Here is a 230,770-nt window from a genome sequence, read left to right as displayed (position 1 = left end):
GACTCCTATGGGGCGATGAAGGGGTAACTTTGTAGGTTGTCTTTGTCCTAGGCTTGGTTGAGTCTCCATTAGAGTCTCCATTAGTCTCCATTAGTCTCCATTAGAGTCGATGGCCTAGTACAGGGGTGTCCAAACTTGGGAACTTTAAGACTTGTGGACTTCAACTCCCAGAATTCCCCAGCCAGCATGGCTGGCTGGGGAATTCTGGGAGTTGAAGTCCACAAGTCTTAAAGTTCCCAAGTTTGGACACCCCTGGCCTAGTAAAAGAGAATCTTTTGGGAAGCCCCAAATCCTGATTCTCATCTCTCAGGATTAAAGTGACAGGGATCACTTATATGAAAAGTATAACGGGGGGGGGGGGGCATTGTTGATGTTATTAGCTAATGAGTTTGTAAGCTGCAAGGATGTCTGCCATTATTACCATCTGCTAGGAAAGAGAGTAAACCAAACCCATGAATTATATTACACTGATCAGCAGGCGCTGAGATTTTCTCTCATAACAATCAGAACAGAGCTGGAAGGGATCTTGGAGGCCTTCTAGTCCAACCCCCTGCTCAAGCAGGAGGCCCTATACAATTTGAGATGAATGGCTGTTCAGTTTCTTCTTAAAAACCTCCAGCAATGGAGCAATCACAACTTCTGGTCCACTAGTTAATTGTTCTCACTTTTGGGAAGTTTCTCCTTAATTCCATGTTGCTTCTCTCCTTAATTAGTTTCTGTCCATTGCTGCTTCTTGATCTAACCTAAGCTTCCCCAGCAGCACGAAGGCGTGTGATCGTCTCGATAAACCCCTTTTATTTCATATACAGTGAATTCCTCCCCAGCAACGTCCCGGCCCACAGTCCTTCAAGATAGTTCACAATTATTGACTTTTATCAGGCTTGGAGAGTGGCCAGGCCGATATCTTTCGTACGTCGCAATATTTGGCAAGAATGCAGGAATGAACTAATTGTCTCCTGCAAACTCCACTCCCCTGTCGCTCCTCTTTTATTCCCTATGGGAGGGGCCATTCACCGTACACCTGTGGCTTTACTCCCAAGCCTCCTCTTGTTCCTTAGCTGTTCCCTTCGTCTGGCAACTCTGAGCATGCACACACTGGGAACAGGCTCCAGCTGTTCGTCTGCCTCACTGATGTCTGACTCTGAAGGCAGCTGGTAACTGCCAGATGGTCCTGGCCCCCTCTCTGCCTCCGACACAGAGCCCTCATCAGAGCCTTCCCCAGACTCCAGGACTGGCCCAGGTTCCTCCCCAACCACCTCACTGTCCGAATGTGCTGTCAGCTCTGCTGGTCACTGGTGAGCCACAACACTTCCCTTGTAGGACCCCAATGTCCCTCTTACAGTTACTGTTTTTCATCCAGGTTTCGCCTAAAACCCGTACATCAGAGGGGGTACCACATAATATGCAAAGGGCAGCCATTTTCAATTACAACCTTGCTTTGCTACTCAAGGAATTGGGCAGGCAAAATTGGTTGAGGGCAAGGAGTTTGGTCCTTGTCTAGAAACTAGAAGACTAGGAGGTCTCCTTTAGCCATGAAAGGTGGCTGGGTGATTGGGCCAATCATAAGAGACCATGAGTTCCTTTTTTTAATTTTTTTATAAATATATCGAATCAATGCGTGAACAGTGTGGCACCTGGGTGTCGTACATTCTAATACAAATAAAACTAGTAAAGTTAAATAATTTATTGCATTCATTCAACGTATGTATTTCTAATAATAATACACATTTATATTAGATTACAATCTATCGTTGTCCAATTATTCCATGTTTTCTCTTGTTATTATTTTAATTTTAATATATAAAAGTGTATTCACTAGTATTCCCCCTTTTCTTGTTTCTATCGCTTATTCCAGCTTTCAATCATGTCATCTTTTGTTAAAAGACATTTTCTTTCTATCCTATCTAACTTCTAATCACGTCAGCTACCTAAAAAAGAAAAGAACAGAGAGAGAGAGAAAAGGAAAAGCAAATCAGAACAACAACAAGAAACAAGAGGTCATCCATCTAATGAAGAGACCATGAGTTCTAATCCCGTTTTAGGCCTGCAGGATGACTTTGGTCCAATTTTATGTACAACTACTATTATCAGATTGATATGACAAAGTTTCTCTAAATGTCCTGCTACACTGTCTGTAAAATTAGGCAGACCTTGATCAGCTACTGATGATATCACAATTAATTTAAATATATTTCCATGTTCTGTTCTGTTTGATTCTATTCAATCCTATTTTAGTTTAGTCTGTTGACTGCAAAAAAGAGTGATTAAATTCTAGCTGCATAACTTTAGTCCAATCAGCAGGAGACAGTGAGTTCTAGTCCTACCTTAGGCATGAAAGCCTTTGGCTGGGTGACTTTGGGCCAATCACCGGGAGACAGTGAGTTCTAATCCTGCCTTAGGCAAGAAGGCATCTGGGTGACTTTGGGCCAATCACCGGGAGAAAGTGAGTTCTAGTCCTGTCTTAGGCTAGAAAGCCATCTGGGTGACTTTGGGCCAATCACTGGGAGACAGTAAATTCTAGTCCCGCCTTAGACAAGAAAGCCATGTGGGTCACTTTGGGCCAACCACCAGAAGACAGTGAGTTCTAGTCTTGCCAAGTTTCTACCCTGGTGCCTTAACCACTAGGCCAAACTCTCATGCTGGAAAATTCATCCAACGTTTTATCCATGTCCTGATTCAAATACCAAGTTGAAATGCTTAGGGGTATACTTTTGAATACATCTGTTTCCAAAGTAATATTGAGCAGAGAAATTGTATTACATTTCCTTCCCAACGCTTTTCGTCCAGGGAAAAGAAAGTTTGCTTCTGAAATTCCGCCAAAAGGAGAAAAGAAGATGGGAAATGAATCGTAGATGGAGTTGACGTGGCCTTGCATTGATTTAATCTGGTGTTAATAAGGACACGGATAAGAATATCCGGCTTTTTTTTGCCTCGTCTCTTTTCCAAAGATCTTCAGGTTTTCTGATTTTGATACAAGTAGTCCTTGACTTATGACCACAATTGAACCCAAAGTTTAGGTGGCAAAGCAAGACAGTTGTTAAGTGACTTCACCCATTTTACTACATGTCTTGCCATGGTTGTTAAGTGGATCACAGCAGTTGTTGTTAGCAACTTCTCCATTTAGTCCGCTTACTGCAGGGGTGTCTGTTAAATCTGGGCAACGAGAGACAGACTGCGGACACGAAGTGACTTAACAGCTCTTTATTAGTAGTAGTAGTGATCCAGCTTGCTCTGTGGTCGGAGGGTTCCCCTTTTATAGGGATCGGGTACGCCCCTCGACCAATCAGAACGATACCTGTTTCCCGCTGTAGCAGCGGACCAGAGGGGAGACTTGCCACAATATATGCTAATATCTAACAGTGTCCAAACTTGGGAACTTTAAGACTTGTGGACTTCAACTCCCAGAATTCCCCAGCCAGCCATGCTGGGGAATTCTGGGAGTTGAAGTCCACAAGTCTTAAAGTTCCCAAGTTTGGACACCCCTGGCTTACTGGAAGCTTGCAAAACGGAAACGAACACCTGACACCAGGTTCTCTGCAACCGTCATAAATATGAGTCAGTTGCCAATGTTTGAATTTTGATCACCTGATTATGAGGATGCTGTAATGCTCCCAAGTTTGAAAAATGATCATGTCATTTTTTTCAGTGCTGCTGTAATTTCAAACGGTCATTAAATGAACTGTGGAAATAATAGGAAATCATTTCGTTCCTCTGGAAAAAAGAAAATTTTAAAAGTATTAACCAACTGGGATTACATTCATTTATTTAAAAGCTACAATGGCACTGAATGAAGTGACTTATGACCGTGTCTCAAACTTACAACCGTTGCAGCATCCCCATGGTCACATGATCCAAATTCACTTGCTTGGCAACTGACTCATACTAATGACGGTCGTAGTGTCCCAGGGTCACGTGATCCTCTTTTGCGACCTTCTAACAAGCAAAGTCAAAGGGGAAGCCAGATTCACTTAACAACCATGTGACTAATTTAACATCGGCAGTGATTCACTTAACCACTGTGGCAAGTAAGGTCTTAAAATGGGACAGAATGCACTTAACAAATGTTTCACTTAGCGGCATAAATTTTGGGCTCAATTGTGGTTGTAAATTGAGGACCACCTGTAATCTAGCAAAAATGGCCATAAAATTGGGGGCAATTCATTAATAATCTCTTTTCTTAGTATCTAAGAAAAGTATCTAAGTATCGTTCAAGTACTGTGTTATCCAATATTCCAATATTTGAGGGGCTGCCACATAGAGGAAGGGGTCAAGCTATTTCCCAAAGCACCTGAAGTCCAGACAAGGAATAATGGATGGAAACTGACCAAAGAGAGATTCAACCTGGAAATAAGGAGAAATCTTTTGACAGTGAGAGCAATCAACCCATGGAACAGATGTTGCCTTCGGAAGTTGTGGGAGCTTCATCACTGGAGGCTTTCAAGAAGAGACTGGACTGCCATCTGTCAGAAATGGTGGTGGGTCTCCTGCTTGAGCAGGGGGTTGGACTAGATGACCTACAAGGTCCCTTCCAACTCTCTTAATCTATTAATGTTCTTTCTACAATGCCTTCATTTGCTTTCAGTGAACTTAATTCAGAACCAAATTTTATCAATGTCTGAGAACATCCAGACATGCATCCAGGGATGAGATTCAGCCGGTTTGCACCGGTTTGGGTGAACCGGATGTTAATTTTGCATCGGGTTCACCAAACCGGTTGTTACAAGGACCGGCTGGCCCAGCCCACCCCTCCCCGCCCTCCCAGGAGTCTTCACGCAGCCTGTTCATCATGCTAGGTAAAAGCAGGGCCCACGCGGAGTCTCAGGTGGGGTGGGGTGGGGTGGGCAAAAAACAGGATTCCCGGAAGTTCAGGAACAAGCCAGTTTCCAGCCTACGGAGGACCTACGGAGCCCAAGGGAGGCTGTTTTCGCCTTCGCAGAGGCTCAAAGGAAGCCTCCAGAGCCTGGGGAGGGCAAAAACACCCCCTCCCTGCCATGATGCAGGAGGCTAAGTAGGCGACACCCACCATGGCCACACCCACCCATTAACTGGGCAGAGAACTGGTTGCTAACATTTTTTTTCAATCCCACCCCTGCATACAATGCTTTGTGATTCCTGATTGACAGAAGGATAGATATTCCGAACAACAGCAGTATTAATAATTCGCGAGCAAGGTCAACTGAGGCAAAACTTTTCTTAAACAACTATCTCACTTAGCAATAGAAATGTTGGGCTCAGTTTTGCTCGTAAGTCAAGGACTATGTGTAGGTTAGATAGATGCAGATGGTGCTTAGCTGACGACTTACAATCGAGCTCCAAATTTCTGTTGCTAAGCGAGACATTGGTTAAGTGAATTTTGCCTCGGTTTACAACCTTTCTTACCCCTGTTGTTAAGTGAACCACTGCAATTGTTAAGCTGGACGTTGTTTGTCAGAAGGTTGTAAAAGGGGATCACGTAACCATCATAAACATGACCCCGTCATCTGCTGTCTTAACTTTGATCACATGGCCATGGGGATGCTGCAATGATATGAAGCAGGGATCCCCAAACTTGGCAACTTTAAGACTTGTGGACTTCATCTCCCAGAATTCTGCTGACTGGAGAATTCTGGGAGTTGAAGTCCACAAGTCTTAAAGTTGCCAAGTTTGAAGACCTCTAATCTTAAGTGTGAAAAACAGTCCTAAGTCACTTTTTTCAGTGCCACTGTGACTTTGAACGGTCACTAATGGACTGTTGTAACCCGAGGACTGGCTGTGTCTCAAAACAAACAGCAAAAGACAAAAGAGGGGAGATGATGTTGAGCAAAATTTTAACAACAACAAGGAAAAAAAACATTGGTGCCCCTTTGTACAAATTCCTATATTCCTTTACAAGCAACCATACTTCTCCCTTTCTATTCTCAAAGTAGTCCGTGCAAAAGGGAAAAAAGTAATATAGTAATTGCCTTTTTAATAAGACTAAGACTACCTTTTTAATAAGTCATAAGGACGCCTCTGATCTTGTGCCGTGATTTTGCATGTAGCTTTCCTTGTTTTTTTTTTATGCTGGAGTCATATGCACGGCTAATTCTAGCAAAAACACAGTTTCCCCTCACCTAATTTAAAGCGGGCTGAAAGAAAATGAAAATATAATTCACGTCTTATTGTTGTGGGTCGACAGAGGGCAAGGCCTGTAAGGCGAGAAATCTTGAAATTTCGGAAACACAATTCTAATGAAAATCACATGAAGTATTAGTACCGCTTTATAAATCCTGCTGCATCCAGTCACCACATTAAAAAAAAAGAAAGAAGATATTGACTTTGGAAAGGATGCTGGTTCTGCTACGCAGCCGCAGATTTTCATTTCTGTGCATATGCAGAATCATTTTCTTTGCACAAATTTAATTTTTTTAACATTTTGCACGCACTGAACTGGCAGTAAGGCCAGCAGTAACCCACCTCTGACTGGGGTGACATGATATCGGAAGACTGCTATCATGTCACCCCTAGTCCTTCATTTCATTAAACTAGACAATTCCAGCAACCATTCTTCACATGTTTTAGCCTACAGTTGCTAAAATAGATTAACCCACCAAAAAGGGAAAGCCTCTCTACTCGATAGGGAGTATCATAAATAATTCAGCCATTTCTTTTGACTCAGCTGAGAAATATGTAGAGTTTATTTAGTGCTTGGCCTGTTGATCATCCATCTTTTGTGTTATCAAACTGTTCGAAGCTCAACCCTGGAGAGAGAGAGAAATTGATGGAGTTGGCTGCATGTTGAAGGACCCCAACGGGAAAACTTTCAGAATAAACAAAAATGGGAGGAATGTAGATGGCTCAGCTCCAGAGTTGGAAAGAGGAGGAGGAGAGGGGAAGAAAAGGAAGAGGAAGGAGGAGGAGGAGGTGAAGAAGAACAATGAGGAGGACGAGGAGGTGGTGAAAGGGAAGAAGAGGAAGAAGAGAAAGAAGGAGAAGAAGAAGAGGAAGGAGGGGGAGGAGGAGAACAAGGAGGTGGGGAAGGGGAAGGGGAAGAAGAGGAAAAGAAAGAGAAAGAAGGAGGAGAGGAAGAAGAAGTAGTAGTAGTACTAGTAGGTGGAGAAGGGGAAGAAGAGGAAGGGGAAGAAGGAGGAGGAGAAGAGGAGGAATAAAAGAAGAAGAAATAATAATATTATTTTCTTTTTTACTAGTTTTCTATCTGATTGTATGTTTCAAGCTATCAGTTCTTGATTTATTACCGGTGGTTTAAGAAGCATTTGAAGTTGCCATGGACTCCCCCAGGGCTGTTTGCAACCCAATATGGAAGCTATTGCGGTTCAGTTGTGTCACACGTGATCACACATGATCACACTTTGGGTGATTGGATACCAGCTCACCATTGTGAATGTTTGCAGCATTCTCGGTCACACGGTCACAATTTTTAAATATATTTTGTTGCTTTAAAGCATTTACTTCTTCTTGCCAGCATAAAACATTGGGATTGGAAAAAACGGATTTGCTTAATGACCACACTGAAAAAAATGCTTTAAAATCCAGTACAGTCACATTTGAGTTCAACAACTTAGGATCATTATTCTGGGCTCCGTTATGGTCGTAAATCAAGAACTGCCTGCAACAACCAGCGTACAGGTAGTCATTTTGCAATCTTTCATGCCATGGTTGTTAAATAAATCATTGCAGTTGTTAAGTCAGTAACACAGTTGTTAAGTGAATCTGGCTTCCCTGTTGACTTTGCTTGTCAGAAGATGATCACATGACCCCGGGACATTGCAACCATCATAGATACATGCCAGTTGCCAAGCGTTTGAATTTGGAATCATGTGACCGTGGGGATGTACAACAACAACCCTGTGAGGTAGATCAGGTTGAAACAGAATTCTGGCCCAGACGAATACAATTGTCCTTGATGTCAACTCCTAACGATGCCAGAGTAAGAGAAGGAGGGAGAGTCCATTCCATTCATACTCTTGGCTGAAGTCGGATCTCAGATTACCGCAGCTGGCATGGGAGAGGTGCACCTCATTGGGGAATGTGATTTATGACACAGACAGAGGGGAGGGAAGGAACAGGGGTAAAGTTCAGCTATAAATCAAACAAAAGATCTTGCCTATGATGCTCCTAATAAATGACTAGTGTTGTATTGAAACTTGGCTCGAGACTCATGAATCAATTAGGGCATTTTTAGGAAACCTGACACTTGACTTATAACCATTCATTTAATTATTGTTCAAAGTTACAGTGGCACTGAAAAAAAACTGATTTATGACTGTTTTTCATTGTTATGACATTGTAACTTCCCCATGGTCATGTGATCAAAAATTTGGATGCTTGGCAACTGACTTGTATTTATGCAGTGTCCCAGGATCATGTGATCCCCTTTTGCAATCTTTAGATATGCAAAATAAGTGGGGAAGCTTAACATCGGTGTTACTAACTTCACAACTGCAGTGATTCACTGTAGCAAGAAATATCTTAAAGTGGGGCAAAACTCACTTTACAAGTCTCTCATTTAGCAACAGAAATTTTGGGCACAATTGTGGTTGTAAGTCAAAGACTTCCTATACTCTTCTCTAACGTCTATGGAGATTCTCAGCCTTCCAGGTCATGGTTGTCCCAAAGGTGCTTTTTTCAAGCAGCAACTGGGTTGTCTTTGTTTTTCCTTGAATATGTTTTGCTTCTCATCCAGGAATCTTTTTCAGTTCTATGAAGTTCCACTTCTTCAGTTTCACCAAAACTGAAGAAGCTTCTTGGATGAGAAGCAAAATGTTTTCAATCAAAAACAAAAAAAGTCCGGATAACTTTTGGAAAAGCAAAATAAAATGGAATGGAGTGGAGTGGAGTAGAATAGAATAGAATCTGGAAGGAACCTTGGAGGTCTTCTAGTCCACCCCCCTCCTTAAGCAGGAGAACCTATACCATTTCAGATGAGTGTTTGTCCAGTCTCCTCTTAAAAACCTCCAGTGATGGATCGCCCACGATTTCTGGTGGCAAGCTGTTCCACTGGTTAATTGTCCTCATTGCTAGGAAGTTTCTCCTTAATTCCAGGTTGCTTCTCTCTGTGGTTAGTTTCCAACCGTTGTTTCTTGTCTGGCCTTTGGGTGCTTTGGAGAATAGGTTGACCCCCTTCTCTTCTTTGGGGCAGCCCCCAAATACTGGAATCCTGTTCTCATGTCCCTCCCAGTTCTTCTTTTCTGTAGACTAGCCAAACTCAAATCCTGCAACCGTTCTTCATAGGTCTCAGTCTCCAGGCCTTTGATCTGCTTAGTTGTTCTTCTCTGCAATTTTTTCCCCAAAGTCTCAACATCTTTTTCGGGGACTCCTTTGGGACTCCTTCCCATTACACTAAATAAGCATATTAAGGCATTTTTTTAAAATTAAGAAAACTCACGTTGGGACTACCTAGCCCAGAATCCCCAGTGAACAACTCTCCATCGGTTAAGAATTATGTGGGTCATACATAGGCCACGTAAATGATGCATTCTGGTGGGTGTAACCCAGCATATCAGGGGAAAAACATGCGGTTGAACTGGGATAAATTTGGTGACAGCTGATCCAACCCATAATTGAGAATTTAAATTAAAAAAATGCAGTGGCTCTGACAATGTGGTTGGTATTTTTATTTCTGGGAGCAACTCCATCAAGGACCTATTCATTTTGCCCCCACCCCAAAAAAGGATGTTTTTCATGCATTATGTCAATGTCAGATCTTTTGCAGACATGCAAACTATTTCATTTTTGCTTTAAAAAAATACATCTCCTTTTTCTCCTGAGCTGATATAGTTGACAGATCTATTCCACAATACTGACGGAAAGTTTTCACTTTGCATTGAACATGCATAGTTATAATAAATCAAAGGAAGACGAGAAGCAACAATATGGAATCATTATATTTGGATAGGTCCCTTAACACTTCTCAATATGCTAAGAAGCAGTTGGAATTTATAGAAGGCTGTTCTAAAGCAACAGAAGTATTTGTACTCTTAAAAATTGACTGTTTGGAATATAATTATCTTTGTTACCATGCAGAAGGAAAGACAGGTAGTCCTCCACTTACAATGGTTTTGTTGTGACCCGCCAACGCATCTGGTAGCAGATTCAGACAGTGAGGAGATTGGGGAGGGAGATGGGCCAGTCCTGGAGTCTGGGGAAGGCTCTGATGAGGGCTCTGTGTTGGAGGCAGAGCAAGGGCCAGAGTCTTATGCCAGTTATCAGCTGCCTTCAGAGTTGGACATCAGTGGGGCAGAAGAACAGCTGGAGCCTGTTCCCAGGGTGTGCATGCGCAGAGTGACCAAATGAAAGGAGCAGCTAAAGAACAGGGGTCGACTCGGGAGTAAAGCCACATCTGGACGGTGAATGGCCCCTCCCAGAGGGAATAAAGAGGAGCAAAAAGAAAATGAGTTTGCAGGAGACAATTACTTCAGTTCATTAGGGTGAAGATCTGCTCCTGAATTCTTGCAAAGTCCTGTATTTTTCAGAGTATAAGACACAGCCTTTTCCTTCAAAAAAGAGGGTGAAAATCTGGGTGCATCTTATATACTGAATACAGCATTTTTGGCCTCCCAAAACCCCGCCCCTTTGCAAAAATGGCCATGCATAGCCTTCAGGAGGCTTCCAGAATGCTGCTGGGGGATGATGAGGGCAAAAATGAGCAAGAAAATGGGCCGTTTTTTGCTCGTTGTTGCCCACCCAGCCCTCAGGAGCACACTATAAGCCTTCTGAAGGCTATTCATGCCCTTTTTTTTGGGACATAAAAATGGGCCCGTTTTTGCAAAAAAACAGGTGGGTTTTGGGAGGTCTGTAGAGTGCAAAAACTTATTTTTTAAATTTGCCTCTTCAAAAATCTCGGTGCATCTTATACTCCGGTGCGTCTTATACTCCGAAAAATATGGTAATTGCTGCTATGACGTGTCATTTGGAAGATATAGGCCTGGCAACTCTCCAAGCCTGATAAAGGTCTGTAGTTGTGAAATCTCTTGTAAGACTATTGGCTGGGACTTTGCTAGAGAGGAATTCACTTTAAAACTAAATAAAAGGGGTTTTATTGGGACGAGGAGTCGGCTTCATGATCTTGGGAAGCCTAGATGGATGAAAATACTTTGCAAAGGCTGACTGACAAACAAATTGGATATTGTTCAGCCTTGCCTTCCACTAAACAATCCTGAGGTGGATAAAATCCAAATTTTGATGGAAATCGTTCAAGGAACAGTTTGAATGGATGACACCGACCGGCTGGAATGATAAACTGCTCCTTGGTTTTGGGGAATCCAATTAAAGGCTTGGTAAAAATGTTTTGGGAAATAGAATTGGACAGTTCGGCAGAGAATGAAAGCTCAAAAAAAAAAAACCCATATGTGAAGATACGCTTCCTTCCTTCCTTCCGCAATTCCATCTTTTTTCCCTGTCCCTTTTCATTCATGCTGGCAATTCATCAGCCAGAAGGGGTTGTTGACTGAATAAATTCAATGTTTGGCTCCAAACATGACATAGAGAATTTTGGAACGATGGCTCAGGTTGCTGAAAATAAGATTAGGAAACAAAAGCCTTGTTTGTGTGTCTGTTTTATGGAAGTTTTGGGGAATAACAAGCCAGAAATTGCTGTTCCTATAAACCTATTTTTGATAGGGTTAGAGCTAGAAGCCTGGCTAGATACAAGTACCCAGGATCAGCAGTCACCAAGTGGCAACTCGACAAAATTTTGGTGGTCCACAGAAAAATTATCTGCATTTTTTATTTGCACTAAATCAGGGCTCCTCAAACTACGGCCCCTGGGACGGATACGTGCAATGAACGCTTGTGTTGCTGCAGAGAGTCTCCCCCTTTGGGGTCTTTTTGGGGGGGTAGAGGGGGCAGAAATTCCGACTTGGGGTCTGCTTCAGCCTCCTGCTGGGGGGCTTTGGGCGAAGGCTGGAGGGAAGAAGTGCCGCTGGTGGTGAAGAGCTGGAGGGCCTCATTCCAGTGGGACTGCACCATGGCCTGGAACTGGCTGACCATCTCAGCCCGCTGAGCCTCCAGTCGCTGGAACCTGGCCTTGCACTCCTGCAGGTCTTCCCTCTGCTTGGAAAGCCTATGCTGCTAGTCCTCAGTGAGGTGCTTCTGCTGCAAAAAATGCAAAAAGTAGGCACTGCATTCCTTTTTTTAAAATCTTTGCCAATCTGGTGCTGTAAAAAGAAAATTGAGTGTCCGACTCACATCATTCGATCAAGCTTTTTTATGGCTCTTTTTAAAATCATTATATTGATCAGTAGAGCCCTGGGAAATAGAAACCATAGCCCTTAAAGATTTTGTTGTAATATTGAATTAGGCTCTAATAATAGAGAATGTGACTTTGAAGGAAAAACTGGCTTTATTGACTTGGGATAGATAAGATTCCGTGGTAAGTTTAATAACAGTTTGTTAACAGAGAGATTTGGAATTTTAATTTTGTTTTGTTTTACTATTATTGTTCACTACTTTGTCATTAATATAACATGATCCAATGGGGCGTGAATTGTCTAGTTAGTAGGTATGAGTATGTGTTTGAACATGTGTGTAAAATTATATAATAATAAATTACTATCTAAATACATCTTATTTACTTATTATAGGGAACTTTTTCTCTTCAAATGTTGGCTTGTTTTAATCACCATAAATGATATAATTTTTCTCTCTGACATTATTACCGTTTATATATATTTCTGCCTTTGTTAAATTTCACGATACAGGCCATCCTCAAATTACAACCACAATTGAGCCCAAAATTTCTGTTGTTAGTGAGAAATTTGTTAAAATAAATTTTGCCTCATTTTACAATCTCACTTGCCACAATTGTTAAGAATCATGGCAGTTGATAAATAGGTAATATGGTTTTTAAGCGAATCTGGCTTCCCCATTACCAGTCAGAAGGTCATAAAAGGGGATAACATGGACCAGGGACACTGCAACTATCATAAATATGAGCCAATTGCCAAGTATCTAAATTTTGATCACATGACTATGCTACAAAGCTTGTGTGAAAAATAGCCTTAAATCAGTGGTGCTTTTGGGCCTGCAGCCATATTCCTGCTGGATCTCAGACCTGCCACACTTTCTATTATTCTACTATGCATTTTCTATTGTGGGAAAATGGGAAGGGGATTGTAGGGAGTTAGATGATACGTAGCCATAACAATATTCTTTCTTTAAAGCCAAGGTCATCCTTTGTTTCTGCACCTCTGCACCTGACCGGAACTGGATGGGTGGAATTGCCAGCATGGCAGAGGGAGACTGGACCATGGGATGGGCTTGTGGGTGTGGGTGTGGGTGGGCAAGATCTTGAACTTTCAACTGGGTGGGGAAAACCAGGAAACTTTCAGATTTGGGTTTTCCCAGAAGTGCCAACATGGCTCTCTTCATCCATTGGAACGTTGAGCGGTATGTTGCCTTGAACTCTATCAAGTTTGGGCAAACCGAAGAGGTGGTGTTGGGAGGCTCCACCCACCCACCCGGACATCATCACGTCACATTTTTGATGCTCTGCGCATGCGCGGGAGGTCCTGAGCATGCGTGCACGCTCACATTTGCAAACCGGTAGCGAAGGTATGTAGATTTCACCCCTGCCTTAAGTCAGTTTTTTTCAGTGCCGTTGCAACTTTGAACGGTCACTAAACCAACTGTTGTAAACCAAGGACTACTTTTGCTAATGAATGCGAAGTCATCCCCTAAAATGGGCTGAGTCATCTGAACATTGTACTGCAAAGTCGTCGTTTTTAATCTCCCTTTTAATGAAATGTGCCGGAGAATATCCCTTTTACGATCGAGGCCAGAACAAATAGGGAAATAAATGACTAATTTGCTGTGCGGAAACTTCATCCGAAGTCAAAGTCAAGTTGAGCAAAACACAAGCATTGTCTTGGCAGCTTATAAAAGTTATGCAAAGCTCTGAAAAGAGATCCCAGCAAAGAATGAAGAATAACATTTATTACAGGGGTGTCCAAACTTGGGAACTTTAAGACTTGTGGACTTCAACTCCCAGAATTCCCCAAGTCTTAAAGTTCCCAAGTTTGGACACCCCTGATTTATTAGGAACCCACGGGTGTCCACCCATTTGCAATTCTCTTCTAGGAGGGATAAATGAAACTGACTCGCTCTGAGAACTGCAGCTAAATGAAGCCACTCTGAAGTTCATGTGCCTATTGTTTGATCTGCTTGTTTGAGCTGCTATTATCAGTTGAGACATTTGGTTTATTGCAGTGTTCTTCTAATTTGGCAACTTGGATGACGTGTGGACGTCAACTCCCAGAATTCTCCAGCCAGCAATGCTGAAGATATATGGACTTCAACTCCCGGATTTCCCCAACTATCCTGACTAAGGGAATTCTGGGATTCAAAGTCCACGTCTTCAAGTTGCAAGGTGGAAAACAATGGTTTACAGCTTTACCAGGAACCGATGTGCGGTAAGAAAACTTTGGATTAATGTCCAGATCTAAGAATATTTCTTAGGCCTGCGCAATATATTAGTTAGGGCCAAGGGTGGGTTTCAATTTTTTTCGCTACTGTTTCAGTGGGCGTGGCCAACGTGACATCACTCACGCACACTCAGTCACATGACTCCCTCACCAAGCCATGCCCACCAAAACGGTGCCGAAAAGATTTGATGGTGGGGGGGGGGGAGATCATCAGAACTAAGGGAGTGCCTGCAAATTACCTGTTTAAAAAAAACGGTCCATCTCTGGGACTTCTCTGGGACTGGCATGCTCACACCGTTAAAAAAGGGGGGGAAATTACATTTTTTCAATGAAGATTGTTCTGCCAAAAATAAAGATGGCGACACCCAAGATAGAACTGGTAGGGTCACGTGTCTGGCCGAGTTACTACCTATTCGGCTGAACCGGTCCGAGCCGGTAGGAACCCACCTCTGGTTAGGGCCTGCGAGTATTACAATATGGTTCCTTTTGTTTCCATGTTTAGAATTCCCTTTTTACCTCAAAACTCGCAGAATATATCGTTGCATTGTTTTCATTTTTCTAATCCAGGCGCCAGTACCTGGCCTTGCACTCCCGCAGGTCTCCCCTCTGCTTGGAAAGCCTATGCTGCTAGTCCTCAGTGAGGTCCTTCTGCTGAGCCTCCTTCTCGGCCAGATCCAATTTGAACTGAGCTGTTTTGCCAACTCTTTCTCCTGGTGGCTGCTTAGCTCCAACAACTCCTTCCTGTTGGGGCCCTAAGGAGCCCAGGCGGGCAGGCAAGGAGTGGCTGGGAAGGGAGGGGCGAGTAGAGGCCGGCAAGGCGCCCCTGGATGTGAGTGACATTGTTGGCCACCCCTACCCAGTCACATGACCAACTAGCCACGCCCACACAGCCAGTCATTAGGCAGATCATATTATTGGTCCGTGGGATATAAAATTATGAATTTAGTGGCCCCTGAGGTCCGAAAGGTTGGTGACCCCTGCATAGATAGTCCTTGACTTACGACCGGCTGTTAAAAGATATGACGGGCATCCCTTATTATAACCAGAATTTGAACTTCTAATGATGGCCTCTCCACAGTTATCTGACTGTCTCCAGCAACTGGGTGCATTTACTGGCATCTGCAGTGTCCTTTGATCACATGATTACATTTTATGATGGGTTTTTTAAATTACAAACCAGCATTTACATCCAGTTTACTTTTCAGTGAAAGCAATTCATAGCACTGATTTTCTTAATGACTATGGTATTTGCTTAATGACCAGAGTGGTTACTTTATGACTGCAGTATTTGCTTAATGACTGCTGCAAAAAAAAGATCATAAAATTTTGGCAGTGATGTAGGTGGTCTGATTTATGACCGTTATGGTCATATCTATTATAGCTTTTTAAGGACAGGTTTTGTTGTGATTGTAATTTGGGGACTGTATCTATTCCATGTGACCCTCTCTGGAAGGGAAAGTTGGACTTAATTCAGTTAAGCTCAGTTAGTAACAAGATTGTTAGATGAATCTGCTTCTCCATTGACATCGACAGAAGGTTGCAAAAGGGGATCACGTCAGTGGTGGGATTCAATTTTTTTAAATTACCGGTTCTGTGGGTGTGGCTTGGTGGGCATGGTGTGGTTTGATGGGCATGACTTGGTCGGCATGGCAGGAGAAGGTTGCTGCAAAATCCCCATTCCCTCCTGATCAGCTGGGACTCGGGAGGCAGAGAATAGATGGGGGCAGGGCCAGCCAGAGGTGGTATTTACTGGTTCTCCGAACTACTCCAACTTTCCGCTACCTGTTCTCCAGAACTGGTCAGAACCTGCTGAATAACATCTCTGGATCACGTGACCCAGAACACTGCAACCGTCATAAATATGAGTCAGTTCCCAAGTTCCCAAATTTTGATCATGTGAACTTGGAGATGCTACAATAGTTGTGTTAAAAACAGTCATAAGTCAACTTTTTCAATGCCATTGTTAAGTTTAAAGAGTCACTAAATGAATGACCAGAGGCCATTTTATGAGTATCACCTTGCCTAACGAGCAGATTTGCAACCATCATGACTTAAGACGGTCAGGCTCAGTGGTGAAATTCAAATTCTTTTACTACCGGTTCTGTGGGCGTGGCTTGGTGGGCATGGTGTGGCTTGGTGGGCGTGGCTTGGTGGGCGTGGCAGGGGAAGGATACTGCAAAATCTCCATTCCCACCCAACTCTGGGGCCAGCCAGAGATGACATTTGTCGGTTCTCTGAACTATTCAAAATTTCAGCTACTGGTTTTCCAGAACCTGTCAGAACCTGCTGGATTTCACCCCTGGTCAGGCTCCATTATGGTTGTAAGTCGAGGACTACCTGCCCTAAACCATTCCCAACTGGGAAAACGAATCATTGGGATCCCTGTACTGAATTCTGGAGGGATGACAATCAGAAGTGATTCCTTTTCCTTCCCCCAAATTAATCACACAGACCTCGAAAGCCAGAAACGTAAAAGTGTTTATTTTTGAAAATATTTACACCGTATTTCAACATCACATAAAAATTCCTGGAGAGCTTAACTAGATCATTCCAGGGTAACATAACTTTTGGAACCAAGTTCATCGTTTCCTTCATTTTGAATAATTTTTAGTACAAAGTTTCCCTTTATAAAACGAAACTGTAATTTTTGAGGCTGGGGCTCAAAAACAAAGCAATGACCGTTAAAAGGCCATTCACTCCCATTTTAAATCTCACCTCAAACTAGTCGAGTGTTTTCAAACGAGGCAACTTAAAGATGTGTGGACTTCATTTCCCAGAATTCCCCAGCCAGACTCCAACTCCCAGAATTCCCCACTCTGCACGTATGGACTTCCTCTTCCCCAATCAGCCATGGGAAGGGCAAATGAATTCTGGGAATTGAAGTTCATTCATCTTAAAGTGCCCAAGTTTGAGAAATATCAACAACTATGCATCTGATGAAAGCTTCTACTTTTGAATAAATCTTTAGTTGAAAAGGGGGCAATCAGATTCCTTTTGAATTTTGGCTATTATACACGAACATAGTTTATTCAAATTTGCAGTCTAGCCTAAAAAAACTGTTTCAAAGGTGGAAATGGATGTCCCTATAAGTCACACAGACTGAAGCTCAACTATGTTTTTGTCCACACAGAGTCAAGAAATATTGAAAAAGCAGATGCTTTTAGAAATCTACCTTTCTATTACGACTGCTAATATTTCCTAAAAATAGGGTCACCTGTATAGGAATGGAGGGGGTCATAAAAGTCAAAATGGCTGACAGCTAAAGCTTTATACTAAGCAGCTCTAAACATGGCAACTTTAAGTCTTGTGGACTTCAATTCCCAGAATTCCTCAGCCAGCCATGCTAGCTGAGAATTCTGGGAGTTGACGTTCACAAGCCTTAAAGTTGCCAAGTTTAGAGATCTCTGGCTTATACCATGTTGACTTTCTTTTTGGCACCTACAGAAAATGCTTCTTAAGCCACCTGACCAGGGATGGGATTCAGCTGGTTTGGACCAGTTCAGGTGAACTGGTAGTTATGGTGAACAGTTGGCCCCACTCCCCAATTTCCTGTCTTATATTTCCCTGCTTTATAGCTCAGCTGATTCGCATGGCACAGATTGTTGCGCGTCAGTTGTTTTACTCAGTGGCACTGACACAGAAGGTAAGTTTTTAAGCTTAAAGTGGGCAGTTTTTGAATATTAGGCACATGCGTGTGGAAAGCACTCAAGTACATGCAAAGCATGTGCTCACTGAACCGGTTGTTAAAACGGTTGCATCCCACCGGTGCACCTGACCCAATTTTTTTCTTTGGCTGGTCTCAAATAATGTCACTACCCCTACAAAAAAACAAAAAACAAAAAACAAAAAAACCACATTTTTTTACACAAGCGTCTCAGCAAAACACTCTAACATTTAATTCCCCATTTACAGAGAATTGCAAACTGATGCATGAACTTTCAAAATAGGTCTATCTGACCAAAACAAGGCGTTCTTAAGGGCTAATCATGTCCGCTACAGTAACTCAAAAACACTGTATTATACAAAAAAGGTGGCAGGAGTGTTAACTCTAAGCAACAACAAAACAAACCAATAATCACAGCAATCTCAGCAGCATTCATGTGTGTTTGCAAGGTGTTTTTTTTTTTTTGCAAGCACTTGAAGGCAGGGCAAGAAGCAATGGGTGGAAACTAATCAAGGAGAGAAGCAACCTAGAACTAAGGAGAAATGACCTGACAGTGAGAACAATTAACCAGTGGAACAGTTTGCCTCCAGAAGTTGTGGGTGCTCCATCAGTGGAGGCTTTCAAGAAGGGACTGGACAACCACTTATCTAAAATTGTATAGGATCTTCTGCTTGAACAAGGGGTTGGACTAGAAGATCTCCAAGTTCCCTTCCAATTCTCTTCTTCTGTTATTCTGCATCCCATTAGAAGTTAAAACTGGATTCAGCATAGATTTAACTAAACTTAACCAATTATAGAAACCAAGCCAGAGAGAGTTCAGTTAGTATTTCAGTAACACATCACCAGGGAAATCAAGAGGTACAGGTAGTCCTTAACTTATGATCAAAATTGGGGCTGAAACCTGTCGCTGGTTGTTAAGTGAATCATGTCCAATTTTACAATCCCCCCCCTGCGGTTATTAAGTAAATGTGATGGTTGTAAGTGTAAAAACTGATTGTAAATAACATTTTGTAACTTCAAATAGTCACTAAACAAGTGATCGTAAGTTGAGGATTACCTGTAGAGTGGAAAACCATAGCAAGCTACTTCAATTGTATTGCCAAGAATATTGCAAAAACTCCTCTCTAGAATATATATATATATATGTGTATATTTAATTCAACATTATGCAAAGCCATCGTGTATAGTCTTTCTCGCTTTTCTATTAGCAGGCTGTTATGAACCACCCAACACAAACCACAGTTTAGCAAACTCTATATATCTAATCTCTGGTGCTCACTAAAAAAAAAAAAAACTGTTCTTTTATCATCCTAAAAATGGCAAGTTTAATTCCCTGTCATCTTTTTCTTCTTCTTTTACTTTTGAGTAAACATGTATTGGAGCCTTCTGAAGAATAGATTCCCCAACTCCGTGAAACTAGAGACACGGATTCTTTATTCATTAAAAAACAGAATAAAATATATGTATTTATCTGTTCCTTTGGGCCCAAGATTGGCAGATTCTGCATGCTAAATCTGCATTTAGTCCAGGCGGATAAAAGCTCAAAGCAGCCAAGATAGGCTGTGTCAAATCCAGGAGGAGGAAAAAAAAAATTCCTGAAAAATATGGGAGGGAAGTCACAAATTGGAGCGCCAGTTTGATGGACTGGTTAAAGGCAAGAAACTAGAAGACAGTGAGTTCTAGTTTTGCTTTATGCAGAGAGCCATCTGGGTGAGCTTGAGCCAGTCACTCTCTCAGCCCTAGGAAGGAGACAATGGAAAACCACTTCTGTAAAGTTTTGCTGAGAAAACTGCAGGGCAGTCTCTGCAAATCACCTTATGTGTATGAGTCTTTGTGTGTGTGTGTGTGTGTGTGGTTAAAATGGACTCAACAAAACGATTAAACAGAAGGGAGAAAATCTATATCATAAATACAATATAAATAAATATTTTTTATTAGTTCCTTTTGAAAGGTTAGAGTACTGGGAGGAAAAGGGGAAAGTTGAGGTGAGATTTGGTGAAGTGGTTACAGCTGGCCTAGAAATTGGAAGGGTGCGAATTCCAGTTCTACCCTAGGCACAAAACCAGCCAGGTGACTTTGGACCAATCAGCAGGAGACATTTGAGTTCTAGTCCTGCCTTAGGCTCAAAAGCTGGCTGGGTGACTTTGTGCCATGCCCCCCCCCCTCTCTCAGCTCAGCCCACCTCACAGGGTTGTTGTCATAGGGAAAATCAGAGGAAGATTAGTTAGGGTGTCTTGAGATGCACAACAAAGACAGGATATAAATTGAAAATAAATGGTGGTTTTTTAAAAAGAGGCAGGGCTTCACGATTGCATTTTTCTAGCTGCCATCTTGACTTTTTGATACCAGCTACACATTTTCTCCATGCAGTGTCTCACTTGGTCATTCTTTCCAGCCGAAGAATTAGGATTTTGGACAACAAGGGAAGATTTCTCACGGATATTCCTGTCTAAAATTCTGCGTCTGCCCACTGCCCCCATTAAAAAACAAGCAAACTGCAGTTCCTCTGAAAAGAAGAGCATCATATCAAAGCAAAAGTGTTTTTTTTCCCCTGGAGAAATAAACCCAAGTGTCTTTTTTGAGAATTAAAAGTGGGACGGAAATATAGGTTCAAAAGGGAGGGGAGGAAACCACAAGGGAAAATAGCTCTCACCAGAGCAGTGATTCTCAACCTTGGAAACTTTTAAGACATGTAGACTTCAATTCCCAGAATTCCCCAACAAGTGAGTAAAGTTCCATTCCCAGAATTCCCCAGCCAGCTTGGGTGGACTTCAGCTCCCAGAATTCCCCAGCCAGCTTGGGTGGACTTCAGCTCCCAGAATTCCCCAGCCAGCTTGGGTGGACTTCAGCTCCCAGAATTCTCCAGCCAGCTTGAGTGGACTTCAGCTCCCAGAGTTCCCCAACAGGAATTGGTAGACTTCAAATCCCAGAATACCCCAGCTAGCTTGAGTGAACTTCCTCTCCTACGCTGGCTGGGGAATTCTGGGAGTTGAAGTCCACTTGTCTTAAAGCAGTCAAGGTTGGGAAATAACTGTTCCAGGTAGATCAAGGAACTTTGGGCTTGTTCACACAGCTGCAGTTTGCTTTATACTGTGAAAGCTAATCCTGGTTGGAGAGGTGGGCATGGACATGGCACGGGCCACGCGTACCCGGAGAGAGTGGTGGTCCTGCCAGCGATGCCATCTTTTTCGAACTGCAGAACGCACCTGGAAAAGAAAATAAGAGAGTAATCTGGTTAGTAGTCCTATTATGTGGTAGATCCAGAGATGCTTCTCTAAGTGAAAATAAATCATCTTTTATTACCTTAATAAAAAAAAGGGTGAATACTCCAATATCTATTCCCCTCAGTTTCCCCTTTTCATATGTCAATTCAGGTTTGCCAGGCCTGCTAAGATTTCTATATTTTCAGGTATCCTGGCATTATTTACGACCCAAAATTTCTATTGCTAACTAAGCAAGACAGAAATTGTGTGAAGTGAGTTGTGCCCCATTTTACGACCTTCCTCGCCACAGTTGTTGAGTGAATCGCTGCCGTTGTTAAGTCAGTAACACGGTTGTTAAATGAATCTGGCTTCCCCATTGGCCTTTGCTGGTTAGAAGGTCAAAAAAGGGGATCACGTGATCCCGGGACGCTGCGACCGTCATAAATATGAATCAGTTGCCAAGTGTCTGAATGTTGATCGTGTAACCACGGGGATGTTGCAATGGTCATAAGTGTGAAAAACGGTCACAAGCCACTTTTCTCAGTGCTGCTGAAACTTTAAACGGCCCCTAAACGAAGGGTTATAAGTTGAGGACTATCAAGTATGCATCTTGTACTGAATTTTCCTCCAAATCTTGAGGGATCTGAGGAGATTCCAAGATGGGATCCTGCTGCGTCCCATTTCAAGAGGAATCCCCCTCCCTCAATGGGCCATCATCCTCAAATTTATGACATTCACACCAAACCTGGGTCACGTTTTGAAACAGGATTGTCAAACTTGATTTCATTGAGGGCCTTATCAGGGTTGTTGTGTTTGACCTTGGGGGCTGGGTGCGCGTGGCCAGTGAGGTGACCCTCATGTCAGGGGTGCCTGTAGCAGCCCAAGTGCTCCGCCAGTAAAAGCTAACCCATTTTTGCTGGCAGACGGTTGCAGGAGGCCATCACAGCCAAAAACGGGAGGACCACACACAGTCTGCCCGAGCTCCGTTTGTGCTGGCAGAGGCACCACGGGCCAGTCCTTCGCTGTTTCCAGGATGGCCCCCACGGGTCAGATCTAGGCACCCCGTGGGACGGATGAGACCTGTGAGCCTTGCGTTTGACACCCCTGTTTTAAAGCAAGTGTGAACAATGGATCTGGAATTTATCCTTGTTGGTCAGATACTCCACATTACTGACTGCCTCCTGAAGCTGATAGGACTGCTAGTAGAAAATATCATATTTTTCAGAATATAAGACACTCCGGAGTGTAAGATGCACATTAGTTTTGGGGGAAGAAAACAAGGAAAAGAAATTCTGCCTCTGCCTACCAGCATCCATCCGTATTCATCTGGCTAGCATCCTTGCAGCAGATAGCAAACAGCCTGGTCAGCTTCAGCACCTTATCGCAGCCTGATTCAGCACAAGCAGCAGATTGACTGTTGGATTGGCCTCCCAAATACTGCTAATCAGTTGTTCCAGGCTGCGGGGATCGACAAAGCCCATCACTGCCTCTGCACGTCGCATTTTCGGCCTCTGCGCGTCACGTGTTTGGCCTCTTCCAGGCTGCTGGGATTACCACAGCACATTGCCGGCTCCGTGCATCACAATTTTGGCTACTGTGTGTTGCATTTTCAGCCTCTGCATGCCCCGTTTTTGGCCTCTGCGTGTCAGGTTTTCAGCTCGTTCCAGGCAGTGAGGATTCCCGTGGCCACAGATCTCCGCTGCCTGGAACTGGCTGAAAACATGACGTGGAGACGCCAAAAATGTGGCATGCAGAAGCCAAAAACGCAATGCGTGGAGGTGACGATTGACAGCGATCTGCTGTGGCGATCCCCGCAGCCTGGAACAGGTCAAAACATGATGCACGGAGGCTGAAAACGCAATGTGCGGAGGCGGTAATCGGCGGCAATGTGCTGTGGTGATCCCTGCAGCCTGGAATGTGCGGAGGCCTAAAATGCGACATACGGAGGCCAAAAATGTGGTGCGCTGAGTTCAAAAAGAGATGGCGGGTGGGGCCCGGTGAATGGGCGGAGCTTCAAGAACATTTGCTGTATAAGATGCATAGACATTTTCACCCACTTTTTAGGGAGGAGGAGAGTGCGTCTTATACTCTGAAAAATATGGTAATTAATCCCCCCAAAATGATGGAGCTACCAAAGAATTACTGGTAGTCCTTGTCTTACAACCGTTCATTTCGACACCATTCATTCTATTACGGAACTGGAAAAAGTATGATTCACACAACCATTGCAGCATCCCCATGGTCATGTGATCAAAATTAGAATGCTTGGCAACTGGCATGTACTTATGACAGTTGCCGTGTTCTGGGAAGACGTGATCCCCTTTTGCGACCTTCTGACAAGCAAAGTGAATGGGGAAGCCTTAACAACCGTGTTACCAACAACAATTGCAGTGAGTCATTTAACAACCGTGGCAAGAAAGGTTATAAAATGTGGCAAAACCTATTAACAATTACCTTGCTTAGCAGCAGAAATTTGGGCTCAATATTGGTCAAGGACTACCTGCAATTCTTTTAATCAGAGAAAATAATATATCTAATTTTGTTTCTAGAAACCACTTCTAGATTTTATGCTGAAGGTAGAAAAAAAATGAAATCTCAACATTAGGTTTGCTGATTTTACTTTGTTGTTATAGCAATATTTACTGGTACATACTAGTATTTACTAAGTATGAAAAAGTAAAAAAACTTGAGCCTGTAATTTTATTTTGCATTTTACTGCATTGAAAAATGTTAAAAGTCAATGCTTTTTTTTCCTTGTTCATTTTCCCCTTCATCCCACAGTTTTTCCCCTTTCTTGTTTCATTTGTATTTTATATAATGATAACCTTAATAAAAGGTACTTATATTATATTAAATATAATATAAATATACTTTTATTAAAAGTGCCATTTTCTGTTTTAATATAAAGATAGATTAAAAATAATACAAATGATATATTACAATACTTATATTATATTTAATATATATTTATATTAAAAAGAGAAAATGAATAATCCCACAAATGTGGTTTTGAGGGCAGATATCGGAATCAGCCAAATTTACCACTTCCTATAGCAGATGATAACTCATTTTCCACTTATCTTTCATTTCAGTCTCTGCTATACAAAATTAACAGTGCTCTTTTTGGGGCGATTGAAGAATAAATATATCTAATAATTCACATGTTGTTTGTTGCAATTTGGAACAGTTCTCATTTCACCACAAACAATTACCCTTAGTTTAATAAAAACAGAGATAATGCAACTTACCTCACTATTTAAGAAGCAGTAAAACACAGACACAAAAAAACCCTAGGAAAGAAGGAGAAATATTTAGAAGTAGATTTCCCCTCCTCAAGATTAAAAAAAAAAAGAAAACATTTATATGAACAGAGCAGTTGTGTGCAATTTAGATGCAAGCTTTTACATATTAAGATGTAGCCCATAATAAGTATAATAGTTATGTCTCCCAACCGGGCAGTTTCAGAGAAGTTTAAAATTCTCACAAGCTTGTTTAAATTTAAATCTAGTGATGGTTCACAGCGGTGTTTCTCAGCTTCGACACATTGAAGATACGCCAACTTCAATTCCCAGAATTCCCCAGGCCAGCTATGAAGTCCACACATCTTTAACTTTTTAAGATTGAAAAACTCTGATCTATAGATATGAGGAAGCTCAGTGTGTGAATTTGCCTGCATTATTTTAATTACAATTTTACTCTCTATTATCCGGGCTGGATTTTAGATGCAAGAATCTAGTCCAAGTGATACATTTCAAATACTGATGATAGGGACAGAAATTATAAACTAGATCTTTGTATACAGAGGTCCAGTTTTTGGAATGAATGCTCAACAACATTTTGGAGATCCACTCCTTCAGACATAAAAGAGTTGGAAGGGACCTTGGAGGTCTTCTAGTCCAACCCCCTGTTCAAGCAGGAGATCCTATACCATTTCAGACAAAATGACTGTCTGATCTCGTCATGAAAACCTCCAGTGATGGAGGACTCCTAACTTGTGGAGACGAGTCATTCCATTGATTAATTATTCTCATTGTTAGGCAATTTCTACTTAGTTTTAGGTTGGATTCTCCTTGATTAGCTCCCATCCATTGCTTCTTGTCCTGCCTCCAGGTGTTTTGGGGAATAGGTTGATCCAATGGTGAAATTCAAATTTTTTTTTCTACCGGATCTATAGGTGTGGCTTGGTGGGCATGGGAGGGGAAGGATACTGCAAAATCTCCATTCCCACCCCATTCTGAGGCCAGCCATAGGTGGCATTTGCCGGTTCTCCAAACTACTCAAAATTTCCATTACCGGTTCTACAAACGACTCAATATTTCTACTACTGGTTCTCCAAACTACTCAAAATTTCCATTACCGGTTCCCCAAACTACTCAACATTTCCACTACCGGTTCTCCAAACTACTCAACATTTCCACTACCGGTTCTCCAAACTACTCAACATTTCCACTACCGGTTTTCCAAACTACTCAAAATTTCCACTACCGGTTCTCCAAACTACTCAACATTTCCACTACCGGTTCTCCAAACTACTCAACATTTCCACTACCGGTGTTCCAAACTACTCAAAATTTCCACTACCGGTTCTCCAAACTACTTAAAATTTCCACTACCGGTTCTCCAAACTACTCAAAATTTCCACTACCGGTTTTCCAAACTACTCAAAATTTCTACTACCAGTTCTCCAAACTACTCAACATTTCCACTACCGGTTCTCCAAACTACTCAAAATTTCCACTACCGGTTTTCCAAACTACTCAACATTTCCACTACTGGTTTTCCAAACTACTCAAAATTTCCACTACCGGTTCTCCAAACTACTCAAAATTTCCACTACCGGTTCTCCAAACTACTCAACATTTCCACTACCGGTTCTCCAAACTACTCAACATTTCCACTACCGGTTTTCCAAACTACTCAAAATTTCCACTACCGGTTCTCCAAACTACTCAACATTTCCACTACCGGTTCTCCAAACTACTCAACATTTCCACTACCGGTTTTCCAAATTACTCAAAATTTCCACTACCGGTTCTCCAAACTACTCAACATTTCCACTACCGGTTCTCCAAACTACTCAAAATTTCCACTACCGGTTCTCCAAACTACTCAACATTTCCACTACCGGTTTTCCAAACTACTCAAAATTTCCACTACCGGTTCTCCAAACTACTCAACATTTCCACTACCGGTTCTCCAAACTACTCAAAATTTCCACTACCAGTTCTCCATAAATGGTAAGAAGCTGCTAGATTTCACCCCTGGTTTCACCCCTTTATGGCAGCTCCCCAGATATTGGAAATACTGCTATCATGCTACCCTTGGTCCTTCTTTTCACTAAACTAGACCTACCCAATTCCTGCAACGTTCTTCATATGTTTTAGCTTCCAGTCCCCTAATTATTTTTGTTGCTCTTCTCTGCATTCTTTCTAGAGTCTCAACATCTTTTTCATATCACGGCGACCAAAATTGGATGCAATATTCCAGCTGTGGTCTTACCGGGGCTTTATAAAGCGGTACTAACTTGACATGATCTTGATACTCACTCCCTGATTTCGCACACCTACCTGAAAGGATTGCAAGAAGGAATTGAAGTAGATGAAAAAGATCTGGGATATGTCATCTTCTCCTGGATTGACAAAAAACAGCATGTAGGTAATCCCCAGAAGCGGCAGGAGGACCAATGTTGCTTTCACCGCCTTCCTGTTAAGGAGAAGTCAGAGATCAAGTATTGCTCCAGCATGACTGTCATTGACAAAAATCCAGACATAAAATTCTTCCAACCCCCATCCCTTGCTTCTTGTCCTGCATTCGGGTACTTTGAAGAGCCGTGGTGGCGCAGTGGTTAGAATGCAGTATTGCAGGCTAACTCTGCCAGCAGTTCGATCCTTACTATCCTCAAGGTTGACTCGGCCTTCCATCCTTCCGAGGTGGGTAAAATGAGATTGTTGGGGGCAATAGGTTGACTCTGCAAACCGCTTAGAGAAGGCTGCCAAGCATTATGAAATGGATATAAGTCTAAGTGCTTTTGCTACTCCTTCGTCTTTGTAGGATCGCCGCAAATACTGGAAGACTGCTCCCATGTCTCCCTGAGTCCTTCTTTTTATTAAACTACTAGACCAGTGTTGAGTTCCGGATCCCGGTGCAACAGGGCCTGGCATCCCCCACATGCACGTGCGCAGCACATGAGCACATGTGCTCTTACCTCCTGCGACGTCTCCACGATGCTCCAGCTGCTTGGCGGAGTGTCGCCCAGGGGCTGTATGCTCCGTGCGTGGAAGTGCAGAAGAGCTCAAATACAAGTAAGGAGCTCGGGCGGGCGGGCGGGCCCTCTGGAGCACCGTATTAGAACATTCCAGCTACTCGGCAGAGGTCGCGCAGGTGTTGTACACTGCTCGTGCATGTGCAAATGGCCAGGTTGGCTTAAAAACAGGTAAGGTATGTGGGCGGGCGGGTGGGCCCACCAAAACACCACTGCAGTATGGTGGCCGCTGCTTCCAGCTGCCCCCAGACGCCCATACCAGGACATACCGGCTGGAACCCACCACTGACACACATGCTCAGATTCCAAGAAGAATTCTGATAATTTCCAGACAGGATTGGGAAGTGCAGGCTATCAGTGGCTGACCGGCAGGGAGATGAATAGTTGTCTGCCATACCTATTCATCTCTGCCCCCTGCCTTTTATCCCCAGAGCTAGGGTGGGGCTGCGCTAGCAGTGGTGGCTCTTCCATCCCAAGGACCGGCCTATAGATTTCCACTGCTCTCCTCTCCTCTGTGTTCTGCACATCTATGTGTCATGCACCGGACTCACTGTTCCTCCTCTTCCTCATCAACCACCTCCAGACCTGGGGGCTGTTGACTCTCCATCTGAGGGCTGATGGACAGCCAAGCCTCCGTCTCCATCTCTGTCTCTGCCAGCTCCATTCCCTCTTCCCCCTCAGAGCTCCCAGGCCGCCTCCTTATCTGATTCGACTGCCAGAGGTGCTGGCAGCCAACAGATCACAACAGAAATTTGGCACAACACACTTAACCACCACCTCCCTTAGCAACATAATTTCTGATCTCAAAAGCTGAGGTCCACTTTTAATAGTGTACTTACCTGTATTGTATGGTTTCCGAGGTGGTTGAAGCTCTCAGTTTCGTCATTAGAATCCTAACTATGTTAAACAGGAACACAAAATTTATCTGTGAAAAGGGAAAAAAGAGAGAAAACCAAATCAACAACTTTTAGTAGGGAATAAACGCAGTTAGGTGATCTTTCTGCGCCTCTGTCCACACAAGAGAGGGACTGAAGCAGCACTTTTCCCGAGCAAGCCGAAATTAAACTATTATAGTATAGTATTGCCTTTATTGTTGTTGTACATCATATATACAACGAAATTGGTTTTAGCCGCACTGGTGCAATCCATGACAAAAGTAAAAACAACATAAATAGTATAAAGAACAATCCCTATGCAAGTAATTAGGGGAAAAATAATAATGACAACTAATATGTTTCTGAGTGTGCATGGATTGTGATTGTGGTTGTGTTTAAGAGTCTGACAGCCCCAAGGATAGAAACTATTTTTATTTTCCGCCTTGAGGTCAATGCATAGCTCAAGATTTCGTAGCTGAGAAAATTGAGGCCTGTTCCTTCTGATTTTTGAGGCAGGGATGCATCAGCAGTTTGAATGGATATTGCAAGGAATGATAATCATACATCATTACTGTTTTTTTTTTCAGACTATAAGATGCACCGAAGATAAGACACACCAAGATTTTGAAGAGGTAAATTTAAAGAAAAAGGTTTTTGCCCTCCTCGGCCTCCAGAAGCACTCTGCAAGCCCCCCAAACCCTCTACACGGGGAGGGCAAAAATGCGATGCATGGGGGGTTTGGGGCACAAAAATGGGGTGTGCAGAGGGTGTGGGAGGAGTGCCTCTGGGGGCTGGGGAGGGCAACAAATGGCCTGTTTTTCGAAAAAAATGGGCCCGTTTTTTGCAAAAAAAAAGGGGGCATGAGTGAGTCTGGGGAGGGCAAAAAATGAGCAAACAACGGCCTGTTTTTCGTGAAAAAAGGGCATGTAGAGAGTTTGGGATGCCTGCAGAGTGCTCCTGGGGGCTTGGGAGGGCAAAAACACCCCCGTTTTTGTGAATAACGGGCCCATATTTCGCTTGTTTTTGTCCTTCCCAGCCTCCAGGACCACTTTGCAGGCCTCCCAAACCTCTGCGCATCCGTTTTTGCAAAAAATGGGATGCATGGGGTGGGGTTTCAGGAGGCCAAAAATGCTGTATTCAGTGTATAAGACACACCCAGATTTTCACCCGCTTTTTTGGGGGAAAAGGTGCCTCTTATATTCTGAAAAATACGGTAAGCGGGTCATGTGACTGTGTCCGATTTTATAACTCTTTTTTGTGGCAGTTGTTAATCGAAGGCAGAATTCATTAAGCAAATCAATTGTCCATAATTGGCATTTATTGCTGGAAACTGGAAATAAATGCTGATTTCTGTAAAAAAAAAGCATTATAAATCATGAACATGTGACCACACAGGACACTAAAATATTGTCGAATGTGATCACATGACTGTGGGAATATGGCCAGCTGTCACAACTGGGTCATAAATAGCCCTGGGGAAGGTGAGTGGTAATTTTGACGAGTCACTAGGTAACCTATCTTAAATTGAGGACTAACTCTATTTATTTATTTTACTTATTTTATTTATTTGGGAAGCTTATATGCCACCCATCTCACCTGCAGTCAACTCTAGGAAGCTTACAATCGACAAAAATAACTGTATGTAACATTTAAAACATTTTTCGCACTTATGACCATTATAACCATGATCACGTGATCAAAATTCAGACACTTGGCAACTGACTCATATTTAGGATGATTGCAATGCCCTGGGGTCATGTGATCCCTTTTGTGACTGTCTGCGACCCAAAGTCACCCAGCCGGCTTTCATGGTTGAGTCAGGACTAGAATTCACTGTCTCCTGGTGTTTGACCCAAAGTCACCCATCTGGCTTTTATGCCTGAGGCGGGACTAGAACTCACAGTCTCCTGGTGACTAGCTCAAAGTCAATAACCTGACTTTCATAACTAAAGTAGTATTAGATATGCTCATGATTACGTAATCTGAAAAAGGGAAAATATATTGAATGTTGATTCAGTCAACTACAACACTATTCTTACTGCATTTTGGTCAAATTCTGCTACTTTTTTGGATAGCTACAAAGCACTGAACCTCTTGGGCTATCTATTTTTTATGTAATTGGGAAGATCTACTCTGAGTATAAGAGAAGGCCATTTCTGGATGACACACAATTTATCAACATAATACAATTCAGTCTCTATCAGCTGCAGATGTCCAGAAGCAGTCCTTGTATCGTCTGATCCTACCCTAATAAATGTACACTTGGTTTGAGAGACGAGATATGACTGTCGATCAGGGGCAGGGAGGTATGGCCCTTTTGAGACCTGGGGACTTCAACTCCCAGAATTCCAGAGTCAAAATTGTTGGAAGTATCAACAAGCAATAGGCTCCTACTATCATATATGGGGGACATGTGGCGAAGTAAGAGAATATTGGACTAAGATAAGAGTATGCTTAAAGAAAATGTTACAACAAGAAATAGAATTTAGACCAGAGATATTCTTATTAGATATTATCCCAGAGAAATTCACAAAAGAGGATACCTATTTGATTATATACATAACTATAGCAGCAAGAATTGTATTGCCCAAAATTGGAAATCAAATAAGCTACCAACAGATGAAGAGATAATAAAAAAGATATTATATTGTGCAGAGATGAATAGGTTGACTATGAAAATAAAGGATAAAGAGGAACTGGAGCACTTCAAGACATGGGGAAGATTCTATGATTGGCTAGAGAAAGGAAACTAGAAAAGAAAATAGGGAGAAGAGATAGAACCCAGACGAGGCACTGTTAAATGGAAAAAGGGGGGGGGAGAAGGGGAAAACAGAAAAGAAAATAGTAAATATATAAGTATACAGCCAAAAGCGAGACATAAAGGGGAGGAAAATATAGCTAGGATAGATTAGCAAACGTAAGGGAATAAGAAATGATATCAAATTATATTTGGGTCTGCGGAAATACCATCCCAAGGAAATATAAACTGAGGCTGGAAAGAGACACCTACAATAATAGAAAAGAAAGAAGAAAGCAGGAGAACATGAAAGGAAGATGGGGGAAAGAAGAAAGAGGCAAGGAGAGGAGGATGGGAGGGAGAGGAAGAGAAGAAGAGAGGATAGGAAGGGGAAGAGGAAGAGCAGGACGGGAGAAAGGTAAGGGAAGAAGGGATGAGAGGGAGAGGAGGAAGGAAAAAAGTAGAGAAGGGAGGGAGGGAGAAAAGAAATAGAAAATGAGGTGGTGTTACAATAGGAAGAAGGGATGGTAAACAAAGCAACCCAAATTGTATAAGAATGATAAATGTATAGAAGAATAATTATGTGAATGTATGCTTATAATGCTATGTAAGAGAATAAAAATAAAAAAAATTCTGAAAAAAAAACAATTAATCAATGGAACAGCTTGCCTCCAGAAGCTGTGAATGCTCCAAAACAGGATGTTTTTAAGAAGATGCTGGTTAACCATTTGTCTGAAGTGGTGCAGGGTTTCCTGCCTAAGCAGGGGGTTGGACTAGAAGACCTCCAAGGTCCCTTCCAACGCTGTTATTATATATTCTATATTCCTCCACCCTGGTCCGTGGACCTTTCCTGGTCTGCGGCCTGATACGAACTGGGCCACACAAGTAACAGGTGAGCGAGCAAAGCTTCATTTGCACACGCACAGGATGTAGGTTGCGTGCAAAACCATTCCCCCACTCTGGTCCATGGAAAAACTGTCTTCCATCCATGAAATTGGTTCCGGGTGCCAGAAAACTTGAGGACCGCTGATTTATGGGCAGAATATGTTGTGGCTTGCCAGTGGCCAGCGAAGCTGGCAGCAGATTCAGAGAGTGAGGAGGTTGGGGAGGAAGATGGGCCAGTCCTGGAGTCTGGGGAAGGCTCTGATGTCAGAGGCAGAGAGGGGGCCAGGGCCAACTGACAGTTATCAGCTGTCTTCAGAGTCAGACATCAGTGAGGCAGATGAACAGCTGGAGCCTGTTCGCAGTGTGCGCATGCGTAGAGTGGCCAGATGAAGGGAAGAGCTAAAGAACAGGGGTCGACTTGGGAGTAAGGCCACAGGTGGATGATGAATGGCCCATCCCAGAGGGAATAAAAGAGGAGCGAAAGGGGAGTGGAGTTTGCAGGAGACAATTAGTTCATTTAATTGGTTCGGGACTCTCCGAGACTCCTTGCCAAGTTTTGCAGATATCAGCCTGTCAGCTCTCCAAGCCAGATAAGGTCTGTGACTGTAAATCCTCCCTTGCAAGTCTTTGCTGGATGTGAAGGAGCAGAATTCACAATCAATTAATAAAAGGGGTTTTTGTCAGGACAAGGAGTTTGTTTCATGCTCTCGGGAAGCCTTGGTCAGAACAGAATAACTGGAAAGAGTAAAAGCTTGTTTCCTGATGCCCTTGCAGTCTCCTTCAGCCCAAGAGGAGAGTCGATGGGGAAATCAAGACCGCAAAGATATATGAGCTCATTCTTTGCAATCAAGGAGCTATTTTAGAAATCCTTTTTAGAAAGATGCCTTTAGGGCTTCCTAGACAGAGGCACCTGGCAGCTACAGAAGTCTCTTTTGTGAGCAGACAGAGCTGAAATACCGTTATTAACCCCCGTCTTTTCAGAGCCAGTGAGGGAATCGCTAGAGTGAAAGGGAGAGCAGTAAACAGAAAAATATTATTTAGCACGGACCATAAAGTAGGTCTGATTCTCCACTTGGAGTAAAGTTCAACAATGCTCTTTGGGTTAGTCTCTCTTTCAAACCGGCAAACTTCACTGAATCACATTAAAAAGGATGAGAAGGATTTTTTGGGGGGCGGGGGATTTTTATAAGTACTATGGCCAGGAGAGATAAATTGCTGCCTTATAGGAAAGCTATGGCAAATCTAGACAGCATACTAAAAAGCAAACATCACCCTGCCAACAAAAGTGCGTATAGTCACGGCTCTGGTTTTCCCAGTTGCAATGGATGGCTGTGAAGGTTGGACCATACGGAAGGCTGAGCGCCAAAGAATGGAGGCCTTTGGACTCTGGTGCTGGAAAAGACTCCTGAGAGTCCCTTGGGCTGCAAGGCGATCCAATTGGTCAGTCCTAGAGGAGATCCACCCTGACTGCTCTTAAGAAGGCCAGATCCTGAAGAAGGGGAGCTCAAAGACTTTGGCCACCTAATGAGAAGGAAGAAGGACTCCCTGGAGAAGAGCCTCATGCTGGGAAAGATGGAGGGCAAAAGACGACAGAGAACGAGGTGGCTGGATGGAGTCACCGAAGCAGTAGGCGTGAGCTTAAATGGACTCTAGAGGATGGTAGAGGACAGGAAGGCCTGGAGGAATGTGGTCCAGGAGGGCATGATGGGTTGGACACGACTTCACAACTAACAACAACAATAACAATCTCTCTCAATCTCTGCCACTGTCTCTGGATTATGGAAGTTACAGTTGCTGTTATAAATCAATATATTCCTAAGGGCTTGTTTTGGTAGAAACTGGCTGTATAAAGGCCAGGTTTTTTGGGGGGGATGGCATAAGTTATGCCACATGACTAGGGAATGCTGCAAAGAAATGAGATCATGTGACCTTGGGGGGGGGGGGTGTCTATGCGCTGCAGTCATAACTTTGAATAGCCGTTGAGCAACCAGTCATTAAGCAAGGACCAACAGGTTGTTCTTGACTTGCGGTCACAATTGAGCCCAGGATTTATGTTGCCAAGCGAGACGCCTGTTAAGTGAAGTTTTTGCCATAGTTTTTGCCATTTTCTTGCCACAGTTGCTAACTGAATCGCTTCACTTGTTAAGTTGGTAACTCAGTTGTTAAGTGAATGTGGCTTCCCCACAGAATCCGTGTGTCAGAAAGTTGCAAAAAAATGATTACACGGCTCTGGGACATTGGAACCGTCATAAATATGAACTAGTAACCAAGTGCCTGAAGTTTAACCATGTGACCGTGGGGATGCCGCAACGGTCGTAAGTGTGAAAAAAGAGACTTTTTTCAATGCTGTTGTAACTTCAAATGGTCATTAAATGAATGGCTGTAAGTTGAGGGCTACCTGTAAATGGTGATAAGGTAAGTTCTCTTTTTTCATAGCAGAGAGCTGCTTGGAAAACCTCTATATAGTTCTGCCACCTTCTATATAGCGAAGGGGGAGATGGGATGGATACCTTTTGCACTCCCCGATAGTGGTTCCTATTTTTCTACTTGCATTTTTTACATGCTTTCGAACCGTTAGGTTGGCAGATACATGGCCCTAATAAAGAATATTGTTCAAATCTCACCATCAGCAGAATGAAGGGTGGTATTTAGACACTCCAGGTGTGAGAATGGAGTATTTGGTTTCCTCAGGATAGATACACAAGCAGAGGTGTAAGTCATTAGCTCTATTCATTTCCTTATCAAGATCTCAAGATTATTATCCAAAAAAACCTCTTGGATGAGAAGTGCAACATTTTCAAAGAAAGTCCAGTTGCTTATTAGAAAATGCATCTTGAGACAAATACGACCTTTGTAGGACCTCCACAGACATCAAGATCTCAAGCTCTTTGGTAGATGCCATACTCTGTCTAAGTCAGGGATATCAAACTCAATTTCATTGAGGGACGCATGAAGGTTGTGTTTGATTTTGGAGGGCTAGGGTGTGTGTGTGTGTGTGTGTGTGTGTGTGTGTGTGTATGTGTGTGGTGCTGGTGCTAGGGGCGTGGCCGAGATGGGCATCACCATCTTCATTCATCAAGGCTCCGTTTTTGGTTGCGACGGCCTCCTGCAGCCCTCTGCCAATGAAAACGGAGCTTGGAGAGGCCAGGCTTCATTTTTGCTGGGAGAAGGCTGAAGGAGGCTGTTGCGGCTAAAAATGGATCCTGGGCAAGTCGCGTGCAGTCTCTCTGAGCTTCATTTCCATTGACAGAAGGCTGCAGGAGGACGTCACGGCTGAAAACAGAGCTTGGCCAGGCTGCATGTGGCCCTCCCGAGCTACATTTTTCCTGGCAGAAGCACTGTGGGGCCAGTCTTTTGCTGGTTGCGGGGCGGATCTAAAGGTTCCGTGGGCCACATCCAGCCCTTGGGCCTTGAGTTTGACACCCCTGGTCTAAGCCTACTATGTAGATTGGGGTGTAAATCTACACTGAGCCAAATCAAACATGATTAGATTCTTCCAGAGTAACTGGGTCCATCAGTACTAACTAGGTCCGTGATGTGAAACTATGGAATGCATGCCACAGGTGGCACACAGAGCCTTCTCTGCAGCCGTCAATCCAGCCCAGCTTCACTCTGCATATGTGGCGCACTTCTTGCCGGCCAGCTGGTCTTTGGGTCTCTGCCGCGCATGTGTGCGTGTGAACTTGCTATTGCATTTTGGGGCCTTGTGCAGTACCCCTGCACCTCATTTTGGCTTCCAGGTGGGTGCAGGAGGCCTTCCAGGCCAAAACAGAATGTGGGGGTGTCACGCAAGGCCCCCCGTGCCCCATTTTGGACCTGGAAAGCCTCCTGTACCAACCTGGAAGCCAAAAATGGATGAGGGGGGGCACATGCATGGGGAAGGTGTATGGAAGTGTGGAGGGGTTGTGTTGCATTATGGGTGTGGGCATCCATACTTTCAACACGTGAGGACAAAAAAGTTAACCATCACTGAATCAGGTCAAAAGTTCACTCCCCCGTATTTCCTTAAGCCAGTAGATCCCAGTCTTAAATGGGTCTCAAGAGATCCACCTGAGTTCTAACCAAAGGAACATATTTGCAGTTGAGTGAGAAACTAGTAGCAAAGATTTGAGAAAATTAAACTGATTCCTTTTAGTGCAGAGCAATCCTTGTGTGAGCAGTTTTGTGCACTAGCCAGTAGAAGATTTGATTCTGTGGCTTTGAATAATTTACGTGCTGTTGGAAGGAAGTTATTCCCCTTACAGCTACCATATCTGGCTATTCCATTAGCAACTTTCCGTGCCATTGTTTTGAGACTTCCAATTTCATTGTTTTGAAATATCCAAAGGTACTGGACGGAAAATATATCCCTAGATAAATGAAGGCCTTCTTTTCTTCTGTTTGTTTAAATATTCTTAATTTTCCAAGTTCCATGTCTACAAAGATCAGAACAGTACTCCTCAACTTACAACCACAAGTGAGTCCAAAATTTCTGTTATTAAATGAGACAGTTCTTAAGTAAGTCCCCCCCCCCAATTTTACAATCTTTCTTGGTGCAGTTGTTAAATAAAATCACTGCAGTTAAGTTATGGTTGTTAATGAGAATCCAGCTTCCCAATTGACTTTGCGTGCTGGAAGGTTGCAAAAATTGATCACATGGTACCAGCACCAAATATGAGTCAGTTGTCCAAGAATATGAATTTTCATCACGTGTCCATGGAGATGCTGAAATGTTCCTAAGTATGGAAAATGGTCCTAAGTAATTTTCCCCCCAATACCATTCTACTTTTGAACAGTCACTAAAGGAATTGTTGTTAGGTTTGGGGCTACTTGTCCCAAAGGTGCTTTTTTCTCAGGAGGCAACTGGAGTTTCTTGTTTTCAATACAATACAATACAATACAATACAATACAATACAATACAATAATACAATACAATAGTAGAGTTGGAAGGGACCTTGGAGGTCTTCTAGTCCAACCCCCTGCCTAGGCAGGAAACCCTATACCGTTTCAGACAAATAGCTATCCAGCATCTTCGTAAAGACTTTCAGTGTTGGGGCATTCACAACTTCTGGAGGCAAATTCTGTTCCACTGATGAATTGTTCTCACTGTCAGGAAATTTCCCCTTAGTTCTAAGTTGCTTCTCTCCTTGATTAGTTCTCCACCCATTGCTTCTTTTTCTACCCTCAGGTGCCTTGGAGAATAGCTTGACTCCCTCTTCTTTGTGGCAACCCCTGAGATATTGGAACACTGCTATCATGTCTCCCCTGGTCCTTCTTTTCATTAAACTAGACATATCCAGTTCCTGCAACCGTTCTTCATATGTTTTAGCCTCCAGTCCCCTAATCATCTTTGTTGCTCTTCTCTGCACTCTTTCTAGAGTCTCCACATCTTTTTTACATCGTGGCGACCAGAACTGAATGCAGTATTCCAAGTGTGGCCTTACCAAGGCATTATAAAGTGGTATTAACACTTCACGTGATCTTGATTCTATCCCTCTGTTGATGCAGCCTAGAACTGTGTTGGCTTTTTTGGCAGCTGCTGCACACTGCTGGCTCATATTTAAATGGTTGTCCACTAGGACTACAAGATCCCTTTCACAGTTACTACTACTGAGCAAGGTATCACCTATACTGTACCTGTGCATTCCATTTTTGTTGCCTAAATGTAGAACCTTACTCTTTTCACCATTGAATTTCATTTTATTAGATAGTGCCCAATGTTCAAGTTTGTCAAGATCATTCTGTATCTTAAGCCTATCTTCTGGAGTGTTGGCTATTCCTGCCAGCTTGGTGTCATCTGCAAATTATTCCCTCATCCAAATCATTGATGAAGATGTTGAAGAGTACTGGGCCTAAAACAGAGCCTTGGGGTACTCCACTGCATACTTCCCTCCATGTAGATGCAGTTCCATTGAGGACTACACGTTGAGTGCGGTTGGTCAGCCAGTTACGAATCCATCTGGTGGTGATGCTGTCTAACCCACATTCTTCTACTTTATCTAGTAGTAGGTTATGGTCTACCTTATCAAAAGCCTTACTGAAGTCCAAGTAAACTATATCGACGGCATTCCTCTGGTCCACTAATTTTGTCACATTATCAAAGAATGCAATAAGATTAGTCGGGAATGAGCATCCTTTAAAGACATTTTGCTTCTCATCCAAGAAGATTCTTCAGCTCTGACAGGATAGTGGGAATGGAACAGTTTATATTCCTTGCAGACAGCTGGTCTATTTGCATTCTTTTAGAGAGTCATTGAGGCCACTTGGAGACAATAAACCTCTAAGTGCTTCAATGACCCGCCCAAAGGATGTAAATGTCCAGCTGTCTGCAAGAAATATAAATTCTTCCATTTCCCACTATCCTGTCTGAGCTGAAGAAGCTTCTTGGATGAGAAGCAAAACATCTTCAAAAGAAAAAAGCAAGAAAGTCCTGTTGCCTCCTGAAAAAGCATCTTTGGGACAACCATGACCTGGATGACTGAGACCTTCAGGCTACCTGTAAAACAAGTCATGTTTAAAACAAGTTTTTTCTCTCATACTCAATTTAAGTGAAAGATGGACTTTGAGGAAGTAGATTGATTCTTTTGAATTTTGATGCTGAAGACAGCTGAGCTGTGCTTCTCAATCTCTATAACTTTACGTTGTGTGGACTTCAACTCCCAGGATTCCCCAGGCAGCTCTGCACACCACCATCGCAACATCCCCATGGTCGTTCCATCAAAAGTTGGACACTTGGCATCTGGCACATATTTAAGATGATGGTCGTCTCCCAGGTTGTGATTTCCCAACCAACCTCTGACAAACAAAGTCAATGGGGAAATCCACATGTGCTTAACAACTGCACGGTTCACTGAACAATATGGCAAAAAAAAAAGGTTGCAAAATTGGATGCAGCTCATTTAACAACTCCCTTGTTTACCAATGGTAATCCGGGACCTAATTGTGTTTCTAAGTCAAGGATTCTCTGTAACTTTTTTTGCATTTAATTAATAATATGATAAAATGGAGTAATTAAACGGAGTGGGTGAAATTAAGAAGAACAAGAAAGACAAATCAATGCAATCCTCACATCACATAACAGTAGAGTTTGGGAGCGACAGCAGGTCACGGATTTCAATTCAATTCAGAATAGAGCTGGAAGAGACCTTGGAGGTCTTCTAGTCCAACCCGCTGCTCAAGCAGTTGATCCATACCATTTCAGACAAGTCCAGTCTCTTCTTAAAAGCCTCCAGTGATGGAGCATCCACAACTTCTAAAAGCAAGCTGTTCCACCGATTAATTGATCTCACTGTTGGGACGTTTCTCCTTCATTTCAGGTTGCTTCTCTCCTTGATCGGTTTCCCTCTGTTGCTTCTTCTCTTGGCTTCTGGTGCTTTGGAAAATAAGTTGACCCTCTCCTCTCCTTTGTGGCAGCCCCTCAAAATACTGGAATACTGTAGCTTGGGTGTAGGATGAGAGTGGAGGCTTGTTCTCCAAGCTTGTGGATTGGTTTCATGCGGGCATCGTGTGGTCAGTAGGTCTTGTGATGGGAGGGGCAGGGCAGGGCAGGTGAGGGGTGGGTCACATCGGACCTTTACCTGACGTGACCTGACCCATCACAAGACCTAATGACCACATGGAGCCCTTATAAGCAGAAGAACACCAACACTGGCATCTCCTAAACTCAGGGGTGGGATTCAGCCGGTTCATACCTGTTTGGGCATATGGGATGCTAATTTTACATCTGATTTGCCGAACCTGTACTTGCAAGGACTGGCTGGCCCCGCCCCACCCACCCCTCCCTTTCCAGGAGTCTCCATGAAGCCTATTTTGGATGCAGGTAAGTACAGCGCCTGTACGGAGGCTCTAGGAGGGCGAAAAATGGGCCTCCCAGAAGTTCCGGAAGTGGGACCATTTCTGGCCTCTGGTGGGCCTCCGTAGCCGAGGGGAGGAATTTTTGCTCTCCCGGAGGCTCGGGTAAAACCTCCGGAGCCTGGGGAGGGGTGAACAATGGGCCTCCCAGAAGTTCCGGAAGTCTGGAAATGGGCCTTTTCCTGGCTTCCGGAGGCTTGATAAAGTCTCTGGAGCCTGGGGAAGGTGAAAATCCCCCCCCCCCCCATGGTGCAGGAGGCCGAGTAGGCCACGCCCATCATGGCCACACCTCCCAGCAACCGGGCAGAGAACCAATTTTTCAATCCCACCTCTGCCTGAACCCCACTGAAGATGAACTGTGTGGAAACCAACCCACAAGCTCTGAGAACGAACCTCCATCTTCACACTGGATTACTGCTATCACTTCACCCCTTATTCCTTCTTTTCAACTATCATCCTTCTTCTGCTCTGCCTTTCTCACTCTTCATCTGCTAGCTGAGCATTCTGGGATTTATCAGGGGAAAACTCTTTCCCATATTTTCAAAGCAGTCACCTCATCCAGCTGTGAAGCCTCACAAACCTCTGGGCCAGGCAGACGCGACCTCATTTGCAAACAGCTTTCTCTAATATTTTTGTCTGCAGGCTGATTTTTGCAAAGGATTCTTGCAAGGAAAAGAGACAAAAAGGAATTGGACCTGTTCTTTCATTCCAAGGGGATTATTTTCTTTCTGTGCTTTGCGTTTCCTTTCTTATTCCCCCTCTTAACTAGGCCTGCCAAATTTAACTAACATGCCAATTAAATATTGTCACTCCATGGAAGCAGTGACCTATGCTCACAGCCAATCTCCCAGACAGCCAGTTTTAATGTACAGCGAAATTAAAAAAAAGAAAAAAAAAGAAAGCACAGGAAAACAGTGCAAAGACAGATGGGTTGCTTTACACCTTTTAACAGGGTTATTTGGGATCAGCTAAAAGACAGGACAGGCATATTCTGCTCAACTATTCACCCTTGAGAAAAATATCTCTCAGGATCGATTTGAAAAGTCATCTAATTTTCCTCTTGCTTGTTTGCTGGCCCTTGGTTTAAGCACGGGCATCTCTTGATCTCAATCAACCATGCTAATTAAAGACCCATGATCCAGACCTGGATATGTCACAAGGAAATGCAAATCTTCTTTCAAAGGCTGACGGAAAAAAAAGGCTTTGTGATTTGATTTAGCTTAGAAAACCCAGACTATAAAAATGTGGCATGATAACAGAGCGTTTGCAATAAAAATAAAGTATAAGCAAGGAAAAATTTGCAAATTTGCAGATGACACCAAGCTGGCAGGAATAGCCAACACTCCAGAAGATAGGCTTAAGATACAGAAGGATCTTGACAAACTTGAACATTGGGCACCATCTAATAAAATGAAATTCAATGGTGAAAAGAGTAAGGTTCTACATTTAGGCAACAAAAACGGAATGCACAGGTACAATATAGGTGGTACCTTCCTCAATAGTAGTAACTGTGAAAGGGATCTTGGAGTCCTAGTGGACAACCATTTAAATAGGAGCCAGCCGTGTGCAGCAGCTGCCAAAAAAGCCAACACAGTCCTAGGCTGCATCAACAGAGGGATAGAATCAAGATCATGTGAAGGGTTAATACCACTTTATAATGCCTTGGTAAAGCCACACTTGGAATGCTGCATTCAGTTCTGGTTGCCATAATGTAAAAAAGATGTGGAGACTCTAGAAAGAGTGCAGAGAAGAGCAACAAAGATGATTAGAGGACTGGAGACTAAAACATATGAAGAACGGTTGCAGGAACTGGGTATGTCTAGTTTAATAGAAAGAAGGACTAGGGGAGACATGATAGCAGTATTCCAATATCTCAGGGGTTGCCACAAAGAAGAGGGAGTCAAAGTATTCTCCAAGGCACCTGAGGGTAGAACAAGAAGCAATGGGTGGAAACTAATCAAGGAGAGAAGCAACTTAGAACTGAGGAGAAACTTCCTGACAGTTAAAAACAATTAATCAGTGGAACATCTTGCCTCCAGAAGTTGTGGAATACCCCAACATTGGAAGTCTTTAAGAAGATGTTGGATATATAGTGCTCGCTTCGGCAGCACATATACTAAAATTGGAAACGATACAGAGAAGATTAGCATGGCCCCTGCGCAAGGATGACACGCAAATTCGTGAAGCGTTCCATATTTTTTAGGGCTTCCGGTTTGTTCCCGGTGCCGATGGCAGGCTTTTTTTTAGCCTGTCAGATCAAGAGACAGTTAGAGGTGTTTTTTTTTACGATCTTTAACACCTCGGACACTCGTAAATTCTTGGAATTTATGAGGGAGAGATTCAGCTGCTGGGTTGAGCCCTTGTGTACCCTCCGGAGTCCGGAGTCTGACGAGGTTTGCCCCCCTTCGCAGTTGTTGTATTCTCCTGCCTTTTTGATAACCTCTGCTAAAAAAGCAGAACCAGTCGCCGGGAACAGCCTTAACATCTTAACATCTTAACATCCCAAGAAGGAAGCAAGACTTTTGCAAGTATTTTAAGTTTTAATTGGGGGAAGAAAAAAAAAAAAAAAAGAAATCTCTTTAAAAAGAACACTACTGCTGAGTTCGAGAGGCGTGGGCTTAGAACAAAGGATTCAAAATGGCGTTGATTTATAGCTGAAAACCTACAGAAAACGAAAGCTAATTACCTGCTGATAGCCGGGGCAATAAAGGCGGAACGGCTGAAACAACCCTAACTATTAACAATCTTTAAGCCAGTTTACATAACCTGAACTACTTAAATGTCAAAGTTTTAATTTCGAGCAACTTAGAAAGAAACATTTGCAAGTATTAATTTACAGCTGAATACCTAAGGAAAACGAAAGTTAATTGAATGGTGACAGCTAGAGGCGGCTGTAAGAATTATTAATTATGGCAACGGAAAAAAAAGCTTCACCAGGTGCCACAATAAATTATCAGGATTTCAAGGACTTTATAAGGGAAGAAAATGCTTTTTTACGCAAAGAAATTAAGGAGGTTAAAGAAATGGTTCAGGATACCATTAAAAAACATGATCAACTTGATAAAAAATTACACACTTTAGCTACAGGTCTGTCAGAAGTTGTTCTTAAGGTGGACAGCAAAGTTAATCATCTGGCTTTGGATTTGGAAACTAAAACGAAGGAAACAGATTTGAAATTTGTTGAAATGGAGGGGAATATGCAGAGGATGGATAAGGAGATTATCATGATGCAATTCAGATCTATGGAGTACGCTGTTAGACTGAGGGGTATCAGAGAAAACCCTAGAGAGGACTTAAGAAAAGTTTGTGCTGATGCTCTGGCCACGTTATTGAAGATCCAGAATTCTTCTGAGATTTTTGCAAGGATTGACAAAATTTACAGAGTTAACTCACGTATTGCATCACAAAGGCAACTACCAAGGGATGTTGTGATATACTTTACTGAGAGAAATCTTAGAAATGATATTCTGCAAAATTCTTATTATTCATCTTTACAATTAGATGGGAAAACGATCGGAGTCTTTAAAGAATTACCCCCAGCGATGCTAAAGCTTAGAAGGGATTTTGGATTTTTGGTAGTGGAATTGAAGAAGAGGGAGATACAGTATAGATGGGATGTTCCAATTGGTGTTATATTTAGTTACGAAGGGGTGAGGTACCGTCTGAATACAATAGATAAAGCCAGAGACTTTTATCATGGAATACTCAAGAAAAATGCAACCCCCCCACGTACATCTACACCAACACCAGTAGATTTGGATGTCTTAGAGCAGAGGATGTTTGAGAAAGAGACAGAAGAGCAAAGAATGCAGACACAAAAAGAGGAGGAGGGGCAGGGTGCTGTAGGTGGAGTCGACCCCTCTGGATCTCTGTTGTGCTCCTTCTTGGAAGAAGGACCTTCTAAGTCTCTCACTGAAATGCCGATATTTAAACCTGTCGAACAACGTATTACCAGATCCACGACTAGACAAATGTTAGAATCTCATAAGCGCGTCGACCCTCAAATACAATGTGCTAAGAAAGAAGCTAAGAAGCAAACCGGAGCCATGGGAGGAGCAGGGCTGGAGATTGGTTTTGTGGAGAGAGATCTTCAGCAAATGCTTTCAGCGCTTCAGACCAGATCTAAAGATGCTTAAGCTATTATCTTGGAACGTGAATGGAATGAACTCTCCACAAAAAAGGAAAAAAATATTTTATTATTTGAAGCAATTTAATAATGATGTTGTTTGCCTTCAAGAGACTCATATTAGGCTGCAAGACCAGAAGTACTTAGTGAATTCAAAACTGGGAACATTTTATGCTGCCTCTGATTTGGTAAAGAAAAATGGTGTGGTGATATATATAAATAAAAGATTTTCAACTAAAGTTATAGAGGCAGATGACGCTGGTAGATATATAGCAATTCAATTTGATACAGACTTCGGTTCCATTTTGGTGCTAGGAATATATGCTCCTAACCAATGCCAAGAAAGTTTTTATAAGATGCTCCATTTAAAAATTTTAGACTGGAACTTTAAGAGTATTCTAATAATGGGAGACTGGAATGGAGTGATTTCTCCAAAGATAGACAAGAGTACAAAGACGAAATTCACTACCAAATTACCAAAGGCTTTTTTTGATTTACAAGACGATTTGAAATTAAAAGATGTTTGGAGGACACAACATCTAAATGAGATGGATTTTTCTTTCTACTCAGATAGACATAAATCCTTTTCAAGGATTGATTTCTTTTTGTTAACACCGGATCTACTTCCTAAAGCCAAGAAATCCAAGATTTTCGCCAGGTCACTTAGCGATCATAGTCCGGTGTGGTTACAAATTGAATTAGGGATGAGGCCAAGAAGGTCTTGGAGAGTAAATGAAAATTTATTTAGATATGAAAAAAATGTTGATGAACTTAAAAAACACATGAAGGAATTTTTCAGTTTTAATATGAATAAGGGCACTCCCATTGAAATAGTTTGGGATGCAAGTAAAGCTTATATGCGTGGGGTCCTGATACATATGAACTTTAAACACAAACAAATTAGACAGAAAAGGAGAATGGAATTGGAAGATGAAATAAAACGTAAAGAACAGCTGCTTATAATAAACCCGAATGACCAGGCGCTCCAGATGGCGCTAAAGCTGTTGAAAGATCAATTTCAGATGCTTATAGCAGAACAAACAGCAACCAATTTGCAATTTGCTAAACATAACACCTTTGCCAACGCTAATAAACCTGGTAGATGGTTAGCATATACTTTGAGAAGGAATATGAATGATAGAATTATTGATAAAATTGAGTTTCGAGGGAAGATGGTATATCAACAAGAGTTGATTAAAAAATCATTTGTGGACTATTATACTAAGCTATATGTACAGGATAATATACAGAACAAGTTAATAGATGATTTTTTGGAAGGAAAAAGGGTTGCAAAAATTTCTGTGCTTCAAAAGGCAAATTTGGAACGTCTTATAACCGCTGATGAGATCACTTTAGTTATAAATCAACTTAAATTAGCTAAGGCTCCAGGGACTGATGGTTTGACTGCAATGTATTATAAAACTTTACAACTGGAAATGATTGAATATCTTACACAACTATTTTGTAATATACAACAAGGAGGTAAAATACCTCTCTCATGGAAAGCGGCTTTTATCTCATTGATACCTAAAGATAAAGAGGGCCCTAAGAAACCAGAGGATTACAGGCCGATATCTCTTCTGAACACAGATTATAAAATATTTGCTAAAGTATTAGCCAACAGATTGATGCCGGTTATTCAAGAGATTATTCATCATGATCAAGCAGGATTTATTGAAGGCAGACATATGAAGGAGAATGTAAGGCAACTCATAGATTTAATTGACTATCTTGATAAGAATAAGCAGATCTCTGCAGTGCTGGTTTTCTTGGATGCAGAGAAGGCCTTCGATCGAGTGAATTGGAACTTTCTAACCAAGACTTTGGAAAAGATGGATATGGGACCACGATTGCGGCAGGCGATTGGAGCAATTTATCAGCAACAAAATGCACAACTTATTATTAATGGAAATTTGTCAACAACTTTCGAGATACAAAAAGGCACAAGACAAGGTTGCCCATTATCCCCATTGTTATTTATTTTAACTTTGGAAGTCTTGTTGAACGCAATTCGCGACTCAAAATCCTTAGATGGCATAGCTATCAGGCAAAAGGAATACAGAACTAGAGCATTCGCCGATGATCTGGTTGTTACCCTTTCACATCCTTTGAAATCAATAATCCAGATGAAAAATATCATAATAGAATTTGGCATGGTGTCTGGGTTTAGACTAAATCAAAACAAAACGAAAATGATGGTTAAAAACATGACAGAGACTCAAAGAAAGAGACTTGTAAGTTTAGCAGGTTTTGAAATAGTTTCTAAAGTTAAATATTTAGGAATACAAATTTCAGAATCAAACACAAAACTTTTCTCAAATAACTATGAAGTGTTGTGGCAAAAGATACAGAAAGATCTTGAAGCGTGGAAAAAGTTACAATTGTCTTTGCTTGGAAGGATCTCAGCAATTAAAATGAACATTCTACCTAGATTTATCTTTCTATTCCAGATGATTCCGGTGCTCAAGTCAGATAAAACCTTGTTAAATTGGCAAACAACATTAAATAAATTTGTTTGGAAGGAGAAAAAACCGAGAGTAAAGATGAAGATTATGCAAGATACACGTGAAAGAGGTGGCCTCAGACTCCCAAACCTTCGATTGTATTATGAAGCTGCGGTATTAACGCATGTAGCAGATTGGTTTGGGAAAACAAAAATGGAATTGCTCAATATAGAAGGCCATGATCTTGTTCTGGGATGGCATGCATATCTTTTTTATGAAGACAGGGTGGATAAAGTGTTCAACAACCATGTTCTCCGTAGTGCCTTGATGAGAATATGGAAGAAGCACCGGCCCAATTGGGATTATAAAATACCGCTTTGGTTGGATCTTGCAGACACCATGGGGATTATGAATATTAAGTCACTCGGGGGTTGTTTATATAAAGATGTGCTTATTGCTGATGGGGGCGAATGGAAGTTAAAAACTTTGGAACAGCTGTTGGAAGAAGGAATTACTTTAAATTGGTTACATTACATACAGCTTCAGAAGAGATGGGAAGAAGATCGCAGGGTCGGCTTTATGGATAAAGAAGTGGAACTGATTAAGCAGATAAAAGAGACTGGTCCAAAACAAGTTAAAAGAATATATAATGTACTGTTAGAAAGAGACTCAGAAAGTGAATTGGTTAAGGATTGTATGATTAAATGGGCTCAGAATTTTGGGGAAGTGGTTATGTTGGAAACGTGGGAAAAAATATGGGTTCAGAATGTTAAATTTACACAGTCACAGAATTTAAGGGAGAATTTTTATAAAATGTTTTACAGATGGTATTTAGATCCTAAAAAATTATCATGCATGTACCCAAATGTTCAACCAAAATGTTGGAGATGCGGGTGTCTAGATGCTACCTTTTTTCATGTATGGTGGACTTGCAACAAGGTTAAAGCTTTTTGGATAAAAATATGGTGGGTTATGCAGAATGTATTTAAGAAAAGAATACAATTCACTCCACAAATGTTTTTATTGGGTATAGTTAAGGATTTTACCAAAGGGGAAACAAAATTGGCCTTGTATATGGTTACAGCAGCTAGGTTGTTGATTGCGCAACATTGGAAAAAAGATTTTTTGCCAACAATTGATCAATGGATTCAGAAGGTGGCGGGGTTCGCTGAAATGGCAAAAATTTCAGCTTTCTTAAAAGCTCAGAAACAGGAGGATTACACACAGGAATGGGCAAAATGGATTGATTATATACAGAATAAATACCAGACTAGGAGTTATTATCTAGCCTTTAGGTAAGAATGTTTAGACCGTAGATGATCAGAGTAAATAGTATATGGGATGTTTGGAATTATTAGAGTGGTATACAGCGGAAGTCAGGGGGGTGGGTTTGTGCGGGAGGTGGGGGAGGGTTAGGGTGGAGGGTGGGGCAATATATATGTATGAATAAATTAGAAGATGGGACTAATGAAACATTGTTAGGCTAGGAGAAATTTATATTAAGAGTTATAGATGTTAAATTAGCTTAGAAAATGATCAATGTGTTATTATTAATTTAAGACTAATCTCTATAGTTTTTGTTGGGAGGAGAGGGGTTATGAGTAATCTATTTTAAGATGGGGGGTGGGGAGGGGGTAAAGTGTTTGGTATAATATTTGAATGTGAATTTTTGCGGGGGGGTATAGCACTTGTATGAGATTTATATTGTATGGAGGGGGGGGGGTGAAAAGGGGGAAAATTTGTTTGTACAAAACTCTTTTAATAAAAAAAAAAAAAAAAAAAAAAAGAAGATGTTGGATAGCCATTTGTCTGGAACTGTACAGGGTTTCCTGCCTAGGCAGGGGGTTGGACTAGAAGACCTCCAAGGTCCCTTCCAACTCTACTATTGTATTATTGTATTATTATTATAAAAGATATGAGGGGGAGGAGGGGGATGAACCTCAATTGCATAAAGAAGGAAACTTGAAGAAACTTTGGGAGACAGAGACACTGGAATTTTCCAGGATAATTTTTTGGGCCAGGAGAGGAAAAGCAAAACAAAAAACGCCAATGCAAACCTGAGCTGCATTAACAGACAGATATAATCAAGATGATGTGAGGTATTAATCCCATTTCAATGCCTTGGTAAGACCACACTTGGAATATTACACCCAGTTTTGGTTGCCATGTTATAAAAAAAAAGATGTAGATTCTAGAAAGAGTACAGAGAAGAGCAACAAAGATGATCAGGGGACTGGAGGCTAAAATACACAAAGAATAATTGCAGTAATTGGTTATGTCGAGTTGAGGGGTCGGCAACCTTAAACACTCAAAGAACCACAAAGTTCCTAACTGGAAGCTGCCTCCCGTTCGATTCTGAAGCCAACTGGAAGTCGGGTTTCCTCACCATAGAGTCTCCTCCTAGCGCAGTGTCCTTTTTCCTCTACCTGTCCTAACTGAAAGCCCTATTAAAGGAAAACCTGCCTCTTGCCATAGAGTCTCCTCCTTGCGTGCCGTGCTTTCCCCCCAAACCTTGAAGTTCCTCTCAAAATTGTGGTGCCTGACACTGAGAACAATTAACCAGTGGAATTGCTTTCAGACGTTGTGGGACCTCCATCACTGAAGATTTTTAAGAAGAAATTAGACAGCCATCTGTCTGGAATGGTATAGGTTTTCCTGCTTGAGCAGGGGGTTGGACTAGAAGGCCTCCAAGGTCCCTTCCAACTTTGTTATTCTGTTAAAATTATTTCTATATATTTATTTAATCCATATGCCACCGATCTCCCCGATAAGGTGACTCTGAGAGGCTCACAAACTGTAAAAAGGCAAATAGAAAACAATTAAAATGTATTTCTGTGTTTCCCGTTTCCAAAGGACAGGAAAATTTGCTCCTTAAATTTGGGTGTCAAACCAACAGATGGAAGCTTTTATTTCCTGTTTACTCACTGGCTTGAGGGAAAGATGGCTGCTTTAAGGATGAAGCCCGAGATCAGTTGATTAGGTCTCAGTGATTACCAAAACTTCTGTAGAAAATGGACTTCAACTCCCAGAATTCCCCAGCTAACCTATGTGGACTTCAACTCCCAGAACTCTGCTGGTATGCTGCCTGCGGAATTCAATACAATACAATACAATAGTAGAGTTGGAAGGGACCTTGGAGGTCTTCTAGTCCAACCCCCTGCCTAGGCAGGAAACCCTATACCGTTTCAGACAAATAGCTATCCAACATCTTCTTAAAGACTTCCAGTGTTGGGGCATTCACAACTTCTGGAGGCAAGCTGTTCCACTGATTAATTGTTCTCACTGTCAGGAAATTCCTCCTCAGTTCTAAATTGCTTCTCTCCTTGATTAGTTTCCACCCATTGCTTCTTGTTCTACCCTCAGGTGCTTTGGAGAATAGTTTGACTCCCTCTTCTTTGTGGCAACCTCTGAGATATTGGAATAATGCTATCATGTCTCCCCTAGTCCTTCTTTCTCTTAAGCTAAACATACCCAGTTCCTGCAACCGTTCTTCATATGTTTTAGTCTCCAGTCCCCTAATCATCTTTGTTGCTCTTCTCTGCACTCTTTCTAGAGTCTCCACATCTTTTTTACATCATGGCAACCAAAACTGGATGGAGTATTCCAAGTGTGGCCTTACCAAGGCATTATAAAGTGGTATTAACACTTCACGTGATCTTGATTCTATCCCTCTGTTGATGCAGCCTAGAACTGTGTTGGCTTTTTTGGCAGCTGCTGCACACTGCTGGCTCATATTTAAATGGTTGTCCACTAGGACTCCAAGATCCCTTTCACAGTTACTACTACTGAGTATGGTATCACCTATACTGTACCTGTGCATTCCGTTTTTGTTGCCTAAATGTAGAACCTTACTCTTTTCACCATTGAATTTCATTTTATTAGATAGTGCCCAATGTTCAAGTTTGTCAAGATCCTTCTGTATCTTAAGCCTATCTTCTGGAGAGTTGAAGTCCACCCATCTTCAAATGGCGAAGGTTGAGAAAAACTGCATTCCCTGCCGCTCAGTAAACCAAATCATCTTACTTTCAAGTAAAAATTTGAGATGGGGTAAATTCTGCACAGCTGCATAAAAAACTCCAGAGTAAAGTTCTTACCAGCAGAACAAGAATCACTGGTCCTTGATAGATGTAATCTATGTATTTCCCCGGTTCTTTTCCAAACCAGCACCTGAAAATAGATATCATGTATTAAGGAAATATAAGGAGAATGAAAAACAGTGAAGGGGAAAAAACAAATTGACGAAAGAAGAGTGGAAGAGACGAGATGGAGGGGAAGCTTGAGAGAGAGGGCTGTGTTTGGATGGAGCTGATGAAATGATGAAAAAGAGAAAAATATAGGAAGCAGAGAATAAGCATAGCGATAGCAAGGATGTTTGGTGAGGACAGAAAGGAGCACAGGGGAAACATATTGAATGCTGTAATTTAAATTCTACTAGCTGATAAACCGACGTTACCCTGTTATTTATTTATTCTAATCCATACATTTGTCCTCAAAAATAGTCCTGGACCAAATGTAATTTCTAATGTTGGATTTTCCACATTAACAGAGGGAACCCCCTTATGGAGCTCTGTGAAGCTGTTACCATGGCAACTCCATTGCCCTGTACAGTAGACGCCATTTTTACGGCAGTACAGTAGAAGCCATTTTGAGGCATAACAGGCTGTATCTTAACAGAACAGTCACCCGGAGGGTCTTTTATCCCTGTTATTTCCTGCTTTATATATATGGGTAGTCCTTAACTTATGACTGTAATTGAATGTGGAATTATGATGTAAGTCAAGTTGGCTATTAAATGGGTCATCCTGTGACCGACCCAATTTTACAACATTTTTTGTGTTGGTCGTCAAACTAAAGCCAGGATTGTTAAGTGAAGCCAAATGACTACAAATGGCTTTTCTGGCAAAATCCTATACCGTTTATGTGGCCGCAGGATTCTGTAAATGGCAGTAAATGTGGGCTAGTTCCTGAGTGCCCAAAACGTCGAGGATTAGCTGTATGGATGTATGAGCTAGTACAGCCAGCCCACAACTTACAACTGTTCATTTAGTGACCATTCAAAGTTACAGCGGCACTGCAAAAAGTGATTTAGGACCATTTTTCACACTTATGACTTCATGGTCACATGATCAAAATTCAGATGCTTGGAAACTGACTCGTATTTACAACGGTTACAGCGTCCTGGGATCATGTGACCTCCTGACAAGCGACGTCAATGGGGAAGCCAGATTCATTTCACAGCAGTTTGACTAAGTTAACAGCTGCAGTGATTCACTTGACAACAGTGGTGAGAAAGGGCATAAAATGGGACAAACTTAACAAATCTTAAGGACTACCTGTACGGATTTAGCAACAGGAATGTTGGGCCATAAGTTGAGGACTACTACCTGTATAAACCCCATAGAGATAAAGGTTCCCCTCGCACATATATGATAGTTGTTCCCAACTCTAGGGGGGCGGTGCTCATCTCCGTTCCAAAGCCGAAGAGCCAGTGCTTTCTGAAGACGTCTCCGTAGTCATGTGGCCGGCATGACTCAACACTGAAGATGCACGGAACGCTGTTACCTTCCCACCAAAGGTGGTGCCAATTTTTCTACTTGCATTTTTACATGCTTTGGAACTGCTAGGTTGGCAGAAGCTGGGACATATAACGGGAGCTCACTCTGTTATGTGGCGCTAGGGATTCGAACTGCCAAACTGCTGACCTTCCTCAGCGTCGACAACCTCAGCGTCTTAACCACCGCGTCCCTTCATAAACCCCATATACATCAAATAAAAGATATGAAAAGTTGTGGTGTTCCTATAGGAATGATTCTCAGTTATGCCTTTGGAATGCTGGGATTTGTTTTGCTTTTCAGCTTAATTATGCAAATGACGATGATGGATGCCCTCTTTTAGCAGATCCAGTCGCCTTATACTTCACTTCTGTTCCAACCTCCACTGTTGCTTTATATGCACCTCGCAGAATCCAAGGCACCTGTCAATTATTTCCCACCCCCCCCTCTGATCCTCAGCAAACTCTGAAGAGGCAGGATGGAGGGTTGATGTACCACATTCGGCTTCCTACCTGCCTTCTGTCCATCAAGCTCAGAGCATCGTCAAGTAACTATGGCATGCCGTACGACAGAGACTTTCATTGTAGCTTATGTGGAAGAAGCCTTATTTTGATCCTACTGTATTTTTCAAAGTATAAGGCGCACCTTTTTTCCTCAAAAAAGAGGCTGAAAAACTGGGTGCGTCTTATACACCGAATACATCATTTTTCGCCTCCCGAAGCTCCGCCCCCTTCACCAAAATGGCCGTGCATAGCCTTATGGAGGCTTTCAGAGAGCTCCTGGGGGCTGGGGAGGGCAGAAATGAGCAAAAATCGGGCTGTTTTTTGCCCCCCCTAGCAAGCTCCATAAAGCTATGCATGCATTTTTTTTTGACAAAAAACAGGCCCTTTTCGCTAAAAACAGGCTGCTTTTGCTCATTTTGGGCCCCCCACTTGCCCAGGAGCACTCTGCAAGCCCCCCCCCAAGGCTATTCATACCTTTTTTTTAAAAACAAAAAACCGGGCCCGCTTTTGCGAAAAACGGGCCATTTTTGGGAGGTTTGCAGAGTGCAAAAACTTCCTGCCACGCCTTTTGGAAAGCTCTTTAACTGATTGATGAGTATTACACTGATCAAGTGCTGTACCAGCAGAAATACCTACCTATCTACTGTATTTCTCTCTCTCTCTATCCCTCTACCTCCCTACCTACACACTCACTGTCTCTCTCTCCCTACCTGTATTTCTCTCTCTCTCTCTCTCTCTATTTGTCTCTCTCTATCCCTTTATCTACCTACCTACCTAACTACTCTCTCTCTCTCCCCCTACCTACCTACTGTATTTCTCTCTTTCTCTCCCTCTCTATCCCTCTATCTACCTACCTACTTTTTTTAAAAAAATAATCCTCTTCAAAACCTTTGTGCGTCTTATACTTCGGTGTGTCTTATACTCCGAAAAATACGGTAATTGTGAAGGTTGTTTCTATCCTTCTTTTTCTTTTCTTCTTTTCCTTTCTCTTCCCCCCTCCTTTTCTACCTCTTCTCCTTCTCCTCCATATCTTTTCCATCTTATTCTTCTCATCTTTTCTCTTCATCCCTATCTTCTGCATATTATCTTCTTTCTCCTCCCCTTCCTTCTCCTCCCTATCTCCTCCATCTTCTTAACTCCCCCTCCTCCCTATCTTCTCTTATCTTCTTTTTCTCCTCCTCCTCCTTTTCTCCCTTTCCTCTTCCTCCTTTTCCTCTTCCTCCCTACCTTCTCCATCTTATCTTCTTTCTCCCCCCTTTCTTCTCCTATCTTCTCCATCTTCTTTTTCTCCTCCTCTGTCTTTTCTCTTCCTCCCCCTCCTTCTTATCTTCCCCATCTTCTCTTCCTCCTCCTCTTCTCTTCTTCCTCCTTTTTCTCTTCCTCCCTACCTTCTCCATCTTATCTTCTTTCTCCTCCTCCTCCTTTCCCTCCTCCTCTGTATCTTCCTCCTATCTTCCTCCTCCCTCCCTCCCTGAAAAAACTGATTTACAATTGTTCCTTGCACTTAATGATTCTTTTTGTACTCCGTGATCAAAATTCAAGTATTGGCAATTGCCATGTATTTGTTATAACCGTTGCATATTCCCAGGTCACTTGAGCTCCACTTATGACCTTCCCAGCTGGCTTTTGACAGGCAAAGTGAATTTATTTATCGACTGTATGATTCACTTAACAATTTTGGTGATTTGCTTAACAACCGTAGCAAAAAAAGAAAAAAAAAAGGTCAGAGTATAAGTGTTATTCTTTAACAACGCCTTGCTTAGCAATGAAAACCCTGGTCATAAGTAAAGGACATGAAGGATTCTTGGGTCAATTTGAACTCATTGTATGTTTTTTTTATCCCACCTTTCTCCCAGGATCCTGAAGCAAACATGAAGCCCTCTGAGACCACAAGAGTCTTCCCCCCACCCCCAAAAATAGTAATTTCGGTAGTAATTTGTGCAGCGGAGCTGGCCTGGGCTGATGGCTCGCATGCCCGTAGAGAGGGCATGCCATAGGTTTGCCATCACGGGCCTGATACATTATCCTGATGCAAACCTCATTTTTGCTGATCTGTTGCTTGCAGAAAATCAGGGAGTGAGTTGAATCATTTTTATACTTACTGCTCATTTTCATAATAAAGCTTGCAGACAGCCCAGGCAATGATAATGGGGCAAGGAATACCTACAAGAAAAAAACAGGGGGAAAAAACAGAATGGAAGTTCTAAGAGGCTCCTTCAAAGCTTGGAAGAAAAGGAGCAAGAATTGTCACAAATTCACCACTATAATGGAACCTTTTCAGAAGTCTGAAGGAGCAGAGATGAGCTACATCAAAGATTTGTTTTCCCGAAAATACTAGAATAATGTTAGTTTTATGGACCCTTTTAGACATTTGCTTCAATCTATCCATCCATTTAGAAAAACTTTGCTGTACATCTTCCTATCCATCCATCCATCTACTCATGAAAACATTCCATTTTCCTTACTTGCTCGCTCCCAACCTGCCTCTCTCCCACTTCCTTCCTTCCTTCCTTCCTTCCTTCCTTCCTTCCTTCCTTCCTTCCTTCCTTCCTTCCTTCCTTCCTGTAAGGAAATATCTCTGAAATAATGGTCTAACAAGGGCATAGTTTGTCTAATATGTCATAGTTTCATTTCCTTCCTTCCTTCCTTCCTTCCTTCCTTCCTTCCTTCCTTCCTTCCTTCCTTCCTTCCTTCCTTCCTTCCAGGAAATATCTGTTAAACAATGATCTAACAAGGGCATAGTTTGTCTAATATGTCATAGTTTCATTTCCTTCCTTCCTTTCTTCCATCCATCCTTCCTGTAAGGAAATATCTCTGAAGTAATGATCTAACAAGGGCATAGTGTGTCTAATATGTAATAGTTTCCTTCCTTCCTTCCTTCCTTCCTTCCTTCCTTCCTTCCTTCCTTCCTTCCTTCCTTCCTTCCTTCCTTCCTTCCTTCCTGTAAGGAAATATTTCTGAAACAACAACCTAACAAGGGCATAGTTTGTTTAATATGTAATAGTTTCCTTCCTTCCTTCCTTCCTTCCTTCCTTCCTTCCTTCCTTCCTTCCTTCCTTCCTTCCTTCCTTCCTTCCTTCCAGGAAATATCTGTTAAACAATGACCTAACAAGGGCATAGTTTGTCTAATATGTAATCGTTTCCTTCCTTCCTTCTTCCTGTAAGGAAATATCTCTGAAACAAGGGCATAGTTTGTTTAATATGTAATAGTTTCCTTCCTTCCTTCCTTTTCCTCCTTCCCCCCTCTCCCTCCCACAAGTGATATTGCTAGACCACAACAAATTTTTGAGATACCCCCTCTGACCTCAGTAAAGGTAGAAGCTCAGATGCATAACTAGCCCCTCTCTTTCTGCCTTGTTGCTACCCTGATCATCAAACAGGATCTCCTGCTTGAGCAGGGGCTGGACTAGAGGATCTCCAAGATCCCTCCCGGGTCTGTTGTTCCTTAATTTCGTACATTACTGAGGAAACGCCTGGCTAACAATGAAACTCCCAAACGCCACACGGGAAGTACGTTGCGTGCTCTCAGGTGGCTTACACCAGCCGATGAAGAGAAAAATCCATTTCCTCAGCTTGTCTGTGGAGTAGGTCATCACAATGGCCGTGTGGAGGTAACAACCTTCCACAAACATCCAGAAGAAATTGGTCACCACAAAGTAGTTGAAGATGGCTGTGATACACCGGCACCAAAGCTGTTGGAAGATAGGTACATATTTTAGTTCATTTGTACCCTATGGTGTTCATATGTTTGTTCAGGAAGTCCTTGACTTATGACCACAACCGAGCCCAAAATTTCTGTCGCTAAGTGAGCCTTGCCCCATTTTATGGCCTTTTTTTTTGACAGAGTTGTGAAGTGAATGCAGCTGTTAAATTAGTCGCACAGTTGTTAAGGGAATCTGGCTTCCCCGTTGATTTTGCTTATCAGGTGGTCGCAAAAGGGGATCGCATGATCCCGGGGCATTGCAACCGTCATAAGTACGTGCCAGTTGAGTGTTTTTTCTACCAGGGCAACCTAATCTACCCAAATATGGGGAGGAGCATGCTGTTTCCCTTTATTTCTTTGGCAGTAAAATATGAATTTAACACATGCCAGTTGCCAAGAGTCTGAATTTTGATCATGTGACCATGGGGATACTATAATGGTCGCAAATATGAAAAGCGGTCATAAGTCACTTCTTTTAGTGTTTGAACAGTCACTAAACGAACTGTTGTAAATTGAGGACTGCTTGCACCCAATGCTCTGCAGTTTTCTTTTACCCTTTGATTGTGACTGATTTAACAACATGCAACATAAGGCAACTACAGGCAATCCTTGTTTTATGACCAGAATTTGACCAGAATTTTCATCGGCAAACAAGTTAAAGGAGTTCCACCCCATTTTACAACCTTTCCTGCCACAGTTGTCAAGCAAATGACTGCAGTTGCTAAATGACTCATGCGGTCATTAAGCGAACCCAGCTTCCCCCACCCCCAATGACGGCAAGAATGACAACCACATGAACAAATCACAGGATGCGGAAACCATGATGGACATATGCAGGTTGCTAAGCAACCCAATTTTGATGGGGAGGCTCCGATGGTTGTAAGTGCGAGGAGCAGCTGCACATCACTTTTTGTCAGTGCTGCTGTAATTTTGAACAGTCGCTAAATGGATGGTTGCAAGTCAAGGACTACCTGTACTCGAATTTCTGCCATATCTCTTGAGGAGGAAGTACCTCATTGCTCTCATGGATATTGTGGTCAATTGTTTGCAGAACGAACCACATCATGTTCCTCAGGATGAAAGTTGTGATCAGGTTCCAGTGGATAATGTTGCGGAGGCATCGGATACTCCTAAAACGGCAAATATATAGATATAGATATATATTTAGATTGGTTTTATTCATCTGAGTACGCTCTGTGGAATCCTGAAGCATTCAGCCAAGAAAATGGCTGCCACAGGGAGAAGGCTCTGCTCTACAACTCCAGCAAAATTACCTTTCCTTCACTCCAGAGGGCATGGATTGTCACTCTGAAGTAGATAAATATTTCACAGAGGATGTTTTGACATTTTCACAGAATAACAGAGTTGGAAGGGACCAGTCCCACCTTCTGCTTAAGCAGGAAACCCTAAACCTGTAATGGAAAACCTATGGCACGTGGAGCCCTCTTGGCGGGCACGCGCGCTGTTACCCCAGCTCAGCTCCGCCGTGCGTGCGTGCGTGCCTCCCGTCGGCCAGCTGATTTTCGGGTCTGCGCCACGCATTCGCCAGGGAGTGCCAAAGAAGCATGAGTGAGGTGCAGCAGACCCCCCCTGTGCCCCATTTGTGGTCCCAGGAGGCTTCAGGGAGGCCTGCTAGGCCCAAAATGGGGCATGGGGATGTCACACACACATTCACAGGGCTACAGTGTCACATGAGGGGGGGGGGTGTTGTGCGTGTATTGCATTTTGGGCGTGGGCACACTTTCGGCACTTGGTGACAAAAAGGTTAGCCACCACTGCGCTGAACCATTTCAGACCAATGGTTGTTCAATCTCTTTTTAAAATTTTCCAGGATTGGAGCATTTACAACTTCTGGAGGCAAGTCCTTCTACTGATTAATTGTTCTCGCTGCCAGGAAGTTTCTCCTTAATTCTAAAATGGTTTCTCTCCTTGATTAAGTTTCCGCGCGTTGTCAAGAAGTTGGCCTCCTCTTCTTTGTGGCAATCCCTCAAATATTGGAAGAGTCCTATATCGTCACCCTTAGTCCTGCTTTTCATTAAACGAGCATTGCTCAATTCCTGCAACCGTTTCTCATATGGTCTCATAATAATTTTTCTTGATTTTCTTTGTACTCTTTCAAGAGCAGGGGTGTCAAACTGAAGGCCTGAGGGCCACATCCGGCCCACGGGGTCCTTAAACCTCGTCCACATGCTGCCCTGGAAATAACAAAGGACCAGCCTGCGGTGCCTCTGCCAGCAAAAATGGAGCTTGGGAGGATCGCACAGGGGGCTCCCGAGCTCTGTTTTCGGCTGCGATGGCTCCTGCAACCCTCTGCCGGTGAAAAAGAGCTCGGGAGAGCGGCCCTTCCGATCTCCGTTTTCTCTGGCAGAGCACTTGGGTCACCATAGGTGCTCCTAACACAAGTGATGTCAAGCTGGCCACGCCCTCCCCAGCCACACACACACATACTCAGGTCAAACTCAACCCTGATGTGTCCCTCAATGAAATCAAGTTTGACACCCCTGTTCTAGAATCTCAATATCTTTTTTATTTTATTTTTGTTCAATCTTTTTTCCAACAAAGGAGGGGAACGTCTCTTCTATTCACAGGGCTCGATATTTAGAACAGCTCCAGCAGTGACAAGAGTATTTTAGAACAAAAATTTATGTTGCAATGAAACTAAAATGGCAAACGCTCAGCTTGTGTGTATCATCACAGCGAGCGGCATATTATGACTGATATGATCACGGGGACTCCAAAATTGTATTCTAATGATGTTTTTAACGTTTCTCCGGTGATACAAACCGTGGATAAATTGTTCTGAATACTGCTGGTGGATTGGGAAGCACATTTTAAAGCAGGTTTATAAATGCAACGGCACTCTTAAGGTTCAAAGCCGCATAGCTGAAGTGAAATCAGCTATCTTTATTGATCTTGGCAGAGAATAAATGATACATGGGCAATCTAGAAGGATGAGAAAGACACAAATAAGCGCTAATTGTTAATGAAAGTTAAAGAAGAATAAGTGAAACATGCAACATCAGAAGGAATGAGAAGGAGAAAGAAAAAAATTAGAATAAACTCTAGGTATTAATTCATTTTGGAAACAGTACTGTTAGATATTCACTCTAGCTACCAGAGTTTCCTCTCTGGTCCTCTGTTCCGGCGGGAACAGAGGTTTAATCCTATTGGCTAAGAGGTCTGACAGCTCCCTATAAAAGGGCTGCTGTCAGACCTAGCTGCTGGTGGATTGTACATACTTGTCTTGTTATAATAAAGAGCTGTTGTTACGTTAAGCCTGTGTCTGCCTTCTCATTACCCGATCTAACACTGGCGATGAAGTTGGGATTGAGAGGCAGATAGGCGAATAACTGAACAATGAGACATCCAGCAAGTAGATCCAGCCCGGGGTTTTGGCGCAGCATCGAGCTACCATTTTGAGTGGCAAAATCGAATTGCCTCAGCCAAGAATGGCCATGCACAGCCCACTAACTCTGTATGATCCGGTGGTCGAACACTGGGAATCGTACATGTTACAGTTCGAATGCTTCCTTGAGGCAAACGACCTCATGGGCGTCCTAGACACCCAAAAAAAGAACCTCTTCCTGCGGTACTGTGGCAGAGAGGTCTTCGAAACCGCAAAGGACTTATCGGAGCCAACTCCACTCCAAGCGGTTCCTTGGGCGGCGTTCCAGCAGACCCTGAAGACCCACTATGTCCCCAAGCCACCGAGGCACGTTCGCCGCCACAAATTCAACATGAGAAATCAGAAGGAAGGCGAATCCATCAATCAATATGTGGCGGCATTGCGAAAGGCGGCGACTTATTGCGAGTTCCGTGACCTGGACGACTTAATATTAGACTGCATCATCTGCGGCGTGTGGGACATTAATCTGCAGACACATTTGCTTGCCAAATCAAACATGTCTCTGCAGATCGCACTTGATGAGGTCAGAGTGCCGAATCCGCAGACAAGTCTACAGAAGCCTTGCAGCGTCAACATAAGGTGCCACAAGCCGCACAGAAGCAAACACGCATCCATCACGAGGCTGCAGAACAAGAACCCTCTGTCAGCGAAGAAGATGACAGCTACTGCATGTGCAGTAGCCGCACGAAGCCAGCGCAGAAATTCAACTCGCGTTTGCCGCCTTGCACTAGCTGCGGAGGAGACCATGCCCGGTCTACCTGTCGTTTCCGAGATGCAACCTACCAGCGTTGCGATAAGAAGGGGCACATTGCCACAGTGTGCCGGAGCTAATTCCCTGCCATCGCTTGGCAGCCAAAAACCACTCCAAACTGCCAACAGAGGCCCAGCCCAGGGGCCTGGCAAAAACCACAAGGGCGCCCAGAGAGAGAACCAAAGGTTACCTGTCAAACCACGAAAGGGCAAGGCCGCACTAGGTGGCCAAAATAGCTGAAGGTCACGGACTTCATTGAGGACGCTCCCTGCGAGCTTGAAATTGACACAGGATCGTCTTTAACGATCATCTCATGGTCGACCCTGAAGCAAGCCATCCCAAGCCAGAAAAAACATCACCTTCGCACCCCAGACATCAGCCTGCGCGACTACCAGGGGAACCAAGTCCCCATCATGGGCCAAGGCACTTTCCGGGTATGCTTCAAAGGGTTCTGCACCAAGCTCGCTGTGACCATGGCCAAAGCACCCCTGCAGAGCCTCCTGGGGCTCGATTGGTTTGAAGCTCTAGGCTTGGAGGTGACCGGAGTCAACTCCGTGAAAGACAACAGCGTTGAGGCCATCTTTAAGGAGTTCGAGGACATCTTCGGTCCCGGCCTTGGTAAGTATGTGGGGACGCCAATCTCTTTTAGCTTGGGCCCAACATAGCGCCTATCAGGCTTAAGCCCAGGAGAGTACCTTTCGCTCTCCGCCCTAAAATCGATAGGGAAATTGACAAGCTCGTGAGCCAGGTAATCCTAGAGCCAGTCGATCATGCACGCTGGGAGACCCCTATTGTGACCCTGGTCAAGCCCAATGGGTCAGTCCGCATCTGCGCAGACTATAAATGCACAATTAACAACGCACTACAACAAAGCGCATACCCTGTACCCATTGTACAGCACTTACTACATTCGCTAGGCCCAGGAAAATATTTTGCCAAATTGGACATGGCGCAGGCATACCAGCAGTTGCCTGTAGATGGCGCCACAGCGGAGGCTCAAACCATTGTGACGCACAGGGGTGCATTCAAATGCCACCGCCTGCAATTTGGAGTTAGTATCGCCCCTGAACTGTTCCAAAGCGTCATGGAATGGCTTTTGCAGGGGATACCAGGAGTCATCCCCTATTTCAACGACATCTTGGTATCGACTGGAAACGAGGCGTAACTTTTAAAACGGGTAAGAATGGTTTTGACCAGAATTCGTGAAAAAGGCCTCCGGCTCAAAAAAAGAAAAATGTAAAATTAATGTACCAAGGGTTGAATTCCTTACATGATAGATGGCTCTGGGATTCACCCGACATCGCAAAAAATAAAAGCCATTCAGGAAGCCCCCACACCCCGCACTTAAGCCGAGCTGCAGACGTTCCTCGGGCTCCTTAATTTCTACAGCGTCTTTCTCAAACAGAAAGCCACCGTTGCTGAACCATTGCATCACCTCCTGGCCAAGAACGCCAAGTGGTCCTGGGGCTGAGCCGAGGCCGCTTCATCCACTGCGGTCAAGCGCCTTCTGACTGCTGACTCCCTGCTGCTCCAGTACAGCCAGACCCTGCCGTTGGTGTTAACCTGCGATGCATCCCCTTTCGGTGTTGGCGCTGTTCTTAGCCACTGCATGCCAAACAGCACAGAAGCCCCCATTGCTTTCTACTCGAGAACCTTGTCTTCTGTGGAAAGAAACTACAGCCAAATGGACTGAGAGGCTTTGGCTGCAGTAGCGGGAGTTAAAAGGTTCCACGAATACCTTTACGGCCAGGATTTCGAACTTGTGATGGACCACAAGCCATTGTTGGGGCTACTGGCTGGGGACCATCCTACCCCGGTGTCGCTGTCACCTCGCATGACCAGGTGGACTGTTTTCCTGGCTGCTTACTCCTACAAACTGATCCACTGCCCTGGTTCCACATTGGGACACACAGACGCTTTAAGTCACTGTCCCCTATCTGAACTGTTTGCTGACCCTACTCCCGAGACACCGGTCCTACTTATTGACTGCCTGGACACTGGACCTGTCTTGTCCAACGACGTTGCCCGTTATTCTGTGAAGGACTCCACCATCAAGCAAATCTTGAACTGGGTGTGGAGGGGGTGGCCCAAGGGGCCTGTTGGGACTGATTTTAAAATGTTTTAATGAAATGTGATGAGTTGTCGGTAATCAAAGGCTGTTTACTGTGGGGACAGGGTGGTTGTTTCAAACAAACTGCGCAAGGCAGTATTGGAAGCGTTACATGTGGGGCATCCTGGAATTGTCAGGATGAAGTCTTTGGCGAGGAGCTATGTATGGTGGCCTAACATGGGCAGGGAGATAGAAGAATGGGTGGCTACCTGCACTCCATGCCAGGAATCCAGACCAGTTCCCCCAGAGGCGCCTGCTAAGGAGTGAGAGCACTCTCAAGCACCCTAGTCTAGGGTGCACATTGACTTTGCTGGCCCCGTTCATGGCCAAATGTTCCTTGTAGTTGTGGACACATACTCAAAGTGGTTAGAAGTAGCCCTGATGACCTCCACCACGGCAGAGGCGGTCATCAAGGTGCTACAGAGACTTTTCTCCACGCATGGCCTGTCCGACATCTTGGTCTCAGACAATGGGCCCCAATTCATGGCCATGCAATTCGAGACCTACTTAGCAAGTCAGGGAATCAGGTATGCCCTGGTCGCGCCATTCCATCCGGCCTCAAATGGACGGGCAGAACGAATGGTGCGATCAGCAAAAGAGGCCCTCACTACGATGGGCCCGGGTGATTGGCAAACGGGTTGATCACCACTTGTTAATCCAACATATCACGCCAAGTGCCACCACCGGGAGAAGCCCCTGTGAGCTTTTCATGGGTCGCCGGCTAAGGTCCCACTTAGACTGGCTACACCCAAACTAGTATGCCACATCGCCCCCTGACTCCACAAGCAAAATTCAAAACTTTAGCGTAGGAGACTCAGAATACGCCCACAACTACGCCGAGGGCACTCTGTGGATCCCTGCCACGGTGATAGGCATCACCAGGCCTCGCTCTTATCTGTTAGAGCTGGAGGATGGTAGAAATTGGAGGAGGCTTGTTGACCAACTCCATGGTCGCCTCTCCCACTCCAATCTTAGGACACCAGACGAAACTCCTGAACAAATCAACCAAAGCCCTACGCAAAAGGAGCAAACGCTCACTCCTTCTACAGCCCAGCTCAAATCCGAGGGTACCGGGAAACTTATCTGAATTTGTTGCAGGCCCACAGCGAGCTCCAAGCGAGCAAATCCCAGAAGCTCCAGCCGCGGCCTGGGAAAAGTTCCAGCAGGTTCCACAGAGCAGAGCTGAAGAGCAGACAGGTCTGTCCGACCTGCCGGAAGAACCGGTTCCAAATGAACTGCACAGGTCTGGTAGAGTAAGACAAAGACCTGCCTACCTACGGGATTTTGTAACCAATAGGAACATCCCAACCAAGAGGGGAGGGGTGTTAGATATTCACTCTAGCTACCAGAGTTTCAGTCTGGTCCTCTGTTCCGGCAGGAACAGAGGTTTAATCCTATTGGCTAAGAGGTCTGACAGCTCCCTATAAAAGGGCTGCTGTCAGACCTAGCTGCTGCTGGATTGTACTTGTCTTGTTACAATAAAGAGCTGTTGTTACGTTAAGCCTGTGTCTGCCTTCTCATTACCCGATCTAGAGAAGGATGATTAAAGGCCTGTAGAGTAAAACATATGAAGAACAGTTGGAGGAATTGGGTAGGGCTCAGTCTTGAGAAAAGAAGGACTAGAGGGGACATGATAGCAATATTCCATTATTTGAGGGGCTGCCACAAAGTATTCTCCAAAACACCTGAAGGTAGGAGAAGAAACAATGGATGGAAACTAAGCAAGGAGAGAAGCAACCTGGAATTGAGGAGAAATGTCCTAACAGTGAGAACAATTAACTAGTGGAACAGCTTGCCACCAGAAGTTGTTGGTGCTCCATCACTAGAGGTTTTTAAAGAAGAGACTCGACCTATCTGAAAGGGTACAGGTCCGTGATGGCAAACCTATGGCACAGGTGGCACATGCAGCCATATCTGAGGGCACATGAGGCATTGCCCTATGTCCGGGATGGCGAACTTATGGCACAAGTGGCATGCAGAGCCATTTGTCAGGGCACGCAAGGCGTTGCCGTGTCAGTTGGCACTTATGGCACAAGTGGCATGCAGGTGCATGCTGGCCAGCTGAGTTCAGCCTTTTTAAAAGCCATTTTCACCCTCCCCAGTCTCCAGAGGCTTTGTAGGAGCCTGGAGAGGGCAAAAAGAGCCTCCCCTGCCCTCCCCCCCCTCCCAGGTGGAGGCTTCAGGAGCTTCCCTGTAGCCTCTGGAGCACAAAAAAACCCAGCCCTATGGGCAAACCGGAAGTTCAGGAACGGACTTCCGGTTTGCTCGTAGGGCCACTTTAAGCTCTCCGGAGGCTTCAGGGAAGCCTCCTGAAGGTCCCTGAAGCCTCCGGAGGGCCTCTTGGGGGTGGGTGGAAGAGACTGTTTTTGCCCTCCCCAGGCTCCTAATAAAGCCTCTGGAGCCTGGGGAGGGTGAAAAAATCATGCAAAAAATGGGGGGGGGAGGTGTTGTGCATTGCATTATGGGTGCAGCACGCCCGTACACGACCCTCCTGCGCTCCCCCCACTTATGGCACGCGAGCCAAAAAAGGTTTGTCATTGCTGCCCTACGTCAACTAATTTTCAGCCTTCTGGAGGGGAGGGAGGTCGTTTTTCGTCCTCCCCAGGTTCCAGAAAAGTATCCGGAGCCTGTGGATGGGGAAATATGGGCCCAACGGCCTACTGGAAGTTAGGAAGTGAACTTCTGGTAGGCCTGTTGGACCATTTTTGCCCTCCCCAAGCTTCAGGAGGCTACCAGAAGTCCAGAGGCTTCAGTGAGGTCTGCGTGCATGCACCGGGGTGGGGGGGGGGGTGTTGTGTGCACATGCATTGTATTATGGGTGTGGGCAAGCTATTGCGCACACATGTGCCCTTTTGGCACCCAAGCATAGGTATAGGTTCTCCTTCTTGAGCAGGGGATTGGACTAGAAGACCTCTAAGGTCCCTTCCAATTCTATTCTGATTGATTGAAATTACGTTTCCCAAGATTCAGGGATAAACTCCTTCAATCTATTGTATTTTAGATTTCTGCAATTTCTACATTTTGTAACCTACTGGCTTATATTGAATGTTTCTCTGCCTTAGCAACTTCAAGATGTGTAGACTTTAATTCTGAGAATTCCCCAGTCAGGTTGATATTAAAAGAAGCTGTTTGGAGCGGAATGAAAAACTAAATGAATATCATGGCATTATGGAATGCCAGAGAAGGCTTGTAATTATCCTAACAGGGAGAAAAAATGCTCAGTGGAATGAGTTCACACATTCAACCACTCAAATCAAAATACAAGAAATCCTTGGCTTTTAAGTTTGCTTAGTCACTGTTCAAAAGCGACTTATGACCATTTTTCACACTCAACGACTATTGAAGCATCCCCATGCTCACATGATCAAAATTTGGATGCCAGGCAACTGATTCACATTTATGACGGTTGCAGTGTCCTGGGGTCATGTGATCAACTTTTACGACCTTCTGACAAGCAAAGTCAACGGGGAAAGCCAGATTCACTTAACAACCAGGTTACTAATTTAACAACTGCAATGATTCGTTTAACAACTGTAGCCAGAAAAGTCGTAAAATGGGGCAAATGTCTCACTTAGCAACATAAACTTTGGGCTCAATTGTGGTCATAAGTCAAGGACTACCCATAACCAAGCTTAACAGTAAGCTAGTGTTGCGGGAACTCAACAGCTAGATCTTTAATTAACATACGAAAATATATGTTGGTGATAAAATATATAGAGTCCCTTGATTGTGAGATGAGTCCTTGATTTACAACCATTCCTTTAGTGACTGTCCGAAGTTTCAATGGTACTGAAAAAAATTAACGTTGGGATCATTTTTCACACTTACGACCATTGCAACATCCCTACGGTCATGTGAATAAAATTCAGATGCTTGGCAACTGATTCAAATTTATGACGGCTGCAGTGTCCCTCCCTGGTCAAAGGATCCCCTTTTGTGGCCTTCTGCAAATTCAAAGGGGAAGCCAGATTCACTTAAAAACTGTGTCACTAACTGAATGCATTGACTCACTGAAAAAAGGTGGCAAAATAAGTCATAAAACGAGGCAAAACTCACTACCGTATTGCTTAGCAACAGAAACTGGCAGCTCAAATGTGGTCTACCTGTACAGTTTGAATCAATTTAATAAGTGAATAAAAATAAAATAAATACTGAAGAGGAATTTTGGAAGGAAAAATCTAAGCTAGACATTTTTCAGAAAATCCTATTTTCTTCCCTACGGGAGATGTGAAACATAAAAATAGCATCCAGCATTTGCTAATTAATGTACCTAAGTTCGGGCAAATTTTATGCATTCTCTTTTTTGGCAGTGAAGAATTAGGTAACTGAGTTTCACATATGTTCCACATATGGTGAGGAAAGGGGGGGAGGGAAGTGCATTCCACGCATACTTTCGGTTACAGCCAGAACTCAGATTACTGCAGCAGGTTTGGGAGGGTTGCACCTCATTGGGGAATGTGATTTATGACACAGTCTGAGGGGAGGGAAGGAAGGGGGGGAGGGGTAAAGTTCAGCTATAATTCAAATGAGGCTCAGAACTGACTGCAATAAGGTCTTGCCAAATTGTGCTCTTAATAAGTGACTAGTTTTCTTTTGAAACTTGGCTCGAGACACATGAATTAATTAGGGCATCTTTTAGAAAACTGACAGAATCTGGCAAATTCTTAATTTTGAGATTCAACCCCCCGAATTCCCTAGAAGTGGGGATCACCTTGGCTGAAGTATTCTTGGAGTTGAAGTCCCAACATAGCAAGGTATGAGGAAGGCTGGTACAGGAAGTCCTTGACCTACAATTGTCCACTTAATGGCTGTCTGAAGTTACAACAGCCCTGAAAAAAAATGACTTACAACTGTTTTTCACACTTACTATTGTACTCTCCCCATGGTTACAGGGTCCCTGAGATATGTGTTCACTTTTTGCGACCTTCTGACCAGCAAAGTCAATAGGGAAGTTTGATTCACTTAACAACCATGCTACTAATTTGATTCACTTAAAAATAAAATAAATACTGAAGAGGAATTTTGGAAGGAAAAATCTAAGCTAGAAATGTGGCAAGAAAGGTCATAAAATGGGGCAAAACTCACTTAACAACTGTCCTGCTTAGCAACAGAATCTTTGGTCACAACTGTAGTTGTAAGTCAAGGATCACCTGTATAAATTTCAGAAGTTTGGCTACTGGAAATCAATCCCACAAGAAATTATTCTTGTAATGTAGAACAGATGTTGTCTATGCTATTATTAAAAGTGGGATTATAATGAGAAAAAAAAAATCAACTGAAATTTAGATCTTCCTGAGTTTCTCCAAAGAAACATGCAATCTATATAAAAGGCAAATAGCACTCACTCATCACAAAATCTCCACAACCATAAAGCCTACAAACTTGAAATATGGCACGTATGTTTCTCTTGGCTTCTTCTCAGATCATTAGTATTTCTTATACAGTAATTAACACACTCTGATGCTAAGGAGTTAGACATACTACTCTCCCTCCCCACCTGAAAAGAACTCTGTTCCAACTGACAGTTGCCTCACATTCCGTTACCTCAGTTCAAACTGGCAGATGTTCCACTCCTTCACTCAGGGGCTCCTTAGTACTAAACGTTGGTACATCACCCATATGTCTACGCCTTCCACCTATGGAACTGCTTCCAGATTCAAGGCGGCCGGAGAGATTTTCCCTTTTGTGTTTCAATCACCGACCACCACTGAGTCAATGGATTGAGAACTTAATTTTTCCTGCATAGCCCGATCACATAGTTTGTCGCAAAGCCTGGGTATCCAGCTAATTCCTTATAATCTCAGCATCATAAGTATAACAAGGAAAAGATAACATTACATTTCATGCCGCTTTATAGCTGAAAACCAGCTGTGCCAAGTTACTCTGAGATTTGACACATATGTGCACAACCAATGTATGATATTAAAGGAAAAAAAGCTGATGTGATGATACAGTTAGTTCTCAACTTACAACCGTCTAGTTGAAGTTACGATGACACTGAAAAAAACCTGTGACCATTTATCACACCTACGACCATCACAACATCCCTATGGTCGTGTGATCAAAATCTGACCGCTTGGTTAAGTGAACAATTTCTGTTTCTAAGCAAGTTGTTAAATGAGTCCCTTGTCCCATTTTGCAACCTTTCTTAGCAAAGTTGTTAAGTGAATCACTGCGGCTGTTAAGTTAGCATGGGGATGCTGCAATGGTCGTAAGTGTGCAAAACAGCCATAACTCACCTTTTCCAGTGCCTTGTATCTTGAAACAATCACGAAACGAATGGTTGTAAGTTGTAGACTGCACATAAAGCTACTTTTTGCAATTGACTGATCTGAGTTTTCAATGACCATAGAGATTGAATGGTGCTCTAGTTATTTTGGGATTGTAACAGTCTATTAATAATTACTAGTTTATTTCCCTCTATTTCCTATTTTTGGAAGACAAAGGCCTTATGATGGAGAATTCAATTTCAATTTTCAATTTATTTGATTTCTAGACTGCCCCCTCTCCCCAAAGGGGGAGAGTATAGCGAGTATTCCCAAAAATGTGAGCCAGAGTGGTTAAATTGGGTGGAAACAAAAATGAACTTGCAGCTAAGGGAAATTCTAATGTTCATGCAATTTTATCCATCATTCCACCCACTCCGTATCAGTCAGGGATTAAAAACAAAAGCCCATACCTTTTCAAAACCCTTCCTAAAACATACAGGCACTCCTCGACTTACGACCACAATTGAGCCCAACATTTCTGTTGCTAAGTGAGACATTTGTTAAGTGAGCTCTGCCCCACTATGCGACCTTTCTTACCAAAGATGTTAAGTGAATCCCTCCAGTTGTTAACTTACCGTAGTAACACGGTTGTTAAGTGAATTCCCCATTGACTTTGCTTTGTCAGAAGGTCGCAAAAGGGGGTCACATGACCCCTGCAACCGTCATAACTATGAGTCAGTTGCCCAGTGTTAAAATTTTGAACATGTGACCTGTGGGGGATGCTGCAACAGTCGTAAGTGTGAAAAATGGTCATAAGTCACTCTTTGAAAAATAGTCATGTCACTTTTTGAAAAACGGTCATGTCACTTTTTTCAGTGTCGTAACTTTGAATGGTCACTAAATGAACTGTTATAAGTCAAAGACTAGCTGTATTTTTTAATTTACAACTGTTCATAAAAATTCGTGAGACATACATACTTACGTCTTCTCACTCAAAATGCAGATAGTTTTCAACTTATGACCATAATCGAAAGCAGAATTTCCGTTGCTAAGTTAGGTGGTTGTTAGTAGGTCACGCTTGATTTTATCTTTTCTGCTACGGTTGTTAAGTGAACCACTGCTGTTGTTAAGTGAATCAGTCATTAAGTAGTTCCTCCACTGACTTAGTTTGTGGGAAGCAAGCAAATGGCGATCATATAACGCCAACATGTTGCAACCTTTCTAAATACATGCCGTTTGTCAATCATCCAAATTTTGATTATGTGTTTGTGGGCATGTTGTGGTTATAAGCTACTTTTCTCTTTTTATTATAATATTGTATGATTGCTAAATAAATGGTTGTAAATTGAGGACTATTTTATTACAAACAATGGCAAATTGACCTCAGTCCATGGATATGAAGCTCAATTAAAACTGACTTTTTCCTGACCTCAAATATAAACACTTTGACCTTCTTCCTGTTTATAAGCCTCAAGACTTTTGTTAAGTGCCTAGATCTCATTAAGAACCATGAATCATTTGTTCTCGCGTTCCTCTTAATTATGGTTAATAGCTCTACCTCTTGACCGCTGAATTTCCTCCTACGTTGTTTCTGTAATTTCCTTTGTTCATATTGCCTTACTTATTTAAAATGTACCCATAGCATAAGAACAGCACAATACTGGATCACAATACTGTAAGGAAGAAGGTACAGCAAAATGACAACAACAACAACAACACCAGCAGAGCTGCAAAAAACTATGCTACTATGAACATATTATATTTTAAGAAAGTACTTGGTTGATACCTAGGAAGCTGATAGCAACCTGTATAAACCATTAGCACCAGACACTGGTATTTGTAATGCATTTTTTAATGTTCAGTTGGCTGAGTTTCATGTTTAATGAATAAGGTATATAACAACAACAACAACCTTAACAATTCCTAGGTCCTTGGTTAGGACTCGAGCTGTTGAGCTACCAACCAGTCCCAAGGGCTGTGAATCTCACCAAAGATTAACATAATAATAATATTAATAATAATAATAATAATAATAATAATAATAATAATAATAATAATAATAATAATAATAATAATAATAATAATACTTAGAAATAACTGGCATTAGCAAAAATATTACATCCTTCACTGAAAAGGCGATGAAACAATGGAGAACTGAGTTGGCAGTAGGGAATGAGAACTACGGAATGGTTAATATCAAGCGAGGAATTTTCCAGGGTGATTCACTTTCACCTCTTCTCTTCATCATCACGATGATGCCGCTATCAGTAATCTTAAAAAAAATGAAATTAGGCTACCAAACAGCCAAAGAAACAGAAAAAATTTCGCATTTATTATATATGGATTATTTGAAACTCTATGGCAAGTCAGAAATAGAAATCCAATCACTGACAAACACAGTCCGAGTATTCAGCACCGATATTTCAATGCAGTTTGGTATGGAAAAATGCGCCACTGTATCCATAAAAAGGGGCAAAATCAATGCGTGTGAGGGAATTGAAATGCCCAATGGCCAACTAATTAAATGCAACGAAAATGAAGCCTACAAATACTTAGGCATTTTGCGGATGGATAACATCAAACATGGAGAAGTAAAAACTATTGTCAGGAGAAAGTACACCAACAGAGTTAGGAAAATTTTTGAAATCTAAATTAAATGGTGGAAATACAATCAAGGCCATAAATACCTGGGCAATACCAGTTATAAGATACACAGCTGGTATAGTTAACTGGACACAAGCTGATTTGGACATGTTGGACCGAAAAACCAGGAAACTAATGACAATGCACTACAGTTTACATCCACGCGGTGACACTGATAGACTATACCTGCCCCGAAAATCAGGTGGCAGAGAATTATTATAAGTGAAGCAAATAGTTGAAGAAGAAAAACATGCACTGGCTGATTATCTAAAAGAAAGTCAAGAACATCTATTAATCGAAGTAAATAACAAAAATCTACTGAAGGCCCAACAGACGAAACAAGAATACAGAAAGCATGTGATAAAATCAAGAATGGAGAGTTGGCAGAACAAAGCATTGCATGGTCAATTTCTGGAAAAAATAAAAGATAAAGTGGACAGTGAAAAAACTTGGTTATGGTTAACAACAGGTACATTAAAGAAAGAAACAGAGTCACTAATCCTGGCTGCGCAAGAACAAGCTATCCGAACAAATGCCATTAAGGCCAAAATCGAAAAATCCTCTGATGATGCCAAATGCAGACTCTGCAAAGAAGTTGATGAAACTGTTGACCACATACTCAGCTGCTGTAAAAAAATCGCGCAGACTGATTATAAATTGCGGCACAATTCAGTAGCACAAATGATCCACTGGAATTTGTGCAAAAATTATAATATTAAAACAACAACAAACTGGTGGGAACATAGGCCTGAAAAAGTCACCAAAAATCAGATGGTCAAGATCCTATTGGATTTTCGTATATAAACGGACAAAATACTGGCGCATAACACGCCAGACATCACACTGGTTGAGAAAAATAAGGTTACAATCATAGACATCGCAATACCAGGTGATAGCAGGGTCGACGAAAAGGAACATGAAAAAATCGCGAAATACCAGGACTTAAAAATTGAAATTCAACAATTATGGCACAAACCAGCAGTGGTAATTCCAGTGGTAATCGGCACACTGGGTGCTATTCCAAAAGCACTGGAATTACATTTAAAACAGTTAAAACTTGACAAAATCACCATCAGTCAAATGCAAAAAGCTGCACTGCTTGGATCTGCACGTATATTACGAAAATACGTTACGACGTCCTAGGCCCCTGGGTGGGGCCCGACTAGTAATCAATGCCAAATCTGGCGAAACAACTGGCCGCTGTGATACAATCGTATAATAATAATAATAATAATAATAATAATAATAATAATAATAATAATAATAATAATAATAATAATAATAATAATAATAATAATAATAATAATAATAATAATAATAATAATAATAGAAAAAGTGCACCACTTCTTCCAAATGCAGAATTTAAAATAAAGGCTTATTGTCTTTCTTTGTTTGCAAGAAATGTTTAGTTTCTTAACAGCCCAAGGGCTCAACTCTGCTCTTGGATGAGAAGAATTATGCATCCTTGATACAAATCATCTCTGAAAGAAACCTTGACTGTGTTGATGCTTATTTAGTTATTATGCCCCACCTGATAAATATTCATTGATCTCACAACTGTGAAGCATCTGCTTTTAAGCTTACAGCTATGAAGCTCATGACTGATACAATCATATTAACTCCAGAATAACACAGGGCATAAAAGAAAATGATCAGGTTTTGATTTTGGAAATGCACACCTATTTTTTTTTTCTTTTTAAAGAGTGGAAAAATGAAACTGCCAAGCTGGAAAATGAATGATGCATTTTTAAAAAGGCATTCTAGTTCTCCCCCCCCCCACTAAAAAGGTAGAGAAGGTAGGATTAAAGTGCATGCTCTTTTATAAACAGGAATTGTTTGGTCTGCTGGTGGAAGGCACCAGGCTAGAAACCAGGAGACTGGGAGTTCTAGTCCTGTCCTAACTATGAAAGGTGGCTGGGTGACTTTTGACCAATACCAGGAGATGGTGAGTTCTAGCTCTGCCTTAGGCATGAAAGCTATCGATGATTTTGGACCAGTCACCAGGAGATGTGAGTTCTAATCCTTCTTTAGACATGAAAACCAGCTGGGTGACCTTGGGCCAATCACCAGGAGATGGTGAGATCTAGTCCTGCTTTAGGATGAAAGCCGGCTGAATCAGTCATTCTCTCTTTTTCTATCTCTCTCATTGGACCAGTCCAGCCTATCTTGCAGGGTTGTTGTGAAACTAGGAGAAGAAACGAGTATTATATTTGTTCATAATTTTTAGCACTGTTTTGAGCTATTGTATTAAAGCAATAAAAAAGGGACAAAATATATTTAAAAATCATTAATAAAAGCAGAAAATAATCCCACGTTTCTTCCCAAGATTTAACTTTTGGTTTTTTTTTATTAGTTCTGCTTTAGATATGTAGGATATCTCTCTCTCTCACACCTGAGAGATCTTGCCTGAGAAATATTTTTCTCTGCTCTTCAAATACATTTTAGCCACTAAAATTCCCTGGATTTTTTTTTGCTTTAGAGAAGTTGCTAATGTTATTATTGGATTCTGCTCCTGGTCACATTAAACAGCCCAGCACATTTCTGATTCAACATTAACCTTAATTACGGAAATGACCATTAACTAATTTTGCTTTTATTCACTCAGGGCTGACAATTGTTTAACTATGGTCAACATGGCTATGGTCAACAATATCCCATATGTGATTTGGGTCACTCTAAAGCGATTTCCAGGCAAACTCAGTAGCAAAAATAGCAAGTAGGGCCCAAATTCTTGTTTCATTTTTTCCCCCTTTTCTAAAATAAACCTCTCCAAACAGGCTCAGGTTATTATTGTAATTCTGTTTTCTGTCTTGGCTACATGAAAGTGCTTGGTTGCATGGTTGAACTGCTCACTCACAGGGAAAAAAATGTGACTTTAAGGGCAGGAATATGTTTAACTGACTTGCTCCAATTTCACCATCTGGTTCTTCGGTGGCCAAAGGTGGGAAAAAAAAAACAGTACTTCAAATCAGTTTCACCCACAAAAACAGGAAAAAGAAAATCATACATCACCATTTGCAGTGGCTGCAAATCTTTAAAAATATCCGAACAATCAAAATAGAAAGTGAGAAATGCCCAGATGTCAAAAACTTCCTCTCCCTGAGAATGGGAATGGAGCCAAAGCTATGGTGGGTTACCCTGCAAGGTTGTTGTTCCATTTTTGTGGTTTTCCACAAGAGGACAGGTAACGGATGGCTGCTTCTGTCATTGCTACCTTAACTAATGCTTTCTTTGGAAGATATTGGATGATCAAGTTTCATTCTCCCGGTGTCTAAAATAAGATTTTTCTCTGAATTTTGGCACAGGGTGTTCCTTCCAGGGAAGGGAGGGAGGAAAGGAAGGGAAGGGAGGGAGGGAGGGAGGGAGGGAGGAAAGGAAGGGAGGAAAGAAGAGAAGGGAGGGAGGGAGGAAAGGAAGGGAGGGAGGGAGGAAAGGAGGGAAGGGAGGGAGGGAGGGAAGGAGGAAAGGAAGGGAAGGAGGGAGGAAAGGAGGGAGGGAGGAAATGAAGGGAGGAAATGAAGGGAGGGAGAGATGGAGGAAAGGAAGGAAGAGAGAGGAAGAGAGAGGAAGAAAGGGAAGGAAGGAAGGCGGGATGGAGGGAGGGAGGAAAGGAAGGAAGGAAGGAAGGAAGATTAAGGCACCAGGCAAAAACTGTAAGAATGTGAGTTCTAGTTCCATTTTAGGCATGAAAGCCAGCTGAATGACTTTGGGCCAATCACTAGGAGTCAGCGAGTTCTAGTTCTGCCTTGGGCATGGAAGCCAATCAAGTTATTAACCTGAGGATAATTGTTTATTTGTTTGATGTATTCATTTAAACAATCGATAAAACCACTGATCTCATAAAGCAGTGATTCTGAAGGGTGCATGAAAATAAAAATACAATTTACAAAATAATGCAATGTATGTTTTGGGTCTAAAACATTTTTAATTAAAATTCATTTTCAATCCACGTATACCAAAAACCACCAACAGGACTAACCCAACCTCTCTACCCAACTGTTTGCAGGAGAATCCAATCCCTTAATGCCTTTCAGGACCCAGGTACCCTCTCTCTGTCTGCCCATTCATCCCTCCCTCCTAACCTCTATTCATCCCATCCTTCTACTAATTCATCCATCCCTCCATTCCCGTTTGTCCATCCATCCCTCCATCCATCTATCTATCTATCTATCTATCTATCTATCTATCTATCTATCTATCTATCTATCTATCTATCTATCTATCTATCATCTATCTATCTATCTATCATCTATCTATCTATCTATCTATCTATCATCTATCTACCTATCATCTATCTATCATCTATCTATCTATGTATCTATGTATCTATGTATCTATGTATCTATCTATCTATCTATCTATCATCTATCTATCATCTATCTATCTATCTATCTATCATCTATCTATCTATCTATCTATCTATCTATCTATCTATCTATCTATCTATCTATCATCTATCTATCCATTCCTTCATTACTGTCTGTCCATTTATCCAATCCCTCTATCCACCCCTCCATCCTTGTCTGTCCATCCTTCTGCCTGCCCATCCATCCATCCATCCATCCATCCATTCATCTCTCTATTCATTCCTTCACTCCTGTATATCCATCTATCCAATCCCTCTATCCATCCATCCGTGTCTGTCCATCCTTCTGCCCACCCATCTATCCATCCATCCATCCATCCATCCATCCCTCTATCCATCCATCCTTGTCTGTCCATCCTTCTGCCCACCCATCCACGCTTTCATCCCTCTATCCATCCATCCTTGTCCATATATCTTTCTACCCATCTATCTCTATCTCTGGGGAGAGGAACATTCTTCCTCTGCTATCTGCAACCCTCATTTCATTTGGCTGTTTTCCATCACCTCCAATGATTCCTGCTCAGTCGTCCTTAACAAAGCTGGATGAAAAAGAGATTACTCACCGCAAGCAGAGGAACAATAAGAAGGCCACGATGAGAGCTCCAATAGAGATGCAGTGCCCCAGGTAGTTGATAATCATGGCCACTTTGTAATGAAGAGCAGGCTTGGTCTGGGGCAGGAAAGAAAGGGAAAGATGAGACCTCCCTTAAAATGAAAAGTTGGTCAACGGCAATTATTCTTACTGGGGACATGAGATGGGCAGAACTAGGAGCCAAGAAGAAGTGTGAAGCTCATGAGGAGGTTGGCCTACATGTGTGAGGTGGAGGGATGGAGACCATTGGCAGGTTGGATCAAGAAGAACCTGGAGACTAAGACCTGGATCCTGCTTGATCTCAAGAAGCTCCTTCACATGTAGAAGAAGAAGACCAGGAGATGTATCACCAACAGTCACATCAGGCTTCTGTATCTATAGCCAGGATCCAACAAGGAATAAGAGAATCCTGACCTAGATCAGAACCTTCCTTAACCATTGAGTGTGTCATTTCTTGAATGATGGAAGCCATAAGGTGAAATGACACAGGAATGCTCAGCTCGGCTAAGAGGCAAGTGATAATGGCAAGGCTACTCAGGGGTAACTTACCAAAGGAAGCCAGAGCTGATCAGGGCCAGATACACTCAAGTGGGACATAACCTCCAGATACACTATATTGCCAAAAGTATTCGTTCACCCATCCACATAATCAGACTCAGTTGTGAGCGAATACTTTTGGCAATATAGTGTATTTGAGGAGGAATCTGGTCCATTAGGATCCCTGTTATGACACTGGTTTGGAAAAAAAGTCTTTTTTTTAATTGTCTCCAGAAGTTGTGGGTACTCAAACCAGTGTTTTGGAGATTTTTAAAGAAGAGATTGGACAACTGTTGTTCAACTGTCCGTCTACCTCCTATCTACCTATCTCTATTCATCCATTCGTCCTCCTTCTCTCATCTATTTCTCTCATGCATACATTTTTCATCTGCCTGCCCCCTCTCTCTCATCCATTCGTCCCTTCTCTCATCTATTTCTCTCATCCATATTTTTCATCTGCCTGCCCGCCTGCCTGCCTGCCTCTTTCTCTCTCTCATCCATTCATCCCCCTTCTCTTATCTATTTCTCTCATGCATACATTTTTCATCTGCCTGCCCCCTCTCTCTCATCCATTCGTCCCTTCTCTCATCTATTTCTCTCATCCATATTTTTCATCTGCCTGCCTGCCTGCCTGCCTGCCTGCCTCTCTCTCTCTCTCATCCATTCATCCCCCTTCTCTCATCTATTTCTCTCATCCATACATGTTTCATCTGCCTGCCTGCCTGCCTGCCTCTCTCTCTCTCTCATCCATTCATCCCCCTTCTCTCATCTATTTCTCTCATCCATACATGTTTCATCTGCCTGCCTGCCTGCCTGCCTCTCTCTCTCTCTCATCCATTCATCCCCCTTCTCTCATCTATTTCTCTCATCCATACATTTTTCATCTGCCTGCCCCCCCCTCTCTCATCCATTCGTCCCTTCTCTCATCTATTTCTCTCATCCATACATTTTTCATCTGCCTGCCTGCCTAACCATCCAGTCAGTGGACAATTAACCAGTGGTGGAAGAGCTTGCCTTCAGAAGTTGTGGATGCAGGAGGTTTTTAAGAAGAGACTGGACTGTCAAATTGTATAGGGTTTCCTGTTTGGGCAGAGGTTGGACTAGAAGACCTTGAAGGTTCCTTCCAGCTCTATTCTGATTGAATGTTTTTTTCCCCCAAACTTGAAAGCGCTAAGATATTTGGATTTCAACTCCCAGAATTCCCCAGCCAGCATTAACTGGAACTTCGTAATATTCCTACTTCCTCTGAGTGCCTGTTACTTCTCAGTCCCCTGAACTGCTTCTGAAGCTTTCGAGGCTATGAATCATTTAGGAGTGCAAATGCAGCCCACTCAGCAAGATTCTATCTTGGGATAACGCAGATATCTATGTAACATTAAAATAAGTGTAAGATAAAATAAGATAACAGCAGCTATCCACAGAGACGGTAATGTAATATTTATGGAACAAGTCGACACAGAACTGCAGATCAAGATGCAACGACAGGCGAGAAAGATTTTGGAAATAGAAACACCCCCAGAGGAACAGTGTGATAAAAGACAGCATAATCCACAACTGCGCAATGGGTAGGGATGAGGCTCAGGAAAAAACTCAGAGAGGCTAAAGGGGGATGATGGAATTGTACTTCCAGACTTGCAAGATTCTGATAATGTTGTTTTACAATAAAGTAGAACTAGTTCATCTGTCTGGGTCTATCTTGTAGAGCTGACTTTAATCCTGCAAGACTGAAAGTATAATTCTCTCCCTCCTCACTATCTCCCTCCGAAGAAATTAGGGAGGGTGTCTTGCAAGCCTTTTATCCCTCCCACTTGGATTATGCTTTCTCCTCCCTTGTTAGTGCATAAGAGTTCATGACCTGGAAGGTCAGCCAATGAATAAGCATAGCAACTAGGTAAGCCATTGGGGGCTGTTTGGAAGCTGAAACAGTATTTGCCGTGTGAGCAACAACGAGACAGCAAGGAGCCTGGGCGTGGCTTAGCTCAACTATTCTGTACTAAAGCTCTGAGTCTGCTGAGCTCTAAACTGGTCTGCTGCTTTGAACTGAAACTTAAACTGTTCTCTCCACTGCCTGTATTTGCTTGTACTCTCTAACACGTTGGAAGAAACATCTTTTGGTATTGTATAATTACTTCATGTGTCATATTATAAAGAGAAGTTAATGAATCCTGCTGAATTAGTTACCTGTGTGTGCTTTCTGGATGTGATTGCTGCAACAAACTCTGACATATCTGGCCATTCCCTTGGCTGTGTCTCTTTGCCCAGTTTCCCAAGCCGTGGTATGTCTTACACACATACCATGAAACAAAGGAACAGAACAGAATGACAGAGTTGTATGGGACTTTGGAGGTCTTCTAGTTCAACCCTCTGCTGAAGCAGGAAACCCTATACCATTTCTGTCCATCTCTTCTTTAAAACGCTCCATTGATGGAGCATTCACAACTTCTGGAGGCAAGTCGTTCCACTGATTAACTGTTCTGTCAGGAAAGTTCTTTTTAGTTCTAGGTTGTTTCTCTTCTTTTCTCCTTGATTAATTTCTTGTTCTGCCTTCAAGTAGAATAAGCAGTGCCTTGGAGAATAGCTTGACTCTTTCTTCTTTGTGGCAGCCCCTGAGATATTGGAAGACTGCTATCATGTCACATCTAGTCCTTCTTTTCATTAAACTAGAGATACCCAGTTCCTGCAAACATTCTTCATGGATTTTAACTCAGTTTGCCCTGATCCTGAGTAACATTCTGATGATCTGTCTGGAAGCGATGGGGAGAAAGCAGGACTCTCCAACAAGGAAGATTCCTGTTGGCTGCTATTCAGCCTTTCTCCTTCTTGACAATTCCAAAGTTTTTCTTCTGGGCATTCCTAGTTTTCCTTCTGGAATGTAAAAAATGACCCAATGGAGTTGGGAGCCATTATAGATGGGGGGCTGACAAGTCACCCATATTCATAACTAGCTGGATACCCATGCTTCGCGATGAAACTATGTGATTGGGCAATGCAGGGGAAATCTGGTTCACTCTGGTTCAATCCGTTGGCTCAGTGGTGGTCGGTGATTGAAACACCTAAGAGAATATTGCACCCGCCGCCTTGAGGCTGGAAGCAGTTCCATAGATGGAAGGCATAGACATGTTGGTGAGGTATCAACATTTATTACTGTAAGGAGCCCCAGGCTGCTCCTGAGTGAAGGAGCGGAACATCTGCCAGTTTGAACTGAAGTAACAGAACGTGAAACAACTGGCAGTTGGAACAGAGTTCTTTTCAGGTGGGAAGGGGGAGTAGAATGTCTAAGTCCTTAGAATCAGAGCATGTTAATTACTGTATAAGAATGATGGTTATTTTGAAAAATCATTTCTTAGTGAACACCTAGAAACCAAGAGGAACATATGTGCCAAATTTCAAATTTGTAGTCTTGGCAAAGTTTCGGCAAGATCTCACTTGCCATCTTCAGGCTGCTGTCGGCTATGCTTAAAATGTGAACGGAGCTGCCGTCTTTCTGTAAATCTTGGTGGGAGGGGATGGGGTGCTGGCTTTGTCTCAGTAAGTGGAATGATTGGTTGTGTGGTTGTATCATGATTGGTAGATTGGTGCTGATTGGTGCTGGCTGTGTGTGCATTGTTGTTTTGTATTGTAACGGCCTGGGTGGTGGGTGGTGTTCATTTGTTGACTAGGGCTGGTTTCCAGATGTTTGGTAGGCAGGAGGTATCATCATGTTTATTCATGTTGTGGGGGTGTTTCTCTATTTCGATGGCTTCCATAATTATTCTCTTGGTGAGGTGTTCTGTTTTGGAGATTAACCTGGCTGCTTCAAAATTGATTTCATGTCCTGTAGCTTTAAGGTGCTGGAAAAGGGAGGAAGTTTTTTCTTTTTTTCTTACTGCGTTCTTGTGTTCTGTGATGCGTGCATTTATTCTCCTGTTTGTTTGTCCTATATATGTTGCCGGGCAGATTTTGCATGGTATTTCGTAGACTCCTTGGTTTTCTAGCTGGATTTTGTCTTTGGGGTTTCTTAAGATGTTGGCTATTTTTTGGTCAGTGGTGAAGGCTGTCTTGATATTGTGCTTGTGGAGAATTTTGCTGATTTTATCTGTGGTGCCTTTAATGTAAGGGAGGAGGGCGATGCCATTGTCCTGTTCTGTGTCTTGTTTTTTGGGGGCAGTCTCCTTTTGGATTAGGTTGGTGATTGTTTTTCTTTGGAATCCATTGGAGATTAATACATTTGTGAGTTTGTGTAATTCAGTTTTCAGGTGGTCTTTGTCGGCTAGGCGTTTGGTTCTGGAAATGAGGGTCTTGGCTACAGAGTTGATCTGTGCAGGGTGGTGATGGGATTGTGCATTTAAGTAGTGGTTGGTGTGTGTTTTTTTCCGGTAGATGGTGTGTCCTAGGGAGCCATTGGGTTTTTTGTAGATTAGGACATCCAGAAAGGGAAGTTGGTTGTTTGCTTCTATTTCACCTAAATACAAATCCCCCTAAACACATCCTGGACCTGACCAACCACTGCCTAACCAACACATACTTCATCCATAATGGACAACGATACAAACAGATAGGAGCACCCATGGGATCACTCCTCTCACCTGTCATTGCAAACTTATACATGGAATATTTTGAAACCAACGCTTTAGACAAATCTGAACAAAAACCCAAACTCTGGCTTAGATACGTTGATGACACTTAATCTTACACGGGAAAAGACCCGAATACAACAAAACCAGCACACCTACATCTGTGAAAATCTACGAAAACAAATATGTATGTATGTATGTATGTATGTATGTATGTATGTATGTATGTATGTTACTAACCCTGGTATGCCCAAATATGGGAGGGAGCTCACTACTCCCCCTTTCTGTCCTTCCGCTCATTACAGAAGACCATCCAGGCAGAAAACCATATTTTTATTTTTAATGTTGCCCTTTTATATTTGTGTTGTATTTGTGCTGATAAATAAATAAAGCGAGACTAGTGTAGATCTATTTCAAGCTATTTAGCTCTCATCAGCTAGCCATTTATTTATCAGCACAAATACAACACAAATATAAAAAGGCAACATTAAAAATAAAAATATGGTTTTCTGCCTGGATGGTCTTCTGTAATGAGCCGAAGGACAGAAAGAGGGAGTAGTGAGCTCCCTCCCATATTTGGGCATACCAGGGGTTGTAACACAAATACATACCTATTTCCCTGGCTCAGCTGATAAGGAGGAGAGCCTGAGGCTTCGTGGCTAATACAACTGCCTAATATGTAATACAGCCCTGGTTCGAATCCCAGTAAGGGTATGGCTAGCTGATGAGAGCTAAATAGCTTGAAATAGATCTATACTAGTGTCCCTTTATTTATTTATCAACACAAATATATATGTATGTATGTATGTATGTGTTTGTGTGTATATGTATGTATGTATGTATGTATGTATGTATGTATGTATGTATGTATAGTATATATCTCCCATATATCCATTACACCCCACCCCTTTATCTCCAATCATGGCTTAGAGAAGCCTGTTTTTGTGGGGCTGCTCTGGACACTTGTTTCTATGTCCAAGAACTCTCTTTCTTCCACCTTCTGACATTTCTATCTGGAAAGGAGCAGGCTGACACCGCTCCTTCTCCCCCCAAATCCCCAAGCCATTTGGAACTAGCACTGTGATGGCAAACGTGTGCCACCTGTGGCACGCAGAACCCGTTCTGTGGGCACATGAGCCGGCACCCTAGTTCAGCTCTACTGTGCATGTGCTTGCACTTCCTGTCAGCCAGCTGGTCATCGGATCTCTGCTGTGCATGCACGGGGGGCGGAGCATATGTGGGTGTGTGTGCGCACATGCGTGGGGGTGTGTGCATTCAGGGAGCCACACGTACATGTGGGGGGTGGTAGGGCATGTGCGTGGGCTGCATATGCATGCCCATGGGGTGGGGTGCAAGGTTGGGGTGTGTGCATGCGCAGTGGACAGGGCGAATGTGGACCGTGCACGCATTGCATTTTGGGGGTTCGGGCATGCTTTGGGCACTTGCTCAGGAAGTGGTTAGCCATCACTACACTAGCAGTAGCCCCTCCACTCCCATTGCTGAATGGGGTTTTCATCTCTGCACCAGATGCTAATCCTGCCCATGAGCGATTTAAGTGGGACATGTGATTCCGGTTCCATTAATGCTTATTGTGAAACAAGCCATCTGCGTGGAAGCTTCTTCCCCCCCACCTGGTTTTAACGGTGACTCTGGTGCCTTCAAACCCAGTCAACAAGCAGATGTTCAGCTGATGAATTATTATCCCATTACTGGATTAGCGCTGGGTAACATTTCAGTTCAAAGGGCGAAAAGGTACTTTGGAATATTTGAGGCAAGCCCGTAGCCATTCTCTGCTCTTCCCACACCAAGTGTGCCTTTTCTTAGGATTTTGCTGCAGCTACACAACAGGTGGCCTACAATCACAACTGAAACCAGAATTCCCATCGCAAGGGCAGTTGTTGAGTGAATCATCCCCAATTTTGATTTTTTTTTGCCACAGTCGTTAAGTGAACCACTGCCGTTGTTAAGTGAATTGTGCAATCTGACTCCCCCTGTAATTGGATGCCGTTTGGGATGCTGTTGCACATGGCAATCCTGCCATTCTGGGATGCTGCAGCATTTGCCGAATTCTGATCATGTGCGAAAGCGTTGACCATCGTAAGTGTGAGGATCTGTTCCAAGTCACTTTGTCCAATGCCGTGGTAACTTCAAACAGTGGTTAAATAAATGGTTGTCGGTAAAGGGTCATCCGTGCAAGGTCACCATGATGATATGCTATCGAATTGTTTTTTGACTCTTCGAGACTTCATAGATAAGATTTTCTCCATAATGATCTGTCTCCAGACTGGTCCTTCAGCTCTTCCGAATATGTCCCCATCACCATGTAAGTGAGTCCATCTTGCTTCTTCTTGTCCAGGGTTCAGCAACCTTAAGCATACAAAGAACCACACAGATCCTAACCGGAAGCACCCAGTTCAATTCTGGATCTGACTGGAAGTCCAGTTCCCTCACCATAGAGTCTCCTCCTAGCGTGGCGGCCTTTTTCCTCTGCCGACTAGAAGTCCAGTTTCCCCACCATAGAGTCTCCTCCTAGCGTGGCGTCCTTTTTCCTCTGCCGACTAGAAGTCCGGTTTCCCCACCATAGAGTCTCCTCCTAGCGTGGCGTCCTTTTTCCTCTGCCAACTAGAAGTCCGGTTTCCCCACCATAGAGTCTCCTCCTAGCGTGGTGTCCTTTTTCCTCTGCCAACTAGAAGTCCGGTTTCCCCACCATAGAGTCTCTTCCTAGTGTGGCGTCCTTTTTCCTCTGCCGACTAGAAGTCCAGTTTCCCCACCATAGAGTCTCCTCCTAGCGTGGCATCCTTTTTCCTCTGCTGAAAACTCCTGTCAAAATTGTGGTGCCAACCAGCGACAGGGAGCTGCAGCAGAGGGATGAAAGAGTGACATGCGGCTCCAGAGGCACAAGTTGCCAACCCCTGTTCTAGTCCATATTTCCAAGTATACAGGTAGTCCTTGACTTACAATAGTTCGTTTAGCAAATGTTTGAAGTTACAACTGCAGTAAAAAAAGTGATAGGATCATTTTTCACAGTTACGACCATTATAGCGTCCCCGTGGTCATGTGATCAAAATTCGGACGCTCAGCAACTGATTCATATTTATGATGGCTGCAGTGTCCTGCGGTCACGTGATCCCCTTTTGTGACCTCCCGACAAGCAAAGTCAATGGGGAAGACAGCTTCACTTAACAACCATGTGACTTACTTAACACCTTTGGTGATTCACTTAACAACTGCGGCAAGAAAGGTTGTAAAACAGAGCAAAACTCGCTTAAACAAATGCCTCCCTTAATTGTGGTTGCAAGTCAAAGACTACCTGTAATGATTTTTTCAAGGAACCTGGTTCTTTCCATTGGTTGACTAATTATATTCTGTGAAGTCAATGTTTGTTTGTTTGTCAAACATGTACAAGATAGCAGGTATAGGTATCAACATGATATGAACAAAGGAAATGAATACAAATAAATGGGGACGGAAGGCACCCTGGTGCGCTTATGCACGCCCCCTTTACGGACCTCTTAGGAATGAGGTGAGGTCCACGGTAAGACAGTTTGAGGCTGAAGCTGTGGGGGTTTGAGGAAGTAATAATGCAGTCAGGTAGAGCATTCCAGGCATTGACCGCTCTTGCTCAAATCGTATTTTCTCCAACCGACTTTGGAGTGGTTTACTTTGAGTTTGTATCTATTGTCTGCCCATGTATTATTGCGGTTGAAGCTGAAGTATTCACTGACAGGTAGGATGTTGTAGCAGACAATTTTGTGTACAGACCACAGGAGGCGCAGTTCCAGATTGTCCAAACCCAAAATTTCGAGCCTAGTGGCATAAGGGATTCTGTTGGGAGCAGAGGAATGGAGTATTCTGTTGACCCTTGCCAACCACCTAGGCAGAATTTCTCCATGATGATCTGTGCCTAATTCCATCTTTCAGTTCTTCTGACAGTGTGCCCATTGCCACTGTATCTGAGTCCATCCATCTTGCTACTAGTCATTCGTTGCTTTGCTTCCTTCCTTCTTTCCCAGCATCATAGCTCTGTCCAGAGCTGGATCATGTGTCCAAATGGGTTTAGTCATTTGTGTCTTGAGTGAAAGAAAGAGATGATTACATTCATTTTTGACTGGGCTTTTATTTTCATCCTTTTGAGCCTGTGTTCAAACCAAGAGTTTTTCATTCAGAATTTGCAATTCCTGAGTTTTGGAAGCAAACTTTCTCCAAGACGATTGATGTACCTAATTGAGTCTTTCACTCTTCCCACACTGTCTCTATCACCACGGCAACTGAGTCACTCCATCTTGTTCCTGGTTGTCTTCTTCTCTTTCCTTCCAGCATCACGATCCTCTTCAGATAGTTAAGTCTTCATGCTGAATGACTATGTGCCATCAAGTTGGTGATGACTCTCAGCAGCCACATGGGTAGACCTTCTCTCGAACGATCTGTCCCCAACTTGATCCTTCAGGTTTTCCAATGGTCCACCCAGCACCTTCATAACTGAGTCCATCCACTTTGCTGTTGGTTGTCCTCTTCTCTTTCCTCCCACCTTTCTCACGCTGTGCACTTCTCAAAGGAGCAGCTTTGCGCTTCTATTGATTGATTATCTGCCATCAATTTGGTGTCAAATCTTTGTGTTCAGATAGATAGACCTTCTCCAGAAAGATCTTTCCCTAACCTGGCCCTTCCGGTCTTCCATTGGTGTCCTCCTCACACTATAGCTGAGGCCATCTTCCTTGATGCTAGGTCCTTCCTTCCAGGTTTTCCACAATTATGGATTTTTTTAAGGGAATTGGGCAATTGAGTGATTGAGTGATCTGGTCAATGTTGACTTTTAGTGACCACGTGGATAGATCTTCTCCAGGATAATTTTTCCTAGCTAGTCCTTCAGCTTTTCCAGTGGTCCTTCCATCACTTCCATAACAGAGTTCATCAAGATTATGGTGATGAACCATGAATGATTAAAGTGTCCACATTAATGACCAGATACACCAATCTTCTACCGGATCACCTGTCCCCAACCTGATCATTCAGGTGTTCTAGTGGAGCCCCCAATATCCACTGTAACCTATGAAAGACAAACTACTTTCTACTGGTTATCTCTTCTTTTTCCTTTCATCTTTTTCACCATTTTAATCTTCCTCAGCGTGCTAAGTCTTTACGTTGAATGAATATTAGCCATAAAGTTGACTCTAGTGACCACATAGGTAGACCTTGGCTATAACATGTGGCCTACTATTGCTCTTCTGATCTTCCAAGAATGCCACCATCATCATAACCATTGTTATTGTTAGTTGCGAAGTCAGACCCATCACGACTCCGTGGACAATGTACGTCCAGGCCTTCCTGTCCTCTACCATCCTCTGGAGTCCATTTAAGCTTACGCCTACTGCTTCGGTGACTCCATCCAGCCACCTCATTCTCTGCCGTCCCATTCTTCTTTTGCCCTCAGTCTTTCCCAGCATTAGGGTCTAATCCAGTGAGTCCTTTTCCTTCTCATTAGGTGGCCAAAGTATTTGAGTTTCATCTTCTGGATCTGGCTGTCTAAAGAGCAGTCAGGGTTGATCTCCTCTAGGACTGACCAGTTGGATGGCCTTGCAGTCCAAGGTACTCAATGCAGGAGTCTTCTTCAGCACCATTGTTCAAAGGCCTCTGTTCTTTAGCACTCACAATCATAATTGAGTCCATCTACTCTGCTACTGGTTGCCCCCTTCTTCTCTTTCTTTCCATCTATCCTAGCATCAAGATCTTCTCCAGAGAGTTGGCTCTTCACACATCATGTGTCCAAAGTAGGATAATTTGAGTCTGGTCATTTGTGCCTCAAGGGAGGGCCCATGGGTTGATCCCTTTAATGATTCATTGGACACATCAACCAGAATTGTTCCTCAAGAGTAACAATATACTCATTGAATTTTGCGTGGCTATTTTAAAATTGCAGTACACCGAAGCTGCATCTGTGCCACTGTATCTTTTATTTTACTTTTGTTTTTATTTTATTTTCTTTTATTTGTTTTAACATCTATAACTCTTAATATAAATTTCTCCTAGCCTAACAATGTTTCATTAGTCCCATCTTCTAATTTATTCATACATATATATTGCCCCACCCTCCACCCTAACCCTCCCCCACCTCCCACACAAACCCACCCCCCTGACTTCCGCTGTATACCACTCTAACAATTCCAAACATCCCATATACTATTTACTCTGATCATCTATCGGTCTAAACATTCTTACCTAAAGGCTAGATAATAACTCCTAGTCTGGTATTTATTCTGTATATAATCAATCCATTTTGCCCATTCCTGTGTGTAATCCTCCTGTTTCTGAGCTTTTAAGAAAGCTGAAATTTTTGCCATTTCAGCGAACCCCGCCACCTTCTGAATCCATTGATCAATTGTCGGCAAAAAATCTTTGCCACTGTATCTTTTGAAGCCTCTTCCTGCTTTTGATCCTAATATGCTACAAAAGCACAATTTACACCAGGAAAATGAGTATCTGCCAGCAGTTGGATAATAATAGTAACTATCTATTTGCATAATCATATCTCTGGATGTTTTTGATACAGAGAGTTAGAATGTTAACAGAGAATATTCCTCCCATCAAAACAATCCAGAAATGATTTATTTCTGTCTTCAGTCATTCAATTTTATTTACCCAAATTCAATAAATGGATGGGAATAAATGCTGCTTTTAAAAATTCAGGGAAAAAAAAAAAAGGCAGCTCATGCGATGTATGCCACCTCTTAAGATTAACAACTAATAAACCGAAATAAAAGGTCATTCTAAAGACAGAAAAACCTGAGCTTTAATCAAAGATAAGATTTCCGACAAATGTTTGGTTATAAATGCATCTGTTTCCCAAGACCTGAACTCTAAAACACTCAGGGAATATTCCACGTCTGATATTTATCAAGCTCTTTTAGCAAACTCAAAGAGGAAAAAAAAACACCCCCCTGAACAAATGAAATTGTGAGTACCTTTCAAACCGAGAACTTTTGGAAACATTTCCAGTATTTTAAGGATTTTGTAGCCAAAGAGAACATTCAACACTTCATGGTTGAGGGGTTTTAAAAAGGATCCAAATTTGACGACACTCACAATGTAATCAAAGCCGTTTAAGAATTGGTTCAACCTCATGTGTGCTTGAAAAACCACACAATTCGCCCCCCCCCCTTGGAAATCTGCCTTCCAGGTTCACATTTATTCAGGTTGTTGATTTATCAGACAGATCTTCAACACCAGAGGTGTTGTGGCCCATCAGAGGCCAGTAGAGTTGGCAGCAGATTTGGACAGTGAGGAGGTTGGGGAGGAAGATGGGCCGGTCCTGGAGTCTGGGGGGAGGCTCTGATGAGGGCTTTGTGTTGGAGGCAGAGAGGGGGCCAGGGCCATATGCCAGTTATCAGCTGCCTTCAGCGTCGGACATAAGTGAGGCAGAGGAACAGCTGGAGCCTGTTCCCAGTGTGCACATGCACAGAGCTGCCAGGAGAAGGGAACAGCTAAGGAACAAGGGTCGACTTGGGAGTAAAGGCACAGGTGGATGGTGAATGGCCCCCTCCCATAGGAAATAAAGAGGAGCGAAAGGGGAGGGGAGTTTGCAGGAGACAATTAGTTCAATTCATTAAAGTGAAGATCTGTTCCTGACTTCTTGCCAAGTAATTGCTGCTACAGCGTGGCATTTGGAAGATATCGGCCTGGCAGCTCTCCAAGCCTGATAAAGGTCTATAGTTGTGAAATCTCTCAAAAGACTGTTGGCGGGGACTTTGCTGGAGAGGAATTCCCTTTAACCTAAATAAAAGAGGTTTTATTGGGACGAGGAGTCGGCTTCGTGCTTTTGGGAAGCCTAGATCAGAACAGTAGGTGTCAAATTCAAGGCCCTGCAGCCTGCCCATGGGGTCCTTAGATCTGGACCAAAGGGCCACCCTGAAAACAGTGAAGGACTGGTCTGCAGTGCCTCTGACAGCGAAAATGGAGCTCATGAGGACCGGAGTGACACTCCCAATTCCATTTTCGCTGGCAGAGGGTTGCAGGAGGCCGTTGAAGCCAAAAGTGGAGCGCAGGAGCCCGTTTTTGCCACCACAGGTGCCCCCGACACAAGTGACACGCCCATCCCGGCCACACCCACCTGGGCCACGCCCACCCCAGTCCCCTGAGGTTGAACACAACCCTGATGTGGTCCTCAATGAAATCAAGTTTGACAACTCCTGTTCAACCAAGTGTCTTACTGCATACAGCTTCAACTTCAACTGAATTATTTACCTACTAAAAAAATTTTTATCCTGCCTTTCTTAGCTTATAAGTGCAGGTAGTCCTCAATTGACAGCAGTTCGTTTAGTAACTGTTCAAAGTTACGACGGCACTGGAAAAAAAATGACATGGCTCTTTTCACACTTAGGGCTGTTGCAACATTCCCACGGTCACATGATCAACGAACGGATGTTTGGCAAAGTGGTTCATATTTATAACCATTGCTGTGTCCCAAGGTCATGTGACCTGTGGCCTTTTCACAAACCATGGGGAAGACGGATTCAGTTTACAACCTTGTTACTAAATCAACAACTGCAGTGATTCATATGACACACACACACACAGCTGGAACACAGCTACGGTCATAAATGCGAGTCAGTTGCCAAGTGCCTGAATTTTGATCACGTGGACCAAGGGGATGGTGCAAGGGTTGTTCGGGTGAAAAACATTCATAAGTCGCTTTTTCAGTGCCATGGTAACTTTGTAAGTCGAAGACCATCCGTAGTTTGTGGAGATGGGTGAATTTTACCTCCACTTTTTCAGGTTCAGTTTGTTCCTACTGACCTTCAGTCATTTACTGATCTCTTCGATACACCGATCAACTCATAGGGGTTGATACCTGACCACTATGAGGAACTTGGATTGGGAGGATCATCAAATGTGTGTGTGTAAGCGTGTGTGTGTGTGTGTGTGTGAATGTATGTATGTATGTGTATATATGTATTGTGTCATGTATGGTCAGCCCAGGTTCAATTCCCAGTAAGGGCATGGCTAGCTGATGAGAGCTAAATAGCTTGAAATACATCTATACTAGTCTCCCTTTATTCATTTATCAGCACAAAAGCAACATACATACATAGTACATACGTACGTAAGCACATACATACGTACGTACGTACGTATGTACATGTGTGTGTGTGTATGTTTTCATAGATTTTCACAGGTATAGGTATGCTAGTCTTGTTGTATTTGGGTCCTTTCCCGTGTAAGATTGAGATTGTCTTGGCAACGTTTCGGCGAGGTCTCACTCACCATCTTCAGGCTGGGTTTTGGCCTTAAAGCGTGATCGGAACTGCCGTCTTTCTATAAATCTTGTTATCTGTGTGTGGAGTGCCGGCTTTGTTTCAGTAAGTGGAATGATTGGTCGTGTGGTTGTATCATGATTAGCACCTACCAATCATGATATAACCACACGACCAATCATTCCACTTACTGACCCAAAGCCAGCACTCCACACACACAGACACCAAGATTTATAGAAATACGGCAGCTCTGGCCACACTTTAAGCCAAAAACACCAGCCTGAGGATCGGGAGTGAGACCTCGCCAAAACGTTGCCAAGACAATCTCAATCTTACATGGGAAAAGACACTGCAACCATCATAAGTATGAGTCAGTTCCTTCCAATCCTGATATCCTATTCCATCCCACCCCACAATATTATATCAATCAGAATAGAGCTGGAAGGGACCTTGGGGGCCTTCTAGTCCAACTCCGTGCTCAAGCAGACCTTATACCTGTGATGGCAAACCTACGGCATGTCATCACCCAGCTCAGCTCCACCGCACATGCATGCACGCCTTCTGCCAGACAGCTGATTTTCGGGTCTCTGCTGCACATGCGGGAGACATGCACGCATGCATGGGGAGGTCATGGGGGTTGTGCGTGCAAGCACAGGTGGTCATGCACATATGTGCGGGGGGTGGAATGCATGGGGTGAGGCACCCCCCCATACCCCATTTTTGATTTCAGGAGAGTTCAGGGAGGCCTGCTACGTCCAAAAAGGGGCGTGGGGGGGGTTACATGCATGCGTGGAGTCACATGCATGCAGGGGAGAGCCAGGGGGTCATGCATGCATGCATGCATGCAGGGATAGGGGTGCACTGCATTATGGGTATGGGCGATTTCGGCATGCAAGGAGAAAAAGGTTAGCCATCACTGCCCCTCTACCATTTTAGGCAGATGGCTGTCTAGTCCCTTCTTAAAAACCTCCACTGATGAAGCTCCCACAACTTCTGGTGGCAAGCTGTTCCACCGGTTTATTGTTCCCTCTGTTAGGGAATATTCTCCTTAATTCCAGGTCGCTTCTCTCCTTGGTTACTTTCCATCCATTGTTTCTTGTATTGCTCTGTGGCACTTTTGAAAATAAGTTGACCTCCTCTTCTTTGTGGCAGCTCCTCAAATAATGGAATACCGCTATCATGTCTCCCCTAGTCCTTCTTTTCTTCAGACTAAGCCATAGATAATTCCTGCAATCTTACTAGTTGCTCTTCTCGGCATGTTTTCCAAAGTGACATCTTTTTTTTTTAATGTGATGACTAATTAAAGATCCAGCAATCAGTTAAATATTAATTTAATTCACTCAATTAATGATCCAGCAGGCTGTTCCAAGTAAGAGCGGTGGTTATTTTTAGGGAAGGTCAGATCCCAATGAATGTCAAAGTATTCTCTAAAGACTGTAGGATTTGTACTCTTAAGACTGAATACCAAGGAGGAAGTTTATATTTATTTTTGGCCTTCAGAAAGTGGGATGGGGAGCAATTCTTAAAATGGGCATGTTGTGCAATTGTTCAGTTTACTTTTCATCCTTCCTTCCTACGTGGTGCGGACAGCATGTGTGATGAGCTTGTTGCAGCTACATGCTCACATGTTTACCTGTGTGATGCATGCAAATGATTTTGACTCTGCAACTAACAGACTTTGACTCTCTTTCTAAATGCACTAACAGGGATGCTTTGGCTCAGTGGCTAAGACGCTGAGCTTGTCGATCAGAAAGATCAGCAGTTCGGCGGTTCAAAACCCTAGTGACGCATAATGGAGTGAGCTCCTGTTACTTGTTCCAGTAACAGGTTGTCTGCCAACCTAACAGTTCGAAAGCAGGTAAAAAATGCAAGTAGAAAAATAGGGACCACCTTTGGTGGGAAGGTAACAGCGCTCTGTGCGCCTTTGTCATTTAGTCATGCCGACCACATGACCATGGAGACGTCTTCAGACAGTGCTGGCTCTTCAGCTTTGAAAGGGAGATGAGCCTCCTAGAGTCAGGAATGACTAGCACATATGTGCGAGGGGAACCTTTACCTTTATTTATGCCCCTGTTAGATTTACCTTTTACTAGATACACCTACTTAGAAATTGTAGAAAAACATGAAGATGGATAAGTGCAACCACATAATCAAAAGAGGTGAGGCTTCGATCCACCTTGACATTTTTTAACCCACCTGTCCACCACCCTTAATCTAATTGCTCCACCCAGGAAAACCAACCACAGATCAACGTACCTCTTCGTCGAGAATCGGTTCACACTGCGTGTAATTAACTTTGAAAGCCCATGTCCCATTTTCCATGCATTCTCGATATGCATTTCCTAAGGGGAGGAAAGAGACACCAACAAAAACATTGAGCCAAACTTCCAAACAAAAGCATTAACACAACTCTGTCTTTAAAAAAAGGATAAAATATGGAAACCAGCCCTGACTTCACAGGGAAACTTTGCTAAGCAGCTGCAAATATGATAAAAATTATAATTTTCTGCCCTCGCGACGTTGATCACATATGCACTGGGACAAAGGGATCTGAACAGCAGCAAAAGTCCTTGAGCCAATATTTCAGCAATCCGAAACACAGGGGAAATGAGCCATGTTGTCATATTTGAATAGTTTCTCAAATTTGTAAAGATACTCTTTGACTTACAACCAGAAATTTGGATCTGAATTGAACCATGATTCAATAGGATGCTAAGTGAACCATGAATTATTTTATTACCTTTTTTTAACCACTGTTGTTAAGTGGATCAGACCGTCATTAAGTGAATGCAGTTTCCCATTGTCATTCCCATTCCCATGAATGCAAGTGGCATTCATGGGCAGCCCAAGGATGCTGAAACTGTCAAAAACACAGGAGAGTTTCCAAGTGCCCAAATTTTGATCATGTGACTGTAGGGATATTGTGATGGTCATAAGTAGAAGGGCGGTTGCAAGTCACTTTTTTTTTGTGCCATTGTAACTTCAAATAGTTGGTAAATGAGTGATTGTAAGCGCAAGGAACGGTTGTAAGTCACTTTTTTTTCAGTTCTGCTGCAATTTTGAATGGTCATTAACTGGTTGTAAGTCAAGAACTACCTATATTACAATAAAGGGACTAGGGGAGACTTGACAACAGTCTTCCAATATCTCAGGGGCTGCCCCAAAGAAGAGGCAGTCAAGCTATTCTCCAAAGCACCAGAAGGCAGGAAAAAGAAGCAATGGGTGGAAACTAATCAAGGAGAGAAGCAACTTGGAACTAAGGATAGATTTCCTGACAGGACAATTAACCAGTGGAATAACTTTTCTCCAGAAGTTGTGAATGTTCCAACACTGGACGTTTATAAGAAGATGTTGGACAAGCAATTGTCTGAAATGGTGTAGGGTTTGCCGCCTAGACAGGGGGTTGGACTAGAAGACCTCCAAGGTCCCTTCCAACTCTGTTATTCTATTGCTAACATAATGAGACTCCAAAATCACACGGTTATTCAACCATTCATTTATTTTGTTGTGTTTCTATTGATGTCACCCTGTTTGTTCTAATCAAAGGCAATCACACCCAAACATAATCTCACTTGCCACGAATTACAAGAAGCAAGGAATATGATATAGATCGGTGAAATTCAGAATTTAGGACAAACCGTTCATAGGTATACAGGCAGTCCTTGACTTACAACCACAATTGAGCCCAAAATTTATGTTGTTAAGCTGTTAGGTGAGTTTTGCCCCATTTTAATGACCTTTCTTGCCACAATTATTAAGAGAATCATTGCAGTTGTTAAGTGAGTAACGTGGTTGTTAAATGAATCTGGCTTTGTCAGGTGGCTGCAAAAGGGGATCACGTGACCCTGGGACACTGTGACCGTCATAAATATGGCTGAATTTTGATCACGTGACCGAGGGATGCAGCAACGGTTGTCAGTATGAAAAACGAACACACGTCAGTTTTTTTCCAGTGATGTTGTTGTATGGTCACTAAACAAATGGTTGTAAGTCGAGGATTACACTTTCTTTTAAAGGAGAATGACCCAGTAGCAGCTCCCTTGATTAGGTTTTGTTTCTGACGCCATTTTGTTTCTGACGCCATTTTGCTTTTTTTTTTAAAAAAAAGTTTTTTATTAGATAAACACTAAAAACATTGGACATAGTGCGACATTTCTGGCATAAACGTTTCCACAGAGTGTTTGGATCTTACAACAATTACATTTATATCCATTACATTAAGGTGACCAACCGTCCTCCTTTAGGGAGGACAGTCCTTCTTTTGTAAGTTCTGTCCTCCCTCGAAAAGTGTCCTCCTACATGTCCTCCTTTTCGATATTTGAAGACTAATCTGTTGCGCGTTATGTGACGTATTTGTATTTGACATGACAATTCGTCAAGACTCGGTATAGTGCGGTATAAGACACGATATTTTTATGACAAAAAATATTAATTCAATGGAAAAGTACTCATTTAAATAATAATTAACAGGCATGTAAGCATAATTACAATATAAAATGTTGCAAATGTTTTTATTATGCATATATCATATTTTAGTGTATTATTGTTGCAATGAATAAAATATTTCTTTTATTTACGATATATTTTTTCCAATTTATTTGTCCTCCTTTTCATTGCAAAAAAGTTGGTCACCTTAATTACATAGGTGTGTGTAGTCAGTCAGATTACCTCTACATTAAATAGCAATTATAAGAATGTAGTATCTATGAATGAATTTGAAAGGGAAAAATAAAAAAACGTTACAAAAAAAAAAAGATTACCTCTCCATTGATCCTTTCTTTTATATAATTACTAACCATACAAATACATATCCAATTCCCACCTATCATATGTTCTTAATACCAAATTATCCAATTCTTACCTTATCCGTGTTTTTCCGTCCCAGCCTTTTCCCCTCATTTCTAACCATCGGTATCATTTATAATACAATATAATAGCTGAGTTGGAAGGGACCTTGGAGGTCTTCTAGTCCAACTCCCTGCCTAGGGAGGAAACCCTATACCGTTTCAGACAAATGGCTATCCAACATCTTCTTAAAGACTTCCAGTGTTGGGGCATTCACAACTTCTGGAGGCAACTTCTGTTCCACTGATGAATTGTTCTCACTGTCAGGAAATTTCTCCTCAGTTCTAGGTTGTTTCTCTCTTTGATTAGTTTCCACCCATTGCTTCTTGTTCTACCCTCAGATGCCTTGGAGAATAGTTTGACTCCCTCTTCTTTGTGGCAACCCCTGAGATATTGGAAGGCTGCTATCATGTCTCCCCTAGTCCTTCTTTCTCTTAAGCTAAACATACCCAGTTCCTGCAACCGTTCTTCATATGTTTTAGCCTCCAGTCCCCAAATCCTCTTTGTTGCTCTTCTCTGCACTCTTTCTAATTTGTCCCAGATTTCGTGATATTCCGTCTCACCCTTGTCTTTGAGCTCTAGAGTCAGTCTGTCCATCTTTTGCACGTCAGTATCTTCTTAATTACTTCTTGTTCCGAGGGAGCCTCTTTATTTTTCCATTTTCATCCAAAAACAATTCTTGCCGCCATTAAAATATGTAGCATTAAATATAGTCCACCTTTGTTTTTCTTTTGTGATCCCTAGTAAAAAGGATTCTGGCCTCAACTCCATCCTTTGATTTAGCATCTCTTCCATTTTGCCTTTTTTGACTTCCCTCCCATGAAATATTGACCATTGTGCAGTCCGCTTTCTATAGAATCTAGTTTTCTAACCATTTTCATTCTTTCCAGACACGGAAAACCACGAGGAAGCGCAGCAAAACTGCTTACTTGAATATTAGATTCATTGTAAAAGGTTCGCATTTTCTTGAATCGTCTGGAATTAGAAACCAGTGTGGAAAGGTAATACAGGGAGATCAGCACAGAAACAGAGAAATACAGAATACACACACACACACACACCAGGCAAGCATAAAATTATGATAATCACAACATTTTTAAAAAATTGCATCATATCAATTGTTGCAATTGTTTAACCCATTTCTAAGTGACAGGGCTTTTCTTCCGATCTAAGGAATTGATTTTTTAAGCATCCAGCCCCCTCACACTATTTTGCCAGCAAATTTTTTTTGAAAAGCCATAAATTTATTTCCTCAGTGATGAATATATTCATGTTGAAGGCAGACTATCCACAATCTAATTTTTATGATGATTCAACCAGATTCAGACAAGAAGGAGGTGGATTTTTTTCTTGAGAACAGAAAACAAATGATTTCTTTTCTCCACAGAGGATGGAATGGGGGTGGGGGGTGGGGGTTGATGCAGAAATCAATGCTTATATCTAGGTAGTTTCTTTTTTCCACCCTTTTTAAAAGTGCCTTCTTTCTTTAGAAAAAATCCACCTATGAAAAAGACTTTAACGGAATCGCAGAGTTGGAAGGGACCTTGGAGGTCTTCTAGTCTAACCCCCTGCCTAGGTAGGAAACCCTATACTGTTCCAGACAAATGGCTATCCAACATCTTCTTAAAGACTTCCAGTGTTGGGACATTCACAACTTCTGGAGGCAAGCTGTTCCGCTGATTAATTGTTCTAACTGTCAGGAAATTTCTCCTTAATTCTAAGTTGCTTCTCTTCTTCATTAGTTTCCACTCATTACTTCTTGTCCTGCCCTCAGGTGCTTTGGAGAACAGCTTGACTCCCTCTTCTTTGTGGCAACCCCTGAGATATTGGAAGACTGCTATCATGTCTCCCCTAGTCCTTCTTTTCATTAAACTAGACCTTCCCAATTCCAGCAATCGTTCTTCGTATGTTTCAGCCTCCAGTCCCCTAAACATCTTCGTTGCCCTTCTCTGCACTCTTTCTAGAACAGGGGTGTCCAAAACTGGGAATTTTAAGACTTGTGGATTTTGGGATTCTGGGAGTTGAAGTCCACAAGTCTTAAGGTTCCCAAGTTTGGACACCCCTGTTCTAAAGTCTCAACATCTTTTTCACATTGTGGTAACCACGATGGGAACGGTCTGTTTTTCTCTTCTGCTATCCCAGACAAAGCAAATTCAGGTAGTCCTCAACTTATGACCAAGGAGAGAATTAACCTAGAAGTAAAGGTGCTTTTTCAGGAGGCAACTGGACTTTCCTGTTTTTTTCTTTGAAGTTGTTTCGCTTCTCATCCAAGAAGATTCTTCAGTTCTGACTGGATAGTGGGGAATGGAAGGTTTTATATTCCTTGCAGACAGCTGGTCCATTTGCATCCTTTTAGAGGGTCATTGAAGCACTTGGAGGTTTATTTGTGTCCTTGGGGTCACCTGAGTTAGTGCTCCTACTTCCTGTAGTCTACAATTTTTCCTCTAGAAATCCATTCCTACTCCCACACCATTCACAAGGTGCTCTTTTGTATAGCTAAAAGTCTGTAGAATTTCCAAGCGCTTCAAATGACACTGTAAAAGGATGCAGATCAGCAATGGTATTCTATTTTCTATTTTCTCCACTACTGCTTCGGTAATGGGAGTGCATGTGTCTGGGCATGCACAGAACCTTATGCTCATGCACAGAAGGTCCTTGAGGATGTCTGGAGGTGGGGGTGGGCGGAACCTCACACCACTGACACTACTGGTTCAACCGAACTGTTGCAAACCAGCAGCATACCACCTTTGATGCAAATGACCTGCTTTCTGCAAGGAATATAAATCCTTCCATTCCCCCGCAACCTGCCAGAACTGAAGAAGCTTCTTGGATGAGAAGTGAAACGTCTTAAAAAGAAGAAGATAGAAGGGAAGGGAAGAGAAGATGGAAGGGAAGAGAAGAAAAGATGGAAGGGAACGGAAAAACATACTGGCCAAGTGTGATTGGACACACAAGGAATTTTTCTCCAGTGCATAAGCTCTCATTATACATACAAGCAACAAAGGGATAAATCATAAACCGTAAGATACACCAGCAACTTTTTTCACATAACTCTATTTCCAGTCACGTTCGCTTCCACACAAACAAGACTCTCATAACTCCATTCCTCTGTTTATGCATGACTCCATAATACTCTCTTAAAATCCACGCAAAAAATGTCGTATTTCTATCTACCTCCATGCAGTCCTTTTTGAAAGGGCACATAATATACAGGAAGGAGATTCTTTTGAAATGCAAAATTACAATATTATTTCCAGCTCCAAAACATTCATTTTTGAGTGAAAGGAAAAGCATGTTTATGCAATTTGAAGTCATCTTGTTGCAACATGTGGAAAATCTGAAGATCTATGCATAATTAGAGCTAGTTCTCTATTTGTGGCTTAGCGACTATTTGAAGTTACAATGGACCTCTCCAGAATTAATGACTTGGTTGCAATATTATGGTGACTGTCCCCCACCTCATGATCATGTGATTTAATTTGGCAACTACCCTACATTTATGGCTGTTTGCACTATCCCACGGTTACAACTGTGATATACAACTTTTTTTTTTTTTTTGCTAACAAAGGAAAATATTTCTTGCTCAGGATTGAAATGAGGGGTGTCCTTAGTGCTCTCTGAGCTTCATTATCTAATTTGGGTAATGAAACATCTGCAAGAAAACAAAAAAGCTCATACAGCACCAAGAATCTCTCAATTTTTTTTCTGGAAATGCGCTTTAGTTTTGGTTTCTGGCAAAAAAAATTGCCCATTGGCTAAAATGGGTTGGCTTAATGGCTGCAGCATTTGATTCATGACACAAGGTTCGCTTAACAATTTCAGCATCCACTTAACAAACTCCACATAAAAGGTAGTAATATCAGGCATGGCCACACAGTGACTGCTTAACAAACCAGCACAACTTACAATCATAATTCCAGGCTCAATTATGGTCATACATTAAGGACTTCTGGTAGCTGCTTTGCATAATAGTTAAGGAGCTGAAGACCAGGTAATTTGCAGGTAGTCCTCAATTAATAACCACAACTGAGCCAAAATTTTCTGTAGCTAGATTAGATAGATGGATAGATGGATGGATGGATGGATGGATATGTACAGCCGGACAGGCAGACAGACGATAGACAGACAAACGGATGGACAGATGGACAGACAGATGATATAGATAGATGGAAGGACAGAGGGAAAGAAGGGGGATAGGACAGGATTGATGGGGCCAGCCTGATTGATTGATGGGGCCCACCCTACGCACGGTCACTCATGCGCTGGTGACGTCCCGCCTGGATTACTGCAACGCTCTCTACATGGGGCTGCCCTTGGGACGCGCCCGGAGACTGCAGTTGGTTCAGAACGCAGCCGTGCGGGCTGTGATGGGGAGTACGAGGTACTCCCACGTAACACCTCTCCTGCGTGAGCTGCACTGGCTACCTGTGGTTTTTCGGGTGCGTTTCAAGGTGCTGATTACCATCTTTAAAGCGCTCCATGGCACGGGACCTAGTTACTTGCGGGATCGCATCCTCCCACATACATCCCTGCGGCCAATTCGCTCACACAGGGAGGGACTTCTCCTGGTGCCGTCCACTAGGCAATGCCAACGGGCGACACCAAGGAGTAGGGCCTTCTCTGTGATGGGCCCAACCCTCTGGAATGACCTCCCCCCCGACATTAGAACCACTTCTGACCTCCGCTCCTTCCGGCAAAAATTGAAGACTCACCTGTTCCGATTAGCAGGCCTGGCATAATTACAACTGTCCCTCCTGGCAAATGTATTATTATCTGGTTATTTTAGGGTTTTTTAATCTGTTGTGTCTGTTTTAGGGATTTTAAAAAATTATATTTATTCAGCTTTGTACAGTTCTTTTAATTGCATTTTAACCTCCTCCAAACTGTACATATTTAATTTTTTATTGTATTTTTGTGATATTCTCTATGGACTGTACACCGCCCCGAGTCCCTTCTGGGAGAGGGGGCGGTCTAGAAGCACAAATAAATTGAAATTGAATTGAGAGAGAGAAGGGAGATAGGAGAGGATCGACGGGGTCAGCCTGAGGGAGAGAAAGGGGATAGGAGAGGATCAACGGGGCCAGCCTGAGGGAAAGAAGGGGGATAGGAAGGGATCAACGGGGCCAGCCTGAGGGAGAGAAAGGGGATAGGAGAGGATCAACGGGGCCAGCCTGAGGGAAAGAAGGGGGATAGGAGGGGATCGACGGGGCCAGCCTGAGAGAGAGAAGGGAGATAGGAGAGGATCGACGGGGTCAGCCTGAGGGAGAGAAAGGGGATAGGAGAGGATCAACGGGGCCAGCCTGAGGGAAAGAAGGGGGATAGGAGGGGATCAACGGGGCCAGCCTGAGGGAAAGAAGGGGGATAGGAGGGGATCAACGGGGCCAGCCTGAGGGAGAGAAGGGGGATAGGAGGGGATCGACGGGGCCAGCCTGAGGGAAAGAAGGGGGATAGGAGAGGATCGACGGGGCCAGCCTGAGGGAAAGAAGGGGGATAGGAGGGGATCGACGGGGCCAGCCAGAGGGAGTGACGGGAGATAGGAGAGGATCGATGGGGCCAGCCTGAGAGAGAGAAGGGAGATAGGAGAGGATCGACGGGGTCAGCCTGAGGGAGAGAAAGGGGATAGGAGAGGATCAACGGGGCCAGCCTGAGGGAAAGAAGGGGGATAGGAGGGGATCGACGGGGCCAGCCTGAGGGAGAGAAGGGGGATAGGAGGGGATCGACGGGGCCAGCCTGAGAGAGAGAAGGGAGATAGGAGAGGATCGACGGGGTCAGCCTGAGGGAGAGAAAGGGGATAGGAGAGGATCAACAGGGCCAGCCTGAGGGAAAGAAGGGGGATAGGAGGGGATCGACGGGGCCAGCCAGAGGGAGTGACGGGAGATAGGAGAGGATCGATGGGGCCAGCCTGAGAGAGAGAAGGGAGATAGGAGAGGATCGACGGGGTCAGCCTGAGGGAGAGAAAGGGGATAGGAGAGGATCAACGGGGCCAGCCTGAGGGAAAGAAGGGGGATAGGAGGGGATCGACGGGGCCAGCCTGAGGGAGAGAAGGGGGATAGGAGGGGATCGACGGGGCCAGCCTGAGAGAGAGAAGGGAGATAGGAGAGGATCAACGGGGTCAGCCTGAGGGAGAGAAAGGGGATAGGAGAGGATCAACAGGGCCAGCCTGAGGGAAAGAAGGGGGATAGGAGGGGATCAACGGGGCCAGCCTGAGGGAGAGAAAGGGGATAGGAGAGGATCAACGGGGCCAGCCTGAGGGAAAGAAGGGGGATAGGAGGGGATCGACGGGGCCAGCCTGAGAGAGAGAAGGGAGATAGGAGAGGATCGACGGGGTCAGCCTGAGGGAGAGAAAGGGGATAGGAGAGGATCAACGAGGCCAGCCTGAGGGAAAAAAGGGGGATAGGAGGGGATCAACGGGGCCAGCCTGAGGGAGAGAAAGGGGATAGGAGAGGATCAACGGGGCCAGCCTGAGGGAAAGAAGGGGGATAGGAGGGGATCAACGGGGCCAGCCTGAGGGAGAGAAGGGGGATAGGAGGGGATCGACGGGGCCAGCCAGAGGGAGTGACGGGGGATAGAAGAGGATCGACGGGGCCAGCCTGAGGGTGAGATGTGGGATAAGAGAGGATTAATGGGGCCAGCCTGAGGGGAGAAGGGGGATAGGAGAGGTGAGGCTTCTGTGGAGCCAGCCTGAGGGAGAGGAGGGGAGAGAAGAGGCCCATCACAACTACTCACTAATGTTCAAGCTTTAACTGTCAATTTATCAAGCCCAATCACTTAGTTCCGTAGCGAAGCACAGGTATCCAACTGACTAATTGTGACATATTTTGCATTGTAGCAGCTTAGGACAAATCAAATTATGATTGAGAGATGTAGAAGCGGAGAGCAGCAGGACCCGAGGGCCATGCGCCAATTATTTTCTGACCAGAGTTCATAGCTGGTCACCATAATTAAAGTCAGATATGTTCTCAACTTTAGTTATGCATAGCTGTGAAAACAAGGCAGTAAACCTTGTTTACTAGGGTATGAAGCCACAATGTGTCTTGCAGGCTAACATCGCCCATTAAGAGAGTAATTTCCATTTTAGGGGCATTGAGGGTTGTTGACACCCCCCTCCCGAAAGCAAAACGGTTTGAAGGCCGCTGGATGTGATCTAGCTGGGCTTCCTCTGCCTTGAGCAAAATAAAAACTATTTTATCACAAAAACATAATTTTAATAGCACAATCACCAGTACAAGATGTGGCAATAAGCCAGCACTTAGAGACAAGTATAATTTCTACCATGTATAATCACAATATGCTTCCCTTCTTTGCATAGATAAAACTATTTTAATCTGTCTGTCTGTCTGTCTCTCTCTCTCTTCTGCCATGTCTGTCTATCTTTAACTTCTATCATCTCTCTCTCTCTTCTCTATCTTCTTTTATGTCTGTCTCTCTGTCTCTCTATCTATCTCTTCTGCCATGTCTATCATGTCTCTCTCTCTCTTCTCTATCTTCTATTATGTCTGTCTCTCTGTCTCTCTATCTATCTCTTCTGCCATGTCTGTCTATCTTTAACTTCCATCATGTCTCTCTCTCTTTTCTCTCTCTTCTATTATGTCTGTCTCTCTATCTATCTCTTCTGCCATGTCTATCTTTAACTTCTATCATGTCTCTCTCTCTCTTCTCTATCTTCTATTATATCTGTCTCTCTGTCTATCTATCTCTTCTGCCATGTCTGCCTGTCTTTAACTTCTATCATGTCTCTCTCTCTCTTCTCTCTTCTATTATGTCTGTCTCTCTGTCTCTCTATCTATCTCTTCTGCCATGTCTATCTTTAACTTCTATCATGTCTCTCTCTCTCTTCTCTATCTTCTATTATGTCTGTCTCTCTGTCTCTCCATCTATCTCTTCTGCATGTCTGTCTATCTTTAACTTCTATCATGTCTCTCTCTCTCTTCTCTATCTTCTATTATGACTGTCTCTCTGTCTCTCTATCTATCTCTTCTGCCATGTCTGTCTATCTTTAACTTCTATCATATCTGTCTGTGTATCCATTCATCCACCCATCCCTTATCTCTATCATTCTCTCTCTCTCTCTCGTTCTCTTTCTATCTGCAAGCATCATAAATACCTGCTGCTTGCCAAGCACCCAAATTTTGATCACATGACTGTGAGGATGCTGCCATGGTCATAAGAGTGAGGACTGCTCAAAAGTCTTTTTTTTTCAGTGCCATCATACCTTCGAATAATCTCTAAATGAATAATTTTAAGTTGAGGACTAGATGAAGTTATTTTTTATCTATTTTCAGCAAAAAGTCCATAAAGGATTTCCAGGCTTTTGTCGAGGTATTACGATTTGAGAAAAGTATTAAGGTTTATTAGCAGTCCTCACACGCACAATGGTTACAGCAGGGGATCAAAATTTGAACCCTTGGCAACCAATAGGCATTTACAATGACTGCAGAAATCCAGAATTATTTGAACGCTATCTGTGATTTTCGTTTCCAGCTTCCGATAAGCAAAGTCAATGGGGGAAACCGGATTAATTTAACAACTGTGGTGAAAAAGGTTCTAAAATTGGATGCAACTCTCTTAACAACCACTTTGCTCATCAACAGAAATTCTGGCCCCAATTCCGGTCATAAATTGAGGACTACCTGTAGTCTTCCATCTCATTTAATATTCTTGCTGCAGTTACCATAGTTGAAACCTATGTTATACAGGCAGTCCTCGACTTGTAACAGTTCATTTAGTGAACATTCGTAGTTGAGACAGCACTGAAAAGAGTGACTTATGACCCTTTTTCAAACTTACAACAGTTGCAGTATCCTGATGGCAATGTGATAAAAAAAATCAAACGCTTGGCAACTGGTTCATGTTTATGACGGTCGTAGTGTCCCGGGGTCACGTGATCCCCTTTTGCAACCTTCTGACAAAGTCAGTGGGGGAAGCCAGATTCACTTAACAACCACGTTACTAACAACTGCAGTGATTTACTTAACTGTTCCCAGTTACTCAACTGTTGTTTAGCAACAAAAGAAGACCCAGCCAATCAGGAGGCAGCGAATAGATGGGGCGGGGCCAGCCAGAGGTGGTATTTGCCAGTTCTCCCAACTACTCAAAATTTCCGCTACCGGTTCTCCAGAACTGGTCAGAACCTGCTGAATATCCACCTCTGATCCAACCCTTGTAAAATTTAGCAGGTGAAAAAATTCCTGTTTTATTTTTATATAAGTCCTGCAATTGTGCCTGTCTTTCAAGTGGGAAGACCATAACAGGACTTGCCTTCTTTCCTCTCAGAAAACTAACGAGTAATAAATTCCCGGGAAATGATTGTCCTAGTATTTGCATGAAATTATTATAAAACGCAGAATCGGCAAATTAATGACAACTCGGACCACCCAATGCCCACTGATAAATTCCTTAGAGTACTTTTTCCAGCCTTTGCTTTCTTACAGAGAGTATTTTTTTTAATATATCTATCATTGCTCGCTGTCAATTCCTCTGTTGACTTTTCAAAAGGAGAAACTACTTCATATCTCTAAGTTTTCAAGTTCTTTGCTACCAAGGTCACCTCCCACGTCTCTCCGGTGTTCAAGTCTGTATTTTTAGAAATCTTGACATCCTCAAAACCATTCTGTCTACATTTATTAGAGCTACCCTTGCAACCCCAAAACTCATTAAGAATGCTGAACTGTCAAGAGTTTGTTGCAGCAATCACATCCAGAAAGCACATACAGGTAACTGATTCAGCAGGATTCATTAACTTCTCTTTATAGATAATGTAACACATGAAGTAAATATACAATACCAAAAACAGGTACTTCCAACGTGGTAGAGAGATTGTAAGTAGGTACAAATATAGGCAGAGGAGAACAGTTTCAGTTTAGAGCACCAGACTAGTTTTGAGCTCAGCATAGACTCAGAGCTTCAGTACAGAACAGTTGAGCTAAGCCACGCCCAGGCTCCTTGCTGTCTCCTTGTTGCTGACACAGCAAATACTGTTTAGGTTTCCAAACAGTCCCCATTGGCTGACCTGTTGCCAAGTCAATTTCAGTCTATGAATATCCATACTCTGACGCGAATCATGTTTCAAGATGCGTTTGATCTCCCCATGGAGGTGAGACCTTGGCACTGCCTTGAAGCCTTTAGCTAAATTTGTCTAGAATCACTTGTGCCCAAGTCAGCTCCAGATTGGACTGAAGGTAGTCCTTGATTTATAACCATTCAGTTACTGACCATTTAAAATTACAAGGGCACTGAAAAAAGTAATTTATGCCCAGTGAACCAGTTGTTAAGACTGGTTGAATCACACCACTGCTTTTCCAACTCTGGTATTCTGTTATTTTATGTTTCTTGATCTGAAAAGTCCAAATCCTTTTTGTGTGCAGAAAACCCTTAACCAAGTAATCCAAAGCTTTGATCTCTTCTTAAGATATTCTCCTTCTGTAATGACTCCTTAGAGGATTCTGTTCTTTCTCTCCAACCAAACATCCTCAGCGACAAAAGAAGATGGGAGAAGTAATTCAATCAGCCCCCTTATTTGGCTGCTGTTTTGTAATATGCAATTTATTCAACAGCAAGAACCAATTTGGGAACTTAATCTGTCTCCCGGAAGACAACCTATTTCTAAATCAAGTCCAGGTTTCCAACATTACAGCAATAAAATCAGCTTGCATGCCTTCCCTTTTCTACAAGGACTATCAGAACGGTTCCTCTCAATGGGCCAAACTCTGCAGAAATTGCATGCGGGGATGAAAAAAGTGGGGGCTTTGGATAGTTGGGAGTGCTTTATGCATCTCTTCGTGAAAAAAACACCATTTAAATCAGGGGTCACCAACCTTTCGGACCTCAGGGACCACTAAATTCATAATTTTAAATCCCGCGGACCACTAATATGATCTGCCTAATGACCGGTTAGGTGGGCGTGGCTAGGGGGCATGTGACTGGATAGGTGTGGCCAACTCGATGTCACTCACATTAAGGAGCGCCTTGCAGGACTCTACTTGCCCCTCCCCTTCCAGCCACTCCTCATCTGCCTGCCCCGGCTCCTTAGGACCCCAACAGCAATCAGTTGCTGGAGCTAAGCAGCCACCAGGAGAAAGAGTTGGCAAAACAGCTCAGTTCACATTGGATTTGACCGAGAAGGAGGCTCAGCAGAAGCACCTCACTGAGGACTACGAGCATAGGCTTTCCAAGCAGAGGGAAGACCTGCAGGAGTGCCAGGCCAGGTTCCAGCGCCTGGAGGCTCAGTGGGCTGAGATGGTCAGCCAGTTCCAGGCCATGATGCAGTCCCACTGGAACGAGGCCCTCCGGCTCTTTGCCACCAACGGCGCTTCCCTCCAGCCTTAGCCCAAAGTCCCCCACCAGGAGGCTGAAGTAGATCCCAAGTTGAAATTTTTGACTCCCTCCGACCCACACAGAAAGACCCCGAAGGGGGACACTCTCTGCAGCAACACAAGCGTTCATTGTATTTGGCATAGGAGCCGTAGTTTGAGGATCCCTGATTTAATGCAATATAAAACATGCAAATAATTTTTGTGAGGACCACCAAAGTTTTCTCACAGACCACCAGTTGGTGACTGCTGATTTAAATCAGGGTTTCTCAAACTTGGCAAATGAAGAATTATGGACTTCAATTGTCAGAATTCCCTGGCCAGCCATGCTGGCTGGTGGAATTCTGGGAGTTGAAGTCCACAGGCCATCCAGTTGCCAAATTTCTGATCACTGGTTTCAATCATGCACAACCCAATGAAGGGGCTTATTTTGCATTAAAGGGAAAATCCCTCTCCAAGAAGAGAGATATTCTCAGCACAGAATTGGGGCAGAGAAAGCAAGAATTCGTGATTTTTGTAATCATTTTCTCAGCGGGCAATTGACAGCTCGTGGTGTGTGCACAAAATCTTTATTTAGTAGCAGCATATAATATTTGCATGATCAAATACAGTGTCTCTTTCCCCTTCTTTAATAAAAAGTAGAGGACTAGAACAGCGATGGCGAACCTTTTTTGGCTCGCGTGCCACAAGTGGGGGGAGCGCAGGGGGGTCGTGTGCGGGCATGCCGCACCCATAATGCAACGCGTGACCCCCCAGTGCGCATGCGTGCACAATGCCACCCCATTTTTACATGCTTTTTTCGCCCTCCCCAGGCTCCAGAGGCTTTATAAGAGCCTGGGGAGGGCAAAAAGAGCCTCCCCGCCCCCCCAGAGGCCCTCCGGAGGCTTCAGGGACCGTCCGTAGGCTTCCCTGAAGCCTTTGGAACGCTTAAAACCACCCTCCGAGCAAACCGGAAAGGTTTGCTCGGAGGGTCGTTTTAAGCATTCCAAAGGCTTCAGGGACCGTCCGGACGGTCCCTGAAGCCTTCGGAGCGCTCAAAAGGATCCTCTGAGCAAACCGGAAGTGACTCCCGGTTTGCTCAGAGGGTCGTTTTAAGCGCTCCGAAGGCGTCAGGGAAGCCGCTGGATGGTCCCTGAAGCCTCCGGAGGGCCTCTGGGGGGGGCGGGGGGGGCTCTTTTTGCCCTCCCCAGGCTCCTATAAAGCCTCTGGAGCCTGGGGAAAGCGAAAAATGGCTTTTAAAAAGGTGAACTCAGCCTGGCCAGCGCGCACATGCGCGCTGGCCAGCTGACAGGGCAGCGCTTTGCGTGCCCTGACAAATGGCTCCATGTGCCATTTGTGGCACGCGTGCCATAAGTTCGCCATCACTGGACTAGAAGATCTCCAAGGTCCCTTCCAACTTTATTATTCTGTATTCCTTTATTTGGGGGTTATATTTGCAAAAGTCCTTCCTCAATCGCCTGTATTTTAAGGCAACTTTCCTCCAAAGGAGCAACATTCCTAAAAACATAGCTTTTTAAGACAAACTGCCTTTTAAGTCACATATCATTTTTTTCCCTGTAGCTAGAAAATATCATACTGAACAATAAATCAGTGAGAAGTAAATACATCCTGAAATGCCTTACGTAGCTCTCAGTAGTTTTATTTGAAAAGCAGAACGGATTCTGTTTCACCATAAAAGAGACTTATTCCAAAAAGGAGTCACGTTTGCAGACAGCGAATGAGGAGGCACCAATCTTAAAAAGTAGTTATTCATCTTTGAATAGGAGCTCAAAATGGAGTGGCCTAGAATGGCGGAGATGCCAAACAAGCTCTCCTTTTGAGCCAGTAACTTTCCTGACCATATTAATTACTGTATTTTTTGGAGTATAAGACACACCTTCCCCCCCCCCTAAAAGAACGTGGAAATGTTGGTGCGTCTTAAAACTCTGAATACAGCCATTTTTGGCCTCCCGAAGCCCCGCCCTCACATCCTATTTTTGCAAAAAATGGAGGCCTTTTTGCCTTCCCTCAGCCTCCAGCAGCTCTCTACGGGCTTCAGGCAGGGCTGTGGTAAGGCAAAAATGCCCCCGTTTTTGCAAAAAAAACCCACAAAAAACGGTGAAAAATGGGCCGTTTTTCACAAAAACGGGGGCGTTTTGCCTCGCTGAAGCCTGCAGAGGGCTGCTGGGGGCTGAGGGAAGGCAAAAACTTTTTTTCCTTACTTATCTCTTAGAAATCTTGTTGCTTCTTATACACTGATGTGTCTTATAGTCTGAAAAATACGGTAATCGGTGTATTTTCTCCAGCTAGCCATGAGGAATTCTGGGAGTTGAAGTCCATGCTTCTTCAAGTTGCCAAGGTTGAGAAGCACTTGATCTAGATCAGGGGTGTCCAAACTTGGGAACTTTAAGACTTGTGGACTTCAACTCCCAGAATTCCCCAGCCAGCATGGCTGGCTGGGGAATTCTGGGAGTTGAAGTCCACAAGTCTTAAAGATCCCAAGTTTGGACACCCCTGATCTAGAGTGAAGCCTTTCAGCATGGCAACCCCAACCCTAACCCTTCACACCAATTCCAGTTTTTATTATGGCTGGGGAATTCTGGGAGTTGAAGTTCAAGTTGCCAATGCAGAGAAACAATACTTTCCACAGGTTTAAAAAGTAAGGTTATGAATTATTTTTCTTACGTGGGTCCTGAGCTTTGCATTTTAATTGGACTTTTGCCTTTCGTTGGCTAGGAATTGGTGATGGACAAATTGTACAATTTAATTTTTTGTTATGCCTCTCTCCTCCTTCAATTTTGCCCACCCCTTTTCAGCAGCTGGATAACCAAAAGAGGGTACAGGGTGGCAAAAATGAAGGAACCTGAAAGTTGCAAAAAAACAAGAAGGCCCCTCCCTCCTCACCAAAAATCTTTGACTTACGATAGTTTGTTTAGTGACCGTTCAAAGAGGAAAAGTGTGACTTACGACTGTTTTTCACAGTTATGACCTTTGCAGCATCAAGCATGATCCTGTGATTAAAATTCAGGCGCTTGGCAACTGGTTCATATTGATGACGGTGACTCTGTGTCACATCTTCCCCCCTTTTGACCTTCTGACAAGCAAAGACAACGGAGAATCCAGATTCACTTAACCAATGTGTTATTAACTTAACAACCGCAATGATTCGCTTAACAATTGTGGCAGGAAAGATCGTAACATGCGGCAAAACTCACTGGACAAATGTCTCGTTTAGCAACAGAAATTTTGGGCTCAATTGTGGTCGTAAGATGAGGATTACCTCTATTCCTCTGAGCCAGGGGTGGTATTCTCTTACTTTCCCGACTGGTTCGCAAATGTCAGTATGCATGTCTCCACGCATGCGCTCGCCGTTCCGCGCATGCACTTTGATCGCACATGCGGCTTGCACGCATGCACATGGTTTGAAAAAATGCCTAAATAGGACGGCATAGAGCCGGGGCGGGTGAACAGGCCCATCTGCGATTTCCACTACTGGTTCAGACGAACCTGTTATGGCCCGCCAGTGGAGTGGCAGCAGATTTGGACAGTGAGGAGGTTGGGGAGGAACATGGGACAGTCCTGGAGTCTGGGGAAGGCTCTGATGAGGGCTCTGTGTTGGAGGCAGAGAGGGGGCCAGGACCGTCTGACAGTTATCAGCTGCCTTCAGAGTCAGACATCAGTGAGGCAGAAGAACAGCTGGAGCCTGTTCGCAGTGTGAGCATGCGCAGAGCGGCCAGACGAAGGGAACAGTTAAAGAACAGGGGCCAACTTGGGAGTAAGACTATAGGTGGAGGGTGAATGGCCCCTCCCAGAGGAAATAAAAGAGGAGCAAAAGCGGAGTGGAGTTTGCAAGAGACAATTAGTTTGCTTAATTGGTTCGAGTCTTTCCGAGACTCCTTGCTAAGGTTTGAAGATATCGGCCTGTCAGCTCTCCAAGCCAGAGAAGGTCTGTGACTGTAAATCCTCCCTTGAAAGAGTTTGCTGGATGTGAAGGAGCAGAATTCACAGTAAATGAATCAAAGGGTTTTTTGACGAGACAAGGAGTTTGCTTCATGCTATCGGGAAGCCTCGGTCAGAACAGAATAACTGGACCGAACTGGCTGAATGCAACCTCTGTTCTGAGCAGAATTGGAAGGTTGCAATTCAAGAGCTCTTTCCTACTTCGGACCAATAGTTCTTCGTCTTAAAAGATTTAAGGGCTTGGACCGTATGTCTGGGTACTACGACTGTTATTACCCAGCATTTAATTCCAACAGGGTTTAATTCCAGCCACGGTTTCATGGTTCTGTCTCCTCTTGGCTCATCACGAAAGGAAAATAGAAAAGGATTTTTTTTTTCACCTTCTTTCCTTTCCCAAAGACCTGAGATATGGTGTAGGTTTCCATAGCGATTCTATTTATTGCATTTCTTTGGCTATGTTATTATTTTCCACCTTATGATAAAAGGCAACCCCGTGTGTCTGTGTGTGTGTGTGTGTGTGAAAAAGGTGGTAGGTGGGTTGATAAAATAAAAGTGATAATGATCCCTTTAATAAGGCTGCTGATAATGCTCTCAAAAGCCATTAGCTGCAGAGTTCTCTCTTATTCACTCGGGTGGCTTTTGAGAGGGTTTTTAACCACATGCTTTGATTTAACTTTTATGGCTCAGAACTCTGTAATTCCAGCTGGATATTGCAGCTGAACCAAAATTACATGCCTGATAAATTGAATTTGTTCTGGGTTTTAAAACCTAGGCCATAGAAGCGACATTTATATACTTCTGGAACGTCTCACCTAATTTCACGGGAATGCGGAACATATTTTTTTTTAAAAAAAATATGACTAAAAATGCAACACAAGTTCTCCTTTCTTAAAATATTGCTGATGCGACCCTGTGACTGCTTATTAAGTAGAATTTACTTCCAGCTAAACAGATAGGGTAGGGGTGGAATAGCTTGCATTTAATTCAAAGGAAAGTAATTGGAAAGAAGATTGCATTTTCAGTCATGGATCGAACGATGGATACCTGTGGATGGATTAAACTTTTTTTTTGTGGCAGTCGTTAAGCGAACACTGCAGTTACTAAGCAAATGCTACAGTCATTAAACGAATGCTGAGGTCATTTTAAACAAATGTGTTGTCTTAAAGAGGATTTTTTTTGGCAAAGTATATGTTAGAAACTAGCTAGAAACACATCAAAAATTGGAATCTCGTGACTCCAGGATGTTGCAAGCAGCATAAATGTGAGCTATTTACCAAGTGCCCAAAATGTCTCTGTCTCTCTCTCTCTGTGTATCCATTAGAACTCTGGAACTGGATTATAAGTAGATTTGTAACTTGGAACAGTAATTAAACAAAGACTACAAAATACAGGTAGTCTCAACTTACAACAGTTCATTTAGCAACCGTTCAAATTTACAATGACACTGAAAAAAGTGAGTTTTTCACATTTACAACCACTGCAGCATCCCCATGGTCACGTGATTGAAAATTCAGGCACTTGGAAACTGGCTTCATGATGGGTCCAAAGAAGTTACAGCCTGGTAGGGCCTCATCGGCCCCGACATCTTCCACGTCCAGCCCGATTGCTCACCAGTCACAACTGGAGTCTTTCGTACAACCTGAGGCCCCTGAAGAGAGTGCAAGGGATTTGTCTGTTCACCAGATGCTTCAATCTGTCTTGAAGGGACGGGACGAAATGAAAAAACAACTGCAGGACTTAAATGATCAGCTCAGAGAGACGAAACAACAAACCATACGGAATGAACAGAGGATAGGTGTACTGGGGGAGGGTGCGGTTGGGATGAGAGACGAGGTGAAGACAATCCAAAGAGGGAATGTAGAATTTGAAAATCACATAATAAAAATGGAATTTGAAAGGATGTCTTTTTTCCTTAGGTTCCAAAACTTGCCAGAAGTTGAGAATGAAGATCTTAAGGAGATTATGACCACAATACTAGCAGAATACATTAATAGAGATAAACAACAGCTTTGGTGGGATATTGACCTGATCTATAGGATTAATTCAGCCTATGCAAGAACACACAATGTTCCAAGGGAAGTTCATGTTAAATTTCTTAGAAAGACCACAAGAGATGAGATTCTAGGAGCTCAAAGGGGAGGACCACTAAAATATAAGGATAAAGAAATAACCATTCTTAAACAGATCCCAAAGAAAGTAAGAGATAAGAGGAGGAAATATTCCTTCTTAGCAAAAAAAATTATATAAAAATGGGGTCTGGTTTAGGTGGCTGTTACCAGAAGGCATGTTGATTTTCTGGGAGGGCAGTAGAATTAGAATCAACACAGTTGTGGAAGTGGAGGCTTTCACTAAAAAGCACAGTGCTCTCTTAGGCGAAATGGGGGATGTTACACAAGAAACAAGGGAGGGAGGGGCTGAGGCTCTGCCAATGGACAGGGGGGGGGACGCGACAATTAGAAGACTCAGGTCACAAAAGTGATTTGAAACATTATTGCAATTGTTGTTACAATGTACCTTTATGGAAGTGATACAAAACAAAATGATTGAAACATAGTGATGATTTAGTGTTAAACTCAAAACTGCTAATACTTATGTAAATGTTGATATTTTTCTATTCCTGTTTGTAAAAGTTGTGAGACTTGGGGGGGGCTGCTCCCCCCCACACGATGTAGCTGTCAAAATGTTATATAACTTTTTAACCCTTTTTCCCTGTAAAATGTGTAAAACCAATAAAATTTGGAAAATGAAAAGCTTGTAAAATGGGGCAAAACTCAACACATTTCCCTTACCAACAGAAATTTCAGGGTCAATTATGGTTGTAAGTCGAGGGCTACCTGTAATGTCTATGATCCCTGTTTATTTGCTCCTTCACGGCAGACAAATTTCAATGCATCTTCGTTTTATTCATTCTGTTTCAAATAACTTTTGGGCAGGGTTAGATAATGAATCATAGACGGAGGGAGAGTTCGAAGTGGGAATGGTGGATGTCAGACCTTTGCAGCCAATTCTTCTGCTCGATTACTTTGTGAATTTTGCATTTCCTTCGGCTCTTAATGAAATTCTCCCTCTTTTAATAATTTCATCAAGCTTTGCAATGCTTCCCAAGGGGATTGCAAAACGCGTGAAATGAATACTTTTACGGAAGCAAAAAGCTACACCAAACACGAGCACAGATGATGAAATAATTTTATCCTTGGAACAGATTCACCTTGCAGGAAAAAAGGCCAGAAGGTCAGAAGTAACTGCTGTCTGCCTTCATTTTTGTAATAGCAAGCTGGGATCTCTAATCTAAAACGCATTTCTGGGAATCACATTTAATATAGGAGCGGTAAGCAAGGCCATATCTGAATTTACAGTTGGAGTGTCCTCCACATTTGATTATTATTTAAACCCATGTTCAGGTTTTCTGTTTTTCTATAATATCACATCAAAAACCTTGGGCTTGTTCTGACCTAGGCTTCACAAAATCACGAAGCACACTCCTTGTCCCGTCAAAACCCCTTTTTATTAAACTAATGCAAATTCCTCTCATTCACATCCAGCAAAGTCCCAGCAAAAAGTCCTTCAAGGTGAATTTACAACCACAGACCTTATCAGGCTTGGAGAGCTGCCAGGCCAATATCTTCCAAGTGCAACGGCTGTACAAGAAAATACTTGGCAAGGAGTCTCGGAGAGTCACGAACCAATGAAGCGAACTAATTGTCTCCTGCAAACTCCACTCCCCTTTCGCTTCTCTTTTAGTTCCTCTGGGAGGGGCCATTCATCGTCCAGCTGTAACCTTACTCCCAGGTCGACCCCTGTTCTTTAGCTGTCCCCTTCGTCTGGCAACTCTGTGCATGCGCACACTGGGAACAGGCTCCAGCTGTTCTTCTGCCCCACTGATCTCTGACTCCGAAGGCAGCTGATAACTGTCGGACGGCTCTGGCCCCCTCTCTGCCTCCGACGCAGAGCCCTCCTCAGAGCCTTCCCCAGACTCCACGACTGGCCCATCTTCCTCCCCAACCTCCTCACTGTCCGAATCTGCTGCCAACTCTACTGGCCTCTGAATGGCCACAACAAGGCCAGTTTTTTTTCTTGACCCAAAAATACAGGTAGTCCTCAACCTATGACCACAATTGAGCCTATCATTTCCATTGTCAAGTGTGACATTTGTTAAATGAGTTTTGTCCCATTTTACGACCTTTCTCACCACAATTGCTAAGTGAATCACTACAGTAGATAAGCTAGTAACAGAGTTGTTAAGCGAATATGGCATTCCCATTGACTTTGGTCATTAAAAAGGTGATCCACCTTGGGACACAGCAATGGTCGTAAGTATGAGTCCGTTGGCCAGCCTCTGAATTTTGGTCTTGTGATCAATGGGGATGTTACAAAGGTGTGGAAAATGGCCATGAATCACTTTTTTCAATGCCTTTGTAATTTTGAATGGTCACTAAATGAACTGTTGTAAGTCGAGGACTACTTGTACCTGAATTAAAAAGATCATAAAAACAAGTTTGCTATATCTCTCAATGAATGATTTTAAGGGTCAGGCAAACATTACGCAGTATGGCGAAGATGGCGGAAGAAGGCAGTTGGGCACTTTGGTTAGAATTGGAATGTGGTTAAAACTCAATATTTTGAAAACCGCTATGTGGGTGAAGGTTATATTACACTTTTAGGCGATGATAATATTATTTGGGAGGAACTTCAGCTCTTTGTGATGTATCGATTTTACAATTCATACTAATGTTTTACAACTGTGGGAACTTTGAGATGAGTGCACTTCCGAGAACTTCCCCAGCCAATCAATCAATCGATCAGAATAGAGATGGAAGGGACGTTAGAGGTCTTCTAGTCCAGCCCCCTGCTCAACCAGGAGAACCTATACTATTTCAGATGAGTGACTGTCTAGACTCTTCTTAAAAACCTCCAGTCATGGAGCACCCACAAATTCTGGAGACTGCTTTATTGTCCTCATTCTTAGGAAGTTTCTCCTTAATTCCAGCTTGCTTCTCTCCTTGATTAGTTTCCATCCGTTGCTTTTTGTCTGCTTTCTGGTGCTTTGGGGAATAGCTTGAAACCTCCCCCACTTTCTTTGTGGTAGCTCCTTAAATACTGAAATACTGCTATCCGCCCCCCCCACAGTCCTTCTTTTCTCCCAGAATCCCCCAGCCAATGTTGTGTAGGCCTCAACATCCAGAATTCCCTAGCCAGCATGAACAGACTTCACTTCCCAGAATCCCCTAGCCAGCACGAACAGACTTCACTTCCCAGAATCCCCTAGCCAGCATGAATAGACTTCACTTCCCAGAATCCCCCAGCTGCCATGAATGGACTTCACTTCTCAAAATTCGCCAGCCAGCATGAGTGGACTTTGTCCCCAGAATCCTTCAACCAGCATTGTGTACACCTCAACACTCAGTATCCCCTAGACAGCACGAATGAACTTCACTTCCCAGAATCCCCTGGCCAACATGCTGGCTGCAAAATTTTGGGAGTTGAAGTCAACACTTCTTAAAGTGGCCAAAACTGAAAAGCTCAAACTTAAATGGCCCAACAGGATTAATCGTTATACATCTACCATGTTGTGTAGCCTATTAGGGAGAGAAGATAGGATGCTAGCAACTCTAAACACAACCAACTGGGCTGCCAGATGTGATTTGCAATTTGTCTTCCTGATGAACACCAATTGACACACGCACGTGGCACTCGCTGAGAGACGTCTGCACATGTGCAGAGAGCCGTAATCAAACAGAGGCTCATGAAAATTCAGGACTTAGCTGGAGCTCAATTTTTGCCACTTGTGTAATGCAAGTTTTCAGCTAATCAGTGCCCCTGAAGTGTCTCTTGTCAACAGCCAGGGAGATATATTGCTTCAGTCAAGTAAGACAAGATCTGCTTGATTGAAGGTGTAATTTTAGAGTGTTACTAAATGCCCAGATCTGTTATCAGTCAGGGGATACTTCTAGAAACAATGGGAGAAGGATTGCTGCATATTATTCTGGAAATCGAACAAGGAAAGAGAGAGACGCTTTTCCATAGAAAAAGGAACATTTTAAAGAAATAAAATGTTAATAAAAGTAAATGAAAAGAATTGGTCAGGTTGTGTTTCCTTTAAAGCAGTGTTTATTGATCGCAACCATTTTAGGTGTGGACTTCAACTCCCAGAATTCTCCAGATAGCCATGCTAGCTAGGGAATTCTGGGAGTTGAAGTCCATAACTTAAAAAAGTTTCTGTGATTGAGAAATTCTGGGAGTTAAAGTCTGTAGCTTAAAAAAGGTTCTGTGATTGAGAAATTCTGGGGAATTCTGGGAATTGAAGTCCCTAACTTAAAAAAGGTTCTGTGGTTGAGTTTTACAGCTCCCAAATTTTATCAAATTGATGTTTTCACTGTCCAAAAGAACAAATCTAAAAAGGCAGTTTAAGTGATGAAAATACATTTATATACTAGACCAGATCACTTCAAAAATAGCATTCTAGAAAATCCCTAATCAATATCATTGGAAGTAATTCTTATTTATTTTCTGCCACACGCACACATATATATAAGAAAATGAAAAGAATTCTTCTACTTTTGCTGTATTCTCAGCTAAATGCCATAAAAAAAATTCAAAGGCGGGACATTAATCCTGAAACTCCTCTGTGTTATCACAGGTGACAATTCTTATTAAGATTTATTCCCCAATAAATCTATGATCAACTCATTCTACCCAACCTCATGCGATCTTAGTTATTTATTTAAAGGATTTCCAGAGCACCCAGCTTCATAGCAAAGACCCTGGACAAACTATAAATATCAAAACCGTCGTAACAATATTCAGTGAGTCCTCAATATACGAACACAATTGCGTCCAACATTTCTGTTGCTAAGCAAGACAGTTGCTAATGTGTTTTTTGCAACACTTTATGAACATTCTTGGCACAGTTGTTAAGTGAGTGACACGGTTGTTAAGTGAACCTGGCTTGCCCATTGTCAGAAGGTTGCAAAAGGGGATCACATGACCCTTGGAACACTGCAACCGTTGCAAATGCGAGGCAGTTGCCAAGCAGCATAATTTTGATTACGGGAATGCTGCAATGGTTGTGCAGGTGACAAATGGCCAAGTCACTTATTTTCAGTGCCTTTGTAACATTGATTGGTCACTAAATGACTGGTTTTAAGTCAAGGACTACATGATGCTTTGGTTAAAAAATACCCCCAAACAGAAGTCATGTTGCCAACATAACTCACCAAATTTTGGGGCCACAAAGCCTGGAGGAATACCCAGATATTCAGGTCTTATGAAAGGCTTAAAGGATTAGGGGCATCTAGCTCTCTTGGGGGATGGGAAAGCACAACAACAGAGAAGATTTATTGTTAAGGTTGGCCAACAAGCACCAACAGGATAAGGATTCAGAAAGTTGAGGAGCTTCTTCCTCTGACAATTCTGCCTTCCTAATTCTCTGCAACAAAGATTTTGAGGTATAATGAAGTCAACTGGACAAATATGAGATGACCAAACTGCATCCCATTTTGGTCGCCATGATATAAAAAAGATGTGGAGACTCTAGAAAGAGTGCAGAGAAGAGCAAGGAAGATGATTAGGGGACTGGAGACTAAAACATCTGAAAAACGGTTGCAGGAACTGGGTATGTCTAGCTTAAGAGAAAGAAGGACTAGGGGAGACATGATAGCAGTCTTCCGATATCTCAGGGGTTGCCACTAAGAAGAGGGAGTCAAACTATTATCCAAGGCACCCGAGAGCAGGACAAGAAGCAATGGGTGGAAACTAATCAAGGAGAGAAGCAACTTAGAACTGAGGAGAAACTTCCTGACAGTTAGAACAATTAATCAGTTGAACAGAAGTTGCCTCCGGAAGTTGTGAATGCCCCAACACTGGAAGTCTTTAAGAAGATGTTGGATAGCCATTTGTCTGAAGTGGTGTAGTGTTCCCCGCCTAAGCAGGGGGTTGGACTAGAAGACCTCCAAGGTCCCTTCCACCTCTGTTATTCTATTCTAAACCATCTGCAGTCCATCAGGCTGAGGAACCAGAATTAATGGAGAACAAGGTATTCTGTTAATGCACATGGAGACTTTCCTGGTCAATGTAGGCTAGTGTTTCTCAATCTTGTGGACTTCAGCTTCCAGAATTTCCCCAGCCAGAAAGTTCTCAAGGTTGAGAACATTGCTCTAGTCTCAGAAGTAATAAGGAAGTTGTTTTATGCTCCTTATGGTCAAGAGGTAATGGAGAAGATACAAGTAGAATGGATGGAGTTAAGCTAATTCCTAGGATGCTTTAACTTGTAGTTCACCACATTAAGAGCTGTGGCTCTTAACCAATCCAATGTAGTACAATCTGGCCTTACTTTTATGAAAGTAGCCTAGACTAGGGTTCCCTAATCCCTGTTCCCTGGCCCAGTACTTGGGAACTTGAAGGCCCATAGACTTCAATTCCAAGAATTGCCCAGCCAGTTGAAGTACACTGAAGTTCAAGCTGCCAATGATTGATGAATACCATCTAGAACAGGGGTCTTGGCAACTTTAAGACTTGTGGACAACTCCCAGAGTTCCTCAGCCAGATCTTGCTTAATGCCAGGCACGCCTCCATCAATAGCCAAGAAAGGAAACTCCCAACTCCTTTGCTTGTGGAATTAAATATACTTTTACTGGTTATGAAAAGATAGCAGCGAAAGAAAAGCAAGATCTGAGCCAAAAAGGCACGAACGTGTACATATCAAACATTTGCCCAGCACCCTCCCCCAATCACCCCAACCCAATGACCAATCTGCAACTCCCAAAGGTGTCATGTGGGGTGCATCTTCAAAATCCTCATTCAGTTGGTATGCAAAGATGGTTGACCTTGACCAAGTCCAAACACCAGACCATCAGCATGCGCAGAAGATGGTGAGAACCAAATTCCCTCCTGATAACTCCTCCAGCACCATAAATTCCCCATCCCAAATACCTCAAGCCCCCTCCCTCTCCGTTTCTATGGCAGCCGATAGCAAGCAAGCAAAGTAGAGGCTGAAATTCTGGGAGTTGAAGTCCACAAGTCTTAAAGTTGCCAAGGTTAGATCAAGGGTACTGAAATTCCATCCTTCATAATTGTAAGTCATTCCATCATTGCAGGATTCTGCATTCTGGGCCATTTGTGGTTTTGGAATTCCAGCAATGATAAACACCACCAAGGGAATTCTGTGAACTGAAGTCCCCCTGTCTGGTGGTTGCCTTGAACTCCCAGAATTCTCAGCAACGGCCAAAGGTCTTGGAGAATTCTGGGAGCTGAAGTCCCCACATCAAAGTGCCCAGATTAGTAAAGATATGTAGGCCTCAACTTATGACCTCAATTGATTTCAAGGTTTCTGTTGTTAAGCAAAACATTAAAGTGGGAACAATTGTTATGTGAATCACTGCTAAGTAACATGATTATTAAGTGAATCCGGTTTCCCCTGGACTTCGCTTGACAGAAGATCACAAAAGGTGATCACATATCTCAGGGACATTGCAACCGTCATAAATATGAATCAGTTTCCAAGTGTCTGAATTCTGATCATGTAACCATGAAGATGATGCAAAAGTCATATGAAAAACAGTGTTAAGTCACTTTTTTCCAGTGCCTTTATAACTTCAAATGGTCACTAAATGAACTATTGTATGTCTGCCTATACTGCATTAGCGGTTATATTTTTTCCCATAAATAAAACCTTTGCAGTCATGACATCTGGGTTAAATAAAATTGCACATTTCCCCCTCCAGAACTGCAGTTTAAATTTCAAAACCCTAATTCAACAGGGGAGAAGTGCTGTATAATTCAACCAACGAATAATCTTTCACTTTCTTATAAAGTGGAATAATTTGAGCTTTTCCCAAGATTCAAGGATGTGTTTTAGCCGCAAGGTTGCAATCGATTAAAGGCATTCATTAACACATTTCAGATTGTATTCCCCTGTATTTCTACTTCTCATTCTCTCTTCTTAAAAAAACAACACCCTGAAATTTCCCCATGAAGAAATGAGCTAGGATCGACACAGATCATAATTAAACATTTGAGGAACTACTTACTGGCTCTGCAGTGAGTCACCAAAACACTTCACTGTAATATCAATCAGGAGAAATAAAAGGAGATTTAGAACAAGTGAGCACTTCAGCTTTTTGCTTCCCTGTGGCCATTTATCACAACCAAAATGGGAAATATTTTAATGGGAAAGAATCTATGAAGTATATTTATAATGCCTAGGTAAGGTCACGCTTGGAATACTGAATCCAGTTTTGGTCGCCACGGTGTTAAAAAAGATGTTGAGACTCTAGAAAGAGAAAGAGGATTAGAGGACTGGAGGCTGAAACATAAAGAACGGTTGCTGGAATTTGGGTAAGTCTAGTTTAATAAAAAGAAGGACCAGGGGAGACATGATAGCAGTCTTCCAATATCTCAGGGGTTGCCACAAAGAAGAGGGAGTCAAACTATTCTCCAAAGCACCTGAAGGTAGAACAAGAAGCAATGGGTGGAAACTCATCAAGGAGAGAAGCAACTTAGAACTGAGGAGAAACTTCCTGACGGTTAAAACGATTAACCAGAGGAACGACTTGCCTCCAGAAGTTGTGGGTGGTTTTTAAGAAGAGATTGGACAGCCATTTGACTGCAATGGTATAGGGTTTCCTGCCTGAGTAGGGGATTGGACTAGAAGACCTCCAAATCCAACCCCCTGCTGAAGCAGGAGGCCCTGTACATGGCTAATCTCTTCTAATGACTATTCTTACAAACCTCAACCATTGAAGCATTCACAACTTCTGGAGGCAAGCTGTTCCACTGATTAATTATTCTAACTGTGAGGAAGTTTCTCCTCAGTTCTAAGTTGCTTCTCTCCTGGATTAGTTTCCACCCATTGCTTCTTGTTCTACCCTCAGGTGCCTTGGAGAATAGTTTGACTCCCTCTTCTTTGTGGCAACCCCTGAGATATTGGAACACTGCTATCCTGTCTCCCCTGGTCCTTCTTTTTATTAAACTTGAGAAGAGAGACAAGGAAAGGATGAAAATAACGCAGGTGAATAGGTTTGCAGGGTGAAGATTTTTTTTTAAAAAATCAAGGCGACCACGACTGTAGAAAATTCCACCCACTTTCATATGCCAAATGGATGAGGCTTCAATCACAGGATCATTCTTGACTTTTGGGAAATGTTTTTCATGGTCACTGCCTGCTCTCAATATCGGTTGTCACCATGAGGATACATTGGTGTCCTGCCTTCAATTCCTCCATAAATGGACTTCCCCAGCAGCAGTGCATTGTCTAATATCTCTGGATTCTTGATCTTGATCCTCTGATCTTGCCCGAGGTCTTGTCCATCTTCATTTTTATCCCCACTAGATTAGCCAGTAACCAACCTTTATTTCCCACTTCTCAACCACTTTCTCACCAGAAGCAAAACTGTCTCAACCTCCTTGGTGATGGACCACCAAATTCATATCAACTCTTGGTGACTTCATAGTTCATTTCTCCCCCACATTGCTTTGATCCCAGCCTGCTGGTTGTCTTCTTCTTCTCTTTCCATCCATCTTTATCGGTATCATGGACAACAAAGAAGATATTTGCATTCATTCATTCATTGATTATGTATCATCCAACTGGTATCAATTCTTAGTGATCTCTTCAGATGGGTCTGTCTCCAAGTTGTTCTTCTAATAGTGCACTCATCAATACTGTGAGTCCATCTACTTTCTTGCTGGTTGTCCTCTTCTACACTTTCCTTCCACCTATATTAGCTTTATGATCTTCTCAAAGGAACTGAGTCTTTGCACTGATTGATTGATTGATTGACTTGATTGTCAGCCTCCACTCTAGCAATCAGGATGACAGGCTACAGAGAAGTTCCTTGAAGGTGGGCTCCAGCACGAATCCAAAAGTTCAGAAGACAAAACCTCTGGACCCGGTGACAGACTCAGATTGGATCCTGCAGCATTATCCTGGGACACATATTGTATATGCGCCTTCATTTGTGATGACAGATCTTTAGTTTAGTTTACTTTATTGTCACTGCACCCTGTACAACGGAATTAAATGCGATCTTCAGTGTACAATGACAGTTCGGGTTGTGGTTGTTAAGGAATCCTGTGGAGTCCTTAAGCACAACATCGGGTGGTGGCTGGTTTCCTCCTTGACTTGAATTATTGGAAGCTGGCAGTGAAGATCAGAAGTGAGAGTGATGTGACTGTGGGAAGCTGTGACCATTGGAACTGTGTGCCAGTTGCCATGATCCCGTGACTGTGGGGGACACTGCAACAGCCACAACCTCAAGGACCGGCCATAAGTCTTCTTGTGGAACACTGTTGTAACTTTGAATGGTTGCTGAACAAGAAGTCACTAAGTGAGGACTACCTGTATAGTCAAAAACCTTTCCCTGTCTTTCATAGTTGACAAAGCATAATGATACCCAGTGACGTGCGGTGAGGTTTATGGTTGGTGAGGCTGGTGATGTCATCAGGAAGACGGGGAAAGGGACCACGTGTGCAGGAGGCTGAGGCAGCCTCAGCCTCCTGCACACGTGGTCCCATTCCCCTTTCTGAGTCAACATGAAGGGGACTGCGCCGTGCGAGCCAGCAGAGTGTGCTCCGCGGTCCCCTTCATGTTGACTCAGGAAGGCAGGGAATTGGACCACGTGTGCCTTTTCCCTTTTCCCTTTTTTTTCTTTTCATGATGAGAGCGGTGAGGCTCTGCCTCCCCTGCCTCCCCTGACCGCACCTCCCTGATGATACCTCTGATGACAACAATCGGACCAACCACTTGGTGGGCTCCATAGTATTCTAGTGCCAAATCTTCTCCAGAATGGTCTGTCCTCAATCTGGCCGTTCAGGACTTCTTACAGTGCACTCATCACAGCTGTGTAACGTCTTAACTGCTATTTTAATAACGACAACAACACAAAAAGAAAAAGAGAAAGCATTTCAATCGCGTTCTCTCTAAGATCTCCTGATTGTTGAGAAATTCTCATTCTTTGGTCTTATCCTTTGCTGTTTCGAATTAAGCCCTTTCCTCTCACCCCAAACCAAGAAAATGAGCAATTAGAAAAGAACAACAACCAAAAGGTGACCCTTAACTTGCAGCTTTCGACGCCTCTCTAATGAACCAATTCATACAAAGAATGCAGTGACGTGCAGTCAGGTGAGGCAAGTGAGGCACAGCCTCACCACTCTCATCATGAAAAAAAAAAGTAAAAGGAAAAAGCTGAGCTAGTTGCTGCCTCACCGTGGATGACTCTGCTTAATCTTAACCTCACTGGTGCTCTCCCTCCCCAAGTGTAGTGACTTCCTCCCCAGGCCCCCATTCATTTCTCTCTCACACACACAGCTGGCTAAAACTATATAAAAATCTAGCCCAGCTTCACTGATTACAAGTTTGAAAAGGCAACGTGGCTCCACCTGCAATCAAACTACACTTGGGGAGGGAGAGCACAAGTGAGCACTGAGGAGACCACAGGAGGAGGCATGAAGCCAGGCAAAGAGCCATGCTGTAGTACACACACTTCCCCCCAGCCTCTTTCTTTTGGAAGGCTCGGCTCAGCTCCCCTCCGGCTTCTCTGCCTCTCCTCTCACCCCAGCCTGCCAGCAGGAGGTGGTGGGTGGGCTTTATTGTGTTCCAGGCTTTTCCCACCCAGACAGCAGGCTGCATTTGCAATTGTGGAGGTGTTTGGGAAAGGCAGCAGGGGAATGGGGGGGGGGATGGCAGAGGAGCTGCTTTCAAGCCACTGGAAAAGATATCCAATCCAACTTTTGTCTGTGGGGGGGTTTGTTTGAGAGTGAGTGAGAGAGGGAAGGGGTAGGAGAGATAGTCCAATCCAATTTCTGTGTGTGTGTGTGTGTTTGAGAGAGGGGGAGGAAGGGAGAGAGGGAGGAAGGAGGGGAAGGAGAAGAAAAAGAAAAAGAAAGAAGGAGCAAAGGAGAAAAACAAATGCTGTCGCCCTTAAATTGGAACTGAGCATGCCTGGCTGTGGAATTCTGGGAGTTGAAGTCCACAAGTCTAAAAATATTTGAAACCCAGCACTGTGTCAGTGCCTCACCAGTCATAAACCTCACTGCACGTCACTGAAAGAATGCATCAGAGAATAATTGTTAACATATTGGTTCTTTGCTCGTGCCTGTTGCATAGTTCCTGAAAAGCAATTAAATCAAAATACGAATGCGGTCAACAAAAAGGTAATGAAGTAGCATGAGTTACAAAATTCGACAGGAGAGTCACCACAAACTGAATAATGTTGGATCCTGACCTGTGGAGGGTCTGAAGACCAGAGCTGCAAGATCAAATCATATGTGGCTAGATCTAAGTACAAGATTTAACAGATTAAGAGAGTTGGAAGGGACTTTGTAGGTCTTCTAGTCCAACCCCCCCCCCACCCTACACCATTTCTGACAAATGGCAGTCCAGTCTCTTCTTGAAAGCTTCCAGGGATGAAGTTTCCACAACTTCTGAAGGCAACTTCTGTTCCATGGGTTGATTGTTCTCATTGTCAGAAAGTTCCTACTTATTTCCAGGTTGAATCTCTCCTTGATCAGTTTCCATCCATTATTCCTTGTCTGGCCTTCAAGTGCTTTGGAAAATAGCTTGATCTCCTCCTCTTTGTGGCAACCCCTCAAATATTGGATCACTGCTGTCACATGTCTCCCCTGGTCCTTCTTTTCACTTGACTAGCCATGCCCACTTGCAAATAGTTCTTGATTTATAATCATTCATGTAGCAACCGTTCAAAGTTACAACAGCAGTGAAAAAATGCTTAGTGGTCCTCGCGCTTACAACTGTCTTAACATCATCCCACACAGTCGCATGATCAAACTTGACTGCTTGCAGCTGACACGCTTTTACGATAGTTGCAACTTACTGAGCATCATGTGATTGCTATTGGTGGCCTTACTCTCCAGTGAAGTCAATGGGGAACGCTGGATTTACTTAATGACCACACGGTTCACCTTTAACAATTGCAGCAATTCACTTGATGGCACAAAAGGTGATAAAATCAGGCACAACCGCCTTGCTTAGCTATGAGAATTCTGGCCCTAGCTGTAGTCAGAAATTGAGGACTACCTCAGGCTGCTGGTTTTACTACCGGTTTGCAACCCATGCGTGCCAGACACTTGCTGCGCATATATGTGTTGTTCAATGTAAATTGTTCTTCATACTTACGCAGAACAATTTACAGTGAACTATGCACACGGTCACTAAAAAACAAAATAGTGGCGGTCCATTGGAACATGCAGAGAGTTTGAGAGGCCTGCAAAGTGCTCCTGAGGGGCAAAAACGAGCAAAAAATTTTTTGCCAAAAAAGGGGGCATGCATAGCCTTTAGGAGGCTTGTAGAGTGCTCCCGGGGGTGGGGTGGGGGGCAAACCAGAGCAAAAACAGCCCATCTTTTGCTCATTTTTCCCCTCCCCTCCTCTCCCCCTAGGAGCACTTTGCAGGCCTCCCAAACCCTCTGCACATCCATTTTTGTGAAGGGGTTGGGGTTTTTGGAAGCCAAAAATTTTGTATTCAGTGTATTAGACGCACCCAGATTTTCACCCTCTTTTTGGGGGGAAAAGGTGTGTCTTATATTCTGAAAAATACGGTATTTAGTGTATATCCTCCTTTTATTAGGTAATCCTCGACTTACAACTGTCATTTAGTGACCATTCAAAGTTACAACGGCACCGTAATGTAAACGTGATGTAGTGCAGAGACATATTAACAGCATCCTCTGTCGATCTATTTGCTCGGCAGGCAAATTGCAAGGGATCTAACAGTAGATTTTCATAGCTTCTTCCTCAACTGACGAAGCTGAACGTTTCTGAGGAAAAACACATTTTCCCCTGCCTGTAGATGGTTCCTTCCTTCACCCTGGAAAACTATTAAGGCAGCCAGACAGCTGAGACATAAGCCTCACTGTGTTTTAGGCAGGAGGTTTGAATCCACTTTCATTTTAGTGAAGTGTAAAAAACAGCATCTGTGTTTCCTGTGTCGGATGAGGAGAGCACATCTTTCCTCTTTCTGTCCTGGCCACTTTCTACAGAGGAATGACTGGGGATGTTTTAATAAATGGCCTCCCTGTTTGGTTCGGTGGCAGCAGAACCTCAGATAGAAAGCACATACAGAGAGTGGTGAGGACAGCTGAGAAGATTATAGGAAGCTGACTTCCCGCTATCCAGGATGCGGCTTATAAGTACTATGTGCTTAGAGCTCCAAGCATTGTGAGAGACCCCACACACCCACTTCACGGTCTCTGCTTCTGTTGCTCCCCTCTGAGAGGGGTTTTCAAAGTATTTCTAGCAGGGCTACCAGATTCTCTAAGAGCTTTGTTCCCTATGCCGTCTATCTGAAAAACTCGATTTGTTTCTCTCGCCATGTACATATATACATCTGAACTACCGTGTTTCCCCGAAAATACGACATGTCCTGAAACTAAAGCCATGCCACATTTTTCAGGTGGGCAAAAATATACCCCCCCCCAAAAAAATAAGCCCCCTGGACAACCCTCCCCTCCATTTCATGGGGCAAAAGAAAATAAAACCCTGTCTTATTTTGGGGAAAACACGATAGACTGTGTTGTTTCTCTGTGTCATGTAACATATTTCATGTTTATGTAGTGTATATTAGAGGTGGAGGCCCTTTGAGAGCTGTATGCAATGAAATTTCATTTTAATGTATGCTGATTAGTGTACATTTAAAGTGACAATAAAGTTTTTATTCTATTCTATTCTCTATTCTATTCTATTTCGATTCTATTCTACTCGATATTCTATTCTCTATTCTATTATTCTATTCTCTATTCTATTCTGTTCAGTGGTGGGCCACAACTGGTTTAACCACCAGTTTGGTGATCGCGTGCCTTGCGCATGCCTAATGCACTTATGCGCATCATTCAAAATATAGCAATTTGAAGCTCAGCTGCTTACCTTCTAATGCAGCCCTGTTAAGTAAAACAGTGGAGCTGCAGAAATCAGCTGTGCCACGCGAATCAGCTGAGTCAGAAAGAAGGAAATATTGAACAAGATAGGGCAAGATGGGCGGGGCCAGCTGATCGTCAGAACTACCGGTTCGCCTGAATCAGTCCAAACCGGTAGCAACCTACCACTGATTGTTCTACATTCTGTGTTCTATTCTATTCTATTCTATTCTATTCTATTCTATTGTCCTTCTACAAGGCCAAAATATTCTATAACAACAATTCTGCAATCTAGGATCCATCTGCTTCTCTCTGTTTCACTTGCTGCTTTCCGCAGGAATTTAGGAAATTACCATTAGCTCTTCCCCTCCTCCCTTTTTTTTACACCAGCTTGAATTTGTTGCACTCAGAACAGATTGTGTACATAATGTAAATGCTAAAATAAGCACCGTAAAACAAAAAGTAAACAGAAGCTTAACCTTGTGAGTGAGGGAAGCAAATGGCACTTACCGCAACACACACCAGAGCTTCAAAGCTTGAGATAGCCAGTGTAGCTTTTGATGCGTGCAAAAAAAGACATAAAATTTGCACCATGCAGAGCCCAAATCAGTGGGTTTTAAACTTTCTCAAGCTACAGAACTTGCTAATTTTCTAAAAAATAATAATTGCAGAAACCCTGATTAAGAAGGAAATGATAAGCAACTAACAGTTCAGGGTTGTTTTCTCTCTATCCCATTCCTCTTTAATTGGTCATGGAACCCTTATTCAAACTCTAGTTGGTAGAATTTGAACTCATGTCCTCTTGCTTCTCTTAACCAACTACAGCTAGTTATGGGGATTCTGAGAATTGAAGTCCACATATCTTAAAATTGCTGAGGTTGAGAAACACTGCTTTGGAGAACGGCCTCCTCAAACCTGGGTAAATAACTGAAAATTTGGTAAAAAATGGTTTTTCTCTGGATAATGACAGTCGAACCCATTTTTCAATTGCAACAATTGATTTTAAAATTCCCACCTGTACAAAAATACATTTGAAAATGGTCATTGGTTGAAATAGCATCAATATTAATTCCATATTGTTTTTACAGTACAGTCCTCGGGTTATTTTTTACTACCGGTTCTGTGGGCGTAGCTTGGGGCATGGTGTGGCTTGGTGGGCGTGGCAGGGGAAGGATACTGCAAAATCCCCATTACCTCCCGACTCCTGAACAGTCAAATAGGCTGGCCGCGCCCCTGTGGCCTCCCAGCTGATCTTCTTTTGTTGCCCTGAACAGGAGAACGGAGCTGGAAAGGAAATTAGTGGGGTGGGGAGGGAATGGGGATTTTGTAGTAACCTTTCCCCAGGAGTGGGGAGGGAATGGGAATTTTGCAGTATCCTTCCCCTGCCACACCCACAAAGCCACGCCCACAAAGCCACACCCATGCCCCACAAAGCCATGCCCACAGAACCGGTAGTAAAATTTTTTGAATCCCACCACTGGATAAGAGGTTTTGATAATGGAAGAAAAAGTTTGAGAAGGGAATTGGGAGTAGTTTCTAGGATGCCCATTAGATAAAGTAAGCACAGGTAGTCCTCACCTTATGACTAAAATAGGGACAGGTGTCAGCAGCAATTTGTATATCCAGAAGTTTTCAAAACTCACCCTAAGCAAGGCAGTGATTAAATGAGAGCTTCCTGATTTAATGATCTTTTTTTCCAATGGTTCTTAAGTGAATCACTGCAGATGAATGTTATGTGAATCCAGGTTCTCTGGCTTGTTTTTAAGTTGTTTGGCTTGCTGGAAGTTGGCTGGGAAGATCACAAATGGTGACCACGTGACCCTGGGTCAGGACAACTGTCATAAGTACATGCCAGTTGTCAAGTGCCCGAATTTTGATCACATGACCATGGGGATGCTGCAATGGTCATAAGTATGAAAACAGGTCATAAGTCAGTTTGTAAGTTCAAATGGTTGCTAATGAATGGTTGTAAGTTGTTGACTACCCAAGGTAGGTAAAAATCAATGTTTTTTTTTAAATTAAAAACCAGATGTTTAAAAAATGTAAATCAGATTTTTAAATTTTAATAAAATGCTTTTGGAATAAAAATCTATCTCAAGATAGTTTTCTATTTAAGATACATTAATAATTTAGTTTATTCAGCATGAAAGGGAGCTTAGTTATATAGCATGAGGCTGTGCATTCTGCAATATTTTTACATTTTTGGTGAACCCATTCAATGACTTCAAACTCTGCAAGCTGTGATAACATGCCCTGCATTGACTCATTGACACAATTTCACAGTGACCATGAGATAAATCATAAAACAAAGTTCAGGAATATTCCTTCATCCCATTGCTTTGCAAATCTATGCACACTACAAACTCTGTCATTGTTTGAAGAGAAATGCATCTGTACCACCACCAGAGGCGCTAAGCGTGAGGAGGAAGGGCAAGCAGTGAAAATGAAAGTGAAACCACCTAAGCAGCTTATAAATATAAATATCAAAGAGCGCCTGTCATTTCAGATCCATCATGGGCAGCGCCTGTTAGTGGACATCCAGTCACCTGCTGCCTGCCTCATCCCTCACCGGGTTGTGTCACTGCCGAATCACCAGCCGTCCCATTGAAGTGAATGGGACTGTCGCTGAGTCAACAGCGGGTCAGAGGAGCTGCTGCGGGACAGAGACGACAGTAGCTCTTTAAAAAAGTATGATTTAAGTCAAGCCTCTCTACTCGTGATTTAAATTGACTTGATTTAAATCAAATCTACCCTGGGACTACCTCTAGCTGGCAGGCAGCAAGTAACTTCCATTAAGTAGAAATTTGCTCCTTGTAGATATAAATATTGTAGGTTGAATTGAAAATAAGAAGCCAAAGAGTTCCTTTTCTGGCTAATACAGAGAATTCTTAACTTACAACCACAAATTCTTGAATAGAATGTCTATTCCAGCTTTTAAGCCAGGCAGTTGTTAACCGAGTCACATCCAATTTCGCAACCTCTTTCCAATGGTTGTTCATGAAATCACTGTAGTTGTTAAATTAATCATATGGTGGTTGTTAGCGAAGTCGATCTCACATGGGGTGTGAGATAATCTTAAGATTATGTGAAAGTAAACTGCTTTGAGTCACCTTGAAGAGAAGGGTGGCTAAAATAATAAAAGCCAACGAAGTAATAAAATAATATAATAGAGTGGAATATAGTATGGTATAGAATAGAATGAATAGAAAATAAAATAGAATATAGAATATAGAGTACAATAGATTAGAACAGAAGAGAACACAGAATGGAATAGGAAATAGAATAAAAAATAGAGTAAATAGAGTAGAGTAGAATAGAATAGAATAAAATAGGAGTAGAATAGCATAGAATAGAACAGAAAATGGAATAGAACAGAATGCAGAATAGAATAGAAAATAGAATAGAATAGAACTGAAAATAAAATAGAACAGATCAGAATGCAGAATAGAACAGAATAGAAAATAGAATAGGAAATAAAAAAATTAGAATAGAAAATAGAATAGAATAGAATAGAATAGAATACTCTAGTGATCACTAGAGGGCAGCTGAGAGGTACAGGAAACTCTTTAGCTGCCATCTAGTGGTCATCAAGAGTTTTTCAATCCAATCCAGGTGCTCAATTTTAACAGAATTTATATTTCCAGGTTATATATTTTTATATTAAGAGATATAGGCTTAGTAGGCATAAAATACCTCCTGGGGTTTGATTTCAGTTTAGCTGCTTTGTAACCCTAGATTGTCTTCTCTGCTTAACATTTGAATCTAGTTTGATTGTGGTTGAGTCAATAAACCAAGATTAAACTACAGTTAAATGATACATGAACCCAGCCAGTAAACTACTAGCTAAGCTCTAAATGTTGATCACATTCCTGTAGGGAACGCTGCAACGTTGTAAGTTGTAACCCCCTTTTTTCAGTGCTGTGAATCCTACACTAAACAGATAGTTGTAAGTTGATCTGTAAATTTTATTAAAAGACAGATGATTTTGGTGAACTGAAAAACCAGCTTCTAGTTTTAATTTGTGTGTCATTTGTGCTGCATTTCAATAAAACCTCTCCCTTTTAATCATAGTTAGGAGTGGGGAAAAAAGGCTTCCGGTATCTTTCTGCTTTGCAGATGTGAACCTGAGAGTCCAACACAACCCAGTAGAAGCCACGCACAATTTGAAGTGTGAAAACCACAGTCAAGGAGTGAAAAAATCTTGAGAAGAGATTCAGCTAGTGTCACTGAACCCTCTTCTTGGGGAAAAGCTCTATTTTTAGCAATTTCCTAAAAGCTACCCTGCTTCCCCGAAAATAAGACATTCCCGAAAATATTGCAACACAGCAGCAGCTGTGAGGTGATCATGCTCGCCGCCTCCTGCACCTCAAAAATAATAAGCCCTCCCCGAAAATAAGGCCAAGTGCTTATTTTGGGGGTCAAAAGAGAATAAGACCCTGTTTTATTTTGGGGAAAACAGGGGTATCTGGGAGTTTTTGCACTGTTACAGATGGGGGGGGGGGAGAAAGAAAAACACTATCCTTTTTAGGCTGGCTGGGGAATTCTGGGAGTTGAAGTCCACAAGTCTTAAAGTTCCCAAGTTTGGACACCCCTGTTTTTAGGCAACAATTTGACTTGAAGTTCATTAAGGATTGTGCAAGCCAAAACATGAAATAAGATGAAATGTGAAATCCTCTTTTACTGGTTGATAATCTGGAAAAAAACACCCTCATCAAATGTGAAGAAAAACCTAGCAACGTACTTAACAATTTCACCTTTTCAAGGCCAGGAAACAAGGACTGTGACACAAGGCTGACTTTGAAAATATTTCTGAATCTCACCTACGTAGAGAACACAGCTTTCTGATCTAGCAAAATGCTGGCACGTTTTTCAAGATGTCATGGAAAGTGGAGATATTAATCATAAAAAACCCTGAATTGTTAAGTTAGACCTCGAGTTATGACCGCAATGGAGCCTGCCCATTATCGTCGTAAGACACAAAAGTCATAAAAAGGATTGGTCATGTGACCAACCTGATTTTATGTTTTCACAGCAGTCTTTAAGTGAATGTGGTGGCTGTCTGAACAGAGTGGTTGTTAAGCAAATGCCATAGTTAAGCATATGGTCATTAAGCGAGTCCATTGTTCGCTATATGTGCTTTTTCCCGAAACCAGAAGTTAAGTGCGGTTTTCGACAAAACCTTCATGTGATCATGTAAGCAGGGGTGCAAATAGCTGTCATATTGTTGGAAATGTGGATCCAGGCCGTACGTTCCTATAGATCAGGAGTGTCAAACTTGATTTCATTGAGGGCCGCATCAGAGTTATGTATGACCTCAGGGGGCCGGGGTGGCCATGGCCAGCTAGACATCACTTGTGTCTGGTGTTAAGTCCTCGAGGCTACGACGCCATTGACTATCATTGCCGGCCCCTGATTGGTTAAGACGTGAGCACCCAGCTGGCGGGAGAATGCAGCCATTCTATTGGTTCAGCGTCTGACAGCTCTGGTATAAAAAGGGCTGTCAGCTATCAAACGTTGCTGTTTGCCGGTTCAAGGTTTGCCTCGCATTTTGCCGTGTTAAACTGTTAATAAAGGGTGTGTTAGCTTCAACCTGCCTTGCCTCAGTTCCTGCCTGCCTCGTTCTCCCTATAGAACATCGGGGGTGCATGTGGTGCAGCGGTGGGATTCACTTATCTTCCCTACCAATTCGCAGATGTGAGCATGCGCGCTAGTTTGCACCTGCACACTGCCTTTTGTGCAGAGCTCGCGCATTATATTGGGGGGGTGGGCGGAGCCTCCTGCAGCCGCTGCTACTGGTTCACAGAGGTAAATACCACCTCTGATGTGGTGGCCCAAGTGCTCTGCCAGCAAAAAACGGGATTCCGAGCTCCATTTTTGGCTGCGACAGCCCTCCGAGCTCTGTTTTCGCTGGCAGAGGCACCGCAAGCTAGTCCGTCATTGTTTCCAGGGCAACTCTGCAGGCCAGATCTAAGCACCATGCAGGCCAGATCCAGCCCGAGCCTTGAGTTTGACACCCCTACTATAGATTGTATCTTTGAATGTTTATTAAGCAACTGATCATAAGAACTACTGGTACATGTGATCCTGGTTGATTTTAGACAGGGTGAAAACAGCTTTCCAGGGTCATCCTGAAATTTCATAAATAAATAAGTACATACAGGCAGTCCTTGACTTACAACCACTCATTTAGTGACCGCTCAAAGTTACAACAGTTTTGAAAAAAGTGACTTTTTCACACTTGTGATCATTGCAGCATCCCCACGGTCACATGATTAAAATTGAGGCGCTTGGCAAGCGGTTTCTATTTCTGACGGTCGCAGAGTAACCTGGGGTCACGTGATCCCCTTTGGTGACCTTCTGACAAGTCAAGTCAATGGGGAAGCCAGATTGACTTAGGAATCATGTTACCTTCTTAATAATGGCAGAGATTCGCTTAACAACTTTGGCAAGGACATGTTGTAAAATGGGGCAAAACTCACTTAATAGCTGTCTCACTTAGCAACAGAAATGTTGTGCTCAAACATGGTCATAAGTCGAGGACTAGACCTGCATTATACCCATAAACACTGATCTTGTATGATCATTTCTTAGGAAGTTTTCAACCCAATTCATGATTAAAGTGGCCTCTTCAAACATATAAGAAGGGAAGGAGGAGCCAACGTCGCGACGATACAATGTGTGGCCTCAAAGCGCCGTTGATACTTTTGCCGCTGGATGGTCCATTTGGACCTAAACTGTCCCGCAGAGATGGTGATCAGGAAGACGAAGCCTTGCTGGTCTCAGGGACACTGCAAAGTCCCTGATTGACCCAAGGGAAGCTCTTCAAGCCGGCGGTAAACAGGCAGCCCCAGGCTGATGAAGTTGGGATGGCTCCAGAAGGAAGGAAGTGAAAAAAGAAAGTGAGTCCATCTGAGGAGGTATTTTTTCTGTTCTGAGAAAGACTGCCCAAAGAAACTTTTTTAAAGCCAAATTAAATCCTTAAGCAAAAGAATTAAGCGGCGAAATTAATCTATATTGGATTGCTCTGGAAAGCTTTTTTTTTTCTTTGTAACTATACTTTGTGGATTGAAGTGCTTGCAACATTTTTTATTTCTCCTCTTAAAGTGAACGGATTAATTTTTCTTCTTCTGTTTTTGTGAATTTAGTTTTTGACTTTTGGATTAAAACCTTTCCTTTTATTTTAACTATTTTTCCTATTACTTATTAAATTTCAATAAAGAACTTTGTTTCCTATAAGCCAAAGTAGGAATTTAGTAATTTTTAGATTGTTTTAGATTGTTATTAAATGTTTATTTGTTAACAAATAATTAATTATAATAACAATAATGAAATGATAATGGATACAGCTTAATGATATATACATGTACTGGCAAACTAGTAAAAGAAATTTGGATATAAATTGCAAATTGCGATCTGGGAAAAAGACCTATAAATTTTATTAACCAATTTTTATTCAGATCTTGTCATAAAGGTGTAATGTTTTTTGGGTTTGACGAGAGGAGGTTGGATATAAATAGTAAGGGATTTTTAGCCAACTATAATAACAACAAGGAAATGTCAAAGGATATTGTTTAATAATAATATATATGCTCTGGTTTTGGCAAAAGAAACTTGGATACAAACTCTAAATAGCGAGTTGAAAAAAAGAAAAAAAAGGTTTAGAAACTTTAGAAACGATCTAATTTCGGAGGGGGAGCCGGACCTCGCAGGAATAACCGAGACCTGGTTGGGCCACGAGGGAGGTCTACCCCTCGTGGAAATGTGCCCGCCAGGTTATCGAGCATTTCACCAGCCTCGGGCCCAGGGAAGGGGCGGTGGGGTAGCAGTGATTATCCGGGAAGACTTGGAGCCGAGAGAGTTCACTGTGCCACAGACATCCGGGTGTGAGTCCCTCGTCGTGAGATGGGGCCCAGGGAGGCAGTTGGGCTTGCTGATAGTATACCTGGCTCCTCGCTATACATCAGCGGCCCTGCCTGAACTCCTCGAGCTGATCTCATCGGTGGCGGTTGAGACCCCCAAACTTGTAGTGATGGGGGATTTTAATCTGCCGTCGATGGGAGAAGCATCTGAGGGGGTTCGGGAGTTCATGGCTTCCATGACAGCCATGGACCTGACCCAGTTAATTCAGGGCCCTACTCACGAGGGAGGCCACACGTTGGACCTTGTCTTTGTCTCTGGCCAGTGGACGAGTGATCTGGGAATAGGGGACCCAACTATTGTTCCCCTGTCATGGTCAGATCACTCACTTCTCCGGCTTAACTTCCCTGGTGCTACACCCCGCTGCGGGGAGGCGGAGCCGGAAGGTATTAGATGGTTCCGCCCCAAGCGCCTGATGGAACCAGATAGGTTCCAGACGGAGCTTGGGCCACCTCCTGTGGACCTGACCCGCCCCCGAGTAGAGGACCTGGTAGACGCATGGAATAGTGCGACTACCGGGGCCCTAGACTGGGTGGCGCCTTTGCGGCCTCTCCTGCGGCGACGAACCACCCTGGCCCCTTGGTTTACCGAGGAGCTAAGGGTGATGAAACGCCACAAGAGACGCCTAGAGAGTCGTTGGAGATCCTCCCGTTCCGAATTCGACCGAGCACAGGCACGAGCCTATTTGAGGACGTACCTTGTGGCATTAAGAGCGGCCAAACGTCAATATTGCGCCGCTCTTATTGCGTCCGCAGATAACCGCCCTGCCGCCCTGTTTCGGGTGACTCGCTCCCTCTTGTTTGAGAGACCGCGGGAAGCCCCTTTACAGGGCAGAGCAGAGGAGTTTGGGAAATATCTACAGGACAAAGTCGCTCAAATCCGGATGGGATGGGCCCCTTTCAGTAGTCCATCTGAGACGCCCGCGGCGAGTCTTGAGGGATCGCTTTGGGAGGAGTTTGACTCGGTTGCCATCGAGGATTTGGACAGGTTGCGTGGACGTCTGCGACCTACCACATGTTTATTGGACCCGTGTCCCTCCTGGCTTGTACTGGCATCCTGGGAGGTTACACGCGACTGGCTCCTGGGCCTAGTGAACGCTTCGTTGGGTGAGGGGCTCCTACCGACCGCCTTGAAAGAGGCGGTGGTGAGGCCCCTGCTCAAGAAGCCTTCCCTGGACCCAATGGACCTAGTCAATTATCGTCCAGTCTCCAACCTTCCTTTTTTAGCGAAGGTTGTAGAGAGTGTGGTAGCACAACAGTTCCCACGTCACCTGGAGGAGAATGATTATCTAGACTCGCGCCAGTCCGGCTTCCGACCCGGACACAGCACGGAGACGGCCTTGGTCGCATTGGATGATGATCTCTGGAGGGCCAGAGATAGGGGCTGTTCCTCTATCCTGGTCCTATTAGATCTCTCGGCGGCGTTCGATACCATCGACCATGGTATCCTGTTGCACCGGCTGGAGGGGCTGGGAGTCAGGGGCACCGTTTTACGGTGGTTCGGGTCTGGATGGATGACAACCGACTAAAACTCAACCCTTCCAAGACGGAGTGGCTGTGGCTTCCGGCCTCCCGGTTCAACCAGTTGCTTCCATCTCTGGCCATCGGGGGCGTGCAACTGGCCCCCATGGAACAGGTGCGCAATTTGGGCGTCCTCCTAGATGCCCGCCTGTCCATGGATGACCATGTAACAGCCGTGGCAAGGGGGGCATTCCATCAGGTTCGCCTGATGCGCCAATTGCGCCCCTTATTGGACCGGGATGCCCTACGCACAGTCACCCATGCGCTAGTGACGTCTCGCCTGGACTACTGCAATGCTCTCTACATGGGGCTTCCCTTGAGATGCACTCGGAGACTGCAGTTGGTCCAGAACGCGGCCGCGCGGGTGATTATGGGGAGGACTAGATACTCCCCTGTAACACCTCTCCTGCGCGAGCTGCACTGGCTTCCTGTAGTCTACCGAGTGCGTTTCAAGGTTTTGATTATGATCTTTAAAGCGCTTCATGGCACAGGGCCTAGTTACATGCAGGATCGCATCCTGCCCCATACATCCCTACGACCAATCCGCTCACACAGAGAGGGACTTCTTCGGGTGCCGTCCGCCAAACAGTGCCGGGGGGCGACACCCAGGAGCAGAGCCTTCTCTGTGACGGGCCCAGCCCTGTGGAATGACCTCCCCCGTGACATCAGGACTACTTCCGATCTCCGCTCCTTCCGTGTACAGCTGAAGACCCACCTCTTTCAATTATCTGGCCTGGCTCAACCGTAAACTTTTCTTACTCCTCCTGACAGTTCTTTTAAATTTTAAAAACCTTAAATTTTAAATTGTGTTTTACAATTGGGGTATTTTTAATGGTGACTTTTAATTGTCCAATGTGATGAAATTTGTTACCTCCTCCGTGTATGTATGTCCTGTATATATGTATGTTTATGTGTTGTATATGTTTTATATGCTCCACTGTACGCCGCCCCGAGTCCTGTCTGGAAAGGGAGCGGCTAATAAATTTAAATTTATTATTATTATTATTATTATTTATTAATTGACTTTTACTTAGAATATGTCATAAAGGTGTAATGTTATTGGAGGATTTTTGAAATAGTTAATGAATGCCATTATGTGGTTGTGTCTTTAAGTATGAATTGAGGTAAAAGCACGTTCAAATAATTGTAGTCAAATGAGAACTGTGGCACATTGATAGTAAGATATATAAAGATCTTTGATTTAAAGTGTATAATCTAATATGAATTATAAGTAATGACTGTGGAAGAAATGTACAAAAGTTATCTGTAACCAATCAATACGCTTTCTACAAGATGTAATGAAGGATGATTCTTTTTTTGTGTTTTTGTTTAATTAAAATAAAAAAAAACTTTAAAAAAGAACCATATAAGAAGATTGCAGAGAAGATATCTATATATAAATGGCTGTGTGTGTGTATCTGTGTGTTTACCTGCATAACTCTGGAACACCGTGAACAATGTCAACCAAACTTGGTACATAGATGACTTACTCACTGGAGAAAAATACTGTGGGGATAAGACACCTCTAACATCCTTCGGGGGGGGGGGGGGTGTTCTGTTAAGATACAGCCTGTTGTGCCGTACTGGATTCTACTGTACAGTGCTGTGGAGTTGCCATGGTGACGGCTTCACACTACTCCACAAGGTGGCTCCCTCTTGTTAAGGGTGGAAAATCCAACATTAGAAATTACGTTTGGACCAGATATTTTCCCCCTATAAATAAATATCTGGGCAACGCCAGGTTATCGGCTAGTAGAATTTTTTTAAAAAAAAAATGAAATGCATTTATAAGATATGCCTTCCGATATCCCTCTTGGCAGTTATAGATACAATTCTAATAAATTGACTTTGTCCAATTTCATCATAATTCCTTTCGTTCTGCAATCATCAAAACCATAAATCACAAAAGTTATTTTCTTTCTTCCACAAAAAGTCCATATGAGATTTCAATTCACTGATGAATGTCAATAATAACCTTTCTCTAATCAAAGTCTATTTGTTCAGCTCAGCGAGTTCAGTCAATTTCACCAACCATCTCTGCTTGACAGGTAATGCTGAATCTTTCCATCTTTGTACATACAAATAATCTCACCACAGAAATCATATATTGAAATAATTTTCCATACATTTATCCAGCGTTCCTAAAAAGAAAAAGTGTGGGATTCGGTTGAATATTAATCTTTTGAACCCTCCACATCAACGTCAGTATTTTAATCAATTTTTAAAGTTTTTTTTAATATGTACATCAAGCATGATTAAATGCCTCTGTTCAAATTTCCCTAGAGCAGTGTTTCTCAACTGTGGTTACTTTAAGATGTGTGGACTTCAAGTCCCAGAATTCCCCCAGAAGCATGCTAACTAGGAGTTGGGAGTTGAAATCTGGGAGTTGAAATCCACTCATGATTGCCTGGAGGATTCTGGGAATTGAAGTCCACATGTCTTATAGTTGCCATGGTTGAAAAAAAACTCCCGGTGGATAGATTTGCTCCTCCATCTAAGTTTGACTTTCTGCCATTCTGTCTTTCTCATTCAATTCTGTTAAAGACCTTCTAGTTTTCCCCTGTAATCTATGCCTTGAATCTGGATATCTTCTACAACATTTTTACTACTTGCTAGTATGACTTATTTACATGGGGTTGGTTTTTGTTTTTGTTTTGCTCTGCACTAAATAATGGTGTTTGTTGTGGTTTGTTTTTTTAATCACTGTAAATTCCCTTGTTTGCTTTTTCACCTTTGATCAACAGGATAGCTACTTGCTAAATAAAAATAAAAATAGCTAACGCATAGCTTAGCAGGCAACAGCTGGACCCATCTGAACTGCATCCTCTCTAGCTGCATTTCAACATACAAACAAATTTTTAATTTAAACAGCTTGGACAACAATGTCCCCTTTTCAACTTTTCATACATGACCACTTTTAACGATTGATATGATCTCCTCGTATGCCTCTATTTCTTTACATTGCGATACAGATAGTCCTCAACCTATGACCACAATTGAGCTCCAAATTTCTGTTGCTAAGCAAGACAGTTGTTAAAGAGAACTTTGCCCAATTTTATGACCTTTCTTGTCACAGTGGTTAAGGGAATCACCGCTGTTGTTAAGTTAGCAACTCGGTTGCTAAGTGAATCTGGCTTCCCCATTGACTCGGCTTGACAGAAGGTCGCAAAAGGGGATCAGTGACCCCAGGACACTGTTACAGTCATAAATATGAGTCAGTTGGCAAACTTCTGAATTTTGATCGTGTAACCGTGAGAATGCTGCCATGTTTATTAAGGGTCAAAAAGTCATGCCACTTTTTTCAGGGCTGTTGTAACTTTGACCCTTAACTGAATAGTTGCAGTTTACAACCCTTAACAGAAATTTCCTCTAGGTTTGAAGGATGAGTCAGTGGAACAGCTTGCCTCCAGAGGTTGTGGTGCTCCATTTGCCTGAAAAGTATAGTCTCCTATTTGAACAGTGGATTGGACTGGAATAGGGTCTCCAACCTCTAAATTCATAATTTTAAATCCTGCGGACCACTAATATGATCTGCCTAATGACTGCCTGGATGGGTGTGGCTGGGGGGGTTCATGTGACTGGGTGGGCGTGGTCAACTCAATGTCACTCACATCGAGGGGCACCTCGCCGACCTCTACTTGCCCTTCCCCTCCTAGCCACTCCTTGCCTGCCCTCCTGGGCTCCTTAGGGCCCCAACAGGAAGGAGTTGTTGGAGCTAAGCAGCTAATGAGAAAGAGTTGGCAAAACAGCTCAGTTCAAATTGGATCTGACCGAGAAGGAGGCTCAGCAGAAGCACCTCACTGAGGACTAGGAGCATAGGCTTTCCAAGCAGAGGGGAGACCTGCGGGAGTGCAAGGCCAGGTTCCAGCGCTTGGAGGCTCAGTGGGCTGGGATGGTCAGCCAGTTCCAGGCCATGATGCAGTCCCACTGGAACAAGGCCCTCCGGCTCTTGCTTCCCTCCAGCCTTCGGCCAAAGCCCCACACCAGGAGGCTGAAGCAGACCCCAAGTCGGAATTTCTGACCCTTACAAAAAGCCCCCGAAGGGGGAGAATTTCTGCAGCAACACAAGCGTTCATTGCACGTATCCATCCCAGGGACCGTAGTTTGAGGACGCCTGATTTAGTGCAATATAAAAAATGCATATAATTTTTGTGAGGACCACCAGTTGGTGACCACTGTTCTAAGATAAGCCAGACATTGCCACCTGCTGGGATCATAAATCCCAATAGCTGCATTCTCATTACATGCTTTCTCACAAACAAACCAAACCATAAACAAATCAAACCACTTTATAGGTTCATAAGAGAGTCGGGCGCTGCAGCACACCAACTCACAATCTTTTTCCCTGGGAGGGGGGGGGGATTCCCTTCTGGAGGTTTTTTTTTTTTGTTCAAAAAAAAATCTGGATTTAGTGCACTCTTACAAACAAGCAGATTTATGGAAGCATTCCACAGTTGCAACCACAATATAATCATTTTCTTTTGTGGCCTCTTTCCCACTTCATTCCAGCTAAGATACTGGATACCCACAGAACTTTACTCAACCAAATCACGTAATATTCCTTCTTTTCCTGCTTCTGATTTAGGATTAGCGATTGTCTTTACTTTTTAAAAATGGGCTGGAGATGAAACTTCATAGATTGCAGGTACAGTTAGGCTGCATATTGACTATTTCAATTATAGTTATTGGACTAAAGTGACGTTGAAACATTGCTTCTTATCTTGGCTTAGGCCAAAATTTCATTATTTCAACCAGCCCCTGTCTCCAGCTAAGATGCAGCGCAAGGGTGAAATGCTCTGAAATCTACTACAGGTTCACTTCGCGCATGCATGCACACGGCAGCGCTGAAAAAGGAGGATTAAGAATCCTTTTCTGAGTCTGCAAAGGTAAGTAGAATAGTGAGGAAAGGGGAGCAGCTGTGCTGCAAGAATTAGATTAACTAGAAAGTAGGATTTCCTGCTTTCTAGCGAATATAAATCATGCAGCACAGCTGATCGTTGCACAGTTGATCATCTGAACCGGTAGCATTTCACCCCTGATGCAGCACAATATAAAAGAAGAAGCTGAGAGTCCGGAAAGAGTGCAGAGAAGAGCAACAAAGATGATTAGTGGACTGGGGGCTAAAACATATGAAGAACGGCTGCAGGAACTGGGTAGGTCTAGTTTAATAGAAAGAAGGATCAGGGGAGACATGATAGCAGTGTTCCAATATCTCAGGGGTTGCCACAAAGAAGAGGGAGTCAAATTATTCTCCAAGGCACCTGAGGGCAGGACAAGAAGCAATGGGTGGAAACTAATCAAGGAGAGAAGCAACCTAGAACTAAAAAGAAATTCTGTAACCGTTATAAGAATTAACAACTTGTGGGTGCTCCAACACTGGAGGTTTTATAAGAGGAGATTGGACAACCATTTGTCTGAAATGGTGTAGGATCTCCTGCTTGATCAGGGGGTTGGACTAGAAGATCTCCCAAGTCCCTTCCAATTCTCTTATTCTGTTCAGTTGGCTTTGAGAATCTAAGGGAGGCAGTGAAAATTTTAAAAAATAACCACAGTGGAAGCAGTGCCACAACATAATATATGCCCAATTATTACACATCCATTGATGTCTGTTTGCAAAGTTGATTTTAAATTATGCATTTAGAGAGGTCTTAGGGTGAGCATATGGTAACGTAATTCATATTTCTGACTTAAGTCCAGATCACTTGGAATAATTTCTCCTTAATAATTGTTCCTTCGCATCCTTAAGCACATATACCACTCTCTGTTTTCATTCTTAGGAAGATTCTAAAGGGGACATTTTCCTCTGGAGAATTAGCACACATATGTGAGCCTGGTGTGGGTTTCAAATTCACAATAGGGATCATTCAGGTTTAAATGAAAATTTTGAAATTTCTCAGATTTTTTTTGTGAATGTGGAATTAGGTAAATAAAGAGTTAAAGAGAAAAAAAAGGCTAACAGGATATATATATATATATATAGTAGATTTTCACAGGTGTAGGTATGTTGGTCTTGTCCTGATTCCGTTTCATTAGGCTGCCTTTGATCATAATATTTCTGGGAAAAAGAAAATCGTGTCTCCCTTTCCACTTTATTCATAAGATGCATAATTTTGGGCACTTAAAACATGTTCCCCTCTGGCCTGCCTTCTTTCCAGACTAAAAAGCCCAAATGTCACAGCTTTTCTTCCTGGAGAAACTGTTCCAACCTCTGGACCATCTTTAGCTCCACTTTTAATTCTTTGCAGTGCGGTTGCAGTGACCGGAAGGGCCTCGCTTAACGACTTCTCACTTAGCAAACGTTTGAAATTATGACACCCTCAATAGTGTGAGCTGGTTCTGGAGCTCTCTCTCTCTCTCTCTCTCTCTCTCTCTCTCTCTCTCTCTCTCTCTCTCTCTCTCTCTCTCTCTCTCTCTCCCTCCCTCCCTCCCTCCCTCCCTCTCGCTCTCTCTCTCTCTCTCTCTCTCTCATACACACACACACAGTCACCCTTTTCCTGGCAAAACACAAACAGGAATGCATCAATTTGTTTCACAATTCCGACCTGCTTTACAACCAGGGTGTTTGCTTAATGACCACTGAAAAAAGAAGGCCATGACACTGGATTAGTCACATAGGTGCCCCTACTTAATAACCATCATGACTTACAACATCAATTTCAGTCTCCCTTAATGTTTTAAGTGAAGGACTTACCTGTATTCCAAATGTAGGCACTCAATTTAATTTCTATAAAAGCAATTATTTTAACTTATTAAATTCCTGTGCCGGCCATCTGACTGATAAGATGACTCTGGGCAATTACGTGATTATTGGTATTTGTGATTATTCTAATATGTATCCTAATATGCGGAAGACTCACTCGCCATCTTCAGGTTGGGTTTTGGGCTTAACCCAGCCCCAAACCCAGCCTGGAGATGGCGAGTGAGACCTCGCCAAAATGTTGCCAAGACAATCTCAATCTTACACGGGAAAAGACCAGAATGCAACAAGACCAGCATACCTACACCCGTGAGAATCTACAAAAACAATACACACACATACACACACACACACACACACACACAATTTAAAAAAACTTCTTGGAATTCACTATCACGAGCTGCGGGCAGTCCTCGACTTACGACAACAACTGAGCCCAACATTTCTGTTGCCAAGCAAGGCAAAAATCAGTCTTGCCCCATTCTATGACCTTCATTGCCGCAGTTATTAAATGAATCACTGCCGTTGTTAAGCCAGTAACATGGATGTTAAGTGAATGTGGCTTCCCCATTGACTTCTGCTGGTTGCAAAATGGGATCACATGACCCATTTTGCGTCCATCGTAAATACGAGCCATTTGCCAAGCATTTGTATTTTGGTCGTATGACCACGGGGAGGCTGCAACGATCGTGTGAGAAACAGTCATTTTTTTTCAGTGCCATCATAACTTTGAATGGTCACTAAATTAATTATTTAAGGGATGAGAGTCGTAAAAGGGGACTTTCCCAGAAGGACAAGCCGTTTAACTCTCTTTTTTTCCTCACTTGTTTTGAAACGAGAGAAAAGGATTCCGGAACTGATCGGCATTTGATTTTTAAAAACTGAGCGTGGAAGGTCCAGAGGGACAATTATTATGTGGCTTGGTTTATTTTATCCCATGGGGAAAAAACTGCCATAATTCACGTAAATCTTCCTTCCTGGAGGGATAACTTATTCTGTCTTATTCTGTCCAACTTCACCCTCAGCCCAAAGAGTCCAGCGTGATAAATATTGAATTTCACACCTGAATACCATATCCCATGGAAATTCTGTACGGATAGTTGAATTATAATCGTAACTGAGCTGGCAATTTCAGTTGTAAATTGTGACACCTATGAAAGTAGGTCATCACATAACTGCACCTGAATTTGCGATCTTTATTTTGTGTGTGTGTGTGTGTGTGTGGCAGCTGTTGGCGTTAAGCAGATCCCGTCCTCACTATGGGAACTAGAAAAAAACGTTGTAAATTGTATTCATGTGGCCTTTAAGACTGGGTCATAAATCTCTTTTCTTAAGGTTCATGGTAAGTTTGAACAGTTGCTAAGTGGCCAATCATAAGTTGAGGACCATCTGTATTCAGCCACAAATACTTCTCCCACATGTACAGGTAGTCCTCGACTTACAACAGTTTGTTTAGTAACAAAGTTACAACGGCACTGAAAAAAGTTGACATACAACCATTTTTCACAATTACAACCTTTGCATATAATCATGGGATCAAAACTCAGATGCTTAGCAACTGGTTCATATTTATGACGGTCGCAGTATCCCGGGGAGAGGGGGGGGGTCATGTGATCAACTTTTATGACCGTCTGACAAGCGAAGTCCATGGGGAAGTCAGATTCACTTTACAACCGGGTTCCTAAATTATCAGATGCGGTGATTCACTTAACAACGGAGGCAAGAAAGGTTGTAAGGAGGGGCAAAACCCAATTAACAAACGTCTCACTTAACAACAGAAATGTTGGGCTCAATTGTGATCATAAGTCGAGGGCTACCTGTACAACTAAACACCCACTCTGTTCGGGGATGACCCTTTTATACAAATTCAATGCCAGCTTCCTAAAACTAATTTTTAGATTTGTGTGATACAAAATAGAAATGACAATTGAGGCACTTGGAAATGAACAGCGGCATCTGCAAAGCTGAAATTCAAGAAAGCCTTCAGCTGGTCCAGAAAAAGAGACTGTGGCCTCTCTTTTTTAAAATCAAAGCTCTGCAAGACAGCACCAGAACAAAGGAAGATTAACCACACCAGACAAACAATATTGCAAAAAGAGGAACCCTCTTAGCTAATTTGTCTGTCTGGACTGGCGAAAGGAATGGTAGGATTATCCTGGCTCACAAACGCACCGAGAAATTTCTACACATGACAGAAGTTGGGGACTGACACGCTGCTTACTAATAAACACCTAATACACTCATTTACACACAGGCGAAGAGAGAATTCGGGATGACGCATGTTCCTAATTTGTTAACAGCAGCCTGATCTTAATTCCCCCACCTCCAAAGTTAAATCCAGCCCATCAACTTGCAAGAAAACCAACTCATTATAAGCCACATCTGGATGGGGGGGGGGGGGAGATTGATATAGGAAACATAACTTGGCTGGAGGTTGGGGTTCAACTCCCCCCCCCAAGATTCAACCCAGAGATGCAGTGAAGTCTCCAAATGAGGAAGACCATTTGGGGAGGGTCTCGAGTCTACTCACGCGTGGTGTTGTACTTGACTCCGTTGACAAATTCGGGGCAAGGTCTCTCCACCAGATCCCCGGCGCTGCTTCGTGGCCAGCAGGTCCCAATCTGGTCCATGGTGGCCCGACAGGAAGGACCTTAACGCCCCGCAAGGAGGAGGAGGAGGAGAAGCGAAGGAAGGAGAAGAAATAAAGAGAAAAGAAATAAAGAAATAAATTCATCCCAGCTCCGGTGCAAAGCTGTGCAAAGTGAGATCGTCCACCCCGCCGGCTCCCCGCCTCTGTCCCGTGCCCCCCTCTCCTTCTTCCACCCTACCGTCAAAGCTCTCCTGTAGGGCACCCAAGAGGCTGCAGTTGGCATCCCAATCCTCTATGAAAAAGTGGAGAATGGTGGTTTTATTCATGGTGAATATCTTGGCAAGGATGCTGACTTTCCGCAGGTGTGGATCCGCTTCTGTCCTGCCGCCTTTCGAGGTTCGGAATTAAAGCCAAGCTGCTTGTCCAGGTTTCTGGGGGTGCATCTCTCCCTCCCTCCCTCTCTTTCCCCCACCCCGCACCCCCCTCCCCACTGCTCAGCGCTTCTGAGTCTTAGAGGGTGGGCAGGCGGTTAGATGGCGAGGAAGCTTTCTTGCTCCTTCTTAAGCCAGCAGGAGGGGAACCAATAACACGGCAGGAACTCCCAGCAAGGGGCTTTCGGCCCCACCCGCAGAGCCTCGCCCCCCTCCTCTTCAGCAGCCCCACAAGCTGGCAATTGGCTGAGAGGGCTAATCTACTTCTCCCCCTTTGGTGGGGAAGAAGGGCGGGGGGAGTCCCGTGTGTGTGTGTGCGTGCGCCGTACACTCAGTGTTCTCACTTGCTTTGACGACTCCTTTTTTCCAGCAGGGAGTCCTCAAGGCAACGGGGCGGCGGGGGAATCTGGCTGAGAGGGAGACGGAAGGGAAAGAGGGTCTTCCTTTTCTAGGCAATTGGGCCATTTGGGGGGGGGGGAGGAATTTGGAGGAAGGAAGGTTTTCTGCACATACTCCATCATGCTCTACTACAAAAAGGACAAATTCTTTCTGTGTCCAGTCCTACTTGGCCAATAAAGAATTCTATTCTATTCTCTATTCTATTCTCTATTCTATTCTCTATTCTATTCTCTATTCTATTCTTTTCTATTCTATTCTCTATTCTATTCTATTCTCTATTCTATTCTCTATTCTATTCTCTATTCTATTTCTACATTCTATTCTCTATTCTGTTCTATTCTATTCATTTCTATATTCTATTCATTTCTATATTCTATTCTATATTCTGTTCTATTTTCTATTCCAGTCTAATCTATATTCTATTCTCTATTCTATTCTATTCTATTCTATTCTATTCCCCACTCTATTCATTTCTATATTCTATTCTATTATTCTATTCTATTTTATTGCATTCTATTTTCCATTTATTCTCTATTCTGTTCTATTTCTATTCTATTTTCTATCTGTTCTATTTCTATTCTTTCTATTCTGTTCTATATTCTATTCTCTATTCTATTCTGTTCTACTCTATTTTCTATGCTATTCTATTTTCTATTCTGTTATATTCTATTTTCTATTCTGTTCTACTTTGGAGGCACTGAGGTTGAAGAGCCACAGTGGTGGAAGAGACAACCCTTTGCCTCTGAAGCTCAACCTAGCCTACTTCACAGGGTTGTTGTTGGGAGAAGAGAAGGAGTGCTGTTTTGTTGTACTAAGCATTGAGAGGGAAAGAAGCACAGAAATCCGGCTAACAGATAACACACAAGGAGAATAAATCTAGCTCAGTATTTCTCAGCCTGAACAACTTTGAATTCTGGGAGTTGAAGTCCACACGTTTCCTAGGGAATTCTGGGAGTTCGTGTCTATGCATGCTGGTTGGGAAATTCTGGAAAGCTGAAAATTAGGTATGTTGCCAGGAAAATTCTGGGAGTTGACGATCAGGTGAGGTGGCTGAGAAATTTTGGGAATTGAAGTTCATGCAAGCTGGCTGGGGAATTCTGGGAGTTGAAGTCCACACATCTTAAAGTTGCTAAGACACTTATCTATGGTAGCTGCCCCAAGAATGGACATCTTAGTCTGGTGGACAGCCTGAGATTCAAGGCCACGGGTGTCCGCTTACATTTCTCCAACAATTTACTTTTTATTAAATGTGTTTGCCCCCCCCACTGTCTCATCTTTAAAATTCTCCCTCTAACCTAAAGCACTGGGATCTCTTTGTGGCCTCCCATCCAGTCTTATCCTTGCTCAGTTTTGATCTCAGAAAAAAACATTGGCCTTTAACATGATACAGATTGTGTTTAACTTAATTACATTTAATTGAAAAGCAATAGCAGGCATTTTAATAGTTTGATTTGGATCCACCGACTTTTCGGAGGGAGGCCTGGGTATGTTTCCAGGCCAAGTGGACCTGGGTGTGAAGTGCCCACCTTGCCTTAAGGAGTGAACACAATTTCCCCAGCGCTGAGTTTGTTCCCTTTTCTTTTTATTATGACACTTAAATATAAGCAACTTTTATTTGCCAGAATATAAAGAGGACGTTGCACTAGGTAGAAAGAGTGCAGAGAAGAGCACCAAAGATGTTGAGAGGGCTGGAAGCTAAAGCATATGAAGAATAGTGGCAGTAATTGGGTAAGGTGAAGGTAAAGACTCCCCTCACACATCTGTGCTAGTCGTTCCCGACTCTAGGGGGCGGTGCGCATCTCCGTTTCAAAGTCGAAGAGCCAGTGCTGTCCGAAGACGTCTCCATGGTCATGTGGCTGGCATGGCTAAACTTCGAAGGCTCACGGAACGCTGTTACCTTCCCACCAAAGGTGGTTCCTATTTTTCTTCTTGCATTTTTTACGTGCTTTCGAACTGCTAGGATGGCAGAAGCTGCGACAGGTAACAGGAGCTCACTCCGTCGCTTCAAACCACCAAACTGCCGACCTTTCTGATCGACAAGCTCAGTGTCTTAGCCACTGAGCCACCATGTCCCTAGTAATTGGGTATGTTTATCTTAAAGAAATGGAAGACTAGGGGTGGCATGATAGCACTCTTCCAATATTTGAGGGGCTGCCCCAAAGAAGAGGGAGTTAAGCTATTCTCCAAAGTACCCGAAGGCAGAACAAGAAGCAACGGATGGAAACTAATCAAGGGGAGAAGCAACCTGGAACTAAGGAGAAAGTTCCTGTCGGTAAGAAAAATTAATCAGTGGACCAACTTGCCTCCAGAAGTTGTAAATGCTCTAACACTGGAGGGTTTTAAGGTTAGCCATTTGAACTGGGGTAGTATAGAGCAGGGGTCTCCAACTTTGGCAACTTTTAAGACTTGTGGACTTCAACTCCCAGAATTCTTCAGCCAGGCTGAGGAATTCTGGGAGTTGAAGTCCACAAGCCTTAAAGATGCCAAAGCTGGATAACTCTGGTGTAGAGTACTATAGGGGAATGGCCAAGGAGGCAAGGTCCTTTCTAAGTCCGTTTTTCTGTTAAATTCTCTTGGATCCAAGGCTCAAATTGGAAGTGGAATTTTTAAAAACTGAAAATTTCTGCCCTCTGGTTTTTTTGCAGTGCAACTGCAGCAAGAGAGCAGAAAAGCAGGGAAGAAGGGGCCAGGAGATGGGGTTTTAGCTCTTGGTCATAGATTTTCTACGAATATTCTTCTCAATAAAATCCTCGCATTATTTTTCGCTACCTGGTTGCACACTCAACAAGGCAGGGCAGTAAAGGAAGCATCAGCATATTGTGGGGAAAGCGTTGGAAGGGAAAAAAGGATTCTCCAACAAGAACAAAACCAACAGAAGCTTTCTGATTCCAATCCACATAGTCCTCGACTTACGACCAATCCTTTAATGACTGTTCGGAATTACTATGGCTTCAGAAGGGGGCTTTACGGCTCACAAAACATTTTTTTTACTGTCGTCATTTCCTCCCCCCACCCCCCAATTCAGTTACAAGACCACATTTCCCCATTTATGATTAATTGCAACATCCTGTAGTCACACAGTCATGGTTTGTGATGTTTTCTCCCAGTTTCTGTGGGGGAAATGCCCATTCAGGAGAATGGATTCAAACCTATGTCTGCATGGCTCACTTAATGACCACCATAAAAATGATCATAAAATTGGATCCGGTTAGCTGGGTGCCTTGACTTATGTCTCTCGTGACTTAAGACCAAAACTCCAGTCCCAACTGCGGTTGTAACTTGAGGACTATCTACACACAGTAAATAAATTCTCCTTGTCATCAGTTATTTTGCACTGCTTACATCTGCAACCAAATTTCCTATATTCTAGTAAAATGGGTTTTTCAACCCAGTGCTGGTTGGGTGATGGCAATTTTCTTAATGTTTTCTTAATGTTCTTATGCAGAACAAGGGTTCCACCGGTTTGATGGGTGGTTCCCCACACCTCCCCTTCAGCTTCACAACGTAGTCTCGGGGTTCTCCAACCAAGTAACAATTAGGCGGAATCTCACAATTGCAGGGGAAATCTGAGTCAGCTTAATTGCCACCATTACCTGCCATTTCTCCTCTGAAATTGCTCAAATATTGGATTTCTGTGCAAGGGGGAAAGAGGCTGCGACTGGAGGACAGAATGAATTGCAAGCAAAATGGGAGGACAGGATGAACTGCAGAGGGGGTGCAATGGGCACTTGAGAAGTAAGACTACAAGTACCAGAGGTCAGGAAGACATTGCTGCTCTAATGAGGCTCAGCTGGAGAAACACATGTTTGTTACTGCTTGGTAGAGAATATTCAGGCTGAGCGGAGAGGACGTACTGGATCAGTGTGTCATTATCAGACTTATTGTGGAGGAAAGAGTTAGAATCAGTGGTGGGATTCAAATTTTTTTACTACTGGTTCTGTGGTGGGCTTGGTGGGAATGGGCTTGGTGGGAATGGCAGGGGAAGGATACTGTAAAATCCCCATTTCCTTTCCACTCCTGGGGAAGGCTACAGGAAAATCCCCATTTCCTTTCCACTCCTGGGGAAGGCTACTGTAAAATCCCCATTTCCTCCCCACTCATGGGGAAGGATACTGTAAAATCCCCATTTCCTCCCCACTCATGGGGAAGGATACTGTAAAATCCCTATTTCCTTTCCACTCCTGGGAAAGGATACTGTAAAATCCCCATTTCCTCCCCACTCATGGGAAAGGATACTGTAAAATCCCTATTTCCTTTCCACTCCTGGGAAAGGCTACTGTAAAATCCCCATTTCCTCCCCACTCATGGGGAAGGATACTGTAAAATCCCCATTTCCTTTCCACTCATGGGAAAGGATACTGTAAAATCCCCATTTCCTTTCCACTCCTGGGAAAGGATACTGTAAAATCCCCATTTCCTCCCCACTCATGGGGAAGGATACTGTAAAATCCCCATTTCCTTTCCACTCCTGGGGAAGGATACTGTAAAATCCCCATTTCCTTTCCACTCCTGGGGAAGGATACTGTAAAATCCCCATTTCCTTTCCACTCCTGGGGAAGGATACTGTAAAATCCCCATTTCCTTTCCACTCCTGGGGAAGGCTACTATAAAATCCCCATTTCCTTTCCACTCCTGGGGAAGGATACTGTAAAATCCCCATTTCCTCCCCACTCATGGGGAAGGATACTGTAAAATCCCCATTTCCTCCCCACTCATGGGGAAGGATACTGTAAAATCCCCATTTCCTTTCCACTCATGGGGAAGGATACTGTAAAATCCCCATTTCCTCCCCACTCATGGGGAAGGATACTGTAAAATCCCCATTTCCTTTCCACTCATGGGGAAGGATACTGTAAAATCCCCATTTCCTCCCCACTCATGGGGAAGGATACTGTAAAATCCCTATTTCCTTTCCACTCCTGGGAAAGGATACTGTAAAATCCCCATTTCCTTTCCACTCCTGGGAAAGGATACTGTAAAATCCCTATTTCCTTTCCACTCCTGGGAAAGGATACTGTAAAATCCCCATTTCTTTTCCACTCCTGGGAAAGGATACTGCAAAATCCCTATTCCCTCCCCACCCCAATAACCTGCTTTCCAGCTCTGTTCTCCTGTGCAGGGCAACAAAAGAAGACCCAGCCGAGAGACCTGCCCCCCCTCTCTATTCTTCTTCTCATCCTTCCTAGTACCTATCTCCTCCCACTTATGGCTATAACCATGTTGCTTGTATCTCTATGATTTATATCGTTTTACTTGTTTCTTAGTATGATTTGATTGCTTATTACTAACCTATATCACTAAGTGTTGTATCTTATGATTCTCGATGAATGTATTCTATTTTAGTTTTCTTTATGTACACTGAGAGCATATGCACCAAAGACAAATTTCTTGTGTGTCCAATCACACTTGGCCAATAAAGAATTATGTTCTGTTCTGTTCTATTCTATTTCTTCCAACAAAAGAAAGGAAAGAAAAGGGAGGAAGGGAAGGGATAGGATGGAGGGAAGGAGGGAGGTAGATTCAAAGCTTCAAAAGAAAGTAAAGAAATATGGCAGTCATATTTACAACGGTTGTAAATATAAATGTATCATTTATCTAAAGGTGCAACACAACCCTCTTCTATAAACTATCCCGTCCAGTCATCAAAACCACAAAATGTAAGGTTTATATTTTCTTTTCATGCAAAAAGCCCATAAGAGGTTTCCACATAGATACTGTCTTTTCTCTAATGAAAGAAGTCAATTTTGACATGTTCCAAAACCTTTCCTCTCTTGTGGAAGGATCCTTTCATTTTATAATCCTTTTTACTTTTTACTTCATGCCCACATTAGAGACATGAGTGTGTTCTAGGGAAAAACATCCAGCTGTGTGTGAAGCTTGCACCCACCCCACCCCCAGGCAAAAGCCACATTGGTTAAACCTCTATTCACACCTGCCAGGATCCCCCTCTGTGGCCTTTTGATTAAACTCTTGATCTACCGATCTCTGTAATCACTGGTTTGCTTGCCAGTCTTTATATCCAGCAGAAGCACATAAAGCAAGACCGTAATAAAACATAAACCCTGAAGATCATCCATCCAGGCCCTTTTAGAACTAGGCGCAATGTCTTCGCCTGTATTTCCTTCTGTCGGAAGAAATGTCCTTCTGGGTTCAATTCCAAGTGGGGAAAAAGACACTGGAAACATGGTGGCTGTTTGGAGGGATGGTTTAAGGCAGAGATGGGTTTCCTACTAGTTCGGACCGGTTCGGACAAGTAGGTAGTAACTCAGCCGGCCACGCCCCAGAACCGGTTCTATCGGCGGCACTGTAGGCGGAGCCGTCTTGTTTTTTTTTTTGCTTCTGCACATGCACAGAAGCAATTTTTTTACTACTGCGCTAGCGCACTTCAAGTGCACGCGTGCACAAAGCACGTCCCTGAGTGAACCGGCAGTAGAAGAAGCCGGAACCCAACCCTGGTTTAATGGTGAACAGGATCACATGCGTTTGAAGTCCTGGGTAGCTGACTACATGGAGTGGAGAGCAGTGACGTGCGGTGAGGTTTATGGCTGGTGAGGCTGGTGACGACATCAAACCGCGTGGTTGCTCCGATCGCATGGGCGCAGCCCAACCGGAGAAGTTTCTCTTCTCAGAAATGTCAGAAAGGGACAGGCAGGCTGCCACAGCTCCACTGAGAAGACATTTTTGAGAAGAGAAACTTCTCCTTTCTCCTCCTTCCCCCACTCCCTTCTAGCACTGATGATGTTACCTAGGCATATTTTGCACCGGGCAAGCCCTGAATCCTTGCAAGGGGAGCGCAGCCGCGGTCCCCTTCATGTTGGCTCAGGAAGGAGGGGAATGGGACCACGTGTGCAGCGGAAGGGGACCGCGGCTCATGCTGATCTGAGGCTGGCAGTGAGGAGCCTCCTGCACACATGGTCCCATTCCTCTTGCAAGGATCCAGGGCTCGCCCGGTGCAAAAAATGGGGAGATTGGCGCACTTGGGGCTGCTGCTGCGATGTCCAGGGAGGCTAAATCAAGCCGCGCATCTCTCCCAGCCACTTTCACGGTTTCCCAGAGTAATTTTTTTTTCATGATGAGAGCAGTGAGGCTCTGCCTCCCCTGCCTCCCCTGCCTACACGTCACTGGTGGAGAGTGAGATATATTTATACCCTCTCTGGGCTTTGAACTTGAGCTTCCTGTTCCTGTGGCAAGAGCATGTATCCTATTGGCTGCAGTCAGACTCCCATGAGGTTATGCAGTCAGAGCTGAGGTTGAATCTTGCTGGGTGAAGTCATTTCCCCAGGTGCCATGTGGTGAGATGGGTAGAAGGCTAATCCTATTATGCCCTGAGGATGAAGGTCTTTTGTGTTGTAGATAAGCTGGCCCAGTCTTTCTGGGCCTATTAGCAAAGGTGGGGGCTGCTTTTCAAGAGCATGTTTCTCCTTTTCTCATCCAGGGAGGTATAGTATTCTGCCTTTTTAATATTTCCTAGGGTATTTCATTCTTCTAAGAGAGGGGCGGGTGCTAACTTTCTACACTTCAAATGAGATTAGAAGTAAGATTAGAAGTAAGATTAGAGCAATAGTTTTCAACTTTGGTAACTTTTGAGATGTTTGAACTTCAACTCCCAGAATTCCCCAGCTAGCCTTGCTTGCAAGGAATTCTGGGAGTTGAAGTCCACACACCTAAAAGCTGTCAAGATTGAGAAAGATTGGAGTAATATACATTCATTAATGACTGGAAACCGTGTATTTGCATTAAAAAAAAACCAACGGCACTTTATGGTTTTGATGATTGACAGGCTAGAGAGTAGAAAGAAGAGAGTTGTGATGTAACTTTAGAGAGAGGAATCAAAATATAATTGTGTTTATAAGTCCTGTGAAGGATATCTGAGAGCAGTTCTTTTTATCTTTAAGCTTTTTAATATATTTTTTCTAGTGTCTTCTACTTTTTTTCTCATTGCATTTTTAGCTTTTCCCTTTATATCTCTCCTCCTTGTTTTCCCTGTTCTATTTTAGTTCATGGTAGTTCTTATTATTGCTAATAATATGTGTGTGTTTAAAAAAAAATCTTCAAAGTTCAGCCAGGAAGCTGGATTTTCCACGCCAGCATTTGCAGCATTTGGAAGCTGGCAATGTGCAGAAGGGGTATCTTAAGATCATCTATACTACCCTCCCCACATTCTGAACTTAGGGGCTAAAAAAAGAGGGAGGGGGAGGATTTTGGCTGAAGCATCCATTCTAGACAATTAAGTTTCCCTTCCTGAGGACTAGTCCTGGAGTTTTTTGTGTCATCAATTCAAGCATTAATACCACTTTACAGATAGTCCTCAACTTATAACAGTTCATTTAGTGACTATTCCAAGTTTCAATGCCACTGAAAAAAGCAGCTTATGACTGTTTTTCACACTTTTATAAACCTTGAAGCATCCCCATGGCCACGTGATCAAAATTTGGACGCTTGGAAACTGATTCATATTTATGACCGTTACCGTGTCCAGGAGTGACATGTGATCCTCTTTTGCGACCTTCTGAAAGCAAAGTCAATGGGGAAGTCAGATTCACTTATCAATTGTGTTGCTAACTTAACAACTGCAGTGATTCACTTAACAATGGTGGCAAGAAAGGTCGTAAAATGGGACAAAATTCACTTAACTAATGTTTTGCATACCAACAAAAATGTGGGGGCTCAATTGTGGCCGTAAGTCAAGCACTACCTGTATTTGGAATGTCTCAAGGGGTTTAAATCTGAGTTATAGAGTTTAAGCCAAAATTATTTTTGCTAGGCATTATATCAGATGGTTATGATAAAGGGACAATATATCTAATATTACGCATCTTGACCGCAGCAAGAATTGTGCATGGGCAGCAGTGGAAGAGCTAAAACACTAATTCAGAGGAGGAGACGATAAGGAAGATACTAGTCTGTGTGGAAATGGACAGACTAAGACCAAAAATAAAAGATAAAGGAGATACAGAATACTATGCTACATGGAATACTGTATTTTTCAGAGTATAAGACGCACCGGAGTATAACACGCACCTAGGTTTTGAAGAGGCAAATGTACCTCCCAAAAATGGCCCATTTTTCGCAAAAACAGGCTCGTTTTTGTTTTTTAAATAAGGGCATGAATAGCCTTTAGGAGGCTTGGAGAGTGCTCCTGAGGGGGTGGCCCCTCCAAAATGAGTGAAAAACGGCCCATTTTCTGTCAAAAAAAGGTCATGCATGGTCTTTAGGAGGCTCTTGGGGGATGGAGAGGCAAACGTGAGCAAAAAATAGGCCCATTTGTTTGCTCAGTTCTGCCCTCCCCAGCCCCCAGGAGCACTCTGCAAGACTCCTAAAGGCTATGCCAGTGGTGGGCAACCCGCGGCTCGGGAGCCACATGCGGCTCTTTACACCCTTTAATGTGGCTCTTCTGTGTGCCGGGTGCCTGCTCCCCTCCCTCCTCTCGGGCTTCGGAGGGAAGCTTCTGCAAAAGCCCGGGCGAGTGACAACCAATTTTGGTCCTATGGCTGCAGAATGCTGCAAAAAACCATAAATGCAGGCCAGTTGTTGAGTGTTTCAAATGTGATTGGAACACTCAACAAGGTGACCACAGTGTGTGTGTGTGTGTGTGTGTGAGTGAGTGAGAAAGACAGACAGAGAGAGGAACAGAGAGAGGGAGTGAGGGAGGGAATCAGAGAGAGACTGACAGACAGACAGACAGACAGACACACACACACACACACACACACAGAGACAGAGAGGGGGAGGGAGGGAGAGAAAGATAGACAGACAGAGAGACACACACAGAGTGAGTGATTAAGTGAATGAGTGAGAGACAGACACACCCACATACACAGAGTGACAGAGAGAGAGGAAGGGAGGGGAGAGAGACAGAGGGAGAGACAGAGACAGACACACACACACACAGAGTGAGTGAGAGACAGACAGACAGACACACACACAGAGTGACAGAGATGGGGGAGGGAGGGAGAGAGAGACAAAGAGCCAGAGAGAGAGAGAAAAAGAAAAAGAAAAAAAGAAAGAAAGTGGGAGAGAGAGATGAAATTAAAAACAACAACATACAAACCTGACTTACTCAAACTATCCAAGGAAATGCAAGGCCAATGTTCACATTAGTGGTTGTGACTTTGTCAGTCAATGTCAGGATGTAATTTTCTCTACATTGTAAGGCAAATTTTACGGAATTTAACGTTATCGATAAATAATATCGTTCTAAAGTTTTTGTTTTATTAGCTGTGTTATTTGTATCCTCCCGACCTATGTGGATACTTGCATGCAGAATATTCTCAATAAAAACTTATTGAAACTAAAAACAGTGTACCATCCTATGTATTTTCGGTTTTAAAAATGTGGCTCTCAAAGTAAATTTCAATCGTGGTTTTGGCGAGATTTGGCTCAGTTGAAAAAAAAGGTTGCCCACCACTGGGCTATGCACAGCCAGGGGGGGGGGGGGTTCAGGAGGTAAAAAATGCTGTATTCAGTCTATAAAACGCACCCAGATTTTCTTTTTTGAGGGGAAAAAGGTGCGTCTTATACTCCGAAAAACACGGTAGATTCTATCAATGGTTATAAACAGGAGGTAGAAATGGGAATGTGAAAGAATCAGGTTAGGTGGACATGGAAAGAGATGTTATGTATGTATTCAAATGTAGGTATTAGAATGATAGATGCATTAGATATGATGGTCAGAAATTACAGTATCACTAGCGCTGTTTAAAATTGTATATATGTTATTTTTTTGTTTTACTTTTGTCTCGTGGCAAGTGGAATGCTAGGACAATTACACTGTGTTCAATATATTTATGTGTAAACAATAAAATATATATTTTTAAAAAATAAATCTGTAACTTCTCGGTCTGTTGAAAAGCGAGTCATAGTGGCATTTGGTGTTATCTGTTCAAAGGCTTTTATGTTTAATGTTGGGGGTTTCTTTGTAAGAAAAGGCTTTTTTTTCTCAACAATCAAAAAACACTTGGGTTTCAAGAGATAATGTGTCTTCCAGGTTGAAGGCCACCCTGTACTGTATGGCTAAATAGGCCTGTAGTTTTCATGGTATCAACAATGGAAGTGTTTGTTTGCTGTCTTCTGGGGAATTCTTCACCTCCCCCAGTCTACCCTAAGCTCTGGCTGGCATTTCCTGGTGGTCTCTTTTTCACGAATTGATTTCATCCCTGCTTTTGTTCCCAAGTCACGGCAGATCCTCTTGACCAAGAATTAATCAGATCTACCTGTTCGGCTACATGTAGTTTGGCTACATGGCATTTCCTAGTGGTCTCCTATCCACAGATTATCCACATAATTTCGAAGCCAGGGCATTCCAAGAAATAAATCAGACCTATCCCTGCTCTGCTTCCAAGCCTAGTCAAAAGCAGTCAACTGCTAATATGCGCAGAAACTTTCTTGATTTTAATGAATCTAAATTTGATGCCTTCCCGCCTTCAAAGAGATATGGGGTCAGACTTTTCAGATAGAGCAACACAGAATAACAGATGGGAGGGACTTTGGAGGTCCTCTAATCCAACCCCCTCCTCAGGCAGGAAACCCTATTTCATTTCAGACAAATGATTATCCAGTCTCTCCTTAAAAACTTCCAGTTTTGGAGCCTCCCCAACTTCTGGAGGCAAGTTGTTCCACTGGTTAATTGTCATCACCGCTAGGAAATTTCTCCTTAATTCTTAATTGGTTCTGTCTGGATTAGTTTCCCTCCATTGCTTCTTGTCTTGCCTTAGGGTGCTTTGGAAAGCTGAAAAGACTGGGGCGAAAGTGCCCCAAATAAGAGGGGGCTCAACTTATTCTCCAAAGCACCTGAAGGCAGGATAGGAAGCAACAGATGGAAAACTAATCCAGGAGAGAATTAGTATCCTAGAACTGAGGATAAATTTCCTGACATTGAGAACAATTAACCAGTGGAATGACTTGCCTCCAGAAGTTGTGGTGTTTCATCACTGGAGGTTTTTAAGAAGAGACTGCACAGCCATTTGCCTAAAATGGTAGAGGGTTTCCTACTCAAGCAGGAGATTGGACTAGAACAGGGGTCTCCAACCTTGGCAAAGACTTCAGCTCCCAGAATTCCTCAGCCAGTTTTTTGCAACTTTTAAGACTTGTGGACTTCAGCTCCCAGAATTCCTCAGCCAGCTTTGCTGAGGAATTCTGGGAGCTGAAGTCCACAAGTCTTAAAGCCAGATTAGAAGATCTTCAAGGTCCCTTCCAACTCTGTTATTCTGCTCCAGTCAGTTTCTCAACCTATAGTTGTCTGAGAACCACGCAGCCCAAGGAAGACAGGAGGGATGCTGACTTTGCAAAAATGCGGGGATCTTTCAGACGATCTACTAGCTCTTCAAGCTCCGCCATCTGGAAGGAAGGAGCCAAAATTCCCCTCCGAAGCCCTCAGCCTCGCGCACAGCTCTACCAGGCTCCTGATGGAGGGTTGCTAGGCAACAGGTCCCGCCCCTCCCATCACTCAGCTTTGAAGTGGCAACCAGATGCCTTCTAGCGCAGACCTCTCGGCGGTCCCCAGGGCGCATGCGCCCTCCGTTTTCAACGCGCTGTTAGTCAACTAGACCCAAGAAGCACATTTGAGGCAGAAGAGAAGGGATCAGGTTTTTACGTGAACTCGTTGCTCCTGGCTGGCTTCCTGATTTTAAGGACTAGTTGAAAGATTTGGAGCTAAATTAAAGATTTAAATGCCTATGGAGGTTCTCAGTCATGCAGGTCACTGTTGTCCCAAAGGTACTTTTTCAAGAGGCAACTGGACTTTCTTTGTTTTTCCTTGAAGACGTTTTACTTCTCATTCAGGAATAGAATAGAATAGAAAATATGGGATGGAATGTAAAGGAATGGAATAGAATATAAAATATGGAATGGAATCTAAAGGAATGGAATGGAATAGAATAGAAAATATGGAATGGAATGGAACGGAAAGGAATAGAATAGAAAATATGGAATGGAATAGAAAGGAATGGAATAGAAAATATGAATGGAAATGAATGGAATGGAATGGAATAGAATAGAATAGAATTCTGTGATTGGACACACCAGGAATTTGTCTTTGGTGCATATGCTCTCAATGTACATACAAATACAAGATTCATTGGTCAAGAATCATAAGGTACAGCACTTAATGATAGTCATAGCATACAAATAAGCAATCAGGAAACAATCATTACCAATATAAGTCCTAAGGATACAAGCAACTAAGTTACAGTCCTGCAGTCATAGGTGGGAAGAGATGGGTGATAGGAATGATGAAAAAACTAATAGTAGTTATGCAGCCTTAGTATCTAGTTCGGGTGTGGGTTTCGGCTGCCATTACTAGCAGTTCGGTAGTAAAAAAAAAAAAATTGCCACTAGCAGCAGAGACATACAGATAATCCTCAACATATGGCCACAGAGGGAACTGGGAAAGTTGCCGATGGTGATCATGTGACCCTGGGAAACTTACATCCATTGTAAACACATGCCACCTAATTTTTGATCACATGACTGCAGGGATATTGTGATGGTTGTAAGTGCAAGGACAGGTTATATGCCCCAAAAATGGTTTTATGCCACTTTTTTCAGCAAACCTATTTAGGAATATTACACAGCCGCCTATTCGTTCAAAGGTAAAGGTTCCCCTTGCACATATGTGCTACTCATTCCCGACTCTAGGGGGCGGTGCTCATCTCTGTTTCAAAACCGAAGAGCCAGTGCTGTCCGAAGATGCCTCCGTGGTCATGTGGTCGGCATGATTCAACGCCGAAGGCGCACGGAGTGCTGTTCCTTTCCCACCAAAGGTGGTTCCTATTTTTCTACTTGCATTTTTTACCTGCTTTTGAACTGCTAGGATGGCAGAAGCTGGGACAAGTCACGGGAGCCCACTCCGTTACGCGGCACTAGGGATTCGAACCGCCGAACTGCCGACCTTTCTGACCAACAAGCTCAGCGTCTTAGCCACTGAGGCACTGCGTCCCCATTTGCTCAAAGCGACACTTCAAATGGTTATTAAAGACATGGATGCAAATTGAGGATTTCCTGTATCGGAAATGAAGTTTTAGATTTGCTACAGAGGAAGATGTGTTGATGGACTTAGGCGCTTTTCATTTCGCAATTCTTTTTGCTTCATGCTCCCATTAAAAACAGGAGCAAGTTCTAGTGAAAAAAATCCAGCTGTGTGAGGCTGGGTCTGGAAGCCACATGCCATATTGTTAAAACTCCATTCACACCATCCAGTACTCCCCATGGTCTTTTGATTTAACTCCTGATCTATTGATCTCTGTAACAGCTGGTTTTCCTGCCAGTCCTTCCTTTGTGGGAAGACTTAAAGGGCCACTTAAAGATCACCCATCTGTTCCCTTCTGGAGGTAGGCACAATGCCTTGACCCACACGGGTAATCCTCAACTTAGGATCAGAATTTGGGACCATAATTTCTGTTACTAAGCGAGGTGGTTGCTAAGTGAGCTTTGGCCAAATTTATGATCTTTCCTACCACGGTTCTTAAGTGAATCACAGCAGTTGTTAAATAAAACATGCAGTCATTAAGCAAATCCGGCTTCCCCTATTGGCTTTGCTTGTTGGAAGCTAGCCGGGAATATCTCAAATGGTTATCACGTGACTGCGGGACGCTGCAACTGTTCTAAATATAGGCCAGTGGCTAAGCACCCAAATCGCAATAGACATATACCACTTCATAATGCTTTGCAGCACTCTCTAAACAGGTTAGAGTCAGCCTTCCCCCCCCTCCCCCAACAATCCGAGTCTCGCTTTCACCATCTTGGAAGGATGGAAGGCTGAATCAACCTTGAGCCGGTTAATCTCCCCCCTGGTACAACCAACAAAGTGAAGAGAGCCCATGGTCTAGAGGTTAATACATCTGCCTAATATGCAAGCAGCCTGGGGTTTGAATCCCAGAAGGGTATGACTAGCTGATGAGAGATAAACAGCTTGGAATAGCTATAATATTCTCCTTTTAAATTGTTGCCAGTAATTTTTTTAAAAAACAACAACATTAAAATATTTTGTCACAAAATGACCATCTGCAAAGGCTCCTGGATTGGGGGTAAAAAGCAAAAGCAGAAGCAGTATGCTCTGTCCCATATTTGGGTAGACCAGGTTGCCCTGATAGACTGGTCTCACCGGAAGAACACTTCAGCTGGTTAGGATCGAACTGCTGGCAGTGGGCAGAGTCATCCTGCAATACCGCATTCTAATCACTGTGTGCCCCCACAGCTCACATGATGGTGGGGATGATGGGTTTGTCGTGAATGTGAGCACCTTTCTCAATGACCTTGTAACCTCAAACAGTCGCTAAATGAATGGTTGTAAGTCAAAGACACCTGTATGTTCTGCTGATGAGATTACACAAGTCAAAGGAATGATTTACGGTCTCTGCAACTTTAAATTTTGTGGAATTTAAGTCCCAGAATTCCATAGCCAGTATGGGCGGGAAATCTTATCGTAATCTTATCCAATTTTCTCCTTAGCAAACTTTTTTTTTTTTTTTAGGTGAGCAACTGGCCTCTAGTGCAAACTGGTTCAAAAGAAAAACAACCTAAAAATTGGGGAATTTGTAAAGAAAATGCCACGATGTAGATGGCTGACAATGAATCCCTAAGCTGCAAGAAAAATGGAAAAGAAAAGTTTTTACAGCTTGCAGTGCAGGAAGAAGGAAGCGACTAAATAAAATATGTTTTCTACCTGCACTGTGGCAATATTTTATTGGAGAATGAGCACGGTTTTGTGCTCCCCAGCCCAATATAAACTAAGCACAAATCCGATTACACCCGAAAAATGATAAACGAGTGCTGCAAAGTTGTAAAAACACAAGAGTGTGCGGCGGGACTACTAAAAGAGTATATGGACACAAGAACACAATTTTTTGGAGACTGACTATTAAAAGCTGCTTAAAACGGGTGTATAAAATTTTGGTACTGTAGATTAAACCGGCACCAAGCTCATTTGTCTATCCATTGCTTTGCATTTTAAGTACCTCTGCAGTTTTTGAGAAAGTTTTGCAGTGGCGTTTTGCTTTTGATGCAGTAAACATTAAAATTAGGAAGGGACATTGCCCACAGCACAGGCTCCTCTCTCTCTCTGTGTGTGTGTATGTGTATGTATGTATGTATATGCAGGTCTTGGCATATTCAGGTCTTTTCCCATGTACGATTGAGAGTATCTTGGCGACGTTTCGACGTACTCTCAATCTTACACGGGAAAAGACCCGAATACGCCAAGACCTGCACACCTGTAGCCGTGAAAGTCTATGAAAACATGTATGTATGTGTATATATGCATGTATACATGCATGCATATAAACATACATACATACATACCGAATTTTTCGGAGTATAAGACCCACCTTTCCCCCTCAAAATCTGGGTGCGTCTTATACACTGAATACAGCATTTTTGGCCTCCCGAAACACTGCCTCCTTTGCAAAAACGGCCTTGCATAGCCTTTAGGAGGCTTCCAGAGTTCTCCTTGGGACTGCGGAGGGCAGAAATGAGCGAAAAACGGGCTGTTTTTTGCTCGTTTTTGTTCCTTTTCAAGCTCCCTAAGCCTCCTGAAGGCTATGCATGCCTCTTTTTTTGGACAAAAAATGGGCTGTTTTGGGGAGGTCTGCAGAGTGCAAAAACTTTTTTTTTAAAATTTACCTCTTCAAAATCTTGGTGCATCTTATATTCTGGTGCGTATTATGCTCTGAAAAATACGGTATACATATATACCGGTATGCACATACAAATACATACCGAATAATTTAATCTTGAGCATTTGGGAACTGAAGCTGGCTTGTTGAGGGATGTGAAACTGGTTTCAGTCATTCCATTAAACTCTGGCTTGTCCCAGCCATGATTTTAATATGCTAAGAATCCTGGGTTTGCAAGTTGAGCTAGGACACAAAGAACAACTTACTAGACATAAGTGGCTGACTTTACAATTACAGGTAATCCTTGGTTTGCGACCACAATTGAGTCCAACATTTCTGTTCCTACGTGAGACGTTTGTTAAGAGAGTTTTGCCATACTTCTTTACCTTGTTAAGTTAGCGACATGGTTGTTAAATGAATCTGGCTTCCCCATTGGTGTTGCTTGACAGAAGATCACAAGAGGGGCTCATGTGACCCTGGGATGCCTCAACATCATAAATGTGAATCAGAATTCTGATCATGTGACCATGGGGATGCTGGTTGCTAAGTGTGAAAAATGGTCACAAGTCATTTTTTTCAATGCTGTTCTAATTACAGTCACTATAAACAAACAGTTGTGAGTTGAGGACTACCTGTAGTAAGTCCTAAGTTCTTAGGTTCAGTAGGCCATCTTAGAAACAAGAAGTATTAGAAGTGTCTGAATTTTGATCAGGGGAATGCTGCAAAGTTCTAACTATGAAAAACAATTATAAGTCACATTTTGCTTTGATTGAGTGTCATGAAAATACAGCTTACATAATTCCAATCTTTGTAGTAGTTGCTCCATCTTGGCAAATTTAAGATGTGTGGCGTTGAACACGCAGAATTCCCCAGCCAGCATTTATGGACTTCGATTCCCAGAGTACAAGTACATTGACGGGGGAATTCTGGGAGTTGAAGTTCACACATCTCACAGCTACCAAGATTGAGAAACATTGATGTAGATAGATCATGGTCTTGGAATAACTTTCCCAAGGCCCTCCCGTGGAAAATAGCCCCTATTCTACCAAATTCTAAAAAGGTAAAAGTTCCCCTTGCACCTACGTGCTAGTTGCTCCTGACTCTAGGGGGCGGTGCTCATCTCCGTTTCAAAGCTGAAGAGCCAGAACTGTCTGAAGACGTGGTCATGTGGCTGGCATGACTAAATGCCAAAGAGCATGGAACACTGTTACCTTCCCACCAGAGGTGGTCCCTATTTTTTTACTTGCATTTTTTATGTGCTTTCGAACTGCTAGGTTGGCAGAAGCTGGGACAAGTAACAGGAGCTCATTTGGTTACGCAGCTCTAGGGATTCGAACCGCCAACCTTTCTGATTGACAAACTCAGTGTCTTAGCCACTGAGCCACCATGCCCCTTTTCTAGTCTACGGTATATTTCAAAGTCTTAATTTTCTAACTTTCAGCAATATGTTAAATAAAGATAGATCTTTCTCAATTTGATGATATTTCACTGTTCAGGCAAAAATTACTATAATTCCATTTTACTTTATGATTAATAAACTTATTGCACAATTATTGTAACTCTTTTACTTTATGATTAATACTCTGCGGAATGTTGCTGTTCTTTAGATACTAATTGGATTTTAGCAAGGAACTACAATTTTCGAGACACTGTTCAGATCTTCAGGTTGTATTAATAAAAGTAACTAATGAAATTTGAAAATCCTTATCTAACAAATTTAATCCTAATTAATTCCATGATGCCTGCACATTCTCTGTTTATTCAATTTGCTACCTCTTTTTTTCCCCTGCCCATCTTTTAATCTTCCAAAAGAGCATCTTTGTTTTAGTGGCTTGTTTGTGGTTAACAAACATGGATGCTTTGCCCTCTTTAAAAAAAGGGTTTCCTGCAGCTTGTTTTGGTATGCGAGACGAGACCCAATTTTGATAAGTTTTGTGAACTGGATCAAGAGCTTAGCCTTCAATATTGCTTGCCTTCAAAGCTAAATATAATATTTTAAATGTATTTATTTCATTTACTTATTAAAAACATTTATATACAAGGTAGTCCTCAACTTACGACCATAATGGAGCCCAAAAGTTAGGATGCTAAGCGAAACAGTTGTTACCGTATTTTTCGGAGTATAAGACGCACCAAGGTTTTGAAGAGTCAATTTTTTTAAAAAAGTAGGTAGGTAGATAGAGGGATAGAGAGGGAGAGAAAGAGAGGGAAATACAGTAGGTAGGTATGGAGAGAGAGAGAGAGTAGTTAGGTAGGTAGATAAAGGGAGAGAGGGAGAGAGAAATAGAGAGAGAGAGAGAAAAAAATACACAGTAGGTATGTAGGGAGAGGGATAGAGAGAGAAATAGAGAGAGAGAGGGAGAGAGAGAGAGAGAGAGAGAGAGAGAGAAATACAGTAGATAGGGAGAGACAGAGAATAGGTATATATAGAGAGAAATAGAGGGAGAGGAAGAGAAATACAGTAAATAGGTAGGGAAAGAGAAAGAGAGTAGGTAGGTTTGTAGGTAGAGGGATAGAGAGAGAGAAAGACAGAGAGAGAAATACAGTAGACAGGTAGGTAGGGAGAGAGTGTGTGTGTGTAGGTAGGTAGGTAGGTAGATGGACACAGAAATAGAGAGAGAGAGAAATACAGTAAATAGGTAGGGAGAGAGAGAGAGTAGGTAGGTAGGTACGTAAGTAGATAGAGGGAGAGAGAGAGAAATACAGTAGGTAGATAGGGAGAGAGAGTAGGTAGGTAGGTAGATGCTTCCAGGTGTATTTATCCATATGCTGGAGAAAGAAATCGCTGACAATCTGCAGCACATAAGACTTTGTTTCTGCTGGCACAGCACTTGGTCAATCTAATTCTCTTCCATCAGTTAAAGAGCTTTCTGAATGAAAAAAAAAGGTTTTGCACTCTGCAAACTCCCAAAAATGGCCCATTTTTCATGAAAATGGGCCCGTTTTTTTGTCAAAAAAATTGCATGTATAGCTTTATGGAGGCTTATAAAGTGCTCCCGTGGGCTGGGGGAGGCAAAAAAGGCCCATTTTCCACTCATTTCTGCCCTCCCCAGCCCCCAGGAGCTCTCTGAAAGCCTCCATAAGGCTATGCACAGCCATTTTGGTGAAGGGGGCGGGGCTTTGGAAGATAAAACATGCTGTATTCAGTGTACAAGACGCACCCAGCTTTTCAGCCCCTTTTTTGAGGAAAAAAGGTGCGTCTTATACTCCGAAAAATACGGTAATTGAATCACTGCAGTTGTTAAATTAGTAACAGGGTTGTTAAGTGAATCTCGCTCCCCATTTATTTGCTTGTCAGAAGGTCACAAAAAGTGATTCCGGGACACTGCAACCCGTCATAAATATGAATCAGTTGCCAAGCATCTGAATTTTTATCACGTGACTACACTGGGCGGAAGTGTGAAAAACCACGATAAGACTCTTTTTTCAGTGCCATTGTAACTTCAAACGGTCACAAAGTGAACCATTGCAAATCGAGGACTACCTGTACGTCCACCACTGCTCTCATCCTCATGAGTGGCTCAATTTCAAAAGGATATTGAAGGAGATTTCTACAGTAAATGCACAAACTGTTTTGGCCCACCAGCAGCTAGCAGATCTGGCAGCAGATTCGAACAGTGGGGAGGGTTGGGGAGGAAGATGGGCCAGTCCTGGAGTCTGGGGAAGGCTCTGATGAGGGCTCTGTGTCGGAGGCAGAGAGGGGGCCAGAGCCGCCTGACAGTTATCAGCTGCCTTCAGAGTCAGACATCAGTGGGGCAGAGGAACAGCTGGAGCCTGTTCCCAGTGTGCGCATGTGCAGAGTTGCCAGATGAAGGGAATAGCTAAAGAACAGGGGTCGACTTGGGAGTAAGACACAAGTGGCTGATGAATGGCCCCTCCCAGAAGAAATAAAAGATAAATAAACTCACTGGACAAATGTCTCATTTATCAACAGAAACTTTGGCTCAATTGTACTCGTAAGATGAGGATTACCTCTATTCCTCTGAGCCAGGGGTGATATTCTCTTACTTTCCCTACTGATTCGCAAATGTCAGTATGCGTGTGTCCATGCATGCACTCGCCATTCCACGCATGCACTTTAATCGCACATGCGGCTTGCACACATGCACATGGCTTGAAAACATGCCTAAATAGGACGGCATAGAGCCAGGGCGGGTGAACAGGCCCACCTGCGATTTCCACTACCGGTTCAGACGAACCTGTTGTGGCCCGCCAGTGGAGTGGCAGCAGATTTGGACAGTGGGGATGTTGGGGAAGAACATGGGTCAGTCCTGGAGTCTGGGGAAGGCTCTGATGAAGGCTCTATGTCAGAGGCAGAGAGGGGGCCAGAGCCGTATGCCGGTTATCAGATGCCTTCAGATTTGGACATCAGTGGAACAGAAGAAAAGCTGGAGCCTGTTCCTAGTATGTGTGTGTGCAGAGTGGCCAGACGAAGGGAACAGCTAAGGAATAGGGGTCAACTTGGGAGTAAGGCCAGACGATGAATGGCCCCTCCCAGAGGAAATAAAAGAGGAGTGAAAGAGGAGTGGAGTGAACAATTAGTTCGCTTCATTGGTTCGTGACTCTCCGAGATTCCTTGCCAAGTATATTTGCAGATATCAACCTGGCAGCTCTCTAAGCTAGATAAGGTCTGTGACTGTAAATCTTCCCTTAAAAGACTTTGTTGCTGTGATTGAGCAGAATTCACTGTAAATGAATCAAAGGGGTTTTTGCCGGGACCGGGAGTTTGTTTCATGCTCTTGGAAAGGCTCAGTCAGAACACAAGCAGAAATTTCACAATGGCGAAACATGAGCTAAACAGATGTTCTTTTTTAAGTTTAATACCTTGTTAGCTTACACAGGATGGGTTATTACTCTCGAACTGAGCAGTTGAAAGCTAATGAAGTTATTCCCCTGCTTTTAGCAGCTTTTCTGGAACCTTTCAGTCAAAACTTCACCCTTCTTTCTTGAGAAATGATCCAACAAATTTAAAAACGATGCAATTTTCTCTTAATTCTGAGCCCGCCCAAAACAGTATTTACATTGAAAAAAAGAACTTAAAACGCACAACCAAATGGTGCTTTATATATCTCTCCAGCCCTAGGGAGAAATTATCAATTCCCTTTTGTACTTTTCAGACGTGGAATGTACAGAGCTTAATTGTGACGTGCGGTTATACTTAATTGTATCGGGCAGTTGTGAACGCTGAGTTTGTGGACTAAGATGGCTGTATTTAGCTCTCCTTCTCATGCCAAACTCAATCCCAGCATGTTATGGCTTAATTGATTCATTTGCTGGTTCGCAGCATGAAATTTTATTATGGACATCAACCAGTTCAAGAACTACGGTCATATAATGTAATAAAAAAAACAGAGCAGAACAGAATAGAACAACAGAACAAACAGAGCAGATCAGACCAGAACAAGAACAGAACAGAATAGCCAGTTTTGTGTGTAGTGGTTAAGGTGCTGTCCCCAAAATAAGGAGACAATGAGTTTTAGTTCCGCCTTAGGCACAAAACCCAGTTAAGTGACAATGGGCTAATTCTAGGAAATGGTCCTGCTTGAGCCATGGAAGCCAACTGGATGACTTTGAGCCAATCACTAGGCGGCTTTGAGTGTCAGCGTTCCAAATAGCATCCAAAATTAAATCAGAGTTCGAGGCAAAGGATTCCTCAACGTTCCAATATATTAAGAGAGCCATGTTGGCACATCTGGGAAAACCCGAATCTGAAAGCTTCCCGGTTTTCCCCACCCAGTTGAAAGTTCAAGATCTTGCCCCCACACCCACAATTCCATCCCATGGTCCAATCTCCCACTGCCATGTTGGCAGTTCCACCCATCCAGTTCCGGTCAGTTGCAGAGGTGTAGAGACAAAGGATGACCTTGGCTTTCTAGAAAGAATGTTGTTATGGCTACATAGCATCTAACTCTGTACAATCCCCCCTCCCATTTTCCCACAATATAAAATGCATAGTAGAATAATAGAAAGTGTGGCAGGCCAGAGATCCGAAAGAAAAGATGGCTGCAGGGCTGACAGGGAGTTCCACTCCTGCCTTGGGCATGAAAAGTACTTTGGGGGTCTTTGAGCCAGTCCTCCTTTCTCTCCCTAACCCGCCTCACAGGGTTGTTGTAGAGAAAATAGGAGGAGGAAGGAGTAGCATATATATTTGCTGTACTGAATTACAACAAAATACTAAACGTGCGATAAAGCTGTAATAAATAAGTCCAAAGCAATGCTTGAGTCAAATCTAACCATTACAGGATCAATGTGCTCAAGGAATGGCATGTTTTATCTATAGTAAAACAGAACTCAGCCTAATCCATAAACATAAAGCCCCATTGATTAGAAAGTAACGATTGTAAAACTCAAAAGAAGCCCAAATATATGATTGATGAGTTGTCAACCAGGCTGCAACCAAGTATCTTCAGGACAATAGAGCAATAGTATGTGTGTGTTTGTATTTGTGTGTATATGTGGTTGTATAAATGTGTCAGGAACCTTCAAATGCAAATATGAGCATCAATGTTGGTCATGCCAGCCTTGTGGTACCACACAACGTTGGAGACCCTTAAGAATTTACACCCTCTTTAAGGCAATGGGTATCACGCCTGGAAGCCATCTTGGGCATTGGTTCTTCAGGCCTGCCACATTAAGTGTTGTGGGAAACCGGAACGGGGGGTGTTGTATGGAGCTGGGGAGAAATATATAGTCATAATAACATTCCTTTCTCAGAGAATCAAGGACATCTTGCCCTGCACCTGAAGCAGCGTGACTGGGAGGCATCTCCAGTTGGAACGGTGCCTGATTGGACCATGTGACAGACAAGTGGGTGCTGGGCAGGGGCTTGGACTTTCATTTGGGGGAGGGGAACCTGGAAGCTTTCAGATTCGGGTTTTCCCAGATGTGCCAATATGGACATCTCTAATAAAATGGAACTTTGAGGAACTTCAAACCTCGGAGTCTTCTTTCGTTGGGGGTCTTACTTTGAACCCTGACAGTGGGCCACAACCTTTTGGGACACGTTCCATGGAGGGAGTTTTTTTCCCCAGACCAGAGGGGGCATGGTTTTGTGTGCTGCCTTCATCCCACGGATGGGGCTTCTCTTGTTTGAGAGGTCCGGTTTCTGGCATGCCGCGAACTGGTGCCAGTCCATGGACCAGGAGCTGGGGACCCCTGTCAGTTGAATAAATATCTTTCTTTCCTATAAAAATTCAACAGTAGTATTCCCCTCCCCACCTTTCTTTATCCCAACAAGAATATCAATCCTGTAAAGCTGGGGTCTCCAAACTTGGTAATTTTAAGACTTCAACTCCCAGAATTCCTAGCTATCCAGGTTTCCAAGTTTGGACACCCCAGTCTTACCCGATGGGGAAGTGGGTAACAATGGTTGCTCAAGTAACCGACTCTGAATGAGTTTGAGCAACGGAAAAATCTCTTTTTTTAATTACTATTAAAAATTAATTTTATTTTTTTTAATTATTTCAAGTAGTCCTTGACATAAGCACAACTGGGACCATTGGTTCAGTAAGTTGCAGCCGATTTGTCAGAGTGCACACAGTATGACTATGTGAGACAACTCAGGAGCAAATACAGTAAACAGAGGTTTGTATTTTAAATAGTGGTTTTATCTACAACGAATATATACATACATATACTTTAGTCAGACCTCAAATAAACAGCAATCAGCAATTACAGCATGGAAGCACACATGGAGAGAGAGATACGCCCTAACAGGACCTCTTTTTAACTACAGGCTCTTAAAGTGATATTAGCCCCAAAACCTTGCTGATTCATTCCCAGTATTACATCATTGTAGCAGCTGGTCAGCTCCTAAATCATTACCCTGACACGATTTTATGATGCTTTCTTTTACCACAGTTGATAAGTGAATCACTGCAGTTGGTAAACGAATACCCTGATCATTAAACGAATCCTGCTTCCTCCAGTGACTTTGCTTGTTGGAAAGTGGCTGGGAAGGTCACAAATCGGGATCTCTTGACACAGCAACCCTCACAAACACAATGCCAATTTCCCAAACTCTGATCATATGACCGTGGGGATGATGCAACGGTTGTAAATGCGAGGACTGGTGGTTGTAAGTCACTTTTTTCAGTGCCACGTTAACTTCAAATGGTCATTAAACAAATGGGTGTAATTCTTCTGGGGAAAAGAGGGCTCTCAGAAATATTTTCACACATCTTATGAAACAACCCTCAAGGACCTTTTAAGAGTTTAACAAATGGGACAGAGAATAAAATGATTAGAGACGGCGTCAAGCCTTAAAGCTAACTTCCTTTCCACAGCTTTAGCCAGTTCATTAGCTAAATGGAAGTGCTGCCAGTTTGAAAAATATTTTTTAAAAAACATTTTGGGTTTTGGTTGTTAACTCTGTAGCTTGGTCCCTTGTCAGATATCGGAGCGCGTGAGACAAAAAAAATCAATTATCCATCCAAGGAGAAGGAGAGAAAAAAATTAACGATTGCTGAATATTGAACATAACGCTGGAAATTCAATGAAAACTGCTCCAGAAATCTGCACAAAATTAAATCCAAGAAGGCCAATAGAAAAGGTAGAATTTAAAGCTGTGCAGGAAAGGTCCTCTTTTTAAGGCAGGTTGGATAGGGGCCATTCAAAGTTATGATCCACCTGAAAAAGGGGATGCGATCCAGATTTGAGGTATTTTTTTAAATTTATTTTTCTTTATTTTTATTTGTATCCCAGCTTATTATTTTTACTAATAACTCAAGGCTGTGAATATACCCCATGCCTTCCTTCTGCTACTTTCCTAAGAAGACTGTGAGTTGGGTTGGCTGAGAAGAAGAGACTGACCCAAAGTCACCCAGCTAAGGCAGGACCAGAACTCGTGGTCTCCTGCTTTCTAGCCTGATGATTTAACCACTAGGCCAGACAGGTGGAGGCCCCTCTATGGTCACATGTCCAGATACAGGTACCCAGCAATATGGCTCACTTTATGGATGTTTTGCAGCATCCCACAGTTCACTGAACACATTTTATGACGGTTTTGCTGAAAGTTATCACTTAAATCTGGTTTTCAGCAAAAATATGCCCATTATCCACTTAATGACCATGGTGTTTCCCTTATAGGCACCATATTCATTTAACCACTGCCAATGAAATATAAAATCAGACTGGTCACACGAAGAATCAGTTTTTCAACTACCACATCATATAGCTGTGATGGCGAACCTGTGGCATGCATGCCACAGGTGGCACGCGAAGCCATTTCTGAGGGCACCCGAGGCGTTACCCTGTCAGCTCCAGGGCGCATGTGCACTGGCTGATTTAGCTTTCATTTTCAGCCATCCCCCACCACCCCCCAGAGTCGAAGTGGCTGAAAATGGAGGCTGAAATCAGCTGGCCAGCGAAAAACCGCCCTGTGCACAAACCGGAAGTTCAGGAACGGACTTCCGGTTTGCGCTTTGGGCCGGTTTTCTCCCTCTGGAAACTTCTGGAGGCTTCCCTGAAGCCTCCAGAGGGAGAAAAACAGCACTATGGGCAACCCGGAAGTAAAAAAACGAGCTGTTTCCAGTCTTCAAAGGGCCTGCGGGGAAGGCCATTTTCACCCTCCCCAGGCTCCTAGAAAGCCTCAGGAGCCTGGGATGGGCAAAAAATGGGTCCACCATGCCATCGTACATCAAAAGTAGGGGGAGGGCAGGGGGTAACACACGAATGTGGGGGGGGGGGCAGTGCATGCACATGTATGACCACCCCCGTCCCCTCCTTTTGGCACACAATGGCAAAAAGGTTAGCCATCACTGTCATTCAGCCATTTTGGGCGGATTCCATTATGGTCACATATGCAATACAATACAATACAATACAATACAATACAATACAATACAATACAATATAATAGCAGAGTTGGAAGGGACCTTGGAGGTCTTCTAGTCCAACCCCCTGCCTAGGCAGGAAACCCTATACCGTTTCAGACAAATGGCTATCCAACATCTTCTTAAAGACTTCCAGTGTTGGGGCATTCACAACTTCTGGAGGCAACTTCTGTTCCACTGATTAATTGTTCTAAATGTCAGGAAGTTTCTCCTCAGTTCTAAGTTGCTTCTCTCCTTGATTAGTTTCCACCCATTGCTTCTTGTTCTACTCTCAGGTGCCTTGGAGAATAGCTTGACTCCCTCTTCTTTGTGGCAACCCCTGAGATATTAGAACAATGCTATCATGTCTCCCCTACTCCTTCTTTCTATTAAACTAGACATACCCAGTTCCTGCAACCGTTCTTCATATGTTTTAGTCTCCAGTCCCCTAATCATCTTTGTTGCTCTTCTCTGCACTCTTTCTAGAGTCTCCACATCTTTTCTACATCGTGGCGACCAAAACTGAATGCCGTATTCCAAGTGTGGCCTTATCAAGGGATTGTAAAGTGGTATTAACACTTCACGTGATCTTGATTCTATCCCTTTGTTGATGCAGCCTAGAACTGTGTTGGCTTTTTTGGCATATTAAGGATTATCTTTAATATGACTTCAATTTGACTTCCTAGATTCCTAGTCAGCTTTTATGGTTTGTACAAACTAGGATCTATGATCTAGCGGTGTGAATCTCGGGTTAAGGTGGGAAATAAATATACCAATGCATTCCAGTCCAGCAGAGAATCTGAATTTCACACTGAAATTATCCCTTGTCTAGAATTAATGGGTATTTTTTATTTTATGTAATGCAGCATGCACAATATATCACGTACGTGAGTTATGGTAGCAATAAAAAAGGGAAAAGGAAGCATTTTCAATTTTACCTTAGAAATTGTAGAAGACAAACTAGGGAGAAGAAGGAGGGAGTGGGGGAGAGAAGCAATATATTTCTGTAAGATTGAATTGACAGAATAGAAGTAGGACACAGCAGAGAGATGCAGAGAAAAGATGAATCAATCCTGCTGGTGTAAAACTAACAAAATTGCCCAGAACCAAAACTTGAACAGGTCACCATATAATCATATAATTTCTCATTTTGCAAAAAGTGCAAGAGAAAAGAAAAAAAAAATTCATTTTGATATTCACCTGAGATGTTTTCCAAGATTTTAAGAGTATATTTATACTATATAGACTTTCCATTTCTTTGTTCCAGTCTGTGCCTATATACAAATGTTTTAACCATTTCTAATTGCCAAAACTATCCCACAAAAGCAGTGTGAAGGCAGAAACAACAACAACCTACCAACGTACAGAAGTAGCAAACACAATGAAGGGATAGACAGAAGAATTCAAAATGAAGCAAGGAAAACCACACAACCCAATTCAAACCACACAGCTTAATACCCAATCCAATTTAAAATCGTAGTAGTCCGATACGTATAGAAGCAAAACAAACCTCAATTTAAAAAGGCTAGCTGTTCTAACACTGATGATGTTCCCTAGTTGGGTCATGAAATGTCTCCAAGAAAAACAACCAAACTCAGTGAGTACCACAGTCTTCCTCCTCCTTCCCCCTCCTCTTCTTCTCCTTCCTCCTCCTCTTCTTTTTCCTCCCCCTCTTCTCATTCTCCTTCACCTACAGTCCACACATTCCACTCCCCTTTAGCACTGAAGATATTACCCATTTGGGTAATAAAATGTCTGCAAGAAAATAACCAAGCTCAGATGACACCAAGAATCTCAATCTTGTATTCCTCTTCTTCCTCCTCCTCCTCCTCCTCCTCCTCCTCCTCCTCCTCCCCTTCCTCCTCCTCCCATTCTTCTTTTCCTCTACTCCAATGCCCCACTCCCTTTTAGCACTGAAGAAATTGCCTACTTGTGTAATAAAATGTCTGCAAAAAAAAAAAAACCACCAACCAACCTCAGAGAACACCAAGGATCCCACAGTTCAACCCTCTGCTTCATAGATTCCCTCCTATTCGTTGTGAGAATTGTATAAAAGAACAGCTTGCCTTCAAATGTAGTGAGTGCTCCATCAATGGAGGTTTTTAAGAAGAGACTGGATAGCCACTAATTCGAAATAGATAGAGTCTCCTGCTTAAGCAGTGGGTTGGATTGGAAGACCTCTAAGGTCTCTTCCAGCTCCATTTTGACTTCAATATGTGGGATGCATTTACAGAAAACAACAACAACACAACAATGGCAAGGCATGGATACCTTCATAAAGGCACTTGATGATGAGCTGAACTTTAAGGAAACAGGTGAGGTTTTATGTTTGACGAAAGTGTATAAAAAGGAAGCAGCGTTGCTATTCAGATACCTCGTGACCTATGACCACAATTGAGCCAAACATTTCTGTTGATAGGCAAGACAGTGGTGAATGAGCCCCACTCCCCATTTTACAAGCTCCCTTGCCACAGTTGTTAAGTGAATCACTACAGTGGTTAAGTTGGCAACACAGTTGTTCAATGCATCTGGCTTCCCCATTGACTTTGCTCGTCAGAATATGGGGATCATATGACCTTGGGACTCCAATCGTCATAAATATGAGCCAGTTGCCGAGTGTCGGAATGTTGATCACACGATAACGGGGACGTTGCAACAATTTTAAGTTAGCAACAGAAATTTTGGGGTCACTTCTGGTCGTAAATTGAAGACTACCTGTACTTCCAAATTCCAAAAATAATAATCTTAAACTCTCTCTCTATATATAAATGTGTGTGTGTGTGTGTATGTGTGTGTGTGTGTGTGTGTTCCAGCATAACTCTGGAATGCCTCGAGCAATTTCAACCAAACTTGGTACACAAATGACTTATTCTCTGGAGAAAAATACTGTGGGGGTAAGACACCCCTAACACCCCTCGGTGTGTGTGTTCTGTTAAGATACAGCCTGTTGTGCATTTAAATGGCTTCTACTGTACTGCTGTAAAATGGATTCTACTGTACAGTGCGGTGGAGTCGCCATGGTAATGGCTTCATAGTGCTCCACAAGGGAGCTCCCTTTGGTAAGGGGGAAAAATCCCACAGTAGAAATTACATTAAGTCCAGACATTTTCCCTCTATAAATAAATACCCGGGCAACACCAAGTTATCAGCTAGTGGTCAATATTTGCTAAGATAAATAATTTCACTTGTCTCTATCATTTGATGGAGGAAAGAAGGACTAGGAGCAACATGAGAGCACTCTTCCAATATTTGAGGCGTTGCCCAAAGAAGAGGAGACCTGCCTCTTCTCCAAAGCATCTGAGGGCAGGACAAGAAGTAACGGGGGGGAATTAATCAAGGTGAGAAGCAACCTGGAACTAAGGAGGAATTTCCTGAGAATGAGAACAATTGATTAGTGGAATGCCTTCCCTCCTGAAGATGTGGGCAGGGGTGGAATTCAGCCGGTTTGGTTCGGGCAAACCGGTAGCTCCGACGATCAGCTGGGGAGTGAACCAGTTCACTCCAACGATCAGCTGGGTCCGCCCCTCTGCCCCTGTGCTTTGCTTACTTATATCCTCTCAACTGAGTCGCAAGGCACAGGGGCTTTCCACATCTCAGCTGTGTTACTCCCCAGAAGTAACGTGGAAGGTAAGCAGTGGCGTAGCGTGGGTTGTCAGCACCCGGGGCAAGTAATTTGCGCCCCCTAACCCGAGGGCGGCCCGACTGCAGTTGCCCCTTGGTCGGCATCAGTCAAGTGAGGCTCTCCATGCTGGCCTCCTGCCTTCCTCCCGAGGAGGAGCTCGACAGGGCAGTGGGAAAAGGCTCGACTGAAGGGAAGCAGGTGCCGCGGGGGTGGGAGGCGCACCGGGGGCTTCGGGAAGGCGCCGGCTCCCCGGGGCGCTCCAGGCGGAGCGGGAGGACGCGGTGGTGTTGCAGCCGTGGGCAGACGGAGCGCAGCGCCGCTCTCCTTCGGCTCCCGCGGGGGCGGTGCGGTGGGTCTTGGCGGCTCCGCTGGGAGGTAGGCGGTGCGCAGGAGGGGCCTGGGCGGGCCGGGGCCGGGGAGCTTAGTTCGCGGGCCAAGCCGGGCGCGGAAAGAGGCGGCCACAGTCCGGCAAAGGGCGGCGCGGGGCGAGTCAGGGCGCCCCCCCAGATGTTGCACCCGGTGCGGCCGGCACCCCCTGCACCCCCCACGCTACGCCACTGAAGGTAAGTTTTGTTAAAACTGTGCTTTTGATGCCAAACCTTTTTCTTACGGCGTGCCAAAATTGAGCGTGCACGTGTGATAGCGCATGCACCCACACCAGTTCAATCCTCCCCGCCAACTTGCACATGCACGTGTAACCCACAACATGCATGCACATACGACCCCTCCCCAGCCTCCGGAGGCTTTCCTGAAGCCCGGCAAAAATGGCCTCCCCTGCCCCTCCGGAAGGGCGAAAAATCAGCTGGCTGGTGCACACATGCGCTGATGGCTAGCATGTCAGCAACTATGGCTCTGCATGCCACCTGTGGCACGCGTGCCATAGGTTCGCCATCACGGGTATAGGGTTTCCTACTTGAGCAGGCGGTTGGAGTAGGTGACCTCAAAGGTCCCTTCCCAATTCTTGTTATCCTTGTTTTCTGATATTTAGAGATAGACTGACTCTGCATTTGGAGGTTTTACCAGGCCAATATGGTTAAAAGCCACCCACAAACCAACAAGCATTAGCTTTTATTATTATTATTAAAGACTGTATTGGTTTTTTAAAACATTTATGGGAAAAGGGTACAAAGGTACATAGAAAATTTTGGCAGCTCCCGTGCTAGTGGTAGAAATCTCTCCAAATCTCACAATTTTTTTCAATTTTGAAAACAACGTATAAAAGATAAGCATAAACAGAATTCTTACATTATATCAATCATGTGTTCAATCATCTCTTTCTTTGTCACTTTCTAGTATATCAACAATTACAATAATATTTCACATACATTTATTTTTGTGATCTGAGCCTTTTCGATATTGCTCCCTCCTCCCTGTCTCCAGATGGAGCCACGCCCCCCTCCCCATATCTTGTACATTGCTGCATTTTTCACCACCTCCCTTATTTTCATCCTCTAGGAGAGAAAAATGTTTTTTAGTGAAGGCTTCAGCCTCTTCCACTGTGTTAATTCTAATTCTGTTTCCCTCCCAGAAAATCAGCATTCCCTCTGGCAATAACCATCTGAACCAAACTCCTTTATTGTATAATTTCTTTGATAAGGAGGAATACTTCCGCCTTCTTTCTCTATTTTTTTTTCGGAATTTGCTTAAGAATGGTAATTTCTTTATTTTGATATTTTAATGGTCCCTCCCTTTGGGCCCCTAGCACCTCATCCCTCGTGGTCCTCCTAAGAAATTTAACATCGACCTCCCTTGGAACATTATGGGTTCTAGCATATGCTGAATTGATCCTAAAGACCAGATCCATATCCCACCACAACTGTTCTTTATTTGTCTTGATATATTCTGCTAAAATTGTACTCATAATATCTTTAAGAACAAGCATTAGCTTTTCATTGCATCTCACAAATAGCTACCAGATAATGATATGCTTTCTTCCGGTTATCTTACCTGTTAGGTTTTGAAGCACTGGTTGGTTTTCGCAAAACTTCCATGGCAGAGCAGGGAGGGAGGTATTCACTAAAGAATCGCAATGTAGAACCAACTGGGTGAAAGAAAGCATGGAGGAAGAAGTTAGAAAAAGGGCTTGAATGGGAACTGAGGCAATTTAGTACAACTCTGCGTTTCTAATAGAAAATTTTAAATTACACATTATTTTTTAAAACACACACACACACACACACACACACACACACCATGTCTGAAAAGTCATTTGCTGCACTTTGTATAAGTGGTCGTCGACTTACAAGCACAATTGAGGCCAAAACGTACGTTGCTAAGTGGGACACTTGTTAGGTGAAATTTGCCCCGTTTTGCAATCTGTCTTGCCACCATTGTTAAGTGAATCATTGCAGTTATTGTTAGTAACACAGTTGTTCAGTGAATCAGGAAGGGAGTTGGATTTTCTCTCTGCTGTATGCAAGTGACTTGCCCAGTCAGTGAGCAAACCCCATTCCCTTGTAGCACTGATAATGGTATTTAGCTGGGTCATGAAATGTCTGCAAGAAAACACCCAAGCTCAGAGAGCATCAAGGTCTCCACAGTTCTCCACCTCCTCTTCCTCCTCCACAAACCTCACTCCCTCCTAGAACTGATGATGTTCCCTAGTTGGGTCATGAAACGTCTGCAAGAAAACTACCAAGCTTAGAGAGCATCAATGAGTCTACAGTTTAAACCTGACCTACAAATATTATTTTCTATCAATTTGAAAGTATACATTTGAGTGAATGTTTGAGACAGAGCTAACTTTCCCAGTGCTACATGAAAGTTCAGTGACTGGCAGAAATTATTATTATTATTATTTTAGGTTTCTTATTTATTTATTGCAAATATATCATTGCGTGAACAATGGGGCACCTGGGTGTCGTACATTCTAATACAAATAAAACTAATAGCATTGGTCATAGTTATTACTTTCAACCAACATATATTTGTAATAGTAATACATATTTATATAAAGTTGCAATCTGCCACTATGCAATTATTTCATATTTTCTCTTATTATTGGTCTTATTTTATTATATAAAAGTGTATACTAATATTCCCCTTTTCTCTTATTTCTATCTCTTATCCTAACTTTTAATCATATCATCCTTTGTTTAAAAAACATTTTCTTTCTATCCTATCTAACTTCTAGTCATGTCACCTACCTACAAAAATTAAATAAGAAATAAGAAAAAAAAGAAAGGAGAGACAGAGGAAAAGAGAAGCAAATCAAAACAACACCAACAGCGAAAAATCACCTATCCATCACCTCTTGCCCGCTTCAATACTTTAATTGCTATGCTTTTTTTTTCTTTTTGACTTGTTTCCAATATTCCTCTCTAAGATCTTTATCTCTTTCTAAATCTGCATCTTGACTGTTCAATCTGAGTATTGAGACTGGCAGAAATTATTAAGAGAGTTAACTGCTATCCCCAGAAGGGGTTAAAGCCAGGCTGGTCCAGAGGTTGCCAACTGGAACTGGCAGAGATGACATTCTTCCCTTCTTTCCATCCGTCTGAAATTCTTTTTATACCAGGCAAAGCAAATCCATTTAAGCGATCTGGTCATCGCTGACCTAAAAGCATCGAAATGTAACAATGATTGGAAAGGAATCCTGATGTATACGGTTACATGAACTGTTGGGCTAAGATTGACAGAGAAGGAATCCTGCACTCGGAATGCCCAGATTTAATGGCACCCAAAACGAGCAGCTGCCAGCTTTGTAAACCCTTCACCCCCTTTGAGTGTGCGGTGCAGTTCATACGTGCCATAGGCACACAGGTCCATAAGGGAAATAGTGGATGAGTGAGCTTTGGCTGCTGCGAAGAGGAAGGAGCCCATTTCTGGACAAACGTTGCCATTGCTTCCATTTGGATCCTAAAATTCCAACAATTGGGATTTATAGATAGACCTCGACAAAAATTCATTAAGTGATCACTTGAAGTTATCTATTAACGGTAAAGGTTCCCCTTGCACATATGTTCTAGTCATTCCCGACTCTAGGGGGCAGTGCTCATCTCTGTTTCAAAGCTGAAGAGCCAGCGCTGTCCGAAGATGTCTCCATGGTCATGTGGTCATGACTAAACACCGAAGGCGCACATAACGCTGTTACCTTCCCATCAAGGTGGTCCCTATTTTTCTACTTGCATTTTTACGTGCTTTCGAACTGCTAGGTTGGCAAAAGCTGGGACAAGTTAACGGGAGCTCACTCAGTTATGCAGCGCTAGGGATTTGAGCCGCCAAACTGCCGACCTTTCTGATCGACAAGTTCAGCGTCTTAGCCAAGAGCGCTGGCTCTTCGGCTTTGAAACAGAGATGAGCACCGCCCCCTAGAGTCAGGAACGACTAGGGAACCTTTACTTTTACCTCTGTCCTTAATTATTTTTGGGTCCCCTTAGCTGCAAGGGATGCAGCATTCTCACTCAAAACACAAAAGATACACCTCAAACTAAGCTGCTTTGGACAGATGATGTGAAGACCCAGATTTAGGAGGATAGCCACCTGCCAGGTAGAATCACTTATAGAAATGATGGAAGGATTATTTGGGGACAGATTCTCCCGGAGAATATCAATCCATGTGATCACTAAAAGTCAATATTGACTAGAAGGCATGTAATCATTCAATCAACATAAATTAGGATAGGATAGGGTAGGGTAGGATAGAACAAAACATGGAATGGAATAGAATAGAACAGAACAGAATATAATTCTTTATTGGCCAAGTGCGATTAGATTGGATTGGATTGCATACAAGGAATTTGTCTTTGGTGTGTATGCTCTCAGGGTACATTAAAAAAAATACATTTATCAAGAATCGTAAGACAATACTTAGTGATAGTCATAGGTTACTAATAAGCCATCAAATCATACTAGGAGACAATTAAAACAATATAAATTGTAGAGATACAAGCAACAGGGTTATAGTCATAAGTGGGAGGAGATAGGTAACAGGAAGGATGAGAAGAATAATAGTAATACAACCTTAGTGAATAATTTGACAGTGTCGTGGGAATTAGTTGTTTAGCAGAATGATGGCATTTGGGGGAAAACTGCCCTTGTGTTTTGTTGTTCTGGTGTGCAGAGCCCTACAATGTAGTTTTGAGGGTAGAAGTTGAAAAAAATTAAGTCCAGGATGCGAGGGGTCTGTAGATATTTTCACAGCCCTCTTTTTGACTTGAAGGCACGTATGAATCAGTCTGAATCAGCCAATCACTCAGTTCTCTTGAAAAGTCCATAATGTTGGAAAATGTGGTAGGAAAGAGAAGAAGAGGACAACCAGCTGCAAGGGGATGGGAGACATGCTTGGAATATCTGAAGGGCCAGATTAGGGCTGAGTCATGAAGAAAATCTTTTTATGTGGTTACTAAGAATCATGACTCATAAGAGATATTATAAAGCATTTAATAATTCAAAGCAGGCTTAGCTTTCTGGAGAAGTTCATAAGGTTGAGAAAGATGGAAGGAAAAATAAAAGGAGGAGGTGGAGGACCAACAGAAAGTGAGATGGACTTACTCATAATGATGGTGGATTGCCACCGGAAGAGCTCAAGGACTAAGCTGGGCCCAGATAACCCTCAAGAAGATCAATGATTCTACTGTTGCTTACTTAGTGCTTACTAAGAACTGGTTTTGACTTGAAAACACACCAAGGAACAATCAGTAAATCAATGCCCATCTATTTGAGAATTCTATAAAGCTAGGAAACGAAGGAAAGAGAAGAAGAGGATATGAGTAGAAGGTTTATAGACGTAGTTTTGGTGAAGATATGGGTAATCCTTGGAAGAGCTGAAGGACCAGGATGTGACTAGACCTTTCAGGAGAAGACACATGGACGTAGTCACTAGGAGTTGAGATGGTCCATAATCAATCAAAGATGAGCATTTTACCCAGTTGTTACCCAGTTTCCATTCACACATTGATATGTAGAAAGAATATTAAAAAAAATTGATAGGAAAAAAAGGAGAAATAAATACAGTTTTGTTCAGAGCACACATCTTCTTATTCTCCTCCTACACTAATCCAGCTTTGCATATGTGACTCAAAAACAGTAAGAGATTTCAGGTCCTTTCACAGACGGGAAGACACTGTTCCAAGGTTGCACATTTTCTTTTTCTCACTGGGAACACTGCATTCTGTAAAACTGCTAACCACTTCTCTTTAACCTACACCTATAAATCCATCCCCATAGGACTTTTAATGATTCTGCTGAGGTTGCTGTAAACCTGGGGTGTCAGACTCAAGGCTGGTGGGACACATCTGGTCTGCAGGGTGCTTAGGGGGCCCCACAGGGCCCCCCTAGAAACAGCGAAGGGCCAGCCCGAGGTGCCTCCGCCAGAGAAAATGGAGCTCGGGAAGGCTGTGTGCAGTGGCCCTTTTTGCTGGCAGATGGCTTCAAGGAGGCTGTCACAGCCGAAAATGGGGCCCAGGGGGAAACCGAGGTCCGTTTTTGCTGACAAAAGAAATTGCTAGCAAAAGTGGATCTCTCCCAGCCCTGCTGTGGGCCACCACAGTTGCCCTTGACACATGACATCAAGCTGGACACGCCACCATGGACATGCTCCCTGCCCCCTTCCCACCACCCAAGGTCAAGCCCTGATACGGCCCTCAGTGAAATTGAGTTTGACACCCCTGCTGTAAACTGTTGGTAGTTTGTAACTCACAATTGCAATTGAGCCCAACATTTCTGTTGTTCAGTGAGACCTTTGTTAAGTGAGATTCGTCCCAGTTTACGACCTTTTTTGCCACAGTTCTTAAGTGAATCACTGCAGTGATTAAGTTAGTTTCACAGTTGTTAAGTGAATCTGGCTGACTTTGCCTGTCAGAAGGTTGCAAAAGGGGCTTGCTTGACTTTGGGAGACCTTTATTTCCAACAAGCAAAATCAACAGGTTGATTAACAACCACATGATAAACTCAATAACTGCTTAACAACTGTCGCAAAAAAAGTCATAAAAATATATCCGAGATCATAAAACTCACTTAACAACTGACCACCATAGCATAAAAATATATCCGAGATCATAAAACTCACTTAACAACTGACCACCATAGCATGGGAAATTCTAGTCTCAAGTGTGGTTGTAAGTCAAAGACAACCTGTAATGCAGCAAACTTTTGAAATTTTGACAACACTTTTAAAAAGTGACATGACCCAGCCTCACTCTTATGACCACTGTGGTCATATAATAAATAATCAAAGTATTCATTTAGCAACCAGGACGGTGGAGGCTAAAACATATAAAGGACAGTTGTAGGATTTGGGTCTGTCTAATTTAATGAAAACAAGATGAGGAGTGACATGATAGCAGTCTTCCAGTATCTCAGGGTCTGCCACAAAGAAGAGGGAGTCAAGCTATTCTCCAAAGCACCTGAAGGCAGGACATGAAGCAACGGATGGAAACTAATCAAGGAGAGAAGCAATCTAGAACTAAGGAGAAATTTCCTGACATTTAGAACACTTAATGTGGGACAACTTGCCTCCAGAAGCTGTGAATGATCCAACCCTGGGAGTTTTTAAGAAGAGATTGGAGAGCCATACGCCTAGAATAGTATAGGGTTTCCTGCCTGAGGAAGGGTTTGGACTAGAAGACCTCCAAAGTCCCTTCCAACTCTGATATTCTCTAACCAGCATATATTTACAATGACTACCGTGTCCCTGGGTTATTAGCCCATTTGCAACCCTCTGCAAACTACGCTTACACATCAACCCCTTTGTAGCGTAGTTATACACTGACACCTACATGTACTTGTGGGCAAGTCTAATGAAGCTTAGGTAGAGGTGGGTTGCTCCCAGTTCGGCCTAGATCGGGCGAACCGGTAGTAGCGACGGCGTGAGGGTCTGCCCACCAGGCCGGACGCTTCTGCACATGCAAGAGTGACCGTGAGCACAATCACACTCGAACTGATAGTAAAAAGTTTGGCAACGCACCACTGAGCTTAAGTAAGGTGTGACTAGAACTCCAAAGTTCCTGCTTTCTAGGCCAGCACCGTAATCACTACACCCAAATGGTTCTTCAGTTAACTATAATATAATTTGAACTATGAACTATGAGTTTATGTGAGTAAATGAGTAAGTTCCCTCTTTATGTCTTTATATTATAGATAGTCCTTGACTAAGTAGTTTTTTAAAGTTACAGAGGCACTGAAGAAAAATGACTGATGACCAGTTTTCTTTCTTTCTTTCTTTCTTTCTTTCTTTCTTTCTTTCTTTCTTTCTTTCTTTCTTCTTTCTTTCTTCTTTCTTTCTTTCTTTCTTTCTTTCCTTTCTTTCTTCTTTCTTTCTTTCTTTCTTTCTCTTTCTTTCTTTCATCATCTATCTATCTATCTATCTATCTATCATCTATCTATCATCTATCTATCTATCATCTACCTATCTATCTATCATCTATCTATCTATCATCTATCTATCTATCTATCTATCTATCTATCTATCTATCTATCTATCATCTATCTATCTATCATCTATCTATCTATCATCTATCTATCATCTGTCTATCTATCTATCATCTATCTATCTATCTATCTATCTATCTATCTATCTATCTATCTATCATCTATCTATTTATCTATCATCTATCTATCTATCATCTATCTATCATCTGTCTATCTATCTATCTATCATCTATCTATCATCTATCTATCTATCTATCTATCTATCTATCTATCATCTATCTATCATCTGTCTATCTATCTATCTATCATCTATCTATCATCTATCTATCTATCTATCTATCTATCTATCTATCTATCTATCTATCTATCTATCTATCTATCATCTATCTATCTATCATCTATCTATTTATCTATCTATCATCTATCTATCATCTATCTATCTATCTATCTATCTATCTATCTATCATCTATCTATCTATCATCTATCTTTTGTTTTCTTTTCTTTCTTCTTTTCCCCCCCTCACTTTCTTCTTTTTTCTTTCTTTCTTTCCTTCCTTCCTTTTTCTCTTTCTTTCCTTTCTTTCCTTTCTTCCTCTCACTCTTTCTTTTTTCTTTCTTTCCTTCCTTCTTTTCTTCTTTTCTTTCTTTCCTTCCTTCCTTTCCTTCTTTCTGTTCTCTGTCTCTCTAGGTAGTCTGCGATTTACAACAGTTCATTTAGTGACCGTTTGAAGTTACAACACAACTAGAAAAAGTGAATTTTAACTATTTTTCACTTATGACCCCTACAGCATCCCTAGGGTCATGTGATCAAAATTTGTATGCTTGGCAACTGGTTCATATTTATGACAGTTGCCATGTCTAGGAGGGTCACTTGATCCCCTTTTGTGACTTTCTGACAAACAAAGTCAATGAGGGAAGCCATATTTGCTTAATCATTGCCTGATTCACTTAATAACTGTATTGATTCGCTTAACAACCATGGCACAAAAGGTCGTAACATGGGGCGTGGCTCACTTAACAACAGTCTTGCTTAGTTGTGGAACTTTTTGGCTCAATTGTGCGCATAAGTTGAGAATTGCCTGTATTTCAGCTGTTAACAGACACCAATCATCCAATGATTATTTTTCTTGCTTTTTCCATCTTGGCAGCCATTTTGGCAGCTGTTGAATCGGGTAATGGAAAGGCACACAAGGCTAAAAGGCAACAACAGCTCTTTATTGTCACAGAACAAGTATGTACAATCCAGCGAAGGTTGAGTCTGACAGCAGCCCTTTTATAGGGAGCTGTCAGACCCTTCGACCAATAGGATTAAACCTCTGTTCCCGCCAGAACAGAGGACCTTGGTGGAAACCATTGTAACTGAAGCTAGTATCTAACAGCCGCCATCTTGCCACCTTTCATTTAGACATGTGCTTGTTCTAGGTTTTACAGATTTTATATGCAACAGGAAAGCGGTACAGGTAGTCCTTGACATAAGACCATAATGTAGCCTGGCTGTAAGCTGTGACAGTTGTAAAATGGGTCAGTCACATGACTAACTTGATTTTGCAATCCTTTCTGTGGTGGTTGTTACGGGAACACCAGGGTCATTAATCACTATGGAGGGGGTTTGCCAAAAACTGAAAGTAAATGCTGGTTTTTGGCAAAACTTCAAACGTTTGCTAAGTGACCAGTTGTAAGTAGAGGGCTACCTCTGTATTTAATGGTTTCCTGCAATTATAAAGGACCTTCTTTCCTTCCCTTCTTCCTTCTTTCCTTCCTTCCTTCCTTTCTTTCTCTTTCTTTCTTTTAGCAACTGTGAAAAAGAAACGTATACACCCATTCCAAGTGCTGGTTAAGAATTCTGGAAGTTATAAATATATATTTTTTTATAATTTTAATACTTTTAATTGGTCTCATCTCAAGAAGTACAACCTCCAAATATTCCCATGGTTGGAATGACACCTGTACATGCTCAGAAAAACTCTTTTCTTTTATCCAGGGGCTGAAAATCCAGAGCTGGTACACATTTTCTAATGATATCCAGTTGAGAAATAAACAGAGGAAAATTGCTCAGGTCTACGGATTAAATGCACTCATTCAGAGCCTTAAGTTTTCCATATATATATATACATTTTAAAAGAAGGAAATGATTGTGTTCCCTCAGCATTCTTAATCAGGTCAATCAGAGGCAGAGGTTCCACAAAGATACATCCTGCCTAAATCTGGTTAGTATTACTTGCGTGTTTTTTTCTGGAAGCTGAGCGTGTTGCCTGAACCAGCCTGTTTAGTGAGTGGATCTTTTGGTCTCTAGTTTAACAAATCATGGGGCATTAAATAAAAAAATGGGAATACAACAACAACAACAATAATAATTTTTTAAAAGCCATCCTACTTGGAACAGCTTATATCCTCAGACGTTACCTTAACAGTTCATAGGTCCTTGGTTAGGACTCGAGCTGTTAGGCTACCAACCAGCCCCAAAGGCTGCGAATCTCACCAAAGGTTAACCTAATAATAATAATAATAATAATAATAATAATAATAATAATAACAACAACAACAACAACAACAACAATAATAGGAGGGGGAGGGGGAGGAGGAGGAGGAAGAAGAAGAAGGAGGAGGAAGAGGAGGAGGAGGAGGAGGAGGAGGAGGAGGAGGAGGAGAAGAAGGAGAAGAAGAAGAAGAAGAAGAAGAAGAAGAAGAAGAAGAAGAAGAAGAAGAAGAAGAAGAAGAAGAAGAAGAAGAAGAAGAAGAAGAAGAAGAAGAAGAAGAAGAAGAAGAAGAAGAAATGCCTGAAAATCTGTGGCATCAGCAGCAACATACAAAAATTCATGAAAACTTCAATGAACCTCTGGAAAATGAAGCTTATGGCTAAGATTTTCTATTATGTATATGTGTATTATGTTTTTTAACTGCTGTCTGTACACTGCCCCGAGTCCCTTCGGGGAGAGGGGGCGGTCTATAAATTCAATAAAATAAAAATAAAATAAATACTGGAGAAGAACTGGGTGAAGTTGAAATTAAACGAGGCATTTTCCAGGGTGATTCCCTTTCACCCCTACTTTTTATACTCTCAATCAGTTCCCTCTAAGGTGCGCGGCTGCGCGGCCGCACACGTGGCAAGAAAACACCATGCCGCAGTTTCCAACTGCCGCGCAATGATTTCTACTGTCACAGGCGCCGGAGGCTGGGGAGGTCCTTTGCAGACGGCTAGAACTGGCCGCCCGCAAAGGACCTCCCCGGACTTGTTTTGGTGAGCGCGGGGCGACTGACGCTAGTTCAGCAAAGCAAGCCCGGGGAGGTCCTTTGTGGGCGGCCAATCCTAGGTGCTTGCGCCCGGCGCTGTGGATAAAATAAACTCCCAAAGCCCCTGCCGCTACCGGAATATCTGCTGCCGCCTCCTCCTCCTCTAACAGCATCACCACATTTGCTGCCCGACGCTGCGGCAGAGGTGAAGCCGCCAAAGCTCCCACTGGCGCCCCCGCCCATGGCAGCGGCGCCTCCCCCCCTGTTCGGAGCACCTGAGCTGGGCACCGCGTTACCCCTGTCCCCTCCTCCTCTGCTGTGCTTTTGAGGAGCCATGAGGCCGCGGGAGCCAGTAGGAAGGCGGCGGAAGGGGCGGGAGCAGGGGAAAAAGGCCTCATGGCTTCTCAAAAGCACGGCGGCGGAGAAGGCAGCAGGGGTAACGCGGTGCCCAGCTCAGGTGCTCCGAGTGGAGGGGGACGCACCGCTGCCATGGGCGGGGGTGCCAGCGGGAGCTTTGGCGGCTTAACTCCAAATGTGGTGGTGCTGTTGGAGGAGGAGGAGGAGGAGGTGGCAGCTGTTATTCTGGTGGCGGCAAGGGCTCGTCGGCATCTTCAGTGGCAGCCCTGCCCCCTGTGAAAAAAACCGAAGATGGAGCAGATCCACGCAGATGACGTCGCCGCAACATGACTGGAGGAGGAATTCTGGGAGTTGAAGTCCACAAGTCTTCAAGCTGTCAGGTTTGAAGACCCTGGGTTTTTTTTTCTAAAGGGTTAGGGGTGCAAGGGTCTTGCAACTTGACAGCTTTAAGACTTGCATGCTTCAATGCCAGAGTTCCTGAGCCAACGTGACTGGAGGAGGAATTCTGGGAGTTGAAGTCCACAAGTCTTCAAGCTCTCAGGTTTGAAGACCCTGGGTTTTTTTTTCTAAAGGGTTAGGGGTGCAAGGGTGTTGCAACTTGACAGCTTTAAGACTTACATGCTTCAATGCCAGAGTTTCTGACCCAACATTTTGGTTGCTAAGCAGGAGCGTTGTTAAGTGATACTATATAACACTTTATATAGTATCAATGACACAAACTTGCAAAGAAAGGACTGAAGATTTCACACTTGGTGTACGTGGATGATTTGAAGCTATTTGGTAAAACAAAAGCTGAACTGAATGTATTAATTGAAAGCACAAAAGAATTTAGCCAAGACATTGGTATGCAGTTTGGAATTGACAAATGTGCAACAATGGCAACCAAGGCAGGCAAGGTCCTAGAAGATGATGGAATACAACTTGAGAATGAAGAAATGATAAAGGCAGTAAAACCAGAAGAAGGCTAGAAGTACTTGGGGATTTTAGAGGCCTCTGACTTAATGCATAATAAAGTCAAGGAATTAACCTCAGCCAAGTACATTCGACGAATTCACAAGATATTAAAATCCAAACTGAGTGGAGGAAACATCATAAAAGCCATAAATACCTCAGCTATACCTGTGATTCGATACTCTGCAGGAATAATTGACTGGACCCAGATAGAGTTGGACAATTTGGACAGAAAAACAAGGAAGCTTATGACAATGAATCATGCTTTGCACCCTAAAAGTGATGTTGACCGATTGTATCTACCAAGAGTAGAGGGTGGTCGAGGACTCCTACAAGTAAAGCAGACTGTGGAAGAAGAAAAACACAGCTTGAATAATTACATTCAGAAAACTGAAGAACCAATGATTAAGGAAGTAAATAAAGGAGGCCTTTTGAAGAAAACTAAGTTAAAAGCTGAATATAAGAAAGAAGTAATTGAGAAACGAGCTGAAAATTGGAAAAGCAAAGCTATGCATGGCCAATACTTGAAAAGTATTGAAGGCAAAGCTGACCAAAAACTAACTTGGAACTGGTTAAGATCAGGAGTACTGAAAAAAAGAAACAGAAGGCTTTATTTTGGCAGCTCAAGAACAAGCCTTAGCCACAAACTGCATGAAGGCAAAAATTCAACATGTTACCACCAACAGCAAATGTTGCCTCTGTAATGAGAAAGATGAGACAGTCGACCACTTGATCAGCGGGTGCAGCAAAATTTCACAAACTGACTACCTACAATGCCATGACGGCGTTGCTAAGATTATTCACTGGAAATCGTGCCAAAAGTTTGGATTTGAGTACAACAAAAACCATTGGGACCATCAGGTTGAGAAGGTTTTAGAGAATGAGAAAGTCAAGATCTTGTGGGACTTCAGAATTCAGATTGACAGGCCTACAACACACCTGACATAACAATAGTTGAAAAGAAAAAAGTATGGTGCTTTTACATTGCAATGCCTGGTGATGCACAAAACAGCAAGAAAAAATAACAAAGTACGTGGACTTGCAAACTGAAGTTGAGAGGCTGTGGAAAAAGAAATTGTGTGTTGTCCCGATTGTAATTGGAGCCCTTGGAGCAATACCTAATACCTAGGCTACTTTGCTATTTGGAAATTCTAAATTTATCGGACTTGAACATTCTGATTCTACAAAAAAACCACCCTATTTGGAACAACTTATATCCTCTGACAATACCTTAACACTTCCTAAGTCCTTGGTTAGGACTCGAGCTGTTGAGCTGCCAACCAGCCCCAAAGGATGTGAATCTCATCAAAGATAGCCTTCATTTCCGATTCTATTTTAAAGATCAAAGTGGGGGGGGGGGGAACTAAGTCAAAGTTCAGAAGCCATGGCTAAGTCTTTTCTTCTCCGGCCTGCTGCAACCAACTACTTTACACAATACACATACAGAGGCAACCGGACCTCTGCTCAGGTGAAGAGCGCCTCCCATGTTCCGCAGCAATGCCAACGCCAGCTGCGTCTCGCCCAAGGGGCCCCTTGACAGCAGGTAGGAAAAAAGGAAAAGAAGCAACTTGATTTCGCAAAGGAATAAACGGGGCTCAGTTCGGGGGAAACTCCTTCCCACACCACCCTGGTTAAAAGGGTCCTCCTTTTCCCTCCCTAGCCCCCCACCCCCTTCCCGCAGAACGACAAGAGCGCACCGGCCACTTACGGGCAGCACCAAAAAGGCGGCGGTGCGCAGAGCGCGAGGTCTCCACTGGCGCCGGGTCGGCCGCCCCATAGCACCCGTCCCGCTGCCCCCTTGCGTGGGCGCATCTCAGGGGGACCAGGGCTGTCTTCCGGGCTCCCGGCCGGCCGCTCGCTCCCCTCTCTCGTTCCCGCGGCGACGCGCTCTGCGCCCGCGGGGCCCACGAAGCGAGCGACGGTAGCGCGGAGGCAGGCAGCCTGCCTTGGCTGCCAGTCCCTTTCCAGAAACGCGGAGGTCAATTCATTCGCAGGACGGCGCTGGGGGCTTCTGAACATGCGCAGAGGGCACCCGCACCCCCACCCCCAATCTCCTGCGCGGAGGAATAGTGCCGAGTTTCAGAATATTTTGGGCTGGGGTGAGGAGAAGTAATTGGTTACCAGCATCTCCATTTGAGGATGGGGGATGGAGGGTGTGGCCTTTTAAAGAATCTGCAAGCTGGATGACCTGTAGGCTGGCTCTTGAGCACGTGCAGAGAGCGGCTCAGGCTTCTGGAGTTGAAGAACTTTATGTCTATGGAGATTCTCAGTCATCCAGGTCATAGTTGTCCCGAAGAAGCTAAATTGAAGAAGCTTCTTCAATGAATTATGAGATGTTGAGACTTTGGGGGAGAGTGCAAAGAAGAGCAACTAAGATGATTAAAGGCCTGGAGACTAAAACATACGAAAATCGGTTGCAAGAATTCGATATGGCCAGTCTAGAGAAATGAAGGACTAGGTGTGACATGACAGCAATGTTCCAGTATTTGAGGAGCTGCCCCAAAGAAGAGGCACTCAAGCTATTCTCCAAAGCATCAGAAGGCAAGACAAGAAGCAATGGATGGAAACCAATCAAGGAGAGAAGCAACCTGGAATGAAGGAGAAATTTCCCAACAGCGACAACAATTAACCAGTGGAACAGCTTGCCTCTGGAAGTCTTAGGTACTCCAACATTGGAGGTTTTTAAGAAGAGATTGGACAGCCATTTATCTGAAATAGTTTAGGGTCTCCTGCTTGAGCAGGGGGCTGGACTAGAAGACCTCCGAGGTCCCTTCCAGCTCTATTCTGATTGATGGATGGAAACATAATCAAGCAAAGCAAAGTATGTCCAGTTACCTTTTGAAAAAGTTCCTTTAGAGCTGAAGAGAGCTGTTGTAAAATGGGTTACGCAGACTTACCTCCATTACGCAAAGCCTTTAACTCAAAGGTGCTTTTTTTCCAAGAGGAAAACTGGGCTTTTGGGTTTTTTTCTTCGAAGACATTTCGTTTCTCATCCAAGAAGCTTCTTCAACTCTGAGCTGGATCCTTCCATTTACCACCATCCAGTCAGAGCTGAAGAAGCTTCTTGGATGAGAAGCGAAACGTCTTCAAAGAAAGATCAGACAGTCCAGTTGCCTCTTGGGAAAAAAAGCACCTTTGGAACAATCTTGACCTGGATGATGGAGAATCTCCATAGACCCAAAGCCTTTAAGCCAGGGGTGTCCAAACTTGGGAACTTTAAGACTTGTGGACTTCAACTCCCAGAATTCCCCAGCCAGCAATGCTGGCTGGGGAATTTTGGGAGTTGAAGTCCACAAGTCTTAAAGTTCCCAAGTTTGGACACCCCTGCTTTAAGCGGATCTCTTCGCACCTCACATTAGATTTTTCTTTTCCCATTTGCCCCCAGCTTTTGTGTCGTGAGAACCCATCTTGTTGGTTATTTCTAGCTGCTCCATATCGGGCAACGCAGAACCTGTGTTAACTTAAAAAGAAGAGGGTTGTGTGAATCGGTCCTCCCTTGCATTTCACATTGCTTGGGATGCAGATGAAGAGGAGGAATTGGGGTTTGATTCCCCCCACCATTTTCATGTCTTTGTGGATGTAATTTGAGAGATGGGGTGGCTTCTGAGCATAGACACAGTATGCTCATTTGGAAACCCTATAGTTCCTTCAAAACTTTCAATTTGCCAAAGTAAAGATCCTGCATCAATTTGGACTGTAGCTTTCTTTAGGCTGCATAGTGTCATATTTTAAAAAAATGTTTATTAGAAAATTAATTAGCACTACAGTTTTTGGCAAATGCTGCTGGTTATCAAAAATTTTTAAACCAGTATCTTCGATTGCTCCATTTCTCTCAGTTCTGGCACATGGGAGGATTGAGAATCAATAAGAGCAAGCAGCCTACCTCACAAGGTTGTTGTAGGGAAAAATAATAAAAAAGAGAACTGCTGCCTTGAGCTCCTGTGCAAAAATGGGATTAAAATCATAGTATAAATTTGGTGATGAGGCTAATAAACTGGGTTGCCTATTGATCTAGCTAAGCTATCATTTGTTTTAACCGCGGCTTTCTGAATTAGCCATAGTTTTCTGAATTCAGATACATAATCAAGCAATAAACCATGTTTTTGAGCCATCATCACACTCACAGCTTATTATGTTTATAACTGAGAGTGATTTTCAAACTTTTTCGATTGTATCCCTTTAATAGTAAAATAATGTAGAAGCAGGAGTGTCAAACTCGATTTCATTGAGAGCTACATCAGGGTTGCGGTCACCCCGGGGAGGCTAGTGGGGGCATGGCCAGCTCGACGTCACTCGTGTTGGGGGCACCTGTGGTGGCCCAAGGGCTCTGCCAGCAAAAACGGGCTCCCGAGCTCCGTTTTCGGCTGAGACGGCCTCCTGCAATCCTCCGCTGTGGGCAGCCCTCCCATGCTGCGTTTTGCTGGCAGAGGAACCGCGGGCTGGTCCTTCGTTGTTTCCAGGGCGGCCAGATCTAAGAACCCTGTGGCCTGGATTCGGCCCCTGGGCCTTGAGTTTGACAACCCTAATGTAGAGTGTTCATCCCCATGTATGTTTTTATTTATAAATATATGCATGTATTACATCTACTATAAAATACGTGTTCTTAAATAAAAATTATAAAAAGTGGGGGTGAGGGGAAGATGATATAAATAGACATTCTAATATTTTCTTTGCCTACAGTCTGATGCATACACCTCACTTTAGGGACCACTTCTGTACAATGTCCCAAATCTTTCTGAAACGTGTTACTTTTTCCTAAAAATGACTGAATCCCAATGTACCAATTGCAACTTATCTAATTATGCAAAATGTAATAACATTGTTCCAATATCTCAGGGGTTGCCACAAAGAAGAGGGAGTCAAACTATTCTCCAAAGCACCTGAGGGTAGAACAAGAAGCAATGGGTGGAAACTAATCAAGGAGAGAAGCAACTTAGAACTGAGGAGAAACTTCCTGACAGTTAGAACAATTGATCAATGGAACAGAAGTTGCCTCCAGAAGTTGTGAATGCTCCAACACTGGAAGTCTTTAAGAAGATGTTGGATAGCCATCTGTCTGAAGTGGTGTAGGGCTTCCTGTCTGAGCAGGGGGTTGGACTAAAAGACCTCCAAGGTCCCTTCCAACTCTACTATTGTATTGTATTGTATTATAGGCAGTCCTCAGTTTACAGCCACAATTGAGCGCCAAAATTTCTGTTGCTAAGCAAGACAGTTGTTAACTGACTTTTGCTTGGTTTTTTACGGCCTTTATACCACAGTTGTTAAGTGAATCGCTGCAGCTGTTAAGTGAGTAATATGGTCATTAAGTGAATCTGGCTTCCTCGTTGGCTTTGCTTGCCAGACGTTTGCAGAAGGAGATCACATGACCCTGGGACAATGCAACCGTCATAAATAGGAGTCAGTTGCCAAGGGTTTAAATTTTAATCACGTGACCATGGGAATGCTGCAATGGTCATCTGTGTGAAAAACGGTCATAGGTCACTTTTTTTCAGGGCTGTTGCAGTATCGAATAGTCACTAAATGAATGGCTGTAAGTCCAGGACTACCTATATTTTGTGAATTCATGTACTATGTAATAATTCATACACTGGGATGATTGGGTTAATGACATTTCCTGTTCCTGTTTGGCTTCCTTTATTAAAAAATACTTTGGCTCGCCGATGAAGCTGACTAAATTAAGAAGAAACATACAGTCCAACATTATCTGTATATATAAAAATGTCTGTGTTTGTGTTTGTGTGTGTGTGTGTGTGTGTGTGTGTGTGTGTGTGTGTATTCCAGCATAACTCTGGAATGCCTCAAGCAATTTCAACCAAACTTGGTAAACAGATGACTTACTCTCTGGAGAAAAATACTGTGGGGTAAGTCACCCCTAACAATCCTCCGGATGTGTGTTCTGTTAAGATGCAGCCTCTTGTGCAGTATAATGGATTCTACCGTACTGCCTTTAAATGGCTTCTACCGTACAGCGCTGTGGAGTTGCCATAGTAATGGCTTCACAGTACTCCACAAGGGGGCTTCCTCTGGAAAGGGGGAAAGTCCAATATTAGAAATTGCAGCTACCTTCGTGGAAGGAGGGGGAGAAATTTTAGCCCCCTCAGAGAGGGCCCGCAATCTGGGAGTCCTCCTGGACATGCGGCTTAGTTTCGAAGATCACCTGACGGCCGTGACCAGGGGGGCCTTTTACCAGGTTCGCCTGGTACGTCAGTTGCGCCTCTTCCTGGATCGGGATGCTCTATGCACAGTCACTCATGCCCTCGTCCTTTCTCGCCTGCAACGCTCTCTATATGGGGCTGCCCTTGAAGAGCACCCGGAGGCTTCAGCTGGTCCAGAATGCGGCCGTGCGGGTTATCATGGGGGTACCTAGGTGCTCCCATGTTACACCCCTTTTAGGCGGCCTGCACTGGTTGCCGGTTGTTTTCCGGGTGCAATTCAAGGTACTAATTATGACCTTTAAAGCGCTCCATGGCTTAGGCCCATGGTACCTGCGAGACCACCTACTGCCACCAGTAGCCTCCCACCATCCAGTGCGATCCCACAGAGTTGGCCTCCTCAGGGTGCTGTCGGCCAGACAGTGTCGGCTATCGATCCCCAGGGGGAGAGCCTTCTCTGTGGGAGCGCCTTCCCTCTGGAATGAGCTGCCCCAGGAGCTTCGCATAATCCCTGACCTCCGGTCCTTCCACGCGCCCTAAAAAGTTGGCTTTTGCAGCAAGCTGGCCTGGCCTGTTAATTTTATCTAATTTTTAAAATGTTAGTATTTTATTAATGGGGTTTGTTTTTTGGATTGTTTCTAATTTCCTTTTAACTTTTGTAATTTGTGTTTTTTAATGCTGTATGCCGCCCTGAGTCCTTTGGGAGAAGAGCGGCATATAAATCCAATAAAACAAACAAAACAAAACAAACAAACAAACAAGGAGGGTTGGGTTAAATAAATACCTGGGTAGCACCAGGTTATCAGCTAGTCTGGATATAAAGGAATACAGGTAATCCTTGATTTACGACAGTTCATTTAGTGACGGTTCAAAGTTACAACAGCACTGAAAAAAAGCGACTTATAGTGTCCTGGGATCAGGTGGTCCCCTTTTGTGACCTTCTGACATGCAAAGTCAATGGGAAAACCAGATTCATTTAACAACCATGTTACTAATTTAACAACTGCAGTGATTCACTTAACAACAGTGGCAAGAAAGGTCATAAAATAGAGCAAAATGCACTTAACTAATGTCTCTCTTAGCAACACAAACTTTAGGCTCAATTGTGGTTGTAAGTGGAGGACTATCTGTGCAGAGATAGCCTTGGATTGACGACTCATTAAGGGAGAAGAAACATCACTCTAGTTCTAGGTGGGTAGAAAACATGACAAAGAAACTATCCCAGCTCAATTTTGTTTGGTATTTAAGATGGAGCACAGGTAGTCCTTGACTTACAACCACAGTTGAGGCTGGAATTTTGGTCTCAATAAGACATTGGTGTTGCAAGTTGAGACAACAAATGACTGGATTTGATTTACCAATCATTTTTACAATGGTCATTAAGTGGATTACTGCAATTATTAAACAAATTACATACCATGTTTCCCCCAAAATAAGACAGGGTCTTATTTTCTTTTGACCCCCCCCCCCAAAAAATAAGTGTTTGGCCTTATTTTGGGGGCGGTCTTATTATTTTTGAGGTGCGGGAGGCCCCTTAACTGCGGCCTGCAACCCGCGGATCAGCTGATCCAGAGCGGGACAGAAGTTCTGTCTCTATTTCTGGCACATTCTTGCCAGCCCTAGCATCACTGGGCCTGCTGCTCTTTTTGCGGCCGCCACTAAGAGAAGGGCACGGTAACTAGGCTTTGCGAGAGCAGCCTCTTTGAGGCCATTCAGCGTGGATGGCAGAGGCATGTGGGGCATCTTCCCCCCTTTCTCCCCCCAGGAGATACAATACAATACAATAGCAGAGTTGGAAGGGACCTTGGAGGCCTTCTAGTCCAACCCCCTGCCTAGGCAGGAAACCCTATACCGTTTCAGACAAATGGCTATCCAACATCTTCTTAAAGACTTCCAGTGTTGGGGCTGATGATGGGGACCGGCTGCGCATGCATTTAAATATATTCGGGGAGGGCTTATTTTCAGGTGAGAGCTTATTTTAGCGCATGCGCTCAAAAGCCCATTTGGGGTTATTATCCAGGGAGGTCTTATTTTCAGGGAAACAGGTTAGTTGTATGTCTAAATCCAGTTATCCAATAGGTGTTTGTTGCCACAAAATGCCAAAAAATGTCGCAGACATTTTTGTGGATACAGTTGAACAATGGGGTGGCTGCTTTTAGGAAATGTAATATTTTAAAAATGATGCCACCGGCACCACTGGGGTCTGTCCCAAGTCCCATTGATGTCAAGACAATGACACATGTACAAAAATACACCATTGTGTCATCATGCTCAGAGAATCTGCGCAATATTTTTAATGGAGGCATCAGTGAGGGATTGAGGACATGCCAAACTGTTAAAAGTCTGCAAAACAGCAGGAACTGAACTCCAAATGTCTGTTGCTAAGTGAGACAGTTTTTGCCCCCATTTTACCATTTACCATTTGGTTGTTAAGTGAGTCATTGCAGTTGTTAAATTAGTAGCATGGTTGTTAAGTGAATCTGGTTTCTCCATTGACTTTGCTTGTCAGAAGGTCACAAAAGGGGGTCATGTGAGGCCAGGACCCTGCAACCGTCATAAATATGAATCAGTTGCCAAGTGTCTGAATTTTGATCACATGACCTTTGGTGGGGATGCCACAGTGGCTGGCTGGAGAATTCTGGGAGTTGAAGTCCACACATCTTAAAGTTCCCTAGGTTGGAAAATACTACTCTAGACTCTTCTATGATTAGCCACCTCTTCTTTAAATATCTCACAATGAATCTAACTTGGGTAGGAATTTAAAACTCGGCACTTGGTTTATTTAAAACATGAACCACATTACTAGAAACAATTGCTCTTTGAACCTTTGTGTGTGTGTCTGTGTGTGCGAGAGAGAGAGAGACAGAGAGACATTTTTTTTTCTTTTGAGCAAAAGAAATTAAATTTTAATTGTATGACAGAATCACTGAATGTCTCAGATTTGAACAAAATCTGGAATGGAACTGTTTTTTTTATAAGACCTGGAGATCAGAGTTAGTATTCAGCCGGTTCGGACTGGTTTGGGGAAACCGGTAGTGGAGATATTGCAGGTGGGCCCGCCCTGATACTATGCCATCTTATTTAGCCATGTTTTTGAGGCCAGGTGCATGCCCAGCAGTGACGTGCGGTGAGGTTTATGGCTGGTGAGGCTGGTGACGTCATCAGGAAGGCGGGGAATTCTTAGCAAGGCGTCGGCCACAACTCGGTTTCCAGGGTCCTTTCGCGAGCGAGCTGGCAGGGAAACGGTAGCCAACGGTCCAAAAAGTCCATGCTTTCTCGAGCAACTTCCTGTAAACCTGCTGTTGCTCAGTGCAAGGAAGGGAGCCGCTCGCGCATGCGCATTCGCCCTGGAACCATGAGCTCCCGTCAGAACCCGACAGAAGGCAGGGAATGGGACCACTTGTGCAGGAGGGAGCTGAGGCTAGAGGAGCCTCCTGCACCTCCCTCTGCCCTGCACACGTGGTCCCATTCCCCGCCTTCCTGAGTCAACATGAAGGGGACCGCGGCTCGCGCAATCACATTCCCCGAGGCTCCTCAGTGCCTTTTCCCTTTTTTTTTTCATGATGAGAGCGGTGAGGCTCTGCCTCCCCTGACCGCACATCCCTGATGCCCAGAAAGCACGCATGCAAGCAAAGTGTTTGTGTGAAAGGCTGGGCACATGGGTGGAAGGTGCATGTACAGGTGAAGTGAATGTGCATAGGCGGAGCGAACCGGTGGCAAAAATAAGTGAAACCCACCCCCCTGATGGAGATACTGTACATATCTTTGGTGACTTCGTTAGCAGTGCTGAGTGGATGGGTGGCGGCCACTTCTGAGGTTTCTTTGGGATGTGTGAGACATTTCTTCTCAAGCAATGGCCAGGTTTTAGTTGCTGTTGGTGCACCCTGGAGTAGAAAAACAGGCAAGGGAACTGTCCTTTATGGAGGATTCATTCATGCAACCCTCAGATTATAGGTTGTGGGTCAAAAGTGTGGTGAGGTGTCTCCTGGAGTCTTAACATCGGGTGTGTAAAAGACTACAACCAGATGGAGCAATGGATTACATTCCATAAAACTGGTGCCAACTTTTATAAAACAAATAGATGCAGCTTCCCCAAGGTGAAGTATCTCCAACTTGATCTTCCAAGGGTGCCCCATTTCCACTGTGAGTCCATCTACCTTCTGCAGGTTGCTTTCTTCTTTCCTTTCCTTCCATTCTTTCCAGCATTGTAGACTTCTCAAGAAATATTTTCCCAGTGTTATGGATTTCTTAAGAAAGGTATGTTGACATTTAATGACCAGATAGATCAATCTTCTCCAAGATGATCTGTAAATGAGTCCATCCATCTTGGCCACTAGTCATTCTTTCCTTTCCTTTTTCTATCTTCCTTTCCTTTTCTTCTTCTATCTTCCTTTCGTTTTGTTTCCTCCCTCCCTTTCTTGTCTCTTCCCATCCTTCTTTTGTCTTCCTTTCTTCTATCTTCCTTTCCTTTCCTCCTTCTATCTTCCTTTCATTTTGTTTCTTCCCTCCCTTTCTTTTCTCTCCCTTTCCTTCTATCTTCCTTTCCTCCTCCTATCTTCCTTTCCTTCTTCTATCTTCCTTTCTTTTCCTTTCCTTCTTCTATCTTCCTTTCCCTTTCTTCTATCTTCCTTTCCTTCTTCTATCTTCCTTTCTTTTCCTTTCCTTCTTCTATCTTCCTTTCCCTTTCCTCCTTCTATCTTCCTTTCCTTCTTCTATCTTCCTTTCTTTTCCTTTCCTTCTTCTATCTTCCTTTTTCTTTCCTTCTTCTCTTCCTTTCCCTTTCCTCCTTCTATCTTCCTTTCCTTCTTCTATCTTCCTTTCTTTTCCTTTCCTTCTTCTATCTTCCTTTCCCTTTCCTTCTTCTATCTTCCTTTCCTCCTTCTATCTTCCTTTCTTTTCCTTTCCTTCTTCTATCTTCCTTTCCCTTTCCTCCTTCTATCTTCCTTTCCTCCTTCTATCTTCCTTTCTTTTCCTTTCCTTCTTCTATCTTCCTTTCCCTTTCCTCCTTCTATCTTCCTTTCCTCCTTCTATCTTCCTTTCTTTTCCTTTCCTTCTTCTATCTTCCTTTTTCTTTCCTTCTTCTATCTTACTTTCCTCCCTTCCTTTCTGAAGAAAACTGGATCTTCAGATCATGTGTCCAAAATCCAGGATAATTTGAGCGTAATCAATTGTGTCTTGAGTGGGAGCACCAAATCATTACATTCACTTAATTTCACATTTGTTTTTCATCTTTCTGAGCCAGTATTCAAATCAAGATTTTTTTTTTCATTCAGGATTTGCAAAACCTGAGTTTTGGAAATATATTCAGTAAAACACAGAATTGCTGATCTCACAATATTTGATAAAACACAGGTAATCCTCGACTTACAACAGTTTGTTTAATGACCATTCAGAGTTATAATGGCACTGAAAAAGTGACTTATGACAGATGCTGTCCCCATGATGCTGTGATCAGAATTCAGATGCTTGGCAAATGATTCACATTTATGACCGCTGCAGTGTCCTGAGGTCATGTGTTCACCTTTTGTGACGTTCTGACAAGCAAAGTTCGTGGGGAAGCCAGATTCAATTAACAACCAAGTTACTAACTGAACAACCGCAGTGATTCACTTAATAAGTGTGGCAAGAAGTATCTAAAAAATGAGTCAAAGCTGTCTCACTTAGCAACAAAAATTTGGGGCTCAATTGTGGTCATAAGTTGAGGACTACCTGTATATGAGATCTATTCTCACTCTAAATCAAATATATATTGATGAGTATGTGTATCATTAGCAATGAAACATAAAGCAATTAAAACGTCTCTCTTCGGAAAAATCTCCTCCAGCTATATACATTTTCATGTAGATATTTAGAAAGAAATGGGTGAATTAGGAGGCAAAAGAGGTTTTATTACCTAGCTCCTCACTATTTTAATTATTTTTTAAAAGTTTGATGAAACCCAACACGGTAGCAGTCTATTGAGTGCAAAGCTATTCTCTCAAAATAAAATAACCTACCTAGAGACCTTTGAATCCAGCAGTGAAATTAATTTTAGTTTGCAACAAAAGCTCAAGGACTTTCCTTTGGAAATCAATGCCCCATTGAGATAAGTGCTTCCTACAGAAGCAAAGGAAGAAAACTCTTCCGGATAGTGAGTGACTTTTGTCAATGGCGTTTCAGCAGGATCTGAAATGCAACCTGAAGGGAGGGTGGTGGAAACGAGAGATAGAACAATGAAGACAATATGTACGTATGTACGGAGGTTTCTAAGTGGGAGGTCAGGTTTTCAAAGGGGCCCTTTTGGATAAGATGAGTCCTCCACTCCTCTGCTCACAATAGAATTCCTTATGCCACCAGGCTTGAAATATTGAGCTTGGACAACCTGGAAATACGCCGCCTACGGTCTGACCTAAGCTTAATACACAAAATTATCCACTACAATGCCCTACCTATCAATGACTACTTCAGCTTCAACGGCAACAATACGTGGGCAAACAATAGATACAAACTCAAGGTTAACCACTCCAAACTTGATTGCAGAAAATACGACTTCAGCAACAGTGGTCAACGCCTGGAATGCTCTACCTGACTCCATTGTTACATCCTCAAACCCCCCACAGCTTTAATCTTAAACAATCTACCGTGGATCTCACCCCATTCCTAAGAGGTCCGTAAAGGATGGGGGTGCATAAGCGCATCAACATGCCTACTGTCCCTGTCCTATGGTCCCCATTTATTTGTATTCATTTCATGTGCTCATGTCCATGTTTATAAGGGGAGGGGGAAATTAATCACTCTCTTGGCTCCATACCATGTTGGGATAATGACTGAATGGGGTATTTTTTTTAGAAGAGTACTGTTGTTTATCTTTCCGTCTACCGGATTTACCATCTTAGAGACAGATTATCTAACATCTGTCTGTTGTCTCTCTCATCTCTTTTATGGGCCCAACCATTCATCTTTTCTCCCATCCATCCATCCATTACTCCATTATCTCTCCCATCCATCCATCATTTCATCCATCCATGCATGATTTCTTCCAATATCCATTCATCATTCCATTCATCCTCTTTCCCAACATCCATCCATCTATCCATCATTCTTCGCATCCCTCCCTTAATCTATCAATCCATCACCTCTCCCATCCATCCATCCATCCATCCATCCATCCATCTTTGCATTCATCCATCTATCCTCCCAAAATCCATCATTTCTTCCATCCCTCCCTCTGTCAATCACCCCATCCATCCATCCATCCATCCATCCATCCATCCATCCATCCAGGGGTGGGATCCTACCAGTTTAATAACCGGTTCACTAAGCATGCACTTCGCCTTCTGCATTACTTCTGGGGAGGGAAACAGCAGAGACCTGGCAATCCATACTGCTGCCCCCGTCAGCTGGGCTTCAGAAAAGGGAATATAGGTGAATAGAGAGGAAGGGTGGGCGAGGCTGGCCCAGCTGAAAGTTGGAGCGAACGACTTTGCTCCCAGCTGATAGTCAGAGCTACCGGTTTGCCAGAACGGGTAGAATCCCATCCCTGCATCCATCCATCCGTCTTCTTCCAATATGCATCCACCCATCATTTCTTCTATCCAATCTTTCCATCTATCTATCCATCACCTCTTGCATCTATCTGTCTTCTTCCAATATCCATCCATTCTCTCCCAATATCCATTCACCCTTCACTTCTTCTCTCCAACCTTTCCATCTATCCATCCATTCTCTCCGATACGTCCATCCATCCATTCTCTCCCAATATCCACCCACCCATCATTTCTGCCATCCAACTTTTCCATCTATCCATCCATTACCTCTCCCATCCCTCCATCCATCCACCCGTCCACCCATCCATCCATAGATGTCCATTCTTTCTCCAGCTCCTATCTCCCTCACCAGTGTTCGCTGAGAAAGCTCTTTCTTTCCTTCCCTCCCTCCTTCCCAATGCCACAAAATTCCCCAATCCAGACCTTGTCCTCGTCACCCCCTCAGTTCCTATAATTCCCCACCAATGACTGTATTGGCTGGGGATGGTAGCAAGTGTAGTCCAACCACATCAGGAGGCCCAGCTAGAGGCTATGAATCAGAGAATTATTTCTGTTCGCACTCTACACTATTTATACCTTCTGATCCCCAGGTCTGCCCACTGGCCTCTCCTGAAATTTGGTGGGCAATTCTCCTTTCCTTTCAGGCTGCTGCACTGCCCGTAATGCCAGCTTAAGCAGATTGAAAAGGGGGCTTTATTAAAACAGCGCGGAAGAAGTGAATAGAGGCAGGATTTGTTGGAAACAATTGACGGCGGGTGGAAAGAATGTAATTAAGAGGGCCAGGGCTGGGCCTTGATTGCTTTGGCACAGCATTCTTGGGAAGGCAGAAAGTGCAGCCGCGCATGCGAGAGCAGGACAGCTCAGAGAGTGGCAAGGCGCTTTGGGTGTTTGTTGCATTTCCAGCCTCAAAACAACTCTGGGTGACTTCACAAGGGGAGAAAAACAATACAAAATGAAATTTAACGTGGAGAAAAGCTAGGTTTTACACCTGAGCAGGAGAAACCAAAGGTGCCAAGTAAAGATTAGGCCCGTGATGGCAAACCTATGGCATGTGTGCCCATGTTGCCCGGCACACGAGCCGTTGTCCCAGTTCAGCTCCACTGCGCATGCGCACATGCCTCCTGCCCGCCAGCTAATTTTTGGGTCTATGCCATGTATGCGTGTGGGGGTGGGCACATGCATATGGTGGCAGTGGCGGCATCCCCTTCCCCCGTCCCATTTTTGCTCCGAGGAGGCTGCAGGGAATCCTAGTAAGCCCAAAACGCGGCGCAGGGGGCATGCACACACTTATGCCGGGGGGGGGTGATGAGTGGAGCACAGGGTGGTTGTGAGTGTCAGGTGGAAATTCAGCTCTGTTCCCCACCTTGGGTATTTCATGAGGGATGAACCGTGGTTTTTCCTTGAAGTATACTTCATAATTAAGAAAAATAAACCCGAGGTATATTCTGAGAAACACATTTTATTGTAAAGAAAATGAAAACAAAACTTACTAGCTAATGATTACATTTTGGCAGTGTTCCTGCCTACCTTCTTGGCAGGCGAACAAACAATTAAAGAAATGTGGACATGCTTAGCTTAGTGATACGAGTCAGATCAGTCTACCGTATGTCTTAGAATTTAAGCACAGCTGGCAAACAAAAAACGCAGTGACAGTGAGGACGTGCGCAGAGGGGCAGGGGTTGTGCGGAGGCGGGCATCATGCACGCATGTGCTGGGGGGCAGGGGGGTTCACACACGTTTGGCACATGATGTAAAAAAGATTAGCCATCACTGGTGGCTCAAGAACAGTCACTGTGAGAGGGACTTTGGGGTCCTAGTGGACAATCACTTAAACAAGGGCCAGCGGCAACAGTCAAAAAAGCCGCTGCTTCTTCCGGTTCCGGCGGCTGACGGCGACGGGCAAGTCCTTTGCCCGCTCCGGCTCCCCAGTGGGCTTCCCCACTTCTTGGGGGGCACAGGACGCCCCGGAGAGGCGTCCTGCCAGAGGAGCGGCTTTGTGGGGGATCCTGGCATCGGCAGCGGCTGGTGGGGGGGGCCGCTTCGCTCCAGGCATTGGGGAGCAGTTTCGGAGGGCGCTTCGCGTCTTCGCAACAGGCTGATCGGACAATGAAACAATAGAAGGAAGCAGTGGCGGTGTGGTGAGGCGCTTCCCCCCTTCATTCCCTTTCTGGACTTAAAGGACCTTTCAGCATTTTAAAACTTTAACTTTCGGATTTCTTTGGAGGCGCGGCTGGAGGGAGGGGGATTTCCCCCCCCCCTTGGACAAGCGGCTTGGAACAATTCTGCTCTCAGCCCCAGGGGAAGGAGGAGGGGGGAGAGCCAACCAATGATGCCTCACCCCTGCAAAAGTGATTTTTCACTGAATTTAGCTCCATAACTTATGGATGATCTGAGGACTTTGGGATCTTTTAAAACTTTGTTATGCCTCTGAGCCCAAAGCTGGCAGGGCAAGATGGCACACTTCCGTTGTCTTCATGAATTGTGAAATCTGACTCCACCTTTAAAATTCAGGCTTCCGGTCTTTGTCTCCGTGCCACCCAGAAGAATCTCTTGTGGATTGTTATTCTTTGAACTCTCTGGGGGAAAAATTTTTCTCTATTGCCAGACTGACTAGAGAAATTCTCCTCTGCCTGGATCTTCTGCCTCCTGGACTCATCTGGCTGCTCTGCTTCTCCAGCTGTCCATTCTCCATACTGACTGATCTCTTTACCTTATAAACTATGTCTCCTAAAAGACCACCCCCTGGAAAACCTGGCTTTGCTACTTCTGCCCCGACATCTGCAACATCTAGTCCTGCCACACAATCAAAGATCACAGACCTGATGCAACCTAAGAGTACAGAGATGGATTTGCAACAAATGCTGCAGCAACTTATACAGGGCCAGGAAGAAATTAAGAAACAATTAAAGGAAAAGAAGGAAGAAATTAAAGAGAATCAAGTCCAAATCTACAAGAACTCACAGAGACTGGAACTTGTGGAGGGGGGGTGGCGGAGGTGAGGGGGGGGTAGAAGCGGTGCAGAAGGGAAACAAAGAACTTGATATCCAGCAAATGAAAACAGAATTTGAGAGAATGTCCTTTTATCTTAGATTTCAAAATGTTATAGAAGCAGATGGGGAAAATATAAGGGACATTATGACTAATATTTTGGCTGAATACATTCACAAAGAAAAACAACAGATGGAATGGGAGATAGATCTGGTTTATAGAGTGAACTCTGCTTATGCCAGAACACACAATGTACCCAGGGAGGTCCATATTAAATTTCTTAGAAAAAGCACAAGAGACGAAATTCTGGGTGTACAAAGGGGGCAGGCACTGACATACCACGACAGGGAAATAACCATCTTGAAGCAGATCCCCAAGAAAATTAGGGAAAAAAGGAAAAATTATTCGCAACTGGCGAATAAATTATACCAGAAGGGGGTGTGGTTCAGATGGTTGATGCCTGAAGGTATGCTGATATTCTGGGAGGAGACAAGAATTAGAATTAACACACCCATAGAGGCACAGGCCTTTATGGAAAAAAACAAAATAAACCTAGAAAAAACAGAAGATCCCACAACGGATATGCAGGACACGGGAGGGGCCAGAGCTCTGCCAGCGGGGGGAGAAGGGGCAATACCAAGAAAGCTCAGATCACAAAAATGAATAAGAAAATCTCATTGTTATAAACTGACCGAAAGTAGTAATGGAATTATATGTGGAACATATACTACAATGTGTAAACTGATTGAAAATATCAATAGAATTAACATGCTGATTATATATGATTATGTATTAATGTTTTATACTCAGATGTACTCTATGAGTTTGGAGGGGGGGGCGCCTGCCACACTTTGCAACTGCCAAAATTTGTATACCTTTCCATTTACCTTTTCCCTCATAAATGTTAAAAAAACCAATAAAATTCTTTTAAAAAAAAAAGCCGCTGCTTATGTAAACGGAAGCATAAAATCAAAATCATGTAATTTATTTAGTATTGCTTTATAAGGCCTTAGTAAGGCCACGCCTAGAGTTCTGCATCCAGTTTTGGTGACCACATTACAACAAATGTGTTGAGACTCTAGAACAAGTGCAGAGAAGAACAACTAAGATGAATTAAAGGCCTGGAGATTAAAACACACGAAGAACGGTTGCAGGAATTGGGAGTGACTACTTGTATGAAAAGGGGATACTAAGGGTGACACGAGAGCAGTCTTACAATATTTGGGGGGGGGGGGCTGCCACAAAGAAGAGGGGGGGGCAACCTATTCTCCAGAGCCGCTGAAGGCAGGACAAGAAGCCACAGATGGAAACTAATCGAAAATCAACCTAGAACTAAGGAGTTCTAGGGAAGAACAATTAACCAGTGAAACAACCTGCCACCAGAAGTTGTGAATGATCCAACACTGGAGGTTTTTAAGAATAGAGTGGATACCCATTTTGTCTGAAGTGGTATAGAATCTCCTGCCTGAGCAGAGGGCTGGACTAGAAGACCTCCAAGGTCCCTTCCAACTCTGTTATTTTGTTAATTGGAAGCTCCTGCCTACACACACACACACACACACACACACACACACACACACATTTCTTTATTTCATTCATGCATTATGGGATGTCTCATTTCCATTGGGAAACTCCAAAGGTGACCTTGGCTACCCTAGTCAATTGACCAATAGAGCAGAAAACTTATTTCTATTGTTCTTAAAGTGAAATGAGCAATGGTAATCTTTAAAACTTGCATAAGGTTTCGTTTCCCTCCCCCCCCACCCCCGAACATCACCCCTCCAAGTTATCACCACAAATGTGTTCTGACAGCAGAGGGGGAAAAAAGAAAGCAATCACAACTTTCAAAAAGTGTGGAAGTTCACACAATGGATGCCACCCATTAATGTCCCCCCGGAGCAATTGACGTCTGTCACCCTTGCGGCTCTCATTTTAAAATACGTGCAAAATTGTGTGTCTATCTTTGTGTTGAAATGCAAAGTGTTTGGAAGCTGTTGGTTTTTTTTTTAGTCTGTCACCAGTCTCTGAGCCCTTGGGGTATATTTTACTGATGGTCAGCCCTTGTCAATCATTGGTGTATTTTAAGCCCCCTGCTCTTTGTTGCCTTTTAAATAGAAAGGGGTTTAAGGAATAACAGGCATGGAATGGATGACAGATGACTAGCCCGGCCCTGCCCTGCGCCCCCTCCCCCCTCCAAGCAGTTGGCATCCCCCTGTCCCGTGATTTGTCAAATGACTGTCCACTCATACTCAGAAACCCTCACCTGGCCTTGAGCCGTCCATTATGAAGGAGGGGAGTTCGAATAAGTGAAGATGGTGGCTACATTATAGGAAGTTCTCCACTTGTGACCACAATGGAGGCCAAAGCCTCCTTTGCTAAGCAGAACGGTTGTTAAATGAGTTTTGTCCCATTTTACAACCTTTCTCCCGGTTGTAAAAATCTACATCAGGGGTGTCAAACTCAAGGCCCAAGGGCTGGATCTGGCCCATGGATTGCTTAGATCTGGCCTGCAGCAAAACAGCGAAGGACCGTCCTGAAGTTGTCAGTGAAAATGGAGCTCGGGAGCCGACAGAGGACTGCAGGAGGCCATCGCAGCCGAAACGGAGCTTGGGAGCCCAGGTTCACTGGCAGAATGCTCAGGCCACCACACGAGTGACATCGAGCTGGCCACGTCCCCACGCCCCCCAAGGTCAAACACAACCCAGATGTGGCCCTCAATGATCTAGATTGCCTAAATCTAGACCACTAGATTCTATCACATTTTTGTTCCTTATGCCATCCGTCTTGTAATTCCTTTTTTTCACCATACATCTGAACTAGACTGTGATGTTTCTCTGTGTCATATATATATGTATGTATGTATGTATGTATGTATGTATGTATGTATGTGTGTATATATATATGTGTGTGTGTGTGTGTGTGTGTGTGTGTGTGTGTGTCTGTGTGTGTGTGTGTGTGCTTGTGTTACAACCCCTGGTATGACCTAATATGGGAGGGAGCTCACTCCACCCTCTTTCTGTCCTTTCGGCTCATCACAGAAAACCATGCAGGCAGAAACCCATATTTTTATTTTTAATGTTGCCTTTTTATATTTGTGTTGTATTTGTGCTGATAAAATAAAGGGAGACTAGTATAGATCCATTTCAAGCTATTTAGCTCTCATCAGCTAGCCATACCCTTACCAGGTTCGAATCCCAGTAAGGGTATGGCTAACTGATGAGAGCTAAACAGCTTGAAATGGATCCATACTAGTCTCCCTTTATTTATTTATCAGCACAAATACAACACAAATATATATAAAAAAAGGCAACATTAAAAATAAAAATATGGGTTTCTGCCTGCATGGTTTTCTGTGATGAGCCGAAGGACAGAAAGAGGGAGGAGTGAGCTCCCTCCCATATTTGGGCATACCAGGGGTTGTAACACACACACACACACACACACACACACACATATATATACCCACCCACATATGTGTGTGTGTGTGTGTGTGTGTGCATGCATGCATAATGGTTATCTTTTGAAAGCTGAATGCAACAAAATGTCATTTTAATGAATGCTGATTAATGTACATTTAAAGTGACAATAAATTATTCTGTTCTATTCTATAATTCTATTCTACTCTATTCTATTATGTTGTTCTGTTCTATTTTACTCTACTCTGTTGTTTTACACTATTCTATTGTTCTGTTCTGTTCTATTCTGTTGTGCTCTATTCTACTGTTCTGTTCTACTCTATTGTTCCATTCTATTTTGTTCTACTCTATTCTGTTCTGCTCTATTCTGTTGCTATTTTCTGTTCTAGTCTAGGCTATTTTGTTCTGTTCTAATCTGCTCTACTTTATCTTATTTTGTTGTTCTGTTCTACCCTCTTGTGTCCTGCTCTATTCTACTCTTCTTAAGCAAATCACTGCAGCTGTTAAGGGAATCATGCAGTTGTTAAGTGAAGCTGCTTGTCGGAAGCTGGCTGGGAAGGTTACCAATGGTGAGGCCATGACCACAGGACACTGCAACCGTCATAAATACATGCCATTTGCCAAGCGCCCGAATTTTGATCCAGTGACTGTGGTGATGCTGCAATGGTCACTAAGTGTGAAAACTGGTCATGCCTCTTTTTTCAGTGCCGTTGTCACTTTGAATGGTCATGAAACAAATGATTGTAAATATCTGTGCACATAGTTCTTGATGTATGGTCAGTTCAAAGTTACAATGGACCAACACAAAACGTACTTATAGCCTGGCTCCAAAGTTCCAACAGCTGCCCCTCCCCACAGTCACCGGACTGCATTTTGAGCCCTTGACAATTGACCTGTATTTACAATGTTTTTGTCAACAAATGGCATATCCTTTATCCTTTCAGCAATACATTCCATAGCAGACAGTGGCTTGCTTACCACTGTACTAAATAAATAAATAAATAAATAAATAAATAAATAAATAAATAAATAAATAATAAACAAACAAACAAACAAACAAACAAAATATGTATGTATGTATGTGTATATGTATATAGATATGTATATAGATATATATATTCATAGATTTTCATGGGTGTAGGTATGCTGGTCTTGTTGTATTCGGGTCTTTTCCCGTGTAAGATTCCCATGTAAGATTCCCGTGTAAAATCTTACAAGGGGAAAAGACCCGAATACAACAAGACCAGATCTCACTCGCCATCTTCAGGCTGTGGTCTTAAAGTGTGACCAGAGCTGCTGTCTTTCTGTATATCTTGGTGGGAGGGGATGGAGTGCTGGCTTTGTTTCAGTAGGTGGAATGATTGGTTGTGTGATTGTATCATGATTGGTAGATTGGTGCTGATTGGTGCTGGCTGTGTGTTCATTGTTCTTTTGTATTGTAACGGCCTGGATGGTGGGTGGTGTTCGTTTGTTGGCTAGGGCTGGTTTCCAGATGTTTGGTAGGTGGGAGGTATCATCACGTTTATTCATGTTGTGGGGGTGTTTCTCTATTTCGATGGCTTCCATAATTATTCTCTTGTTGAGGTGTTCTGTTTTGGAGATTAACCTGGCTCCTTCAAAGTTGATTTCATGTCCTGTAGCTTTAAGTGCTGGAAAAGGGAGGAAGTTTTTTCTTTTTTTCTTACTGCGTTCTTGTGTTCTGTGATGCATGCATTTATTCTCCTGTTCGTTTGTCCTATGTATGTTGCAGGGGAGATTTTGCATGGTATTTCGTAGACTCCTTGGTTTTCTAGCTGGATCTTGTTTTTGAGGCTTCTTAAGATGTTGGCTATTTTTTGGTCAGTGCCGAAGGCTGTCTTGATATTGTGCTTGTGGAGAATTTTGCTGATTTTATCTGTGGTGTCTTTGATGTAAGGGAGGTAGTAAAAAAATGCTTTAAAAATGTTTAAAAAAGATTCCGATGATCGTGCAGCACAGCTGATTGTCACAGCTGATCGTCGGAACCTTTTTAAAAACTTTTTTAAAGCATTTGTTTACTACTGGTTCGGGCAAAAAGGTAGTAAAAAAATGCTAAAGGAAGTTTTTAAAAAGTTCCGACAATCAGCTGGGCGGCACAATTTATATTCGCTAGAAATCAGGAAATCCTGCTTTCTAGTGAATCTAAAGCACGCGGCACAGCTGTTCCCCCCCCTTGCAGTTCTACTTACCTTTGCAGACTCAGAAAAGGCTTCTTAGTGCCTGCGGTGTGCATGCATGCAAAGTGTGCATGCTTGTGCAAAGCAAACCAGTAGCAGACTTTAGAGCATTTCACCACGGATACACACACCAAAACATGATTGCATTTTGAGTGCTTGGCAGCTGTGTTGCATTTACACCTGTTTGCAGCCTCTGACTTTCCCCCCACCCACTGTGCAGTTGTGGGCTACCCTGTCTCTTATCTATTTGTCCGTTCCTTTGACAGCTTCCTTTGTGCCGTAGTGAAGGAGGAAATTAATGCAACTACAATCACTGCCTGCTCTATTTTAATCTTGGAGGTGCCAAATGTTTTATTTAAAAAAATGATTTTAAATAGTAAATAATTGAGCACCTCTGTTTTCAAACATGGAGTAAGGGAACTCTATTTTTAAATGCTACATCATTGAGAGCTTCGGGCTGTTGGTGTTGCACCAAATTATTGCTCTTAATATTCATAATATTTTATTCCCACTTTATACGTGCTTCTTGGGAAAATACATCTTTACTTGAATTGGGGGACCGCTAGGTTGCTTCCTTCATGCTTTCCAGGCCAGGGTCGTCCACTAAGGTAGTTCAGAAAAGTCTGTGTTATCAGATTCCTCCAGTATTATCTTCACTACCAGTTCGGTAGCGGGAGTGCGCGCGCCTAGGCATATCTGGGCATGCGCAGAAGGTCCGTGATGATGTCTGCGCAGGTGGGTTGAGCCTCACTCAGCCCCCACTTGGCCCGAACTGGTGCAAACCAACAGAATAGCATCTCAGGATCAGGGATGGATTCCGGCAATCAATACTTCCGGTTTGCTCCTGGGTGCGCCATGCATGTGCTTGATGCACACTGTGCGTGGATGTGCAGAGCAATAAAAATTGCTCTGGGCATTTGCAGGAGCAACTCACCACTGCTCTGGATTCCTCCCCATTTTTATGGACATTGCAAAGAAGAGGCTGTCTGTTGATGCAAGCTCCGATATGAATGGAGTAGTTTGCTACATTTATATCCCGGTGTTATATCAGGAGCTCAAGGGGACCTCCATAACAGTTCAGTTTTCTCCCGCCACAGCAACCCTGCAAGGTAGGCTGGGTTGAGAGAGAGCATTGGCCCAAAGTCACTCAGGAGCCTTTTTTTTCTCTTGGCTGAAGGGGTCTCCCACTCCAGTCCATCCTTTCCTCAAGATCCCAAACTTTTGGGTTGAGAGGGAGAGATTGTGTCCCAATCGAACCTGAGTAGTCTCTTTACTCCTAGGCTAGCTCCTAAACCCCTAGACCAGACAGGTTTTGCAGTACAAAATGCAGTGTTATACATATTAAGAACAGAGCAGAATAGAATAACAGAATTGGAAGGGATATTGGAGCAGTGATGAAATTCAATTTTTTTTGCCACCAGTTCTGTGGGTCTGGCTTGGTGGGCGTGGCAGGGGAAGGATACTGCAAAATCCCCATTTCCTCCCCATCAGCTGGGACACGGGAGGCAGAGAATAGATGGGGGTGAGGCCAGCCAGAGGTTGCATTTGCCGGTTCTCTGAACTACTCAAAATTTCCGCTACTGGTTCTCCAGAACTGGCCAGAACTGGCTGAATTTCAGCCCTGCCTTCGAGGTGTTCTAGTCTAACCCCCTGCTCAGGCAGGAAACCCTATGCCATTGCAGACAAATGATTGTCCAATCTCTTCTTAAAGACTTCCAGTGTTGGAGCACACCAAATTTCTGGAGGCAAGTCATTCCACTGATTAATTGTTCTCACTGTCAGGAAATTTCTAGGTTGCTTCTTTCTTTGATTTGATCCGTTGCTTCTTGTCCTGCCTTCAGGTGCTTTGGAAAATAGCTTGACTCCCTCTTTTTTGTGGCAGCCCCTGAGATATTGGAACACTGCTATCCTGTCTCCCCTGGTCCTTCTTTTCATTAAAGTAGACATACCCAGTTCCTGCAACTGTTCACTGTATGTTTTAGGCTCCAGTCCCCTAATCATCTTTGTTGCTATTCTCTGCACTCTTTCTAGAGTCTCCACATTGTGGTGATCAAAACTGGATGCATTATTCCACATGTGGTCTTACCAAGGCATTATAAATTGCAGCATTCCCATGGCCATGTGATGAGAATTTGGACACCTGGCAATGGACTCATTTTTATGATGCTTGCAGTGTCCTGGGATCACGTGATTTTTCCTTTTGCAAGGAAAGTCAATGGGGAAGGCGGACTCACTTAACAACCATGTTACTAACTTAAAAACTGCAGTGTTCCACTTAGCAATGGTGGCAATTGTAAAACTGGGCCAAATATCACAGCAACAGAAATGTTGGGGTCAGTTGTGGCCGTAGGTCAGGGACAACCTCTACTAGATTGTCCAAAATCTTTTCTCATTTTTTATTTTGGGTTAACAAAAGCATTTTGCTTTTGATTCTGAGCATGCTTCCAAAACAAACTCTGGACAGGTTTAATTTTCTAAGAATAACGATGCGCTGCTTCCTGAGCCTTGTGTTTCTTACCCATCCTCCAACAATTATTGCTGACTCTGAGCCAAGCCCGTTTCCAGGGCTGCAACTCCAACACGGCTACATTCCTTCTCCCCCCCCCCCCACCAGCTGCATTTCTAATTTTAGGGGAAAGCAACTGATCCTTCCAAATGCCCAGCCCATCATCTCTTCATTTGCATTCATTTTTTGCACCCTTCTTTCTGATAACATATGAAGAGTCCTTGATTTGAAATCACAGAATAGCAGAATTAGAAGGGACCTTGGAGGTCTTTTAGTCCAACCTGCTGCTCAGACAGAAAAACCTGTACCAGATAAATGTCTGTCCAGTCACTTCTTAAAGACTTCCAGTGTTGGGGCATTCACAACTTCTGGAGGCAACTTCTGTTCCACTGATTAATTGTTCTGTCAGGAAATTTCTCCTCAGTTCTAAGTTGCTTCTCTCCTTGATTAGTTTCCACCCATTGCTTCTTGTCCTACTCTCAGGTGCCTTGGAGAATAGTTTGACTCCCTCTTCTTTGTGGCAGCCCTTGAGATATTGGAAGACTGCTATCATGTCTCCCTTAGTCCTTCTTTTCATTAAACTAGACATACCCAATTTATTCCAGCAATCATTCTTTATATGTTTTAGTCTCCAGTCCCCTAATCATCTTTGTTGCTTTTTTGTTGTCAGGGAAATTGTTAGGTGAGTCACCATGTGACTATATCTGATTTTATGACCATTTTTACAAGTTATAAAGTGAGTCACCATGATCTTTAAGTGAATCGTGAATCCAGCTTCTCCAATAAGGTCTTTTTTTTTTTGCCAGAAACTGGCAAAAAAGTCATAAATTTCAATCATGTGAATGCAAAATACTGTACCTGTCATAGCAACGAGTGCCTGAATTGCAATGTGACTGAGTGCGATAATTTTTAATAGTCATAAGTATGAGTACATGTCATAACTTTACTTTTTCCAAGGCCATCATAATTTCCAATTGTTGTTAAATGAACACTCATAAATAGAAGGTTACCTATATAGTGCTTGCAATTCCAGCAACGTTAAGATGTCTGGACTTCAACTCCCAAAATTCCTCAGCCTGCATGCCTTCAACTGCTGGGTAGGGAATTCTGGAAGTTAAAGTCCAAAATTGCTAAGGCTGAAAAAAATGAGATGAAGCAATTATGTTTCTGTTCCAATGAAGGGGTAAAACTGTCTACAGCAGGGGTGTCCAAACTTGGGAACTTTAAGACTTGTGGACTTCAACTCCCAGAATTCCCCAGCCAGCATGGCTGGCTGGGGAATTCTGGGAGTTGAAGTCCACAAGTCTTAAAGTTCCCAAGTTTGGACATCCCTGGTCTACAGGAATCTTTTGCCAAATGAATGCAGGTTGTCCTCGAGTTACGACCACAACTGAGCCCCAAATTTTTGTTGCTAAGCGAGACCATTGTTAATTTTGCCCTATTTTACGAACTTTCTCGCCACAGTTGTTAATTGAATCACTGCAGTTGTTAAGGTAGCAAGTGAATCCGGCTTCCCCTTTGCCAGAAGGTCGCAAAAGGAAATCACATGACCCCGGGACACTGCAACCGTCATAAATATGAATCAGTTGCTAAGCGTCTGAATTTTGATCACATGACCATGGAGATGCTATAACAGTTCTAAGAGTGAAAAACAGTCATAAGTTACCCTTTTCAATGCTGTTGTAACTTTGAACGGTCACTACATGAATTGCTGTTAAGTTGAGGATTACGTGTAGATTGCAGGTAGTTCTCAACATTCATACAACACATTTATTTTATCCTTTTCCAGCTTATATAAACACGATGGCTCTTATTTATTCACTTGGCACTCAACTCACTGTGGGAAAAGACAAAAAAAACCACCTATAATTAATTACTGTATTTTTCAGACTATAAGATGCACTGGAATATAAGACACACCAAGATTTTGAAGAGGTAAATTTAAAAAAAAATTTTTTTTTTTGCACTCTGCAGGCCTCCCAAACTCTCTGCATGCCCCATTTTAAAAAAAACAACGTGTGGCGGGTTGGGAGGCAAAAAACAGGCCCATTTTTCAAGAAAATGGGGTGTGCAGAGGCTTTGGGAGGCCTACAGAGTGCTCCTGGGGGCTGGAGAGGCAAAAATGGGCCTGTTATTACTCGTTTTTGCTCTCCCCAGCCCCCAGGAGCACTTTGCAAGCCTCCCAAACCCTCTGCACGTCCATTTTTGCAAAGGGGCGGGGTTTGGGGAGGCAAAAAATGCTGTATTCAGTGTATAAGACACACCCAGATTTTCACCCTCTTTTTTGGGGGGAAAGATGAGTCTTATACTCCGAAAAATACAGTAATGCAAAATAGCAGTTCATAATATAATGAAACAGCAGATAGACTTGAAAATGGGTACATCTCAACCACTGGGAATTCAGTTCAGCCTGACCTTTAAAACCTGGGATTGTTGAAACCAAAAGCCTATCCAATTATACAATTACTAGTTGGATACCCATGCTTCATAATGAAACTATGTGATTGGGCAATGCAGGAGAAATCCAGTTCGCTCCGGTTCAGTCTGTTGGCTCAGTGGTGGTTGGTGACTGAAACACAAAAGGGTATATTGTTCCTGCCACCTTGAGTCCGGGAGCAGTTCAATAGGTGGAAGGCGTGAGGTACCAACATTTAGTACTGTAAGGAGCCTTAGACCACTCCTGAGTGAAGAAGTGGAACGTCTGCCGTTTGAGCTGAGGTAACGGAATGTGAGGCAACTGGCAGTTGGAACAGAGTTCTTTTCAGGTAGGGAGGGGGAGTAGAACTTAGCATCAGAGCATGTTAATTACTACCCATAAGAAATACTAATCTATCTGATTGTCATTTTGAAAAATCTTTTCTTAACGAGCACCTAGAAATCAAGAGGAACAAACGTGTCAAATTTTAAGTTTGTAGGCTTTGGAGATTTCGTGATGAGTGAGTGGCATTTAGCTATATGTATGTGTATATATATATTACAGCATCTTTATACAGTAAGATGGCCACCCAGGCCCCATTTGAACACCTCTCATAAATTCTCCATTCTTGTGGCAGTCTGTTCCTCTGGCTGACAAGTCATGCAAACAAGAAACTTGATGTCTAACCAGAACCACAATATTCAAGCCATTGGATAATACTCCTTCAGATATCTGAAGCTTCCAAACAAATTATTAGTTATGTTTGCCTCCTAGAGTTATTTTTTGGAAAATAACTGAAGCGGAACATCAAAAATAAAATAAAATAGTTCCTTTCAAGAATAGAATAGAGAATAGAATAGAGAATAAAATAGGAAATAGAATAGAATAGAGAATAGAATAAAGTAGAGTAGAAAAGGATAGGATAGGATAGGAATAGAATAGAAAATAGAGTAGAGTAGAGTAAGAATGGAATGGAATAGAATAGAATAGAAAATAGAATAGAATAGAGAGTAGAGTAGAGTAGAGTGGAGTAGAAATAGAATAGAATAGGAATAGGAATAGAATAGAAAATAGAATCGAAAATAGAGTAGAGTAGGAATAGAGTAGAGTAGGAATAGAATAGAATAGAATAGAATTTTTTATTGGCCAAGTGTGATTGTGTGGGAACAAGGTCACCATGGTATGTGTGCAGATCAGTTTTCCTGATTGGAACACATATATGGAATTTGGGACTGGAATAAATTGAGTAGTAAATGCGGGTTGAGATGGATGACCACTGGGAGGACCCAAATTAGAAAGCTGTGTTTGCAATGACAATAGCAATGCTTAGATCTTAACAGGAACTCTCAAACTGAGGAAGTTACTAGCTGCATAGGAAACACGTGGTAAAAGCGCTTAAGCAGGTATAGCTAAAAATAACCATATTAGGAGAAATGCTTCATGTAACCAATAATATATTATTTCCTTATACGCTCTTAATAAAAGGGGGTTACAGCTAACGCTCTGTGCCACTCATGCATCTAGGAACCTTGTGTGTTGTCTTCATTATGGGTGGTCCACTCTTTGCGGGGGGGGCAAACCCGCAACTGGTGACCCCGACGTGATCTCCACAACAGAGATACGTTTCGGACCGCCCATGCCCATTGGCCGGAGAGATGGCCGTGCACATTCGACTCGTCTGAAAAACGACAAAGTCTTTCGTGAGTATAGGCGGAAAGCCCTCCCAGCAGCAAACAGCGTATTTGCAGAAGCTGAGAGAGTTAACCGAATCAAAATTGCCTCAAATGGAGGGAAATCTTTCTTTCGTTTGAAAAATAAAGAACTAATTGGACTTTTAATCTATGTTTGGCAACAATGTCCATCAAAAATCTCTACATGGACAAAATTGGGGGAATATTTCCATGCGGCTGCTAGAGCCCCAGTCCAAATTTTGACTACGTGGCGCGTAGTCATGGAATGATTTATTATAAATTTGATAATCAGGTGCCTGCAGAAGCAATACCTCCCCTGTACGATTCTGCAATGGCTTGCGCTCATAGTAACTGCTTTATTACAAGACAGGAAACCTCAAGAAAAGCATTATTTTAAAAGAGAGTGTAAAAATCCAAGGAGGGGCATGTCTGTAACATCTCGCCCTCTCTTTCATCAGGGATCAAAACCCTAGTATAAAATGATTTATGTGTCTCTATTTTTTCTCCCTGTCTTCCCAGAAAAGGGAGCCTGTCGTTTTAACAACAAATTTTTTCCTTTCCTCTCACCCCCCCCTCTTTTCCCCCGGTGAGAAGGCAGGAGGGGGGGGCTGTGTTCTTTTCACCATTTTTTTTTCTTTTCTCTCCCTGACGTCTCAGCCTGAGAAAGACAGGGTAAAGGGTGATATTTGATGCCTGCATTTGTAGTTTTAATGCAACTTTGCCTTCTGAAAATTTTGATATTCTCATAACAAATTATATTTCAGAGTATTGACTCAAATTACCTTATTTAGATTGTTTGTTTTATTTTTGAAGCTGTTTTTTTACTCTTTTATGTTTTTATGTTTGCGTGCACTTTCCATACTTAACAGATGGCACGTTTGTTTGTTTAATTGTTTGTTGGTCTGTTGTTTGTTTGTTTTTTTGTCTGTCGGCAGCGCTAGTTGCTGCCCTATTAGGAATTCTTACAGAGATGACTTAGAAATTACAATATGTAGTCAGAGAGAGTGAATAACATTTTTGTTTGAATCCAGCTCAGTTTACAAGGAAATCTAGAAAGACAAATTGATAATGAGGAACTTTCTCTGAAATTGGCTTATGAAAATACTAATAGGGATTGTCAAAAGGTTCTTCAACCTATAGCAAATCGTCCCGGGGTTACTTTAGCTGATTTCCTTCAGGCTTGTTGCATCGTGGGTACAACTGACCACAAGATGGGGGCTCTTGCTGCTGCGTTGCAACAAAATGGCGCATTTCCTGCTTCTTCTTCCTCTGCTTCTTCTTCATCTGCTTCTCCCCACCCTACCGGAAATTGTTTTAATTGTGGGAAACCTGGTCATTTCAAGGCTCAGTGCCGCACCCTTGGGGGCGGTGCAAACAGGAACAATCTACAAAGAAGCTCCAAACCAAAAAAGTGTACCTTTCCTCTGGAACTCTATGCATCTTTGCTAGCATTTCAACAATTTTCTGATCAGCCTTTTAATCTCATTTTGGATAGTCTGTATGTCTCTCAAATTATTTCTTCTATCTATGAAGCTTACCTTTCTCCTTCTATTGAACCTACCTTGTTATCCCTTTTTCTTTCTCTACAAATTCTTATTTCAAAAAGACACCACTCCTTTCATATTTCTCACATCAGAAGCCATCAGCCTTTTCAAAGGCATTTATGAAACAATTTGATCTCTCTACAACAGAAGCGGCTGCAATCATTCAACAATGCCCCACATGCAGTCATCAAGCACATTCAGTGCCTATGGGAGTAAATCCTAGGGGCACTGAATCCTGACAGATCTGGCAAATGGATGTCACCCAATATGCTTCATTTGCCCCGTGGAAATATCTACATGTTTCCATTGACACTTATTTTGGTTTCATGATCAACCACTGCATTCGTACCTTTGCAACGTTGGGACGCCCAATTGAACTGGAAACAAACTCAACATCAGTACTGCCTTTGCAGACTTTTGTGACAAGTGGTCCAACACACACAAAATTGGCTTGCCCTGTGGTTCTCATGGCCAGGGAATTGCAGAGCGAGCTAATTAGACTCACAAACATGCCCTGAATAAATCAAAAGAGGAAAAATGCCTCGGCCTCCCAGCCCTGCAAAATAAAACTCAACCCTTGTTTAATTTACTTTGAATCAATTGAATTTTTTAATTTCTAATTCGACCACTTATCAGAGGTATTTTCAACAAAAAACAAGTTTGCCTCTTCATCTGGTATATTTACACCAATTACCAGACAAAACATGGTTAACACTGATTACTTTAATTACTTGGGGGTGGGGCTAGGCTGCTGTGTTTACATCTACAGGGTCCAGCCAAAGATGTCGTGCCACCAACCCCTGACTCCTGTCCCAGAGATGACAAAGGCGACTCTACACCAACCCGATCCTGTCATGCCAGTCATCCAGTGACATGGGGAGATGTAAAGAATTTAACCACCAAAGCGCACCCGAGAATTTGTGTGCTGCAATTTTTGTGTTTGATTGATAATAACTGTATTTTGAGCTGTCATATCACCCAGACATTCACTTGCACACCACATGAAACAAGACTTATGGGTACAGCTTGCATACATCACACAAACTGATGCCTTTTGTTTGTCTGAAGTGTATATATGGAAAATTTGCTTTCTACATGTTTAATCCCAAAACCACATCTCACGTTGGCCCAGGGTCAGGTTTATGCCTTGTATAGACAACTGCAGGGATATCCCTCTCTTGATAATAGCTCCTTTTCTAGACCTTTGTAAGAAGATGACTTTACAAACCATCACACTATGAACAAAACTTACTCAGTGACACTTTTTATCTCATTTCCTGCGGAATTGTGCATCAAACGGAATAATTCTGCCACAAGGAAGCTCTCCAGCATTACAGAACCTGCACAGAAATCCTTCCACTGCCTGGCACCTGCCCCGAGGAACCATGGTCTCCAACAATCCTGTGCAAACATGGAAGGGGGTGGACCTCTCTGATGCCTTTAGTGGATGGTGGTCAAAATTGCCTGGTTTGCAAACTGTAGTTGCGCTTATTGGAATGATTGCTTTAGGCTGCATAATATTACCCTGTGTTTTGCCAATTTTTGTTCGGACTATCTCCAATAGTTTGTCATTATTGGCTGAAAAAAGGGCAACAGAACAAGTTTATGCGTTGCTACACACTCATGGCTCCTATCAACTTCTGCCTTAGGAAGATAAGGTGTCTGCAAAAGTTCCCCTCACCTTAAACAGTGAGGATGAGAACAAGGACACCACTGAACAAGCCTCTGGCAGCATCCCCTCGCTCACTGCACCCTTCGCATTAACCAACTGAGAAGGGGACGAAGAAGAGTGTCTTTAAAAAACAAAAACAGAGGAGATGTGGGAACAAGGTCACCATGGTATGTGTGCAGATCAGTTTTCCTGATTGGAACACATATATGGAATTTGGGACTGGAATAAATTGAGTAGTAAATGCGGGTTGAGATGGATGACCACTGGGATGACCCAAATTAGAAAGCTGTGTTTGCAATGACAATAGCAATGCTTAGATCTTAACAGGAACTCTCAAACTGAGGAAGTTACTAGCAGCATAGGAAACACGTGGTAAAAGCGCTTAAGCAGGTATAGCTAAAAATAACCATATTAGGAGAAATGCTTCATGTAACCAATAATATATTATTTCCTTATACGCTCTTAATAAAAGGGGGTTACAGCTAACGCTCTGTGCCACTCATGCATCTAGGAACCTTGTGTGTTGTCTTCATTATGGGTGGTCCACTCTTTGCGGGGGGGGGGGCAAACCTGCATGATTGGACACACAAGGAATTTGTCTTTGGTGCATATGCGCTTAGTGTACACAAAAAGGAAAAAAATACATTTATCAAGAATCATAAAATACAACGCTTAGAGATTACTAATAAGCAATCAAATCGTACTAGGAAACAAATAAAACAATATAAATTGAAAGATACAAGAAACAGGGTTATAGTGGGAGGAGATAGGTAAAAGGAAAGATGAGAAAAATAATAGTAATACAGTCTTAGTAAATAATTTGACAGTGTTGTGAGAATTAGTTATTTAGCAGAATGATGGCATTCCGGAATAATAATTTCTTATGCCGATGAAAGAAACATACCTTGTTCCTTTAAGTGTTCTTTGTTTGGCTCTCCAGGGAATATACAGTCAGTCTTCAACTTACAATGAAATGAAAGTTATAACAGCAATGAAAAGGTGATTTAGGATGATTTTCCATACTTATGACCGTTCCCTGGGCCATGTGACCAAAATAAAGATGCTTGACAAAACTGACACATGTTTATGATGCTTGCAATGACTCTGGATGGTTGCAACTTTCTGATAAGCAAACCAATAGGGAAACCTGATTCATTTATCAACCATAGTACTAACTTAACAACTATAGTGATTCACTTAACACAGGGGTGTCCAAACTTGAGAACTTTAAGACTTGTGGACTTCAATTCCCAGAATTCCCCAGCCAGCATGGCTGGCTGGGGAATTCTAGGAGTTGAAGTCCACAAGTCTTAAAGTTCTCAAGTTTGGACACCCCTGACTTAACAAATATGGCAAATAAAATGGTAACATCAGACAAAACTCACTTTATAACTGTCTTATCTCACAATGGAAATTTGGGTCTCAATTATGATTGTAAGGCGAAGAACCTTGTAATCTCACTGCAGTCATTAAACCCAAAAATAAAGTCCAATGACTTTTTTTCCAGCTGTTTGCTCCTCAGTCCTAAAAGAAAAAACCTCTGGTCCCAGTTGTATATTAATTTTTGAAATCCTGTGGATCATTGTGTATACCTAAATCCAGAATTTTCTAGCTTTTTAAAAATGTTTTTTTAAAACATTTTTTAAAAAAATGTTCAAAAAGCTAGTTGGGAGTTCTTAGTGCTCTCTGAACTTGGTTACTTCCTTGCAGATGTTCCCCTATTTGTCTGGGTAACATCTTCAGTGCCGTTTTAATTTTTCACATTCCCAACATAAATTTGAAATGCCTTCTACCCATCCTGTCTCTGAATATTTAAGGTTAAAGTTCAAGCCTTAATTCTGATTATTTATTTCTGTGGTCTAATTTCACTTGTCCGCTTGCTGCCAGCTTCTTCAGATAGGACTATTCATCTTCTAGGAGATCAATATTGCTGTCAGGCAGGTAGAAGACGGATTAGCTGGTGTCCAGTACAAAACCCACTCCCTCGTCTACCTGATGGATTAGAAGAGTTGATTTGAAATACTAAGAAGAGAAACCTGAAGCAGAGAGTTGGTAAGGCCATTGTGCCTCTAGTGATTTCTTTCTTTTCTCTCTTTTGACATCCATCTATCATCCATCTATCTATCTATCTGTCTGTCTATCTATCTATCTATCTATCTATCTATCTATCTATCTATCTATCTATCTATCTATCTATCTATCATCAGATTTTGCTTCCGGCAATGGCGGTCGCCTCTTGAGCTCCGGGAGACGCTACGGAGCTCCAAAGGGGCAATGGGTGCTGTTTCCGGCCCTCGTTCCATCGGAGGGCCGAGAGTCAGACTGATAGACCACCCTGGCGGGTTTTGGACCTATTTTGGTCCACCAGGGTGGTCGTGGTGATCGAGGGGAGGTCACAGAAGACCGGCGAAAAGGCTGGAAGAGGCCGGGGAGTGCGAGCAGGCGAGGAATGGCGGCGGCACAACAGCGTTCGGCGTTTTGGCGTCTGGTGCGTGCGCGCTGGCAGAGGGAGACAAGTGGAGCGACAGAGCGGCCGGTAAAGAGGCGAGGCAGCCGACTAGTAAAGACCGAAAGAAGACCGGAGGCCAGGCGGAATGGAGATAGCAGCGGCTGCATGCAAAGATGCCTCTGCCAAGGGCCTTGCCGAGGCTTTTTTGCTGAGGCTTCTCATCATCCTCTGGCGGCTCCCGGTGACTCCTGTAGGCCGGCGCTGTTAGAAGACGCCGGAAGACCAACGCCAGGAATATCGGAACGCTGGGTGAGCGCTGGGTGATAGTCTGGATTATTGGACTCTTCAGGTGGGAGCCAGGACAGAGTGGGATATGATGATGGTGGCTATGGTGGCTGGGGGGGGGCCCGGATCATCTGAGGCCTCTGGAAGATCTGGCCTAGGGCCATGGACTTGGCCTATGACCATGGAGAGGCTGGAAGGTTGCCTGGGATCATGGTTACCTGGATACCTGGGCCAAGACTGCCCCCACCCACCCACCAAGGACCCTGAATCTTTGTTCCTGAGCTTATGCCCACCTAGGACCACCTAAGACCATCGAGGGTTATCATCTATTTTACTATTTTACTATTTATCAGCTAGGGCTATCACCCATTTTCTCTACCATTTTTACCATCTTCACCACATCCGTCTAACCCTATCATCTGGACATCTGCTCTCCCCCCCCTACTCTTTACTGAAGAATGATCCAGGACAATGCCTCTTACCCCCCCCCCCCACACTGACTTATGGGACTAATGCCTTTTACCCCCCCCCCATACTGACTTATTTTTACCATCTACAGCACCTTAACCCCCACTGGAATTTTGACAATAACTTATTCGAGGTTAGACTTGCTCCGCCTGCGGGAGGCCCCTCTCTCACAGGTTTGGCCCTTGGCTCTTTCAAGGGCCCGCCTCGAGGACGGGTTCGTGGACCCCGAGAGATGCAGGAACCGGAAGTTAAGGGGATTTTTAGTAAAATGTTTTTTATCTTTTTTAGGGGGTTCCAGGGTGGGGGGGGAGGGCCAATCAGACCGGGAGGAGAGCCAGTGCCAGACAAACAGGTGAGTCCAGGAAGGACGGGGATGCGGTGGAGGGGGGGGAAACAAAGGTCACTCGAGCAGAGGGTTGTCCTATTACAACGGTCGTAGGGAGGAGGGGATGCGAGGACAGGATAAGATCCCAAGGTCGGTTGGGAGACCGTGGCTGCTGGTTACGCCCGGTCATTTGTACCAACCCCTGCAGTCTAGGTGGACAGGAACTACAGAGCCAGGGCCTGCGGCTGATGCTCTGCAACGCAAGGTCTGTTACCAACAAGGCCCCCCTCATTAATGAGTTGATCTCAGAGGGGGAGCTAGACCTTGCAGGGATAACGGAGACCTGGTTGGGCCACGAGGGTGGTTTACCCCTCGTGGAAATGTGCCCACCAGGTTTCCGGGCATTCCATCAGCCCCGGGCCCGGGGTAAGGGTGGTGGGGTGGCGGTGGTTATTCGGGAATGTTTAGAGCCGAGGAAGTTCACTGTCCCTCAGATACCCGGGTGTGAGTCCCTTGGTGTGAACTGGGGCCCAGGGAGGCAGTGGGGCTTGCTGATTGTATACTTGGCTCCTCGCTATGCATCAGCAGCCCTGCCCGAGCTCCTCGAGCTAATCACAGCGACGGCAGTTGAGACTCCCAGACTTTTGGTCATGGGGGACTTCAACTTGCCGTCGACGGGAGCAGCTTCCGAGGTGGCTCGGGAGTTCATGGCCTCCATGACGGCCATGGACCTGACCCAATTAGTTCAGGGCCCCACTCACGAAGGGGGCCACACACTGGACCTCATTTTTGTATCTGAACAGTGGACGAGTGATCTGGGAATAGGGGACTTAGTCATCACGCCCCTGTCATGGTCAGATCACTCATCCCTCCGGCTGGACTTCCCTGGCGCTATCCCCCACCGCGAGGAGGCAGAACCAGACTCTACAAGCTGGTACCGCCTCAGGCACCTGATGGAATCGGACAGATTCCAGACGGAGCTTGGGCCAATACCTGTAGCCCTGTCCCGCTCCTGCTCCGAGGACCTAGTGACTGCCTGGAATAGGGCGACGACTGGGGCCTTGGACCGGGTTGCGCCTTTGCGACCTCTCCTGCGGCATCGACCCACCCGGGCTCCTTGGTTTACTGAGGAGCTAAGGGTGATGAAGCGCCACAGGAGACGTCTAGAGAGCAGGTGGAGGTCCTCACGCTCCGAATCTGACCGAACAGAGGTAAGAGCCTATTTGCGGACTTACCTTGTGGCAATAAGAGTGGTCAAGCGTAGGCATTGTGCCGCCCTTATTGCGTCCGCGGATAACCGCCCTGCCGCCCTGTTTTGGGTGACCCGCTCCCTTTTATCGCAGGGGATGCGAGAGACACCCTTACAGGGAAGAGCAGAGGAGTTTGGGGAATATCTTCAGGACAAAATTGATCAGATCCGGAGCGGATGGACCTCCGTCAGTGGACCAGAGGAGCCATCAACAGCGAGTCTTGAGAGACCATTCTGGGAGGAGTTTGACTCTGTTGCCCCCGAGGATTTGGACAGGTTGCGTGGACGGCTGCAGCCCACCACATGTTCAATGGACCCGTGTCCCTCCTGGCTGGTACTGGCAGCCTGGGAGGTGACACGAGGCTGGCTTCTGGGCCTGGTGAACGCCTCATTGGGTGAGGGATACTTACCAACCGCCTTGAAAGAGGCGGTGGTGAGACCCTTGCTCAAGAGACCTTCGCTCGACCCAATGGAGCTAGCTAATTTCCGTCCAGTCTCCAACCTCCCCTTCTTGGCGAAGGTTGTTGTGAATGTGGTGGCGCAGCAGTTCCCACGACACCTGGACGAATCCGACTATCTAGACCCACGCCAGTCCGGCTTCTGACCCGGGCACAGCACAGAGACAGCCTTGGTCGCGTTGGTCGATGATCTCTGGAGGGCCAGAGATAGGGGTTGTTCCTCTATCCTGGTCCTATTAGACCTCTCGGCGGCTTTTGATACCATCGACCATGGTATCCTATTGCGCCGGTTGGAGGGGATGGGAGTCGGAGGCACCGTTTTGCGGTGGTTTGGCTCCTACCTCTCCGACCGGAAGCAATGTGTGTTGACAGGGGGGCAGAGGTCGTCCCTGAGGCCACTCACTTGTGGGGTGCCACAGGGGTCGGTCCTCTCGCCTCTCCTGTTCAACGCATATGTGAAGCTGCTGGGTGAGATCATCCGTGGTTTTGGGGTTGAGTACCACCTGTACGCTGATGACACTCAGCTGTACATTTCAACCCCAAACCACCCCAACGAGGCTGTCGAAGTGATGTCCCAGTGTTTGGAAGCCGTCGGGGTCTGGATGGGGGACAACAGACTCAAACTCAACCCCTCCAAGACCGAGTGGCTGTGGATGCCGGCACCTCGGTTCAGCCAGCTGACACCATCGCTGGCCATAGGGAGCGAACAACTGTCCCCTGTGGAACGGGCGCGCAATTTGGGCGTCCTCCTTGATGCCCGGCTGTTAATGGAGGACCATGTGGCAGCCGTGGCAAGGGGGGCGTTCCACCAGGTTTGCCTGGTGCGCCAATTGCGCCCCCTACTGGACCGGAGTGCCCTGTGCACGGTCACTCATGCGCTGGTGACGTCTCGCCTGGACTACTGCAATGCCCTCTACATGGGGCTTCCCTTGGGACGCATCCGGAGACTGCAGCTAGTTCAGAACGCAGCCACGCGGGCTATCATGGGGAGTACACGATACTCCCACGTAACACCCCTCCTGCGCGAGCTGCACTGGCTACCTGTGGCCTTTCGGGTGCGTTTCAAGGTATTGATTACCATCTTTAAAGCGCTCCATGGCATAGGACCTAGTTATCTGCAGGATCGCATCCTACCACACACGTCCCTACGACCAATCCGCTCACACAGGGAGGGACTCCTCCTGGTGCCATCCGCTAGGCAATGCCAGCGGGTGACACCTAGGAGTAGGTCCTTCTCTGTGATGGGCCCAACCCTCTGGAATGACCTCCCCCCCCCGACATCCGAACTACCACCGACCTCCGCTCCTTCCGTCAAAAATTAAAGACTCACCTGTTTCAATCAGCTGGCCTGGCACTCTCTTAGTTTTGTCTCCCGGGGATATATTTTAATTGGGTTTGGGTATTTTAATTGGGGATGTTTTTTAGGGTTTCTATAGTATATTTATTTCTTGTACAGTCTTATCTCCTCCATCCAAATGTTTAGTATTTAATTGTTTTATATTATTGTATTTTATCTGCATTTTATTTGACTGTACACCGCCCCAAGTCCCTTTTTGGGAGAGGGGGCGGTTTAGAAATCCAAGAAATAAAATCTATCTATCTAATCTATCTATCTATCTATCTATCTATCATCTATCTATCTATCTATCTATCTATCATCTATCTATCTATCATCTATCTATCATCTATCTATCTATTATCTATTATCTATCATCTATCTATCTATCTATCTATCTATCTATCTATCTATCTATCTATCTATCTATCTATCTATCATCTATCTATCAATCATCTATCTATCATCTATCTATCTATCATCTATCTATCTAATCTATCTATCTATCATCTATATCTAATCTATCTATCTATCTATCATCTATCTATCATCTATCTATCTATCATCTATCTATCTAATCTATCTATCTATCTCATGTATTTGTCATCTATCTCATCTGTCTCTCTCTCTAACCACCTGTCATTTCCCACCTCTCTCTCTCTCTCTCTCTCTCTCTCTCTCTCTCTCTCTCTCTCTCTCTCTCTCTCTCTGGAGAAGGAGAGGGATAGAGAGAGAAATAGGGAGGGAGGAGAGGAGAGAGGGAGGGAGAGAGAGGGAGGGAGAGAGAGAAAGAGAGGGAGGGAGAGAGAAAGAGAGGGAGGGGGAGAGAGAAAGAGAGGGAGGGGGAGAGAGAGAAAGAGAGGGAGGAGGAGAGAGAGAAAGGGAGGGAGGAAGGGAGAGAGAGATCTACTTGTCTATATCTAGTCCTTGACTCATCTGTCTGTCTAACCATCAATCATCCCAGGTTGTGTAGCCCCATTTTGCATCCTTCTGAAAGCCAGATGCATTTAACAACCTTGACTCACTTATCAACTGTGGCAAGAAAGGTCATACAATGGAGCAAAACTGTCTTGCCTTGCTTAGCAATTAAAATATGGAGCTCAGTTGTGGCCACAAGTTGAGAATTAATATATTAAAAAAAGATGTGGAGACTCTAGAAAGAGTGCAGAGAAGAGCAACAAAGATGATTAGGGGACAGGAGACTAAAACATATGAAGAACGGTTGCAGGAACTGGGTATGTCTAGTTTAATGAAAAGAAGGACTAGGGGAGACATGATAGCAGTCTTCCAATACCTCAGGGGTTGCCACAAAGAAGAGGGAGTCAAACTATTCTCCAAGGCACCTGAGGGTAGAACAAGAAGCAATGGGTGGAAACTAATCAAGGAGAAACAACTTAGAACTGAGGAGAAATTTCCTGACAGTTAGAACAATTCATTAGTGGAACAGCTTGCCTCCAGAAGTTGTGAATGCTCCAACACGGGAGGTTTTTAAGAAGGTGTTGGATAACCATTTGTCTGAAGTGTTATAGGGTTTTCTGTTTGAGTAGGAGGTTGAAGTAGAAGACCTCCAAGGTCCTTTCCGACTTTGTTATTCTGTTAAATTCTATTGAAACACCAAACGTCCATGACATCTAACTCTTTCCAGAAACAAGACCCAAAGATTTTCAAAATGTTAAAATTGGAGGAGAATTATGGAAGAGGAGCATTTTTGGATGAATGAAAAAGACAGCTCTGACACTGTGTCCTTTTATTTTTGCAGAAGTTTTTTCCTACTAGTGATTGCATCGCAAATTTATCTCTGGGACATCTGGTGGCCCTAAAAACAGCTGTGACATTGACCTTTTCTAGCTTCCCTTCCTGCAATGGCTTTTGCGTTCCCCTATGTTTGCCTTTAGAAGTCAGACCCAACCCACCCTGCACATTCACCGAACTCTGACTGAGTCCATCAGATATTTCCAACTAGCAAAGAAATATTGGAGTAGGATTCACATCTTAATGCAGAAGATTCTCAAAGTGAATGTAAAGAGAAAA

General features: G+C 43.3%; 1 protein-coding gene across 4 annotated transcripts; it reads right to left on the bottom strand.

Moving 5' to 3' along the window:
• Positions 1-16,866: 16,866 nt before the first annotated feature.
• Positions 16,867-159,730, bottom strand: CRHR2 (corticotropin releasing hormone receptor 2). Of its 4 annotated transcripts, none has more exons than XM_081970227.1 (12): positions 159,703-159,730; positions 146,221-146,340; positions 92,856-92,941; positions 76,233-76,339; positions 57,197-57,314; positions 56,020-56,173; positions 54,584-54,644; positions 50,521-50,593; positions 28,368-28,453; positions 26,834-26,969; positions 24,515-24,556; positions 16,867-21,269 (listed from the first exon to the last, which is right to left on the bottom strand). In XM_081970227.1, exons 2-12 carry the CDS (start codon positions 146,318-146,320, stop codon positions 21,129-21,131), a joined length of 1,104 nt encoding a protein of 367 aa, XP_081826353.1. In that variant the 5' UTR covers positions 146,321-146,340; positions 159,703-159,730; the 3' UTR covers positions 16,867-21,128. The 4 variants fall into 4 exon arrangements, with proteins under 4 accessions (XP_081826353.1, XP_081826354.1, XP_081826355.1 ...); XM_081970228.1 differs by lacking the exon at positions 159,703-159,730 and adding an exon at positions 146,519-146,566; XM_081970229.1 differs by lacking the exons at positions 146,221-146,340; positions 159,703-159,730 and adding an exon at positions 127,567-127,627.
• Between the last annotated feature and the right edge of the window lie 71,040 nt (positions 159,731-230,770).

Source organism: Natrix helvetica, assembly GCF_964273705.1.
Source record: "Natrix helvetica genome assembly, chromosome: Z".
In the NCBI taxonomy this organism is placed as follows: Eukaryota; Metazoa; Chordata; class Lepidosauria; order Squamata; family Natricidae; genus Natrix; species Natrix helvetica.
The sequence above is the reverse complement of the archived record's forward strand: the minus strand, read 5'-3'. Positions and strand labels throughout refer to the sequence as shown.

Coding starts and splice junctions, on each gene's coding strand:
- CRHR2 (XM_081970227.1), bottom strand. CDS start 146,320: ATGGACCAGATTGGGACCTGCTGGCCACGAAGCAGCGCCGGGGATCTG. Junction 24,557..26,833: donor CCTTCTTGCAATCCTTTCAG/GTAGGTGTGCGA, acceptor CTTCTTTCCTAG/GGTTTTTTTGTGTCTGTGTT. Junction 21,270..24,514: donor ACTGCTTCTTAAATAGTGAG/GTAAGTTGCATT, acceptor TTTCTTTTCCAG/GTGCGTTCTGCAGTTCGAAA.